The sequence below is a fragment of the Diabrotica virgifera genome, chromosome 5, assembly GCF_917563875.1.
Source record: "Diabrotica virgifera virgifera chromosome 5, PGI_DIABVI_V3a".
Taxonomy (NCBI): Eukaryota; Metazoa; Arthropoda; class Insecta; order Coleoptera; family Chrysomelidae; genus Diabrotica; species Diabrotica virgifera.
In genome coordinates, this window is record NC_065447.1 from 16,807,895 (window position 1) to 17,096,252 (window position 288,358).

A 288,358-nucleotide genomic window follows, 5' to 3' on the forward strand; every position below is an offset into this window, starting at 1 on the left:
TAAAAAAAGTGTAATTTCAAAGGAAAGAGTATGTGTTTTTATTTTGCAATACATAATTTTATTTATTTATATCGAAATGTACTAAAAATCAAAATTTATCAATCATTATCAAAGGTCATTGGAATGCCCAATCAGATCAAACGTATCCGCTCTCCTGCGCGTAGCACCAAAAATTAATGTTTATTTAAAAAAAATCCTGACGCCGTGGTAGTTAATCCAATTTAAATTTGCAAATTGCAAAAGAAAGATACAGTATTCTTCTATACGTTAAAAAAAATTCAATTTGCTGTCTACTTAATTTTCAGTCCTGCAACCTTTTGAAAAAATGAATTTTTTTGCGAAAGCTGGATAGCAAATTTTATTTTGCAAAATCTATTAAACCGATCTTAATGAAAATTACAGTATTGTTTTATCATATTATAAAGTTTTTCTGTGTGAAATACTAAGGTCCTAAGTGTAGCACAAATGGTTGAAAAACGTAAAATGTAAATACTTGTTTTTTTATGGTTATTTCGAAATTATCGCTATTTTGCAACAAGGGTGACAATTTTTTAAATTTTTAATTAATCCTATATTGTAGGAAATTTACTATCGCAACTTTTATGTCAGTGCAACTTTTCTCGGAAATGAATACTTTTAAAGTTATAATCAAAAAACGAAGAAAAAAATCGAATTTTTCCTTCATTTATTGACATTTTAATTATTTAAACAATGTTCCGGACGTTTTTGAGTGGTAGGATAATCCAAATATTATTATATGAGATATTTCCAAGCAATTTCTGCAAAAAAATATGAGTCACCTCTCAACATCCAAATGTACTAATATTTTTACAGATGCGCTCAGGTCTAGTAAGCCTTTTAATAAACCTGATTCATATATTTATTTTCTGTATAACAGAATTACCTCTTCTAATTATTTATTTAAACAGCCCCCGTACAAAAACAAAGCATGTGTCTGCAATTTGATATTTTTAATAACTTCTTTTTTTAGAAATATTTCTTATTTTTTCAAATAATTGCAATTTCGTCTTGTTAGAGATTTGATAAAAATGTCATTACCGCCTTATGAAATTTCCAAGAAATATTGACCAGGTTTTCGCTTCACCTAGATTCGATATCCCAAGCTACAAATTTGTTAGGACTCTTTTATTTTGTTTTTATAAATTTGTAGTAACGAAAATGAACCAATTTGCCATCTACAATGAAAAATTGGGTCCAATTAATAAAGAATTGTTGAAAAGATAACAAGAATTTCATTAAATTTTTCAATTAATAATGTAAAAAAAATAAAACGGCAAAGAAGACGTTTGAAGCAGTATATTAGTTAAAAAAAATAAATACCATCACTTAAAAATGTCCGGAAATACAGGGTGTAACAAAAATGTAGGTCATAAATTAAATCACATATTCTGGGACAAAAAAGAGTGCGATTGAACTTAACCTTAGTACAAACGTGCACACACAAAAAGTTATAACCCTTTAAAATTACAAAATGAAAATCGATTTTTTTCAATATATCCAAAACTATTAGAGATTTTTTATTGAAAATGGACATGCGACGTTCTTATGGTAGGAGCATCTTAACAAAAAATAACAGTAAAATTTGTACACCCCATAAACAATTTATGGGGTTTTGTTCCCTTAAACCCCCCTAAACTTTTGTGTACGTTCCAATTAAATTATTATTGTGGTACCATAAGTTAAACACAATGTTTTTAAAACTTTTTTGGCTCTTAATATTTTTTCGATAAGCCATTTTTTATCGAGATGCGGATTCTTTTTAAATATGTTTACATAAAAATTTTATGGTGGTTTTGTTCCTCTAAACCCCCCAAATGTTTGTGTACGTTACAATTATACTGTTTTTGTAGCACCATTAGTTAAAGGCAGTGTTTTTAAAATTTTTTTGCCTTTGTATTTTTGCGATAAGGCACCTATTATTGAGATGTTGCTTCTTTTTTAATATATTATGGTTCAAAGTATACCTAAAAATGTAAGTTATAAATAAACTTTCCAGATTATTAACAGGTCTCTATACCATATACAAATATGTGGTGGATTCGAAAAATATTCAAAATATCTCGATAAATACTAGCTTATCGAAAAACTGCTGAGAGGCAAAAAAGTTTTAAAAACATTGTGTTTAACTAATGGTACCAAAATAATAATTTATTTGGAACGTACACAAAAGTTTTGAGGGGGTTTAAAGGAACATAAAATTTTTATGGGGTGCACAAATTTCACCATAATTTATTTTTAAGATGGTTCCTGTCATAAGAATGCCACATGTCTATTTTTAATAAAAAATCTATCTATAATAGTTTTCGATATATTAAAAAAAACTGATTTTTATTTTATAACTTCAAAGGGCTATAAGTTTTTTTGTGTACACATTTGTACTAAGGTAAGTTAGGTTCAGTGGAACTATTTTTGGTCCCAGAATATGTGATTTCCTTTATGGCCTGTATTTTTGTTTCACCCTGTATAATCAAAAGGTTTTAAAAAACAAAATGTATCAGTAAACAAAAAAAAAGGAGTGCTGACAATGTTTCTCAAGATTGGAAGCCGCCTTCTATAGACCATCAAGCCAGATATAACGATTTATTAAAGCAGAGGAAAGACAAATGAGCTCATCATCATTCTCTTTGCGTTCATCCCTTGCGAGGTCGGCTTCCCTAATTACTTTTATTCATAACTTTATATCTTGGGTTATACAACTATTATTCCCCTTCAACGATATGTCTTAACTAAGCATCTTCCACCAGATCTCCTTCGGCCATCGTCTCCTACATGTCCAAGGAACCCTGTACAGAAACCCGCTTATTGGAATAGCCTTCGTGCCAAACAAAAATATTCTTATAACCGGGATATTCTAATAACCGATCATTGGTGGCTAGCCGTAATAAGTGTACCGAATATACGTAATAATAGTACATACTAGTTATGTTAATATGTATATGGTTTTAAGTCTTTTTATGTCAATAATACAATAGCGTAACGTATTTATTAAAAAAACAAATTACATAATATTATGTGGATGCATACAGTAATTAATATGAAATGTATGCAATATATATTATTATGTAAATATTTTCTTATTAAAGTACATAGTATACTTAATAAGAAAATTATTTATTTAGTCTTGAAAAAAATCGGTAATTGTAGCTTGTTTTTTTGTTACATAAAATACTAGTCACTTTTATTGCTCTGAATTATAAAAATTAGAAAAATTTACAATGGCTTGGCCATCCCGAAAACGTTTTATAACTTTACAAGCGATTAGGATGGGCGAACTGTTTCTTAAAAATTTTATAACAGGCAACTGGGTGGCAATAATTATAGTTTGTAGACGAAGGAAATTATTTTGCTACGGAATTTGTCGGAAAACGATTTAATTGGTACTCATAACAACGCAATAAAATATTTATTAGATATCTGACAAACCCAAATAATGTAAATAAAACAGCACTACAGGCCTTCGAAGCCCTTGGCGACAAACCATAGTACAAGACATAATTTAAATTTTTAGGAAAATCGAAATTGTAGGTAAAAATTTATTAGTTGACCTCAAAAATATTCTAATAAGCGGTACCGTTTTATTATTACGTATTCCAATAAGCGGATAAATTTATTAAGGAGTAAACGGAAACGTTTTCGGACCTCGAATTTATATTCCATAACCGGGATATTCCTATAACCGGTACTCTAATAAGCGGGTTCGACTGTATACATATTAGTTTTTTTTATTATTGGGTGGTTAACGTCTTGATTTATATCCATTTAGATTCGTTGTTCCTCTTCATGTTTAACTATCCAACATTCAGTTCAACACATCATAGCTGGTCTTATAGCAATTTGCATTCTGAAAGTTCATTTTTTAATGCATCTTTTTAATGGACTTTTTTATTGTCTTCTAGTTTGGACATTCAAACAATATAGCGTTTTTTATTAACGACCTCTTAGTAAAAATAGAACTATGAAAAAGTACAGGTATACGATTTATGGCTTACAGTAACATATTCAAAAAATAGCTAACGACCAGTTATTAAAACCTTTTAACGTGAATATATTATGCAAGTGTCGGATAAGATTACCTCTTCGGGTGGCAGCCTTTGGGTAAATAGAGGAACTAGTCTGCAATGGTAGATTGAAAATAATTTAAAAGATTTATGAAAAAGATAACGAAATATTGAAACTCTTTTTGTGGTAAAGACACATTTAAAAATAAATACATTGCAAAATGCAATGGTAGATATTTATAGGCCAGAAAATGAAATTTTTTCGTCCAGCATCGATTTGTACTAAAATTTGAGATTAGGCACATTTCACCGTCTAGTTCATTTTCTATATTGAGCCGTTGTACGCTTTTGGTTTTTTAGGGTAAAAACTACCCCAATTGTAAAAAATTATGAAACAACATTTTAAACTTTAATATAGTCAACATTTGGTTTTTATTAGTTAAATAATGTTTGTTTTATGTTTTAGGATATGATATCATAATATTTCAACCCTTAAAACCAGTACCGGCGCTAGGGTATCAGGCGCCCACCTGCAAAACTAGCATAGGCGCCCTTCAGTTTCTTTTAAATTAATATTTTGTATCACACCAGCAGAAGAAAGCTGATTTTGGCGCCCTCAAAAAGGGGCACCCTCCTGCAGTGCATCCCTTGCAGGCTCGTTATCGCCGGCCCTGCTTAAAACCACCCTTGTTGATGCTATATATAAAAAAATTATTTATCCTAAAACAATGATTTCGGCTTGCATCGACCTGCATAACAATTTGGGATTAGGATCATCTCAACCTGTACTTTATATTCTATATCATGCTCAATGGCGTTGATTATTTTTAGGGGTGTAAACTACCCCTTATTGTCAAAAATTTTATAAAAATATTCTAAATTTTAATATGGGTACTTTGGTTTTGATTGGTTAAATAATGATTATTTTGGATTTAATATCATAATACTCAACCCTTAAAAACCACCCTTAATACCATTGCAATTTTTATAGGTAATTTAATGGATCTATACAAAAAATATAGTAATATAATAGACACATGAGCAGAGGCTTCTTCTTTTCTGTCTTTCGATTTGAATGGAAAAAGTGGGACATATTATAAAGTATTACTGCCAAAAAACAGGTTATATGGTATTATATACATTGAAAATGCTCGATTACACTCCCAAGCGGGCTATTCGAATTTTTCGAAAAAAAAATCGGTCTATACCTAAACATAGCTCCTTCATTTTTGACAATAAAAAGTTTTTTCAAAAATGATTTTGTAGGGTTTCTTTGAAGAGCTTTAAACCATGTAAATTAAATTCCGTAAGATCCCTTAATTTTTAAGTGAGGTGAGTTTAAAGGGCTCGAATAAAGGGGTGTTTATTCGTAAATAGAGGTTTTAAACAGTTATACCTCGGTAAATACTCACTGTAAAGAAAATCTATGCACAGGAAAATTTTATATATTAGAGAAGCTACAATTTAGTACTTATATCATTTTTTCGTATCTCCAGTATTTTCGGATATATTTTGAAGAAAAACGTAAAAAATACAAAAAATCTGTTTAGCTTTAAACTACAATTTTTTTTAAATCACACCTTTTGAATAGGTCAAACTTCTTCGGTGTATTATACACATATAAAAAGAATTGCAGAAGGGTGAAGATCACTTTTAATTAGGAGGGTAGTTATGGGGCTGTTTTCACTGAATTTTTAGTAGATCAAAGTAGGTACCGACCTTATTTTGATCATAAGTCGCTTAATTTTTATACTAGAAATGTATTTTCTTTTTTTCACAGGTCTAATTTTATGCATGAAAAAATATTTTATAAGTTTTCCTCGAAAAATGCAAAGTTTTCCCGTTATTTGGCTTTGAATATTTCAAATTATGCATTTGACGAAAAAAGCTAACCTTTAACATGCCGTATCTCGGTTTGTATTGGTCGTAGAAAAATGACAAAAAAGGATTTTTTTTTGTGTTTCTAAAAGATACAATTTTGATATCTACAGTTTTTTTGATTAATCGCTTTATTTCGAGGTATTTTCAAAAAACCCTCAAAAAAATCGATGTTTTCGTCGAAAAACTGTTACTTTCAACTGCGTGAATAATTGGAAAAATATCAGTTTTACGAAGAAAACGTAAAGAATATTTGTTCCTCAGAATGACTTTTTCCATCGATTTCTTAATTGTTTGTTTGTCGAGTTAAAATGTAATGAAAAATTTTCACCCCCCGAGATGGGTGGCAACCACCCCCCAAGGTTTTAGCGTACAGCGGTATAATATAGAAAATGATCCTAGGGCCCTACATTCTTTGAAAATTTCAAGTAAATCCATACTGGACAAAAAAATTGCGCAAAAATGCTTCATTTGCTGGCCTAATATGTGAACTCTGTATTATTAATAAAAAAGAATGTGTGTGTACTTTGTACGCACGTAAGAAGTTATACTTCTTACGATTCTTCGATTATATGATTATAAACGAATTTAATATACCTTTTATTTATATTTTATTTAAATATTAAACTAATTTATACTTACTACTTCTCAAACATTTTTATTATAACAGTGCCAAAAATTAAAATAATTAAAGAACAAAACACACACAAACACGTTAAAAATGCCACAAATGATTTCCGAACATTAATTGTCGGAAATTTTTTTAACTAAATACGTATTTTCTGAAAATAAAATTATATAATAAATATATTTACAATCATAAAATGTATAAAAAAAATAAAAAAATAAAAGTTTCTATTGGGATTCGAACCAACTTACCACGCGGCTGGTATTTGCGTTGTATTGGGGTTCACTCGCATTAAAAGCTTTGCCACAGAGACAGTTTGTCATTATGTGCGAAGATCTACTAACTAAACCGATTAAACTTTTGACATTTTTAATTTATGTAAATAAAATTATTTTGATTTCGAATTGAAATGATTTAGAATTGAAAAAATACAACAAAACATAGAGTAAGAAAACAATATATTAGGTGAATATTGATAGAAATTTTGATGGTAATCAAATTATGTAAATAAAAGTATTACATACTACTTATGTATTTTGGTAGGTTCAAATAGGTAGGTATCGGAGCCCGTATAACGACTAATAAATTTCGCAATCACTTGCATCGTGCAAAGTAGCTATGTTCAAATATCACAACAAAATTTGATCAACTATTTATAAAACACTTACCAGTGTAAGATTCTTTAGCTTTGAATAAGCGACATCTGCGGCACTCATACTAGTCACAGTTTGATGGGCTTTCACATTGGCATGCAACAATCATCTCTTCTATGTAAATAAGTCCAAAAATATAATCTGAAAACTATTTAAAAAGGCAGTATAACCATTAACTAACTTTTTGTTTGTTGTTTCTCTTCCCACAAATTTTAAAACGCAACAACCATACATTATAACCAAACCACAGTCCCACAGCTGTGACACAGCTGCCATATTGGATAATTTTTGTCATGTCATTTGAACATCCAATCAGTACAAAGTTATAATGCGCATGCGCCCGGTCGCTAGGTTTAACCTTATAAAAATTCACCGTCATTACGCCCGTAAAGAAGTATAACTTCAAAAAATGTATTATATTTGATAGGCCGTATTAAGAAAAAATATGTTTTGGCTATATGATACAAGGCTGTAATACAAGTTTTTAACACATATCAGGTATTCACAATTTTTTAGGACCCGAGCCATAAAGTAAAATAGGTTTTCAAATTATTCGTCATAACGACGCGTTCTTATATCCTGATTGGCTGCTTACTCTACGCTGACTAGCCACAAAACCGCGCCAGCGAGCGACTACCCATCTTGTTCCAAACGGTATAGTACGATTGTGCCAATTTTACATGAGGTGCGTTCAGCTGAGGGCACGATTGCGCCGAAATAACTCAGATGGTCCCTAATCCGTAGGTACTTAACCGTAGGTAATCCGTAGGTAACTTACCTAAGTTCAGAAAAAACTTTCTACGAGCAACCAGTATCGTAATTGAATATTGGCTAGGTCCATTAACAGTATCAGCGGCATACTTCCCACCAAATTACCCACCAAGTAAACAAGAGATAGAAGAATACTTCTTGTCTTTAGGTCACAGGTTCCTAGCAGGAGGTGATTACAATGCGAAAAACATAGCATGGGGCTCAAGACTAAAAGCGCCAGGTAGAGGTAGAATACTATATAACATCATCCAAGAACTGCAGTTGAGTTACCTATCCACATACACTCCAACGTACTGGCCTAAGGATCTAGCTAAAATACCAGACCTACTTGATTTCTTTATAGTTAAAGGCATAGGAGCCGGTTACCTATATGTAGAATCAAATCTAGAACTCTATTCTGATCAGACACCAATAATAGCACAAGTTAGTGCCACAATTATAGAAAAAGAACTTCCTGTAATGCTGTTTAACAAGAATACCAATTGGGAACAGTATAAAAACCAAATTAATGCAGAAATTGACTCAAAAATATCATTAAAAACCAAAACAGAAATTGAAACTGCAGTAAATCACTTAACAAACATCATACACACTGCTGCGAAAAATGCAACACCAGAAATATCAAATCCAAATCACAAAAAAATCAACACTGCCCAGTAATAATAAAAAAGAAAATAGCTGAAAAAAGAAAACTCCGAAGGATTTGGCAGCGTAATAGACACTCGAAAAACAGGAGAAATTATGACACAGCTTCTAGAGAATTGAAACAGCTTATAAACAATATAAAGAATGCATCATTTAACGAATACTTAGAAAATCTGACAAGTGCAGAAGACACAGACTATTCGTTAGGGAAAGCGGTTAGGAACTTAAAAAGACAAAATGAGCAAATTCCATCAATTCGTAAAAGAGACCGAACATGGGCACGCACTGATGAGGAAAAAGCAAATACCTTCTGAGAATATCTGTAGGAAGTTTTTCAACATCTTCCATCGCAAAATACGCCTAAAGTAGAAGCTAAAATCAAAGAAACTCTTGGAGCTCCACATCAAATGTCCTAAATTCCAAAACTCTTCAAAGTCAAAGAGGTACATGAGACAATCAGAAGAAACTTAAATCCAGCTAAGGCTCCAGGGTTTGATCTGATCAAAGACCGTCTTATTAAAGAGCTCCCAAGAAAAGGGATCGTGCTATTAACAATATTCAACGTAGTGCTACGATTAGGACACTTCCCTGCCCAGTAGAAAGTTGCCGAGCTTATACTTATTCCGAAACCTGGAAAACCAATAAATGAAGTAACTTCATACAGACCAATCAGCCTGCTACCAGTTCTTGGTAAACTCCTAGAAAAGCTACTCATAACCCGACTGACCCCCATAATAGAAGAAAACCACCTGATTCCTGAGCATCAATTCGGATTCAGAAAGGATCATAGCACAATTGAATAGATACACAGAGTAGTGGACGAAATAAATGAAGCATTTGAGTAAAAAAGTTACTGCACGACTGCTTTCTTAGATGTGAGTCAAGCCTTTGATAAGGTTCGCATGATGGACTACTGTTTAAATTTAAAAAATCACTCCCCCACAAACTGTACATTATTATGGAATCCTACCTAAAAGAAAGATAATTTTCTGTAAGGTACGGACAGATAACATCAGAAATCACATTGATAAAGGCAGGGGTACCACAGGGCAGTGTTCTTGGTCCACTTCTCTATCTTATGTACACAGCTGATCTTCCGGTAAGCAACCAAACAATCACAGCTCCCTTTGCAGACGATAAAGCGATAATGGTTAAACACAAAGACCCAGTCATAGCCGCAAGAACTATCCAACAACATCTAGTGAAAATTAAGAACTGGACAAGAAACTGGAGAATTGAAGTCAACGAAGTAAAATCAGTGCAGGTTACATTTACCAAATGCAGAGGTACAGTGCCACCTGTTACACTAAATGGACGAGATCTACCTCAATCTGACAGCGTCAAGTATTTAGGGATACACTTGGACAAAGGACTAACCTGGAGAAAGCACATTTTTAAAAAAAGAAAACAACTTGGCTTGAAACTCAGCAAATTCTACTGGCTATTGGAAAGACAGTCAAAACTTAGTTTAAAAAACAAATTATTGGTGTATAAAGTAGCCTTAAAACCAATATGGACATATGGGGTACAACTATGGGGTACGGCTGCAAACTCCATAGAGATATTGGAACGCTTCCAGTCGAAGGTACTACGGACCATAACAAATGCACCTTGGTTTGTGCCAAACAGAGAAATCCGAGACGATCTCCAAGTAATAATAATAATAGCTTTATTGCCCAACAGTTTCCCATTTATAGGACAAATACAGAAAAAAAAATCACATAATTCATTAGTATAACATCTACAAAGTAATAGTAGAGACCTAATCTAAGTAAAGAGAAGCCATTTTTAACAAATCATTAAGTGAGCACGAAAAAATATCACAATGATTGCAAATACTATTATAATTCTTACACATGACAAAAAGAGGCGATTTAACTAATATATTTGTTCTTGCTCTTGGACACTTAAATAAAACGTTTGATCTAGATCTAACTCGAGGAACGTTGAAATTAATTTGTGCTAATAAATCACTACAGTCAATACTGTTATGTAATAATTTATACAAAAATGTTAATGAACTAATTTCTCTCCTTAATTCTAAACTAACCATGTCAACTCTACAACATAATGTATTATTATCACATCCACGGTTAGGATAGATTCCATCAATTTTAAATATCAGATATTTTATAAGTTTTCTCTGTACTTTTTCAATATCTTTTGTATAACAATTATATATAGGATACCAAACTAAACTGCAATATTCTAATTTTGGACGTACTAGAGAATAGTATAATAATTTTATTGGTGTTATGTTGGTGAAGTTTCTGCAATTCCTAATAATGAAACCGTACATTCTCATAGCTTCAGAAACTTTTTGTTCAATATGCAAATTGAAAGTTAACTTGCAGTCAAAAATGACACCTAAGTCTTTGAGGCTATTACATTTTTCCAAAACAGAGTTCTGAATTATATAGTTAAAGTTAATTGTCGTCAATTTCCTGCAAAAACTCACTACTTTACATTTTGCAGAATTTAATAGTAGTTTGTTATTAGTACACCATGTATCAATAGCAGTTAAGTTACGCTGAAGTTCTAAACAATCGCCAATAGTGTCGATCTTACAGAAAATTTTCAAGTCGTCCGCAAAACACAATTTTTTACAGTTAATTTCTTGAAACAAATCATTAATATAAAGTAAAAATAATAACGGTCCTAGATTGGAGCCTTGCGGAACACCAGACTTAGACAGAATTAAATCTGACTTAAAGCCATTATAGAATACATACTGTCTCCTTCCTATTAAATAACTACCAAAGAATTTAATTAAATTAACAGAAAATCCTAAATTTGATAACTTGGATAATAAATACGGATGAACCACCTTATCAAATGCCTTCGAGAAATCTGTATATACGACATCAATTTGTCCTTGTTCATCTAATACTTCAGAAATAAATTGTGTCATCACTACCAGGTTTGTGACGGTAGATCGTTTATCTATGAATCCGTGTTGAAAAGGTGCAATATAGCCGCGAACACACGGATATATACGATTATACAGAACAATCTCGAAAATCTTTGAGAAGTTACACAACAGAGAGACAGGTCTGTAATTAGATATATCAGATTTAACTCCATTTTTAAATATAGGACATACTTTTGACTCTTTCCATATTTCAGGATATTTTCCAGTTTCCAAAGACAAGTTAAACAGTTTTTGAAGCGGTTTGACAAATATTCGTGTACAATCTTTAACTAGAAATGCTGGAATCTTATCTGGACCAGTCGTCATTTTATTTTTTAATCTTTTAAAAGCTTCCAGAATTTCATTTTCTTCAAATTTCAAAAAATTAATGGTTGGTAAATTAAAACCGTGAACGCTGATGTCCTCTGGTTCATTATTGTCAGTAGATACATATACTTTTTCAAAAAATGTTTTAAAAGCGTTGACAATATCCTGGGGATTATCAAAAGTATTTCCCTCATAGCACATTTCACCTGGAATTCGCGATGACTTATTTTTAGTATGTACATAAGACCAAAATGATTTTGTTTCAATGGTAATACTGTCTTGAATGTTTTCAATGTAATTGTTATATGCAGTTTTAATTTGCTGTTTAATAACTTTGCGCAATCTTGTAAATTCTATGTGATATATTTCGTTTCCTGTTTTTCTATACTTTTGACGGTTTTTGGCTTTGAGTTTAATATTTTTAATAATATCTGAGTGATACCAATTTGGATACTTATGTTTATAATTTTTGTATACCGGAACATATCTATCAACTATTGTATACAATATATTATAAAATTGCTTTAATGCTATATTTACATCATCGTAATTATCTAAAAAGTCCCAATTAGTTTGTAATAGTTCAGAATACAGAGAAGTGAAATTTGCTTTCCGAAAATTATACATTTTCGAATTAGAATTTGGTAAAAACCTAATTTCCTTTTTTCCCAAATTATTAATCTTTATCATAAGTGCAGGATGATGACCATCTTCTTTAACCAGTGAAGAATTATCATGAATAATATCACATTTCTCTGATGACATTACTAAATCCAACAAACGACCTAAGTTATTAGGCACATCATTGTATTGAACTAAATTAAATAAACTTAAAAAATCTAATACAGTTGATGTTTTTTTATCTAATCTGCTTTGATCTACAAACTTGGGTACATTGAAGTCACCTAATACAACAATGGTTTCATTAAATATATCCAGTTGTTCTAAACATTCAAAAAAGTATTCGAAGTCTTCAGAACTTAACTTATCAATAATATAAAGAACTAAAACATAAAATTTTCTATAACCAACACAACATTTTACAGCTAACATATCGATTAGGGGAAACTGTAGATCGTATGTGGATACATCGATAACAGACGATTTAATCTCCGTCTTCAGCGCTAATAAGACGCCTCCCCCAGTGGTTTTATCTACAACATCAAATTTTCGATCCTTTCTATACACATCGTATTGATCAGGAAACAACTCTAGACTGGACACATCCTTGTTCAACCAGGTCTCACTTAAAGCAATAATGTCATATTCACCCTCACTTACACTAGTATAAAACTCTGAAACTTTAGAGTTAAGACCACGTACATTCTGGTAATAACATATAAGTTCACATCCTACAACACTGTCGGGCTCTATTGGTTTAAAGGCACTACCTTGGGTATACCATTCATATACTTGATTTTGAAAGATCCATTTCCACTCGCATTCATGTTGTTTAGTTCAACCTTTACATTGTTGTAATAATTAATTTGATTTCTAGTTCGATCAAATGACATTGACACATTTTTGTAGTTCCCATTTCTTAGAAATTTAGCTTGCCGTATTAAAGCAAATACATCATTTTCATCATCTAATATGACCTTAATTGGTCGAATTCGCCCTTGGTTAACTTGCCCAAGTCTGAAGAGCTTAATGTTGGCAGTATTCACATTAGGACTTACGCTTGAGATTATTTTTTGAACTTCAGACTTATCGCTAATCTTACGATGATCCTCAGATAGTTGTTGATCCTGTTCCGGCACACCAAAGAAAATAACATTTCGTTTTCTTTTATTTCGTTCGTTGATTTCTTGTATTATTTCTTCCATTTCTAGTGGGTTCGAAGAAGATTTCAAAATCTGGTTATCATTTTTTAGGGCTTGTATTTCAGCCTGAAGTGAGAGAATTAATGATTTTAAGTCCTTAATCTGATTACCAATATGTCTACAATTTATGCAAGACCAGTCACATCCCTTCTCTTCATCATTAATCAGTTCAAGCTCATTTGCACTAATGTTAACACAAGTATGTCTAAATACTTTAGTACACACCGAGCATTTTAACATTAAATTTGGTTTGTATGATTTGCTGCAGCAAGAACATATTAAATTTGACGGCATATTTCCGAAAATACAGCTAACGATACGCTTATGTTCCTCCAAATACTTTAAAAAAAACAACAAGAAACAAAAAACAGACTGGAATGTGTTACCTTACTTTATGAATTCTTGTAATTAGCAAGCAATTAAAAATTATAATATACCTGTTCCAAAACACTAATTGCAAATCACTTTTTAGACTAGTAAAAAGAAATCACAACAAATATCAAATATTAATACGTTGATTCGGTTATTAAAGAGATTCGATGTTGCTTCGATCGTGTCTCTTCTACTACTCCGTGTACTACATGTACTCTTCTACTACATGTAGCTAAGTAATCTAAATAACTTTGTAGCCACAGTTAAGGAGATAGCGAGTGAATACATCAGCCGCTATTTGGTAAAATTAGGAAATCACCCAAATAATCTTGCACTGAACCTGCTAGATAACAGTGAGCAGACTCGGAGACTGAAGAGACACAAACCATTGGAGCTACCATATAGGTTATAAATGTTCTTCTGAAGCTATTTCCTTGTGGCATTTTTATAATCAACTATTTATAATGGGAAATAAGCCAAAATTTTACCAAAAAAAGATTTTATTAATATTTCGAAGTTCAAATCGGATTTCGTTGTCAAAATAGTATTAGTATTATTTTGTATTTTGACAACTAATCAGTAGTATTTTGTATTTTGACAACGAAACCCGATTTGGGCTTCGAAACGTTAAAATATTTTTTTGGTAAAATTGTGGCTTATTTCCCAATATAAATAGTTAAATATAGGTCTAAGCAGCAGTGAAGTGAAGTGTAGTGCAGTGCAGTGAAGTACTTACCCGTACAGGGCACAGTTCAATAATTTAAGAGATAGTGGAGCCTTTGTTATCACTGGATAACAAATCCAAATTTATACATACACCCCTTTGATCAAACAGCAAACATGCTTATAATTTGTTGTATTGATTGCATGTAGTAAATATCCTATAATAAAAAAAAATCCGTAGGTACGATTGCGCCGCCTCCCGTGGTGACGTAATGCATTACTTTGGTTTAATCAACACTTGTTTAATTTTGTATTAAACATGTATAAAGTGCAAAATATGAGGATGGGAGTAATAAAAACTTTTGTTTTACTGCGAACGAAACGACTTACATACAGCAATTCGTTTTTCTTTTAAAAGACGCTGAAACACAGGTACCTATGAAGTGGAAAACGAGCATTAGCTTCTATATAATTTTCTTTGAGATGGTTCTAGAATGCCGTGAGCCGCTCATATAATTTCTTTGATAATAAATCAAACACAAAACAATTTCATACATGGAGGGGCACTAAAAATCTTTACGCAATTTACAAATTTTTGTAGAAGAGCAGATATTCCAGTAAGTATCTACCTAATAATTATGTGCTGTGAGGATTAAATCTGGTGTAGGAGCAATCGTGTCCATAGCTTAAAGAGACCTTTATCGAAACCGGATTATAACATGTACTATCGGCGCAATCGTCTCCTGCCCCTGCCAAATCCAAGGCTTATTAAAAAAGCAATTTCCTAAAAGAAATTCGTCAAGAATCAACTGCTTCTGGAAGAGTTCTATTTTATTTGATGCTTTAACTTGAAGTAGATAAATTTTTGTACATTTTTCACCGAAATGCGTGACTATACCATATAAAGTATTTTTTTTTGATTGAATTCGTATATAACAAGTTTTATATTATCATTTCACCCCGACCTAACACCGGAAGACATTTTCAATTTCTCGAACCCTACCCCGATTTTCGTCATAAACATTTCTTATTACTTGCTCGTGCGGTCCCCACTTTATCGAAATCAGTTCCGAAATTTAATACTTGAATGTTATTACTATTCTTTTGAGATCTTTTATCTCTTGGAAATCCATATGGGTTTTACCCCAGGCTGTGGGTGAAAAAACGTGATATAATTCAGAAATTTTTGAAACCTATCAGGTGTTGTAAAGGACGATGCCAGGAATAACTTTTACTAAAATGTGACCAAAAATATTGTGAGCTTTTTTTAATTGCGATTTTCATATGTTAAATTTGCAATTTTTAAAGATTTTTAATTTTGCAGCTTAAGATATTGATTTTAGAGAAAAACTTTTAAATAGAAGTTGTAGTAAATTAAAAAACCTACAAATTGAGCTATGGTAAGTTTAATTTCCTTTATTGGTTATTGCAAAACAGCATGCGAAATGTCCAAATGGCCGTTTTTTACAATTGCGTTATTTATTGTACAAATAATTTTTTTAAATTTTTTGTAGCTTTAAAATGAAGTTCTTTCAATTCCAAACATAAAAAAAATTGCAAGGCCGGATTAACGAATTTGTTGCTTAGATATTATAAATTGTTTATCCCAAGAGGTCAAATGTCGAAGGCTATAACTTTTTGAAGAAAAATCACAGAGAGTTGTTGTAACATCCAATCTCCTTCTAAAGAGTTATATTTTCATATTCTGATGTAAATAAATGCGTAAAACATTTTTAAACCTCTAATTTTTGGGTTTGCAAATAAGGGGGCAAATTTCGTTATAAACATTTAGAGCTGAAGCGGCCCTGTACATCCTATGAGTTTCTAACTTACAGATTATTGTTGCTGAAGACGAAACGAAGATTTATAAAAAGTAAAAATTTTCTACAACCAACTGAAACCAAGATAATTGTTTCTTTTTTCTTAAATCCTAGTGCCTTTATTTGCAACAATTAAGAAATTATTTTACAGTCATTGACTAAAGAAAGACTTATATTATCTTAAATTAAAAATAATTATAAAATATAGTTACATTTAATTATTAAACATCATTTTTAAAATCGGTGCTTTTGCGAGCGTCCGAATTTTGCAAATCGCCCGGCTCGATTCAAATCTGCGCGCTCGAAAAATTTTTACGTAACTTGTATTAAATTTTGACCGAAAACAATTTAATAACATTACCATTGTAATATACAGTGTATTTACCACTGTATTTGTTTTTCTTGATAAACTTTTATATGTGAACTCTCATTTCTGTAGAAATAATATTACAAAAATGATGCATATAACTATATTTTTAATTTTTTCATTGTTATATAAGTATAATAATAATAATAATGTTACTTCTTATTATACAATATAAAACTTTTTCTTCTTGTAGTGACTATCCGTTTTGGATGTTGGCGACCATCATGGCAATTTGGCAAACCCCATTTGGAAACTGAGAACCAGGAAGGCGAAGGAGTACCTTGCTAGAAAATTTACGTACGTCGTTCAACACAACAACTACAATTTTTTTTAGAGCAGCAGTACTGATTTAGTGTGCAAGTACAGATTGCCATGATGGTCGCCAACATCCAAAACGGATAGTCACTACAAGAAGAAAAAGTTTTATATTGTATAATAAGAAGTAACATTATTATTATTATATTTATATAACAATGAAAAAATTAAAAATATAGTTATATATTTCGTATATATATATATATATCATTTTTGTAATATTATTTCTTCAGAAATGAGAAAACACATATAAAAGTTTATCAAGAAAAACAAATACAGTGGTAAATAGACTGTATATTATAATGGTAATATTATTAAATTGTTTTCGGTCAAAATTTAATACAAGTCACTATACGTAAAAATTTTCCGAGCGCGCGGATTTGAAGCGAGCCGGGCGATTTGCAAAATTCCGACGCTCGCAAAAGCACCGGTTTTAAAAATAATTTTTAATAATGAAATGTAACTATATTTAATAATTATTTTTAATTTAAGATAATATAAGTCTTTCTTTAGTCAATGACTGTAAAATAATTTCTTAATTGTTGTAAATAAAGGCACTACGATTTAAGAAAACTTAAACAATTATCTCGGCTTCAGTTGGTTGTAGAAAATTTTTATTTTTTTATGAATCTTCGTTTTGTCATCAGCAACAATAATCTGTAAGTTAGAAACTCATAGGATGTACAGGGCCGCTTCAGCTCTAAATGTTATAACGAAAAATGCCCCCTTATTTACAAGCCCAACATTTAGCTCGGCTTCAGTTGGTCGTAGACATTTTTTATTTTTTTATAAATCTTCATTTCGTTTTTAGTAATAATAATCTGTAAGTTAAAAACTCATAGGATGTACAGGGCCGCTTCAGCTCTAAATGTTTTTAAAGAAATTTGTCCCCTTATTTTCAAACCCAAAAATTAGAAGTTTAAAAATGTTTTACGCATTTATTTACATCATAATATGAAAATATAACTCTTTAGAAGGAGATTGGATGTTTCACCAACTCTCTACGATTTTTTTTTTCAAAAAGTTATAGCCTTCGACTTTTGACTTCTTGGGATAAACAATTTATAATATCTAAGCAACAAATTCGTTAATGCGGCCTTACAATTTTTTTTATGTTTGGAATTGAAAGATCTTCATTTTAGTGCTTTAGAAAATAAAAAAAATTATTTGTACAATAAATAACGCAATTGTAAAAAACGGCAAATTTGGAATTCGCAGGCTGTGTTGCAATAACCAATAAACGAAATTAAACTTACCATAGCTCAAATTGTAGGTTTTTTTAATTTACTACAACTTTATATTAAAAAGTTTTTCCCTAGAATCAATATCCTAAGCTGCAGAATTAAAAATCTTTAAAAATTGCAAATTTACCAAATGAAAATCGCAATAAAAAAAAGCTCACAATATTTTTGGTCACATTTTAGTAGAAGTTATTCCTGGCATCGTCCTTTACAACACCTGATAGGTTTCAAAAATTCCTGAATTATATCCTGAAATCGACCTATTTTTCACCCACAGCCTGGAGTATTTGCTCTATCTTCGACTCTTATTAATATCGATATCCACTTATGAAGAAAATGGGGCTTAACGCGCAATGCCGTAAAAGTTAATCTGGAAAAGAAACAAGATTGGGGTCCAGTAGCATAAATCGGTATAAAGATAATATAATATAGGTTAATATATAAAATTGTATTTTTTATAAAAAAAAAGTAAAGAAAGATACTTTTTTATTTTAAATGCCTCGACAACTAAGTCTATCGGAAGGTACAGTTGAATTCGCAATCAGAATATAGTGTAACGTGTAGTGTGTGTGTGTTGAGTAAATGCCTTGTTACTTAGTAAAGTCGACTTCACTGTCTTTATAAAGAGGCGCTAATTGTATCCAAATGTCTGTGGTTCCTCTGGGTTAAAAATTTCGTAAAACCTAAAATTTAGTTACGAAATAACAAAAATTCAAATATTTTGGAATAGTCCTGTCGCCAGGGGGGGTACAACGGCCTCCTTAATTCAGATGGACTTACCCAAGTTTTTTTATATATTTTGACCCGTAGAATACGAATTTTTTGGGTAACAGTTGATCCGGATATCGATAAGTTTGTTATAAACAAAGAACTAAGGAATTTTATAACAATGATTTTTCGCAAAAAACAAAACATTTTTTTGTATTTTTTGGGTGATTCTCTGCAAAAAATGGTCCTACAAGTTTTTTCGTAGGATGCATAGTTTTCGAGATAAACGCGGTTGAACTTTCAAAAAATTGAAAAATTGCAATTTTTGAACCCGAATAACTTTCGATTAAAAATAAAGTAGCAATTCTGCTTACTGCATTTGAAAGCTCAAGTCAAATTATATCGGTTTTGATCATTTGCATAACTAAAAATTAAGATTTTATTTGTTAAACAAAGCTATAAACACATAGTGTTTCCCGTGCCTCATACATGCGTTTTGATGTACATAATCTACGTAGAAATTCTGTATGTGCGCCTACTCGTTCGATTTCAAATGAGAAATGCATTGAAAACATCATTCAATCACTATGTGTTTATAGCTTTGTTTAACAATAAAAAAATTAATTTTTAGCAATGAAAGTAATCAAAACCGATAGAATTTGACTTGAATTTTCAAATGCGGTAACCAGAATTGCTATTTTATTTTTCAATCAAAAGTTATTCGGGTTCAAAAATTGCAATTTTTCGATTTTTTGAACGTTCAACCGCGTTTATGTAGAAAACTATGCATCCTACGAAAAAACTTGTAAAAGCATTTTTTGCTTAGAATGACCCAAAAAATACAAAAAAATGTTTTTCTTTGCGGAAAATCGCTGTTATGTGATTCCTAAAGTTCTTTGTTTATAACAATCTTATCGACATCCGGATCGACTATTACCCAAAAAATTCGTGTTCTACGGGTCAAAATACATAAAAAAAACTTGGGTAAGTCCATCTGAATTAAGGAGGCCGTTGTACCCCCACTGGCGACAGGACTAAAATGGTTTGGCATTTTTCTCATTTGAAAGCAATATTTGTAAGCTATTTATTAAAAATTGCAGGTACTTAAATTTACTTTGATTGTAATTTTTTTTCTAAGAACAAACAATTTGATAATTAAATCAAATTATTATAAATGACATACTGTTTAATGCAAGATTTGCTGATACGTTTTTAGCTAATATGCTATGGTAAAAAAAATCTACTAAAATTTAATAGATGAAAATAATTTCTATCCTTGTGAGATTGGTGCTGACTTGAGGGACCTCAGACGTTCGGATTCAATAAGCGTCTTTTGTAGAGGCAATGAAGTCTTCTTTACTAAGTAACACACTTTACTTAACACACATACTACATATTACGGGCTAAAGGTTCTAAACCAAGGCAAACAAATCTGACTAATGCAAGTAATAAATGAAAATAATTAGGAGCTAACTTTATTTATCACCTAAGTGGGGAATCTGTAGCCAGACACAACAATAGGCGTCCTGAGTTCCTAATCGGATAGAGACCTGGCTGACCAGTTTAGCCGTATGAAGACCTCGCTGCCCTTTTATGCTCTGAGCCGACCGGAACCAAATAAACCTCACTTCTCTCACTATGAATGACCTCTCGATTCCCATATAATATATCCTTCCGCGTTCATTCTATGAACTTTCCTCCAGCAAGTTCGCTCTCTTTTAGTCGTCTCTTTCTTGTCGTCGGCTCGCGTCTTAATCTATTTATCTTAAGATAGAGGTTCATCAGCTCCCATACTTCTGCCATCACTGAGGCGCTCCTGAACTTGTGAAAGTAAGCACAAAACCAATCATAGTTAGAAATTACATACTTTCAGTTTCTGACATTGAGACTTCTTCAACATTGAGACATGGAGCAGAAAACTGGATCTTAAACAAAAGACAGCGAGTTACAAGATAAAAGCAGTAGAGATAAAATACCTCAGAAGAGCGGTAGGAGAAAGAAGGACAGACAGACTTAAAGACAGAACAGACAAAAATGAATAAATAAGAAACAACACACTTAAAATTATACCGTTATTTGTCACAATAAAGCAGAAAAAATTAGCATGATTCTGTCATTTAACACAAATAAACAATAACAGGCAACTGAAAAGAGTGTGAAAAGCTAAACGAATAGGAAAAAATAGAAAAGGCAGACCAATAAAAGAGGCAAACAGCAACATAGCAGATATATTACAAAATAAGGGTAAATCTTGGAAAGAAGTAACACAATTGGCGAAGAACAGGAAAGAATGGAACAAATTTATCAAAGGCTAGAAGTGCCTCTCCCAAGATCTAACGGTAGAAGAGGAATGATTATGTATGTATTCTACCTTCATAATCATACCGGTTTGGTTTTTTTTCTCTTTTGTCATTTTTCTGCAGTGTTGTTTTCTGCGATGGTTGTCTCCTTCTCCATTACCTACTAAAGATAAAATCTTATGAATTAATTAAAATCAACATCTTTCTCAGGTGCCATATCAGAATTGGTCCTGGCGATCAACATCGAATAATAAATGTCCTGCATTTTATATCTTAGTCCATTCACGAATATTTTAACCAAACTTGCTTTCTTTCTACACTTCTAACGGTCTTGTGTTTTGCCTTTATAGACCAGGGCGCATCTGTAAAAATATTAGTACATTTGGACGTTGAGAGGTGACTCATATTTTTTGCAGAAATTGCTTGAAAATAACTCATATAATAATATTTGAGTTATCCTCCCACTCAAAAAAAGTCCGGAACATTGTTTAAATAATCAAAATGTCAAAAAATGAAGGAAAAATTTGAATTTTTTCTTCGTTTTTTGATTATAACTTTAAAAGTATTCATTTTCGAGAAAACTTATACTGACATAAAAGTTGCATAATTAAATTTCCTACAATATAGAATTAGTTAAAAATTTTAAAAATTGTCACGCTTGTTGCAAAATAGCAATAATTGCGAAAAAACGATAAACAAAAACAAGTATTGGTAGGGTTACCATACGTCCGGATTTCGTCCGGACAGTCCGGATTTGAAAGACATGTCCGGATTGGCGTCCGGATATGAGAAATATCCGGATTTTTTCTTTACTAAAAAAATATTTAAAAAAACATATTTAACAAATTACTCGAAGACCTCAAAGATGCAAATTTTATTACGGTTACAATTGATAGTTCAAACAGAAACGAAATCAAACTGACTCCGGTATGTGTTCGTTATTTTAAGCAAAATGAAGGTGTCAACGTGAAACTTTTATTTTTTGATGAACTTCCAGGTGAAACATCTGATCTTTTATTAGAACATGTTTTAAAATGTAATAAAAAGTACTCTATTGATTCAAAAGTAGTTTGCCTTTGTGCTGATAATACTAATACTGACTTTGGGGGTAACAAAAGGCAAGGGCAAGGATATGTTTTTTCCTTGGACTACCCCTGTCCGGATTTGTCCTTAATAAATTATGGTAACCCTAAGTATTGGCATTTTACGGTTTTCAACCATTTATGCTACACTTAGGACCTTCATATTTTATCCAGAAAAACTTTATGATATAAGAAAACAATACTGTGAATTTTATTAAGATCGGTTTAATAAATTTTGCAAAATAAATTTTGCAATCCAGCTTTCAAAAAAAAAATTCATTTTTTCAAAATGTTGTACGACTCAAAATAAAGGAAACAGTAAGTTCATTTTTTTTACATAATATATAGAATGATACTTTACCTTTCATTTGCAATTTGCAAAATCAAAATCGGTTAACGACAATGGCGCGTCAGGTATTTTTTTAAATAAACATTATTTTTTGGTACTACGCGCAGGACAGCGGATAGTTTGCTCCGATTAGGCATTCCAATGACCTTTGATAATGATTGATACATTTTAATTTTCAGTACATTTCGATATAAATATATAAATTTGTTTATTGCAAAATAAAAACACATACTCTGTCCTTTGAAATAACACTTTTTTGACAAAAACTTTCTTTCTTCATATTTATATTTTAAATTAGAGAATAAAAGTTTATTATTTTTAAACATATGCAATTGTTTAAACAATATTTCACAAACAATAATCAAATTAGTTTGATTTTTGTGGAATTAAAATACTCAAATATAACAAAATATAGAGTAAGAAAATGATAAGTATATTAAATAAAAATTGGAAGAAATTTTGGTGGAAATCAACTTGTGTGAATCGATCACCGGTGTCCTGCGCGTAGCACCAAAAATTAATGTTTATTTAAAAAATTCGTGACGCAGTGGTAGTTAATGAATTTTAATTTAAAAAATTGCAAATGAAAGGTGCAGTATTCTTCTATACGTAAAAAAAATTCAACTTACTATCTGCTTTATTTTCAGTCCTGCGACATTTTGAAAAAATGAATTTTTTTGCGAAAGCTGTATTGCAAAATTTATTTTGCAAAATCTATTAAACCGATCTTAATGAAATTAACAGTATTATTTTACAATCTTATATAGTTTTTTTGGGTAAAATATGAAGGTCCTAAGTGTAGCATAAATGGTTGAAAAACGTAAAATGCAAATACTTGTTTTTTATGGTTTTTATTTTGCAACAAGGGTGACAATTTTTAAAATCTATAACCAATCCTATATTGTAGGAAATTTAATTACGAAACATTTATATTAGTACAACTTTTCTCGGAAGTGAACACTTTGAAAGTTATAATCAAAAAACCAAGAAAATAATCAAATTTTTGCTTCATTTTTTAACATTTTGATTATTTAAACAATGTTCCGGACATTTTTGAGTGGGAGGATAACTCCATTATTATTATAGGAGTTAATTCCAAGAAATTTCTGCAAAAAATATGAGTCACCTCACAACGTCCATCTCAAAACAGATGCGCACTGGACTATTAAGGATCAGTTGTAGTGTTCTATGTCGATTCCCATTCACTGTATGTCCCAGATAAGACATTTTTCGGTAACAGTATTTTTCGGCGTTTAGCACTTCTCTCTTTGCTTACTCTCCTTAGTACTTCCTCGTTAGTTTTTCTTGCTGTCCAAGGTATCTTCAGAATCCGTCTACGGATCCACATTTCCAATGCTTCAATTCTGTTCTTGTTTGATATTTTTAGCGTCTAAAAGAAAGTTATCTAAACCCTGATCTAAAAAATATGAATAAATAAAGTTAAAAAAATAAGTTTTATATACAGGGTGCGCCAAACCTCTGGTTTTCTTTTATTATGGCTAAATTATGGGATATACAAAAAAATGTTTTTAACAAAATTAATGTATATCGAAACCGTCTATAATTTAAAATTATTTTCGATTATACAGGGTGAGTCAGAACGACGGTACGAACCAAAGCTTTGTTTTTTTATATGGAACACCCTATATATTAAATCATTTTTGAATATATTTTTTAAAAATATTAAGAATTTTTATAAGGTATTATAGGCCTAAAGTTAACAATTTTCGAAATATTTACACTTTTATTCAGAAAAATGGTAATATTCAAACGGCTGTGAATTAGGCTTTCAAGGTAATAAAAATTTAACTGATATTCCAAAGTTTTTTTAGTATACTGTTATTTTTAAATAAATTAACATATTTGACATATAGCCATAGAGTATACAGTGTGATCAATATTTGCAAATACAAAATTTTCTTACTTTTTTTAAATGGGACACCCTGTATATGAGTATTGCCTTTTGTAGTAAATATTACAACCTTTCTTTTGGTATAAGGTTGTATGCACCTAGCATGTTTCGTTTTCTAGATATTTAAAAAAAAAAACTATAGATTTTACGTTTTTGCGGATTTTTTATTAAAAAAATTTTTTGCAAAAAAAAATAATTATAATATGGTTTTAGAAACATACATTAAAATATCAAATATGAAAATAAAAACGTAATTAAATATTAAAATAAATCGCATACCTACTAGTACAATTCAATAGAATTTAATAACTTAAAATTATTTTGCAAAAAATATTTTACGATACTAATGAATTCATAAATTAGTTACTACATTAAATAATCAACCAAAGATATCTATCCTAGAAATTTTTCTACCACAGAAACTTCCCTGTACCAAATTAATTGTTAGTAAGTATATTGTATTTACGACTAAGATCAGTTAAACTTTTAATTTACCTACCTCTTAAATTTACTTACATCTTGAGAACATCATTCTACCGCATACTTTTAAGCCATACGGACGTGTCTAGTAGTAATCGTATTTGGTTTAATAGCTTGTTAATTAGTTCTAGTTTTTTCTTTTTGTTTTGGTGATCGTTTAAAAATAAATACATAAATTGTGTGTTTTTAAATAAATAGACCCCGTAATGGGGGATAAAAATCTAAAGACGTCCTCTTTGACGAAAGAAATTGATATGGACGTGTCTAGTGGAAATAGTGTATTGGAAACTAGTGGTGAAACAACTCAGGAAAAAGATGATTTGCAGTCCAAGGAAAAGGAGATAAAGCATTTTAATTTGCAGTCAGATAAGTACAATTTAAATAATATCTGGGTATATATTGAAAGAATTGGTGATTTAAGTAATTTATCAAGATTACACCCCATGGTTTTAGGGGATTTATTATTTAAAAAGTTAAAATTTACTCACATACAGCAAATACGCAGTATTGGGAAGAATAGGATAAAAGTCTTATTAAATTCTCGTTTAGATGCTAACAACTTAGTAAATAATAAGTCTCTAAAAGAACATAATTTGCGAGCTTATATACCAAATCACTTGTTAGAAGTGAAAGGGTTGGTAAGAGACGTGGATACGACGTTTGATGTTAATTATCTTTTAGAGAATATTGAATGCACGTCAAAAGTTTTAAATATATACAGAACAAAACGTAGGATTCAAAAAGAAAGTACAATAGAATATGTAGATAAGAAAACTGTAGTCATTACTTTTGAGGGAAATATTCTACCCAGTTTCGTTGCTTTCAATCGTGTTTATTTTCCTGTTGAGCATTTTGTTGGTAGGGTTGTTCAATGTTACCGGTGCCTCAAATTTGGGCACGTCTCTAAGCAGTGTAAAAGCTCACAGGAATCCTGTATACAGTGTGGTGAAATAAAAAATCCAGATCATAAATGTGAGAAAAGTATGTTTTGCATTCACTGTAAAAATAGTAACCATGTAACAATATCTAAAAACTGCCCTTTTTATGAAAAGCAGAAGAAAATCAAGACCATTATGATAGAGCAAAAAACTACCTTTTTAGAAGCAAAATTATATTGCGAAAATTCATTCTCCGGCCAAATCAGTCACAATCCTTTTTCTGTTCTTTCAAGTTATGATAAAGAATTTCCCACACTCCCTGTAAATAACAATAATGTTTCTTTAAATCGGCCTAATATAAGTATGAAACAAACCCAATTTTCAACACACCGTCAAACTATTTCTAGTAGTGAAAACCTTCCTACAGCAAAGAAAAGAAAAGCCAACACCCCTCCTATGCAATCACCAGCACATCAACCACTTTTTCCATTCACATTTGGACCTTCACAACCCTTACCTCCTAACCCATACAAACCAAACTATGGAAAAACTGACAACAAAAATGAATTAGCTAAATGTGTGTCATCTTTTATAATCAATCTTTTAAGTAACATTCGTACATTGGAAGACATAAAAACAATAGACGATAAAACAATAATTTCAGGTTTAGAACAAGTATTGGATAAAGTAGATAATAGTAAATTTTAATGTCTCTTAAAAATACTTTTAAAATAAGTCAATGGAATGCTAGATCTGCGGTTGCCAATAAAGGTAGCTTAATGAATTATTTAAACAAAGAAAAAATAGATATTCTCCTCTTAAGTGAAACATGGTTTAAAAGAAATTTGCAGTATCGATTTAATGGTTACAATCTTATCAGAAATGATCGCCAAGATGGTTTTGGCGGTGTGGGTATATTAATTCATAATTCAATTTCTTTTAGTGAATTCAACTTAAATTGTAATTTTAATAAGGATATTCAAGTTTGTGGTACAAAGATTAAATATGAAAAAAGTGAATTAAGCATATTATCTATATACAGATCACCTAAAAGTAAGAGCACAGTAGATGATTGGAAAAATATTTTTTCGGAAGTCAGTAAACCAGCAATTATAGGTGGAGACTTCAACGCACATCATGCAATCTGGGGATCGACTTTTAATGACGCAGTTGGAAAACAACTCATAACAGTTGCAGATGACTTGGATTATATAGTAATGAATAATGGTCAACCAACTATTTTTACCCGACCTGACCAAAATACTTCAGCCATTGATGTAACTTTTGTTTCGCCTGAACTAACTAGTAAAATAAACTGGTCCGTCTATCCTGACACTTTAGGTTCAAACCATTTTATCATCAACATGGAAATAAATTGCCAGAATAAAAATGAGGAGATTAATCCCGCGAGCAAGTGGAACGTAAAAAAGGCCAACTGGTATTTATATACATCTTGTGTAGAACAATTTTTTGATAAGCAATATCAAATGGAAAATATATCAGAAAAATACAATTTCTTAATAGATGGGATCAACCAGGCAGCAGAAATTTCAATTCCACGGTACAAACCTTTTAAAAACCAAATTCGAACCCCTCCCCCCTGGTGGAATAGAGATTGTGAGAAAATCATCAGTGAGAGACAAGCATCACTTTCAAATTATAAACACAATTCGAATTTTGAGAACTATTTGAAATGCCAAGAGACCATCGCAAACGGTAAGAAAAAACTGAAAGCAATCGCAAAACAAAGTTGGAAAAATTTTGTCTCCACCCTTAACAAAAATACTCCATCATCATCCTTATGGAATCAAGCCAGGAAAATAAACAGAAAACCAATATCGAATACAAAATGCTTTGACAGTACATTAGAGGAAGAATTTTTTGACCAGATAGCACCACCATCTGTTAAACCACGAGAAATTATAATACCTACTACAAAAAATAATGAAAAGGAATTTTTACTAGAACCATTTAAAATTGCTGAGTTAGAATATGCACTCAAAAACAGATGCAACACAAGCCCAGGACTAGACAATATTAAATATCCTATGATTCAATTTCTTCCTAAAATTGCTAAACTCTTTTTATTAGATATATTTAACGACATAATTATTAATAATTCAGTTATTTATGAATTTAAAGAAGTAATTATTATTCCTATTCTCAAACCAGGTAAAAATTCCAACTTAGCAGATTCGTACAGACCCATTTCCCTTATGTCTTGTTTACTAAAAACATTAGAACGAATGATCAAACATAGACTAGAATGGTGGTTAGATAGGAATAACTTACTTCCAGAATTTCAATTTGGATACAAAAAAGGATGTGGTTCTATAGACGCTATTGCTACATTAGTAACAGACATTCAGGATACATTTACCAATAATACATATCTACCTACAATATGTTTAGATATAGAAGGTGCATATAATAGTGTGTGTCTTGACATCCTAATGGAAAGAATGATTAGAAATTTTCACATACCAGCTGCATTAGCGAAAACCATACTCAACTTTTACACTTGCAGAAAAATTTATCTGAGATCTAATAATAATAGACTGATAGGTCCTCGATATAATAACCTAGGACTTCCACAGGGGTCAGTTTTAAGCCCTCTATTATTTAATCTGTATACAGCTGACTTGCACAATATTTCAATGGTAAATAACAGCTTTAATATAATACAATATGCTGATGATTTTCTGATATACTCATCTTCCAAATCATACGAAAAGTGCATACAAATTTTAGGAAAAATGGACGACTTCTCTAATAGCTGGTTCAAAGAAAATGGATTTGAAATAGCACCGAGCAAATCCAGTATATGTATTTTCACGAGACATAATCTCCCAAAAATAGACAAAATAACAGTAAGCAGTCGTGAGTATAATTTCTGTGCCTCAATTAAATATTTAGGGATAATTCTTGACCGTAAATTAACTTGGAAGCTACACATCGAATTCATGTTAAACAGATGCAACAAGGGATTAAATTTCCTTAAAGCAATTTCTAAAACTTGGTGGGGAGCCGATGTAGAAACGGCATTGCTTTTTTATCGATCGTACATAAGATCAATCATCGATTATGGATGTGTTTTGTATGGTTCAGCAGCTAAGTATATCTTGGGAAAAATAGATGTGTTTCAAAATACAATATTACGTATTTGCCTGGGTACTATGAAGTCAACTCCAACCAATTCGTTATATGTTGAATCTCTCGAATTTCCATTGAGATATAGAAGACAATATCTTAGTCAAAAATTTCTGATTAATATTTGTCATAGAAACCCCTCTCTCTACTCCAATATTAGCAAACTTAATAATGCAGATTTAATAAATAAATATTGGATCCACAAGAACTCCCCTCCACTTTGTGAGGCTTTTAGGAATCTCTCATATTCTGATTACACCAACTCACATACATATAACAGCTCAAACTTTGAAGATTTTGATGCTTTTTTTCAAACTATTACGGTAATTAAACCAAGGTACCATGTAAATACTGCAATTAGCTTCAATATTTTAAGAAATTTATTAGAAAACTGGCCAGAATCAACAGTTATTTACACAGATGCATCAAAGTCTTCTTTTGGCACTGGATGCGCTTTTTATATCCCCTCAAAAAGTATAGAAAACATGTTTACACTGGATCATAATTTTTCAATTTTTACTGCTGAAGCCATAGCAATTTATGAAGCATTAAAGTATTTTAAGAGTTCCAATGACAGCTCCGCAACAATTTCGTCTGATTCTTTGTCGGTTCTTTTAGCCATTGAGACTATGTTTTTACCCAGTAAAAACACAAATATTTACATTCTTCTAATTAAAAAAATTATTTTTGAATTACACCATGAGCAAAGAACAGTTAGATTTTTGTGGATTAAAGCTCACATAGGGCTCGAGTATAATGAGCATGTAGATATATTAGCTAAGAAAGCCATTGCTTCTGGTGTGAAAACAGATTATAAGCTCTGCATTCCAGATTTATTTATAAAAATCAAGAATGATCTAAAGAAACAGTGGAAACAAGAATATTATGAATATAGTCAACACTCCAAGTCACAATATGCACTGATACAACCCACAATCCCAAGTGAATTTTGGTTTAAAAATTACTCTGTCCCACGTAGATACATTACATCTATAATCAGAATGAGATCTGGACACGCGTGTTATCCAGCCCATCTAGCAAAACTTAGAATTTTAAGTTCCAATTTATGTGAAGATTGTCAAAAAGAAGCAGATTTAAACCATATTTTCTTTGAATGTACAAAATATATACAACAAACTGATGACTTAATAAAAAATTTAATCAAACATAAAATCCTTCCTCCCTATAACATTTGCTACCTTTTGTCATTAAATAATAAAACCATATATGACTATTTAACAGAATTTATTTCAAAAAGAAACCTTAACTTGTGAGCACAGTTAAACTAGTAACCTTTGTTTTACCCCATTTGTTTAAAACCTTCTTTCCGTGACCCAGTCTAGTTTGTGTATTAATTTAATGTCTTGATGGGTCCCTAGACGAGAAGCGAGTAACCATGTTATTCCTTACTGATAATCAAATAGGTATAGTGATAATTACTTTCTTTTCTTTGCTTTAGGAAGAACTTAAAAAAGTTGTGACTGGCTGAATGGCAAAAGCCTATGCCAAAAAAAAAAAAAAAAAAAATCTTGAGAACATAATTATAAAGTATGCTTTGAAACAAATGAATGTTAAATGTATCAGCCAAATTATTTATTAATATAAATATTATTAACTGGTCTCACAAAAGCTGGTAATACTTTTGTAGTTGAAATTTTTGTAACAATTTTTTATATTTTAAATTTCAATTTTTCAACCGAAAAATTGGTGGATATGACATTATTTGTTTTGGGCGAAACCATTAGAAATAATTATTACCAGCTTTTGTGACACAACTACATATTTATGTAGATACTATTTACTTCGTAATATACTTTTATAACGTTCATTTGTTTCAAAGCATACTTTATACGTTCTCAAGATGTAAGTAAATTAAAAAGTTAAAAACTGATACACAATTTAACTAACAAAATTGGGTACAATAAAGTTACTAGGGTAGAAAAGTTTCTAGGGTAGATATCAAATTTGGTTGTTTATTTAATTTAGTAACTAATTTAGGCATTCATTAGTATGGTAAAATATATTTTGTAAAATAATTTTAAGTTATTAAATTCAATTGAATTGTACTAGTATGCGATTTATTTTAATCTTTAATTACGTTTTTATTTTCATATTTGATATTTTAATAGATGTTTCTAGAACCAGATTATAATTATTTTTTTTGCAAAAAATTTTTTTAATAAAAAATCCGCAAAAACGTAACATCTATAGTTTTTTTTTAAATATCTACAAAACGAAACATGCTAGGTGCATACAACCAAAAGAAAGGTTGAAATATGTACTACAAAAGGAAATACTCATATACAGGGTATCCCATTAAAAAAAAATGAGAAAATTTTGTATTTGCAAATAGTGATCACACTGTATACTCTATGGCTACATGTCAAATATGTTAATTTATTTAAAAATAACAGTATACTAAAAAAACTTTGGAATATCATTTAAATTTTTATTACCTTGTAAGCCTAATTCACAGCCCTTTGAATATTACCATTTTTCTGAATAAAAGTGTAAATATTTCGAAAATTGTTAACTTTAGGCCTATAATACCTTATACAAATTCTTAATATTTTTAAAAAATATATTAAAAAATGATTTAATATATAGGGTGTTCCATTTAAAAAACAAAACTTTGGTTCGTACCGTCGTTCTGACTCACCCTGTATAATCGAAAATAATTTTAAATTATAGACGGTTTCGATATACATTAATTTTGTTAAAAGCATTTTTTTGTATATCCCATAATTTAGCCGTAATCAAAGAAAACCAGAGGTTTGGCGCACCCTGTATACATAATTATAAGTTTAACTTCATCCAATTGTGTAATGATCTAAATAAAACGAGATTATATCTTAAAGTCATACGACTTAAGAGACATTTTTTCTTGAGGTATTTGATATAAAGTTTAATAGCTGAACTTCGGGTATTTGCAGAGTCAAAAATCCCGCTTGAGCGACATCCCCATTCATAGAAATCTGTCGAAAATGAATATAGGGTAAATAGCTCGTTCTCCTCGAGCTACACCATTCTCGAAGTAAATGAAGCTTTACACGGTATAAAACAAAGGCGTTTACCTTTAGGGAGTTTAGAACCTACTTTCCGAAGGAAATTCCAAAGGAAGGGAGAGAGGATATTAGCGGTGCTCCAAGTAACATGGAAATGTTATTCAGATACGTTGAACTTCATAATTAGGATAATGAAATAGGCCATTGTTCAAAAAAGGGTATAGGTTCTCTATTTATTTTCGTTTCGGGAGATTCGATGAATGGACGGACAACTTGATCCTTTCAACGGAGCATAAAAACATACATACTTTAACAAAGAAATCGAATTTTTTTTAAAGAAATTAAAATGAAAGTAAAGTTATTTGAATTATCCTATCTTATTAAATTCTTATATCCGGTGTAAAAAAATATACAAATATTCTTCAGTAAATCAAATCAAAGCAGAAATTAATAATTTGAACTCTTACTGACATTGGCTTAATTAAAAATAAAAATGAGAAATATAATAGTTATTTTCCTCACTAGTCCGGAAAGTGATACTTTCACGCACGAGACTGTCGAGTGCTGGGAAGACACTTTCCGCATGAGTTAGGAACAATATTTTTTCTAGGGCCATTCGTTTGGAAAAAAGCCACAAAAAATAGAGTCATAAACTGAATTCGCTCTATCGAGATTCACTTTGACACTGACGTTAGTAATTTCTTTTTTGGGAAGTTCAGTTGTCAGAAGTGACTGGAAATTACTACACAACCAACGCACCTGCTCATAGTAAATGAGTTATTTATTACTATTTATTTATTAATAAATTTATTAAACTCATATTATTAATAGTAAACAGACATAAAAATAACATAAGCCTTACGCCAATCAATAATTATTTATTTACACCATTATAATGTATTGATAACAAATGAGAAAATTATTTATTGTACAAAATAGAAATATTTTTTAGAAATAAACTCCACAAAATTTTATGAGATTAGTAGACACTCCCATTATTTCTAATAAATCTTCTTTTTTTGATGAAAGATTAAGTTAATTTAAGCAGTTAATAGTGTGAGGTAGGAATTTTTGTGTTGTATGTATCCTATTCCGAATGTGTCAAAGTAAATCTCGGTAGAGCGAATTCAGTATATCTGTTATAGTCAAAGCCCGAATTTCAGGCACTCCTAGCTTTGACTAGGCAATCCTCAGGTCTGACTGACGGTCTTAGTCAAAGCCTGAAATAAATTACAGTTTCGGCCTTTGACTAGTCAAACCTAGGAGAGACTAAGTTGGTCAGGCAAAGGTCGAAATTTAATTTTATGAAATCGGGATTTGACTAGGAATAATTACATTATTCTAATCGAAAAAAAAAAAAATTCAATTTTTTCTCAAATTACGGATACCCATCATCATTTTATTACAATTATGATAACTAGTTTATTATCAATTTTACGAAAAAAAGTTATTCTTCATAAAATGCTCTACCTGGTCTAAAATCTAAGATTCAACTAACAGATATCAAACGTTTGCAATTTTATACGAGGTATGTAAAAAATATTAATTTTACTTAAGAGTTAAGTGCCTTTATTATTCACAATATTTTAATTAGAAAGATGTAATTGAAAATTACACTGAAACATATTTTTTAATTCCAAACAACTTTTCTTAATAACAAATTTCGACATTGTGAAATATAAAGGTACTTTACTCTTGAGTGAAATTCATATTTTTGGACATACCTCATATAAAATTAATAAAATTTGACATTTGATGGTTGCATCTTAGATTATATATGATGCAGAGTATTTTATTGAGAATAATTTTTTTTTCGTAAAACTGATAATAAAAAAGTTATCAATAGGTTTCAAGTTACGCAAACATACACTATAAGAGCTAAAAAAATTTTTTTTTTATTATTTTTATTTTTATTTATTTTAATTACGACAATATAAAAATAATTAGCATTCAAATTAAAAAATGACGTTTTATTAAACCTAATCTAACAAATTACAACATTATAATAGCTGATCGGTGTTTGACTAGTCAAACCCCGATTTCATAAAATTAAATTTCGACCTTTGCCTGACCAACTTAGTCACTCCTAGGTTTGACAAGTCAAAGGCCGAAACTGTAATTTATTTCGGGCTTTGACTAAGACCGTCAGTCAGACCTGAGGATTGCCTAGTCAAACCTAGGAGTGCCTGAAATTCGGGCTTTGACTATAACATATCAATTTTTATTTAGAAGTGAAAATACACAAATAATTCCTTGACAAGGTTGCCAAAACCAAACTTTCAATATAACGGTTTACCACGACGACGATATTGTTTTCATGACGTTGCCACAGTATATAGAGGTTCCACAGTAAAATCACTCTTCTGTCGGCGCTGTGATCTCAGGGAGTATTACCGGCAGTACGCAATTGGTAATTCACCAGTGGTGGATGCGGGTTTTCCCTGTTAAAACCAGTACGTTTCTATGCGACTAGCAATGCGAGAGTGGAGCAAAAGCGACTAAGAACATTGCGCGGTCGCCATGCGCGACTACAGATTTTACTTCCAATTTTTCGGAGAGTGGTTCTGCTGTCCCTCTTTATAATGTGACGTTGCCGACGATTCAAAACCATTGTAATTTTCTACTGATCTGACTTTTAAAATATGATGCCAAATAGTTATTTTCCTGACTAGTGCGGAAAGTGATACTTTCACGCACGAGAATGCCGTTGACCCGAACGACGCGATAGCGGAGTTCGGGCAAGCAGTCGAGTGCGGGAAAGACACTTTCCACATGTGTTAGGAACAATATTTTTTCTAGGGCCGTACGTTTGGAAAAAAGTTACAAAAAATAGAGTTATATCAATTTTTATTTAGAAGTGAAAATACACAAATTAATTCTTTGGCAAGGTTGTCAAAACCAAACTTTCAATATAATGGGTTACCACGACGACGATGTTGGTTTCCATGACGACGATTCAAAACCATTGTAATTTTCTACTGATTTGACTTTTAAATATTATGTCAAAATAATTTTATTTCATAGAATTATTGCGCTAATTTCATTAAAACTTGAACACAATAAGATAAATTTGAAATGTGTTAGTAAATAATATCTAAATATTAGTTTATTGCATGTATTATAATATATTATAATGCCATGTTACAAGGTTACAAGGAAAGTGAAACTGGCTCTTTTAGCACGGCCGTAGAAAAATAATTTAATTTCATAGAATTATCGCGCTAATTTCATTAAAACATGATCACAACAAGACAAATTTGAAATAAATTACTAAATACTATCTACATATTAGTTTATTGCATGTATTATAATATATTATATTGCCATATTACAAGGTATTTTACTTTCACGAACGCCGTGCGGGAAAGTACAACTTTCGGAAACGAAATGCGTGCGTGAAAGTGGCTCTTTTAGCACGGCCGTAGAAAAACTATTTTTTTAAACTTTTTCTTTGCGATAAAGTTGAAAATTCAAGTTTCTCTTGCTATCTTGGGAGTAGAGTAGACAGTATTGAAAATAAATAAAAATATATACATACATAATAATATGAAGGACCTATCAAGAAAAATATGTAACAGCCCAGACAATATATTGAGGTCAAAAGAAATTACCATCAAAACAAATTTAAAAATATTTCATTCCCATTTCAGAGGCCAACGAGTAAAGTACTCCTCGCTTATCGTCTCTGCTAATAGTGTTTCATATAAAAACTAGTTAGTTAATGTGCTGTGTTTACCAACAAAAATACGGGTAAGGCGATTTTTAATTAACAGCAAATATCGACAACCAAAAAATTAGACCAGTTCTTACTGGCCATACGTATTTAATATTTTGGCATCCAGAATATTAAAATCAAATTATGGCGTCAACATCATCTCAAACATCATCACAAACATCATCACAAACAGTACAACTCAGCTTCGCTGCAGTAACAAAAATTACACCAAAAAAACCTACAACAGCAATATCATGTCCCAGTAGAAGTTTCACCATCGTTATGAACGCTCTTCCTAACGTCGTGCTATTTGATTACATAAAGGCAATCAGCGAAATTGTTACCCCTAAAGAAATAACCTTTGCTTCACGAATTTCTCACCAGCGGATATGCATATATCTTTCTTCCTTATCCATAGTGGATAATCTTCTGCAAAATTATCAGACCATTACTGTTAGAAATCAAACAGTATCTATTCGCAGACTTATTACACCTGAAAAGAGGCTACTACTGTCCAACGTGAGCCCTTCGATCCCGAATTCACTCATAGAGCAAGCACTTAAAGACGAACTTCGATTACAACTTGCTTCTCCTATCTCTTTTATCCGATGCGGCTCACCTGAATACGCTCACATTTTCAGTTTTCAACGCTCTATCTATATTATACCTGATAAAGATAACTTTGAATTAAATACCTCAATTTTAATATCGCATGAAAATACCAATAATAGAATCTTTATCACTTCGGATAAACTTGTTTTTTATGCAAACAAGCTGGACACACTGCAGACTCCTGTCCTAACCCTCAAGAAATATCTACCAATCTTTCTCTAAATACAACTTCTAGCCTAATCCCAATTGAACCTCCTTCTACTATGTCTCCTCCTTCCTCCTCCTCAAAAGAAGAAATCAATAAAACTAATAACGACTTAATAATTCCAAATGAACAGTCCCTAATGTCAGTGTCCTTACCTTCAAATCCTTGCATCAAAAGAACTTATTCTACCGACACAAGTCTCGAATCACCCACTTTATCGGTTACTAATAACCCCCCAGACTTAAACCCTATAAATGATCCATCTACCACAGCCTTTGCAACTCCTAAAACACCTCCTAAAAAGAAATTAAAAACTGATGACAAAGAACTTGGTAAAATTACTCCCTCTGCTCAATCAACTATTGAACAATTAATTAGTGCTAATCCAGAGAGATTTTCGTTGACAGCATTACATCTTATTGCCTTCCTGGAAAATTCTTTTGGTAGCAGTGATCCTCTCAAAGAAGCTCATAACTTTACCACCAACATTAAGTCTCTTTTAGAAGACCTTACGCAAATATATCAAACTGTATCTGATAGATCGCTTAAAAATCGAATTACAAGATTATCAAAAAAGCTAAAGATCACGTTAAATCCCGTAGACGCTGACGAAGTTGAAAGCCTTTCATCCAATAATTCATGTACCTCTAACACCAATGATACCGATCTTTTCTAAAAATAAAAATATCTTTTCACTATTTTACAATGGAATTGCGACGGATATTATCCGCGCCTTGAACACATACAATATCTTACATCAATTTACCATCCAGATTTTATTTGTCTACAAGAGACTAATTTTACTACAAATAATATCCCTCAACCTAAATCCTTTGAAGGATACCACTTCATTAGGACGAACTGCATCAGAGCTAGTGGAGGTGCATCAATTTTTGCTTCCAGTGAAATCTACTCAACAATGCTTCCTTTAACTACGAATCTTGAGGCAATCGCCATAACTACATTTTGCCCTAATAAGCTTACTATCTGCTCCATATATATTCCCCCAAACCATCCTTTAAAAGAGGAAGAGCTCCTAGACCTTATATTCCAGCTACCACAGCCGTTTATACTCACAGGAGACTTTAACGCATATAACAGTATGTGGGGTTCTAAATCTACATTTGGTCGTGGAAAAATAGTTGAAAATATCCTTAACTGCACAAACTCATGTCTTCTTAACACAGGATCTAATACTCACTTTAACATTTCCTCTGGATCATTCTCTGCTATTGACCTTAGTATTAGTGACCCTAAATCAGCACCTTTTCTATCCTGGCAAACAGCTGATGATCTCTTTGACAGCAATCATTATCCTATAATAATTTCCAACAACTGTAGTAGAGCTGCATCTTCCAAAAGTTATTGGCGCTTAAACAAAGCTAACTGGTCAGAATATTCAAAATCTGTTGATACTCTCTTGCTCGCAAATGAACATCCGTTAACCAATGATGTTGACTACTTATTAACGTCAATATCAGAGACAATTCTCACGGCTGCTAAGATTCACATCGGCAAAACAACATTCTCTTCAAATCATAAGGCAGTTCTTTGGTGGAACTCTTCTTATGAAGAGGCAATTCGTCTATCCAAAAAAGCTCTAAACAAGTACCAAAAAAACAGGAGCCTTGAAAATTTAATAAATTACAAAAAATTTAAAGCCAAAGCCAAACAAATAGTAAAAAAAAGCAAAAAATCATCCTGGCAGGATTATGTATCTTCCATTAATGAAAATTCTAATCCTAGCCAAATTTGGAAAAAAATACGACAAATTCAAGGTCACAAAACTAATAATAAAATTACTCGTTTAATTTCAAATGGTATAGAGATCACTTCGCATGAACTTATTCCTAACATTTTTGCTAAACATTTCGAAGACAAATTCAGAAACAAAACTAATCATATTAATATGCCTCTTCGTGAAATAAATCCACACAGAAACAACCTGATATCTTCTGAACATATCAGACCCCTTAATTCTCCTTTCACTATCCATGAGCTTATATCTGCTTTAGCTAATAGCAGAAACACTGCAGCTGGGCCCGATGATATTCCTTATGCATTTCTAAAGCACTTGTCTAATTATGCTCTTAAAAAACTCCTAACTTTATATAATCTAATCTGGAGCTCACATAAATTTCCATCCCAATGGAGCAAGTCTATTGTAATACCTATACTGAAGCCAAATCAGCCAACTAGTTTTCCACAATCATACAGACCCATCTCTCTTACATGCACTATGTGCAAATTAATGGAAAAAATGATCAACAAACGACTGCTATGGTATTTTGAAAAGTACAAGATCATTCCACAGGAACAATCTGGCTACCAAAGACAGCGCTCCACAAGAGATAACCTTGCACTACTTCGAACCCATATATCTAACGCGATTAATAGTAAACAAGATCTGATAGCTACAATCTTCGACATAGAAGGCGCATTTGACACCATCTCAAGAAACGCAATTCTTGACAAACTTTTTCAATGTAACCTCACTGGCAACATATACGCTTTTATAAAAAACTTCCTAACATCTAGAACATTCAGGGTTTCTGCCAATAACTTCCTTTCTTCTCCACATATCCAATATGACGGAGTTCCTCAAGGTTCAGTTTTAAGCACATCTTTATTCATTCTTGCGATTAGCCAGTTATGTCACAATATCCCTCCACCTATCAAATGCTCATTATATGCCGATGACCTAATAATGTACTGCCAGGGTAAATCCAACGCTACCACTAGTAAAATTCTGCAATCAGCAGTAAATGATCTACAAAGCAAAGTTGCTTCCCTAGGACTTACTCTCTCCCATTCTAAGTCCAAAGTTATTAAATTTAGTAGAAGAATAAATTCTTTTAACCCTGAAATCACCGTCAATAACTTTAAATTACCGGTCGTTGACAATTGCAAAATATTAGGGCTGATATTTGATTCAAGATTAACCTGGAAACAACACATTCAGGAAACTAAAGGAGCGTGCCTTAAAAGGTTAAATATAATTAAAACACTATCACATTATCATTGGGGTGCGGATGAAACTACGTTACTAAAATTTACAGATCACTAATCCGCTCCAAGCTTGACTATGGATGTTTCATCTATATGTCTGCATCTAAGTCAAACTATAACAGTCCAGTTGGCAAACTCCAAATTGAAATCACAGTGGCAAATTTATGTAGGAAAATTACATTTTATGTTATTCCTTCTGTACAGAATTCTATAATTTTAGGTATGGACTTCTTCAATGCTTTTAATAGCACCTTAAGTTGTTCTGATTTTTCTTTTTCCATATCTGAATTTAATCTGTCTACCCTTAGTGCTATTCATGATTTTTCCAGTTTATCTAGTTCTGAACAAAGGCAATTGGAGAATATGATCTCTCAGTTTACTACTATTTCTTCAAATGACAAACTAGGTCGTACTTCATTAATATCTCACACTATTGAGGTGGGAAATCCTACTCCTTTCAGATTATATCAGTATCCCATACCTCAAGCCTGGCAGGCAGATTTAGAAAAAGAAGTAGATTCGATGCTTGCTTTAAATATCATAGAACATTCAACGTCGTCCTATTGTTCCCCACTCTGGTTAACAAAGAAGAAGGATGGATCCTTCAGGATCTGCTTTGATGGTCGAAAACTAAACAGTATCACCACTAACAGGGATGCTTATCCAATTCCCCGAATCGATGTGATTTTGAGCAAACTTCAGAATGCCAAATACATCTCTTCGATTGATTTGTCTAAGGCCTTTTTACAGATCCCACTGAGTGAAGAGAGCAAGAAATATACTGCTTTTGCTGTCAGTGGTAAAGGATTATTCCAGTTTGTCACCATGCCTTTCGGTCTTGTTTCTGCTCCTCAGACAATGTGTCGTCTGATGGATTTAGTCATTGGTCCACAGTTAGAGCCCTATGTTTTCTATTATTTGGACGATATTTTAGTAGTCACCCCTGATTTTTCCCTTCATATGGAAATTTTAGATAAATTGTTTTTACGTCTTAAGGAAGCTAATCTAACAATTAATCTGGATAAGTGTCAGTTTTGTCGTCCTAGTCTTAAGTTTTTGGGTTATGTTGTTGATAATCAGGGTCTAAGGACTGATCCTGAGAAAATAGTTGCTATTAAGAATTTTCCTATACCTAAGACCACCACCCAAGTCCGTAGGATATTGGGAATGTGTGGATATTATCGCCGGTTTGTACCTTCATACTCTACCTTGTTGTCACCTCTTACGGATCTTTTGAAGAACAGGAAAAAGGGGCAGACCATTACCTGGACTCCTGAGGCTGATGAAGCTTTTAGGCGCGTTAAAGAGGCTTTAACTAGCGCACCAGTCATGATGTCACCTAATTTTAATGAGCATTTTTATTTGATGACTGATTGCTCTAATACTGCTTCTGGTGGCGTATTGTTCCAGTTGAAAGATGGCTCGGAACATCCCATAGCTTACACGAGTAAGAAATTGAATAAGGCCCAGAAAAACTATTCCACCACTGAGAAAGAACTCTTAGCTATCATACATGGGTTGGAAGCATTTCGTTATTATTTAGAGGGCCGTAATTTCACCATAATTACGGACCACAGTTCCTTGGTATGGCTTCATAGTATGAAAAACCCATCTCAGAGACTTTCCCGATGGATATGCAAACTGGCTGCCTATTCATATAAGATTGTTCATCGAAAGGCCAACGGTGTAGTGGTTGCTGATGCTCTTTCCCGTGTCCATGATCTTAATGTCTTAGATTTGTCCACCTTAACTCCTGACGAGTGGTATCAGAATATGATTGATAGGGTTACCCAAGACCCACAAAATTATCCTGATTTTAAGGTAGAGAACAATATACTGTACAAACATATCTTAAGTCCTATAGAGGCCTTATCCAATATGTCAGATTGGAAAATAGTTGTACCTACGCCAAATAGGGAGAACATATTACGTATGTTTCATGATGAAGTTACTGCTGGACATTTTGGTTTTTATAAAACTTTTCATCGTATTGCCGAATTATATTATTGGCCTGGCATGCGCAAGTCTATCAAAAAGTATATTTCTAAGTGTTTAGTTTGTGCGACTTGTAAACCCAGTAATTTACCACAAGCTGGACTCATGGGTTCCTTTAGGAACATTAATTTTCCTTGGCAGATGATCTCGTTGGATCTCATTGGACCCTATCCTCGTAGTTATAAGGGTAATACTTACTGCTTGGTAGTTGTGGATTATTTCACCAAATTTCCTGTAGTTTGTCCTCTTCGTCAGGCCACAACTCCAGCCATTCTGAAATATTTAGAGGAACAAGTCTTTTTGTTGTTTGGTGTTCCCCAAATTGTGTCATGTGACAATGGTCCTCAGTTTGTGTCGAAGGCTTTTAAAGATCTTTTAGCTAAATATAAGGTCCAGAAGACCTTTTATAATGCTGCCTACCATCCCCAAGCCAATCATACTGAGAGAGTGAATCGCAGTATCGTCACCGCCCTAAGGTCCTATACATTCCCAGATCACAGAGCTTGGGATCAATATATCCATTCCATAGCTCAAGCCATAAGGACCTCTGTCCATGAGGTTACCCAATGTTCTCCTGCATATCTCAATTTTGGTAGAAATGTTGCTTTATCTGGTGACTATTTTGGTACAATTTCCGACACTTCCACAAATCTCCCTCAGATATCCGATAACCTTCATCGCTTAGAAGATCTCCAGACTCTACCTCAAATTTTTTCTGACATTCGGAAGAAGTTAAAAACTTCCTATCTAAGGAACCAGCAGCAGTATAACTTGAGGAAAAGAGATCTGCAATTCTTCGTTGGAGATAGAGTGTTGAAGCGAAACTTTGTAAAGTCTAATAAGGGTGATGCTATTTCGGCAAAATTTTGCCAGAAATATATTCCCTGTACGGTTGTGAAGGTAATATCTCCTTTAGTGTATGAATTGAAGGACAATTCGACTAACAAACGAATTGGACAATTTCACATAAAGGATTTACTGCCTGATAACACCATGGATGAGGTTGATTCATCATCTTCGGAAGAAGATTAACTTTATAGGGTTGTTTGAGCTAACTTCTTCCTCTATTTGTCTTTAGCTCGATCCTTATTAAGATTCAGTATTTTAGTTTAATATTTTATTCACCAGATAGAGCAGGTACATATCTCCATTTTTATCTTTTGGCATGGTTGTTAGATGACTTCCAATTTATGAATCATTAGGTTAATTATTTTTTTTAGTACGCTTAGGTATGAGCTTATCATTTTTTTTTCATTATTAATGTTGCACTTTAATTATTATGCATCAACATTATTAATTATTAATACTGTTAGTAGGATTACCCAGTTAATAAGAACCAACTTGTAATTTTTAGATTGTGCACCTACCCCCTTAGCATAGAAGGGTTGTTGATTATTGTATATTTATATATTTGAATATGTAAGCTCATGCAAGTACGTTGGTTTAATATTGATATTTGGTATGGAACTATGGAACTAAGAATATTATACACTACTTATCTCAGGTTGTGTGTTGTATTTTTGATATTTGACTACATACTATTTTTTTTATATGTATCTTTTATTATCTTGTTATTAGATTTGCCATATTGGAAAGATGGGGTGGTTCTTAATTTTATATTGGTTTACTTTATCAACATTTGTCACAGATATCCTAAATACTTTATAATAATTTATATCCTTATGCCCTACACAGTATGATTCTGGAATTAGTTTGGAATTCTGATGTATGTATGGATTTCTTCTTAAGAACTAGTCTGCCAATGCTCTGTAATTTGGGTTCCTAGGTAACCTAGTGAATGCGTGGGTTCGAAATTCAGCAACTGATCACTGCTATCCGATTTCGTAACCTATGTTTTCATAGCAGAGTACGCAGATGTTTATTCATCAAAATATTTCTGGTCAGGAAATGTTGGCCACATGTCCTGACCATCCTTGTGTAATTATTCCAATCATTCCAGTTACATTTTTTAGCATTTGATAGGGAATATTTAGTTTACATTATGTCCCATACTTCATAGGTAGTAGGTTCCTTTTAGTATTTGAGGTGTTTGGACAAATGAATTGCTTATTTTAGTAGATTTCCTCTTCTTTCCTGAGGCATTAGTTTGTTGTTGAGATTCAGGAATATTTCCTGGATAATTCTATGTATGCGAGAACGTATGAATCTACAGTTTTATTCCAAATTGGTTGCTCGTTCTTGTCATATTTTTTTTCTATCATTTATCATGGTGTCATAGACCTTGTCAGTTCACCTTTTAGATTTTTTTTTATTACAATTGGTACGTTATCAGCTATAGCTATAGCTAGTGAACAACAGCACGGACCAATTTTAGTTAGTCAACGACTTACTTGAGTCGATGGACCTAATTTAGTTTATTTAGTATTAGTGAGAATTGGTACACAAATCTTCCTGATCGTTCTTCTTTGGATATGCTCCTATAAATCTGGTGTCCATTGATAGTCCGATTTTGGATAAAGCGTCCGAGTCCTCACTTATTTTGTTTATTTGGTTGTATAGGCTCGTATTACCGGTTGTGGTTGTACATAGGCCTAATTAATTTATGTGATTTAGTATTGGTGTGAATTGGTCCATAAATCTTCCTGGTCGTCCTTCTGTGGATATGCTTTATGAATCTGGTGTCCATTGATAGTCCGACTTTGGATTAAGTGTCCGATTCCACATTTATTTTGATTAATGAGTTTTTGGATAACTTTGATATGCTTACTATTTGTATTATTTGGCACTGGTGAGAATTGTTCCATAAATATTCCTGATTGTTCTTCTCTGGATATGCTATTACGAATCTGGTGTCCATTGGTAGTTCAATTTTGGATGAAGTGTTCGATTCTTCACTTATTTCAGTTGTTGATTTCTTTTGTCTTACTTTAGTATATTTACTTGTGTTATGGTGCGAATTGGCTCATACCTTTGCCTGGTTGTTCGTCCTTGGATATACTCTTTATAAATTTGATGTCCATGGATTGTTCAATTTTGCATTTAGTGCCAATTCGACATTTATTTGTCATTATGAACTTTAGTACATTATTTAGCTTATGTTTTGGTTTGCAGACAAAATGTCGATGACATTTTAATATGACTTCGAGTCATCTTTTCCGATTCATAGTTTTGGTGTAGTGATCATCCTTCTTTCCCTGATCCTTAATTTGTGGTTACTTGTAATCTTGCGGGTCAACGTAGAATGATAGATTATTACCACTTGGTTATTAATATTTTGAATTAAAAAAAAAATTTTTGCTTAAAATTTTTTTTTCTCCGAGTAGAAGGGGAATATAACAGTCCGTTAACTTTAATTATCTTTATAGTTATTTTATTTAAATTTTAATAACGGTTTGTCATTAAATTATACTTAAAAATAATAAGATCTAACTAAAATAAATCTTTGACTGACGTCATACTTAACTATTAGTTGGCACAAGTACTTCAGTTGGTATTAGACACCATTCGCTGTCATGTGAGTTTCGTTCTGTGAGGCTCCTCGTCTAACGACGGGAAATAATTGACACTTCGCTTGGTACGCTAGAACGGAAAAGTGGCGGATGACTGATTGAAAAGGACGGAAATTCTAATACAATAGTTTCAAGCTTTTATAAGTGATATTTAGTGGCAAATTATTGGTGGTGCTTTGGAGAAGCTAGGAGACTAAGTTTTGGGAGATCCCGGAGGAATTGGAAGTCATGTCATCCGGTAAATTTTTTTACTCTTAAAAAAAGTTTGAGAAAAAGGAACGAATATGGCCGCTCTCATGTCATATTAAATTCCTATTGAATTTATTTCTGTAAATGTATGAATCGAAGTTGTTCTTTGAATTTAGTATCTTTAATTATATCCATAGTTCGAAAATATACACTCAGATGAAGATTATCTTGTCACATATCCTGTAAATTATATCATTTGATTTGTGTGGTTATGTCAACCTCATAATATTGAATTCAAATTTTACAGATTACATTCATTATTCTCTATTCTATTAGATTGTGTGTATTCTAGCCACCTTAAATTCGTTCCAAAAACCAGTATTTTTCTTAAAATTTACAACACATTACATTATCCCATACCATTTTTAATAATAAAAAAAATACCCTTTATAGACATATTTTTCAGATAAAAATCATATTCTGTATTAAATATTGAATTTAAAGTTAAATCCCAAATTAATGTGTGTAATGTGAATCAAGGTCAAATCCATCATTGTTTTTGCTAATGATCTTTTTGTTGTTCATTCTGAAAAAAAGATATCTCATTTCTTTTCCTTTGGCTCTTTGACCTTTCCTTAGATTCTGACATTGAAACTAAAACGGGACATGTTTGTTTTTAGCCACTTGGGGGAAATCTTAAACTGTAACCAGTCCGTCAGCTCCCCTCACAACTGGGAGCAACCGTTCTACGCCAAGCCAGGTCATTTGGAGACCAGCCTGGAGAACCTCCCACATACCTACTTTTTATCCTGCCCTCTGCACCCCAGAAGGGCATCGGTATATTAATTGGTACAAGCTAGCACCATCCCTGTGCTAATTCGCCTACCAGGGATTTTGGAATCCGTAGCAAGGACACTCTCGGGGACCATTTAGGGTTTGTTTTGGGACACTTAGTATCTGCTAGTGATTGTCACTTCCACTATTACACCACATTCATTTTTTGTATAAGACTCGGGACATTTATTTTGATGATTAAGTTTTATAGTTTATCGCACATATTTTGTTTCAATATTTAAGTTGCATATTGTTTTTATATATCTATAATAGTTGATAGTGTTCCCCAAACCAGTAAACTCTCTGGTCAAAGAGGTTTGAGCTCAGATCATCTTTTCCCCATATGAGATTCTCTTTACCTTTATATATTACCTGAAATTTACTTGTACCATTTATTTACTTAATTAACTTTATATTTTTAGTACTAACCTTGCTTGTCTCCACTTATCAATTTAAAATTATATACTTTGTCCTCTTAATTTGCTTAATTTATTAACTTATTCATATAACTTTAATCTTTCTTTAGTCAATCATAATTATTTAACTTATTTGCTTAACTTTACTTAAATTCATTTAATCAATTTCTAATTATATCTTTGGACGCTATTCCCTTTGAATAGCTATCCATTTTACTTGTTATATTTTTTAGTGACTACGTGTCGAAGCAACTGATTTTTATATATCAAGTAGACCGTAGGTTCACCTTAATGAGGCTAGTGCCTATTTAACTCTTTGAGAGTTACGGAAATTATTCATTGTGAATAATCCTCCCTTAATTATATTCTGGTTCATTAGTTCTATAGGGTTTAACGTTGCTGTACGTATTGCAATCGTACAATTATTTGGTGAAGGTTGTTATTTAACCTAGTATATGTAAGTTGGGGGTATGCTCCATATAAGAGCTACTCCATTACTAATGTAACTATAGATTATATTTATATTACTATAGGTAATTATTTCCCATTGTCATTTTAGAGTTACATAGTTTGTATTTTTCTAACTCAGAGGTTGTCAAAAATCTAAGTAGTTATATTTAATAAATATTTATTTGTTTTGTATATCAATTATTTTTTTTCCCATTTTTGAATTTAATATATTTACTATTTAACAGCAGTGTAAGATACCTGGAAGTTTGGTCCATTCCAACTTCTGGCGCCCATAATTCAGTCTATTTTATTTATCTCCTATATTCTTCTATTTTTATTATATTATTATATTTATCTAATTTATTTTCTGAACATATATTTTTATCTTAAAAGATTTCCCTTTTTCTAGTCATCATCTCTCTTTAGGTGGAGCTACTGTTCTTCGACAGGCATGCAAACGAGCCGTATCCATCCTTGAGTGTCAAGTTGCTCTCTTGCATCTATAGCTAGCCAACTCTATTCAGTTTGCCTCTGTCTCTCCATACTTCCATTATCAGTTCATCACCCTTCCTTCATTCATTTCATCTTATCATTTTAGTTCAACCAAATACTACTGCAAAGTAGTATTTTTGTTACAAAACCTAAATTCACTAAATACAGTGCACACAACGGCTATCCGCTTATGTCTCGGAGCATTTAGTTCCAGTCCGGCAGAAAGTCTTTACTGTGAAGCTAATGAGCCTCCCCTATGGCTTAGACGGGAATACCTGCTTTCCTCCTATGCTGCTGCAATTTCTTCCAATCCCTCCAATCCAGTGTATCCTTTAGTTACATCATTACATCAACCTCATAACAATGCTCCTTGTAACTTAATTATACGTTCTTTTCCTCATCTTCTACAGCCGTTATTAAAAGATATAAATTTGTCTGAGACCAGAACTCTACCTTTCTCCAATAATCCCTATTGGACCAACCTACTACCTCAGCATGATTTGTCCCTCACCAAATTTAACAAGGAAGATGTCAGTGTTAACACATTAAGAAATCTCTTCCTAGAACCCATAAACAAAAGTAAATATAACATAGTTCTTTACACTGACGCGTAAAAATCTGAAAGTGGAGCTGGATATTCTCTAACTACTCTTCAACAGCCTATCGAACACTGTAAAATTTCTCCTTGGTGTAGTATTTACACTGGCGAACTGCTAGCTATCTTGGGTGCTTTCAAATATGCTCAAAAATAACCAAACACACACATAGCCATATGTACTGATTCACTTTCATCTATACACTCCATCAATACTATAACCACCAACCATCCTCTTGTCCAAGATATTCATGACATTTATCAGCTTCTTATAAATCAAAATACAAAAGTCACTTTATTATGGGTACCATCCCATGTTGGCATTAGTGGTAACGAAAAAGCCGATTGCCTTGCCAAAAAAGCTGCATCATCGATGGATACCATACTTAATGTACAAATCTGCAATGATCTAAAAGCCAGACTGAAGAAGCACACTTTATCCACCTGGCAAACTCACTGGAATAAAATTACTTCAGTGCTGCATGAAATTAAGCCCTCAGTGAACTTATTTACCTGCCCTAGTTTATCTCGGAAAAACATGGCAATCGTACGAAGACTGCGTATAGGACATACCCGTCTAACACATGGCTAATTGATGACATCATCTCCACTACCAAAATGTCAACACTGCAATACTACTCTCCGGATCAGACATATACTTAGTGACTGTCCTTTTTATGCCAAAGAACGCCAACAGCTTGGTATTAGTCCTAACTTCAAAGATGTCCTCAACAGCACAGACCAAATCAACAAGGTTATCAAATTCCTCGAGAAGAATCAACTGTTAAACAAAATATAATTATTGTTAACTGATCTTTCTTTACTTATGTTATAATGTTAACTATATATTTATAATTTGTAATTCATAATATTACCATGTAAACTGCAACTCGTGCTAATGACCATAGATGTCACATGCACGTTAATTTAAATAAAAAAAATATTTCGTTTAAATGTCAATACAGTTCTTCCAAATTAATGATGTAAATAATATAAAGACAGACCTCGGCTATGCCTGCTAAATACAGTGATGAGCGTGCTAATAACCGGCAAAATAACGCGAAAGATGAAACATAATACGCTGTGAAGGAAAACGAGATGAAACTAGTAGAGATGGAAAATTTAGCGACAGAAACCTATAAATTGATATTATATTGATAGTTTCCCACCTTTAGACGTATCGGACGAGTTTGGCACATAGAGATATAATAATACGTAAATTAGGCAAGGTAGGAAAAATAGCGTAACGAGCAGCAGTTCGGGTCGGTGGTCTATCTATCTCTCTCTACCAGCGCTTAGCTTTCTCTCTCTCTAGCATATGATGGCCGCTGCCGCTGTGTCTGTGTCGTTCCATTAATCCCACCTCTTGGTAAATACGCTCACACTCGTACGACAGACAAATATAGCTAGACCACTGTACTTGATATTGTCGTTACACCTCGATGCATTGAGCGGCCTATAACTAGCTTGATCTATTGTTAATATATCTATGGTTTGGCAACTACCACTGTGACAGTGACAGTGTTAGTTGACACTTCTATCGCGAAAGTTCTCACCTCTACCAGTTTTATTGCTCAGCTTATTATGTTTTCCATCTTTTGCGTTATTTTGCTGGTTATTAGCGCTCTCATCACTGTATTAAATAAATGACCCTCAAAAATGGCTTTTCACATTAACGAACAAATGATGACAAACCCAACCAATGACGTACGATCTTTTGATTACATATAATATGTCAACTTCGTATCAAAACAATAAACAACTACCATGTTTATGACACTTTATACAGCATTGGCCGAGTCTATTACAGTATATCTACGTAATTGTTCCAAATAAATAACCAAAAAGAGCATATTGAAAAAACATCTGAATTTTAACGTGACAAGAAAAAGAAAATCTCTTTGCCTGTTTTAAAAATGGTAGTGATCGAGTGCTTGTTTGGGTGAGTCAGATTCCTTTGCTATCGTAAGGATAGAATATTATATCTTTCACTTGTTCCATATTATTATTATTCCTAAGATCTATTCTGAAGTAAATATATTCAATAAATAAATTTAAGGTGATACAGTAGCGATCAACAGGTAGCAAAAACGCGTTCCAAGATTGCGGCTGTAATTTTGAATATTTTTTCGAGATATTTGGCACACATATTCATAATATAATAAAGAATGGCGGTACAGAGCCCAATTTGAAAAATATATTAATATGTGGAAATTACTCTGTAATTAAATACAATATTGAAAAAACGAGCCTGTACCGCCATTAAGAGAACAAAATAATACACTTTCTTCAAATAAACTTTTTTATCCGATGCCTAGATTTTGTGTCATTTTGGAACTACTAAAATTTTTTATTTCATTAGTAGTTCCAAAATCTAGGCATCGGATAAAAAGTTTATTTGAAGAAAGTGTATTTTTTTGTTCTTCTTAAGGTGATACAGTAGCGATCAACAGGTAGCAAAAACGCGTTCCAAGATTGCGGCTGTAATTTTGAATATTTTTTCGGGATATTTGGCACACGTATTCGTAATATAATAAAGAATGGCGGTACAGAGCCCAATTTGAAAAATATATTAATATGTGGAAATTACTCTGTAATTAAATACAATATTAAAAAAACGAGCCTGTACCGCCATTAAGAAGAACAAAAAAATACACTTTCTTCAAATAAACTTTTTTATCCGATGCCTAGATTTTGTGTCATTTTGGAACTACTAATAAAATAAAAAATTTTAGTAGTTCCAAAATAACAGAAAATCTAGGTATCGGACAAAAAAGTTTATTTGAAGAAAGTGTATTTTTTTGTTCTTCTTAATGGCGGTACATGCTCGTTTTTTTAATATTGTATTTAATTACAGAGTAATTTCCACATATTAATATATTTTTCAAATTGGGCTCTGTACCGCCATTCTTTATTATATTACGAATACGTGTGCCAAATATCTCGAAAAAATATTCAAAATTACAGCCGCAATCTTGGAACGCGTTTTCGCTACCTGTTGATCGCTACTGTTTCCTTTTAATAGCGGTACAGACTCGTTTTTTTAATTTCTTCTTAACGGCCCTATCAAGTCCCCTTGACGTTGGCGATTAACATGGCGAAACTGTCTCTGTCTCGAGCTATTCTAAATAGGTGTTCTGCTTTCTTTATTCCTGTCACTCCCGGATATTCTTCAACCAAGAGGCCTGCTCTCTACCAATTCCTCTGCGTCCTTCGATTTTACCCATCGTAATAAGTTGAAGAATATTATACCGTTCTCCCCTTACTACGTGTCCAAAATAGGCCATCTTTCTATATTTTATGTTATCAAGCAGCTCGCGGGTAGCTGCTCTCTTAAGGACTGCCACATTTGTCAGCATAGCCGTCCATGGTATTTTCAGAATACGTCTGTGAAGCCACATTTCAAAGGCCTCCAAACGGTTAATGGTGGATATTTTTAATGTCCATGCTTCGACACCATACAAGAGGACTGACCAAATGAAGCATTTAATCATGCGCTTTCGAAGTTGAAATTGCAAGGTATCATTACAGAAGAATGACCTCATTTTTAAAAATGTCGTGCGGGCTATCTCGATTCTACATTTTATCTCTTTATCTGGATCTAGTTGTTCAGTAATATGACAACCAAGATATTTAAAACTGGGTACTCTTTGAATTATATGACCATCAACATATAACCGTGAATCTTGATGGGCCAAACGGCTAAATACCATGTTTTTTGTTTTTGAACAGTTTATATTTAGGCCAAACTCTCTTCCTACAGTGTCAATGGCATTTAAAAGGTGTTGTAATCCATTCATATCATCACTTAAAATAACTATCGTCTGCATATCTGATTGTATTTATCAGAATTTCATTAACTTTCACACCCCATTCCAAATTATGCAGCGCTTCCTTAAATATTCTATCTGAATATAAATTGAATAACAGTGGGGACAGTATACAACCCTGTCTGACATCTCTTTGTATTCTGCATATTTCTGTTGATTTTCCATTTATGCAAGCTGTCGCTGTTTGACGCCAGTATAATTTTTCTATGATTCGTACATCTTGACTATCAACTCCTTTATCCTTTAATATTCTAATTAATTTGTGATGTTGTACTCGATCAAAGGCCTTCTCATAGTCAATAAATAGAGCAAAGACGTCTTTCCTTTGATCTCAGCGTTTCTGCAATAACAAATTTAGTGCAAAGAGTGCGTCCCAGGTTCCCAGTCCATTTCTGAAGCCAAATTGTGTTTCATCCTGGTCTTCTTCACATTTATCTCTGATTCTACTGTGGATGATACGTAGAAAGATTTTCAAGGTGTGGCTCATAAGGCTTATCATTCTATAATCGCTGCCGTTTTTCGGACGTTGTTTTTTTGGTAGGGTTATGAATTCGGACTTTAACCGATCTTCAGGGATATCACCAGTCGAATAAACATCATTGAAAAGTTTGACTAGTATTCCAATGTTTTCTTCATTTATGAGCTTTAACATTTCTGTAGGTATGTTGTCGGGACCAACGGCTTTCTTGTTTTTTGCCAATTTTATAGCATGTTGTATTTCTGATTTTAGTATTTCTGGTCCTTCACCTTCATCTAAAGTCTCCAGTTCTTCGGGTCTCTCATCATTATACATTTCATTTATATAATTATACCAGGTAGTTCGAATTTTGTGCTCGTCTATTATCATTTTTCCCGACGAATCGGTTATAGTATATGGAGTTTCCTTTTGATAAAGACCAGCTACTTCTCTGACTTTTTTAAACATATTAAACGTATCATGTTTTTCATTTAACTTTTCTAAATCCTTGCATTTATCTTCCATTCATTTTTCTTTAGCTACCTTTATTTTTTGTTTAATTAGTTTCTGTTTTTCTTTGTATTCTGTTTTGTTATCTTTCAGTTTTCTTCTCTGCTCCATCAATGCCAGGATTTCATCAGTCATCCATTGTTGTTTTTTGTGCCTCTGCATCGTTGTTGTATATTTTTCCATTACTTTCCAGGTAAGATCTTTAAACGTTTTTTTAATATTGTATTTAATTACAGAGTAATTTCTACATATTAATATATTTTTCAAATTGGGCTCTGTACCGCCATTACTTATTATATTACGAATACGTGTGCCAAATATCTCGAAAATATATTCAAAATTACAGCCGCAATCTTGGAACGCGTTTTCGCTACCTGTTGATCGCTACTGTTTCCTCTTAAATAAAAATTTTCCTGGAATTTTCACCAGCTACAATTTTGTGCAGTGGCGGATCTAGACATTTACGTTGGGAGGAGAAATTTACCCTAGGGGGGAACTTCCAATGAAATTCCAACCAAAATACATAAAAAACATAAAACCAAACTATATAAAAGACATTAATAATAACTTATTATATGCATTAGGCTCCAATAATTTTCCCAACTAACGAGATTATTGGGTTGAATTTGTCTGTCTGTGGTTTAAGTTTCAAGTCAGCTAATACATTTTTATGTTTCAACAATTTTCTTCTTTAATTTTGGACCTTGTTAGGGGGGAAAATTTCCCCTTTTTCCCTCCCCGTAGATCCTCCACTGGTTTTGTTACCTTAACCTTGCATTATTACTCTAAAAGACAAATTAGTTCGAATTCCTTATAACAAATGACGATTTAAAGAACAAAAGAGGAATAAAACATTCAATATCTAACACTTGTGGAAACACCGTAAACCCTAAAATTTATCAGCAGCTTAACTCTCCAAGACGAAATCCTTTTTTCAAACACAAAATTCTTGGAAACCATTTCTCAACAGGCCAAATACCTGATCAAATCGATAAGAGAGCCCCGATTTATTCGACCAAAAAATTTCGTAATACGAATTTAAGTGAGACGAAAATAGTTTTAACCTTTATGTTGACCACGACGACACGCAGGAGGTCATTTTATCTTCCTCAGACCCTCTTCAGGAACGTCCTCGAGTGTAAATCTGCAAAGCGCTTGTATTGGGTAAATGGTAAATGGACAAATGATGTAGGCATCAGATCTAAAGGAGGAGGTTCATTCAATATTAATTTTGAATAACTTACTTGCCAGTAGCAGGAGGAAGATTGTGGTGGTAAAATACGAGTACAGATAAGACTGTAAAAAAGAAAAGGTAAAACGGTCTTTAATGAAGCGCTTCCAATTTTAAGATTTGATAAAACATAAAATATAAAAATAATTTCAGAGTATGTGAACTGTATTATACGGTGTGGTTTAAAAAAAGAATGTGTGTGTACTTTGTACGCACGTAAGAAGATATTCTTCTATTCTATAATAGGTAATTTAAACGAAGTAAATATATTTAAAAGGTTATTTGCACTTATTTTATTTAAAATTCAAACTAACTTTCTTATCTACCACTTTCAAAAAAAAAAAAGAATATCTTCAAAAATTATATAATAATATACTTACAATCATAAAATCTATAAAAAAAATAAAAAAATAATAACTTGCTTGGGGCTTGAACCCACTTCACGTCCACCGCGCCGTACGAAAGTTGACGCCATTTAAAACTGCACCAAATTCTCGTATACGTCATGTGGGAATATACACAAACTAAACGTTTACACCATAAATTTATATGAATTTAATAAAATTATTAGTTTGATTTTTGTCGAAATAAAATACAACAAAATATAGAGTAAGAAAACGATAAATGAGATGAAGATTTGTAGAAAGTTTGTTCGTAATCCGATTATGTAAATTAAAGCATTGCCTACTAATAGGTAACTACATTATTTTGTTTACATTTTCCAAATAGATAGGTATTGAAACTATTGGGTATTTCCAACTGAAACATTTAGAATTACGTACCTGCGGCTTTTCAAAACTATTTAAAAAGTCACTATAATTATAAATTTGATTTTATTTCTGTCCACACATCAATAAAAACTAATATTATACAATATTTTTGTTTACCGATAACCTCCATATTGAACAAATATTGACAGATCATTACAAAATTTCAACACCCAGTCAGAGCCCGTATAACAACTAATACCATACTGTCGGTGTGCGCATGCGCGGGGATCAATCAAATTTTACCCTCAATCGATTCGCCGCTAAAGAAGAATATCTTCAATAATTTGAAGAGTTAATTATGTTATAGAGACAATATCTATATTAAGTTTACAAAAAATGTTGTTTCTTGTATGAGATTTCATTGTCTTCAGCGGACTAGCGGTTTTTTGTCTATAACAGATTGGCGGTATTTTTAACTTAATTGTTTTATTTGAATATTCGTTATCATTGAGATAGAGAGAAAAAGCACGCTGATTGCCTTCAAGGCATTGCTAATTATGGTCAATACTTTTGTAAGGAACGGAGGCCTGGATGCTCAAGATAACGCTGATGATTAAGTTAGAAATCTCTGGGTTTATAAAAGAATCTTGAAAATACCTTTGACAACCCACACCACCGACGAAAATGTTCTGAGGAGAATAGGTACAGATAGAGTGCTGCTAAAGATCATCAAGGTTAGAATATTAGTTGGCTATCTGGAACATTTAATGAGAAACAAAAAGTACCGCCTCGCGCAACTGATCATACAGGATTAGTTTTAAAGAAAACGGGGTCCCGGTAGGCGCCAAATTTCATGGCTTAGGAATATCAGAGACTGGACCGGCCTTATTTTAACATCTTCGTTTAGAGCCGCGATTTGCCAGTGTAGTCGCTAACCTCCACTAAAGGAAACAGCATCACAGGAAGAAGAAAATTGCCTTCAAGAAGCAGATATTCCCGGTATTTTTACCTGGTACTATATGGGAAGCAGTATTCCAGAGAGATTTGTTAGTACATATGTTGCCTTTAAGAGGAGAACGTAGAGTGAATCGTATCTGTTTATTTTGACAGGAGGTAGTAGAGATATTTATCGTAGATCTGTTGTCTGTGGAGGTCAACCCAAGAGAGAAAGTTTCGCGGAACTTTTCACCACGTGGTAACTAGTGGTTATCACTAACAGAAGATACATCTTCTTAACATCTTTTTAATTCGAGGGTGAAAACCAGAGAGAGTTATCTTTGCACTTCTGTTGTCTGTGGCGGTCAACAGTTAAGAGAGAGTGTTTTGTTTGCAGTTACAAAATGTCTGTATTTGGTCAGGGATAAAACTAGGTACTTACTAGAAATAATTATTAGTTTTTCGAAGTAATTATTTAAAATTGACTGTAGAAATTATCGAATGATACGGCGAAAAATATAAGATTGTTTTTCGAATGTGAAAAATGAAATACTTAGATTATTATGTTGACCACGACGACACGTAGGAGGTCATTTTATCTTCATCAGATCTTCTTCAGGCACTTTCTCGAGTGTAAATCTGCAAAGCGCTTGTATTGGGTAAATGGACAAATGATGTAGGCATCAGGTCTAAAGGAGGAGGTTCATTCAATATTAATTTTGAATAACTTAATTGCCAGAAACGGGAGGAATATTATAGACGTAAAATAAGAATAAGAATACAGATAAGACAGTAGAAAGGAAAAGATAAAACGTTGTATAATAACTTTAATCAAGCACTTCTTTTTTTTATAAAACAGTATGTCTTAGAGGACAATTAGGGCATTTACATTAATATGCGAAATTATTAAAATAATTGTGTGTGAACTGTATCATAGGGCGTGGTTCAAAATAATTTGGAGAGGTAATTATGTTATACACACAATATCTAATTGATAAGAATATTCTCGTCCTTCTTCACCCTCTGGCCTCTAGCTTGTTAAACCAGTAACATAGCCACTTTTGGAGGGTGATAGGATGTTGCTTCAATTCACAATATTGAATATAGAAGGCAGAGATCGAACAATTTTTATACAAGTATTGTAAACCACAAACCCAAAAATTAGTCAATATACAGGGTGTTTCATTAACAATTGTCCATATGGTAATTGGAGAAACCTTAACACAAAATCCGGATTTAACCCAAAACACTTAAATAAAATATTCTTTCTCACCGAGATACAAAGTGTATTATTACAAATGTTCTTAAATGATTTTAGCCCATGGTTCAAGCACCTTTTAATATTTTTTGTTGAAACTTGACACACAATTTACACATGCTTCTTCTTCTTCTTCAAATGCAAATCCACTAATGGATGTTGGCGATCACATTTTCCATTAACTCTCTGTTTCTTGCAATGTGTATCAGTGATTGTATGTCGGTAATCCCTGTCCATTGCCTTATGTTTCGGAGCCAGGACATTTTCTTGCGTCCTATTCCTCTCTTGCCTTCAATTTTACCCTGGATTATAAGTTGAAGGAACTGGTATTTTTCGTTTCGCATGATGTGACCCAAATACGCCGTTTTTCTTTTCTTGATGTTTTCGAAAAGCTGACGTTCTTGGTTGATTCTTTTAAGGACATCCACATTTGTGATTTCGCCGTCCATGGTATCTTTAGGATACGTCGATAAAGCCACATTTCGAAGGCTTCTAATCTGTTTATATCCCTCGTTTTGAGTGTCCAGCCCTCTATGCCATATAGCAGTACCGACCACACGTAGCATTTAGTAAACCTTAGTCTCAGTGTAAGGTCGAACTCTGAGCAGCTCAGTACCTTCCTGAATTTTACGAAAGCTTGTCGAGCTTGCTCAATGCGACATTTTACTTCCCTGTCCGATGCCCAGTCTTCAAAAAGCCACGTTCCTAGGTATTTGAATTTGCTCACTCTCTCAATGGACTTAGTATTCAGTGTTATGGTGGAGTTTTCAAATGCATCCAAGTTTCTGGAGATGATCATGAATTTGGTCTTTTTGGTATTAATCTCTAATCCCATTCGCTTACTGTATTCTCCGATTACAGTGACAAGTTGTTGAAGATCTGCTATGTTGTCGCAAATTAAGACAGCATCATCAGCATATCGTATGTTGTTGATTAATACTCCATTCACTTTGATTCCCATCTCTGCATCTTCCAAAGACTCTTGAAATATGGCTTCCGAATAAATGTTAAATAAAAGAGGGGAAAGCACACATCCCTGCCGAACACCCCTTCTTATATGTATGGATTTGGATATAGAATTGTCTATTTTTAATTGTGCTGCTTGATACCAGTACAAGTTTTCAATGCATCTTATGTCTTTTTGGTCTATATCAAGCTTCTTGAGGATCTGCATTAACTTGTGATGTTGGACACGATCAAACGCTTTCTCGTAGTCTAGAAAGCACAGGAATACGTCCTTCCTCTGATCGTAACAATTTTGGACCAACACCTGTGTTGCTACTATTGCTTCTCTTGTTCCCAAACCTTGCCTAAACCCAAACTGAGAATCACTGATGTCCCATTCACATTTTTTGTATAATCTTTGATGTAGTATTTTTAAGAATATTTTTAAAGTGTGACTCATCAGGCTAATGAGTCTGTGATCCTCACATCTTTTTGCATTGACTTTTTTGGGTAGGGGAATAAATGTAGAGAGCAACCACTGCTGAGGATAGCAACCAGTTTCATAAATAAAATTAAATATTTTATGTAGTGCTGAAATTCCCCTTTCATCTAGTAGTTTGAGTATTTCTGAAGGGATTTCATCAGGTCCAGGTGCCTTATTGTTTTTTGAATATAATATTGCCTTTTCTATTTCCTCTTTAGTAATTGAAGGGCCAGTCAGCTGGTCGTCTGTTACACATGCTAGTGTAACAGACGTACCTTGAACGTACTTGAACTAGTTTTAAAAGATAGTTTTCCGCTGTTTCCAGAGGCGTGCTGTAGGGATATATACTTCCTTTTCGCTCCTTTTCCCCCTTACAATCTACACCACTGTCGTAATAATCATTTCAGCAGGTTTTTTTGATTCTTCGTTACTTTTTACGTAAATATCATCCGTTGTCTCAATGCGATAGAGCAGGTTGTTTTCAAGTTATTTGCGTTTTAATTTAATGGGTTCAATAAGGTTATGTATTTTAAACACATAATCTTATCGAATGTATACTCCGTCTAATTTACTTACCATTGCACGTCATTCGCGTCATAGCCCGGGACGTCACATGATACCAACACGAAATATTTAGGCGGTAGGTGTGTTCATTTTTAGAATCATTTTGCCGAATACATTGGAATTACAACCACTAGACATATTTTATTATATACGCGTAGAAATAATATTTGAAGATTTTTCTATTAATGTTAACTTAAAGAAATACACAATAGTATGTTTCATTTAATTTGTATAAATGGATTATAATGCGTTTTTATGAATCACATTTGTTCGGAACATACTGTAACTGTAATCGAACGAAGGTGATATTTTGGCATAAATTGGTAACATTTAGTTGACAGTTGCGGTGATGACACTACATATTTGTTTTTATTCTTTACTATAAGTACATATTTGTTTTATTATATTTATTGTTTTTATTATTTACTAAAACGTAAGATTATAACTTAATTCTTCTTTTTGATTTCTAAATTTTTTATTTATTTATAATAAATATTAATTTATTTTGTTTTATAATCCACTACCGCAAAAATTATGTGATATATTTGATTTAAGCGAATTAAAGAATTTTTTGTAATTGGGCAACAATGTCAACTTAGATCTCTGATGTAGATAATGACGTGCAACGGTAAGTATATTAGACGGACTGTAGTTTAAAGTACATGGTCTTATGGAATCCATTATCTTTAAACGCAAATAACTTGAAAATACTTACTTTATCGCAATGAGACAAAAGGATATTTATGTAAAAAGTAACAAGGAATCAAAAAAACATCCTAAAATGATTATTACGACAGTGGCGTAGATTGTGAGGTGGAAAAAGTGGCGAAAATAAAGTACATATCCCTACAGCACGCCTATGGTAACAGCGAAAAACTATCTATTAAGACTAGTTAAATTACCCGAACATGTGTAAACTGTGTGCCAAGTTTGACCAAAAAAATATTAAAAGGTGCTTGAACAATGTGCTAAAATCATTTTAGAATATTTGTAATAAAACACTCTATATCTCGGTATGGAGGAATATTTTATTTGTATTAAGAATATCTTCATATTTTATGCTAAGTTTTCTCCAGTTACGATATGGACAATTGTTAATGAAACACCCTGTATACTACTAATACTATGTCTTATCCAATTATGATTTAAAAATACACTTGTATAAATAAAAAAATTTAAAAACCACTCTCAAAAAATTCCATGTAAATATTACGTCAAACAAGTGAAATTTCAACAATTATTCACATTTTTACCCCCTTATTTGTTTCTCCTAGCGGACAACACGCGCACTAAACAAAAAACTAGCTTCACTTATACAGGGTGAGTCATGAGGAACTGTACATACTCCTACCTCGCATAGAGGCTCCTATGGGGAATAACAAATGACCATTAAAAAGTGTCGGCTCCCATTGTTTAATAATATACTGGGCGAGTTTCGCATTTTGACAGAAATTTGTATTCGGCATAATTTTTGAACGGTCAGATCGATCTGTCTCTTATTTTGGTCAATCGTTACACTATTACTACCTTATCAACTGATTTATTCAAACTAGAAAAAAATCAGGTCCGGCTTCAAAAAAATTAGTTCGTTTCGGTCTTAGAAACAATTTCACCCTGTATACGCTTTTTGAAAACTATAATATGAATTTTATAAATTAGACAAATAAGCAATTAAAATGACATACTTATTTTTTTCCCCACGCGATTACTTAATTTTTTATAAAAAAATCAAATTTGACTATGAATTAAAAGTTTGGTAAAGTGAACCATAGATTTAAAAAAATAACTTTTATTACAAAAATCAATTTTTTTTGAACAAATATTTAATTTATGTTACCACCCAATCAACTAATTTATACAAACTAGAAAAAAATCAGGCGCGGATTTAAAAAATTAGTTCATTTTAGTCTTAGAAAAAATTTCACCCTGTATACGCTTTTTGAAAACTCTAATATGAGTTTTAGAAATTAGACAAATAGGCAATTAAAACGTTTTTTCCCCACACGATTACTTAATTTTTTATAAAAAAATCAAATTTGAATGTGAATAATTAAAAGTTTGGTAAAGTGCACCATATTTATTAGAAAACAGATTTAAATAAAAAACTTTTATTGCAAAAATTAATTTTTTTAAACAGATATTTAATTTGTGTTACCACCCAATCACCTGATTTATTCAAACTAGAAAAAAATCAGGCCCGGATTTAAAAAATTAGTTCGTTTTGGTCTTAGAAAAAATTTCACCCTGTATAGGCTTTTTAAAAACTCTAGTATAAGTTTTACAAATTAGACAAATAGGCAATTAAAATGGCGTATTTATTTTTCTCCCCACACAATTACTTATTTTTTTATTAAAAAATCAAATTTGTCAAAATCGGAATTTAACCATAAAAATAAAAAAAATTTAAACAACTTTTTTTAAAAATTAAAAGCTTCACCATTTTTTTCTATACCACGTCTAGATCTAAAACCCATAACACTTCTCTTTGGACTCTATAGTTTAACATAGACGTGATGAAATAGATAAATTTTAAATTTTTTCACTTAATTTTTGCGATTTAACTTTGCAATTAACGAATATGCACCTTTCATTTTTAAAAATTCATAACTTTTATGAGAAGAAGACTGAAAGTCTACAACAATTTTCATAGTCTTCACAATGGTAGGAGATATTATTATGTGCTGTAAAAATTTCAGCAAAAAGAATATTAAACCGGAACACAGTTGTAGCGAGTTAAACCGTGATTTCATTTTTTTTTTTCATTTTTGGGTTAAAATTCCGATTTTGACAAATTTGATTTTTTAATAAAAAATTAAGTAATCGTGTGGGGAAAAAATAGATATGCCATTTTAATTGCCTATTTGTCTAATTTCTAAAATTCATATTAGAAATTTCAGAAAGCGTATACAGGGTGAAATTTTTTCTAAGAGACACATCGATCTGAGCGTTCAACAATTATGACGAATACAAATTTCTATCAAAATGCGAAACTCGCCCTGTATATTATTAAACAATGGGAGCAGACACCTTTTAATCGTCATTTGTTATTCCCCATAGGAGCCTCTATACGAGGTAGGAGTATGTACAGTTCCTCATGACTCACCCTGTATTCCCCGAATTCTATTATACCAGGGCATTTAGCACTAAAAACACCCGAATAAACAAATTTTTAAATACAGCACCTAGGGACTTGCAGTTTTTTGCATTATGTTCAGGATGACGTGAGAAAAAAGTCTACTATTCAAAAACGGGTGAAAATGCATAATTGCACTGTAAAGTGCATAAAATGCATCCAAAATTTATTATACTAAGGAATTTATATACTAAGGAACAAAATTTATTATTTGTGGTCACTGAATACGATTACGCCATCAGAACAGATCAACGGATCACCTGGTGCCCAAGGTCACAGCAAGAGACGTCATCTTCTGGAGTTTCGATGGTTTTCGGCAATAAATCGATGCAAACGGATTACTCACGGGTTTTAGGGGTCGCTAAATACGAATATGATATCAGAATTGACCTCGGGAGTACCTGGTGCCCAGGGTCGCTACTAAGGCACGTCATCTTCTGGAGTTTCGAGGGATTTCGGCACTAAATTGATGTAACTGGACTACTCGGGGGTTTTTGAGGTAATTAAACACGAATATCCCATCAGGACAGACCTTAGGATCACATGGTGCCCAAGGCCGCTGTAAGGGACGTCATCTTTTAGAGTTTCGAGGGCTTTCTTTATCAAATTGATGAAAACCGGATTACTTAAGGGTTTTTGAGGTCGCTAAACACGAATATGCCATCAACACCTACTCCCTGTGCACCTGGAGCCCAAGGTCACTGCAACCGGCGTCCTCTTCTGGAGTTTGAGAGATTTCTGCATTAAATTGATAAAAATGGATTACTCGGGGGGGGGGGGGTTGAGTCGTTAAACACGAATATGCCATCAGAACAGACCTCTCGATCACCTTGTGCCCAAGGTCACTGCAAGGGGCGTCATCTTCTGGAGTTTCGATGGCTTTCAGTATTAAATTGATGCAAACAGATTACTTACGTGTTTTTGGAGTTGCTAAACACGAATATGATATCAGAATTGAACTCCGGAGTATCTGGTGACCAGCATCGCTACTAAATCACGTCACCTTCTGAAGTTTCGAGGGTTTTCAGCATAAAATGGATGCAAATGGATTGCTCGGGGGGTTTTTGAGTTCGCTAAACACGAATATGCCATTAGCGCAGACCCACAGAGCACCTGTTCCCCAGGGTCACTGCAAGGGAAGTCATCTTCTGGAGTTTCGAGAAATTTCGGCATTAAATTGATGCAAATGGATTACTGAGGGGTCTTTGAGGTCGCTAAATACGAATATGCCATCAGAACCGAATCGCGGAAAACCTGGTGCCCAAGGTTATTACTAGGCACGACATCTTCTGGAGCTTCGAGAATCTTCGGTACTAAATTGATGCAAACGAATTACTCATAGGTTTTTAGGCTTGCTGAACGCGAATATGCCATCAGATCTCACCCTCGGAGCACCTGGTATCTAAGGCAGGTCATCTTCTGAAAATCCGAGGGTTTTCGGCATTCAATTGATGCAAACGGATTACTTACTAATCGGATTTTGGAGTTGTTGAAAACGATTGCATCATCAAAACAGACACCAGAGCACCTGGTACCTAGGGCACGTCATCTTCTGGAGTTTCGAGGGTTTTCGGTACTTAATTGATGCAAATGGATTACTGATAAGTTTTTGGGGTTTCTGAACATAAATACTCCATCAGAACAGACACCGGAGCACCTGGTGGCTAAGGCACGTTATCTTTTGTAGTTTGGATAGTTTTTGGTACTAAATTAGTGCAAACGGATTACTCTTGAGTTTTTGGGGTTGCTGAACATGAATATGCCATCAGACCCAACCCACGCAGCATCTGGTGCCTAAGGTCGGTCATTTTCTGGAGTTTCGAGTGTTTTTGATACTAAATTGATGAAAACGGTTTACTCTTGGGTTTCTGAGGTACCTGAACACGAAAACGCCATCAGAACAGACACCGAAGCACCTAGAGCATAAAGCACGTTATCTTTTGAAGTTTTAAGAGTTCTCGGTACTAAATTGATGAAAAATGGATTATTTTTTGGTTTTGTGGTTGTTGAACACGAATATGGCTTACATGAGGAATTCTGGAATATCTTGAGATTACGATAATCACAAATAACGCAACCGCATAATATCACTCACATAAAAAAATAAATAAATCAACATAGTAGAGTTCGTATTGCGCAAACTTAAAAACCCATGAGCAATTCGTTTACATCAATTTAGTACCTAAATTTTTCTAAACTCTATAAGATGTTATACCTTAGGCCCCAGGTGCTCCTGCGTTTCTTTTGGCGGCGTATATGTCTTCAACAACCCCAAAAACCCATGAGTAACTTGTTTGAATCTATTTAATGTCAAAAACCCTCAAAACTCCAGAGGATAACGTGCCTTAGGCCCAGGTATTCCGAAGTCTCTTTTGATGGGGTAGTTGTGTTTATCAACCCCAAAAACCCGTGAGTGGTCTGTTTGCATCAATTGAGTACCTAAAACTTTCGAAACTCCAGAAGATGACGTGCCCAAGGCACCAGATCCTCCGGTGTTTGTTCTGATCGGGTATTCATGTTCAGCATCCCCAAAAACCTATAAGTAATATGTTTGCATCAATATAGTACCGAAAACCTCGCCAAGCGGATGACGCACCTTGCAGTGACCCTGGGCACCAGGTTCTACTATGGTCTGTTTTGATGGCATATTATTGATTACCGACTCAAAAACACCTGAGTAATTTATTTTCATTAATTTAATGCCAAAATTCCTTAAAACTTCAAAAGATGACGTACCTTGTGCACCAGGTGCACAGGAGGTCGGTTGTCAGGCCATATTCGTGTTTAGCGACCTCAAAAACCCCCAGTAATCCATTTGCATCAATTAAATGCCGAAAGCACTCGAAACCCCAGCAGATGACGTGTCTTAGTAGCGACCCTTGACACCAGGTATTCCGAAGTTCAATTATGATGGCATATTCGTGTTTAGCCGCCCCAAAAAAACCCGTAAGTAATCGGTTTGCATTAATTTAATACCGAAATCCCTCGAAACTCCAGTAGATGACGCCCCTTGCAGTAACCTTGGGCTCCATATGCACAGGGGGTCGGTTTTTATGGCATATTGGTGTTAAGCGACCTCAAAAACCCTCCAGCAATCCATTTGCATCAATTAAATGCCGAAAACCCTCGAAACCCCAGAATATGACGTGTCTTAGTAGCGACCCTGGGCACCAGGTACTCGGGAGGTCAATTCTGATGACACATTCGTGTCTAGCGACCAAAAAAACCCTCTAGTAATCCATTTGCATCAATAAAATGCCGAAAACCCCCGAAGCCCCAGAAGATGACGTGCCCTAGTAGCGACCCTGGGCACCAGGTACTCTTAAGTTCAGTTCTGATATCATATTCGTGTTTACCTACCCCAAAAAACGCGTGAGTAATCCGTTTACATAAATTTAATGCCGAAAACACTCGAAACTCCAGAAGATGACGTCTCTTGCACTGACCTTGGACACCAGGTGATCCGGGAGTCTGTTCTGATTGCGTAATCGTATTCACTGACCCCAAAAATCCCCCAAATAATAAATTTTGTTCCTTAGTATACTGATTTTGACTTTATTTTTATATCTTTGCAATTTTGGATGCATTTTATGCACTTTACAGTGCAATTATGCATTTCCACCCATTTTTGAATAGTAGACTTTTTTGCTGACATCATCCTGAACATAATGCAAAAAACTGCAAGTCTCTAGGTGCTGTATTTAAAAATTTAATTATTTTGTGCTAAATGCCCTCGTCTATATATCCAGTTTATTATTACTACATGTCTGGTATGTAATAAAGCATCGCTTAAGTGTCCGCCACGGCCTCGCTATATGACCCGCATCTGAAATGTCCAATTTTCCACAACTCGGACGCATAAATAAGGTTGAATTTGACCGATGACATGGGTTATCCTGGTTTGGAGTATTGCAGTAGTTTGTGGTTTATTTCTACAGTACTACCACTTAAGAAAACATATTTGAGGGTGAATTTTCGTCTTTCAGTCTTTCATTATATACTTTAAAATTGCCACTAAAATATCATTGAGTTTATATATTTAGTTGCTGAGAATGAGAATGTTTATTGCTGAGAATGTGGATTTTGGGACCCCAAAAGAGATGGAAAATAGTTTTCAACTCCTACCCCTGGGCTTCTACTTACTTAAACCAACCTCTCGTAACCGGTAGACCGATCGAATTCTAGATTTGTACTTTTTCACTAAAATTACGTAAAAGTTGAAAACTCTACACGAGTGGCGTCCAGCTTCTCTGGCTTACAAGTGCACTAATACGCGAGAGTTTTGCATCCAATCTCTAAATTAACAAATGCGACGACCCGACTGGTCGAATACCAAATTGATACTGACTGCATGACTACATGCAAATTATCACTGCTTCGCCTATCATGAGCCAGGGAAAATTTCTTCGAAATTTCTATTAGATAGCTGCAACCACCTTTTTGAATGTTTGCTCCCGGGATTTTCTGGGTACAAGTTTTCCGTGGGTAAAAATATCATTTGAATGCTTCATATCCGGGATTTCTTGGGAATACGCTCGGGAAAGTTACTCAGTATTCTCAGTAGGTTTTATAAAAGTAGAAAGCTATTTTCCTACCAGTGGCATAGCAACTTACAGAAATTTATACAGTTAAAACTTGGAATTTTCTAGGCGAGTTACGTCCACTTCGCGGCATAAAAAACTGGTACCACTCTTATAACCGAAAATCGCGTTTTCCAAGATGTGTAAGTTGATCTTGTCAAATGTGTCATTTTAATTTCTAGGGCAACATTGCCAATTCAACGAAAATATTCTATCAAACCGGTTAAAAACAGGGCTGTGCGACAGATCGCAAGTGACAGTCAGTCACATTTATTAAACATGCATCCTAAGCAATTATTATTCTCCTATTAATTTTGTACTTTTCCATCATCTAAATTAAGTACCCATAGGTAAATTGATTCGTGTTTTATTATAATTTATGAAAATATTTCAACTCAAAAATAATGATGGATAATAAATCTACACATGACTTTAATTTATTATGTTTAATGTCAAACGAGAGGTGCGATTGGTTTCTCGTAAAGTGTAGCACAAAACTTTATTGAGTTGATTAAAGATCTTTTAAACATTTTAGACATTAACTAAACCCCTTTTTCTGGTTATTAAATTTATTAGATACGGTTTTTTGTTGCTGATTATAAAAAAATACCTATATTAAAACTATACATTTTTGAACGTTATTTTTTTTTTATCTAGATTTAGTGCAATTCCGTTATCTGTGATGGCAACAACGAAGTGATTCACGAACCATTCTTTCCAGTCAGAACACAGGTTTACATTGGGAAAAAAAAGTGTACCAGTTTTTTATGACGCGAAGTGTACCTGGCACGGAATTGTACCTGATAGATTAGTTTCCACGCTACGATATTGAGACTCAGCCCTTAGCTTTGGGATTTGTCTAGTCGGTTAGACGAGACCCCTGGTATATATGAAAAATGAAGCCGTTTTTACGTTGAGAAAATAAATTAACAATATTTTAAACAAAGCTACCAATCATTCGATTTTAGAGCACACATCGTATACAGGGTGAGTCATGAGGAACTGTACATACTCCTACCTCGTATAGAGGTCCCTATGGGAAATACCAAATGACCATTAAAAAGTGTCTGCTCCCCTTGTTTAATAATATACAGGGCGAGTTTCGCATTTTGGCAGAAATTTGTATTCGTCATAATTTTTGAACGGTCAGATCGATGTATCTCTTATTTTGGTCAATCGTTACACAATTACCACCTAATCAACTGATTTATTCAAACTAGAAAAAAATCAGGTCCGGCTTTAAAAAATTAGTTTGTTTGGGTCATAGAAAAAATTTTCACCCTGTATACGCTTTTTGAAAACTCTAATATGGATTTTACAAATTAGACAAATAGGCAATTAAAATGGCATATTTATTTTTTCCCCATGCCATTACTTATTTTTTTTATAAAAAAAATCAAATTTGACTATGAATAATTAAAAGTTTGGTAAAGTAAAACATAGATTTAAAAAAATTAACTTTGATTACAAAAATTAATTTTTTAAACAATCAAATAATTTATGTTAGCACCCAATTACCTGATTTATTCAAACTAGAAAAAATCAGGTCCGGCTTTAAAAAATTAGTTCGTTTGGGTCTTAGAAAAAATTTCACCATGTATACGCTTTTTGAAAATTCTAATATGAATTTTAAAAATTAGACAAATAAGCAATTAAAATGCCATATTTATTTTTTTCCCTACACGATTACTTAATTTTTTATTAAAAAATCAAGTTTGTCAAAATCGCAATTTTACCATATAAAAAATAAAACAACGTTTTTCGTAAAATTAAAAGTTTCACCATTTTTTTTTCTATAACACGTCTAGATCCAAAACTCCCCATAACACTTCTTTTTGGACTCTATAATTTAACACAGACGTAATCAAATAGATAAATTTTAAATTTTTTCACTTAATTTTTGCGATTTATCTTTGCAATTCAAGAATCTGCACCTTTTATTTTTAAAAATTCATAACTTTTACGAGAAGAAGACTGAAAGTCTACAACAATAGGGAACTTGCACTAAAAAATTTTTTTGCATAACATTGTTAATTTATGTCTTAAAATGTTATATTCAAAATATTACGTCTTAACAATGAATAGTGTACGTACAACATATGGTCAAATTTCCGCGCCTAAAATTTCCGTTTCAAACAACTTCAAAAGCAAGAGCTGGGCTCTGACGTTACAGGCCACTCGTATCGTTTGCCCGTTCGGTGGGATATTGCATTTAATGCAATATGATGCAGTTTGCACATAGATAAATAATAATATAGTTGAAATATCTTATTTTACTCTGTGGCAAAAATGATTTTTTCTGTGACAGGCAAAATATTAACATTTTATCTCTGTTGACATGTATCAAAAAGTTCTTTTTTTATGAAATTACTTTTGTCGTTTCTTGTGTTGAAAAACAAAGAAGAAACAAGTAACTTAAAAATAAAAAAAACTTTTAGTAATAAAAGTAAGAGTAACTAAAAAGTATTGGTGCTACTATAGTATGCGGTCTACAGTCGGGTTTCTACTATAGCTTGCGGTCTACCGAGGGATGCGGTGTAAGTATAAGCTGAGATGATAAAGATATTAACTTGTAAAATTACAATAATGATTCTTCTTATTTATGCGGATTATTAACTTTGTAAAGAAGGATTATGTTGGCTATGTACACGTTCTATCGGTACGTCTGCTAATCACCATAATCTTTTCTCAGAAGGCTTTGAACACAATAATGAAAGGCTCCAGTAGGTATTAATAAACATTACAATAAAATATAATCTTTATTATAATGCAAATTACACCGTAATCTTTTCCAGGATATACGAAATCCTTCGATTAGAGGTAGGTAGATCAAACCCACGGGGCAAACCGTGTACTATAATATAATGGTACCAAACTATTGTTATAAACGGTTTAAACATGCTTATTAATAACTCTTACTTATTTGCCTTGACACCTCGCATTTCTCCAATAGAATAGCTTTCACTACTTTTTATAAAAGTTGCCACCATGAAGACATCAACGGTAGGTAAGTTAGTCAGATTGACCTTTTGAAGAACCCTCGTCCGTCACATTATGCGTTTTAAACTCTTTACAAAGTAGCACTCAACTTTATTAATTTCAGTTTAAAACTAAGCTGATTGCGGAACTACCCACTTATTACAATAATATTATATATTATATAAGATGAACATAAATAATACCTAGGAATTTTCCATTAAAGACGATTAAAATGTCATATACCCGTGATACCTATCCTAATCGCGTTGTTTCCGACTGCTAGGCCCGTGGCTCGTGACGTCGAACCAATAGAAGGACGTTCAAGAGCCTCCTAAGATATTTGAATTTTATAGCATTTTCAAAGTGTCGTAATTAGCGTACGGGTTAAAAATATTTGTTTTTTCGCATGCAAGGGTTTTAAGATCATGTTACCTTATGTTTTTTAATATCATTTTAATATTTAAAAATTTATGCAAGTTCCCTATTGTCATAGTCTTCTCAATGGTAAGAGATATGTGCTATAAAAATTTCAGAAAAAAAATATTAAAATGGAACAGAGTTGTAGCGAGTTAAACCGTGATTTCATTTTTAGGTTAAAATTCCGATTTTGACAAATTTGATTTTTTAATAAAAAATTAAGTAATATTTGTCTAACTTGTAAAATTCATATTAGAGTTTTCAAAAAGCGTATACAGGGTGAAATTTGTTTACTCTAGGCCCAAACGAACTAATTTTTTAAAGCCGGACCTGATTTTTTTCTAGTTTGAATAAATCAGTTGATTAGATGGTAAGTGTGTAACGATTGACCAAAATAAGAGATACATCGATCTGACCGTTCAAAAATTATGACGGATACAAATTTCTGTCAAAATGCGAAACTCGCCCAGTATATTATTAAACAATGGGAGCATACACTTTTTAATGGTCATTTGTTATTCCCCATAGGAGCCTCTATACGAGGTAGGAGTATGTACAGTTCCTCATGACTCACCCTGTATACCTACATAGTATCTCAGACAACAATCAAATGCGTACTTTATAGACCACCAGTGACCTTAATACACATTTTTTTCCAAAGACATAATCAAATCCAGAAGGGACGTCTGCGGCATTGTATCATCTCGCACGACGAAAACCGCAACAAAAGTGCCCAGAGCGTAAACAGGTGGGCAGAGTACAATAGGCAATAAACGAAGTCAAGTGAGTAGTTTTTGTTGTGGAATTATGGCCTTATGTCAAGGGCAATTTTATGTTTGCGTAGTCTTCAAAGAAAAACCTCAATGTAACAGTCGTAGGTGGAATAGATAAATATTTTAGTATCTTCGTAAGAAAAATGATCAGTTTAATGTAAGTATTTATTTTTCATTCGAAGTTTTTACTTCATTCGTGAGTATTAATTTTTCTTTCATTCATAAGTTATATGTTATATGAAAAAAGAATCCATAAAAATGTAAACGTAATAGAAACGCACAGTAAGTAAAAAGTATTACCACCATTAAAATGGAGTACATACCAGGGATAACGATGTAAAATTTTTAAGAGGAAACAGTAGCGATCAACATGTAGCAAAAACGCGTTCCAAGATTGCGGCTGTAATTTTGAATATTTTTTTCGAGATATTTGGCACACGTATTCGTAATATAATAATACTCTGGGCTAATTAGCAAAATTCATGGAAAAGTTATTTACCAGCAATTTTATTGCTGAAATCGAATTATAAGATCCTATATATTAATAATATAGGTATGCAAAGTCCGCAGATAGTGTGCTACTTTTTTTATAAACAAAATGGCGCCGACAAATCGTATTTTTTTCAATTATTGCTCTATAACTCCGAAGATTTTAACTTTACAACAAAAACACCCAAATAAAAATTCACCGCAATTAAATTCTGCATAGAGATAGGTTTTTCACGATTTGCTCTGACGAAAACTTTCCTCGAAAAATGCGGGTTTTCCTAACAAAAACTCTAATTTTCAAATAAAGTTTTCGGTAAGTAATTATCAATCAATAATTAAATAACTTAGTGACATCAAAGCTTTCTTGGTATAGATTGTAATTCCAGAAGCTGGTGAAAATTAAACGAATATTTTAGCAACAATTCAATTGTTAATTAACAATTTAAGATCGCAATAATAACCAAAATAATCATGATACGCTGGTCAAACTTATAAAGATTATAAAGATGAGATGCTTATTTAATATTTTATCGACAAAATATAAATTTTTTTTTTTGCATAATCTTTAAATTTTGAAAAAAAAAATAGTTATAATACGCTGGTCTAATTAGTAAAGTACAAAGAAAGGTTATTTACCAGCAATTTTATTGCTGGAATCGAATTATAAGATCCTATGTATTATTAATATAGGTATGCAAAGTCCGCAGATAGTGTGCTACTTTTTTATAAACAAAATGGCGCCGACAAATCGTATTTTTTTCAATTATTGCTCTATAACTCCGAAGATTTTAACTTTACACAAAAAACACTCAAATAAAAATCCACCCCAATTTAATTCTACATAGAAGCATGTTTTTTCCGATTTGCTCCGACGAAAATTTTCCTCGGAAAATGTGGGTTTTCTCAACAAAATCTCGAATTTTCAAATAAATTTTTTGGGCCAGCAATTATTTATCAATAATTATATAGCTTGGTGAAATAAAAGCTTTCTTGGTGTAGATTATAAATTCAGAAGCCGGTGAAAACAAAACGAATATTTTAGCAACAATTCAATTGTTAATTAACAATTTACAGTCGCAATAACAACCAAAATAATCATGAGACATTGGTCAAACTTAGAAAGATTATAAAGGTGTGATGCCTATTTAATATTTTGTTGACAAAATATAAATTTTTCATTTTTTTGCATAATCTTTAAATCTTTAAAAAAAATTGTGATAAAAAAATTAACATTTCTCAGAAATTGTTCATTATATTCTAATTTTATAAAATACTTAAAATGCGTATTTCATAGGTCTTGAAAATGAATGCTTTAAAAAAATTTTCCAACCATTTGCAAAAAAGTTATGAAACAGCAAAATAAATATACGATTTCTCCGTTATTTATAATTTGTTTTAATTGTTTCAAAGCTTAAAAGTGAGTCTATGGTACAATCCAATTACTCACAAAGTATGTAAAAAATTAGTGCAATGGTTATATTTTAATCAAAGATTAAAAATACTTGTTTTTTGTAATTTTTAGCGCAAAAGTAGGCCTGATACAAAGTCGGAGCTAAAATGTTCACTCGAAGCGACTGACACGCAGCATTATATTATTTATAAAAGTGTACGTCTCGCGCGGCCGGTCGTCGCTTCAAGTGAAAATTTTAGCTACATTACTGTATTATTCTACTTTCGCGCGTGTAAATTGCAAAAAAATATATTTATAATCTTTAATTAAAATAGAACCATTCAACTGATAATCGATATTTTTTTGTAAATAATTAGCTTGTACTTTAAACTCACTTCTACGCTTTGAAAGAATTAAAAAAAATTATAAACACCCTAGTAATCGTATGTTTATTTTGCTGTTTCATAACTTTTTTGCAAATGGTTGCAAAAAAGTTTTAAAGCATTTATTTTCAAGAAATTTGAAATGCGCATTTTAGTTATTTTTTAAAATTACAATATAATAAAAACTTTCTGAGAAACGTTAATTTGTTTATAACTATTTTTTTAAACATTTAAAGATTATGCAAAAAAAAATTTATATTTTGTCGACAAAATGTTAAATAGGCATCTCATCTTTATAAGATTTCAAAGTTTGATCGGTGTATCATAATTATTTTGGTTATTATTGCGACCGTAAATTATTAATTAACAATTGAATTGTTGCTAAAATATTCGTTTAATTTTTATCAGCTTCTGGAACTATGATCTAAATCAAGAAGGCTTTTAAGTCACCAAATTATTTAATTATTGGTAAATAATTACTTATTTAAAACTTTATTTGAAAATTAAAGATTTTGTAAAGAAAACCCGCATTTTCCGAGGAAAATTTTCATCGGAGCACATCGGAAAAAACACGTCTCTATGCAGAATTTAATCGCAGTGAATTTTTATTTGAGTGTTTTTGTTGTAAAATTAAAATCTTCGGAGTTATAGAGCAATAATTGAAAAAAACACGATTTTCGGGCGCCATTTTGTTTATAAAAAAAGTAGCACACTATCTGATGACTTTGCATACCTATATTATTAATATATAGGATCTGAAATAACTTTTCCCAAAAATGGCCTATTCTCCGATAATCAGCACAGACTATAAAGAATGGAGGTACAGAGCCCAATTTGAAAAATATATTAATATGTGGAAATTACTCTGTAATTAAATACAATATTAAAAAACGAGCCTGTACCGCCATTAAGAAGAGCAAAAAAATACATTTTCTTCAAATAAACTTTTTTATCTGATGCCTAGATTTTGTGTCATTTTGAAACTACTAAAATTTTTTATTTCATTAGTAGTTCCAAAATGACAAAATCTAGGCATCGGATAAAAAAGTTTATTTGAAGAAAGTGTATTTTTTTGTTCTTCTTAATGGCGGTACAGGCTCCTTTTTTTAATATTGTATTTAATTACAGAGTAATTTCCACATATTAATATATTTTTCAAATTGAGCTCTGTACCGCCATTCTTTATTATATTACGAATACGTGTGCCAAATATCTCGAAAAAATATTCAAAATTACAGCCGCAATCTTGGAACGCGTTTTCGCTACCTGTTGATCGCTACTGTTTCACCTTAAGCCTACTGACGTGTATGTTTCAGCACCATGATACAATAACTGAGGTTATTGTATCATGTTTCAGCACGTAGACTTCGACATGCGGTATGTCGTACTGTTGCCTATTCTCCTTTATATTTAATATGAATTTGTCGTATATCACTGTATTTGGTTTTTACATCAACTACGGAATGATTCTTCATACTGCTGTAGAATAAAATACTGCTTCAAATAAAATAAACTTTATTTTTCCAAGAAAATTATGAACGCACGCATAATATTAAAAAAATTGTGAAGGTTCTTACAAAATCCTTTATAATCTGAATTACAAAAAAACTTGACTATTACAAAAAACCTCAAAAATAGTAAAATAGTGCTTTCCACTTGATGGTAGAACAACTGGATTAACTTGCTGCCATACTGATAGCAAAAGAATACACTGGACTGCTTTTAACTATAACAATGTCAACACTGACAAGCCGTACGTCATACCGCAAGATAACTTGCCAACGTAGCTCAAAGACTAAACCATACTAAAGCTGCAGTAATTGGGAGCAGGTAGAAAGTTCTAGAAATCTTTTATAAAACATGTTTTACAACAAAATATATTTTCGACAAGGTATGGCATACCGCATGTCAGTGGCTAAGGATTAAGTATATTTTTTTCATCTCATAAAGTAACAATTAACCTTTACAAATTACTTTGCAGAATTTACTACATAATATATTTAAGAAAATGCAATAAACCAGACCATATGTGTGCGAACGTGTTCGCAAAACATGTGCACTGCAATGGTGCGCGAAAGTATCCACTATGTGGAGCAGTTGCAGGAGCGCGGAGCGCAAGAGGTTCGCGGCCATAGCCGCGAACTACTTTACTAGATTCAGAGTGATCTAGCAGGACTAAAAATCATACCATGTTTTCTAATAAAACTTTTTCTGATTTTTCCGCTTAAGATCAGCTCCCTTGTAGAACTAATTAGTTTAATGCTAATACTAGTCCAGGGTACGAAGGTTTTTTCCATGACCCCTCAACAGCCAGGGTACTGAAGAGTTTTTTCTTCGACAGATAATACCTATAAGAACACATTGTAACTATTTCCTGCATAGGATCTGGCGGCCATTTTTATTTATAAACAATGTTGTGTCAAAAACGGCCTTTTTTCACTTTTTTTAAATTACTAGAAAACACCTTACACAACTTATGTATTTTTAGTACAAACATCTTCAAGATCATAGAATAGCTTTAAAATTGCGTATTAGAAAGTTTGATATACTCATTTATTGTTAATATCATTGGGAAAAAAGGTCGAAATTGCAGAAAAAAATTAATTTCGCAATAACTGTTGTAAAAATTAGTGTACAGCTTTGAAATTTTTGTCAAATGAGGGTTCTCTGGTGCTTAATATGTGAAAAAACTTTCAAAGCGATTCAGTCAATTGTTTAAATTTTATTCAAATTTTTTATCCCAGAGTGCTTTTTTTTGCAGTAATATAAGTCAGAAAAAATTATGTTAGAACCATTCTACAGGTGTCAAATTAAAGAGCATGAGCCAAATTTTAAAACTGGTATAAAAAAGTGAATAAAAAATGTATTTAAAGTAATAAATAATTATGCAAAATATCGTCAATTTTTCCTTATAAACTTTTTTTTATACAATAAATTATATATATTTATTACAATTTTGTATCACTTATTATATATTACATACCATTACTTGGTGATTGTGCACCTAAAATACGATAAAAATAGATTTTTTTGAAAAAAGTTACCTATTAAAAAGTTTATGAGAAAAAATTGACGATACTTTTCTATAATTATTTATTACTAATAACTGCATTTTCATTAAATTTTTTTAAACCAATTTGAAAGTTTAACTCTTTCCTTTGACACGTGTATAAGGAATCTAAAATCATTTTTTTCTGACTTATGTTATTGCATAAAAGCTCTCTGGGATAAAAAATTTGAATAAAATTTAAAAAATTGAATGAACCGCTTTGAAATTTTTCTCACATATTAAGCACCAAAGAACCCTCATTGGACAAAAATTTCAACTGTACACTAATTTTTACAATAGTTATTGCGAAATTACTTTTTTTCCCAATTTCAATCTATTTTCGCAATTATATTAACAATAAATGAGTAACATATCAACCTTTCTAATATACGATTTTATACGTTTTCCCTTAAATAGGCAGGGTTGTTGATATTTGTTTCAGAAATGTGACTGCAGAGCTTCACTGAGGATGCATAGATGCTGAAATTGCTATATGGAGATGGTGGTCAAACTCTGAGTCAAATAAAAACAAAAAGTGCCTTTATCTGTAACCATTTTAAAGCTTTTTCGATTCTCTCGAAGATGTTTGTACTAAAAAAACCATAAGTGTCACTGTTTTTCATTGATTTGGAAAAAAAGGAAAACAGGCCGTTTTTGACAGTAAATTGTTTACAAATAAGAATGGCCGCCAGATCCTACTCAGGAAATAGTTACAATTTGTTGTTATAAGTATTACCTGACGAAAAAACGCTTCAGTACCCTGGCTGTTCAAGTGTAACGAACAGGATACATTTATGTCTCATTACCCTGGCCTACACTTTCTCTTTTATTATTCGGAAGAAAAACATCCTTAATCCATATTAATGCCATGTAGTAAAACTTAAATTTTAATTTATAATCTGGCAAAAGTATCGATTGTAAAAGCAAAATTGTAAACAGCTGCTATGGCAAATACTAATAAATTCCCAAAAATAAAGCCGTAATAATAAATTCAAAACGGCTTAATTACCCACTGCGTACTGACATAAATCTCGCCTAATTTCTATTTAAATTAACCTCATTTTACACATCAGCCAGAGCCTGGATAGGAGTAGAGTCGCATTTTTATTCAACATACATATGTAGTACATAACGAGCGATCCACAATTATTGGGATCAAAGCTAGCCGTGCAAAAACTTGCGTATGTCTTGTTTAAATCTGAATTTATATCATTGGTCTATCAATTAATTTTGATTAACATTATAAAACATAAAATATCAGTCAAAACCTTTACCACAGAACTTTAATCAAAAATAAAAAGAATTAACAAAATTATAAGTAACAATAATAAATAAAATCAAACAAGATGCTGTATATTTATGTCCACCATCAACATCTCTATATAACCTAACTTTTCTTGTTAAGTTGACGTACACTGCAAAGTTGACGTAAACTGGAAAGTATATCTGAATTAAGAATAGGCATGCACTGTATAGGTATCTCTGTCGTTCAGAGCCACCTATGGTGACAATAATACATAATCGAAAACCTCTATAGTTACATACATGCAGAATCGAAAACCTCTTATACCCGTAGGTGTCGAGGTGTACAAGCTCTCTTAAATTTTTTCTACAAATTTACGCCACTCTTTTCTGTCTCTAGCTAGTTCCTTCAATTCATTCCAGGTCTTCCCTCTTTCTTCGAGAATTTCGTTTATGCTATTGTTTCATGTTTTTCTTGGTCGTCCTCTACGATTTTTTACTATTTTTCTCGCTTCCCATATCTTCTTCACCTGTCTAGTTTCGTTCATTCTGATCCTGTGTCCCCACCATTCCAGTTTATTTTCTTCTGCTTTAACCTTTAGTGATTTCGTTCCTAGCTCTTGCCTAATGTCTTCGTTTCTTCTTCTGTCTGTTCTTCTAAAACCCAGCACTTTCCTCAAGTATTTCATTTCACTTGCCTGTAGTCGCTTTGTTTGTTTTTCGTCGAGTACCCAGTTTTCTGCTCTGTAGGTTAATACAGGTTAATACCTCTATTTGTTTCTCATGAGCATCTTTCAGTGCGTCACAGTTTTTCGATTTCTTTCTAACGCATTAACTTGTATGTGACAGCAAAAAAGGCACGTTGGTGATTACAGACATTTATAACATTTATTCTAGTTGTCGATAGATGGTGCTATAATCGAAAAAAATTTATTTACGACTTATATAATATATCTACGAATATAATCTCTACAATTTATAAGACTATATTCTTTTTCTCATGATCATCTTTCAGTGCGTCACAGTTTTTCGATTTCTTTCTAACGCATTAAATTGTATGTGACAAAAAAAGGCACGTCCGTGATTACAGACATTTACCACATTTATTCTAGTTATTCTAGTTGTCGATAGATGGCGCCAGAATAAAAAAAAATAATTTTTTTAAATTAGATAATAATATTACAAATATAACCTCTCCCACACCTGTCCTAACACTAGTCGTTACTCCCTCATACATATCCCTCACAATCTTTACATATTCACCAGGGACTCCTTTCTTATTGAGTGCCCACCACAGAATCTCTAGGGGAACTCTATCATATGCTTTCTCAAGATCAATGAATACCATATGAGCATTTGTTTCTTTACTCCTGTATTTTTCCATCAACTGCCTTATAATGAAAATTGCATCTGTTGTTGATCTGCCCTGCATAAAGCCAAATTGATAACCAGATATTTCGGTCTTTTCACGTATCCGTCTATCAAAATTACTCTTTCCCATATTTTCATGGTGTGGCTAAGCAGTTTTATAGCCCTGTAGTTTGTACATTGTTGTATATCTCCCTTGTTTTTGTAAACAGGTACCAGTATACTGCTTCTCCAATCTATTAAATAGACTTCCATAAACTTCCATAATTCTATTAAATAGACCTGCTAGCCACTTTGTTGCTGTCTCTCCCAATGCTCTCCATACTTCCCCAGGAATATCTTCTGATCCTACCGCTTTTCCTTTCTTTATTTTTTGAAGCGCTTGAGCCACTTCCTCCTTTTTTTATTTTAGTGATAAAATGGTTTGTGATAAAATGGTTTGGTCTGGTTTGTTATTTTGGATAAATCAGCCAAACAGAGAGCAAAGAAAGCAAAATATTTTAATTGGGTTAGATATATCCGAGATGAAAATAATAAAATATTAGTTCACGAAAGGGATGATAAAAAGAGATGGAAAAAGTACTTTGACAGCTTATTAAAGGAAGAATTTGTCAGGCAGCCTGTAGAGTCAACTCAAAAAGTATTTTATCCAAAAAAATATGTTGAGCAATGGTGTATAATACATGAAGTCTGTAGACCCAGTAGGAGCAGAGTTGTAGAGGCAAGTAGTAACTCGTCATATCTGATCTGGTGCCGGTCAATAACGAGCTTCGATGCTAATCGCTCCCGCTTATTAGCACAATTGAACCACAGTAGAGGCAAATGTCTTTGAACAGAGCCATTTATGAACTGCCAGATCATTTCTTTAATATTTATTATTGTTCTCAAGCTATTTCTTTGAGGCATTTATGTAATTTAATATTATAATTGCAAAATAAGCCACAATTTGACTTGAAAATAGTTACTTATGTACCAAGTCAGTAAAGAGTCTTTACTGACGTGGTGCATACAAAATTTTATCGCCAATCATAAAAAACATTAACACTTACTTAATTACATCCTAATGAAAAAAGAGTGTGTGTACTTGGTACGCACGTAAGACGTTATACTTCTATTATTATGATTTCAACGAAATTAATATATTTTAGACAGTTTAATAGTATTTTTATTTAAATATTAAACCAATTTTAACACTTAAAATAAAATATCAAAAATTAAAAATACCATTAATAGTTAAGTTACGTTTATGAAGTGTAGCCTATCGAGCGCAGTTGCTATTCCCTTGATGAATAGTAGAAAATCTAAATAAATATATTTGCTAACAAATTATCATTAACCCATTAGTGCCGACGCCGACCGTTACAATTATGTGACGGCAAAGTGGTACCATCTCAATCGATCCTGTGTCGCATAAGTCGCAAATTTTCAGTTGAAAACAGGTCAGTTCTTGTCAGAAGGTTACAGTGTTTACATTGTTTGAAGTGTGATATTTTATTAGAACTTTAATTTGAATCTGTGCCTCGATAAAATATAACAAAACAAATAAAGCTTCAAATAATGGACTTCGTCGATAAAGAGTAAGTATATAAATCTTATTTTGTATAATAACGTTAATATTAGGAAACAAATAGTAAAAGTAGATATAAATACATGTTTTTTGTATAAAAAAGCTTTGATATTTTTTCAAATAAAAAAGTTACTAGGTTAGGAAGTTGACTGTTACATATTTGTAACGCTAGGATGTAATATAAGCATATTTTACAGTTATTTTGCACCGATGTATTATGTGTTTTGTTTTCATTGTATGGTATTTTTAGTAACATTTTTCGAAACATTAGTATACAGAGTGACTATAGAACTTAAGGAAATTTAAAAATGCATTAATTTACAAATGCAGTATGTACCAATAAGTTGTTTTCTTTATTTCAGAGGCCTTGCTGCAGTTCTTCAAAGAGACCTGACTGTTCAAGAAGCTATCGATATAGCCTTTGAAGAATACGACGGGATAGATGACTCTATAGAGGCAGTTTATATAGCGCCACCGGATCCGGCTACTCTGACGGATGAGGATTCCGGAGATGAGGACGAGGGCGGAGATTTGGACAATTTGAGCAAACGTCAGCTACTTGCCGATGCAGAAGTTAGAACTACTAATGGAATTATACTATTAGAAGATGATTCTATTCAACCGTCAGAATCGACATAAAGTAACATTTCTTTGACAAAGATGATATCGATATTACACCTGCTCATTTGGTATATCCAAAAGTTTCTGCAGCTCAGGATTGGGTTTCGGGAGATTTCACATATAAAATGGGTGATACTGATCGAATGGATCAGAACGTTGGACAGTACAGGATTCAAATTAGAAACAGGAAATGGTACTGGCCATTGTTTACATGGCCTCTTGATGTTTCAGTCAATAACGCCTGGTGTTTGTATCGAAAATCAAACAACTCTCAGATGTCCCAAATAGACTTTCGAAGGGTTATCGTGAAAGTTTATTTGAAGAAATATTCGTCACCGCCCAAATGCACTGGCAGAACTCCATCTTCTGATGCGCAAAGAGCAGCCGATGGAATTAGATATGATAGGATGGACCACCTAGTGGATAACATTCCAAACGACAAAAGAAGGCGCTGTGCTGGAACATCTTGCAAAAGTTCAACACGCACGATGTGTAGGAAATGTAACGTAGGTCTTTGTATTGATTGTTTCGTTACCTATCACACAAACCAAAATGTTTAAATTCCTTTTTGTTAATTTTTGGTATTTAAATGAATAAAACTGTTTGCAGTTATATTTTGTATTTTTTGCACCCATTAGCTCCTAGCGTTACATATATGTAACGTCACATATTGAGTGATCTATAAACCCGAATGCATAAATTTATTTGTTTTTATGTTTTTTAATAAAACTGCTCCCAAAAAATATTAGTATCACATTAAAAACTGGAAAAAAATAATCTGGGCACTAATGGGTTAATATCTGTCACCGTCCTATATGCATATAATCCAATTAACAAAAACACCATTTCATAATATACAATTTGTATTTGCATTAATACAAAACTTAAAATATTTAAGAATTTTATTAATTTTAGACGAAATAAAAATTTCGTGCGACAGTAATGACGATGACAGAAAGCTTTGGCATGATGGTCGATTTCGATGTTTAGTCGATAGTTGTTATCAATATTGAATAAGTACCTAATTACTAAATCTGTAAAGTTTTGACTTATGTTTATGAATATAATTGCAAAATACTACAGAATTTCAATTTCTGACATAAATTTAATTAATAATAACGTAAATTTTGTACAATATTTTTCATAATTAAAGTAAATAAATTTTAAGTTCACTCAAATAAATAATCGATTACTGCCATCGACCACTTACATTCAATCTCAGTTTACTTTGATTAATCGCGGCAGGTAAAGTAAAATTCTTCTTTCAGTACAATAAAGTGTTACTTTACTGCCGCAAATGGCGGCAAATGAGTACAATAATGAATGACTTTAGTGATGGTTGGCGATAAAATTATTTTATTGACGTTTTGACATCCACTTCAGATGTCGTAATCAAAATACCATTCCATCTAGAGTGAACACCGCTTTTTATAATTATTTTGTAATTTATTGATCATCTTTCTCCAACGATATTTGGTGACCCAAGTTCAAGTTTGTGTCCATATAATTTTTATATTGTCTTATCTATAATATGTTGGTTTTCCAGAATTTGCTAAACTATATTCTTTTGTATTTACACAATATATCGATTTGTAATTCCAACACCCACCGAAAAATGAACCAATGCGTTTGGATTAAAGCCCATGGTTTAGTCCGACTTTGTTTTTAAACATGTTTTCAAAGCTTTGATCACTACCACCCTGCATTGAAATCTGCATTCAGCATCCGTACATGATTTCACATGAATAACAGCATTAAAGTAACTCCCTCCTGTGCTGTGTACATCGCTTAACGACGGTTTTATCGGTTTTAGTGCTTGGATTTGATTATCGGCACAGCTGAATGCGACATTCATATTCCAAGTAAAATGGAAAATAAATACTGCTTTCGTATGAAATGACATAGTGTGTTGAATGGTTAAACATAAGTCCGTCTAATTTACTTACCGTTGCACGTCATTATCTACGCCAGAGATCTAAGTTGACATAGTTGCCAAAGTATAAAAAAATCCTGAATCCATTTTAAATCAAATAGGCCGTTCCAACATGCTGTCAAAATTAAATCAATATGGCTACTGGGAGTAAAAGATAAATGTTATTCTATCTGTTCTTAATGTGTTTTAGATAATTTTAGTTGTATTTCTTTGTAAATTTGTGTTGTACAAAGATTAATTTAACATTTTCTCTGGAAGTATTAATTTAGAAAGATAATATGCTTCATTGGTGTTGTGTTTTGAAGTGTGAAATGCAAAGTAATCCTGATAAAGTCAAGATAAAGTTCACTTTTAAACTGAACTAAATACGGTATCATCTGAGAGACAACAATGGTTAAATGCAATACAATGTAAGGTTTTACTAGCGAAATGAAAATTCTCCTGTCCTGTCTGCTGTAATCATTTTATATCTGGTAAGTTACAATTACAACAGTAACGATTTTTGAAGATGTTAACATTTTAATCTTAAAGGAAATCCAATCGACTTAATCGATAATAACAATCCAGATTGGGTTCCTTCAATAAATATGGGCTATAAACTCAATGAAATAAGTTCCCCAAAATCTAAAATGAAGTGGTATCAAAGGAGAATTAAAAGAGAAAATATTCATATTGAAATTATTTATAAGGCACTGGACTGTCTTAAATTCTACAAATACTAGGTGGGTAAATGATTTTAGACATTTTTCATTAATGGTTGTAGGTTACTCTTACTTCAGTAGATTTAAGACTTGTTTGCACGGGTAGAGTAATGATGCAAGTACTTGATAGAGTAGAGTAACTCTACCTGTAAAAATGCTCAGCACAGTAGAATAGCTAGTAGAGTGTATAGTAGGAGTTAAAGTAGAATGACTAGCAACATACGGCAAAGTAACTACTCTATGACCACCACCACTGCCAAAATGTCTACTCGGCTGCGCACTCTACCCATGGAACACGCTCAATTATGGCAGAGTAGAGTAGGTAGGAGAGTACATGGGGGCGCTGTCATTCTGGCTGGAATTGTGTTTTGTGTAAATAGTGAAAATGAAGTTCACCGAAGATGAAACTTTAAAACTTGTAGAGCTATAATACGGCGAATACCAGTGTTTATGGGATTTAGGTAGTGTATACTACAGAAATAAAAGTATGCAGCAAGCTGCGGAGGATGAAATCGTCGAAAGAATGGCAAAGGGGGCTTTGGAGTAAACGAGCTCAAGCAAAAAATTAAGAATTTAAGGTGCACTTATAATCAAGAGTGTTTAAAAATACAAAAATCGGTTTCACGATATCTCGAAAAAATATTCAAAATTACAGCCGCAAACTTGGAACACGTTTTCGCTACCTGTTGATCGATACTGTTTCCTCTTAAGATAGTTTTAATATTTATTTATGATATAAGTATTAAAAGTACAATTTTAAGACACGCATGTGAAAGTTAACTTGAAAAAATAATTTTATTAATGTTTTGACTTCCACATCAGATGTCATTGTCAAAATACAAAATATCCATTATTATTAGGTTTGTTCTAGCAAACAGTCAAACTAGTCAAAAACCGTCAGCAAACAGTTGGTCAGTGAGAGAACATAATACAGTCACCAGTGCTATCCCCTCTACTCACGCTGGTCCACTATTCGCTGATGGTTTCAAACTGTTTTAAACTGATGCTAGAACAAACCTATTATTATTATTTTTTTTTCTTTTTTGGCTTGGACTATGGTCATTCAGCCTATTATTATTATGCATATCATTATCTGTAACTAATATTTCTTCTGATTGTTAATTGTAAAGGATAGAAAAATTACCATTTTAATTTTTTTTAGAATCAACTGAGAGAAGTGGTGTACAAAAAAACTAGGAAGGGAATGGAATATGTGGCTACGAAAGGCAAAAGAAATGATTACAAAGCAAATGTGACACATTTTTTTAAAAATATGTAAGAATATCAGTAAACTACATTAAAAATGTATGAAAAGATTTTGTGCAATAAAAATGTTTATATTTATCAAGGATGTATTATTTGGTATGGCCACATATCGTCAGAGATGTAATAATACATCCTAACTGTTTTTTCATGAGTTTTGTAAGAGAGACTAAAAACTTCAGGGTCACCTCCTGTTTTCATATGATATTTTTTGACTTGTTTTGTAGTAAATTAAACTATCTATGAACCACAAAACAAGTCAAAACTTACATATGAACACAGGAGGTGACCTTAAAACATGTTTTCCATCTCTCCTACAGAACTCATGAAAAAACAGATAGGAGGTATTGTCACATCAGCAAGGATATACAGTGATGAGCGAGCGCCCTAATAATCGGCAAAATAGCGCAAAAGAGGGGCAACATATATAATTGTGAGATAAAAAGAAATGAAACTAGTCGAGCTGGGAAATTTAGCGAAATGAACCTTTAAATTTACGTTATATTGATTGTTTCCCACCTTTACATATATCAGAGGAGTATGTCAACTAAAACTGTCACTGTGACAGTGGTAGTTTCCAAACTCATCTGATACGTCTGAAGGTGGGACACAATCAATATAATCTAAATGTATAAGTTAATATCGCTAAATTTCCCAGCTCGACTATTTTCGTGTCTTTTTATCTCACTAGTTAATACATCTTTTGTGCTATTTTGCCGGTTATTAGAGCGCTCATCACTGTATTTCTGGTATATCCAGGGAATGTCTAAAAATATATTTTGAATGTCCAAAGAACATTCGTGGACATTCATGGAATGTTCTAATAAGACATTCAGGTAATGTTTAAAATGCTGACACAGGATTTTCCTGGGATGTTCAGGGAACGGGTTTTTGGGGATATTCCAGGAATTTTTCAATGTCTGTGTACCTTCTATGGACATATATGGAATATTTTGGTGTTATTAGCGCCGCACTTCACTTGCGATTTGTAATCAGGAAGATTGAACACATTGTTTCAAATACAAGTCAATCCATTTGTGACTAAATAATCATGGATTGACTTCTATTTGAAAGAATGTGTTCAATCTTAAGTTTTTTTGCGGTGGGCAGCATAACTAAGTCCAGTCTCATCTGAAATCAAAAAGTTTCTTGTAGTTTATACCTCTGGCTAGTAAATGAACGAAGGAATTAAAAAAATGAAATTTGAAGATTTTACATAAGTTTAAACACATTTGTGACCCCAATTTTTCTCATTTTTAAAGTAGTTTTTTTTATAAAACAAAAATGACCTCATCTAATAAAAAATCCTTCGTTCATTCACTAGCCAGAGGTATAAACTACAAGAAACTATGATTTCAGATGAGACTGGACTTGTTATGCTGCTCACCGCAAAAAAGGGCTGTTGTCGAAAAATTGCAGTCAACTCTACAAAAATGAATATTTTTGGCTGAAATTTTTTGAGAGTACTATACTTTTACATGTTCCAATTACAAATAAAAATAATTTTTAGTTTCCAAGATATAATTTTTTTAAAAAGTCCTATGTAACCTATTACCCGCAAGACCTATGTAACCCCTTAATAATTGCCTTTCCATGCTGTAGCAAACTTAACAAATTGTTGATTTCAAATTGTAACAGTTAAGTTTTGCAAAGTATGCTGCCCTCTTGTATCTTCTGCGTTATCTTCATCACACAATTACTTCATCTAAAAACTTTCTGCGATATATTCGTTTTGTTGCTAAAATCATTTCCTGATCCATGGGTTGAATAAGCGATGTTGTATTTTTTGGCAAAAACATACAACTAAAGTTGCCATGTTTTGACCATAGAATTTTTTCAGAGGGATGAGTAGGAGCGTTGTCTAATCAAAAAACATTTCACCTCTTCCGGCAGATTCTCAGTTTCTTCTCTTGAAATTTTTTTCACTGCAGGTACAGTCGGAAAAAGATTGACGTGACCGTTCATGGGTATTCTTTCAATTTTCCGACTGTACAAATTCTTTAAAAGGTCAATTTTTTAAGATATCTGGGGTGAACCACTATGATGAAATTATTTATTTTTATAGCTCCACAATTATATACAAATCCTACCTCAAAATATTTGTAAGAATTTAAATTCTTGAATGCCTTCATTTGTTGACCTGTGTAAAAACTATTACTAAGCTCTAAATACAAAAAAAACTAGGTATGTCCATGTAAGTAACTATGTCCAAGTTGTTACCCTTGAAAAACTTTTTCTACTGTAGGTTAGAGGGAAATCATACCCCTTGAGGGAAAATGGATCTATATACCAACAGCTTTTGAAAATATTTACTTTGAAAAGTCAACAGCAAAATGTTCGGAAAATACAACTATAAAAAACTATTATACAAGGATTAAACTATTATATAAAAACAATTATATAAACCACTATTTTATAACAACAATAACTATTTTATAAAAAAACTATTAAACGTAAAAAACTCAAGAAACTCAATGCGGTATAAATATAAATCATTTCAATGTTTGCCTCCCAGCTTTCAATTAGTGTCATAAACGTCAAAGTCTTGAAATGGCCTATAGATCACATAATTATTGTAAACGTGGATTATTACAAATTATTATTACAGATTATTACAACAAAACAAATTAATATTTAATGTAAATAAATAAAAACTTAAGAAATATAGAACAAGAATTAAGTTATAATATTACGTTAAAATACATAAAAAAAAACAGTAAATATAATAAAACAAATACTAAAGAATATAAACAAATATAAAATGTCATCACCGCAACTGTCAAATAAATATTACTAATTTATTCTAAAATGTCACCTTCGTTCGATTACAGTTTCAGTGTGTTCCGAACAAATGGGCTTCATAAAAACGCTTTATAATCCATTTATACAAATTAAATGAAACATATTATTGTGTATTTCTTTAGGTTAACATTAATAGAAATATTTAAATATTATTTCTACGCGTATATAATAAAATATGTCTAGTGGCTGTTATTTTAGTGTACTCGGCAAAATGATTCTAAAAAAGAACACAACTACCGCCTAAATATTTCATGTTGATATCATGTGACGTCACAGGCTATGACGCGGATGACGTGCAACGGTAAGTAAATTAGACAAAGTATATGAAAGCAGCTGGTTAATTAAAACTACTAATGCCAGGGTTTCTCTATGAAATAAAGTTACAAAAAAGCAGATTTTTTTGTATTTATTTATAATATTGATAAAGTAGAAATCATAATACAAAGATAAAAAAATAAAAAAAATTCAAAAACGTTAATTTTTTAAAATCGCCCGTTTGAATTTGATAGAGAAACGAATATACGATATAGTGCTAATTTGGCAATGTTGTCGTGTTTGTTTTTTCCTAGTAATCCCCTTACACTCGACGTCTCTTAAGTTAAAATCGGACTAATAGCAAAGAAGATACGATATGTTGCACTTTTGATGATGTCGATGTTAATTTTTTATCTCAACATATTCGCTACCCCCTCCTATTTCATTTAACTTCTTGAACGTTAAAATTCATACAAATGACAATGGAAATACGATATAGTCTCCTTTTGGCAATGCTACTGTGTTTTTTTTTCTATCTGTACGTATTGGATACCCACTCCCTTTTCATTTAATATATCGTACGTCAAAATCATATCAATAAGAACGAAGATATGATATAGTACTCTTTTGACAATACCATTGTGTTTGGAATTTCTCTGTTAGCCTCAATATCCCCTCCCCTTTCATGTAACGCCTCAAACGTAACAATCGGACCAATAACAGCAAATATATAATGTAATGCCGTTTTGACCATGCCGCCATGTTTAATTTTTCTATGTCTATGTATTCACCATCCCCTTCCATTTCCAACGACCCCTCTTTCGTCACGATCCAGGCGAGCCTACACCACAAAAAGCGTCAAACATGAAGAGAATGGATCTTAGATTTTGGTGGAGGAATATATTATGTTATTTCTTATGGGTACATTCACCAAATTGCAGCTTTTAGTGTTTTGTTGTATGCTCGAGAGTGCGCCAGTGGCATGCGCCCGCATGAGTATATGACAAAACAAACATATAGTCCGTTCTTTAACGGTAAAATATTGCAAAACCTCTAAATTTTAAAGAACCGCTTGGATTGACATGAAATTTGGCATACACATAGCTAACAAGTCAAAGAAAAAAGTGATATTGTGCCGATATGTGCTTTTGCCCTGGGGGTGCTTTTCACCCCCTCTTGGGGGTGAAAAAATATTCGTCCAAAGAAAGTCAGGAAATGGATAAACTGAATAATTTTAAGTAACTTTTGTTCTATAGAGTTTTTTCACTAAGTCAATATTTTTCGAGTTATTTGGCAGTGAATATGTTCATTTTTTCAACAAAATAACCACGCTTTTAGACGGTTTTTCGCAAATAACTCAAATGGTAAGTATTTTGTCGAAAAAATATTCTTAGAAAAAATATAGCCTGTAAAAAATTAAAAAAAAAAAAATGGTGTATACATCACGTCTCTAAACCTAGTAGAAGCAGAGCTATAGCTAATGAAAAATAGCTTCATATTCGTGAAATTCCAAATGGAATATTTTAACGTGAAATAACCAAAAATGAAGCACATTCCAGGGAAAACTCATTACAACTTATTTAAAGTGTTTAAAAAAAGCTTCAATTTTGTTTAAAAAAAAAAATTTCTAGCATCAAAATTAAACAAGTTACGCTCAAAATAAAGTCAGTCAATTTTGGTTTTGGTAAAAAAATCGAGAAAATCACCCCCTAATTAGTATCTTAAATGAATTTAATCGTTACGACTTCACAAGTTTCTTGACTCGTGTATATATTATTTATATGATCTGAAAGTTTCATCGGTTCAAAGTCCTTATTATTGAAAGAGCTGTAGTTAAAAGGGGTTGAACAAGTCACTTATCACGAATGTATGCAAATTTAGAAACACCAAATCTTAATCAATTTTTGTCTAACAGAAAAACCAAAAAATACATGATATTCAGAAAAGCAAATCCGACTATTTTTGTTTTCCGAGATTTTTGGTATCTCTATCAATTTTTAAGTTATTTTGAAAAAAAAACATATTTTTCAAAATTTAAATTTTTAAAAATTTTATTTTGAAAGCAAATTTTTTTAAAAATAAGCACTTGGAATCGATGAAACTTGCAGATCATATAAACACAACATAAGTACAATAATTTGTGGAGCGGTAACGATTAATTTCGTTTAAGTTGCTAATTAGGGGTTGGTCTTCCCGATTTTTTTTCCAAAAACAAAAGGGACCAACTTTATTTTGAGCGTAACTTGCTTAAATTTAATGCTAGAAACTTTTTGTAAAAACAGAAATAAAGATTTTTTAAAACACTTTAAAACAGTTATAATGGGTTTTTCCCAAAAAGTGCTTAATTTTTTGGATATTCCACGTCGAAGTATTCTATTTGAAATTTGGTGAATTTGAATCTATTTTTCATTGGCTATAACTCTGGTTCTACGAGATCCAGAGACCTAACTCGTACACCATTTTTTTTTACTTTTTTATGAGCTATATTTTTACTAAGAACGTATTTTTTCATCAAAGTACTTACTTTTTGAGTTATTTGCGAAAAACCGTCTAAAAATGTGGTTATTTTGTTGAAAAATGGACACATTCACTAGCAAATAACTCGAGAAGTGTTGACTTGGCGAAAAAGCTCTACAGAACAAAAGTTACTTAAAATTAGTCAGTTTACCCATTTCCGGACTTATTTTGGACATATATTTTTCACCCCCAAGAGGGGCTGAAAGTCACCCCCAGGGCAAAAGCACACATCGGCACAATATCACTTTTTTTCTTTGACATGTAAGCTATATGCATGCCAAATATCATGTCAATCCAAGCGGTTCTTTAAAATTTAGAGCAAAAACCGTGAAAGAATGGACTAAAAAACAAACACGATCAGACGTGGTTTTTCTTTGCATTCACGGTTTTATGCAGTGTTTTTCAGTTGCATATTTTAAGTGGATTATTTTGCAAATATTTTTTTAAGTTATACTTCTTTAGGCGCGATTGAGAGTGAATGTAAATGTACGCGAATTATCAAAATTGTTGGTGCCAGGCGCGGATATATTATACGTTAGCTCTGATTGTGTATTTCAATGACATGTCAACAATTATCCAATATGGCGGCGGTGGTTAAAGATTGTGTTGTGATTTTTATTATTATGGTTGTTAAGTTTTGTTTTAAAAGTTGTGAGAACAGGGACAAAAGTGAGTTTTGTCATGAGACTGAATAGCTCATAAATGTAAAGTCCTGTGATCATAGACACTTGAAGTGATTGTTGACAGAGCGATGACACAGGACTACAGGACAGGGGCAAGAGGCCTCATGGCAGACATGTAGGTTAGGTAACCAGTATAGTGCATTGACCTTTGTTATAAAGTATAAACATTTAATAAAGTACTACAACAATTAATAAGACTTTAAACATTATTACAAGTTTATAATTGTACTGACTTTTTAAATAGTCTTTATATATTTTTTGGACTTATTACAATAGAAAAAAAGAATGTGTGTTTGTACTTTGTACGCACGTTAGAAGTTATACTTCTACTATTAAAAGTGTATAGAAAATCTGACGTTTTTTAGATTTAGATAGATGACGTTCACGGCGTGCGTGAAAGTAAAATGCCTTTTAATATGGCATTATAATACATGCAATAAACTAATATTTAGATATTATTGACTAATTTATTTCAAATTTATCTTATTGTGTTCATGTTTTAATGAAATTAGCGCGATAATTCGATGAAATAAAATTATTTTGACATAATATTTAAAAGTCAGATCAGTAGACAATTACAATGGTTTTGAAGCGTCGTCATGGAAACCAATATCGTCGTCGTGGTAACCCATTATATTGAAAGTTTGGTTTTGACAACCTTGTCAAAGAATTAATTTGTGTATTTTCACTCCAAAATAAAAATATATATAAAAATATAACTCTATTTTTATAACTAATAAAAATAACTCTATTTTTTATGACTTTTTTCCAAACGTACGGCCCTAGAAAAAATATTGTTCCTAACTCATGAGGAAAGTGTCTTCCCCACACTCGACTGGACTAGGGCCGTACATTTGGAAAAAAGCCACAAAAAATAGAGATATCAATTTTTATTTAGGCGTGAAAATACACAAATTAATTCTTTGACAAGGTTGTCAAAACCAAACTTTCAATATAATGGGTTACCACGACGACGATATTGGTTTACATGACGACGATTCAAAACCATTGTAATTGTCTACTGATCTGACTTTTAAAATATTGTGTCAAAATAGTTTTATTTCATCGAATTATCGCGCTTATTTCATTAAAACATGAACACATTAAGATAAATTTGAAATAAATTAGTAAATAATATCTGAATATTAGTTTATTGCATGTATTTTAATATATTATAATGCCATATTCTAACGTATTTTACTTTCCCGCACGCCGTGCGGGAAATTGCAACTTTCGGAAACGAAATGCGTGCGGGATGGTGGCTATTTTAGCACCGCCGCCGTAGAAAAAAAATTGTTAACAATTTTATTACAAAAAATTAGAATGAACATTTCACTCCCAAAAATTTATAAAATAATAATTTATTGTAAAAATTTTAGTAGTGAAATGTTCATTCTAAATGTTTGTAATAAAATTGTTAAAACAATAATTTTTACAATCCATTTTTACAATCCATTTTTTTGCATTTGTATTTATTTTTCTCATAAACTAATCACTATAAGCATAATGTGTTATACATTTTTGAAATCAGTACAACGAGAAGAATCCAAATGCCAAATAAAAAATGTGATAGTAATTTCGGAAACGAAATGCGTGCTGGAAAGTGGCTATTTTAGCACCGCCGCCGTAGAAAAAAAATTGTTAACAATTTTATTACAAAAAATTATAATGAACATTTCACTCCCAAAAATTTATAAAATAATAATTTATTGTAAAAATTTTAGTAGTGAAATGTTCATTCTAAATGTTTGTAATAAAATTGTTAAAACAATAATTTTTACAATCCATTTTTACAATCCATTTTTTTGCATTTGTATTTATTTTTCTCATAAACTAATCACTATAAGCATAATGCGTTATACATTTTTGAAATCAGTACAACGAGAAGAATCCAAATATCAAATAAAAAATGTGATAGTAATTTCGGAAACGAAATGCGTGCTGGAAAGTGGCAATTTTAGCACAGCCGTAGAAAAAAAATTTTTAACAATTTTATTCAAAAAATTAGAATGAACATTTCACTCCCAAAAATTTATACAATAATAATTTATTGTAAAAATTTTTGGTAGTGAAATGTTCATTCTAAATTTTTGTAATAAAATTGTTAAAAAAATAATTTTTACAATCCATTTTTCTTGCATTTTTATTTATTTTCCTCATAAACTAATCACTATAAGCATAATGTGTTATACATTTTTGAAATCAGTACAACGAGTAGAACCCAAATATCAAATAAAAAAGGTGATAGTAATTAAAAAAAAATTTAGGGATGGTACGGCGATGGTGAGAGGGTGCCTTTCCCGGCAAGCTTATATATGGCATAATATCTCCCCCTTCAATTATTATTTGACGTGTTTTTGCGCTTTTCCTAAAAATCAGTGGTTTTAAAGTTATTTAAGGTGGATAGTTTTATCTGAAGAGCACTGTATAATATACTTCTTAATAATAAGAGGTACTCTTCGGTAGGTAAAACACCTTTTATTTACTTCCAGAGGCGTAGCAACACTTGAACAAATATCTTAAAGAAAATCAAATCGTCTAAACGACTGGAACGATTTTTTTTCTTTCTCTGTCTAGCAAAATTAGGCACGACAATGACCTACACCGCAATTGAATGAATTTTTTAAATTACTCTGTTAAATTTATATAAATACTTACGTGGAAAGTCGTAGAGGAGGAAAATTTTATAACCATTTTGGCTCACTGTATTGTCATGTTACGTTGTTAGAGACAGCGAAACATTTGGCAATCTGAAACAATAAAAAAATATGAATATTTATGAATGAAGTCAAATTTTAGTACGCGAAACAATTTGTAGAGAAATAAAAAAATTGTTACTTTTGAAGAAAATAAGACAAAACCCTTCGTCGATGGTAAGACTCTATTAGTCTGGGCTGATTATCGGAGAATAGGCCATTTTTGGGAAAAGTTATTTACCAGCAATTTTATTGCTGGAATCAAATTATAAGATCCTATATATTAATAATATAGGTATGCAAAGTCCTCAGATAGTGTGCTACTTTTTTTATAAACAAAATGGCGCACGAAAATCGTGTTTTTTTCAATTATTGCTCTAGAACTCCGAAGATTTTAACTTTACAACAAAAATACTCAAATAAAAATTCACCATGATTAAATTCTGCATAGAGACGTGTTTTTCCCGATCTGCTCCGACGAAAATTTTCCTCTGAAAATGCGGGTTTTCCCAACAAAATCTTTAATTTTCAAATAAAGTTTTAGATAAGTAATTATTTACCAATAATTAAATAATTTGGTGACTTAAAAGCCTTCTTAGTTTAGATTATAGTTCCAGAAGCTGGTGAAAATTAAACGAATATTTTAGCAACAATTCAATTGTTAATTAATAATTTACGGTCGCAATAATAACCAAAATAATTATGATACACTGATCAAACTTTGAAATCTTATAAAGATGAGATGCCTATTTAACATTTTGTCGACAAAATATAAATTTTTTATTTTTTTGCATAATCTTTAAACGTTTAAAAAAAATAGTTATAAACAAATTAACATTTCTCAGAAAGTTTTTATTATATTATAATTTTAAAAAATAGCTAAAATGCGCATTTCAAATATCTTGAAAATGATTGCTTTAAAACTTTTTTGCAACCATTTGCAAAAAGTTATGAAATAGCAAAGTAAACATACGATTACTACGGTGTTAATAATTTTTTAAAATTCTTTCAAAGCGTAGAAGTGAGTTTAAAGTACAAGCTAATTATTTATAAAACAATCAGCTTAATGGTTATATTTTAATTAAAGATTATAAATATATTTTTTTGTAATTTATACGCGCGAAAGTAGAATAATACAGTACCGTAGCTACCCGCCCACATACACAACTCGTGCGAGTTTAAGTGTGTCAGTCGCTTCGAGTGAACATTTTATCTCCGGCTCTGTATCAAGCCTACTTTCGCGCTAAAAATTACAAAAAAAGTATTTTTAATCTTTGATTAAAATATAACCATTGCACTAATTTTTGACATTCTTTGTGAGTAATTAGATTGTACCATAGACTCACTTTTAAGCTTTGAAACAATTAAAACAAATTATAAACAATGGAGTTATCTTATATTTATTTTGCTGTTTCCTAACTTTTTTGCAAATGGTTGGAAAATTTTTTTAAAGCGTTCATTTTCAAAACCTATGAAATACGCATTTGAAGTATTTTTTAAAATTAGAATATAATAAACAATTTCTAAGAAATGTTAATTTGTTTATGACAATTTTTTTTAAACATTTAAAGATTATGCAAAAAAATGAAAAATTTATATTTTGTTGACAAAATATTAAATAGGCATCACACCTTTATAATCTTTCTAAGTTTGATCAATGTCTCATGATTATTTTGGTTGTTATTGTGACTGCAAGTTGTTAATTAACAATTGAATTGTTGCTAAAATATTCATTTCATTTTAACCGGCTTCTGAATTTATAATCTATACCAAGAAAGCTTTTATTTCACCAAGCTATATAATTATTGATAAATAATTACTGGCCCAAAAAATTTATTTAAAAATTCGAGATTTTGTTGGGAAAACCCACATTTTCCGAGGAAAATTTTCGTCGGAGCAAATCGGGAAAAACATGCCTCTATGTAGAATTTAATTGGGGTGAATTTTTATTTGAGTATTTTTGGTGTAAAGTTAAAATCTTCGGAGTTATAGAGCAATAATTGAAAAAAATACGATTTGTCGGCGCCATTTTGTTTATAAAAAAAGTAGCACACTATTTGCGGACTTTGCATACCTATATTATTAATATAATATATTATATATAATATAATATATTATATATAATATATAGGATAATAGTATAGGATAATATTATATATAATATATAATATATAGGATCTTATAATTCGATTCCAGCAATAAAATTGCTGGTAAATAACTTTTCCATGAATTTTGCTAATTAGCCCAGAGTATATGGGACAGAGCAAGAAGTGCAGATATACGACGGAGATGCAAGGTGGATAACATTAATAACTCGGTAAAAAACAGAAGAATAGAATGGAAATACCACATAAGCCGAATCACAACAAATAGAGTAGTCAGGACAGCGAAAGACGGTTCCCCAATAGGAAGACGATCAGTGCGAAGACCACAAAAACGTTGGAACGACAACTTACTAGAGGCACATTGAAAAAACAGACAGAGTCATGTCTATACAAAAAGAAGAAGAAGAGTAGAAAAAGGAAGCAGAGTTATGAGTTGTTCAAGTATTACGTAACGTACTTTGAAAAGGGGGTATTCTAAAACGTTACGGTGCCACGGCAAGATTGGCTCTACGGAGACGAAGTTGATGCAAGTGGTGAATGGTATCCGTGAGGCACTTTTTAGCTTAAATGTGGTTCTTCAAAAAGGCCAAGTGTCAAATGGTAATCAAAGTAAAGCCATTTATGTGGTTTTTATCGATTACGAAAAGGCTTTCGACAGACCTTAGGTTTTCGAAAAGGTTTTAAACAAGTCAAGAACAAAATATATTGATGGGAGAAATCATCTACGTATCATAAAAAAGTTATTAGTAGTACGAGTCGATGGAATAGCGGCTTCCCACTGGTCTGCGATTTTACGGATCATCACGCACAGCCGACGAGCACGGACCACCACGCACCGCAGACAGAGGTCTTCCCATGGTCTGCGATTCTACGGATCATCACGAACAGCCGACCACCGCGGATTCTAACGCACCGCGGACAGAGGTCTTCCCATGGTCCGAGACAGTCTGTGCTTGTGATCGAGATTATATATGTGACTCATTTAATTTTGGCATTGATTACATTGCGTTTGTCAAGTTTCTTATCTCTTTCAATGTTTTCGTTTAGAATATGGTGTGAAATGTGTAGTATGCACATTCCATGTAAATCAATAATTACACACATAATGTATTTTATTTTTAACAAAATGTGTTAAATTATTAACTTGTAAAAAATCCTTGCTCAAAAACAAATTTTGGACTAACTTTGGATATGCTTTATAATAGTCAGGGAGGTAGTGTAAAATTTGACCGGAGCATTTTAGCATGGGCGTTTTTCTTTATTGAGTTAGGTGTTCCGTTAAAAAATGATGTGTCAGCCAGCCCAAAATCGGGGCTTTTAGGCAAAACAAGATAAAATATGAAACTAGATGGAAAAACCCTACAACTATATGTCAAATATTTATCTCCGTCTCTTATTTACATCCATCATGGCCTAAAATACCTAGCTCCTGGCTTTCACCCAGGCAAGCCGGGTTCCATTCCCCACGTTGGAAGTTTTTTTTGTTTTTAAAATTGACATTTTGATTTGAAAAATAATTATTTTTATAATACCATGTTTTTGATGTTTATACGACACAATATAAAAAAGTTTGTATGTCCTTTATAGAATCGTAAACTATGCATTTGATCATAATAGGATGACCTCAAGCAAAGTTGTTGTACATGAACCCGGGAAGGTTTCTGAGTGAATACGACCAACCTGAGTAATAATTATTTGCGCAAACAGCACAAAAACTATTGTTTATTAGAAAAAAGGGTTGTTTAGGGTTGCATGTATCTTTTGATTACACATCATATAAAATTAAGAAAAAACAGTTTGTCCAAAAAAATAAAAAAGAGTAGTGTGGGGGGGGGGCTTCCTATACACTTAGATTAGTCGTACCAACTCAGCAACCTTCAGTCATGCACAACAACTTTGCTTAACCCGGCATTGGTCGGTATATGAGATTTTCTCTCACGGTTTAAGAATATTGCACACAACTTTTCCCCTGGTAAATTACACATGCTCTAGTTCCTTCTTGTCTCCGAATTATCCTTCCTCTACAATCGAATAGACCGTGTATAATATTATTCAGCATTATTTTATATTGTAGCATTATTTTATTTTGTATTTGCAATATGAATCGTGCAAAGATAATTTTATAACTTACCCTGTTGCATGACAATAAAATAAAGGTACTAGTACAAATTTGAAATTTATATTGAAATATTAAAATTAATATTATTTCTACATTTTTAGATTTGGTTAAACTGTAACAGCGCATCAACAGTCACATTGTGTAAAGCTAATAATAACTTTATTAAGTTTAAAATCTATTTTGAAAATTATATTTCGTAAAAAAAAGCGAAAGTTGGGTACCTTTGTGAGACAAAATCTCACACGCGACCACTCACGTAAAAACCAACCTAGCGACTAATGCCGGGTTATTGGTTAAGGTCAACATAATAATGATCAAATGCATAGTTTACAATTTGTGTTTTTGGCAAGTGGCCGGTAACACACAGGTTTTACTGTATATGCAAATTTAAGGAACAATAAGAGAAATAAACTTAAGAATATTGTTAAAAGTTTGTATGTATTTAAATATGTGTTTATGTTTAAAGACTTTTAATATAGGTACATACTCTGAAACACGAAATACAAAATGTGTTAAACATGTTTATCCCCGTACTGATTCGTTAAATTGATAAAGATAATTTCAATTATAACTGTGATAATTGATAATAGTTAGTTTCCAATAAACATAATAATTCAATTTGGACGTTACGAATTGTCCGTTACGAATTTGTACGAACTGTCGCCGTTACCGAGTGTCGCCGTTACGAACTGTCGCTGTTACGAATTGTTCGTTACCAACTGTCCGGTTACAAACTGTCGCCTCACGAGGTGTCTGGTCACGACTGGTGGATATCAGAATACAATAAAAGTCGTTGAAAGTAAGTATATATAAATTATAATTTTATTTTCTTTGACTTATTTATTTTCTGTTTTGACACCCCAAGTTCGCATCACGGGAAAAAACTAACAAATGAACATTATTTGTGGCGCGCCGGTGGAATAATGTATTTTTTCTACGACCGTTTAATAATATGCTCATTATTCGCTATTTTTGAATAGATAATAACACCCATTACTTTACCCGTGAGTAATAGTTCATTACTCACGGGTCATTACTCACGGGCTGAAGCTAGGTTCAACTGGCGAATGTCACTTTTAATATTAGTCTTATATAAACTGCAAATAAAATTACTTAATCTTACTTACTACTGTAGACATCATCCAAAAAATTTGCCATGATATCATAAAAAGGCCACTCAGGCTCGTAAACGTCATCAGCCCCACTACCAGTTCCCATTGATTCTTTAACTTTTGTTTTTTGCCTTCTATAGGTCGACATTAGAGGTCCATAGAGGGGTAAGACATTGGGGGTCCACATTAGTGGACCTCTATGGTCCATAGAGGGGCCATATTTCAGGAAGCGATAGCGGAACTGTGATGGAATCTCTATAAACGGAAGAATAGTAAATAACATAAGATTCGCTGATGACACCGTTATAATGGCAGACACCCTGGAGTCGCTACAAGAATTGTTAAATATAATTAACGATTATTGCATTCGATATGGACTCAAAATAAACAAGAAAAAAACTAAATTTATGATTGTCTCAAAAACACAACATGGAAATGAAAGGTTAATACTAGAGCAAACCCAAATAGAGAAAGTAAAGACATACAAATATCTGGGAACCTGGATTGATGACAAAAATGACCAAAGCAAAGAAATTAAAGTCCGAATTGAAACTGCAAGGCAAGCATTTTTAAAAATGAAGACACTGCTTTCAAACAAAGACCTTCAGTTGCCTCTCAGATTGAGGGCTCTAAGATACTAGATATTTTCTATATTACTATACGGAATGGAAGCTTGGACACTGAAAAGGCAACACATAAGGAAAATAGAAGCGTTCGAAATGTGGTGTTACAGAAGAATGTTGAAAATTCAGTGGGATCAAAGGATTACCAATGTTGAAGTGCTACGACGTTTAAATAAGGAGTTAGAAATTATGAACAGTATAAAAACAAGGAAACTAGAATATTTGGGTCACATTACTAGAGGACAGAAATATGAGCTGCTGAGAGTTATTATGCAAGGAAGGATCCAAGGAAGAAGAAGCATAGGAAAAAGACGCATCTCCTGGCTGAGGAACCTTAGAGAATGGTTTAACTGTAGTTCATTACAACTGTGCAGAGCAGCAGCCAACAAAGTGACCATATCCATTATGATATCCAACCTCCGCTAGGAGATGGAACTTTAAGAAGAAGGTCTACATTAAATTGTCGCTCTTCTTTTTTAAATCTTTTATCGAAACAGTGTCATCCTTTAATTGGCTTTCGTATTATGTGTCATCGTATTATGTATCGTTCCTATTTTTATGGTCTGGTGCCGTCGAATTCCACAAACTGGGTTCATTTTGGTACAGATTTAAAAAATCAAAAATTAATTCGTTGGTCCATTCCATTTTTAGCAAAAAAAAAATTCTAATAACAACTCAACACACTTTAGCAACACTAAATACAACTGCTGGTGTCAGCAAATGAACAATTTCTTTAACTTGCCAATCAATGCCTTGTCGTCCGTTAAAACAGTGACGCGAAAAAATATCAGTGAAGTGAAATGCTGGATAGCGAAAACTGACGGTGTCATGAATTTCGGATTTTATGTATGTGACTCATTTAATTTGTAATTTAGCTATTGATTACATTGCGTTTCTCACGTTTCTTATCACTTTCAATGTTTTCGTTAATAGCTTATGGTGTGAAATGTGTAGTATGGACATTCCATGAAAATCTTTATTCAAAGCTAATGATATTCATAATAATAATATACCCAAGCTAAATCTTCACAAACTCGCTACAAATGTAGTACTTGTAAAAATTTTTATTGTTTCGAATGTTTGGTTGTTACTCATAAATCAGAATTATTAATGCAATAATATTCATGAAAAGAGTTATTAAATTTTTATTAGTAGCTACTAAGAAGAAATGTATTATATTATGATTCAAATCAATAATTATACATATTATGTATGTTATTTTCATCAAAATGTGTTAAATTATCAATTTATAAAAAAACTGGCGTTTAACGTGTTAAAAAATCATGACAGCGTCCACAGGGACCATTAACGCACCTTTGATCTGTACCGACTTTCGACGGATCACCACAGACGTGTCTGTGCTATCACAGACGACCACTTCCCATGGTGCGTAGTGCGAGCTGGTCCGCGTCTGTCGGCGATATTGCCGATCTTGAGAAGCCGTAGTTACTACGGACTAGCACGGACCAGCACAGACGCGTCTTTGCTACCACGGACGATACGCTTCCCACGGTGCGTGGTGCGAGCGGGTCCGTGTCCGTCCGCAATATTGCCGATCGTGGGAAGCCGCTAGAAGAGTAACCTACAGATGTTAAATTCAAAGAGTCATCAGACAGGGTTGCACTCTATCGCCGCTGTTATTCAATATATACATACATACTTGGATATACCTTTCAAAAAGGCTTTACAAGACAAAAAATCAATTGTGAACTAATTAATAATCTTAGATAACACTGATAACACTGATATCTTATGCGATAGTCTCTAGGGCAGGGGTTCCCAACCTTTTAGCAACTGCGTACCACCTGAAATATTTTGAAAATTTTGGCGTACCACTAAACACGGGCAAGGAAGCCCCCCCCCCCCAAAAGTAACTAGTGACAGATAGCATTAAAAACAGCGTAGCTTGCCAGAAGAGCATTGGATACTCGGATTTGCACCCGATCCAGAAGTCAATTAAGGATTCCTCTTTAAAAGTGTCCTTCATAGAATTGTCTTCTCTTAGATCGATGAATATTTCCTGTAATTCCAACTCATTTGGTGGAGTTCCTGCAAAAGGATTTCTGATCCTGTCAAGTTTGAAATAATCTTCAGAGAAACATTTATTACAACTTTTTTGAAAATATTCAAAGTGAAGAATTATATCAGCAACCAAATGTGGTATTGCAGATATTTTGTTTTCTTAAAAAATCGATGACAGACTAGGAAATGCAGAACATTATTTCCCTGTATTTAAGAACATAAAAGAACCAAGTTTTTCTTGAAAGCTTATTTTCTCATTGGTTGTGAAGGGTGTTGTGTTTTCTCCCTAAAGAACCATGTTCAACGTGTTGAGTCTGTCAAAATTGTCAGTTAGATACGCCAATCTTGACAATCATTCTTCATCACAGAACAAGTTTTTCATGTCGTTATTTTTTTCAGTTCAAAGCATTAAAACTTCTGACGTCAGTTGGAAGAGACGGGTGAAAATTTTCCCTAGAGATAACCATCTTACTTCTACATGCAACAGAAGAGTTTTGAACTTGCCACACATATCTTCACACAACAAGGAGAATAACCTTGAATTAAGAGCCCTAGCCTTTATGAAGTTAATAACTTTCGTAGCATGTGATTAAACAGAGATCATATTTTCCAGCATACCTTTAGCAGCTAATTTTTCTCGCTGTATGACGCAATGTGAACTTCGGCATTCAGGAGCAACTTTCTTTATTTTTGCTGATAGCCCTGTCAATTTGTCTGACATAGCTTTTGCTCCATCTGTATATGCACTTTGACCAAGGAACGCCTATTTTGATCATATACATGGAGTTCAGAAACTCTACCGACAAATGAAGACAGGAGATTCCTTAGATAATTTTAAGATATTTTAACCCAATTCACCTAGTCCGAAAATGCTTCCTAAGGGAGCTAGAGCTCTTTGGAAGATGGCGTCTTGTAATTAGTTTTTCTTAAATAACTCAAGAACGCTTCTATTGAGATAAACAAAAATCGGTACACATATTGATCTTCCAGAGATAAATCGATTTCATGTATTGCGAATTTCTAGTACCGGTCATAGGCGTCCGTTTTGGGTAGGGTAACAGTTATTTTATCGCATAACTTTTTTATCTTTAATTTTTAAGGATTTTTGACTCTGGATTATTAAATTATGAGGTATTTTGCAACTAAATGGTACTCTTGTTTTAAGTCGATAGGATACACCATTTTCTAAAAAAATCGATTTGAAAATTTTTGTTTTTTTTTAATTTCCAAAAAAACAATTAAAAACAAAACTATTTAGAAATCTGAAAACTAGTATGTTTATTTATATTTCAGAGATTAACCGATTTCATTAATTGCGAATTTGTAGTACGGGTCATATGCGTCCGTTTTGGGCAGGTCAACGGTTATTTTATCGCATAACATTTTTGTCTTTAATTTTTAAGCATTTTTAACTCTAGATTATTAAGTTATGAGGTATTCTAGTATTAAAAGTTACTCTTGATTTAAGTTGGTAAAATACACCGTTTTTTTTGAAAAATTTTTTATTTTTTTTTAAATTCAAAAAACGAAAAATTTTCAAATCGATTTTTCTAGAAAACCGTGTGTCTTACCGATTTTGAGCAAGAGTACATTTTAGTACTAGAATACCTCAAAATTTAATAATCCAGTGTCAAAAATGCTTAAAAGTTAAAGACAAAAAAGTTATGTCATAAAATAACCGTTGTCCTACCCAAAACGGACGCCTATGATCGATACTAGAAATTCGCAATGGATGAATTCGATTTATCTCTGGAAGATAAATATACGCACCGATTTTCGTTTTTCTAAATAGAAGCGTTCTGGAGGTATTTAAGAAAAACTAATTACAAGATGCCATCTTCAAAGAGCTCTAGCTCCCTTAGGAAGCATTTTCGGACTAGGTGAATTGGGTTAAAATATCTTAAAATTATCTGAGGAATCTCCTGTCTTCGTTTGTCGGTAGAGTTTCTGGACACTAGGGCATTCAAGAGTTGTTACATTACGTAAACACGACAAGAAGAAAAATGGGTCTATAAATGTATGTTTTTAAGATAAAAAATATGATTTCAGCAACCAAACTCACGACAATGTTTCCCTACAGACAGATCAATAAAACATTACGGGAGTTACTCGCTTTAAATATCTAGTATGCTATATTATAGATCAACTAGACCATTCTTCTATCAAATGCTATATTTGGTTAGTATTGCTCCATGGCACCGAGATCTGGACTCTTAATGATGATAGGATCAATCGACTCAAGGCTTTTGAGATGTTATTTTTTACATCTCAAAAAAATTACCCAAGAAGTTACTTTAGGCCGCTAACCTTCTAATAAAATAACCGGTAAATATATTTAGCTAGATTTAATAAACCTTTTTAAAAAAGTTACGATTAGTATATCTACTTACCGTAATATTTTTTTTATAATCCCTTGAAAAGGTTCTATCGAAAATGTACGGAATGTCGCATCAATCCATTTAAAGAACTACTGCTTTAGCACTTCTGAAAAATATCCCGTTATAGACCACCCTAAATTATATTTACAGAATAGAAACAACGGTATCCTTCTATTTTAATATTTCTCTATAAAAATGCATTTCTTTTCAATTTTATTTCATTTTTCGCTGTGCAAAATGTAAGTGAAGTTCTTGTGTTTTCGATACCCGTGTTAAAGGGTAAGATACTTTTTTGTGCCTATTTGTATTGTTTATATTTTAATTTTTTCTTTTGCTGTCTAGATTTGGGAGTCTCAAGTTAGTCTCAGTTAGTCCCGGGCTTGCCTTAATACTGGAAGATTTCCTATATTGAGATCAACAAGTACATTTTAATTATCTCTCCTTTTGTCCGTAGATATACATTTCGTTAATTGGCTTAAACCGACGACCTCACTATTTACCGCGTTTACATTGTTGACATGACCCGTAAAGTTTGACGTGTATACCTGCAGAAAGGTCGAATTAACCTAACCTATTAGCGGTGATTAATGCAGTGTTTCATTACGACCCGTATCATATTGGAACTGATTATTCAATCCCACTGAAATTGACGGTTCGGCTGGATTTACATATTTTAATGACTAGAAAGTAGAAAGTAAAGCTGAGGCTCCGAAATGAGAAATAAACGGTTTAACCCGGAGTCAGCAAGTAAATTGGGTATTAGGATTAAGAAGTATAATGGCAGAAGATGGAAAAATGTTATTGATGCATAAAAAATGGGCATGTAAACAACAAATCGGAATTGAATATTGAAATTAATACGGTTTGGGAAAAAGTTTGCTGTATATTAATTCTTTTTCGAATATAATCTCAAAGATGACATATTTTTTAAGCGAAGCCTTTTTTGGGAATAATTAAAACGATCGAAAATATTTACCAGAACAACACAATAAAAGTAAAAGATAACTAACTGACCCAATTGAAGCTAGCAATGTGGTAACACCGGGGGATTCCCTGGATGGATGGATGAAATAATAAAAAAGTAAGAACTGTAAAAGAATATCAAATTGGAGAAAAGCAACTTAAAATAATCTGCTATGCAGACTATGTAATACTAATCTCTTATAGTGAAGACGATTTACAAGGTTGCTGCACCAATTTAATATAACTGCCAGAAAATTTAACATCAAAATATCTAGCTACGAAAAGTTCGAAACAGAAGTGGAAGATCTAGTCCAGGGCGCATCTGTTTTGAGATGGACGTTGAGAGGTGAGTCAAATTTTTTTGCAGAAATTGCTTGAAAATAACTCAAATAATAATATTTGAGTTATCCTCCCACTCAAAATTGTCCGGAACATTGTTTAAATAATCAAAATGTCAAAATATGAAGGAAAAATTCGATTTTTTATTGGTTTTTTAATTATAACCTTAAAACTATTCATATCTGAGAAAAGTTGCACTGACATAAAAGTTGCGTAATTAAATTTCCTATAACATAGAGTTGGTTAAAAATCTAAAAAGTGGTCACCCTTGTTGCAAAATAGCAACAATTGCGAAAAAAACCATACAAAAACAAGTATTCGCATTTTACGTTTTTCCACCATTTATGCTACACTTAGGACCTTCATATTTTACCCATAGACAAGGCGAAATCGGCGGGTTCGAAGGGGAAAATATTCCCATGAGATTTTTTTGCATAATCACATTCGTGAGATATCCCAGAATAAGGTTCAAGAAGTCGCCCACGTGAAAAGTGGGCCAATTTTTTTTTAACAATTTTTTTTAATCAAATTGCAAGAATTAATATTTTTTGCCCGAACAATTTTTCCTTTCATTTTTTGGACCATTCTGGACAAAAAAGGTATCTTATAATTTTTCTCTAAAGTTGATCGTTTTCGACTTATAAGCAATTTAAAATTGAAAAAAACGAAAAATGGCGATTTTCAAGGCTAAATAACTCGGTTAAAAGTTATTATTATGAAAGTCAATATATGACTAAATTAAAGTTTAAAGCCCCCCTACAAGATCCTGAAGAAATTTTTGTCATTATTTTATTACTAAGCTGTTATTTTTAAGTAATAATAATAAGCACCATGCACGTGTGCGGCCGCTGTAAATTCTGAGTGCGAGAGAGAATCCATTCCAGCAGTCCAATTGTGCATCTTACTCGCACTTAACTTACAGCGGCGTCAATACGATCTAACAGCTCATTGTTATTAATTAAAAATAACAGGTTTAGTAGTAAATTAATGACACAGATTTCTTCAGTATCATGTAGCGGCGACTTTAAACTTTGATTTAGTTACTTTCTGACTTTCATAGTAATAATTTTTAACCGAGCTATTAAGTCTTAAAAATGGCCATTTTCGCGTTTTTCAAATTTTAAATTGCTTATAACTCGAAAAAGATCAACTTTAGAGAAAAATTATAAGAAAGCTTTTTTGTCCAGAATGGTCCAAAAAACCTAAAAAAAATAGTCCGGGCCAAAAATATTGATTTTTGCAATTTGATTAAAAAAAATTGTTAAAAAAAAATTGGCCCACTTTTCACGTGGACGACTTCTTGAGCTTTATTCTGGGATGTCTCACGAATGTGATTATGCAAAAATATCTCATGGGAATTTTTTTCCCAACGAACCCGCCGTTTCCGCCTTGTCTACCAAAAAAATTTTATGATATAGTAAAACAACACTGCAAATTTCATTAAGATCGGTTTAACATATTTTGCAAAATAAATTTTGCAATCCAGCTTTTGCAAAAAAAATTCATTTTCTAAAAATGTTGCAGGACTGAAAATAAAGTAGATAGCAAGTTGAATTTTTTTTGATTATAGAAGTGTACTGTACCTTTCATTGGCAATTTTCAAAATTAAAATCTATTAATTACCACGTCGTCAGAAAATTTTTTAAATGAACATTAATTTTTGGTGCTACGGGCAGGACAACGGTGTTCGATTCACACAAGTTGATTTCCACCAAAATTTCTTCCAATCTTTATCTAATATATTATTTTCTTACTCTATATTTTGTTGTATTTTAATATTTTAATTCCACAAAAATCCAGCTAATTTTATTATTGTTTGTGAAATATTGTTTAAACAATTGCATATGTTTAAAAATAATAAACTTTTATTCTCCAAGTTAAAATATATGAACAAAGAAGGTTTTTGCTGAAAAAAGTGTTATTTCAAAGGATAGAGTATGTGTTTTTATTTTACAATAAACAAATTTATTTATTTATATCGAAATGTAATAAAAATTAAAATGTATCAATCATTATCAAAGGTCATTGGAATGCCCAATTAGAGCAAACTATTTGCTGTCCTGCGCGTAGCACCAATAATTAATGTTTATTTAAAAAAAATCCTGACGCCGTGGTAGTTAATCGATTTTAGTTTTGTAAATGGAAAATGAAAGGTACAGTACACTTCTATAAGCAAAAAAATTTCAACTTACTATCTGCTTTATTTTCAGTCCTGTAACATTTTGAAAAAATAAATTTTTTTTGCGAAACCTGGATTGCAAAATTTATTTTGTAAAATCTATTGAACCGATCTTAATGAAATTTACAGTATTGTTGTACTGTATCATAAAGTTTTTCTGGGTGAAATATGAAGGTCCTAAGTGTAGCATAAATGGTTGAAAAACGTAAAATGCGAATACTTGTTTTTTTATGGTGACTATTTTTTTTTTAATTTTAACTAGTTCTATATTGTAGGTAATTTAATTTTGCAACTTTTATGTCAGTACAACTTTTCTCGGAAATGAATAATTTTAAAGTTATAATCAAAAAACGAAGAAGAAAATCGAATTTTTCCTTCATTTTTTGACATTTTCATTATTTAAACAATGTTCCGGACCTTTTTGAGAGGGAGGATAACTTAAATATTATTATTTGAGTCATTTTCAAGTAATTTCTGCAAAGAAATTTGAGCCACCTCTCAACGTCCAAATGTACTAATATTTTTACAGATGCGCCCTGGTCTAATCAATTAAATAGAACAAACAGTGTCTAAGGTTGCCTGAATGCAAAAGTATGAAGAAATACAAATATCGGAAAAGAAATGAAAGGCAGAATTTACAAAACAGTCATCAGGCCAATAATGACACACGCGGAAGAAACACGACCTGACACAGAGAGGATAACAATAATGCTGGAAACAGCGGAGATGAAAACCCTTTGAAAAATCGATGGAAAGTCACTATCTTCTTCTTTTAGTGCCTATTCGTTTCGAATATTGGCGATCATTCTGGCTATAGTTATTTTATTAACTGATGCTTTAAATAGATTAGTTGTTGTGGAAAACCATTTCCTCAGGTTCTTTAACCATGATATCCTTCTTCTCCCAATTCCTTGCTTTCCGAATACTTTACCTTGAAGAATTACCTTCAGTAATCTGTATTTAGTGCCGTTTCTGATTATGTGCCCGAGATATTCTAATTTTCTCCTTTTAATCGTGTACATCACCTCTCTTTCTTTGCCCACTCTTCGTAATACGGTCTCGTTGGTTATCTTGTCCGTCCATGATATCCTTAGGATTCGCCTGTATAGCCACATCTCGAAGGCTTCAAGTTTTTTCTCCATTGCTTCAGTGAGTGTCCAGGATTCAACTCCGTAATACAATATTGAGAAGATATAATATCGTAGGAGCCTTATTTTTATCTCCAGATTAAGGTTGTGGCTTTTAAAGAGTTTGGCCATGTTATTGAATGCACTAACCTTCTCTATTCTACATTTTAATTCTTGTGAGTGATCCCATTGTTCGTTTACTATTGTTCCAAGATAGTTATACTGTTTTACTCGGTCCACTAGTGTATTATTGATAAGTAATTGGGCGTCTCTAATTTTATTTTTGCTGATGATCATAAATTTAGCTTTTGATATATTTACTTGAAGTCCAAATCCTTCACTTATACCCCAGGCTGTGGGTGAAAAAACGTGATATAATTCAGGAATTTTTGAAATCTATCAGGTGTTGTAAAGGACGATGCCAGGAATAACTTCTACTAAAATGTAACCAAAAATATTGTGCGCTTTTTTTTTTATTGCGATTTTCATTTGTTAAATTTGCAATTTTTAATGATTTTTAATTTTGTAGCTTAGGATATTGATTTTAGAGAAAAACTTTTTAATAGAATGTTGTAGTAAATTAAAAAACCTACAATTTGAGCTAGGTAAGTTTAATTTCGTTAATTGGTTATTGCAAAACAGCCTGCGATAAGTCCAAAATGACCGTTTTTTACAATTGCAATATTTATTGTACAAATATTTTTTTTATTTTTTAAATCTTTAAAATGAAGATCTTTCAATTCCAAACATAAAAATTGTAAAGCCAGATTAACGAATTTGTTGCTTAGATGTTATAAAGTGTTTATCCCAAGAGGTCAAATGTCGAAGGCTATAACTTTTTGAAAAAAAAAATCGTAGAGAGTTGGTGAAACATCCAATCTCCTTCTAAAGAGTTATATTTTCATATTCTGATGTAATAAACGCGTAAAATATTTTTAAACCTCTAATTTTTGGGTTTGAAAATAAGGGGGCAAATCTCGTTAAAAACATTTATAGCTGAAGCGGCCCTGTACATCCTATGAGTTTTTAACTTACAGATTATTGTTGCTGAAGATGAAACGAAGATTTATAAAAAAACAAGAAAATTTCTACGACCAACTGAAGCCGAGATAATTTTTGGGATTGAAAATAAGGGGGCAAATTTCCTTATAAACATTTAGAGCTGAAGCGGCCCTGTATATCCTATGAGTTTCTAACTTACAGATTATTGTTGCTGAAGACGAAACGAAGATTTATAAAAAAAATGAAATTTTCTACAACGAACTGAAGCCCAGATAATTGTTTTTTTTTTAAATCGTAGTGCCTTTATTTATAACAATTAAGAAATTATTTTACAGTCATTGACCAAAGAAAGACTTATATATTATCTTAAAATAAAAATTATTATAAAATATAATTACATTTAATTATTAAAATTTATTTTTTAAATCGGTGCTTTTGCAAGCGGCCAAATTTTGCAAATCGCCCGGCTCGCTTCAAATCCGCGCGCTCGGAAAATTTTTACGTAACTTGTATTAAATTTTGACAGAAAACAATTTAATAATATTACCATTATATTATACAGTCTACTTACCAGTGTATTTGTTTCTCTTGATAAACTTTCATATGTGAAATCCAAAAAGAATAGACACTACAAGAAGAAAAAGTTTTATATTGTATATTATAGTAAGAAGTAACATTATTATTATTATATTTATATAACAATAAAAAAATTAAAAATATAGTTATATATTTTATATATACAGTAGAACCCCGCAAATCTGAACTAATTGGGGAGAGAGTCTGTTCGGATTCCGAAAAGTTAGGATTATCCGAAAGTTAGCCTTAACTAGTAGTTCAAAGCTTTCATTGTGATTTTGAGTAGCCAAACGTTCTCGCAAGAGTGTGGACAATATTTTTGGACTCGAGTTGACTACGAGAGAACCAATGTAAGTTTGTGTTTAACCTTTATAAACACTTTATAAACCTATATATTAAAGTATAATATTTATTTTTAAGAAATTTTAAATGTCAAAGTCCTAGTAATCCTACATTGTCCAATTTTCTGGCTTTACTCTGTATAATAAACATGTTTTTAAGTTTTTGTCTTGAATTTTTAAATTTTTTTCACTTTCCGTTGGTTCGGATTTGCCGAAAGTTCGGATTCGCGGGATTCGGATTTACGGGGTTCTACTGTATGTATCATTTTTGTAATATTATTTCTTCAGAAATGAAATTTCACATATAAAGGTTTATCAAGAAAAACCAATACAGTGGTAAATAGACTGTATATTATAATGGTAATATTATTAATTTGTTTTCTGTCAAAATTTAATACAAGTTACGTAAAAATTTTCCGACCGCGCGGATATGAAGCGAGCCGGGCGATTTGCAAAATTCGGCCGCCCGCACAAGCACCGATTTTAAAAATAATTTTTAATAATTAAATGTAATTATATTTTATAATAATTTTTATTTTAAGATAACATAAGTCTTTCTTTAGTCAATGACTGAAATAATTTCTTAATTTTAAGAAAAAAATACAATTATCTCGGCTTCAGTTGGTTGTAGAAAATTTTTATTTTTTTATAAATCTTCGTTTTGTCTTCAGCAACAATAATCTCTAAGTTAGAAACTCATAGGATGTACAGGGCCGCTTCAGCTCTAAATGTTTATAACGAAATTTGCCCCCTTATTTTCAAACCCAAAAATTATATCGGCTTCAGTTGGTCGTAGAAATTTTTTATTTTTTTTATAAATTTTCGTCTCATCTTCAGAAACAATAATCTGTAAGTTAAAACTCATAGGATGTACAGGGCCGCTTCAGCTCTAAATGTTTATAACGAAATTTGCCCCCTTATTTTTAAACCCAAAAATTAGAGGTTTAAAAGATTTTACGCATTTATTTACATCAGAATATGAATACATAACTCTTTAGAAGGAGATTAGATGTTTCACCAACTCTCTACGATTTTTTTTTTCAAAAAGTTATAGCCTTCGACATTTGACCTCTTGGGATAAACAATTTATAATATCTAAGCAACAAATTCGTTAATCTGGCTTACAATTTTTTTTATGTTTGGAATTGAAAGATCTTTATTTTAAAGCTTTAAAAAATAATAAAAAATATTATTTGTACAATAAATATTGCAATTGTAAAAAACGGCCATTTTGGACATTTCGCAGGCTGGTTTGCAATAACCAATTAACCAAATTAAACTTACCGTACCTCAAATTGTAGGTTTTTTAATTTACTACAACTTCTTATAAAAAAGTTTTTCTCTAAAATCAATATCCTAAGCTGCAAAATTAAAAATCATTAAAAATTGCAAATTTAACAAATGAAAATCGCAATAAAAAAAAGCGCACAATATTTTTGGTTACATTTTAGTACAAGTTATTCTTGGCATTGTCCTTTACAACACCTGATAGGTTTCAAAAATTCCTGAATTATATCCTGAAATCGACCTATTTTTCAGCCACAGCCTGGGGTATTATTATAAATATAGGACAGAGCTAAATGGTATAGATGTACGACGTAAATGTAAGGTGTGGAACAGTAATAAGTGGATAAGAAACACACGAGTAGAATGGAACGACCAGACAAGCCGAATGACAACAAATAGTAGCAGTAAGAACGGTGAGAAACGGTTCCCTAAGCCAAGCCGCACACCAAAGAAACATGAAACGAAAAACATGAAACATGAAACGAAAAACATGTTTCATGAAAAGAAAACACTGCTAAACAAATCTCAAAGTCCGCCTACCAATGCAACGAGTGTGATTCATGCTCATGACACATTTTTATTTTCGGAGAGTTTCATAAATGGCTGGACATATATTTTTTTAGCAGTGGTTTATTTCCATGAAACGTAATTTACGTTTCATGTTTCTTTGATTTGTGGCCTGCCTAATAGAAAGACGATCAGTGACAATACCACGAAAGCGATGAAACGACAACTTAAGCCGGCTATACACTACACATGCCTGTAAATTAGGAAAGTAACTAGCGTGCCAGTAGCTGGCATAATCCAGTGACTAGCATGCACAAAACACATTTGCGAGTAATTAGCATGCCAGTAGCTCGCATGCCTTTACTGGCAAGGCGAAAAAACAGGGTAGATTTTTGCACATGCCAGTGCTAGTAAACAATCGAGTGGTTTTCATGTGAAACTAAAGTATTTGTTTTGTAATTAAAAGTTTTTGTTTCCAATAAAAAAAAGGCGATCCAAGGAAGGTATTTGGAATGAATTAAACAAGCAAATTTTTCTTGTGGCCACGGATAATTATTGTTAGAAATTTAATAATGAATCCGACCCATTTCCTCTTGTATTTCGGTCACTGGCTATTTTATTTTTATATTAATTCCAAAGACACTCTAATTTTCTATAAATGAAAATTAATTTGTTAGTTTTTTCAACACCCCAACGAAATATTTTTTTAAATGTTTAATTATTTAATACTACAAAACGAATTCTGATGTTAATTGTAGCACAAAACGTCTCTACTGGTGGTTTTCCTAAGACTACAATAAAAACACGAATTTTTTTAATTCAAGTTTGGGTTGAAGTTTTATTTCACATCGTATTCAAATTTGACACGAATAAGCTCCGATTTTTATATAAACAAATATATGAGCGTTCAAAATTTGAAACTTTATTGTTTATTTATGAAGCATAACGTAAACAATTAATGTAAAAAGTGAAATTATGTATAGTTCATATCATTAGCTTCAATCCGTAAAAGTTTCAAGTTCCTACATTGTAAAAAACAAGAAAATTTAAGCATTTTCCATTAAAATCGTTTTTTTAGTTAAACAATTAATAAACATAAAAAAAATTATTGACTATTCGTGTATTGTTCCCGCCAATGTATATGTCTGCAAATTTTCATTTATTTGCATTGGAGAAAAGGCAGTCAAATTAACGTCTAAATATTTGATGCAAACTATTGAACTAAAGAAAAGCGTTTAAAAAGGAAAGCGTTTAATAAAAAAGACCAGTTATTGTTTCCCTTCATACTCTAATCCCAATCTCTTGAAAAAGCGCGGTTATTTTGTGGCTATTGAAGCAAATTCGCTGGGCGATGTTTATTTATATTGGCATTTTATAAACGAGTGTATTGCCCTTTGCATAAAGAACAAAAAGGGTCGATTGTTATTAGCACGCAAACGTAAAGAGCGCTTCATTACTAATGGAAATTTGAAAACACTTCTCAAAATCGCGTGATAAAAATACATGCTGATGATTATAACAGACACTGTAAAAAACAAACTTAATACGTACTTATCCTCATGAATTATATCTTTATGACTTTGACATGTTTACATGGATAATTTATGATAATACGCGTAAAATAGTGAATATCTACCCACCTATTGTTTGTAGATTTGGAGAAGGCATACGATACGGTACCTTTGAAAAAACTGTTTCAAACATTAACGAAGGTAGGTCTTAGTAGAGAGTATGTGGATGCTATCGCAAATATACACAAAAATGCAAGAAGTGTCGTTAAAGAAGGAAACTTTATATCTGAATCATTCCCCATATCAAAGGGGCTTAAACAAGGATGTTGTCTGTCTCCGACTTTATTTAAAATATATATTCAATCATCGCTAGAGCAGTGGAGGAAACAAGTATCCGGAATGGGAATAGACATAGGCAGTGGTAAATGTCTAACAACTTTGTTTTTTGCGGATGATCAGGTGGTGGTAGCGAATGATGAGGAAGACATGGACTACATGTTTAGAAAACTAAAGAAAGAATATGAAAAATGGGGCCTCAATATGAATATATCAAAGACAGAGTGTCTTAAAATAGGGGATGGTGAAGAAGATCCAGAGATAGAAATTAGAACCACAAAAAGATGTAATGAATATAAATATATCGGATATATAATATCTAAAGAAGGCACTACCAAAAGAGACATCGAAAAGAGAACGCAGCAGGGCAAAAAAGCGGTAAACATTCTAAGCTCTCTACTGTGGTCTAAAGATATAAGACAAAAAACGAAATTGACAATCTACCGTACCTTGGTAGAGCCTATTATGACTTATGGGGCAGAAGTTTGGCAGATGACAAAAAAAGATAAAAAAAGAATAGAAGTAGTAGAAATGGGTTATCTAAGGAGAGCGTGTGGTATATCTAAATAAGATCACATCAGGAATGAAGATATTAGAAGGAGGACACATACTGTATATTCCAGTGTAGATAGAATTGAAACTAGACAACTAGTGTAGTATGGTCACGTGAAACGAATGAATGAAGATAGATGGCCAAAGAAAGCTTTGAATTACATACAACACCAAAGAAGAAGAAGGGGAAGACCTTTAGTTGCCTGGGAAGAAAATATAAGGCACATCACGAAAGATAGAGCCATCAAAGAAGACGAATGGATGGACAGAAAACGATGGCGGTCGAAGTGCGAGAAGCAGCAGAGGCTGTAGGAACCTCGCTTATAGATAGATAGAGAAATAGTGAATAATACTAATAGAGTTTATCTTTAACATCGCTAAAAACCCCCTCTGTGGCTCAGTGGTAAGAGCGCCTAACCTTTGGATCGAAAGTTCCGAATGGTAGTGAGTTCGAATCCCACCAGGGTCAGGAACTTTTTCATTTATTATAAATTAATAAATGAGAATAGTTTCTGTCCTTGTGGGATCGGTACTCACCGGAGGGACCGCAGACGTTCGGATACAATTAGCGTCTCTTTGCAAAGACAATGACGTCGACTTTGCAAAGTAACAAGACACTTACTCAACACATACACTACACATTACACCTGAGTTAGTGATAAGTATACAATTACGTGGCTAAAGGTTATAGTTCTAAACCCAAGCCAGAATCAGAAAGAAAAAAAAACATCGCTAACGCAGCATATTAGCTCGCTTAAAAAACGATTATACCTAAAAAGGTATATAGGTATTAAATAAAGAAACGCAGAAAGTTTGGCTATAGGTAGGGTGACTAAATCATTAACTTCCAAAACGGGCCACCAAAGAGGGCTAGACAGCCATACCTTAAGGTGGTCACCCGCCTAGGTGGGCTAGGCGGGGGGCAAGAGGAGCATCCATACCGACGTAATCATTGAAGCAGGCGCGGATCTAGAAATTCATAAGGGGCGGCCAGACTTACCTCAACAAATATTATATTTTCCAGATTTAGTCATAAGACTCACACTTACTCTAAGGATAAAATACACATTACCATAAAGATAACCTTTCTACCATCAATGGGTAGGTACGCATGGATTATCTAGTAAAATACAAATTTTTATATCTTTATTGTATCGCAAATTTGAAACGTGACTTCTCATGAGATAAGGTTTATCCCAGTGTAATGTATTTGCATTTTAAAATATCATTTTTGTTATTCTTTGAATTGAAACAAATATTTCCGTTGTTTATGTTTCCACCGGTACCGAAACAAATGCGCCTGCAGATTATTTTTCAGAGAAGGGTGTTTTATTAGATTTTATGGCTTCTTTCAATTCTTTGGATGCGGTTGTCGTGTAATTTAGTGTTGTACTGATGGCTTAAAGTTTAGAGTTAACAGAAAAATATAATAAACAATAAAAAACATTTATAGACTAAATAATACAATAGGGGGTCCATGGCCCCGTTGACCCCACCCCTTTATCCGCGCCTGTATTGAAGCATGAAGCATTTTTAGCTAATTTGATACGTATAAATATGTAATTTAATTTAAATTATGAGGCGTAATAAAATAACTAAAAGCGTTAGTTAAAGTTACGCTAAAAATCTTTAGGGTATATTTTTGTTGGGATCAAATTGAAGAAATTATTATAAGAATGAAAACAATATTTAACAAATGCTAATTTGATGCAAAAATACCGAGAGAATGGCAAACGGACTGCTTAAGCTCTATACATAAAAAGGGAAACCAAAAAGATTATTACACAGTAGTACGCAGGCGATACACTTTTTGCGGGTACCTAAGTGGTATGAAAAAATCATTAAAAAAATAATGGAGGAACAACTGCTGCGGACTTGAGAAGAACATAGTCTTTTTTCGTTTAGGACGCTCGTGAACTGATAGTTTTTCTATAAAACAGTTCATAGAAAAAACAATAGCATTCAACGCTGCATCACTTATTGCATTCGTGAACCTCCGAAAGGCCTATGGTGGTGTCCCAGTAAACAGCCTATGTATAGAAATGGAAAATCGTGAAGTAGGTAATACCTACATAAATACAGAATAAAAGTTGGAAAAAACTACTTAGAGCCGGTTATAGTTGATAAAGAACTTCGACAAGTACACTGCCTGTCACTAAACTTATTTAAACGTTATATAAATATATCTACTAAAAAACTGGAACAAGAACTGTGGATAGAGGGAGTAAAAATTAATGAAAACCATATCCGCAGACTTTTATTTTCAATAATCCAATAATTTTAGCCGAAGATAAACAGGACATCGTCAACATGATAAGAAACCTGGACGTAGAATTTGAAAGCTATGGCTTGGAAGTTAATTATGATGAAACGGAATACATGGTCATTGGAAACACCGCAGAAGACCTGGAGGTAAATAACAAATCAGTTAAAAAACAAATGATTATAAATATTTGGGGATAACTTTAACAAATACCGGATCAGATAAAATGGATATAATAAATAAAATTAAAAAGGAAAGACGATGTTACAAGCGATACTAAACAACAAATCTTCATGACAATAGTGTATGCTATATTGCTAGTGTATTTTTTGGCTCAGAGACGTGGGCGACAAATAAAATAATGAAAAAAATAAATGAGCTGAAGAAGAAGCTGAGCAAAAGAAGCTGCAGATTATCACTAATGAATTTAGTGAGAAATTAACGAATTAGAGAACTAATGAATGTGAAGGAGGCACTAAATGAAAAAATAGAAAAACGAAAATTATTCTGGTGTTTACATATGCGAAGGATAGACAAGACAATGTTATCGCTGGGAACTAAGAAATGGAAACAAAACGGAAGGAGGAAAGGAGGGCGTCCTAGATTCCATTGGAAGGGACAAATGAAAACAACAATGGGAAAAAGAGACCGCACTAAAGAAGATTAGGACATGAAGTAATATCGAGTGAGATGTGGTAAACGACAAACAAAATATGATGTGTAAACTTACGGATAAGCAAGTAAGACGTTCTCCACATAACATACATCATTTAAGTATTCTTTGGCTCCATTACTTTAACCTACTTTCCACGTGATACCATGTTAATTTATTTGGCATGGCTTAATACAAACATTTATTTCCTTTTACTACTGCTTATAGATATACCCGAGAACAACGAACACATGTCATGTTCTCTGGTTATACTCCAACAACTAATCTAACAGTATAAAAGCAGATAATACTTTTCACTCCTTCGTTTTATTAGTTCAGAAATAAAGTTTTACCGGGGTTTTATATGACCTTTAGTTTTAATCGTTATTTTATTAGTTTGTTGTTTACTAAACTTTTATGTTTGTTTTCTCTCTTATAATCCAGCGTCCAACTAGATTATATTTTCAGTGTGATAATTGTGCAGGATAAGCTATTATAATATACAGGGTATAACAAAAATACAGGTCATAAATTTAATCACATATTTTGGGACCAAAAATAGTTCGATTGAACCTAACTTACCTTAGTACAAATATGCACTTAAAAAAAGTTATAGCCCTTTGAAGTTACAAAATAAAAATCTATTTTTTCCAATATATCGAAAACTATTAGAGATCTTTTATTGAAAATAGACATGTGGCATTCTTATAGTAGTAGTATTTTAAAAAAAAATTATAGTGACAATTATATGGACACCCCATAAAAATTTTATGGGGTTTTTGTTCCTTTAAACCCCCCCCCAAACTTTTGTGTACGTTCCAATTTAATTTTTATTGTAGTACCATTAGTTAAACACAATATTTTAAAAACTTTTTTGCCTCCTAGTACTTTTTCGAAAAGTCAGTTTTTATCGAGATATTTTGAATATTTGTCAAATCCACCACATGTATATATAATATGGCTAAGTACGATTATGGAGACTTGGTAATGATATGAAAATTTATTATGATTTACATTTTTAGGTATATTCTGAACCATATCAAAAAAGAAACCACATCTCGATATAAGGCGCCTTATCGAAAAAATACAAAGAGGCAAAAAAGTTTTAAAAACACTGTGTTTAACTAATGGTACCGCAGTAATAGTTTAATTGGAACATACACAAACATTTGGGGGTCTAAAGGAACAAAACCCCCATAAAATTTGTATGTAAGCATATTAAAAAAGAAGCCGCCACTCGATAAAAACTGCCTTATCGAAAAAATACTAAGAGGCAAAAAAGTTTTAGAAATATTGAATTTAACTGATGGTACCACAATAATAATTTAATTGGAACGTACACAAAAGTTTGGGGGGGTTTAAGGGAACAAAACCCCCATAAAATTTTTATGGGGTGCACAAATTTCACTATAATTCTTTTTTAAGATGTTCCTGCCATAAGAATGCCACATGTCCATTTTCAATAAAAAAATCTCTAATAATTTTCGATATATTTGAAAAAATCGATTTTCATTTTGTGACTTCAAAGGGCTGTAACTTTTTCTACGTGCATATTTGTACTAAGGTAAGTTAGGTTCATTCGAACTATTTTTGGTCTCAGAATATGTGATTTAATTTATGACCTGTATTTTCGTTACACCCTGTATGATTACTTATTATTTATGAGGTGGTTTATTATTAATTAGAAATACAAATTGAAAATAATTTGCATGGATTTCAAACTTTTGCATACAAAATTTTATAACAAAGGAAGAGGACAAAAAAAGACATCGCCCACTCTGAAACGTATTTATAAGAATGACAATGGACGACGTAATAATGTAAAAAATGCAAAACTTCAGAAATTGTATAAAATATAATTCTCTCCATTTTTGTTTCTGTACATTTATGTCCTAAAGTAAAAATAAACGGAACAAACAATAATTATTATGCTCTGTCACTATTTCCCCCTTTATTCGGACAATTTTCCCTCCCCAAGTAGCACAATAAAAACATTTTAGTTTTATTTAAGGTTAATAAAGATTTTATTGTGGTAAATAAAAAGATAATGGTTTTAAAATTACCTTGTAGATATACTCCCAGAACTTTAAAACTGTTTAGCATTTGTCACTAGTTTTAAAGTATCTAATAAGGGTATAAAATAAGACTAATTATTCTTAATAGATAATTTGTCTTATTGTAGTTTTAAAGATTCTCCTAATATGACTTATAAAACCTATTATTAAAACTACTTGATCTCAAGACTATTATGTCAGTAAAACATATGCTTTAAAACTATTTTTTTTTTAGTTTTCTTTAAAGTTGCTTTCTTAAAAGCAATTAGTAGGCTATATTAAAACCAAACGCGCTTAACCGAATCAATTTGGTTATCGTAAAGACTAAACTATGCTTCTTGTCAGAAACAATAACACTAAACTCATCTCCACTTCTTTCATGTCCAAAATGGTCGGTCAATTGTTTTATAAAGCGAAACAGTGGTGTAGTGTATTGTAAAAAGTGGAAGTACAGTTAGTACGGAACAAATAAGTCGCAAGTACTTAAAATATAAACGAACTGGTCATTTAAAAAAAAATACGCACACACAGCACTACGACGCCTCGATTTTGAGTTAGATTCACATTAAAACCGAGTGGCCGTATTAACAGCAGCATCATAACTAAACGGATTTAATTCCAAGGCAAACTTGCTTTTATGCTTATACGGGGTGTCCAGAAACTCTACCGACAAACGAAGACAGGAGATTCTTCAGATAATTTTAAGATAATTTAACTCAATTCACTTAGTCCGAAAATGCTTCCTAAGGGAGCTAGAGCTCGTTGAAGATGGCGTCTTGTAATTAGTTTTTCTTAAATACCTTCAGAACGCTTCTATTTAGAAAAACAAAAATTGGTTCGCGTATTTATCTTTAAGATATAAATCTAATTCATCCATTGCAAGTTTCTAGTACCGATCATAGGCGTCGTTTTTGGGTAGGGCAACGGTTATTTTATCGCATAACTTTTTTATCTTTAACTTTTACGCATTCCTGACACTGGATTATTAAATTGTAAAGTATTCTAGTACTAAAAGGTACTCTTGTTTTAAATCGGTAGGACACACCGTTTTCTAGAAAAATCGATATGAAAATTTTTCGCTTTTTAAATAAAAAAATTAAAAAAAAAAACTGTTTAGAAAGACGAAAACTGGTATATTTATTTATATTCCAGAGATAAATCAATTTCATTAATTGCGAACTTCTAGTACTGGTCATAAGCGTCCGTTTTGGGTAGGTCAACAGTTATTTTACAGCATAACTTTTTATCTTGAATTTTTGAGCATTTTTGACACTAGATTATTATATTATGAGGTATTCGAGTACTAAAAGTTACTCTTACGTTATGTTGGTAAAAGACTCCGTTTTTGTTGAAAAGTTCTTTCAATTTTTTTTTTCAAATTCCAAAAACGAAAAACTTTCAAATCGATTTTTCTAGAAAACGGTGTGTCCTACCGACTTAAAGTAGGAGTACCTTTAGTACTAGAATACCTCACAATTTATTAATCCGGTGTCAAAAATGCATAAAAGTTAAGCACACAAAAGTTATGCGATAAAATACCTGTTGCTCTACCCAAAACGGACGCCTATGACCGGTACTAGAAATTTGCAATGAATGGAATCAATTCATCTCTGAAAAGTAAATATGCATACCAATTTTCGTTTTTCTTAATAGAAGCGTTCTGGAGGTATTTAAGAAAAACTAATTTCATGACGCCATCTTCAAAGAGCTCTAGCTCCCTTAAGAAGCATTTTCGGACTAGGTGAATTGGGTTAAATTGTCTTAAAATTATCTGAGGAATCTCGTGTCTCCGTTTGTCGGTAGAGTTTCTGGACACCCTGTATATGCTTTTGAAAAGGTATAAAATAAAACCATCTGATCTTAACAATTCTCTGTCGATAGACCAAATAGTTTTATTTATGTAGGCCATATTGCTTTCTGGAGATGCTAACAGCCATGATAGATTACAATATAAGGCTTACATAAAAATTATAAATAAGCGACTTAAAGACAAATTCTATTTATTTTAACATTAAAACATTAAAATTGTAGATAAAATTATTTTTCTTTCAAATTAATATATTTCGGATTTAAATTTTTTTATTATTTTTATTTTTTAATCACAAAAAGTCAGAAATTTTAAGGCGCGTGAGTTATTTAGACCTATTTTTGTTAACATTAACAATAAAGCTGTGTGCGCAAGTGTTTTTCTACCTTGGCAGTCCGAAATAACCCAGTAATTTTCTTTATTTTATTGTTACAAATACGTATCTACCTATCATAACACATGTAAAAATTTGTTGGCTTGTATGGAGTATGTGGGTTTAAAGAATCATTTAATATGGTAAATTGTCTTATGTCTCCATTAGAAACCTTTTTAAGTTTTCTATAAAACTGCCTGCACTTAAAGTGTCTTTTAACATGGTTTTAAAAGCACCTTCTCAGCAGCTTTAAAACCAGTTGCTTAAGGAAAACAAAGTTTTAAGAAGGTTTTTATGTATATAATACGTATCTACCTATTATAACACATGTAAAAATTTGTTGGCCTATATGGAGTATGTGGGTTTAAAGAATCATTTAATATGGTAAATTGTCTTTAAAAGTCTCCACTTAGAAACCTTTTTCAGTTTGCTATAAAACTGCCTGCACTTAAAGTGTCTTTTAACATGGTTTTAAAAGCACCTTTACAGCAGCTTTAAAACCAGTTGCTTAAGGAAAACAAAGTTTTAAGAAGGTTTTTATTTTTGGTTTTATTGACCTCTTTCAGAATGGGCCCTTTTATGCTGAAAGCGGCTTTATTGCAACCCTAAGGTTTACCTAAAAACCAAATGGTTTTAATTTTAGTTTTATTCTACTACTTAGGTGCTATTTGGGTATGCAATTGCACTATGCAAGCGTATCTTTTTTTTTCGTCTAACCCGACTGGACTAATAGTAGGTATAGTGATGAGCGAGCTAATAACAGTAATAACCTATAATAATGATTGTACCTCCATAATAAAAAGATGTAGAAGTATACCGGCACTCAAATTTATCTGTTTGTCCTTCGTTAAGTGTATTTGTTAGATATTTATAAGTAAATTTAAGTTGCCATCAATCAGATAATAAATGACATTCGGGGATACCTTCCTTTTATTAACGAAATGTCCCTGAAGATGTTCTAGGAGCGAAAGTATACTTGGGCGAGATTAAATAAAATTCAGTCCTCTACATCTGCCCTTTATTCCTAAAAAATAGCTTTTTATCCATTTCACGCCTTAAATCAATTTTATTTATAAAATACACAATCAATATTAAATTGAAGAGTCTCAGATGCAGAATCCATCAATTTAATAAGAATTAAAATGGTAAATAGTAATTTAAACCTGAGAATTTCGCGTTGAAAGTTCTTACTGGTACATCCTTCATCTGCGACCTTTTCAATTAATAAGACAGCAGACGAAGAATATAGAAAACGAAAGGGAAACGATCACATTCCGCCTTCATTCGTCTCGGAAAAGGACAGCAGAGGAACTTTTAGTACTCAAACCGAGTAAAGGAAATAAAATAATAAATGCTGGTTTTCCTTGTTTTCGATTCAGAGGGTTGCACACCCGCTAGACAGGCTGTTTCTACCGTTTCAGGCGTCTTCAGTAGCTTTTGTTAGCGTGCACACCTCTGAATCGAAAAATAGCTCCACCATCATTTTAAAGGGAATCTGAAAAATAATTCAAATTTCCCATTAGACGCGATACAGCGACATCTCATAACAAATTGAAGAGTCTCAGACGCAGAATCCACCAATTTAATAAAAATTAAAATGGTAAATAGTAATTTAAACCTGAGACTTTTCGCGTTGAAAGTTCTTACTGGTACATCCTTAATCTGCGACTTTTTCAATTAATAAGACAGCAGACGACGAATATAGAAAACGAAAGGGAAACGATCACATTCCGCCTTCATTCGTCTCGAAAAAGGACAGCAGAGGAACTTTCAGTACTTAAACCGAGTAAAGGAAATAAAATAATAAATGAATCATTTATTATTTTGTTTCCCTTACTCGGTTTGAGTACTGAAAGTTCCTCTGCTGTCCTTTTCCGAGACGAATGAAGGCGGAATGTGATCGTTTCCCTTTCGTTTTCTATATTCGTCGCGTGCTGTCTTATTAATTGAAAAAGTCGCAGATTAAGGATGTACCAGTAAGAACTTTCAACGCGAAAAGTCTCAGGTTTAAACAACTATTAACCATTTAAATTTTTATTAAATTGGTGGATTCTGCATCTGAGACTCTTCAATTTGTTATGAGATGTCACTGTATTTGTAATGAGAAATTTGAATTATTTTTCAGATTCCCTTTAAAATGATGGTGGAACTATTTTTCGATTCAGAGGTGTGCACGCTAACAAAAGCTACTGAAGACGCCTGAAATGGTAGAAACAGCCTGTCTAGCTGGTGTGCAACCCTCTGAATTGAAAACAAGCAAAACCATCATTTATTATTTTACAATCAATATTATTTAGTAAGCAACTAAAAATATTCCTGAAGCGGAGGTCAAATATTTATCAGCCTTGTTTGTCACTGTCTTGTCACTACATTCTGTTCGACTAAGTGCATTGTAAGACAAACATAGCGAATGTTGGATTTGGAAAATATCACCAGGAACATGGTGTTTAGTTTTTTCGAATCGTGGAAAAACTAATATATATTTTTGGAAAAATTTTGAATGAAACGCAGAATGTAAGATAACATTATTACCGAGGGCTGAAAGTTTCTTAGAATAAATAAAAATTTTATTTTTAATCGACACCCCCATCGAACAAGGTTGTAACTCAGTTTTAGCGATTTTACAGAAGAGGCAAAAAACGAAAACATGACTTTTTAAAAATTTGTAGCGAAATGATGATTAGACTCTTTTAGACTAATGTGATATGATATTTATATCATAATAAGAGATTACTGTGATATGTATGTTTTTTAATTTTAATAACTATTGAAAATATTAAGTTTGATTGAGATACAACCTTGAAATTAAACATGAGTATTCGTAGAAAAAGGTTGTAAGTCGCCTAACATTCATTTTAGACTCTCTGTGTTAATTATTTTTCCCGTTTAACTATTAAAAGGTTGTATGTTTTGAGTTATTTGCAGTATAGCTAGGAGAAAATGAGTTTTTGGGATATTTAAACAAAATATCAACTAACAGTATTCACAATTTTTATTGGAAATTATAAATTTTACAATAACAATAATATTCTATCACTATGAAAAAATCATGGTATAAAATATCTCAAATTTTTCGCATTTTTATTGCGTAATATTTAATTCTAATTAATGCGTCAATCTTTAATTCTAGACCATTTTACTTGATTACTTTAGTCTTTTACTATTAATATCTACTTCAAAATTAACATGTGTGTCCTTAAATAGTTTAAAATTTAGAATTTGGTTCTGATTTAATTCAGTTACGGATTTAGGCTTGCCTGATGCTTTGGCATATCGTATCATGGTTATCCATTGGTCTGGAGCATATACGACCTAATGTTTTTTTTCCGTTTTTCTATAAGGGCATGCGTTGAATCACCCTCGTTTTGTGAATGGACTATTTCGAAGAATACATGTGTAATGTTAATATTACACTATTTCACTATATAGAAGTATGTAGCAAAAACTATTCTATATTTATTTTGTCCACCGCAACTATCAAAATGGAAAAAAGTCTTTAAATCCTTTTTTTTTTCATTTCGATAAATTGACTCATAAGATACACCATATGTTTAAATGCTTCATAAATTAAACATACGTGCAACAAAGTTGTAACTCATTTAATAACCTTGTTATTCGTCAAATATAAACAAAGTAAATATTTAACATAGGAAGTATTCAGTGTTACTGCCATTTTCACGCTAAAATGGCACACGTAAGTTAAAATACAACTTTTTTCAATGGAGTATTAGCCAAACTATTGATAATTAAACTATGTGAAAGATAGATGAATCTATATTAAATAGATGTAACTTATGTTACAACCTTGTTCGATTTGGGTGTCGAAATTATCTATATATTTCAAATCAAAAATCATACTATTAGGCCTGGATCCCGCGTACCAAACAAAAGTTGATTAATAGTAAGCTGAAAATGTGTTAAGAGCTTAACGGTATCTATGTAGTCGGACAAAATTTGATGTACGGGATCACTGGAACAGGGGAAGTTTTAATTGTGGAACAGTTTAAAAATTAAAAATTTGGAACGTCAGATTACGAGAATATCTCATATATTTTGTCGACAGAACATCCAATTGATTTGTTACCCTTTCATTAAACTGTCATGCAAAAATCAGACTGCTATTACTAACCAACATGATTCCTGTCATTTGACATGTTCTTCGTGTTCCACTCATTAAAATGCCCAGTTAGTGGTAACACCAGTCTGATTTCTGGATGAGAGTTTAATGAAATGATAACAAATCAATTGGAGGTTCTGTCCGACAAAATACATGGAACGTTTTCGTATTCTGATGTTCGAAATTTCTAATTTGTTCCACAATTAAAACTTCCCCTGTTCCAGTGTTTCCATACATCAAAGTTTGTCTGATTAGACACCGTTAAGCTATTAACACATTTTCAACTTGCTATTAATCAACTTTTTTTTTGGTACGTGGGATCCAGGTCTATAAATCTTCTCTCTTTTTTTTCACCACTGTAGCTTATTAAAATAAACATTATAGAATTTTTCATAGACTTTCGACCCTTGTTAATGATGCAATCTTTTATTCTGCGTTTAAATTTTTCAAAAATACTTATTAGTTTTCTCAGCATTCGAAAAAATGAATACACTTAAGGAGGGGGTATGGTTTGAAATCAACATATCAAGTACATTTTGTGAATTTTTTCGAAGCTATGGTACAAATATTTTATTTTTAAATTATATAAGCATATTAAGTACAATTCAAAGAATACTTAGAAAAAAATCCAATCCAAAATATTGGAAAATAAGCCATTGGTGACAAATTTTGACAGGCAGCTCACAAAAGAATGGATTTTGCGGTGGACATCAGAACTCATCACTCGATCATACGAAACAAAAAAATCAAAAAGATTTAATAAGCTTATGAGTTTCACGAAGTCACAACGTCGAGTTTTTTTATTTTTAATGATTTTTGAATTTTTGGTATCACTCAGAATTCAAAAAAATGAAATTTTTGGTAAAAATTTTGTGAAAATCAAGAGACTTATTATTGTTGAACAAAAAATAAGCAAAAAAAGAAAAATATCTCGACGTTGTTACCTCATGAAATGTCCAAAGAAAATATGTGCAAAATAGCAGGTAAATCGGCCCAGTAGTTTTTCAGTTACAATGTCCACCGCATTTGAAAAAGCAGTTTTGAGAAAAATGCGTTTAAAGTTTTGACAACTGCATCTTCATCTTCTTATTTGTCTGCCAAATCGTAAAGTGATGCACATTGGAATATGTTTTTTAAATCGAGGAGTAATCTACAAAAGAGAAGGCGAACAGTTGTTTAACATTTCTCACTACGCTCAAGCGTGCTGGCGCGAAGCCGCGGCAACGTGAGTCGAAGGTAGGGATATTCAACACCCTGTATCTCTGGTAATTTTACTCCGATTATTTTGAAATTTTCAGAGAGTATTCTTGGAAGTATGCACTTTTATTTGAAATAATAAAAAAATTAAATATTTCAAACCATACCCCCCCCCCCTTAAATGGCATCGAAGCCGAAAGTTTGCGTCTATCCGCTTAATTTGTTGTTATATACGTTTATTTTTAATATGTATCTATACTTGATCTCTAACTTGATCCCAAGCTGCTGAGAATCAGACTGGTTGAAGAAAACTCCATCGGGGTGACATATGTCCCATAAAGCTTGTCTAATTACACTCGCGGTTAAAGTTGTACTTTGGAAGTTCTATTTGGCTAAATTAATTTTAGAACCGAATGATACAAATCCCCATTAATTAGATCTATGCTTAATGCGTTTTGGGTCAAATTAAATTAAATTATATACAACGTGGGTGTACATTTGTACATACTAAGATATCTTAAATCAAATATCATGTATACAAAGCAAAAGAACGAAGTATAAACTCAACACAAAGCAGGAAAGTTCAACTATAATTGCAAATTAAAATAATCTGAGTTTGTTGTTCTGAAGCTATTTTCTTGTGGCATTTTTACAATTTTAACTATTTAGAATGGGAAATAAGCCACAATATTATTAAAAAATGATTTTTATTAATGTTTCGACGCCCAAATCGGGTGCCGTTGTCAAAATAGGTATTTTGACAACGGCACCCGATTTGGGCGTCGAAACATTAATAAAAATCATTTTTTAATAATATTGTGGCTTATTTCCCATTCTAAATAGTTAAAATCTGAGTTTGATTGTATAATTTCATTATGTCTGCAGTAACTATTAACTAACAATCTTTATTAATTCTCTTGCCATTCAATTTTGTAATTTCCAAAAATTTTGGATCCTTGTAGACGACAAATAGCCCGATAAGGAAACACAAAATTTTACGAAAACCTCCAAAAAAAATAAGGTAAGGATGAAAATTTGGGAATAGGTAGTTAAAATTGTCTATTATTATGTAAGAAAAAGTTTACAGTTCTACATCCCCTCCATTTTACAAAAATTTGGAAACAAAGGGTGAAAAATATTTTCTCGGGGGTGAAAAAATATACGTTCAAAAAAGTCCAAAATTGTATAAAATGACTAATTCTAAGTATCTTTTGTTCTATAGAGTTTTTCACTAAGTTAATACTTTTCGAGTTATTTGTGAGTGAATATGTTCATTTTTAACAAAAAAAACATGTTTTTACAACTTTTTTAAAGTGTTTTTAAAAAGGTTTATTTTTGTTTTTTAAAAAACTTTTAACATTAAAAGTACGTCAGTTACGCTCAAAATATTGCTGGTCTTTTTTATTTTTTGCTAAAAAAATCGCGAAAATCACCCCCTAATTAGCTTCTTAAATGAAATTTATCGTTAGCGCTCCACAAGTTACTTTACTTATGCATTGTTTATATTATAATCTATAAGCTTCATTGGTTCAAAGTGCTCATTTTTGAAAAAAATTGGGTTTAGAATAAATCATTTTTTTTTATATTGAATAAAATGGAATTTTTTATGGAATTTAACTTAAAAATTATTAGTAATACCAAAAATCTGAAAGAGTAATAAAATGTTCGTCTTTGCTTTTCTGAATATTTTTGATTTTTTGTTTTCTTGTTAGACAAAAATTGTTTATGCTATGGCTGTTCAAAATTTGCCTAAACTCGTGATTAGTTATTCGTTCAAGCCTTTACTAGTTACTCGTACAGCTTTTTCAAAAATAAGCACTTTGAACCGATGAAACTTACAGATCATATAAATAATACATAAGCAAACTAACTTGTCAATTGGTTATAATAAAATTTATTTGTGATGCTAATTAGGGGTGATTTTCATGAATTTTTTTACCAAGAAATAAAAGGAACCAACAACATTTTGAGCGTAACTCACTTAATTTTAATGTTAGGAGTTTTTTTTAAACAAAATAAACCTTTTTTAAACACTGTAAAACAATTTAAACGTGTTCTCCCGAAAAGTGCTCTGTTTTTGGGTTATTTCACATGGAAATGTTTGATTTGGAATTTGACGAACCTACTTTTCATTAGCTACAACTCTACTTCTACTGGGTCTACAGACCTCATGCATACACCATTTTTTATAAGCTATATTTTTACTAAGAATATTTTTTCCGGAAAAATGCTTACTTTTTGAGTTATCTCTGAAAAATTGTCCAAAAACATGTTTTTTTTTGTTAAAAATGAACATATTCACTCGAAAATAACTCGAGAAGTATTGACTTAGCGAAAAAACTCTGTAGAACAACAGTTGTTTAGAATTAGTCATTTTATCCAATTCTGGTCTTATTTTGAATGTATATTTTTCACTTTCAAGGGGGGATATTCCCCTCCATTTGTGTAAAATGGAGGGAATGTAGAATTGTAAACTTTTTCTTATATAATAATAGACATTTTCAACTACCTATTCCCAAATTTTCATCCTTCCTTTATTTTTTTGGGGTTGTTCTTTGATCGGGCTAAAATATCCTGGCTGAAAAACATTTTCGACTTCTTCTTCAGGTGCCATCTCCGCTACGGAGGTTGGCAATCATCATAGCTATTTTAATTTTTGAGGCAGTAGCTCTAAATAGTTGTTTTGAGCTGCATCCAAACCATTCTCTCAGGTTCTTCAGCCATGAAATTCGTCTTCTGCCGATGCTTCTTCTGCCATCTATCTTTCCCTGCATTATGAGTCGCAGGATGCCATACTTCTCGCCCCGCATCACATGTCCGAGGTACTGTAGTTTTCTTTCTTTAATTGTCAGTTCAACTTCCTTCTCTTTACCTATTCTTCTCAGTACTTCATTGTTCGTAACTCTATCTACCCAGGAAACCCTCATAATTCTTCTATACGTCCACATTTCAAAGGCGTTAAGTCGTCTCATTGTCTCTACATTTAACGTCCATGATTCTAGTCCATAGTATAGTACACTATATACGTAGCATTTTGTTAGGCGTACTTTAAGAGCTAATGTTAAATCTTTACTACATAGGACCTTTTTCATTTTCATAAAATTAGAACGTGCTTTCTCGATTCTGACTTTGATTTCTGCAGTGTAGTCATTATTTTCGGTTATAAGTGTCCCTAGGTAAGTGTACTTTTTTACTCTTTCGATCTGCTGGCCCTCTACTATCAAGATTTCGTTAGTATTATGGTTGTTTTTACTAATTTTCATAAACTTTGTCTTTTTGATATTGAGAGAGAGTCCGTACTCCCTACTACACCTTACTATTTTACTCATGAGTATTTGCAGGTCTTGTAAATTATCGGCTATTATTACTGTATCATCTGCATATCTGATGTTGTTAACTAAGACTCCATTTACTCTTATGCCGACTGTTTCATCTTCCAGAGTTTCTCGCATTACCTCTTCAGAATAAGCGTTAAATAATAGAGGTGATAGTATGCAGCCTTGCCTGACTCCTCTTTTTATTTCCATTTCTTCAGATGTTTCTGTTTCAATTCTTACTATTGCTCGCTGATTGTAATAGAGATGTGTTATTAGTCTTAAATTTCTTTCATCTAGGTTTTTAGTTTTTAGAATTTCCATGAGTCGGTCATGTTTTATTTTATCAAACGCTTTATTGTAGTCTATAAAACAGACGTAAAGAGAACGGTTAACATCCAAACATCTCTGTGTCAGCACGTTGAAGGAGAATAATGCCTCTCTGGTGCCCATTCCATTGCTTAACCCATATTGAGTGTCACTAATATCCAGCTCCAGTTTAGAGTGTACTCTGGCGTGGATAATTTTCAGCAGAATTTTCAAGGTATGTGACATTAAGCTTATGGTTCGGTAGTCACTGCATTCTTTGGCATTCACTTTTTTTGGCAAACACACAAATGCTGATGTCAACATTTCTCTAGGGATGATTCCCGTAGTATAGATAGCGTTGAACAGTTCTACTATTATGTCCAGGTTTTTCTCGTTGACCAACTTTATCAGCTCACTAGGTAATTCATCTGGACCAGCTGGACCGGTTTAAACACACAGACGCCTTTCAGAAAAGCAGAAGATAGAGACGAATTTGCAGTGGTTATAGCCAACGTACATTAGTAGATTCGGCACTAGAAGAAGAAGAAAAATATTGATAATTTCAATAAATCAAACTTATTTACAACAAGAAAACATGAACTTCATACGGTGCTGCACAATCTATAATATTTCTAATCTAAGTAATCTTTCAAGATGTCTTGGAACCTATGAGTTCCACAAGAACCACAAGTTTAGTGTTGTGGCTTATGAAGGGTAGGACCAAGTATTGAAACCGTATAATAATTACCCCTGATCTAATATACTACTTTTTCCTTAACGTTTAAAATAATTTTTTATTATACCCAAGTTATAGGAACTTTAAACGACCCAACACCACTCAGTTCTTTCGTTTGACTACGATAAGCAGTGAATGGATTCACCAAGATCGCTACTATACTGATGTTATTAGGCATTTTATTCCTAACGAGACTTTTTGATTTGTGGAAAACCACAATTCGTCTTAACGGCATCACCTTGATTCGACTCAACTTGATCTAAATATCTCACCTTGATCTAAATAAATAAACGTAGATCAACAGACTTAGTAACTCTGATTCCTAAAATGACTGCGCCAGTTTACTTCAGGCAACAGCGAGAAGCGGATCTACCTGACATGACAATGGCAAGTGCGACTTTGTCGGTACATCGTCAAAATAATGGTTTCTTTAAAAACCAAAATTATTCAACTCTGAGTCAATACAGATTCAACCAATTAGAGATCTTGGCAAACTTTTAGGCCTGGATCTCGTGTACCAAAAAAAGTTTAATAATAGCAAGCTGAAAATTTGTTAATAGTTTAATAATTAACGTTGTCTAGTCAGACAAACTTTGATGTAAGGGAACACTGGAAGAGGAGAAGTTTAATTGTGTTTATTATTGTGGATTATTCCAATTGATTTGTTAACTTTTCATTAAACTCTCATGCAAAAATCAGACTGATATTTATCCCCAACATAATTCCTGTTCTACGTGTCGGACTTATTAAACATATTTGTCGGATAAATATTTTTTCGTATATTATATATAAAGTTTGCTATTGAATAAACTTAAAAACAACTTGCTAGTTTTCACAATCATAAACTTATTAGGATTACAATTTCCACAATTAAAATCACGTTCTACAATTAAAATTTCTCCTCTTTCCGTGCTCCCATACATCAAAGTTTGTCCGACTAGACACCGTTAAGCTATTAACAAATTTCTGCAAATATCTGCTTGCTATTAATAAACTTTATTTTGGTACGCGGGATCCAGGTCTATTTGAAAAATGACCAGATTTTTCTCAGTTTTATACAAAAAAAAATAAAATCAATAGAAGAAAGAAAACAAGAGCCAAAATGTTTTAATTGCCAAAAAATCCTTTTGACATCGTATCCTTTCTAACTTTTGACATTAACCGGTCCTTAAAAAAAGGTGCTACCGTATATCATCTAAAAAAAAAGTTAAAAGATCGAATCCTGTTTAAAACAGTTTTTTATTTAATTTCCGTGAAAGGAATCAATAACGCTATCACCTAAATTAACGAAGGCAAACAGACCTTTGTCAATAATTGCTTTTAATTAAAAAAGGTGAAACACCTCATTAGGTACTCGTATGATGGCATCAGAACACACACACATTGTGGAACAAAGTTGCTTTTTAAATCAATGGTTAATTTTGTCGTAGCGCTGGAGGAAATAAGCCTGCAATATTATATGTTTATTGAAATTATTCGGTCAGATAAATTCCTGTAAATAATTAACATGGATAGAAGAAAGAAAATATTTATTTGAAGGAAGGACATAATTTAAACTAATTAATAACAATTACACTGTCCAACAAAATGAAAAAACGACGCGTAGTACTTGGGCAGAGCCGACAGAAGTCTACTTCTTATGGTAGGGGAGCCCAAGCGGAGATTTTTGCAGTTACTCGAGCGCGTCAGATTATTATATGAGGAGAAACCTGGTACCCTGCAGATGTACCTTTACCATATATTGGCTCTTAACACAGAAAACTTCGTTAACAGCATATCTTTAAAATACCCATTACATATATTATTATAATAAAGACTATCGATATTACTTAACTCCAAAAAAATCGAATTTTGGATTTTAATGTTATTACAATGATCTATGGTAGTTCTACATTGCTAACTGAACAATAAACTCCAAAAAAATTTAACTAGTTCTAGAAATCATAAAAACAAAACATGTATCTTTTTTGGAGGGAAATTTGTTAATGCAAACCTGGTAACTCCTGGCTGTGGCAGCCTGTTTCCATAGTGTAGCATGTGCGTTGTGTGGTGCTTGGCTGATTCATTCTGCCTGTGTAAATGTATGTTTCCAGTTCATTCAGTGACTCTAAAATTTGAAGGTAAGTTTCTTTAAAGTTCTAACCTCAGCTTATTCTCGCCTGTTTAAGCTCAAATATATTAGCAAATCGATAAATTCCAAGGGCATTATAGGTACTTGGTTTGCTTACAAATCAAAATGTTTGGTTAGTTTCCTATTCAGCGGAGTTACGGGTTTTGTTACTTACCAACGTACTGTTAAAGTACCACGTATCTGTTAAAGTAATACAACGTAACTCCGTAACTAAATCTGGAAAAACTCCTAACTCCGATAAAGAATTGTATTAGGTATATTTATACAAAGAAACTATCCTACTGATATTAGAATTATATTTATATTGGTGTTTTTAAAAATATATAGTCAGTAGGTCCTACTTTTTCAAGTTTATTTAGTTTTTTGTTGCTCCTGTAAAAACAGGATAAAGTGAGTTACGTGGTGTGTTAATTAGGCCGTCGATACGTTAAAAAAATGCATTTTCTCGGCTTCCCAGTGAGCAATTTTCTTCATTCTTTTTTTGTTCCCAAGCAACTCGAGTAGAGCCATCTAACTAACGCATTACTAAATGTCAAAGTTGTTTTTGTTTTGTTATAATAAATTAATTTATTTATTTTGTTAAAATTTTTTAATTTGTTATAAAATTGTTTAAATAATTATACAGCTTTCAAATGAGAATATTTGTGTTTTTAACGTTAAATGGTACACTTGTAGTAAGTTTATCTGAAAAAAGTCTACAACTGGAAAAATATGTAGTTTCCTTTTCTTATAAATAAATTAATTTATTATAAAAAAACAAAAGCAACTTTGACATTTAATAATGCGTTAGTAAGATGGCTCTACTCGAGTTACTTGGGAACAAAAAAAGAATGAAGAAAATTGCTCCATGGGAAGCCGAGAAAATGCATTCTTTTCACGTACACCTATTTTGAACTTTGAGATTACATTTTCTCCAACCTAATTTTTGATTGGAATTTTCCTATTTTTGGCAATTTTCACTCGTAATGTGGATAGTTTTTATTATAATAATATATTATTATGGGTATTTTAAAGATATCAAAATTGGTGTGAAGAAAGAGGACAAAATAAAAAGGTGATGGTTTGAAAATTATGATCCTATTGTTTATATCTTTGTCGTAAATGCCGGTCAACTTTGACCGGTTGTATCTCAACAACCACTCATTCCAACTAAACGTTTTTTCTTAAAAAAAACATCCTGCCGCTTTTTTTCAATACCGTTTTCATGATTTAATTTAATTTAATATTTTTCGAGATATTCTATTTGTCTACAAGCCAAAAATTGTTTATAATTTTAAAACATTCCTGAGGCCACATAAATAGCCCAATTTCAATTCTGTAAAGTACATTAGATAGGTACAGTGTCTTTTTATACAAAAATCATAGTTATTCTTAGGCATCATAATTATTGTGGTTATTATAGCGACCAAAAAATTTTTAATTTGCAATTCAATTGTTACTAAACTGTTCATTAAATTTCCATCGGATTCTGGAATTATAATCTATATGAAAAGAGCTTTTATATTACTAAGTTATTTAATTATTGATAAACAATTACTTACCTAAAATTTTAGTTGAAAATTGGAGATATTGTTGGAAAAACCCGCATTTTCCGGGGAAAATTTTCGTCGAAGTAAATCGGGAAAAAGCCGTCTCTATGCATAATTTAGTAACGGTGAATTTTTATTTGAGTGTTTCTTGTGTAAAGTTAAAATCTTTGGAGTTATAGAGCAAAAATTGGAAAAAACGCGATTTTAGGGCGCCATTTTGTTTATAAAAAATGTAGCACACTATCTGCGGACTTTGCATACCTATATTATTAATACATACCATCATAAGATTCGATTACAGCAATAAAATTGCTGGTAAATAACTTTTCCTTGTATTTTGCTAATTAGACCAGAGTATATTAGTTTTCTCATAGTTCGAAAAAAATTAATGCATTAAAAACACTTTTGCACCTACGCCCTTAACGCTTTTTTAAATATAGTTCCATCCATTTAATTGTTAATATTTTATCTTCCAATCACTTAAAGTTCTAAAACTTACAAATTGTCCTCATACATTCTAGACTTCTTCCGTGAAAAGTGGGAGTAAAACCCTATTTTTAGAAAATTCAATATGTTTCAACTTCTAGCGTCTTTTAGTCCTAATTAGTATACACTGAGTAGGTGTATTGACTTTGTAATTTACAATGTACATGCTAGCAAATCCGTTCGTCCTACTTTCCACTTGTTTCTGGAAAATTCAACTCTTCTACGAAGCTAAACAAATGTTAATATTATGTAAAATTTGTTAAGGGTTGTCCGCTCGTGCTTTTTACATACGAGGCATTGTTCATGAATTATTTTTTCCCTTTCGTTTCTTTTATAGTTTTACAGAACTTAAGTGCACTTTACATCAACAATAAACTGAACAAGAAATTGACAAAGTTATTCAAGGTCAAATTTGGCTTATACAAAACACAATTCTACATCCAATTTTGCCGTGAATAAAAAGAAAATTGACAAAATAAAACATATCCAATTGTTCTATTTCATCAAATTCCTTCATTTTCTTTTAAAAACCATACATTTTGTACTCGTCAAATTTGGCCTTGAATAACTTTGTCAATTTCTTGTTGATGTAAAGTGGACATTACACAATCATGAAATTAAGCTTCTTGTTCGTCTACAATGCAACATATCAAACAAAGACATAATTAGGAAAAAGGATGGTCAGTTTTGCTGGAAATTTCGAGTTTTTCAAAGCAACAGTGTCTTTGTTTATAATTTTCTTTATGCTACTACTATTTAATTTAAAATTAATTTTGGTTTCTTACTATAACGACTAATCAGCACCTTGTTCGGTTATAAACAGGGTGGGCGAATGAAAACGAAACAGAGGCATTATTGGCAACTACGGCATTTTTAAAAAAGTCAGCGATAAACCAATTTTTTATTAAAGGGGGACATATATTTTTATGGTATCTTCGATTGTTTTGTCCCTAATTGGGGTCAAATAAGACATCGTTTTGCTTCTTCTTTCTATAACGGCGCTACAACGCTTTGTGAGTCTTGACCTACTTAACAATGTTCTGCCATTCTGCCCTGTCGGATATTTTCCTTCGCCACTGCCTATGTTCATGTTTTTAAGATCTCCCTCTACGTTGTCTATCTTCCTCTTGTTCTATTTGGTTCCTTGGGGCTTCCATCTCTGGATTACTTGTACAGCTCGATTATCTGGCATTCTTTCTAATAATTGACCAAGCCTTTTAGTCCTAATGGGAGAGTTTGTTAGTGTGTTTAGGCTTAATGAGAAATAAGCACAATATATCTATATTTTATTTACAGTCAAAAACAACATTTTCTTAAAGGGATGGGCACGTATTTTCGGCTGCAATGCTACTCAAATGGGGATTTATTTTTTTCGAATCCTGAGAAAACTAATAAGTAATTTTGAAAAATTTAAACGCAGAATGAAATATTACGTTATTAACGAGGGCTAAAATTTCCTGAGAACTTCTATAATAATAATATATTTTAATAAGTTACAGTGCTGAAAAACTGAGAAACAAATTTATTGTGATTTTTAATTTCAAATATCTCATTCAAAATAAACTTTTTTTTTATTCTAAGGGACTTTCGGTCCTCGGTAATAATTTAGCCTTTCATACTGCGTTTAAATTTTTCAAAAATATTTATTGGTTTTTTCAGGATTCGAAAAAAATGAACACAATGTCCGTGGTAATATTTTCCCAATCTATCTTTGTCTTACAACACACTCAGTCGAATAGAATATTGTCAGTCAGACAGTGACAACCATGCAGTTACAATTTTAAATATTTGACATGGCATCGGGAATATTTTGAGTTGTTGATTAAATAATATTAATATATAGTGTATTTGATAAATAATTGATTTAAGACTTGACCTTCATAAAAAGTTATTTATTGTGTATTATTTGTGGAAGATCCAAGCAGAGAATACATCAAAAATATATTCTGTGATCCAAATCCAGGTAGTGTGTTGTTAAAGATGTTCAAAATTGTAAGCGTTCCATAGTAACAATATATTATTAAAAAATCACTTTAACACTTTTCCCCTTTTCTCTATTGAGTATTAGTTTTTTTTGTACATATAAATTATTACAATCAGTGAATACATAGTTAGTGAAAAAATTATCACATTTATTAACTGAATTAATAATTTGCAATTATACAAATAACAGGTATCCAAGAACATTGAAAAGCTATCCCTTTAAGTTAATGGTGACATTTTCAAGTAGAATGACATTCTAGTAATGTTTACATATCCATACCAGTATGAATTTTACTACACGTAATTTTCCGTGTAAAGACAGAAAAAGTAGGGATAGCCGTAAAATATTTGCAAATTATGTACCGATGGCCTTAAGTACATGTTATTTCAATTATTTACAATTTTTATTTCACGAATTGTTTCAAAAGGATTTCGACATTGGAAATTGAAACGCCAAAACAAACAAAAATCTAATTGTTATCCCAATTCATTGTGATTTATTTCAATACTTATATAAAAATGTTTAGTTATTTAGTTTAGCTGTGGACATTAACGCTATAGTGGAATGATAAATGATTGCAATAAAAAGTTTATTACAGTTTTTAACTAAATATAGTTGAATAAAAGTTCTGCTTTTTGCATTTACCTTTGTAGAAATACTCCAGGGAAATAATGCAAAAAAGCAATGTTCCTGACACTGACCCAGTCAGTTTACGAATAGGTTTTTTGGGTTTAGTCGAGGAAATGAAGCTGAAAAAATGGCAAAACCTCGCAATTTTTTCGTCCAGCATCGATTTGTACAAAAATTTGGTATTAGGCTCACTATACCCTCTAGTTCATTTTCTATAATGAGCCGTTGTACGCTTTTGGTTTTTAAGGGTGAAAACTACCCCTAATTTTAAAAAATTATAAAAGAACATTTTAAACTTTAATATTGTCAACATTTGGTTCTTATTAGTTACATAATGATTTTTTTATGCTTTAAGATATACTATCATAATATTTCAACCCTCAAAACCACCCATGTTGGAGCTATATATAAAAAATTTGCTTATCCTAAAAGAATAATTTCGGCTTGCATCGATTTACATAAAAATTTGGGATTAGGATCATTAGTCCTGTCGCCAGGGGGGGTACAACGGCCTCGTTAATTCAGATGGACTTACCCAAGTTTTTTTTATGTATTTTGACCCGTAGAACACGAATTTTTTGGGTAACAGTTGATCCGGATGTCGATAAGATTGTTATAGACCAAGAACTTGAGGAATCAAATAACAGCGATTTTTGGCAAAACAAAACAATATTTTGTATTTTTTGGGTCATTTTAAGCAAAAAATATTTCTACAAGTTTTTTAGTAGGATGCACAGTTTTCGAGATAAACGCGGTTGAACTTTCAAAAAATCGAAAAACTGCAATTTTTAAACCCGAATAACTTTTGATTAAAAAATAAAATAGCAATTCTGCTTAGCGCCTTTGAAAGTTCAAGTCAAATTATGTCGGTTTTGATTATTTGCATTGCTAAAAATTTATTGTGTTATTGTTAAACAAAGCTACAAACAACTAGTGCGTGAGTGATGTTTCTATGATTTATCATTTAAAATCGAACGAGTAGGTAGAATAGGTACTAGTGCAATCAAGACTATTTCTACGTTACATGCGTTAAAACGAATGTAAAAGCACGGGAAACCCTACGTGTTTATAGCTTTGTTAAACAATAAAAAAATAATTTTTTACCAATGCAAATAATCAAAACCGATATAATTTGACTTAAACTTTCAAATACGGTAAGCAGACTTGCTATTTTATTTTTTAATCAAAAGTTATTCGGGTTCAAAAATTGCAATTTTTCGATTTTTTTAAAGTTCAACCGCGTTTATCTCGAAAACTGTGCATCCTACGAAAAAACTTGTAGAAATATTTTTTACTTAAAATGGCCCAAAAAATACAAAATATTGTTTTGTTTTGCCAAAAATCGCTGTTATTTGATTCCTCAAGTTCTTGGTCTATAACAATCTTATCGACATCCGGATCAACTGTTACCCAAAAAATTCGTGTTCTACGGGTCAAAATACATAAAAAAAACTTGAGTAAGTCCATCTGAATTAACGAGGCCGTTGTACCCCCCCTGGCGACAGGACTACATCTCAGCCTGTACTTTATATTCTATATCATGCTTAAGGGCGTTGATTATTTTTAGGGGTGTAAACTACCCCTTATTGTCAAAAATTATGTAAAAACATTGTAAACTTTAATATGGGTAAAATTTGCTTTTGATTGGTTAAATAATGATTGTTTTATACTTTAGGATATAATATCATAATATTTCAACCCTTAAAAAGGAGCCTTAATAACATTACATTTTTATAAGTAGATATTTTAATATATCCATACAGAAAAAAAAGTAGAATTAAAGAATTACAAAAACATTTATTTACACAAAAATACGAATTTACAAATATGTACAAATACACAAATACAAATAATTTTTTAGTCATCTTCCAGTATACGAACCGGTTCTGTGGTATTATACATACATTGAAAATTATCCATAAGCGGACTATTCGAATTTTTCGAAAAAAAAAATAGTTTTTTAAACATAGCTCCTTCATTTTTGGCGATAGAAAGATATTTCAAATATGACTTTGTAGGATTTTTGAAGAATTATAAGACTGTGTAAACTAAATTTCTTAACATCCCTTAGATTTTAATTAGGGTATGTTTAAATGGCTCAAATAAGGGGGGTCTTTGCTCATAAATAGATGTTTTAAACAGATCTATCTCGCTAACTGTTCACTGTAATGAAAATATGTGTACAAGGAAATCTTAGCTTTTAAAAAAGCTACAATTTAGTAGTCTATCATTTTTTTCGTATCTCCAGTATTTTCGGAAATATTTTGAAGTAAATGGTGAAAAAGGGGAAATTGCAAAAAATTATTTTTTTAAGCTACAATTTTTCTAAAATTAGGCCTTTTAAATAAGTCAAACTTCTTGGGTGTATAGATAATACAAATATAAAAGGAATTACAAAAAGTCAAGACCAATTTTTAATTAGGAAGGTAGTTAGGGGGTTATTTTCACTGATTTTTTCATAAATAAAAGCAGGTACCGACATTTTTTTGATAGTCGCTTAATTTTCAGGATAGAAACTTTTTGTTATTATTTTTAAAAGGTCTTACTGTATATCTGAAAAAAGATTATTTAAGTTTTCCTCGAAAAATGCAAAGTTTTTCCGTTATTTGGCATTGAATATGTCAAATTATGCATTTGACGAAAAAATCTAACTTTTAATATGCCGTATCTCGGTTTGTGTTGGTCATATTATAGAAAAATAATTTAGTTTGTGTTACTAAAAGATACAATTTTGATATCCTCAGTTATTTTGATTAAAAGCATATTTTTCGAGGTATTCTCAAAAAACCCTCTAAAAAAGTCGATTTTTTCGTCGAAAAACTGTTACTTTCAAGCGCGAATAACTCGAAAAATATTAGTTTTACGAAGAAAATGTAAAGAACTTTTTTTTCTTAGAATAACCTTTTACATCGATTTGCATGGTTAAAATGTAATAAAAAATTCCCACCCTCGAGATGGGGTGGCAACCACCCCCAAGGTTTTAGCGTACAGCGGCATGATATAGAAAATGATCCTTGGACTATTCCCTACCTTCTGTGAAAATTTCAAGTAAATCCATGCTGGACGAAAAAATTGCGAGCCAAAATGCTTCATTTCCTCGACTAGTTGTATTGTACTTAATACTTTATAAATTCAAAAATGTCCGTCACAGTTTGGAGGTATATATAGACCTGGATCCCGCGTATCAAAAAAAAGTTGATTGATAGCAAGTTAAAAATTTGTTAATAGCTTAACGGTGCCTAGTCAAACAAACTTTGATATATGGAAACACTGGACCAGGGAAATTGGAACATCAGACTACGAAAACGTCCCATGTATTCTGTCGGACAGAACTTCCAATTGATTTGTTACCGTTTCATTAAACTCTCATGCAAAAATCAGACTGGTGTTTATCACCAACTGGGCATTTTAATAAGTGGAACACGAAGAAAATGTCAATTGACAGGAATTGTATTGGTGATAAATAGCAGTCTGATTTTTGCATGAAAGTTTAATGAAACGGTAACAAATCAATTGGAAATTCTGTTTGACAAAATACATGGGGCGTTTCCGTTATCTGACGTTCAACATTTTTAAACTGTTTCACAATTAAAACTTTCCCTGTTCAATTTTAACTTGCTATCAATAAACTTTTTTTGGTAAGCGGGATCCAGGCCTAATATTAGTTATTAACAAATAAGGGTCAAAAATGAGAGTTGTTTCGTTTAATTCGCTACCGGTAAAAACAGGGTAATTTATTATATTATTTTAGAGTCTTAATCTTTAAGTAGATGGGCAAAAGTTTAAAATGAAAGTTTTTTTTTATTTTCGTCAGATTGTTGCTTCGGAAATTGAAAAATAAAGCTAAAATAACAAAACTCAAAAATTTTCTGTAACTTTTGCAAAACTATAAACAAAGTAAGTGTGAATTAAATAAAAGAATTCCTAACTTTGACCCTAATTGACTTCGCAAATTTTTTTTGAGAATTCCTGTAAAAATACGAGTTTTCAAATATCAAAGCGGATTTAGTCTACCTACAGTCAATATTAACAAAGTTATTCAAATGGTTTTTTATTTTTATTTTTTATTCAAATATAAGTCACAGATGACTCTACTTTGGTAAAATGTTTTGGCAATAGTAAAAATGACGTTTGTTCATTTTTTTAATTTTTGGTTTAATAAAAAATTACTTTTTTTTAAATATAAATCATTTTCTTTCATGTGATTTCCGCAAGCTCGCTGTATCATTATTTTCTGAGCAATAACATAGCAAAAATGCTCTGCGGAGAGAACAAATTGAACAAAATTTAAACTAATTGATGAATTATCTTGAAATTTTTTGTGCGTTATAAGGATTATTAGCTTTAACTTTTTCTGTAATATCAAAGTCTTAAGGTCATTTTTGCAAGAGTTATAGAAAATTTTTGATATTCGAAATTTTAGCATTATTTTGCAATTTCCGAAGCAACAAATGGTTAGACCAAAATTCAAAAACTTATGAATTTTGCCGTTTTACACTTTTGCCCATCTACTAAAAGATGGATACTCTAAGTAATATATTAAAATACTCTATTTTTACCTGTATCGATTTCAAAGAAAAAATTTATATTTTGACCCTTATTTGCTAATAAGTATTATAAGCCTCCGAACTGTGACTGGAGTTGTATCTATTTATAATATATTAGGTATAGTACTCAAAAAAACCATTTGCAACCTGGCTGGGTCAGTAACCCGAAAAAAACTTTATTTCCTGGACTAAAAATCAAACTTTACGTGAACCTTTGTGACAACAGTCATTCTCAATATTTTTCAAAAGAGGCGCTTCGTGAAACTTTTTGTGCTTTTACTAACATATATTTATTAATAGCGTAATTTCATAATTCTGTTGATTTACAATCGCGAGAATGGTTGACACAATACGAGTAAAATATTGGACTGTTTCAAATGTTTATCACATTGTCACGGCCAAAGAATTGATGATGACAAATTGCATTTGATATCAGGAAATTATCGGCTGTCAAATCAATATAAATTGGTTTATTCCGATTAATCAGTGGAATAAAAATTATCTCTTTGTCATTGCCATTTTTTGTCTGTTTTATTTTTGTCTGTGGATACTATATATTCATCAATATTATTAGAAAACTATCTAGTGGTGCGTAAGTAATAAGTGAAAAAGAATGAAGATTTTGAGGCTTTTTTGCTCAATTTCCTATAATTACTGATAATTAATAATTGAGTACAATAATAATATTGTTTTACGCACACGTTATAGATAAAATATTATGTCACGAGTCTTTTTTATCTTCATTCAGATTTTATGTATTAAAATACATCAAACCTGTTTAAAATATCTGAATACGACGTTGTTTTAATAAAGTTTTGTCCAAAACTACTGCTAAGCATAATTTAGTAATCTATGTTTATATAAAGTAAATTACGCACTTGATCAATAACAACGCAGACCTCAGGGACTGTTTTGACATCATCGTCGTCAATGCTTGAGACCTTCTTCTTCTTCTTCTTCGTCTAGTGGTTCACGTCCACATCTGAACATAAGCCTCTTCAAGTCTTCCTTTCCATTGTTTTTTGTTGTACGCTACTTGTAGCCAATTTTTCCCGGCAGTTCGTTTCAGATCATCTCTCCATCTCATAGGAGGTCTGCCTCTGGGTATTTTGTGTTGGTATGGTCTCCAGGTTAGAATTGTTCTGCGTCATTTGTATAGATTGCTTCTAGCTACATGTCCAGCGTATTCCCATTTCGATTTTAATGATTTTTGTACCACATATCGTTGACTTTGGTTTTCTGTCTTATCCATATGTGTTTGTTTTCCTGCCCTTAAGTGATATTCCAAGCATTGCTCTTTCCACCGCATGTTGAGTAACTAAGTATGTTCATATTCTTTTTTTTTTATTGTCAATATTTGTGCCCCATACGTTAATATCGGGATAATGCATGCATCAAAAACTTTAGATCTAAGATGTAGATAAATTTGCTGATTTCTGAGTATATAGTTCAGTTTGCCGAATGCTGCCCATGCTAACTTTCTTCTTCTTTTTATTTCTTCCGTTTGAATTTCCCTATTTAGTATCATTTTTTGTTCTAAGTATATTTATATTCTTCAACTTTTTCTATAAAGTCGTTTAATATTGTCACGGTTTCTTCGGAGTGCATGACTTTTGTTTTGTTTAAATTCATTTTCAGTCCTATTTTAGAAGATTCTGTGTGTAGTTCTGAAAGCATGGTTTGCAGTTCTTGTAGGTCAGTAGCTATCAGAATTATGCTTGAGACCTGCTGGCTAAAAAAACCCGCTCCTCAATCATGAATTACCAGCCAGACCGCCTTGGTTGGGGCACAACGTCGGCATGGTATTCACTCGACCTGACGTTCACGCATGATTCTCACGCATATTCGCACTGTCTCGCTGCGAGTGCTTAAACAGTCTCTCCCTCTTCCTCTCTCTCCCACCCTATCAATGTACCCCTTACTCTCCCTTATACTCCAGCTTGCTCTTGGGCACCCTGTCACTGGTCGGGTCGTTTTTCTTCTTGTTCATTTCTCTCCAGTGTTCCCGGTCCCTAAACTGCTCTCTACCGATCTAACGACCTAAGCATTTGCCTCAGTTCTATAACTAATCGCATTCTACCTCCTACCTCTCTTTTTAGCAGGCTCCTCTCGACAATCGCGGACCAACAGAGTATGTGAGACAGTCAAATGTCAACCAATGTGTCTGATATTTCACAGTGCAATTATTTGTCACTGCCTCTTTGAATCTGTAAAGGTATGCCCTTAAACAACCATGCTCTGTGGACAACTACGTCAGAAACTTATCCAAAAGTCTATGCCCCCAGTTAATCCACCTTCTACTATCAGGAATCAGCGACTTAGTCCACTGTGCCGCCTCCTCATCTCGTCTCATTCCTCTTGCACATCATACAGTGCGCTGGAATAAGTGTTACCCCCCCCCCCCACCTTATCAACTTATTTATTTTCAGCACAGAAGCAAAACGCTCAGACAGGTCGATTTATAAAATAATGAAAGTATATTATAACATCAATGTTTCAAACTTTACGTGATCCCTCTTCAGGTGACAGGCACACCTTTGATTTTTGAAGTTATACTTCTTTAGACACGAGGGTGAATTTTTACATTCCCTGGCGCATGCGCACACCGACAGTATGTTGTTAGTTGCTAAGTCATCCAAGTTATATATGTATCAGCGCAACTAAGGTTTGACAATAGTATATTAGTAGTTTTAGTAAATATATTTATTATAATTTATTACCGGGGGCTGAAAATCCCTTAGAATAAACAAAAAGTTTCTTTTGAATGATATATTTGAAATTAAAATCATATTAAATTTTCTCTTTTTTTTCACCCCTGCGACTTATTAAAATAATCATTACAGAAGTTCTCAGAAACTTTAGAGCCTCGATATTACTGTAACATTTTATTCTGCGTTTAAATTTTTCAAAAATACTTATTAGTTTTCTCAGCATTCGAAAAAAATTAATACATTTCAAAAGAATTCGACCGAAATTTTGCGCCTACGCTTTTAAAAAAGATTAGAGTATTATACATTTTTGTAATTAGTGTTTCAAAAGCTTTTCAATGAGATGTCACAAGATGAACTTTTCCATTTAATAAAATCAAAGTTATGCCTGTCACCTGAAGAGGTATAGCGTAAAGTTCCAAACATTGAGGCTATAATATACTATAATTATTTTAAAAATCGACCTGTACGATCGTTTTGCTTATGTGGTAAAAGTAAATAAGTTAGTAAGAGGGGGTAACACTTATTCCAGTGCACTGTATATCTGTACCGTATATCTTTGCTGTTCTTCTGCTGGCTACTGTAGCACTTTTCTTGATTTCTCCACTCCTAGTGTTGTTTTCCACAGTTGTTTGACTTTTATTCTGTATAAAAGGATGTGTGTTCATTGGAGAATTAAGTAACCACACTCTGAAGGAAATGCACAATAAGTGCATTGAGATATTAACAGCTTAGGGTAAAAAACGATACTAACTTAATGAACACTAACTATTTCTTAAAATTTTTCATAGTCCTGGAACATATCACTGACACCTCGAAATTATCAGCATGGGTGTTTATGATCTCCGATGTAGTCTAGATATTGAAATAAAAATACACACAGTGGCGTGCTCGCCATAACATTTGTTCTTCTCTTCTCCTTTGTTTCAGCTTGTGGACAAAATTTTTTGATATCCCCTTTCTCCCATTTTCCTCTACTATAAATGTTATTTTAAACATAGACTCAATTCCTCCATTTTCGTCTTCACTTTATTCACGTACAATCTGGGGACGTCTGAACAGTATGCACTAAAGTCACCCATCACTCTTGCGTCAGCAGCATGCTCTGTAATCAGGATTGCCACATCCCCGGTGCCTCCAAAATTCATTTTTCGCAGATGGTTACCTTTTCATAAAGCTCCTCTAGCCATTCTTGGTCTATTACCTTAATAATTTCCTCGGTATTTTGTGCCGTTTCCATTTTATTATGTAGTTCCTCTATCCTTTTTCTTTCTACTTCTGGATTATCTTTGCTATTTACTTACATCTATGTTTCTACGCACCTCGTAGTTGCCCCGCAGTTATGTTTGTTTGCGTTCCTGATGTTCTTACGCATCAATATATACTTTCCCTTTTCTTAGTTCTCTCTCCTCTCTAGCACCATACATTAACTATCTATTTCTTTCTATTTCGCACCAAATCTTCCGTAATTCTGGCGGAAGTGATTGCTTACTAATCTGTGGAACTCATGGAATGCTCTTGTGTATTCGCTCTATGTATAGAACACTTTTTTTGAAGTTATACGTCTTTAGGCACGAGGGTGAATTTTTACATTCTCTGGCGCATGCGCACACCGACAGTATGGTATTAGTCGCTAAATCTTTTAGGTTATGTAGCGCAAATAAGGCGTGCGTGAAAAGAATATATTGTTAGTGTTTTTAGTAAATATATTTATTATAATTTTTATGTCTGTAGATTTGTCTTCCTCCTTATAAGTATTATTGAAAATGTTTATTTTCAATTAATGTATCTGTCACCATGATTGTAATTATGTCCGAGAAATGATCGACTGAATAAAAAAGCGGTGGTAGCTGATCGGTAAATAATTCGCCTAGGGATCGAGAGGTCCCCTTTTCGAATCCTGACAAATTCATATCCTTTTTTTTATATTGATTTCGTTGAAATCATAATATGAAGTTAGATTATATTATAATAGAAGTATAACTTCTTACGTGCGTACAAATTACACACACATTCTTTTTTCGTACATTTTCTATCTTCATGTAAAATTACCTAATAAGCCTGTTTAAACCACTTTTTATTAGCATATCTGTCTTTATAAAATATTCCTTCCGTCTTTTGTATTAATCAAAGTTGGAAACACGTATTGAATTTTACCAAAGTTTAAAAAGTTTAAAATTATGCAAGGGACAAAAAGCCCTTGCTGCTGGCATGTTTTTTAAAGGGGGGAGTTTCGATTTATTAAAAGTTAAATTGTCGCTCTTTGTAAATTCTACATTCTACGCACAAGAATTTTTGTATTACCAAATAACAAAACAAAATGATTTATTTTATTTTTGAAGTGGAAATCGAAACGTCATATCACGTATTTATGTATACAGGGTGTTAGTAAATAAGTATGAAAAAGTTTAAGGGCTAATTTTACATGAAAAATTAATGCCAGTTTGCTCCATAAAGATATGTCCGCAAATGCCTAGTTTCGGAGATACGGGGTGTTGAAATTTTTATTTTAAACTGCCAATTTATTTATTTCTCTAAGACCAGTTGAGCTATGAAAATGAAATTTGGTGAGTTTTAGGAGGTAGTTATTACGAATTTTATGACATACAATTAAGAATTTTGTATTCATCATTGGCGCGCCTACGGGCAATGGCCTGAATTATTTTAAAGAAAAAAATAGTACGCCACTGAGATATTTCTAACTAGAAATTATTTTTAAATTCCACGTCTAATTTATGATAAAAAAGCTTTCTTGCCTTTTTTTCATATGATGCACCGTTTTTATGCAGAAAAATAAAACATCTTGGCGCATATTCTTCATTTCTTAATACATCATCAAGAACTATCCAATATAATAATACTAAACTAGAACAATAACAGAAAATATTACTAATACCATTTCAACTAGGTGCAAAGCTGCAAGAAATGTTTAAAATGATCTCCTTTACAGGTAACAAAAGAATTTTATATTCATCATTGGCGCGCGTACGGGTAATGGTCTGAATTTTTTGAAGAAAAAAATAGTACGCCACTGAGATATGTCAAACTAAAAATCATTTTTGAATTCCTCATTCAATTGACGACAAAAAATCTTTCTTGCCTTTTTTTCATATGCGGCGCCGTTTTTATGCAAAGTTTCTATGCATATGGAAACTACCTCAAATACTTAGTAAGCGTTAAGATGTTTTATTTTTTTGTATAAAGCGGCGCCTCGTATGAAAAAAGGGGGAGGAACTCAAAATGATTTTTAGTTTGACATATCTCAGTGGTGTACTATTTTTTTCTTCAAAAAATTCAGACCATTACCCGTACGCGCGCCATTGATAAATATAAAATATCTGTAAAGGAGATCATTTTAAACATTTCTTGCAGCTTTGCACCTAGTTGAAATCTTATTAGTAATATTTTCTGTTATTGTTCTAGTTTAGTATTATTATATTGGATAGTTCTTGATGATGTATTAAGAAATGAAAAATATGCGCCAAGATGTTTTATTTTTCTGCATAAAAACGGTGCATCATATGAAAAAAAGGCAAGAAAGGTTTTTTATCATAAATTAAACGTGGAATTTAAAAATAATTTTTAATTCGAAATATCTGAGTGGCGTACTATTTTTTTCTTTAAAAAAATTCAGACCATTGCCTGTAGGCGCGCCAATGATGAATACAAAATTCTAAATTGTATGTCAAAAAATTCGTAATAACTACCTCCTAAAACTCACCAAATTTCATTTTCATAGCTCAACTGGTCTTAGAGCAATAAAGAAATTGGCAGTTTAAAATAAAAATTTCAACACCCCGTATCTCCGAAACTAAGCATTTGCGGACATATGTTTATAGAGCAAACTGGTATTAATTTTTCATGTAGAATTAGCCGTTAAAATTTTTCATACTTATTTACTAACACCCTGTATATTTATACACGTTTTTCTTTATTTAAGAGGATGAGGGCTCGTACAACGCCTGGTTTTGTATGTTTGTTTCTGAAATAGTAAATTGGTCTTAAGGGCACCCAAAGTCCCATTTAACGACAATGTTAACATTATGTCATATAGCTCTGTAACGAAAGCACTTAGATACCTAATTTGTGTTTTATTTTGAAACTACATGTATTGTTTAGTCCCGCGTAGATTTTTTGATTTTTAGTAAAGTTAGAGCGAAAGAAGCATTGATTTTAAAATTTTTTAAAATACTCTTACAAAAAACCCAAAGAAGTTTAGATTTTATTTTTTACTTTACTTTTTTTATACATTTTTCAATAAAAATTACGCGGGACTAGATATTATCTATCTACAATTACTGTAAAAATTTGGACCTTCTATCGTCTAAGGAACCAGAGCTATCTGACATTAAGGCAAGCCGCACACCAACGAAACATGAAACGAAAATTACGTTTCATGGAAATAAACTACTGCTAAACAAATATACGTCCGGCCATTTATGAAACTCTCCGAAAATAAAAATGTGTCATGAGCATGAATCACACTCGTTTCATTGGTAGGCGGACTTTGAGATTTGTTTAGCAGTGTTTTCTTTTCATGAAACATGTTTTTCGTTTCATGTTTCATGTTTTTTGTTTCATGTTTCTTTGGTGTGCGGCTTGGCTAAAAGCTAAAAACGTAGTATTCTGGAAATAGCAAAAACATAAAACACTCTAATAGGCTCTAAAGCTACCGGTACACTGTAAGTTGAGTGCAGACGTTCAGAAAACAAATAGTTTTGTAACCATGGATATTTTATACTATAATGTGTTATATGTATATCGTTGGAAAGAGAAGATTTCAGAGAATAATTTTCAATCATAACCCAAAATTACAACAATAACCCAACATTATCCGAGTATATAAAGGACCCCGCAGAAACCTTATGGGAAATGGCTCTCTGTCAAATGCTCTGAAACTTTGGGTTATGGTAGTCCTTGATATGTAGAACAAAAGACTCAATGGGCGCATAGCTCCAAAAAATCATGGTTTTAAGATATAAGCCTCTGAAGTTATAGGTACAGTGAGGACGTTTGAGTTGGAATAAATTCATTTTCTCGAGAATGGGCGACTCTGGAGATAAATTACAAATCAGGTCGATTGTTATTTTTAAATTATAATTTTTTGGCATATATGTCATACTAGTGACGCCATCCATCTGGGCGTGATGGCGCAATCGATGATTTTTTTAAATAAGAATAAGGATCGTGTGATAGCTCATTTGAAAGGTTACTCAATTCTCTATTCAATAATCGAAACATTAACATAATTATTTATACAGGGTGCTCAAAATTTTTTTTAATTAAATTAATTGAGACAAAAAGAAGAATGTATATAATTTATTTAATTCGAAGTACATTTTACTGTTGTCCGAAAACAGGAAAAATGTTTATTTGATAAATAATAGATATTTTCCTAACTAGTGCCGAAAGTGATACTTTCACTCACGAGACTGCCGTTGACCCGAACGACGCGATAGCGGAGTTCGGGCAAGCAGTCGAAATGTTCGAAAATGTTCGGGCAGTCGAACGAGCAGTCGGGCAAATGAGCGAGCAGTCGAAAATGTTCGGGCAAGCAGTTCGCACTTTCCGCATGCGTTAGGAACAATATTTTTTCTAGGGCCGTACGTTTTGAAAAAAGCCACAAAAAGGGTTATATCAATTTTTATTTATAAGTGAAAATACACAAATTAATTATTCTTTGACAAGGTTTTCAAAACCAAACTTTCAATATAATGGGTTACCACGACGACGATATTGGTTTCCATGACGACGGTTCAAAGCCATTTTAATTTTCTACTGATCTGACTTTTAAATATTATGTCAAAATAATTTTATTTCATCGAATTATCGCGCTAATTTCATTAAAACATGAACACAATAAGATAAATTTGAAATAAATTAGTAAATAATATCTAAATATTAGTTTATTGCATGTATTATAATATATTATAATGCCATATTACAAAATATTTTGCTTTCCCGCACGCCGTGCGGGGAATTTACTTTCTCGCATGCTGTGCTTACTTACTTACTAGCCAACGCCCACCATTGGCATGCTAGCCATTTGGTGGCATGCTGTGCGGGAAAGTGCAACTTTCGGAAACGAAATGCGTGCGTGAAAGTGACTCTTTTAGCACGGCCGTAGAAAAAATATTGTTTTTCGCGTAAATTCAATATTAAAGCTGTCACCCACCTGCCTCTTACCAGTTTGAACATTTTAATTTAAGCGAAAAGCAATATTTATTTTTCAAATTAACATTTTTTCTGTTTTCTGACAGCAGTAAAATGTATTTCGAATTAAATAAATTATATACATTCTTCTTTTTGGCTCAACTAATTTAATTTAAAAACAATTTTGGGTACCCTGTAAAAATAATTATGTTAATGTTTATATTAGCGAATACAGAATTAAATAACCTTTCAAATGAGCTATCACACGACTCCTTTCGCTTAAATTAAATATTCAAACTGCTAAGATGCAGGTGGGTGGCAGCTTTAATATTGAATTTAAGCGAAAAACAATATTTATTTATCAAATAAATATATTTTTTCTGGTTTCTGACAACAGTAAAATGTATTTCGATTTAAATAAATTATATACATTCTTAATTTTGTCTCAATTAATGTAATTCAAAAAAATTTTTTGGGCACCCTGTATAAATAATATTTTTAATGTTTATATTAGTGAATAGAAAATTTAATAACCTTTCAAATGAGCTGTCACACAACCCCTATTATTATTTAAAAAAATCATCGATTGCGTCTTCACGTACAGATGGATGAAGTCACTAGGATGATATTATATGCCAAAAAATTATAATTTAAAAATAAAAATCGACCTTATTCGTAATTTACCTCCACAGTCACCCATTCTCGAGAAAATGAATTTATTCCAACTCAAACGTTCTCACTGTACCTATAACTTCAGAGGCTTATATCTTAAAACCATGAATTTTTGGAGCTACGCGCCCATTGAATCTTTTGTTCTACACATCAAGGACTACCAAAACCCAAAGTTTCAGAGCGTTTGACAGAGAGCCATTTTCCATAAGGTTTCTGCGGGGTCCATTCTTATAATGTAATAATTGATATTTCATCATTTTAAAATCAATAAAGCTGAAAGAACATTAATTGTATAGAAAGCATCGCATTTCTCACCTTTTGTATTTTGTTTTACCGTTTTTATCTTTTTCCTGTCAGACAAACGAAAACACTCTGTTTACGCAGGTGTAGTTGATTGAAACCCGGCTCTGAAATTGATGGTATTAGAACCCCCATAAGTATCTGTGTTTGACAAAATGACAAAACTGATCATGGGTATGTATTCTCCCGGCAAAAACTTTCGACAAAAGTTTTGGAAATTAATTATAAGGTTTCCTTCTGTTCCTTTGCAAATTAACGACCGTATCAATTAGGCGATGACATTTAATTATCTGCCCAAACAACATTCTTCAATAATGAAAATACTTTTTGTGTTTAGTCCATATTGTGAGGCCACGCCCGTGTGAGCAAATTTCTGATTTGGTTTCTTTGCAAATTCTTGTTCAAAAATAGGGGGCATTTTTGAACAGGAATCAGCAAAGAAACCGAATCAGAAATTTGCTCACACGGGCATTTAAACAAATCACAATGTAGACCGATCAAATAAAATTACAATACATGTAAATCAAAATGTAATAGGTCTGGATCCCGCGTATGAAAAAAAAGTTGATTAATAGCAAGCTGAAAATTTGTTAATAGCTTAAGGGTGTCTAGTCGAATAAACTTTGATATATGGGAACACTGAAACAGGGGTAGTTTTAATTGTGGAACAGGTTAAAAATTTGGAACGGTCACAGCACGAAAACGGTACATTTATTTTGTCCGACAGAACAGACTTAAACTCTCCGAACAGAGATTAAACTCTCATGAGAAAATCAGACTGCTATTTATTACCTGTCCTAATTCCTGTCATTTGACATATTCTACATGTTCCACTCATTAAAACGCCCATTTGGTGATAAATAGCAGTCTGATTTTTGCATGAGAGTTTAATCTCTGTTCGAAGAGTTTAAGTCTGTTCTGTCGGACAAAATAAATGTGCCGTTTTCGTGCTGTGACCGTTCCAAATTTTTAACCTGTTCCACAATTAAAACTACCCCTGTTCCAGTGTTCACACATATCAAAGTTTATTCGACTAGACACCCTTAAGCTATTAACAAATTTTCAGCTTGCTATTAATCAACTTTTTTTTCATACACGGGATCCAGACCTATAATTCTGTACAGGTTGGAATAAATTTTTTATCAAAGTTTAGGTCAAAACAAAAGATATTTTCAAGAAAGTATATGATTCATATAAGGGGATCATTGTTGACATAATTAAAAATGAGTAATTTTTGGTCAAAATTTACTTTTTAAGTGCTGCGGTAATTCATGTTCATATTAAGGATTTACAATTTTTTTGAAAGCTGAAGAAACAGTCTTTTATAAAATACTTACTAAAATAAATTTGACCCTTAATTTATTTAAATAATTGTAAATCAAAATTGAGAAACAAATTTCCAATAAAATATTATTTACATTATCAATAAGCACTATCAAACATTTTGTTTTGCATAAAAAGTTGCGCTATCGTATTATTATAAATTGAAAAAAAAATGGTTGATAAATATTGAGTATCTAGTTTATGAGATATTTAATTTTTTTGTTTGAAAAAATTGTTTATAACAAATTGACGAATATTTATTTTAAAAAGTGTCATTTAGATGTTATTATTTTTATATACTACCCTAAACTAAAAAAAAACCTTGAAATTGGTCCATGATTAACGAAGACATTGCAAAGTACTACTGCACCAATCTTCATGCAAAATGTGTTTCATTTAAGGTCGCTACGGAAATCATTATTTTTTAAAATACTCTAAAATTTTAACACTTTGTATAAATGACATTGTTGAGTAGTAGGATTGATAGATGTAATCACGCACTTAAAAATGTTAATGTTGATAAATAAACAAAATATGAATTTTTAAACTTAGAAAAGCTATCCCGGCAAAAAATGGATCTAGAATTTTTCTTTTCTTTTGTAAGTATGTCAAAAACTACCAAGAACACGAATATCGAAAAATATTTTCAAACTTTTTAATCATGGCGATGTTATTAAAAAAAAACAAATTTTAAACAATTTCAAACACCATTTTGGAGGGGTGTTTAACTGAAATTTTGATTTGTCAATACATCTGTCAAAAACATACATAAAAGCAAAAAAAATGAGATCTTAAAATCTTGTATTCTCTGCAACCGCGTTTTTGCAATTGAAAAAAATGGTAATTTTTTATAAACAAATTAAATATCTCATAAGCTACTTAATATTTATTAACCATTTTTTTTCATTTTATACTGGTACCATAGCGCAACTGATGCAAAACAAAATGTTTTATAGTGTTTATTTATAATGCAAATAATATTTTCTTAGAAATTTGTTTTTCAATTTTGATTTACAATTATTTAAATAAATTAAGGGTCAAATTTAATTCAATAAGTCTTATATAAAAGATTGTTTCTTCAACTTTGCAGAAAAAAATTGTAAAACCCTAATAAAAATATGAATTACCGCAGCAGTTAAAAAAGTAAGTTTTGTGCAAGAATTGCCCATTTTTAATTATTTAAACAATGATCCCCTCATATGAATCATATACTTTCTTGAACATATCTTTTGTTTGGACCTAAACTTTCATAAAAAAATTATTCCAACTTGTACGGAATTACATTTTGATTTAATTTTATTTTATTGGGCTAAATGGCGCCCGGCGAAATTTTTAGACAGCCATTGTTTAAAGAATTTTTTAAACTGATTCAAAAAATTACCGTTTTCTCCGGAAAATACCTTTTTTTAAGTTTTTTGGGACATAATAAACAAACAAGATTTTTTATAAAAGTTGATAATTTTTTTAGTTTTATATACGAGTATATTATGCAGTTCAACAGGCCTTAAAGGCTCGTGGCTTGGAATTCTTCCACTACTTCCCTCCATTTTCTTCTGTCCATGGCCGCAGTTCTTTAATTTATTATCCCGATTATTTCAAGGTCTTTCTTACTCGCTTCTAGCCACTTTTTCCGTGGTCGTCCTCTTCTCTTCTTTCTTTTCCCTCTCAGCAGGGAATCCTTTGCTCACCTTCCGTCGGCCTGTAAGGAAAGTTGAAGGGTTGGTATACAATTAACCCTTATAGTCCTTATTTAAATAATTACTGCTTCATCTGCTACAACATACTTTATTTACAAGTCTTTGAAGTGTATTATAAACAATAACATTATATCAGCCAAACCGTGTCGCAATTCTACGTACAATAATATAATTCATTCTCTCGTGTTTTGTCGTCTATTTTATATTTTATTCTTAACTCAAAACAACACGTCTTATGGGTTCACCTGAGTTCAATGTCACTTCACTAATACATATCTTATAAGGTTATTTAAAATTAACTTAAAACATATTATTCTATATAGATTGTCCTAATGATATTACAGGCCATTCTCGCAAGATAACCTAACCATCTAAATCTCTGTTCTGATGATCTGGCTAATTTGTGGTTTCCGGTACAGCTCTCTGATCTCTGCATTTGTTCGTCTCCTCCAAACGTCTTTATCGTCTTTTACTCCCCCCTATATCTTACTTAGAACACTCATTTCCTAGATGTTCAGCATATTTTCTTGATTTTTATTCACAACCCATGTTTCGGTTCCGTAAAGGATTGTGGCTGGATCACTGTTCGGTGTAATCTCAATTTTGTGTCTGTGAAGATGTTTTTGCTCTTAGTAGTTCGTGTCGACAGTTTTTCTTCATCTCGAAATTCGCTTCTCAATTTCTTGGCTTTCTTCCTCTTTACTCTCGTTTTTGTGGTAGCCTTCAGTTGTGTGTCTTTACCTGTGGTCTGCCCCATTTCCATATACATTATTTTTTGCTCATTAATAATCAATCCATACTGCTTAGCCTTCGCTTCAAAGAGTTTGAAAATCCTCAGCAGTTCCTCTTCAGTTCTGGTATTTACACTACATCGTCAACAAAGGCGGACCTGCCTTCTGTTTTCCTAAATCATACCTTTCGTTCGTTTTCCACTTCCTCTCAACATTGCCTGCAACAAGAAATTTTAGAGTACTGTGGACAGCTAATCTCTCTGCTTTAATCCCCTTTTAACTAAAATTTTTCCGGTTATGCTTCTCTATACCCTTACTTTATTGTCGGTCCTCATTAAGAGTAAACAGTAGCGATCAACAGGTAGCAATAAAATATAACTTCGGGAGATAGTATCATAAACTTTGGCAACATTGGTAATCTTTGACATTATGTAAGATTAATATTATTGACAATTTAACTCATAGGCGCGCTAAATGGAAGTAACCGAAAACAATTTTGTTATTAGTAAATAAATATTTATAAAAATAAACCCAACTGGGTGAAAATTTTATGTTAACATAGGTATTTGTACGAAAAAATAATAATAAATAATATTTTCATTGTGAAGCGAAACGAGAGAAGTCTTATTTTATTTAGTTCATAGAGCGCCAAAGTCACTCTAGAACACCCTTTAACCCTTCTTAGGGTCCCATCAGAGGTGCATATTTCATTCTCTTTGAACTACTAAAATTCGGGCTACCGTTATCGGTTCACAACGAAATGATGGCATGAATGCCGTGGCGGTATCTGCTAAAGACGAACGAAAGTTTTACTTCTAATATTAACAATATCAAAAATAAAATAAAACTTAGAACTAGTCTTCTGGTTAAACCAATCGTGGCTTGTGGCTTCTAAAATTTGCAAGCCAACGAATTGCCGGAGCTAAGAAGGCCGAGGGAAATCTACCAGGTTAAGTCGTACTTGATGGAATGATTATTTATTATTTTGATTAGTTCTACTCGTAATCTGAGTATTCGGAACTAAGCTTTGTTGGAATTTTACCGTGCTGGACAGGCGGGAAGTGAGATGCAGCCTGATAGATCTTCCTCGGCATTGTTAGCTCCTGCACTTTTTATAAAAATACACTTTCTTCAATTTTTTTATCCGATGCCTAGATTTTGTGTCATTTTGGAACTACTAATGAAATAAAAAATTTTAGTAGTTCCAAAATGACACAAAATCTAGGCATCGGATAAAAAAGTTTATTTGAAGAAATTGTATTTTTTTGTTCTTCTTAATGGCGGTATAGGCTCGTTTTTTTAATATTGTATTTAATTACAGAGTAATTTCCACATATTAATATATTTTTCAAATTGGGCCCTGTACCGCCATTCTTTATTTTATTACGAATACGTGTGCCAAATATCTCGAAAAAATATTCAAAATTACAGCCGCAATCTTGGAACGCGTTTTTGCTACCTGTTGATCGCTACTGTATCACCTTTAGCAAAAATTAATTTTTTCGGGTTCAAAAATTGCAATTTTTCGATTTTAAGTTCAACCGCGTTTATCTCGAAAACTATGCATCCTACGAAAAAACTTGTCAGAAGAGTTTTTGCTTAGAATGACCCAAAAAATACAAAAAAAATGTTTTGTTTTGCGAGAAATCGCTGTTATGTAATTCCTCAAGTTCTTTGTTTATAACAATCTTATCGACATCCGGATCAACTGTTACCCAACAAATTCGTGTTCTACGGTTCAAGATACATAAAAAAATCTTGGGTAAGACCATCTGAATAAAGGAGACCGTTGTACCCCCTTGGCGACAGGACTATGAATATCTACCTAAAAAAAATTGGCATTTGTACTGTAGTCAGGATTTCTGTACCTAAACATAGATTTATTACGAATTTCATTTTCATGGGAAACAACTTTTCACACTTTTTTATGTATGACAACAGTAGATTACTTCTCATAGGTACTTACATTGTTAAAATTTGTGGTGGCTCCAATTTCGATGTTCTCATAATTTTGGCACGGCTTTTAATGGACTTTTTCTTGGAATTATTCGCTTTATTTGTCGTTTGATTAACTTTTCCCATTTCGTTAAACTATTGATAATATGTTAAGAATAAAATATCCTCCTAAATCTTTATACTCGCATTAGAATTCGAAATGTTTTTACTTAAATTATACTTACCTACCTACATAGAACTGAACTAAAACACAATTAACAACAATCTATTATTTCAAACAGGCCAACAACTTATACAACAACAACAAAAATATAATAAATATCTATCAATAAACACTATTTTCCTATGAAACAACTATAACGAATTCTTAAATTAACACACTACTGCACTGGACTGATATCAATAAAGATGACAGAACAAATTAGAGAAAATCTGACTCAGGTTTGTCAAAATGACACTGATAATTTCTCTATGTTGCCTAATTAGTTATTTAGTTATAATATGTTCGATTTCTTGTTAGAAATAAAAAATTTTAGTAGTTCCAAGATTACACAAAATCTAGGCATGCGATAAAAAAGTTTATTTGAAGAAAGTATATTATTTTTTTCTTCTTAATGGCGGTACAGGCTCCTTTTTTCAATATTTTATTTAGTTATAGAGTAATTTCAACGTACTAACATATTTCTAAAATTGGGCTCTGTACCGCCATTCTTTATTATATTACGAATATGTGTGCCAAATATCTCGACAAAATATTCAAAATTAGAGCCGCAATATTGGAACGCGTTTGCTGCTACCTGTTGCTCGCTACTGTAGCCTCTTAAGATTATTTTTACTAGCCTGATCATCTTTTCCGGAATTCCAAGTACTCTTGGAACTTGGACCGTTGCTTTTCAATTGTTTATTATGCGCATCCACTTGAATGTTACGCTGCGCGTCACACTATATAGTGCGTCTCTGTCGTACTATAGGATTGATAAAATTTCGATGTATTTAATTGGCACATAATTGAATAAATAAATTATTAAAAAAACTACATTAAAAAAATAATAAAATTTTAATAAATGTCAACTGTTTGTTGCGAATTTTCAGTAGTAATTGCACAAGAGCTCTAAAATTATTGAATTTTTCCCTAATGACACTTTGACAGTTTTAATATGTCAAAGTGTCACGAGGGAAAAATTATATATTAATTTTAGAGATCGAGTGCCATTTTTTGCGATTATTTCATGAATAAAACTGTTCAAAACCAAAATTTTATTGTAATTTATTTATGTAAGTACAAATTAGTACAATTAAATACACAGTTGTTATAAATTTTTGACGGTTAAAAGTCATCACTTTTATAATTTTTAAAACGTTAATTGTCATTAATCTCACTGAATGTATTTTTTCGTACCAACGAATGGCATCTGACGTAATATACTTGACGACGGGAAATTATAAAAAAATTATCAGTTGAATTTAAATTTATGTAGCATTCTTTTGTTCAGAATCTCCTATGAATGAAATAATCAGTAGTAATTGCACAAGAGCTCTAAAATTCTATATTAGTTTTAGAGATCAAGAGTATTTTTCTAGAGTATTTTTTAAAATTAATATAGAATTTTAGAGATCAAGTGCAATTTGTTGCGATTATTTCATGAATAAAACTGTTCAAAACCAAAATTTTATTGTAATTTATTTATGTAAGTACAAATTAGTACAATTAAACACACAGTTGTTAAAAATATTAATTTGACGGTTGAAAGTCATCACTTTTATAATTTTTAAAACATTGAGGGCCGGTTGTTCGAACGCTAATCAACATTGATCACTATCAAATATTTAATTACTGTCAAAACTGTCAATGTCATCTTTGGTTGGGTTGCCGAAAACATAATTATTGATGACAATTATGAAATTAGTTAATCAATTATGTTAATAATTGTTATGTTAATTGACTAACTAATCTCATAATTATAATTAACTATGTTTTCAGCAACCCAACCAAAGTTGACATTGACAGTTGTGACAGTAATTAAATATTTGATAGTGATCAATGTTGATTAGCGTTCGAACAACCGGCCCTAATTGTCATTAATGTCACTGAATGTATTTTTTCGTAGCAACGAAGGGCATCTGACGTAATATACTTGACGACGGGAAATTATCAGTAGTAATTGCACAAGAGCTCTGAAATTATTGAATTTTGAATTGACAGTTTTAATTTCACGAGCCGAAGGCTAGTGAAATTATGTCAAAGTGTCACGAGAGCAAAAATTCTATATTAATTTCAGAGGTCGAGTGCAATTTGTTGCGATTATTTCATGAATAAAACTGTTCAAAACCAAAATTTTATTGTAATTTATTTATGTAAGTACCATTAAACACACAGTTTTTATAAATATTTGACGATTGAAAGTCATCACTTTTATAATTTTTAAAACATTAATTGTCATTAATGTCACTGAATGTATTTTTTCGTAGCAACGAAGGGCATCTGACGTAATATACTTAACGACGGGAGATTATCAAAAATTATCGAGTTACTTCAGATTTCTGTAGCTTTCTATTGGTCAGAATCTCCTATGAATGAAATAATCAGTAGTAATTGCACAAGAGCTCTGAAATTCTATACTAATTTCAGAGGTCGAGTGCAATTTGTTGCGATTATTTCATGAATAAAGCTGTTCAAAACCAAAATTTTATTGTAATTTATTTATGTAAGTACCATTAAACACACAGTTTTTATAAATATTTGACGATTGAAAGTCATCACCTTTATAATTTTTAAAACATTAATTGTCATTAATGTCACTGAATGTATGTTTCGTAGCAACGAAGGGCATCTGACGTAATATACTTAACGAAGGAAGATTATCAAAAATTATCGATTTAATTCAGATTTCTGTAGCTTTCTGTTGGTCAGAATCTCCTATGAATGAAATAATCAGTTTAATTTAGATTTATGTAGCTTTCTATTGGTCAGAATCTCCTATGAATGAAATAATCACATAAATAGGTACGTATAATATGTATAAATGAGACAGAAACGCACCAAATAGTGCGACGCGCAGAGGCTTAAAATTCGAGTGTATGCGCATAATTACCGATTAAAAACAACGGTCTGTATTGAAATAAGCTCCGATTACTCATAAGAATCTTAAATTGAATGTCTTCTTCTTCTTCTTCTTCTTCTTCTTCTTCTTCTTCTTCTTCTTCTTCTTCTTCTTGTAATAGGACTATATCCTGTTTCTTCTGTTACAGTCTTTGCTGCGATCCGGAGCTCCAACTCTCGTACCATCGTTTTTTGGGTCTTCCTATGGGTCGCTTGGTGTTGAGCTTCTGTGTCGTCGCCCATTTCGCTATATGTTTAGGGTCCATCCGATCTACGTGGTCTCTCCACATGCGTCGTCGCGATCTTGTCCATCTCACTACGTCTTGAACGCCTAGCTCTCTCAATGTGTCTTCGTTTCGTATTCTATCTCTGAGTGTGATACCTCTTATGGATCTTAGGGTTTTCATCTCTGTTGTTCTCATTATTTGTTTGGCCTTTGTTATCTCGGCCCTTGTCTCAGCTGCGTATGTCAGTACGGGTCTAACACATGTCTTATAAATGCGGACTTTGCTTTCGGTGCTCGTATATTTATTCCGCCAGATTATATCCCTCAGGAAACGAGATATTCTCGCTGCTTTCGTTGCCTGCTGTTTTGATTCTTGCCACAGATGCCTGTCACTAGATATTTCCACACCTAAGTATCTACAATCCATTACCTGTTCCATTACATGGTCGTCCACTACTAATTTACATCTAAGTGGGTTCCTGGATATTACCATCGATTGGGTTTTCTCTTTGGATAGTGTCAGGTTATACTTTTCGGCGGTTATTTTGAATTTTTGTAGTAGGCGTTGTAAGTCATCTTGGTTTTCGGCTATTAAGATTGCATCATCTGCGTAGCAACGTATTCTCATGGTTTGGTTACCCATTTTGTATCCCTGATTCATTATGTTAACACTACCTATAACTTCATCCATTATTAAATTAAATAGACATGGACTGAGGCTGTCCCCTTGTCTAATGCCTGCTTGATGTCGATTTCTTCCGTGAGCCCGTGTGTGGTTTTAATTCGTGTTTTGTTGGATCTATTGAGCTCTTTGCTTATGTTTCTATACCTCTGACCTATGTTTTTCTTTTCAAGGATAGTGAGCACATCCTTTAATCGTACTCTGTCGAATGCTTGCTTTAGATCTTCAAAGCATGTGAACATGGGCTTGTCGAATTCTATTGATTTCTCAACTAATTGTCGCATTATGAAAATAGCGTCTATTGTAGATCTGTTTGGGCGAAAACCCTGTTGTTCTTCCGATACACCGGCTTTCTTATATATTTTTTGGTATAGAATTTTTGTCAATAGTTTTGATGTAGAAATGAGTAGTGTAATTCCTCGGTAGTTCGTAGGATCTGTCTTTACGCCTTTGTATTGTTATACTCTCTGTCCATTCCCCTGGTACTGTCATGCTGTTTACAATTTTTTGGGATAATGTTGTTATCTCTTCTATTATTTTTATTCCTCTGTATTTAATTAATTCATTTTGTATATTATCCGGACCTGGTGATTTTCTATTTTTTGATCTTTTGATTGCTTCGTTTACTTCTTCTTGGGTGATGTTGTCATTCCCTGTTTCTTCTTGAATGTATAAATTTCAATTTAGGCACTTCGCAACCTTAAAAATAATAATTTACATAATAGTTTTCAAGCCTCGAAAAGGCGTGTTTTTGCATTTATCAGATCTTAAATCGCTTATAACTAGAATACTGTGAAACTTTGAAAAACATGACGGGAGAATGCTTTTGTTATGACGAAAATGACGGGAGATCGTGAATGGAAATGACCCGCAAAACTCGAAAAATATCTCGAGCATAAAAGTGATTTTTCGAATTTGTTTAAAAAAATGGGTTTAAACAATTTCTGACCAAAAATTTCGCTCAGCCAGCTAACAGTGTTCGTATATATAACGTCAAACAAACGTCAACATTTTGGCAAAAGTTACGTCAAAAGTTACATCAAATTTTACCTAAAATATACGTATGAAATCACAGCGATGTTACGTAACAATTTTACGTTATTTCTACCTAACCTTTTTAACGTAAAAAAAACGTCACTTTTTAGGAGAATTTTCGGTGTAAATGATATTTTTATAGATAGGACTTAAAATTATTGTGTAAATAAAACCACATACATGATGCTGAGACACATTTATTAAATATTTGAAATAAACATTTATTACATATTTGACTTTTATGTGAGAGAAAGAGACAAAATTATTAATAGCTAGTTTAAATTACAATTCATAAACATACCCTTGAAGTAATCTTCATTCGTAAACTGCACACTTTCATAATATAAGGACTAGGCTGCTTCCCCATTTTTATAAGATATTTCCATACATTTGGTTTTTCAACTAAACTGTTATTATTGAATAGAATTCTATTTTGTTAATCCTATTTAGGAAAAGAATGAAACGATAAATTACTATTAGGTACGCTTTATCCAAGAATCACATTGAGGCACACAACAATAATAATTCAATTTTTCTGACATAACTCCATAAAAACAAACACGATTTTAATCACGGAAATATAAGGTTAGGTATTAATGAAATGTTCGAAATAAATACGCGATGGCGCTGCAATTTCAAACGAGATCTTATACGTGTATATACCTACCAAAAAGCAACGTGTTAGAGACGAATAAATTCATACGCATTAAAACCTACCAAAGAGCCACGTTTCATAAACGAATAAATTCATACGTATAATATACGTGTTAGAATTTCGATCAGTAACGTCATTTTTTGATAGATGTTACGTAACAATACAAAAATACCTAAATTTAACGTTAATCTAACGTTATATTGCTAGCTGGGCAGCGCCTTTCTGATTTGTTTAAAAATGACATTATTCAACAGGAATCTGCAAAGAGACCGAATGAGAATTTTTTTCATACGGGTGCGCACTCACAGTATGGACTATTTGGATTAAAGTTAGGTTAAATATTTTCGATCTTGTTGTTTTTGCGATCTCTGCGAATAACAATAAACATCTAAAACGGTTTCGATTACTGCGTATTTTTTACTAGAGATCTTTGCCAGACGAGCGATAAGATTAAATTGGAAAATCAGAACAATGGCGACAAAAAATGTGAGAAAGCTGTGTGGCTATGAAATAATCGGATTAGGGACTCGGAAAAGCGAAAAAGAAAATTAAAATAACCGTAGAATATAAAATAAAAAGAAAATAAAATAATTTATAATTATTTTAATTTGTTCTGTAATTGGCGGGTGTATGTGGAAACGGATATAAGTCGAAAAATGCGAAAAATGAGCTAAGTACATCATACGTTCCAAAAATGGATATTACACTTAGAGGAAAAGAGATGTATGTCATTTTACACATATTTACGCGCGATTTGGTATGTGTAAAATGATATTATAACTGACTAAAAATGGGATTTTTAAAGTAATACGGGCTTATGTAGACTTATATGTGAAATATATGAAAATAAATGAAATATTTTGTGAATAGAGGTATATGTCCACATATGATCAAAAGCGTTCGAATATTTTTCTGATTTGCGTTTTTGTTAATAAATATAAGTCAGATAGTGTAGGGATATTTTGCCAGGTATATTATTATTTGCCAGGTATATTATTTGCCAGGTATTATTTATATGACGAAAACAACTAACACAGGGTAATTAACAATAATAAATTACTAGTAATAATTAAATATGTTCGTACCTAGGTTTCAATAAAAATGTTTGTGAAAAGAGGTATATGTTCTATTTTTTTTAAATATTCGATATATTCCATATTTACCACAAAAAATGTGTTCTTGCAACATAATGAAGTCATACACCGAAGATAATACACATTTTATTGAAAAATAATAATGTATTGCATTTACGTCACAAAAATCACAAAAACCCGTTTTCCCAAAATTATACTTTTTTGACTTATATCCCTTTTCACATACGCCCGCCAATTGTTCAGTCATATAGATAGAGTGTGGTCATATTTAAATACCGCTATTTGCGTTCTGGATAATTAAGTAGCGAATTTATCCACAAGCTATTTTTATTCAATGAGGATTACCTGCTGTCAGTTTAGTCCAGAAGAAATTACCTCATGATTATTAGAAATTAAGTTTAGAAAGGCTCAAAAGTATGGGAGTTCAACCTGACGATGATACTCTACATTTTGCGGGTGACCAAGTCATAGTAGCAGCAGATAAGGAAGATTTAGAATTCATGACGAGACGGTTATTTCAAACAGATAAAGAATAGGGCCTTTCTGTAAATAGAAACAACATTCAATATGTACTTATGCATCGGGAATAAAGTAGGTCTAATAGCTAACGAACATGAAACAATCAAGAAGTGTGAGTAATATATGTATACAGTGAGCACGTAAAGGTTGGAATAAATTCATTTTCTCGAAAATGGACAATTTTGGAAAAAATCCTAAAATAGGTCAATTTCTATTTTTAAATTACAACTTATTGGCATTTATATCATACTAGTGACGTCACCCATCTGGGCGTGATGACATCATCGATGATTTTTTTAAATAAGAATAGGGGTCGTGTGATAGCTCATTTGAAAGGTAATTCTCTATTCAGTAATATAAACATTAACATAATTATTTATACAGGGTGCCCAAAAATTTTTTTTTCTGGATTAAATTTATTGACATAAAAAGAAGAATGTGTGTAATTTATTTAATTCAAAATACATTTTACTGCTATCAGAAAACAGTAAAAAATGTTTATTTGGCAAATAAATATTGTTTTTTTTCTTAAATTCAATATTAAAGCCGCCACCCACCAGCCTCGTGATAGTTTGAACATCTAATTTAAGCAAAAAGCAATGATTATTTTTCAAATAAGTATTTTTTTCAGTTTTCTGAGAGCAGTAAAATGTATTTCGAATTAAATAAATTACATACATTCTTCTTTTTAATGTCTTAATGTATGCTGATGATGTCGTGTTAGTAGGAAATAGTGAAAGAGACTTAGAACAAAAACTGGAACAGTGGAGACAAGCTCTGGAGGAAAAAGGTTTAAAACTTAGTAGGACAAAAACAGAGTATTTGGAATGTTCATTTAAAGATGGAGCTACTACAAATAAAATGGTATCTTTGGATGGTGAAATGATTGTGAAAAGCAATAGTTTTAAGTACCTAGGATCGGTATTACAGAGTAATGGAGAAATAGATGGAGATGCATGCAGTAGAATTAGGGCTGGATGGATGAAGTGGAAAGAAGCGAGTGGTGTGTTGTGTGACAGAAAAATTCCAATGAAGCTGAAGGGAAAATTCTATAAAACAGCCATAAGACCGGCTATGATGTACGGAACTGAATGTTGGGCAGTGAAAAAGAAAGAGGAACAACGAATGCATGTGGCGGAAATGAGAATGCTTAGATGGATGAGTGGAGTGACAAAGAAGGATAAAATTAGAAATGAGTATATTAGGGGAAGTCTAGGTGTGGCACCAATTGATGCCAAAATGAGAGAGCATAGGTTAAGATGGTTCGGTCATGTTCAACGTCGAGACGTTAATCACCCAATACGAAGAATAGCTGAAGTGCAGATTCCTGGAAGGAGTAGGAGAGGAAGACCAAAGAAGACCTGGGGGGAGGCGATAAGGCAGGACATGTTGGTAAAGGGGATTAACATTGATATGACCCAAGACAGAATTGTGTGGAGAAATGCAATTAGGGAAGCCGACCCCGCATAGGGATAAGGCAAAGAGAATGATGACATACATTCTTCTTTTTATGTCAATAAATTTAATCCAAAAAAATTTTTTTAGACACCCTGTATAAATAATTATGTTAATGTTTATATTACTGAATAGAGAATTGAATTACCTTTCAAATGACCCCTATTATTATTCAAATCACACGACCCCTATTATTATTTAAAAAAATCATCGATGACGTCATCACGCCCACATGGGTGACGTCACAAGTATGATGTGTATGCCAAAAAGTCGTAATTTAAAAATAAAAATTGACCTGTTTCGGGGTTTTTTTCCAAAATTATCCATTCTCGAGAAAATAAATTTATTCCAACCTTTACATGCTCACTGTATGTATATTTGGGAACAACAAGCAACAAGAGTAGGTGCAACGAAAAAGAGATAGAGCAAAGGATCTTGAAATGAAAAAGCCTGATTGGATGTCTAAATCCAATGCTATGGTCAAAAGAACTGCCTAATCAAAGAAAACATCTCATCTTTTACTCCACCTTTAAAAGTATACTGCTCTATGGATGCGAAACAAGGCAACTTACTAAATCCCTGGAACGACGCCTACTTGCATTGAAAATGGACTTCTGGAGAAGATCGGCTAGAAAATCAAGGTTTGAAACAATACAAAATGACCAAATCAGAAATATAATGGGAGTCAAGTCAACCATCATAGACAAAATTCAAAGGAGACAACTGATCTGGTATGGTCATGTAGAAGGAATGGACGACGACAGGCTACCAAAACAAATTTTATAATGGATGCCAAGGAAAAGAAGGAAGAGAAGAAGGCCGAAACAATCCTGGCTAGGCGGCATTCAGAAGGCAATGTCGGAAAGAAATCTTCACCCGGGCGAATGGAACAACCAGCGAAGCTGGAAACTGCTAACAAAGGCGAAAATGCCGGGAAAATAAAAAACGTCCGAAAAGGCACCCGGTTCTGATAAAATCCATCCGGAATTTTTACTTCACTCTAGCAAATGTGCTAGGAAATGGCTGGCCGATTTTTATACAGGCTTAAAATCAGAAGAAATCGCCCATTTTCTTTTTAACTTTTAAAACCTAAACTAACCTAAAAATGCTTTCTTTTAGCCACATTAAAATTAGGAAAGGCAAATTGTCAGCCTCAAAACTACCGACCGATTGCACTACTGAGCTGGATCTATAAACTATTGGAACGCTTAATCTACAACAGACTTTATTGAAATATACTTGAATTTATACTCGTTCAACAAAAGGATTTAGACCTATACCCCAGGCTGTGGGTGAAAACACGTGATATAATTCAGGAATTTTTGAAACCTATCAGGTGTTGTAAAGGACGATGCCAGGAATAACTTCTACTAAAATGTAACCAAAAATATTTTTATTGCGCTTTTTTTTATATTGCGATTTTCATTTGTTAAATTTGCAATTTTTAAAGATTTTTAATTTTGCAGCTTAGGATATTCATTTTAGAGAAAAACTTTTTAATAGAAAGTTGTAGTGAATTAAAAAACATACAATTTGAGCTATGGTAAGTTTAATTCCGTTTATTGGTTATAGCAAAACAGCCTGCGAAAGGTCCAAAATGGCCGTTTTTTACAATTGCATTATTTATTGTACAAATAATTTTTTTTTTATATTTTTTAAGGCTTTAAAACGAAGATCTTTTCCATTCTTTCAATTCATCTTCATTCAATTCATCATTCTTTCATCTTTCAATTCCAAACATAAAAAAATGTTGTAAAACCAGATTAACGAATTTGTTGCTTAGATATTATAAATTGTTTATTCCAAGAGGTCAAATGTGGAAGGTTATAACTTTTTGAAAAAAAAAAATCGTAGAGAGTTGGTGAAACATCCAATCTCCTTCTAAAGAGTTATGTTTTCATATTCTGATGTAAATAAATGCGTAAAACATTTTTAAATCTCTAATTTTTGGGTTTGAAAATAAGGGGGCAAATTTCGTTATAAACATTTAGAGCTGAAGCGGCCCTGTACATCCTATGAGTTTTTAACTTACAGATTATTGTTGCTGAAGACAAAACGCAGATTTATAAGAAAATAAAAAAAATTTTACGACCAACTGAAGCCGAGATAATTTTTGGGTTTGAAAATAATGGGGTTTCGTTATAAACATTTAGAGCTGAAGCTGCCCTGTACAAATTTCTCAAGTTCCGTAAAATGACAAAAGCTCATTTATCTAAAAGACCATATTATTCAGTAGAAGAGTTTCTTAATGACTAACTAAGAAATCACAGTAGTGTACAAGTAACTTAAGTGTATTTATCTATATTTGGGTGTCACATACAGCAGCTTAAACTTATTAGTTCCTTTGTTTGTGTTTTATTATATTATGTTGTATGGTCAATTTTGCAATTTATAGTAATTTTGCAATATATTGGTTTTTGTTTTTTTACTTCACTTTTTTAACTTGTTTATATTTTTTTTGTTGACGATTTATCTAATTTTATAAAATTGTTTTTGTTATTGCTATGTATATCTTTTTCGTGACTCTATGTTAAGCTTTGTCCATAAAATTGTATAATTTTCAGTGACAATAAAGCATATTTCTATTATATTCTATTCTATTTTACACCCTATGAATTTCTAACTTACAGATTAAAGTTGCTGAAGACGAAACGAAGATTCATAAAAAAATAAAAATTTTCTACAACCGACTGAAGCCGAGATAATTGTTTTTTTTTTAAATCGTAGTGCCTTTATTTATAACAATTAAGAAATTATTTTACAGTCATTGACTAAAGAAGGACTTATGTTATCTTAAAATAAAAATTATTATAAAATATAATTACATATTATTAAAAATTATTTTTAAAATCGGTGCTTTTGCGAGCGGCCGAATTTTGCAAATCGCCCGGCTCGCTTCAAATCCGCGCGCTCGGAAAATTTTTACGTACAATAACTTGTATTCAATTTTGAGAGAAAACAATTTAATAATATTACCATTATAATATACAGTCTATTTACCACTGTATTTGTTTTTCTTGATAAACTTTTATATGTGTTTTCTCATTTCTGAAGAAATAATATTACAAAAATGATACATATATATGAAATATATAACTATATTTTTAATTTTCTCATTGGTATATAAATATAATAATAATAATGTTACTTCTTATTATACAATATAAAACTTTTTCTTCTTGTAGTGACTATCCGTTTTGGATGTTCGCCAACGGATAGTCACTGCAAGAAGAAAAATTTTATATTGTTTAATATTCTTATTATACAATATGAAACTTTTTCTTCTTGTACCTAGTGACTATCCGTTTTGGGTGTTGGCGAACATTCAAAACGGATAGTCACTACAAGAAGAAAAAGTTTTATATTGTATAATAAGAAGTAACATTATTTTTATATTTATATAACAATGAAAAAATTAAAAATATAGTTATATATTTCATATATTATTATATGTATCATTTTTGTAATATTATTTCTTCAGAAATGAGATTTCACATATAAAAGTTTATCAAGAAAAACAAATACAGTGGTAAACAGACTGTATGTTATAATGGTAATATTAAATTGTTTTCTGTCAAAATTTAATACAAGTTACGTAAAAATTTTCCGAGCGCGCGGATTTGAAGCGAGCCGGGCGATTTGCAAAATTCGGCCGTTCGCAAAAGCACCGAATTTAAAAATAATTTTTAATAATTAAATGTAATTATATTTTATAATAATTTTTATTTTAACATAATATAAGTCTTTATTTAGTCAATAACTGTAAAATAATTTCCTAAATTGTTATAAATAAATTAACTACGATTTAAGAAAAAAAAAAAACAAATATCTCGGCTTCAGTTGGTTGTAGAAAATTTTTATTTTTTTATGAATCTTCGTTTCGTCTTTAGAAACTTTAATCTGTAAGTTAGAAACTCATAGGATGTACAGGGCCGCTTCAGCTCTAAATGTTTATAACGAAATTTGCCCAATGATTTTCAAACCCAAAAATTATCTCGGCTTCAGTTGGTCGTAGATTTTTTTTATTTTTTTTTAAATCTTGGTTTCGTCTTCAACAACAATAATCTGTAAGTTAAAAACTCATAGGATGTACAGGGCCGCTTCAGCTCTAAATGTTTATAACGAAATTTGCCCCCTTATTTTCAAACTCAAAAATTAGAGGTTTAAAAATGATTTACGCATTTATTTACATCAGAATATGAAAACATAACTCTTTAGAAGGATATTGGATGTTTCATTAACTCCCTACGATTTTTTTCAAAAAGTTATAGTTTTCGACATTTGACCTCTTGGGATAAACAATTTATAATATCTAAGCAACAAATTCGTTAATCTGGTTCTACAACTTTTTTTATGTTTGGAATTGAAACATCTTCATTTTAAAGCTTTAAAAAATATAAAAAAAATTATTTGTATAATAAATAATGTAATTGTAAAAAACGGCCCTTTTGGACTTTTCGCAGGCTGTTTTGCAATAACCAATAAACGAAATTAATCTTACCATAGCTCAAATTGTAGGTTTTTTAATTTACTACACCTTTCTATTAAAAAGTGTTTCTCTAAAATCAATATCCTAAGCTGCAAAATTAAAAATCATTAAAAATTGCAAATTTAACAAATGAAAATCGCAATAAAAAAAAGCGCACAATATTTTTGGTTACATTTTAGTAGAAGTTATTCCTGGCATTGTCCTTTACAACACCTGATAAGTGTCAAAAATTCCTGAATTATATCCTGAAATCGACCTATTTTTCACACACAGTTTGGGGTACTAACCGTAGTTGTGCAAATTAGATGCTATCCCTAATAACACATTGAAGAAGGTTTTCAAAGAAAACTAAAAACATCCGATATTTTCATTGACCATCGACCTATCAGCTGCATACGATACCGTCATACGAGCTGTGCCAGTAAGACACACTAACATGGATGTTGGAGAAACAATATTAACGGATGACCGTTTTGCTTAATTCTCATGCACCCCTTCATGATCCGGCACCCATGTTATTGCCTTTTGCCAGGTTGTTGAAGAGACCTTTGCAGTTCCTTTCTCGGACTCTTAGGGCCGGTTGTTCGAACGCTAATCAGCATTGATCACTATCAAATACTTAATTACTGTCACAACTGTCAATGTCAACTTTGGTTGGGTTGCCGAAAACATAATTATTGACGACAATTATGAAATTATTTAATCAATTATGTTAATAATTGTTATGTTAATTGACTAACTAATCTCATAATTATAATTAACTATGTTTTCAGCAACCCAACCAAAGTTGACATTGACAGTTGTGACAGTAATTAAATATTTGATAGTGATCAATGTTGATTAGCGTTCGAACAACCGGCCCTCAGACTTGTATACTGGCTTGAAATTTCTGTAATCTTACGCTAGAAATCATGATCGTATAAAAAACCTACATTTGTAATGTATGTGTTTTTCGAATAATACAGGGTGAGTCATGAGGAACTGTACATACTCCTACCTCGTATTGAAGCCCGTATAAGGAATAACAAATGACCATTAAAAAGTGTATGCTCCCATTGTTTAATAATATACAGGGCGAGTTTCGCATTTTGACAGAAATTTATATTCGTCATAATTTTTGAACGGTCAGATCGATGTGTCTCGTATTTTGGTCAATCGGTACACTATTACCACCTAATCAACTGATTTATTCAAACTAGAAAAAAATCAGGTCCGGCTTTAAAAAATTAGTTCGTTTGGGTCTTAGAAAAAATTTCACCCTGTATACGCTTTTTGAAAACTCTAATATGAATTTTACGAATTAGACATGTAGCCAATTAAAATGTCATATTAATTTTTTTCCCCACACGATTACTTAATTTTTTATTAAAAAATCCAATTTGTCAGAATCGCAATTTTACCATAAAAATAAAAAAAATTAAACAACGTTTTTCTTAAAATTAAAAGTTTCACCATTTTTTTTTTCTATAACACGTCTAGATCTAAAACTCCCCATAACACTTCTCTTTGGACTCTATAGTTTAACATAGACGTGATCAAATAGATAAATTTTAAATTTTTTCACTTAATTTTTGCGATTTAACTTTGGAATTCAGGAAGCTGCACCTTTTATATATTAAAATTCATTACTTTTACGAGAAGAAGACTGAAAGTCTACAACAATTGTCATAGTCTTCACAATGGTAAGAAATATGTGCTGTAAAAATTTCAGAAAAAAAAATTTTAAATGGAACGTTGTAGCGAGTTATACCATGATTTTTTTTTTTTTAATTTTTAGTAAAATTTAAAATTTAATAAATTTAAAAATTAAGTAATTGTGTGGGGAAAAATAAATACGCCATTTTAATTGCGCATTTGTCTAATTTGTAAAATTCATATTAGAGTTTTCAAAAAGCGTATACAGGGTGAAATTTTTTCTAAGACCAAAACGAAATAATTTTTTAAATCCGGGCCTGATTTTTTTCTAGTTTGAATAAATCAATTGGTTGGGTGGTAACATAAATTAAATATTTGTTCAAGAAAAATTAATTTTTGTAATAAAAGTAAATTTTTTTTTAAATATATGGTTCACTTTACCAATCTTTTAATTATTATTCATAGTCAAATTGATTTTTTTGTAAAAAATTAAGTAATCATGTGGGGAAAAAAATAAATATTCCATTTTAATTGCCTATTTATCTAATTTGTAAAATTCATAGTAGAGTTTTTAAAAAGCGTAAACAGGGTGAAATTTTTTCTAAGACCCAAACGAACTAATTTTTTAAAGCCGGACCTGATTTTTTTCTAGTTTGAATAAATCAGTTGATTGGGTGGTAACATAAATCAAATATTTGTTAAAAAAAATTAATTTTTGTAATAAAAGTTATTTTTTTTTAATCTATGGTTTACTTTACCAAACTTTTAATTCATAGTCAAATTTTATTTTTGTATAAAAAATTAAGTAATCGTGTGGGGAAAAAATAACTATGCCATTTTAATTGCCTATTTGTGTAATTTGTAAAATTCATATTAGAGTTTTCAAAAAGCGTATACAGTGTGAAATTTTTTCTAAGGCCCAAACGAACTAGTTTTTTAAAGCCGAACCTGATTTTTTTCTAGTTTGAATAAATCAGTTGATTAGGTGGTAATAGTGTAACGATTGACCAAAATAAGAGACACATTGATCTGACCGTTTAAAAATTATCACGAATATAAATTTCTGTCAAAATGCGAAACTCGCCCTGTATATTACTAAACAAGGGGAGCAGACACTCTTTAATGGTCATTTGTTATTGCCCATAGGAGCCTCTATACGAGGTAGGAGTATGTACAGTTCCTCATGACTCACCCTGTATATACCTTCTAAGCATCCCTAAGAAGCAAATAAGGTTTAATTCAGCTATTAAAATCAGATTCATTATGCTGTATTACTATAAAATATCCTTTTGGTCTTTAGAGAATCAGAAAAATATATATTCAAGTAAAAATCCAAACAACCCGAACATGAAAAGAACGGATGACGTATGTTTCTCAATTATCCGTGGGCGCATATCTATTGTTTTGATCTTTTATTAAATTTGTTCTGCGTGTCCCATTAGGAAAATTATATTTTTTCCATCATAAGATGAAATTAAACGATTATATTTCATTATGTAATTGGTCGCTGGTGTTTAACCAAATGTGACGAGTTTAGAGCTGACATGTTTGTTGGCTGAATGTGTCTGATGTTTCACTAAATATCGGACAATGGAAATAGATAATAGTCCAGTATGTGGAGAAATGTTAAATTAAAACGATTATAATGAAATATTGATAAATTTTGCTGGATGAAAAAGACAAAAAAGTCAAGGAAAGAAGATGCAGGAAAGCATCTTAATAGAAGACAATAAATAATATTTATTACGTTATTTATCAATCTTTCTAATTTATTTTAATCCTGAATCCTCTTCCTATCTCTATTGTTGTGGGCGCCCAATATGGTAAAATCTTGTCTATTATGTATTAGCTTGTTATATGCGAGCTTTTCTATCAGTTCTGGTCCAATCTCTTTTATTCCTAAGCCACGCTTTTTTCTTTCTTCCTATTAAACACGGTTTACTTCAATTTTTCGATCCATAATTAGTTGTAGTTAATTGTTATCCTCGTGAGTTAATCTTAAGTTAATTATTATCGTAAGGTCGAAACCCATCATTAGGATTAACAATACACAAGCTTACATCTTCTTTCTTTTTTATGTGCCGTCTTCTAGCGTAGGTTGGCGACTACCAAATGATATGTTTCTCTGTTTTGAGCCGGATGTATTATGTTTGCAGCTTCTGGTATTTGAAACCGTTCACTTAATTTTGTAAAGATTTTTCGTTCTTTCAAACCACTCCTACCCTTAAACTTGCCTTCCTCTATAAGCTGTAGTTGACTGTACTTATCAATAAGTATCATGTCGTCTAATTGCTGGTAAAACACCTGAATTCTTCCATCACTGCTCTCAGCTCATCCGTACTCCATTTCTATGGTTGTCACCTTCTTGTTTGGTGTCAAAAAAGAAACATTGTCGTATCCTTCTTCTCACACCATTACCTTATTTCACTCATTTATAGAATATCAATTTTTTGCATTGTTTAGTTTTACAGCCTGATAAATTATTCTCACGATCCATATAGCTATCTTAATTGTATTTCTTCCGATGTTACTATATTGTCGCGTATCTCCCAAGCAAGGACTGGTACCCACCGTTGCGTCTTTGATTTCAGATTATCAAACTCGAGAAATCTACGACGACGGTTAAATATTTAAATCTCCTACTCATCATGATGGTTTTACTAGGGATATATTATAATGTGGTAGGTATCATAGAATTATCATAGAACGCCGTTGACTACTTATATTGTAACGAAGTCGTTGTGTTGTTGATCCAGGTAACTAAATCAGTCGAAGAAAAAGTTCGCTTTTTAAGATATTTTTTTTTGGAATCAAAACATACAAAAGATTAAATAATATAGCCTTAATTACTCGTTAATTTCGTTAAACAAATATATTTATAATCTACGCATCGAGCTTTCTGTTCGGGCCGATGTAACGATATTTTGTACATGAATGAATGATTTTGACGATCGCGTGAAATAGGAATTGCTTTTATTAATAGGACATGAATGTATAAGGAAAGGGAAGAAAGGGAATCTCGCTCAGCTCGCCAGATGAAAAGATATATTAGGGATATACGATCACCGCTCGTACAGGGATAGGTAAAAGGGTAGGTAAGAGGAAAACTGTCGGATTCGCTCAGCTCGCCAAAACGACAGCGGAAAATGGTCAGGAAATACTACCTACATAAACTCACCTCTTATACCTCGCTGTGGTTTATTATTCTTCGATCAACGCTCCAAGAATAATAATCAACTAGGCTTTTCGCTCCGACTTTTATATCGTCCAAGATGGTAAAAACATGTTTTACTTAATTCATTGGCGTACTCTAGACAATAAAATTATATTATCGTCACACCTTTGAAGCCTATTTCTCAACTCCAGTACAAAAGAGTACCCTTCCACTCACCAACATATCCGCCCGAATCCGTTAGTCAAGTAAGTGGAGGATTACCAATATAGGCAATCACTCGGAAATCACAGCCTCATTCGTTATCTAGCAAGATACTCCGAATTATCAGGATCAAGATCATCACACGAGCAGGTGAGGTTGACATTTAAATAGGAGAGGCTATATATTTCGCATCACTAACCTTTGCATTCTTACACATATCAAGAAAAATAAAAATAAAAATTTTAGAATACTTTTGTATAAGCATAAGAAAGTTACACGTTTTTAGTATTACACCCTTGAGATGATCATCATCATCAATGGCGTTATAACTCCTTTTAATTCCTTGCTGTGTTTACCATTGCGTTACATGTTTGTCGGTTCTGTGCCACTATTTCCTTTGTCATCCTCCTAACTACATCTTTGCAACTTTTTCTAGAGCGTCCTACAGACCTTCTCCCATCTGGTATCTCCCAAAACCCATGTAAAAATGCTTTACTTTTATACAGTAGGCGGCAAATAAACAGAAATGTTTATTATTATTTATATATTTAGTATACATTATATAGCCCTGCAAACATTATTCACGACGACGTTGCCGATAACACAGATATTCAAGATGTCCTCCTGGAAGGTTCTCAATCATGTATGTGAACTAAGGCTGTTAAATGGAACGAAAAAATCTTGAATTTTGATCCGCAATTCCGGAGTGTCAGACGGTAGATCGGTATGAAAAACAGCCTTCTTCAGCATTCCTTATATGTACACATCAGGTGGCGTTAGATGTGATGAGTGCAATGGGTATGGAGAATCACTGCCACGCGAAATAAGGCGATCCCCAAAAAGATTGAGCAGCATTCGAAGAGAATCTCTGGTCGTGTGACAGGTTGACCTGTCCTGCTGAAACCATATTTATATTAAGTGGTAGATTCCTGGCTCGACAAATTCGCTGAAGATTATGTGGAAATGGCGTGACAATATATTCACACAATGTACGGATACAGCACACCAAATGGTAACACGGTCACTGTGAAGGGGATGCTCGAGGATTACGTCGGGGCGTTCGAATCCAAGAAACTATGTTATCTGCTTTTAAGCCTAAATGCGTCGGCAGCTGATTTAACATAAACACGATATTCATATATATGTTATAACGACGTTTGGAAACCACTCAGTACGTTTCGGCGCATGGCACATTCAAATTTGACGCCTACCCATTTCAGTACTGTATATTTTGACGCATACCGTACAAATGACGTCAGCTAGTTATTCCAGTGACAGTCTTCTAAGTAAAGCACATTAGTCTGGGCTGATTTATCGGAGAATAGGCCATTTTTGGGAAAAGTTATTTACCAGCAATTTTATTGCTGGAATCGAATTATAAGATCCTATATATTAATAATATAGGTATGCAAAGACATCAGATAGTGTGATACTTTTTTTATAAACAAAATGGCGCCCGAAAATCGTATTTTTTTCAATTATTGCTCTATAACTCCGAAGATTTTAGCTTTACAACAATAACACCCAAATAAAAATTCACCGTGATTAAATTCTGCATAGAGGCGTGTTTTTCTCGATCTGCTCCGACGAAAATTTTCCCCGGAAAATGCGGGTTTTCTCAACAAAATCTTTAATTTTCAAAGAAAGTTTTAGATAAGTAATTACCTACCAATTATTAAATAATTTGGTGACTTAAAAGCCTTCTTGGTTTAGATTATAGTTCCAGAAGCTGGTGAAAATTAAACTAATATTTTAGCAACAATTCAATTTTTAATTAATAATTTACGGTCGCAATAATAACCAAAATAATTATTATAAAGATGAGATGCCTATTTAACATTTTGTCGACAAACTATAATCTTTTAATTTTTTTGCAAAAGCTTTTAATGTTAAAAAAAATAGTTATAAACAAATTAACGTTTCTGAAAGTTTTTATTATATTATAATTTTAAAAAATAGCTAAAATGCGTATTTCAAATATCTTGAAAATGAATGCTTTAAAACTTTTTTGCAACCATTTGCAAAAAAGTTATGAAACAGCAAAGTAAACATACGATTACTACGGTGTTTATAATTTTTTTAATTCTTTCAAAGCGTAGAAGTGAAGAAAAAATATTGATTATCAGTTTAATGGTTATATTTTAATTAAAGATTATAAATTTATTTTTTTGTAATTTACACGCGTGAAAGTAGGCTAATACAGTACTGTAGCTAAAATTTTCACTCGGAGCGACAACCGGCCGCGCAACGTACACTTTTAATAAATAATGTATGCTGCGTGTCAGTCGCTTCGAGTGAACATTTTAGCTCCGACTCTGTATCTGGCCTACTTTTGCGCTAAAAATTAAAAAAAAGAAGTATTTTTAATCTTTGATTAAAATATAACCATTTCACTAATTTTTGACATTCTTTGTGAGTAATTAGTTTGTACCATAGACTTACATTTAAGCTTTGAAACAATTAAAACAAATTATAAACAACGGAGAAATCGTATATTTACTTTGCTGTTTCATAACTTTTTCGCAAATGGTTGCAAATTTTTTTTAAACATTCATTTTCAAGACCTATGAAATATGCATTTTAAGTATTTTTTAAAATTAGAATATATTAAACAATTTCTGAGAAATGTTAATTTGTTTATAATAATTGTTTTTAAACATTTAAAGATTATGCAAAAAAATGAAAAAACTTATATTTTGTCGACAAAATATTAAACAGGCATCACACTTTTATAATCTTTCTAAGTTTGATCAATGTCTCATGATTATTTTGGTTGTTATTGCGACTGTAAATTGTTAATTAACAATTGAATTGTTGCTAAAATATTCGTTTCATTTTTACCGGCTTCTTAATTTATAATCTATATCAAGAAAACTTTTGTTTCACCAAGCTATATAATTATTGATAAATAATTACTGGCCCAAAAAATTTATTTGAAAATTCGAGATTTTGTTGGGAAAACCCACATTTTCCGAGGAAAATTTTCGTCGGAGCAAATCGGGAAAAACTTGCCACTATGTAGAATTAAATTGGGGTAAATTTTTATTTAAGTGTTTTTGGTGTAAAGCTAAAATCTTCGGAGTTATAGAGCAATAATTGAAAAAAATACGATTTGTCGGCGCCATTTTGTTTATAAAAAAAGTAGCACACTATCTGCGGACTTTGCATATATTAATAATATATAGGATCTTATAATTCGATTCCAGCAATAAAATTGCTGGTAATAACCTTTCTTTGTACTTTACTAATTAGACCAGAGTATTATAACTATTTTTTTTTCAAAATTCAAAGATTATGCAAAAAAAATTATATTTTGTCGACAAAATATTAAATAAGCATCTCATGTTTATAATCTTTATAAGTTTGATCAATGTAGCAATATTATTTTGGTTATTATTGCGATCGTAAATTGTTAATTAACAATTGAATTGTTGCTAAAATATTCGTTTAATTTTCACCGGCTTCTGGAATTACAATCTATACCAAGAAAGCTTTGATGTCACTAAGTTATTTAATTATTGATTAATAATTACTTACCTAAAACTTTATTTGAAAATTAGAGTTTTTGTTAGTAAAACCCGCATTTTCCGAGGAAAATTTTTGTCGAAGCAAATCGTGAAAAACAGATCTCTATGCAAACTTTAATTGCGGTGAATTTTTATTTGGGTGTTTTTGTTGTTTTAAGGGAAGTTTAAATCTTCGGAGTTATAGAGCAATAATTGAAAAAAATACGATTTGTCGGCGCCATTTTGTTTATAAAAAAAGTAGAACACTATCTGCGGACTTTGCATACCTATATTCTTAATATATAGGATCTTATATGTCCATTCCAGCAATAAAATTGCTGGTAAATAACTTTTCCATGAATTTTGCTAATTAGCCCAAAGTAATATTTATACTAATTGACAACCTCCAAAAGTGAAACTGTTTATCCCAATAAATGTGTACGATTTTACCATGTATTATATTTTGCCGAACATTGGGCACACCCCATGATAAACTTTCAAAACACTATAAACGACGTTAACTAATAATGTGTCATAAAATAACAATAAAACACAAATCAACATGCAATTGGAACCGTTACAGTTGACGATAATAGATGAACATAAAATTAAGATAGACATGTACATAAAGGGTCGTTTAAACACAACGATAAGTCACAGCAACTAGTTGTGATGACAAGTTGAAACGCTGTTTAGACGCTGCGATTCAATGCGATACCACCTTCAACCCAACTCCAACTTTGATAAGTTGTGCGATGCACCGTTTACACACAGTGATAAGTTGCAACAACTCGATTGACCTTGATAAGTTGTTTGATATATCGCTGTGTTTAAACGATCCTTAACCCAAGTTAGCAACTAAAAACATAAAACGCAAACAGTAGTGATCTTATCATTTGCTTCTCCCCAATCAGCTTAATGTAAATTTATGGACGTTGCAGCTTAATTCTAACGACATTTTAAGAGGCACGCCTTTAATATCGCACGACATTCGGATCGTGCAAGGGCATTCCGATTGTCAGAATATTTCATATCGGTTTATAACCCAAATACCTGTAAAGCTTGTTTTAAGTCAACATGCAAAATAATGTTTTAAATTGGTGTTTAAATACGTCGGATTTTAAAACATTAAGTTAAGGCGGTTAAAAAAAATAAGGAATGCCATTGGGGAGAGCTTAACCAGTTGGGGAGAAGCTTAGATTCATATTAATTACATGCGTGACATATGTCAAAAAGGTTTAAAATATTTAAATTATACAGTGAAAGTATGGTGGGACGTGTATTACTGAATAGAGAATTGAATATCTTTTTAAGTGAGCTAGCACGTGACCCCTATTCTTATTTAAAAACAATCATGCCCAGATGAATCGTCGCCATCACGTCACTAGTATGATATAGATGCCAAAAAGTCATAATTTAAAAATAAAAACCGACATGTTTCGGGATTTATTTCCAAAATCGCCCATTGATGAAAAAATTAATTTATTCCAACCTCTACGTGCTCACTGCATACAGATAATATTATATTGATGGTACGGTAGATTATATATTAATTATCATATTAATCATCAATTAATTAATTACATTATATTAATTATAATTACGTTAATGATTAATGGTGCGCCAGACGTATATAAGCTAAAAAAATTGACCTGCATTAAATAGATGAGAGATTGATGCAGACACGTTTGTTTGCTCCTCCAAATGCCCATACAATTCTTTTAGATGATTGATTCTACACATTTAACATAATCAAAAAACTTTTACCCCTTCTACGGTGGAAATTATGATGAATTGATGTTTCTACGTATATGTGAAGTTGTTACCTGTGTGGGAGAAAAATATTTGTGATGCGGTGTGTGTGGTGTTTGACTATATAGACAGAATTATATTCGATAATTCTCTTGTTAAGGTACGTACTTTACTGCAATAAAATAAACTGAATTTTCTTACATCAACACGTCAAATAATGAACTTACACTGCGATGCAAAAAAATCGATCCACTAAAAATTTGGTCATTTTTGAAGTTTTGAAATTCCTAACTAGACCAGTAAGGATTTGTTTTTAGGTGGATGTGAGAGGTGGCGTTCAGATTTTTGCGGATTAAGTTAGGTGATAACTTCGTTAATGATAATTGATTTATGCTCCTTCTCAAATGTGCCCGGAACATTAACAAAAAAAAAAATAAAATATTTAAAAATTTCAAAAAATTTCGTTTTTTTTCTAATTTTTTTGCTTATAACTTTAAAACGATTCATATTGGAACAAAGTCGTATAGGAATAAAACAAAGATAATTAAATTTTCTATCAGATGCGATTGGTTAAAAATGTCTTAATTTATCACCCTTGCTGCAAAATAGCAATAATATAAAATAAGGGGGCAAAACAAGCCTGTCCTTATTCAATGATTTTCCATCATTTAGGTTATACTTGGAACCTTCCTAATTCGCTTAAAAAATTTTTGTGATGTGCCAAAAACCGTATACCAAATTTAATTAAAATTGACTAACTAGATTTTGAATAATAATTTTGCAATCTAGACTTTTTTTAAAAAAATTAAAAATTTTTAAAATCTTGCACAACAAAAACTAGAACACAAAGATTTGTCAATTTTTTTACATACAGTATGTAAATCGTTCTTCTGGACATAGGGAATATACAGTGAGATCATTGTGGCAACTGCGCTAACCTGTGTTAGTTGAAACTTCTGTTCGAGTACGAGTTTCTGGTGCAATAGAGCTATTAGAACGAATAGAATGAGTGATTTTTAATGCAAGGCAGTCCATAAATAAATCAAAAACAAAGATTATGACTGATGAATTAATAATTTTACTTTAATTTTTAAAATATCTTTTATTTAAAACTTAATTTCCAAATTAAACAGACACAGTTTTCCCATTAGGTCAAAAATAGTTCTACTACAATGTCATGTTTTGACGTTTATTTGTGTAACCCGAAATTAATTATCAATTTTGAGGTTAATGCCCCTTAATGCTAACAACTATATTGCCATTGAGAGAGCGAAGTTGCCACAATTATCTTAATATAATACAATGTATGTATTTATGTATCTAAATATATACAATGTATGTTCCCTATGTCCAGCTGAACGATTTACGCACTGTATAAAGAAGCACTCCACCTATCTAATGCACTTTACAGAATTGAAATCGGATTATTTAAGCAGCCTCAGCAATGTTTTAAAGTTATAAACAATTTTTTGGCTTATAAACAAATTAGTCCTGTGGCCAGGAGGGGGTGCTACGGGCTCCTTTATTTAGATGGACTTACCCAAGATTTTTATGTATTTTTTGACCCGTAATCGTTAACACGATTTTTTTCGGTAACAATTGATCCGGATGTCGATAAGATTGTTATAAACAAAGAACTTGAGGAATTACATAACATCGATTTTTCGCAAAATGAAACATTTGTTTGTATTTCCTGGGTAATTCTAAGCAAAAAATGTTCTTACAAGTTTTTTCGTAGGATGCATAATTTTCGAGATAAACGTAGTGAAACTTTCAAAAATTCGAAAAATTGCAATTTTTGAACGCGAATCAATTTTATTAAAAAATAAAATAGCAATTCTGCTGACAGCATTTGAAAGTTTAAGTCAAATTATACCGGTTTTAATTATTTATATTGCTAAAAACTAATTTTTTTATTATTAAACTAAGCTATTTGTTTATAAGCCAAAAAATTGTTTATGTTTAAAACATTGCTGAGGCCCCTTAAATAATCCGATTTTAATTCTGTAAAGTGTATTAGATAGGTAGAGCTCTTCTTTGTATGCAAAAAATTAGACAACTTCTAAATGGTCTACTTTTTGTTCAGAAAGATTTTTAAAAATTTGAACTTTTTTAAAAACATTTAGATTGCAAATTTATTATGCAAAATCTATTAGGTCGATTTTAATGAAATTTGGTAAACGGTTTAAGTATTTTACAAAGAATTTCCTAAGTGAATTACTAAGGTTCTAAGTGCCACCAAAGTGGTTAAAAACATTGAATAACCACAGGCGTATTTTGCCCCTTTCTTTTGTATTTATTGCTATATTGCAGAAAAGGTAATACGTTAAAACATTTTTGACTAGGCGTATATCATACAAAATTCAATTATCTTTATTTTATTTCTCTACGACTTTGTTCCAAAACGAATCGTTTTAAAGTTATAAGCAAAGAAAGCAGAAAAAATCGACGTTTTTCGAAATTTTTTAATATTTTAATTTTTTTATTAATGTTCCGGGCATATTTGAGAAGGAGCATAAGTCAATTATTATTACTGAAGGTGTCACCTAACTTTATCTGCAAAAATCCGAATGCCACCTCACATCCAAAAATAGACGTTTTTCACAGATCCTTACTGGTATAAACCCTGTTGTTCGATTTAAGTGATTTTTTTACCACGTTATAGCCTTATTCACTGACAATATCGCTGTAATAATATTGTTGCTAGACAGTCAAACTGTCATTGTATACTGAGTGTACGAATCAAACTGTGTTTTTCTTTCTCAAAGTTCGCATCACCTTGTGGACTATTCTAGCATTTTTAAAATACTGAAATTAAAACGTAACTATTGGGATAAACCGTAATCGTACCCCCTCCTAACTGCCAAAGTGTCATGGCCGCCGTCGGGACCTATTGTGCTGACATTTACAATGTTTACATATAGAAAAGTTTGTTTTTTTCTGCTTATAATGCCGTTTTCTAAAGATATTAGTGAATAAAATCGATTTGCTAACAATATTTAATATATTTTAAATGTGCTAAAATTGGATTCAACAGCAAAAGTCGCATAAATAACATATAAATAACGAATTTGTTTACCTATTACAAATGGGGTTATGTGGTTGTAACTGTTTATTTTGGGAATAAAATGAAAATGATCAATTAAACGACTGGAAAACTGTAAGTATTACAATTAAAACATGTTTATCCTATCACAAGAGTTCACTTCATTTTAAGAAAGCTAATTATTATTATACAATAGACATTTATAAACTGCCATGTACTTTTAAGGTTACTTTTGATCTGTTTTCAAAGCTTATGATTAAATGTTACCTCTTTATTAATTAGATTTGCCAATAAAAGATGCATGATTAAGGCCAAATGCAATTCCTTTGCTAAAGTCATAAAAAAAGTACCAATACAGTTAAAAAAATTATTTTAAAAAGGTCTCTCAAAAGACATGAAAATATACAACAACTCAAAAAACTAGAGAATGTAAAGAAAGCCAGGTTATTGGAAATGGAATTCCTGTTTAATTGAAAGCCAGTAAACTATCCAAGACTTTTCAGAATCAAATGTGTCAACTTGTAAAACGATTCTTCTGACATTTTTAGTAAAAACCAGATTATCCTCAAGAAAAATTCGGTTTTAAGTGAAACTCATATATAAATATTATCAGTCACTTTTAATTGTGTATCAACTTTACGTGGTACATCGTGCAAAAATTGCTGAAATGCAAACATTATATTTATTTTCTGTGTTACATTGAATACTATGATTGAATGTCTTCCTCTTTTAGATAGTGAAGTGAAGAACATCTTGAAGTTTCAATGATGTTTCAAGATGAGATAAATCGAAATAATGGTTGTATGTTAGAAGGACAGAGAATACGAAGAAATGTTATTGCTGCAAACTTAGTGTAGTGAATTAAAAACTTATTGTCAAATACAAATCAATTTATTTCATACTTTTATAATATATAGTGGTACAATTTTATATGTGTTCAAATAAAAATATTAATAAATAAAATACAATAAACACAAATCATGTATATCTTACAATGAATTACAAAATCAAAAATTAATTACAAAAATATCAAAATAAATCTAAAATATTAAAAAGTAACCCATAATTTTTATAGTACCTACATACTTTGGTTGGTACTCTAATAATTTGGAAATCCATTAAAGTTTGTAGATGGAAATTGCAGGTATCTAAAAAATATATAAAGTAACTCAACAATCTCTTTTCAATTGGGGTTGCAGTTGATAAAGATGAATGACCCTTGCTCGGGAAATCAAATGTATCTAAAAAAAATTAAGTAACAGCTTTCTAACAAAACAATATTAGCACTAAACGGACACAAAGATACTGGTAAGTATTAAAACATTTTTTGAAAAATCTTTCTGAAAGTGAAAATAAAGACTACTCTCTATGGGAACAACTAAAACTGGGTATGCTTTACAAAAAAATGTATCCAGAACAAACTTCTTTTCTATAAGGCAATACTACTACAAGTCTGGATGTACAGGATTTAATTCTGGGGAACTGCCAGTAACACAAATATGCAAAGACTACAAAGATTCCAATCCAAAGTCTTTCATGATGTCCGATTTTTTTAGTACCACTACCAAATATCACGCTAAACTTAAAATTCTTATAATGAAGATAGCTAAAGCTTGAGTACACATAGATAGATCCAACCAAATAAATAAAAACATTTAATGTATGTAAAATGTATGTTAGTCTTCTTCCACTTGCAGAAGATATTTTCAGTTGTTTGTGCCACTGTGAACTTAAGATCTCTAATATTAACCGATGATAAATTTATGAAAACTGATTTTAAATATTAAAAACTTTCAGAGATATTTCAATTTTCGAAACATCTTATAAAAGAGTGAAAAATATTCAGAGACACCTTACAGCCATAAACCAGTAAAACTAAAATATTTAATGTTTTTGTATAAATTAATATTAATATTTATGAACTTTTTAAATATATCTTTAAAAATTTTATGATAAATAAAATGTTTTTGAGTAAAGGCAATATTTTTTTTGTATGGTAATAGAAAAGATTAATATTTCAAATCATATACAGCATCACATTTTATAAATTATAATCTTTTTATTATAAAAATAGTAATACAGTGTGTCTATGGATGGGGTGCCCAAGAGGAAAAACTTTTTTATTTTCAATTTTAGCGAAAAATGTCATTCTTGATAAAAAGTTTTGCTTGTTCTAAAACCCCATAAAATGAACTAAAATTCAAGTTTTTCAAATCCTGCTTATTTTTATAGCCAATTTTATGTAAATCCCTATAAATTTTTGCACTAAGTTCGAAATTGTAACAATAATAACTTGGGAGAACAACCCTTTCACTTCTCTGGATTACGAAGCCAGACTTTGTCGTTCTCCTTGAATCATCCAATTATTTATTAATTAAATAATTATTAATACAACAATTTTAATAATGAAATTTATCACAAGATAAATTCTTTATTGAACGCTTAACATTGTCAAAAAAATTGACAATTTGCAAATTATTTATCGAAGTTGATAGTTACTAAGCTACATTGTGGCTTGGCAACACTAGATTATTGTTAAGATTTCAAACTTAGTGCAAAAATTTACATAAAATAGGGATTTACATAAAATTGGCTACAAAATTAAGCAGGATTTAAAAAACTTGAATTTTATTTCGTTTTATGGGGTTTTAGAACAAGCAAAACTTTTTATCAATAATGACATTTTTCGCTAAAATTGAAAATAAAAAAGTTTTTCCTCTTGGGCACCCCAACCGTGGACACACTGTATATAATTATAATACTAAAATCACAATAAAGATGCACTAGAAAGAAACAAACACAAGACATGATGAATGTTATGAGGAGCACTCACAAATCATGATTTACAAAGTTTATACATTGTAAATCATGATTAGGGAGTGCTATTTGTATCATTCAACATGTCTTGGGTTGTTTATTTCTGGTGCATCTTTATTGTGAGTTTAGTATAAGAGAATTACAAGTTTTATGTTAAATCTTCTGAATCAAATTTTTGTTAGGTATCATGTCACTCTTACTAATTTTATCCCATAAACACTTTGAAATAATACATTTTTTAGTTCCTTGACTGTTATCAATTGTTGGATATATTGGCTACCATATTCGCTATTGTGGCTTTATTGACAGCAGCTCTAACTAATGATGATGGAGTCGATTTTCCATACTATGGTCTTAGATTGTTCAGCTATGATTGTGAGATTCTACCAGAACCACATTTACCTTGGATCTTTCTCTGAATTATCAAATGCAAAAGTTCATATTTTTTAGGGTGTTTCATACCTAAGTATTATTGACCTAAGTATTCCAGCTTGTGTCTCTTTAGTCAAATGGAAATTATTATATGAAACTCTACAAGAACACATTCATATTATAATCAATTAAGTATATTAATTTTAATCACAAATGTTTATTGGTTGAGAGAGTGACTTTTTTACTTATGCTCAATCAAATATTTTTACTATTTTCTGTTAGTTTTTTAATAGTTACTTATGATATGAGTGTTAAAAGTACACATTTAAGGCACGCATGTGAAAGTCTGCAATTCACATGAGTGCCTTAAAAATGTACTTTTTAACACACATATCATACAATATTTTTTCTACAAACGTAATTACAGAATAATATCTACAAAAACTTTTTTCTACAACCGTGTTAAAAATTCAATTTTTAGCACTTCATAAGAGCATTAAAAATGCTACTTTAAGGCACAAGTGCTTTAAAATTTTTATGGCACTGCAATTCGTATTGACCGTATAGACAATTTTGATGTAATGTCACAAAAATATAAAAATGGAATGTCAGTCAAGTTCAAGTAAAAGTTTTTGTAGATATTGTCCTGTAATTACGTTTGTAGAAAAAATATTGTATGATATGCGTGTTAAAAAGTACATTTTTAAGGCACTCATGTGAATTGCAGAACTCGCTATCGCTCATTCTGCAAACGTTCACATGCGTGCCTTAAATGTGTACTTTTAACACTTATATCATAAATAACTATTACTTGAACTGACATTCCATTTTTATATTTTTTTGACATTACATCAAAATTGCCTATACAGTCAATACGAACTGCAGTGCCATAAAAATTTTAAAGCACTAGTGCCTTAAGGTAGCGTTTTTAACGCTTGTATGGAGTGCTGAAAGTTGCATTTTTAACACGGTTGTAGAAAAAATAAATTTTATGTATATTTTATCTAAAAAAGTATTTAAGCACTTAAATATTTTTTCAAAAATAGAATATTTTTATGAACTTCTTTAATTCTTTTTTATTTTAACCTTAATGCAATCTGTTATCATTATAACAATATGACAGATATAAAAAATGACACAGTGGGAACTACACTCAGGGGTGAGAACTCTTTACATATTTATAGTAATTTAGTCTACATTACCATATTTCTGACTTTTTTACAAATTAGTAACTACTATCTACTTCCCAGTGGTGTAGAGATCTGTAACTTTTCTTAACCCTCTAGTGCCCTAGTTTGACTCAAGGCGGATCATAATAAAAATTTCCATGCTTACTATTTAAGTATTTTATAGCTGCAATACCGAAACCAGCCTCTGGACTAGATCAGATAAGCATCCAGCTTTTAAAAGTTTGGGCGATCAGACAGATTTTTACCCTATAATTTTCAGTTTAGCATGATATTTGGTAGTGGTACTAAAAACATCGGACATCATAAAAGACTTCGGATTGGAATCTTAATAGTTTTTGCATATTTGTATTACTGGCAGTTCCCCAGATTTAAATCCTGTACATCCAGACTTGTAGTAGTATTGCCTTATAGAGAAGAAGTTTGTTCTGGATACATTTTTTTGTAAAGCATGCCCAGTTTTAGTTGTTCCCATAGAGAGTAGTCTTTATTTTCACTTTCAGAAAGATTTTTCAAAAAATGTTTTAATACTTACCAGTATCTTTGTTTCCGTTTAGTGCTAAGATTGTTTTGTTAGAAAGCTGTTACTTAATTTTTTTTTAGATACATTTGATTTCCCGAGCAAGGGTCATCTTTATCAACTGCTACCCTAATTAAAAAGAGATTGTTGAGTTACTTTATATTATTATATTTTTTAGATACCTGCAATTTCCATCTACAAACTTTAATGGATCTCCAAATTATTAGAGTACCAACCAAAGTATGTAGGTACTATAAAAATTATATGTAACTTTTTAATATTTTAGATTTATTTTGATATTTTTGTAATTAATTTTTGATTTTGTAATTCATTGTAAGATATACATGATTTGTGTTTATTGTATTTTATTTATTAATATTTTTATTTGAACACATATAAAATTATATCACTATATATTATAAAAGTATGAAATAAATTGATTTGTATTTGACAATAAGTTTTTAATTCACTACACTAAGTTTGCAGCAATAACATTTCTTCGTATTCTCTATACACGTAACATACAACCATTATTTCGATTTTCCTCATCTGGAATCATTTTCGTTGGAACTTTATTATGTTCTTCACTTCTTCATTGTTTTAAAAAGAAAGATGTTCTTTCATAATCATATGAAATGTTTGAAATCAAAAAATATATTATAATGTTTGAAGTTTGTATTTCACTACACTAAATATGCAGCAATAACATTTCTTCATATTCTCTGTCCTTCTAACATACAATTATTTCGATTTACCTCATCTTGAAACATCATTGGAACTTCAAGATGTTCTTCACTTCACTATCTAAAAGAGGAAGACATTCAATCATACAATCCAATGTAACACAGAAAATAAATATAATGTTTGCATTTTTAGCAATTTTTGCACGATGTACCACGTAAAGTTGATACACAATTAAAAGTGACTGATAAAAAAGCATAAAATAAGTTTTGTTTCAACTTTATAACAGTAAGAAGTACATGATCAAGTGCGTTCATAACAAATCTATCCCTTTCGAATCCCTATGCAGTAGCTACTTCAACACTTTCAACAATGACATTTAGAAGTTCAAAGGATTGTATTTCTGTAACTGTACTTGATTCAGCATTATTTTTAATTAGATCCATACATTTAATTGTTTAGGTAAAAAAATTGTTTCATTCAAAGATGACACATTCACAAATATGACTTTGAGTCTCACTTAAACAGAATTTTTCTTGAGGATAATTTGGTTTTTACTAAAAATGTCAGAAGAATCGTTTTTACAAGTTGACACATTTGATTCTGAAAAGTCTTGGATAGTTTACTGGCTTTCAATTAAACAGGAATTCCATTTCCAATAACCTGGCTTTCTTTACATTCTCTAGTTTTTTGAGTTGTTGTATATTTTCATGTCTTTTGAGAGACCTTTTTAAAATAATTTTTTTAACTGTATTGGTACTTTTTTTATGACTTTAGCAAAGGAATTGCATTTGGCCTTAATCATGCATCTTTTATTGGCAAATCTAATTAATAAAGAGGTAACATTTAATCATAAGCTTTGAAAACAGATCAAAAGTAACCTTAAAAGTACATGGCAGTTTATAAATGTCTATTGTATAATAATAATTAGCTTTCTTAAAATGAAGTGAACTCTTGTGATAGGATAAACATGTTTTAATTGTAATACTTACAGTTTTCCAGTCGTTTAATTGATCATTTTCATTTTATTCCCAAAATAAACAGTTACAACCACATAACCCCATTTGTAATAGGTAAACAAATTCGTTATTTATATGTTATTTATGCGACTTTTGCTGTTGAATCCAATTTTAGCACATTTAAAATATATTAAATATTGTTAGCAAATCGATTTTATTCACTAATATCTTTAGAAAACGGCATTATAAGCAGAAAAAAACAAACTTTTCTATATGTAAACATTGTAAATGTCAGCACAATAGGTCCCGACGGCGGCCATGACACTTTGGCAGTTAGGAGGGGGTACGATTACGGTTTATCCCAATAGCCCCAGGTTTTCTTAACATTTTGTCTTTCGATTCATTCGCTTATGATGGATAATAAAAAAGTTAGGTACTTTAACAACTGGCCATGTTCGTCATCAGTACAGGGTTTTTTTGAAATAAGTGCGGCAAACTTTAAGGGGTAATTTTACACATGAAAATAATGACACTTCGTTTCCGAGATACGGGATGTTCAATATTTTTTTACAAACTGACAATTTATTATTTATTGCTTTAAAACCAGTTGAGATATATATGCCAATCAAATTTATTGGGTTTTAAGACGTAGTTATTGCACATTTTTTGACATACAATTAAGAATTTTATATTCACCATTGGCGTACGTACGGGTAATATTATGGGCCATAATACCCGTTTGCGCGCCAATGGTGAATATAAAATTCTTAATTGTATGTCAAAAAATGTGCAATAACTACTAAAACCACCAAATTTGATTGGCATATCTCAACTGGTTTTAAAGCAATAAATAAATCGTCAGTTTGTAAAAAAATATTGAACATCCCGTATCTCGGAATTGAAGCGTTTGCGGACATTATGATTATAAAGCAAATTGTGATTATTTTCTCATGTAAAATTATCCCCTAAAGTTTGTCACACTTATTTAGAAACACCCTGTACTGATGACGAGCATGGCCAGTTGTTAAAGTACCTAACTTTTTCATTATCCAATATAAGCGAATAAATCGAAAGACAAAATGTTAACAAAACCTGGGGCTATAGTTACGTTTTAATTTCAGTATTTTATAAATGCTAGAATAGTCCACAGGTTGATGCGAACTTTGAGAAAAAGGCACAGTTTGACTCGTATACCCTGTATACAATGACTAGAAACAATATTATCACAGCGATATTGTCAATGAATAAGGTTATAACGTGGTAAAAAATCACTCAAATCCAACATCAGGTTTAGGAAATTCGAAACTTCAAAATGGCCAATTTTTTAGTGAATCGATTTTTTTGCATCTGAGTGTATTTACTTTACTTGTGACAGCAAGAAAACAATTGCAAATATTTTGAAGAATATTAAAAATTATGAGGATTTAAGTTGTTGTCAAGAATTTGTTTTTCTGTTCAACAAATTTAATATTGCGAATATAAAAATCAATGCACACCAGGATCCATTGAGTTCTATTTTTAGTAGATTTTACAATTTTTACAGCCGGAAATACGAAGCATAATAATTTCAGTAATTTTAACAAATTATAACAGAAATAAAAGAGTAATAAAATAAATCTTGAATGATAAATCAGTTTATTTTGTATCATACATATTCCGTGGGAGATAATGACAAAAATTTGATAAGTTGAATTATTAGAGAATAAGAATATATATCAGAATAATAATATATATTGTTATAATTTCAAAATCTGTATACTTTATTTTGAACTACATTAAAGCATAAAATGTATTGCATAATTATTATGATTCATTATCTATATTATGTCAAAACACATGTGTAGATTGTCTGATCAATACAACTCAACTAGATTTATAACTACATTTATAACTATCTTAGCCACCTGAGTTGTGACTAGTATCATATCAATTACCTTTTTTCGTTTTGAAGTTACCAACGTTGCTTTGTTTCCTACGAACCTACGTTAAAAAATTGTAGTAATAACCCGACTTTTCATTGGTGTTTGTACTAGCTGTTACTAGCTGTTTCAACCTCCTTGATGGTGGTTGTTCGGGATCATCATAATATGGGAGATGGAATATATGCTTATCCGAGAATTATCTCTCTCATAACTCCTCTCTGTACAGCGAAATAAAATTTTATCAAGGACGGTGTTTTGATATGCCGTTTGTTTATTATGCTGGTCCCTATACAATGTAAGATAAACGACTTGTTTTGTATTTGTAAGTCCAGGGCTCTTGTAGCTAAGCTACATTGCAACAGTGAGTTTTCTGAAGCTGCCACCAGCAGCTGCATTGCTTTTTTTAATTCGTCATGTTACAACCCTTCGTGGAATTTAGTCGACTCGACAAAAAGCCTCCATTCTTCTCTGTCTTGAGCAATCTTCATCCAGTTCTCTACGACCATCACTTTTTGGGTCTCCTGCTATATTATCTCGCCACCAGAGTGAAGACGTCTACGTGGTCCTCTTAAGTTGGGTCTTCTTCCCATACCAGACTTACTCTTCTTTAGTCAGAATGTCTTCTGATGTGTTCTACCGATTGGAGTCTTGTGGACTTTATTTATTTTATTTTGTTGGCGTCTGGATATAGTTCTTCGAAGAAGCTTTGGTTGCCAATTCTTAAAGAACGTGAAAACAACAAGAATATGTCAATAAGAGAGGATGGCAAAATGTAAAAGGCATGTCTTTTATCATACACAGCATATATGCAACAGAAAATACACAACACCATAACAAACATTTTTTACACAGAATTGCACAAGACATAGAAATAATGCAGAAACACACAGAATAATCAGAATTGGATGTACCATAGAACATAAAACATCCACCCTCAGATCTTTTCAGCCAAAGTATGGCTGTTGCCTATAACACCATGACCAACTATATCTACCACATTTAACAAGACATAACCTTAAAAACCGGCGGCTGTACATCCTTTAAACAAAATATTTCTTATTACTGTTTTTGATAACGATTTTCGAAGTAAGAATCGAAACGTCAAATCTTTTCTCAAAGTAAAATCGAAAAGTAAAAATCTAATTTTGATTACAAACAATTGTGGCTAATCCCATATAAACACAATATTTAACTTAGACATGCTAAAAGAAAACAGTTTCAGAAAGTGTTAATATTCTGAATTCACATATAGACCAGGGCGCATCTCCTATAATAATAATTGAGTTATCCTCCCACTCAAAACGGTCCGAAACATTATTTGAATAATCAAAATGTCAAAAATTAAGGAAAAATTCGATTTTTCCTCTTCCAACTTTAAAAGTATTCATTTCTGAGAAAAGTTGCACTGACATAAAAATTGAGTAATTGAATTTCCTACAATATAGCATTAGCTAAACATTTTAAAAATTGTCACAATAATTGCAAAAAAACCATAAAAAAAACAAGTATTCGAATTTTACGTTTTTCAACCATTTATTCTACACCTAGGACCTTCATATTTCACCCAGAAAAACTATATGATATAGCAAAACAATACTGTGAATTTCATTAAGGTCGGGTCAAGAGATTTTGCAATATAAATTTTTGCAATCCAGCTTTCGCAAAAAAAAGTTCATTTTTTCAAAATGTTGCAGGACTGAAAATAAAGCAGACAGCAAGTTGATTTTGTTTACACATAGAAGAATACTGTTCCTTTCATTTGTAATTTTCAAAATTAAAATCGGTTAACTATCACGGCGTCAGGAATTTTTTAAATAAACATTAATTTTTGGTGCTACGCGCAGGATAGCAGATAGTTTGCTCTGATTGGACATTTCAATGACCTTGATAATGATTGATAAATTTTAATTTTTAGTACATTTCGATATAGATAAATAAATTTGTTTATTGCAAAATAAAAACACATAGTCTGTCCTTTGAAATAACACTTTTTGTAACAAAAACTTTCTTTGATCATATATTTTAACTTATAGAATAAAAGTTTATTATTTTTAAACATATACAATTGTTTAAACAATATTTCACAAACAATAATAAAATTAGTTTGATTTTTGTGGAATTAAAATATTAAAATACAACAAAATATAGAGTAAGAAAATAATACATTAGATAAAGATTGGAAGAAATTTTGGTGGAAATCAACTTGTGTGAATCGAACATCGCTGTCCTGCGCGTAGCACCAAAAATTAATGTTTATTTTAAAAAAATTCCTAACGCCGTGGTAGTTAATCGATTTTAATTTTGCAAATTTCAAATGAATGGTACTGTATTCTTCTATAATATGTAAAAAAAAAAATTCAACTTGCTCTCTGCTTTATTTTCAGTCCTGCAACATTTTGAAAAAATGAATTTTTTTGCGAAAGCTGGATTGCAAAATTTATTTTGCAAAATATATGATATCGATCTTAACGAAATTTAGAGTGTTGTTTTATTATATCATAAAGTTTTTCAGCGTAAAATATGAAGGATCTAAGTGTAGCATAAATGGTTGAAAAGCGTAAAAAGCGAATACTTGTTGTTTTATATTTTTTTCGCAATTATTGCTCTTTTAGAAAAAGGGTGACAATTTTTAAAATTTTTAACCAATTCTATATTGTAGTCAATTTAATTACACAACTTTTATGTCAGTGCAATTTTTCTCGAAAACTTTGAAAGTTATAATCAAATAACGAAGAAAAAAATCGAATTTTTCCTTAATTTTTGACATTTTGATTATTTAAACAATGTTCCGGACCTTTTTGAGTGGGAGGATAACTCAATTATTATTATATGAGTTAATTTCAAGCAATTTCTGCAAAAAAATATGACTCACCTCTCAACGTCCATCTCAAAATAGATGCTCCCTGGACTAATAGAGAACTGGTTGACTATAAAATTATTAAAATAAGACTATATAATATAGAATTTTAATTTTAACTTAAGCTCTGTTCCTCATACAATGGACAGGGCTGAATTTTGAACAGCTAATAAGAACAGCTGAAGACAGAGAAGAGTTTGCAATTGTAGTAAACAACCTCCATTGAGAAGAGAGCACCTTAAAAAGAAGAAGAATTCTGACTAGGTCTCCAAGGTTTTTTCAACTTAATAATCAACTTAATAATTTTTGTCACAGTTGATGGCACTGTAGTAAAACTCCCACAGAGATGAGTAACTAATCTTGTTATTAAATGAAACACAATAATCCGTCGGTAATACGGTTAATTAGAGGCCATTATACATCTATTGTGCAAACTGCTTATCTGCCCAATTGAATAAGCTCTCCAGAGTGAACTAATTCGAAATGATCCATTAATACTGATACAAATACCGATGCAATAGATTTAGATATGTGTCGAACGGTTTTTGTATTGGAAACTACACAAACTATGCGAAACTACACTAACAAAACAATTTCATTTTTTTCTGTTTTACACCACACACATATAAAAAGCATTATTGTTCTGTAGCCAAATCATATTCGCTGAAACCGTTCTGTCCGCCGCCGCGTAGAAAAAAAAATGTGTGTGTGTACTTTATACGCACATAAGAAGTTGTAATTCTATTATTATGATTTCAACGAACTTAATATACTTTACAGTTTATTTATATTTTATTTAAATATTAAACTAATTTTAATACATACTCCTATTCAAAATTTTTTATTAAAACTGTACCAAAAATTAAAAAAAATATTTACAAGATAAAACACACACAAACACATTTAAAAATGCCACAAATGATTTCTGAGCAATAATTGTTGGAAAACTTTAAACTAAATACGTATTTTCTGAAAAAAAGATTATATACAGGGTGTCCCGAAAAGATTGTTCATAAATTATACCACACATTCTGGGGTCAAAAATAGTTCGATTGCACCTAATTTACCTTAGTACCAATGTGCTCATAAAAAAAGTTACAGCCCTTTGAAGTTACAAAACGAAAATCGATTTTTTTCAATACATCGAAAACTATTAGAGATTTTTTATTGAAAATGGACATGTGGCATTCTTATGGCAGGAAAATCTTAAAACAAAATTATAGCGAAATTTGTCCACCCCATAAAAATTTTATGGGGGTTTAATTCCCTTAAACCCCCCAAACTTTTGTGTACATTCCAATTAATTTATTATTGTGGTACCATTAGTTAAACACAACGTTTTTAAAACTTTTTTGCCTCCTAGTATTTTTTAGATAAGCCAGTTTGTATCGAGATGCGGCTTCTTTTTAATATGTTTACATAAAAATTTTATGGGGGTTTTGTTCCGTTAAACCCCCCAAATGTTTGGGTACGTTCCAATTAAACTATTATTGTAGTAACATTAATTAAGTGTTTCTAAAACTTTTTTACATCATAGTCTTTTTTTGATAAGTCACCTTTTATCGAGATGTGGCTTCTTTTTCAAAATATACCTAATAATGTAAATTATATTATAAATAAATTTTCAGATTAACAGGTCTCTATAATCGTAGTTGTGGTGGATTCGACAAATAGTCAAAATATCTCGATAAACACTGGCTTATCGAAAAAGTACTAAAAAGCAAAAAAGTTTTAAAAACATTGTGTTTAACTAATGGTGCTACAATAATAATTTAATTGGAACGTACACAAAAGTTTGGAGAGGTTTAAGGGAACAAAACCCCCATAAATTTTTATGGGATGCACAAATTTTACTTTCATTTTTTTTAAGAAGTTTCTACCATAAGAATGTAACATGTTCATTTTCAATAAAAAATCTCTAAGAGTTTTCGATATATAAAAAAAATCGATTTTCATTTTGTAACTTCAAAGGGTTGTAACTTTTTTGTGTGCAATATTGTAGAAAGGTAAGTCAGGTTCAATCAACCTATTTTTGACCACAGAATCTGTAGTATAATTTATGACCAATCTTTTCGGGCCACTAATACTATACTTACAATCATAAAATGTATAAAAAAAATAAAAAAAATAAAAGATTGTATTGGGAATTGAACCCGCGTACATTGGCGCGGTTAGCTTTGAAATTCAAGCACCTTTAGATTTTGGCTACGGAGACATAATATGCATCATGTTGGAAGATAGACCAACTGAACGTTTTAAACTTTTGACAGTTCTGAATTTAACCAAACTAGAGAAAAAAGCATTATATTTAATTTCGATTCAGAGATCGTTACCATCTTTCTATGGACCATTTCGAACTCTTTTGTTCTCATCAGGAAAGCAACTGTAATGATGCTCTATTAGAGCACCAATGGTCCATAGAAAGATGGTGATGATTTCTGAATCGAAATTAAATATAATGCCTTTTATCTACCCACCGTTTTTACTCACGTATCGAGTACTAGGAAGCAGATTTGTTGATCTTTACCTCGGTGAATTGATATGTTGTGGAGTGCAACTATGTAGACTCCCCATGTCTATACATTCCTCACCCTTTTCCTTGCAATTTTTAGAAGGATGGGAACAGGTATAAGAGAGAATCTGTTTCCGAACTAAGAAATCCAAAGATTTTACTATTTTTAAACATTTATTTGTTTGAAAATGGAGTCTTTTGGATTTCGACATTTTGTTAACCAAACTAGTTTGATTTTTGTGGAATTTAAATACTAAAATACAATAAAACATATAGTAAGAAAATAATACTAGATGAATATTAGTAGAAATTTTGTTGGCAATCAAATTATGTAAATCAAAGCATTACATACTAATAGGTAGGTTTATTTTACATTTTCCAAATAGGTAGGTACCTATGTAATTTTTTATTACGCTACTGAAACATTTACCTACAATTACGTACCTGCTGCTTTTAAAAACTATTTAAAAAGTCACTACAATTATAATCTTGCTTTTTTCTCTGCCCTCACAACAATAAAAACTAATATACACAACATTTGTTTACTCATAACCGAACAATTATTGACAGGTCATTGTAATTACCCAATCAGAGCACGTTTAGCGTTTCAGCTGCGCTCAGGACCAAGACTTTTGATGAATTCGCACATATCAATTTACTCCTAACGCGCCTAAAGAAGTATAACTTCAATAAATATTATTATAATATAAAATATTATTATAAATAGTAAATAAAAGATTAATTTGTTTAAACAAACAGTGCCCAGGTTCACTGCTAAGGCACAAACTGATTACTCGTGGGTTTTTGGGGTTGCTGAACAATCCGGTGCACCTGCTGCCCAAAAACTCTCCAAAACTCAAGAAGATAACATGCCTTAGCAGTGACCTTGGGCAGCATGTGGTCCGGAGGTCGGTTCTGATGCCGTATTCGTATTCAGCGACCCCCAAAATCCGTCTAGTAATCTATTTGCATGCATTCAAGGCCGAATTCTTCAAAACTATAGAAGATGACGTACTTTAGCAGTGACTGTGGTCCGGGAGTCAGTTCTGATGGCCTATTCGAGTTCAGTAATCCCACAAACCTTTCGTGCAATCTGTTCGCATCAATTTAGTGCCGAAATCCCTCGAACTTCGGAAGATGATGTGACCCTAGACACCAGGAGCTCCTGGTTGCAAATCTCTAGGTAGAGTTTCACGACATTGGATAAAAATATCGATATTGTATTGATATCGTATCGAAAACCAATACGATACCGATACAATACATACCTTAGAAATATAAATGTCGATACGATGCTCATTATCTGAAATCAATACAATATTATACTCTTGTATTTTCGATACGCTTGCCTCGATATTATTGAAAATATCGATATCGAGAAAAAAAAAATAAAACGCCACAGTTGTTTGATTATATTTTGTGGAATAGGTATTTAGATCATTATTATTATTTATTACATAAAAGTATAAGTGATCTGCAACCCAAGCATAAGCTGTTATAATATTTTACACTCGAGTGCCTAAACTTGAAACTCTTGAGAGTAAGTAAATAGTCTAAGAGCTAGTGAACCTTTTGACTAACGGTCGTCCTGTAAGGCTAAAAATTTGTAGAGTGATAATTCATAGCACACCAAAGCTAAAAACCATGACCTGGCAGGCCTCAGTGGTGCACGTGTATCTACCAGGTGAATCGAAAAGTGCAAATTTAGGGGGTAAAATAAACTTTCTCCTGTAAGGTTTAAATTTAAGTATGTGTTTGAGTAAGTCATTTAGAAGAAATGTGTACAATGACAGGCGATTCTGAAGAGCATAAGACCTTGCCAGGCGAGGGGAAAGATTAGGGGTTTTTCCTAAAATTATTCTTTTTGCATCGAACAAATTTTTTTTAGGCTTTTTGAATCATTCCAAACAGAAAAGGTCCTTAGTTATTTTTCTCTTAAGTTAATAGTTTTTGTTATATAAGCGATTGAAAATTTTGAAAATTGCGAAATCGGCCATTTTTAACCCAAATCGGACATTTATCTAAAAATTTCAATATTGGCAAGGTACGCAGATATTCCTTAAACATTGATTGATGAAATCCCGAAGAGTTTTTTCAATAAAATATCGAAAACCGCTTTGTTTTTTTAATTGCTAATCAAGCGGGCGCTACACTGTAGTATAATTGAGGACGTTTGAGCTTGCATAAATTCATTATCTCGAGAATGGGCAAATTTGAAGAGAAATCCTCAGACAGGTCGATTTTTATTTTTGAATTAGGACTTTTTGGTATATATAATACTAGTGACGTCATCCATCTGGGCGTGATGACGTAATCGATTATTTTTTTAAATAAGAGTAGGGGTTGTGTGATAGCTCATTCGAAAGGTTATTTAATTGTCTATTCAGTAATATAAACATTAACATAATTATTTATACAGGGTGTACAAAAAAATTTTTTCTTCTATTTGTTAAATTTAATCAAAGTTAATTTAATAAAAAAAAATTTTTTGTACACCCTGTACAAATAATTATGTTATTGTTTATATTAGTGAATAGAGAATTAAATAACCTTTCAAATGAGCTATCACACAACCCCTACTCTCATTTAAAAAAATCATCGATTACGTCATCACGCTCAGATGGATGACTAGTATTATATATATGCGAAAAAGTCCTAATTTAAAAATAAAAATCGACCTGTCTGAAGATTGCTCTTGAAATTTGCCAATTCTCGAGATAATGAATTTATGCCAACTCAAACGTCCTCACTTATACTACAGTGAAGCGTCCGCTTGATTAGCAATTAAAAAACAAAGGGGTTTCCGATATTGTATTGCAAAAAACTCTTTGGGATTTCATCAATCAATGTTTAAAGAATATCTACCTACCTTGGCAACTTTGAGATTTTTAGATAAATATCCGATTTGGGGTTAAAAATGGTCGATTTCGCAATTTTCAAAATTTTCAATCGCTTATATAACAAAAACTATTAACTTAAGAGAAAAATCACCAAAGACCTTTTCTGTTTGGAATGATTCAAAAAACTTAAAAAAAATTGTTCGATGCAAAAAAAATAAATTTAGGAAAAACCCCTAATCTTTCCCCTCGCCTGGCAAGGTCTTATGCTTTTCAGAATCGCCTGTCATTTTACACATTTCTTTTAAATGACTTACTCAAACACATACTTAAATTTAAACCTTACAGGAGAAAGTTTATTTTACCCCCTAAATTTGCACTTTTCGATTCACCTGGTAGATACACGTGCACCGCTGATGCCTGCCAGGTCATGGTTTTTAGCTTTGGTGTGCTATGAATTATCACTCTACAAATTTCTAGCCTTACAGGACGACCGTTAGTCAAAAGGTTCACTAGCTCTTAGACTAAAATGACTGTTATGATTACAATGTTTTTATCATGTGCCATTTATGGAAATATTATGGAAGTGAGTGATGATGACTCAAAAATAGTTTTTAACGAATACTGAATTGCGATTTAGATGGTAAAATGCCATATCCGAATCTCCAGGGATTTTCCTATATTTTCAAATGTAGTTTTTAAACAATACAGAAGTAGTAAGTATTTGTCGACTTTCAAAGAAGCATTCAGCCATTTCGATCTTTATAAGAATATACATAAAAGTTATCAGAAATATTCCTAATATTTTTAGAAAAATCTCCATTTGCCAAGCATGCCAAAGTGGACATAAAGAGCCTACACAGCTCAGATGTATAATCCTTTTTATGCCGATGTTTTATCGAGTACTGTATCGATATCATATCGAAATCAATATCAATACGATATTGTTACAAGAAAGTATTGCTGATATCGATACTCGATACAATACTTCATTGGCATAAAGAATACAATATTCAATACTTAAAAAGTATCGGTATTTTGTCGTATCGTGAAACTCTATCTCTAGGTGCTGTATTTAGGAATCGATTTATTACGGTGTTTTTAGTGCTAGATGCCCTGGTCTGTATTTACAAAGTCTTGTCATAACACGACAAGTCACTTCACATACTGTGTTTACTCCAGCTTTTTTAGAAACACCACCAGATACTAGAAATAATGTTTGAACTCGTTTAAGTAACCCATTAAATCAAAGGAGAAAGAGGGAATCGATGTCAAGTTTGGACTTGCTAGTTTGGACTTGCTAGTTGCCCAGGACGCAACTGTTTTAAAATACCGGTTGAAAACTAGTTGGAAACCAGTTTCAGGTAATCGCCTCAAAGGCGAATCCCTGTGCTTTTACACTGCAGAAATAAAATAGTTTTGAGTGCAATCAGTTTCAGTGTAGATAAAAGTAATGATGGCATAACGATAGATAGATAGATAAAAGTGTATTTGGGCACATATTATCATATTCTTTGAACAAATACATTAATCATGATGAATATTTAGGGGAATATTAGGTAATTATCATTTATATTATAAAAACGTATAGATAAAAGTGTAGTGTTTCTGGTGTATTTATTTAATAGAAACATACAAGTAATTATTAATGTAATCACTTATGACAGACACGTAATCGCACTTCGAATTTATTAACGACAATCACAACACAAAAAAAAATCAATAGCAGATAAAGACTGATAACGTTTGAGTAGTTTTGTTGTAATTGTTACATTAAGATTGACAATTAATAGATTATCATCATAACTTATGAAAGATGATTTTAGGTTCACATTAACAATGAAAAGTTTCAGTATATTCTTGCTGACTGTTAGTTTATAAGAAAAGAAGAATTATACTCTTCAAAACCAAAAAAAGTAAATGTATATCTGAATCAGTTTCGACAAAACAACTATTGAACATGAAATGTCTTTATATACTCTCGAATAACCAGATCATAAAATATGCACAGACGTGTCTACGGAACAAATTTTATAGCGAAAGCAACAATAGATTGGTCAGGGAAAAGAATAGAAAAAATAAACTAAAAAACTTATCAAAGCATAACGCTGCTCAATAGGACTTTTCAACACTTCTCATTTGTTTCGAGCTTCTGTCATATGTCGAATAATCCGTGTACCAGAGGCGTGCGGTCCAAGGAAGCGGAGGAAGCGCCGCTTCCCTATACCTACTTCGATATAAGAAAATATATCTATTATTAATTAATACCTATTTAATAACTAAATTTTTTCCCTAATCCAAGTAATCTACATATTATTACCTAGGCATACGCATTGAAAAATATTAAAAATTAATCGCGTACGAACCAAATCAATATGCACACAATTCCACTACATATTATTCGGTCCACTCCTGACAGAAGCGCATCTCAAAATCGCCGCTTGTCATGCAGTTGTCCGGTTTAAAAATTGGTCAGGGTTCAACGACCGCAACTCACTAGTGGCGGGAATTTTGGTACCCTGTGGAAGCGATCGTCCTAGCGCATCCTAGCGCCTTCCGACTGTTACTGCTGCAGCGGTGGTTAGGTACGTACATGTACATTCGCTTAAAGAATATGTATTTCGATTTAAATTTTTTGCAGATATTTTTCCTTTTAGTGATCTTTTATTTGATATTTTACAGATGAAGTCAAATGACATTGCATTTTGTATAAGACAAATTGATGACTTTATTAATACGATAATTAGAAAACGAGAGCAGTGTAAAAATATTTGGGATAAAACTGAAAATATGGGGTTTGAACATGAAAGACAAATAATGAAAATTAATAATGTCGGCAACAGAGAGACCTTTTGATAATATTCTATAACAAATGAATTCTAACGATCAAAATTTTAACGATTTAAAATTTGTAGAATTTATATAATCTTAATATTTCTAATTATAATTCATCGAAATTTCCCACAGAGGAATTTATTTCACTACGATTAAATAATGAAAATCTTTTGATATCTCAGCTTTGCATTCTCAATTAATGCCTGGTTGCACCAACAGATTTTAAGCTCTAGCTTAGCTAAGCTCTATTTATAGATAGGGCCTCCTTGAGTATCACTTACGTTGCACCATAATTTTAGATTTTTACCTTATTATCAATTATATCTATTATTATTTTATGGTATTCTTATTGTAATATATTATAATTATATTGTATTAATTTTTATGATATTCTCGACTTAAGCTTAAGATCTGTTGGTGCAACCGGGCATAAGTGTCGTTTATGAAACAACTGACATTAGTGATAAAGAAATACCCAGAAATCTGGGTATTTCTTTATAACTACTGGTTTAAACAAGTCACTGTGTGAAGTGGTCAAGTTGTGTGAAGTAGTAGGTACTAACTATCCCAGCCACAACTTCATCAGTTGAACAAAGTTTTTCATTATTAAAATGCATTAGAAGTTTCAAATTAAGAGTTTAAAAGAAATGCAACAAGTGAAATTTAGCCCTATTATCCATTGAAAAAGACTACATTCAACAATTATCAGAAGTTGATAGGAGAATAGACCTCAAGTATAAATAAGTGTCATATTGTTGAAAGTTGTGTGTTGTGGAAAATGCCTCGGAATATAATTTTTTTTTTAAATAGAACTCTTCTTTAGGAAACAAAGCCCGGCGCGAGGACTCAAGGCCCGAGCTAGCAATATAGATCAATGATAGGTCACTAGTCACTAGAAATAGCGGGAATAGAGTGCCTCGCGCATTGATCGGGGTAGGATTTAGTGTGTAAGTCCTTGTACCTAGGACGTCTCACATAAGCACTTTGCTGATAGAGAGCCCCTATAGCGCATCAGAGTGTTATCAGGTGGCAAGTGGCTCGACCCTCGACCTTTAAGAAAATATTTTTATATCCTTATTGAATCGCTTCCCCTTCCGAAAAAGTTACCGCACGCCACTGCCGTGTACAATATTAATATACGACATTACAGAAGCTCGAACAAATGAGAAGCGTTGAAAAGTCCTATAACGAAAATCCTTACAAAAAAAGCAATGCGAGTACCAAAATGAGGTAGAAAAAAGACTAAAAGGCCGAGAAACAAACTAGCAAATAAAATAGCATAAAACCGTAATAATATTTCGGTTTAAAAAGTGAGCTTAAATACAAAATAATCCAAAACCTCTTATCTCCATGTTGTTGCTAGGAAATTAATCAAAGACAGAAAAGTGAAAACTTTGGATGAGATTGATGCAAGACATAAAAATATGTAAGCAATTGCTGGAAACCTACATTTAGGAGTGGACGAAGAAAACCTTACAAAGAAATAGAGACTCCTTTAATAACATTTGCGTTATCAAATCATAAAAATAGGTAGGTATTATCCGGTGACCAGAAATGCATATTTGAAATGACATATTAAAAGAAGCAATGTTTAGATATCTGAGAATAGATATAACCAGTTACGGAGATGTTGAAGAGGGAGTACGACAACAAAGCTTAAAAGCAAGTAAAGCGGCGGGATCTCTTAATGACACAATCTGGAAGAACAAACACCTAAGATAAGATACAAAAGCAAGAATCTATAAAGCAGCAATTAGACCTGGTGACAAAACGGAAACATGAGTGGAACGAACACATTAGTAGAATGGAAGGGGATAGGATAGTACGAATAGTACGAGATAAGTCACCCAACGGACAAAGAAGTATTGGCAGACCAAGAAAAAGATGGTGCGATAACTTAAACAATTTAGGAGGCTAATATTGAAGAAGAAACAAGCTTTAAAGCCTGCATACAAGAAGGAAGAAGAAGAAGACATATTAAAAGATACGGTTGACAAATGTATAGGTAATGAACAGGAATGAACAAATGGTTAAAGTTTTAAAATACCTTGGGAACGCGAAAAATTTTATTTAGGTGAAACATGAAGGCCAATAAACGTTAGAATAAGTGAACATCAATCTTATATCAAAAAGAGAGAATTTAATAGCTCTCAGGTATGATATGAAAGTATGCATAGGAAAATGAACATAAAATTTCACAAGGAAGAACTTCCCTGACTTGCCTGCCACCTCTTATAACATAATGACCTAGTTACCTTTTGACCCACTTACCACTTGTGGGAGTCATATGTTGCCCTAGGGCCGTATCCTTAGGAATTTTATCCACCCTTTGGATTTTTCGATGTATTTATTGATATTAGACTTTTGTCTAATTTTTGAAAGGCTTTGACCTTGTATTTTTTGGTTGGCTCACCATGTTCTTGTAACACTAATGATGCTCTTGTTACAGAGCGAAAACGTTTTGTATAAAATATGTCTGTAGCACTCTAGGGCTTTTTAAACTAATATACCTTTTACCAAGAGGAAAATTTTTTATTAAATTTCACTTGAACATAAAATGTGATGGAACGATTCATATGTATATAGTATTAAAGGAAACATATGGTAAAGGAGAAAATCAAAGACGCTGCTCTAATTTTATTAATTGAAACTAACTGCACCGTATATTCGCCAGTTGAGTGTGGTGGGATCTGATTTAACATCATCAATGACGTTAAATTACGCCAAAGAGCTGGACCCCTGCATTCGCTTCATTGACCCAAAAGGCCAACAATTATCACCGTTTTCTAAGAATGGTTATCTCTATCGCCAAAAAGCATATCCCCGAGGTTTCTGAAAGGAGTAAATTCCAGGCTAGACAGAGGCAAGACAAAAAGTATATGCCGAATTTTTGAAACCATGAAATCATAAGAAATTGGAGAGAAAGGTCACTGGACTCAACTAGACTTAATAAATGGAGGTTCATCGTAGAACATATTGATTTCTCGCGTTCCAGTAGGAAGGCATGGGAACTGATCCGCAAACTGGGCAAAGCAAGCAAAGCACAACACTCGAAGAAATCACCAATTGTACCAAGTAAAATGGCCTACAGAATAATTGAAAACTCCCGAGTTCCATCTGAGAAAACTCATACATCGGTCGTAAGAAGAGCTCTTGAACAAGTTAAAGCAAATAGTGTAGTAACATCAGAATAGAATACTCTCGAGCAAAAAGCAGTTGGCCTCGACGAAATGTATAACTTTATAGTCCATATCGGAACAAAAACACTGCAATAACTCTTTAGCGACATTGTGACTACAGCTATCCTACCTCGAGAATTAAGAAAAACAAAAATTATCGCAATCCAGAAGCCTGGCAGAGAATAATCTGCCTGAAAGTTGTCGGCCTATTGCCTTAGGCGGCACCTACATTGGATCCGTATTTTTTTGATCCGATCCGATACAACGTCGGAATAAAAAATAAACCCATAATTTTAAATGGAGGCGCCTATATTGGATCCGTTTTTCTCCTATCCGATCCGATAGCGACCGACGTCAAACTGCTTCTCTGCTGTAGCTTCTCCTATTAATCGCCCGATATCGAGCGATTTACGGATCCAATGTAGGTGCCCCCATTTAATACCATGAGTTTGTTTTCAAACCGACGTCGGATCGGATTGGATCGGATCGGAGAAATACGGATCCAATGTAGGTGTGGCCTTACTCAGTTGTTAAAATTACTGGAACCACTCTTTTATAACAGTCGCTATACCAATTGAGCAAGCCGGTTTTAGAAGAGAACGACATTTGATAATGGTGTAATGGTAATGGTTGGTAATTTATAATTACCACTTTTCCTTTTTTTAGAAAAAAAAAAAAAGAAGAAAAATCTGTAAGTGCGGCTTTTTGAGGGATTTAAATACTCATTTCCTAATAAAAAATGTTTAACCACTGATCCCATGAAACATGATTAATGATTACTTTTCACCTAAGGTGATTTAGAAAAAGTAACATTTTGAAACCTTTAAAACCTTTAAAACATTTTGAAACCTGAAAAACAAAAAAGCTTTAAGTGTATCAAAATTTGTCTCATTGCTTCAGTTTGTATTAAAATGTTAAAACTACGGTACAAACAAAAAACAAATATGGAATGAGACAACAAAATTTTTTACTTTTCTCGTATTTTTAATTTTTTTCAATCAAACAGTTTATGTAATATAACACTTGATTTCTGCACTTTCGGTTATCAAAAATAAACAAAAGTATTACTGTTATTAACACCACCGTTAATTAATCATTAAAAATTACAGTTTACATAATTTTGTAACATACTATAAAGTTTCACACCTCGCCTAACATTTGCTTATTTAATTTTTGTGCAGCTAAACTTAGCACTTCAAGTGCACTTTTGTTTGTTTTACTCTGCATAATAATCGTAATAAGTATCATAATATAAAACACAACACTGCTTTGAATTTCCACAGAATAGAGTCAACTTAAAAGTTTCACTGAAATATCTTCTCTTTCAGGAGAAGGATAATTTTATTTTATTCATATTTAACTTTTTATGCTTGTTAACAATATACAGGGGTAGGCATAAGTCAGGCAACAAATTTGCATTAAGAGAAAAAATGCAGAGTCAAAATGAATTTATTCAAATAAATTAAAAAGGGTTTCAAAAAAAGGTTACTGTAAAGCAAGAATCATATTATCATGCCCGCACCGTTCCGGCACGTAACGTTTCGTTTCCGAAAAATATTGATTTTAATGGTCTTAAATATGAACAATTCATACTAGCCCGATCAGGAAACACAAAATTTTACGAAAACCTCAAAAAAAAAATAAAGGAAGGATGAAAATTTGGGAATAGGTAGTTGAAATTGTCTATTATTATATAAGAAAAAGTTTACAATTCTACGTACCTTCCATTTTACAAAAATTGGAAAATACAAGGTGACAAATTTTTTCTCGGGGGTGAAAAAGGAGTGAAAAAATATACGTTCAAAATAGGCCCGGAATTGGATAAAATGACTAATACTAAGCAACTTTTGTTCTATAGAGTTTTTTCACTAAGTTAAAAATTTTCGAGTTATTTGCGAGTGAATATGTTCATTTTTAACAAAAAAAACTTGTTTTTGGGCGGTTTTTCGCAGATAACTCAAAAAGTAAGTATTTTAGCGAAAAAAATATTCTAAGTGAAAATATAGCTTATAAAAGGTGAGGTCTTCAGACCCAGTAGAAGCAGAGTTGTAGCTAATGAAAAGTAAGTTCTTCTTCGTCAAATTCCAAATCGAATATTTCAATGTGAAATAACCAAAAAACAGAGCATTTTTCGGGGAAAATTTATTATAACTTTTTTAAAGTGTTAAAAAAGGTTTATTTTTGTTTTTTAAAAAAACTTTTAACATTAAAAATATTGAGATACGCTCAAAAGATTGTTGGTCACTTTTATTTTTTGGTACAAAAATTGCGAAAATCGCCCCCTAATTAGCTTCCCAAATAAAATTAATCGTTATCGCTTCACAAGTTACTTTACTTATGTATGTATGTATTTATATTATCTATAAGTTTCATTGGTCCAAAATGCTCATTTTTGAAAAAAAAATTGGGTTTCTTGAAATAAAACATTTTTTTAATTTTGAGAAAAAAATGGAATTGTTCATGGAATTAACTTAAAAATTATTAGTAATACCAAAAATCTTAAAGAGTAATAAAATTTACGTTTTGCCTTTCTGAATATTTTTTCTTTTTTGTTTTCTTGTTAGACAAAAATTGGTTATGCTATGGCTGTTCAAAATTTGCCTAAACTCGTGATTAGTTACTCGTTCAATAGAGAATTAAATACCCATTCAAATGAGCTAGAACACGACCCATATTCTCATTTAAAAAAAATCGTCGATTACGTCATCACGCCCAGATGGATTACGTCACTAGTATGACATATATAACAGAATATCGTAACTTAAAAATAAAAATCGATCTATTTCAGGATTTTTCCTTAACGTCGCGGGTTTACGAAATAACGAATATATTCCTTCCATTTGCACCATACTGTACGTCTGAATGGCCGATATAAATGAATCAGATGAAATTAAATTATTAGAAGAATTTTTTTACTGAGCAACATTTTTGTTTAATTTATTAATATATTATATTTTGACAACGACGTCCGAAGTGGAAGTCGAAACGTTAGCAGAATAATTTTTTTAAGTTAAATTGTGGCTTATTTCCCAATTAGAATAGTGATTTGAAATAAATGGTACTCCGTTAAAAGGTAAAACTTTTTATTGGAGGTGTTTTCTAAGAGGCTATTTTAGCCGGAGCTATTTTAGCCGGGGCTGTTTTGGCCGGGGCTATTTTGTGTGTGATCTATTTTGTCGGGGCTATTTTGTTTGCGTGCTATTTTGTCGAGGCTATTTTGTGTCCGGGCTATTTGGACGGGGCTTTTTTGACGGGGCTGTTTTGACCGGGCTATTTTGACGGGTCACGAATCTTAATAGATAATTTGTCTTATTGTAGTTTTAAAATGGTTTATTCTCAGTTAACTTTAAAACCAATCAATTTTATGAAGAACTTCCGGACTGTTTGGTTTTATTAGATTCTAGTTTGTTACCTTTTAGTTTTATTGCAGTTTTAAAGATTCTCCTCATATGACTAATAAAACCTTTTATTAAAACTACTTAATCTCAAGACTACTATGTCAGTAAAACATATGTTTTAAAACTATTTTTTTAGTTTTCTTTAAAGTTGCTTTCTTAAAACCAATTATTAGGCTATATTAAAACCAAAAGCTCTTAACTGAATCAATTTGGTTATCGTAAGAACTGAACTATGCTTCTTGTTAGAAACAATAAAACTAAAGTCATACCCTCTTCTTTCATGTCCAAAATGGTCGGCCATGTGTTTTAGAGCGGAACAGTGGTGTAGTGTGTTGTAAAAAGTGGAAGTACAATTGGAATGGAAGAAATAAGTCGCAAGTACTTAAAATATAAACGAACTGGTCATTTTAAAAGAAAAATATAACACACACAGCACTACGACGCCTCCATTTTAGGTTAGATTCACATTAAAACCGAGTGGCCTTATTGACAGCAGCATTAAAACTAAACGGTTTTAATTGCAATGCAACCTTGCTTTTATGTAGGATATATGCTCTTGGAAAGGTATAAAATAAAACCATTTGATCTTAAAAATTATCTGTCGATAGACCAAATAGTATTATTTGGATTTCGGCCATATTGCTTTCTGGAGATGCTGAAAGCCATGATAGATTACAATATCAGGCTTACATAAAAATAAAAAAGCGACTTAAAGACATAAATTTGATTTATTTTAACATTAAAATTGTAGATAAAATTATTTTACTTTCAAATTAATATATATTGGATTTAAATTTTCTTATTATTTTTATTTTTAATCGCCAAAAGTCAGAAATTTTAGGGCGCGCAAGTTATTTAGACTTTTTTTGTTAACATTATCAATAAAGTTGGATGCGCAAGTGTTTTTCTACCTTGACAGTCCGAAATGCAGCGGTGAACGCGATTGCCTGAATGATGATGAAAACATTTGCTTGATCGTATGGCAACTTTCAGCCATTTTTAGTAAACGCCAAAATTTGTCCAAAGTAGCACAATTGTTTTTATAAATTTACTATATTTAAGTTGCCACGTTGTATTTTTCACAAAGTAAAAAAAAATTGATTTTAACAATGCCACCGTAAAAACTGCAGAATGTTGGGACGCTTTATCAAAATTCATGGTACAGGCCTAACCTTCGCAATCGTAGTTGATTTACTACTCATATCACTATTTTATAACCTTAACCGTAATATTTTTGTGTCTCTTCCAGATGCGATGTTGTGAGTTCAGAGAGATCAGATTTTTCATATGTAGTGAGTGCATGACTTAGATTTATCTTTTTACATACTAAGAATAAATAATAATACAGGCAAATTTAGGTTGAACTATTGAGTTAGAGTTGCTAGTTAATAGTAAAAACCGATATTGTAAAATTAAGGTTCTCCATATTTCTTCTTGTAATAAGTAATGTTGTCTCTTCCTGTCAGTTATCAATAAAAGATAGAATTTTCGTTGATTACTTAATCATTTTTGTAAAAGAAAAATGAAAAATATCTTCAAGCTCACCTACAAAAAGTACAAGAGACCAAAAAAATACAGAAAATTCTGTAAATGAAAATGAATACTCTCAAGTCCCAGACAACACAAAGAAGTACAAAGGAGAAGTAAAATGAAGAAGGAAAAAAGAAAAGAATGAAGAATGAGAAAGAACATTTGAAAAAATCGAACAATACATAGGAGAAACAGGGAAATCTAAATCCTGGAAAATACTGAGATCTTTAAGGAAAAATGCTAACGAAAAAGACCTGCACACAGAAAACAGCCCAAATATCATAGAGATAGACACAGAACATAAACAATAACGGAGTCAAAATGAAGAACTTAATAAGTACGGAGCAGAGAAGCTACAGAAAATCATACACGAAATTTTCATTAAAATATTACAAATCTAAAAATACTAGATAAAAGGTCCAAAATACATATTACTTCGATGAATAAAAAGGGAGAAAGAAAGACATGCGAAAACTACGGGGTAATTAGTGTAATGGTTTATATGGGCCGGTTATATAAGCATATACTGCAAGAAAAATCTGAAAAAATCTATATCAAATAAAATCGAAGGTCATCGATTGAGTCAAATATTTAAAATTATTGGCGACTTTTTTTTCGAAAAGTTGTCCTCTTCCCTTTTTCTTTGAGCTATTTTATATCTATTCTTCCTTGTGTTTCTCACCTTTACGAACGACCCTACTGAGCAACGGTGCCTCAAGCCTTGGTGTACCGGTGTTCTAAGATTAATTCTTCATGATCTAGATCACTAAGTATGGAACAGTACCAAATAAATTGTAAAATTGTTTGAACTTTACCGCGCTGAGCAGATGGGACGTGAATTATAAATTGTAAAATTCCCTCATCTTCCTTAGTCTCAGCATCCGTTATGGCTTACAAATTGTAGAAGCCTCGGAGGTGTAACCAGAGAAGGTTCCCATTGTTTTCAGTCTGGTGGGATGTAGAATAACATTATGTTGTTATATATGCCATTAGAAAACTAGTCTTTTGTAAAATTATAATTTACTACGCCAATGGTTAAGATATAAATAAATAGGAAAAAAATAATAAACCTGGATATCGCGTACCAAAAAAAAGTTGATTGATAGCATGCTGAAAATTTGTTAATAGCTTAACGGTGTCTAGTCGGACAAACTTTGATGTACGGGAACACTGAAACAGGGGAAGTTTTAATTATGGAACAGTGTAAAAATATGGAACTTCAGATTACGAAAACGTCCCATGTATTTTGTCGCACAGAACATCCAATTGATTCGTTACCCATTCGTTAAACTCTCATGCAAAAGTCAGACTGCTATTATTACTAACCAACTTATTTCCCATCAAAACTAGTTAATTGTAAAAATTACACAAGTAAACATGATTCCTGTCATTTGACATGTTCTTCGTGTTCCACTCATTAAAATGCCCAGTTAGTGATAAGCACCAGTCTGATTTTTGCATGACAGTTTAATGAATTGGTAACAAATAAATTGGAAATTCTGTCCGACAAAATACATGGAACGTTTTCGTAGTCTGACGTTCCAAATTTTTAACCTGTTCCACAATTAAAACTTCCCCTGTTCCAGTGTTCCCATACATCAGTTTTTCCGACTAGACACCGTTAAGCTATTAACAAATTTTCAGCTTGTTATTAATCAACTTTTTTGGTACGCGGGATCCAGGTCTATAAGGTAAAATGCTTTATATAGAAGTATCGCTCATAATAATTTACTTAATTGAAAAACTAAACATTATTACAACGAAAATAAACTACAGAGGTAAAAAACACCCATTTAATCCCCGAAATAGGTTTGCCCTAGAATAACAATAATATTTATTTTTTGTTCCTGGAAACGTAAAACTGAAATGGGGTGTATATAGCAGTACATGGTTGAAAATCTTCTAATTCACCATAGAAACTCATCGGAAAATTCCAAACTGAATTCCTGTTTCTAATTATTTTAGTTCAAAAGTCAATACAAACTATTTGTAAAAGACCGAAATCTGCATTGAAAACTGCTGAAACTTTTCTCGGAATTACGTATATTTTAAAAAATTAGTACAATTCGTACAATGATGTCATCTACTAAAAATATGTGAATTGACCTAATTTTAAGGTTAGAGATGTTTTGGATAAAAATTAACCCGGGAACAATCGCTGTCTTTTCTATCACATTATCGGTCGCGCGTTAGATTTTATCTAACAATAGGTACCTACATATTTAAAAATAGTATATTATTCAACGAGCATGTAATGATGTGCGAGTGTCGTAATTCATCAGAGTGAGTAATAGCCATTACATGCGAGTGGAATACTATACTTTTTCTACGAATTTTTTTTATTTTACTTAGTAAAAAATTTAATTATCAACTACTCGAGATTTAAATTATTATAATTTACAAAAATACCTAAATGCTATTTACCCCTAGTACGTGGCTGAATAATTGGTTGCCTACTATTACTAAATTCCCATTTATTGTAAAAATACAACTAGAAATAGTCAATATAAGTTCTATTCGTTTCCGAAAAATATACTGGTAGGGGAGCCCAAGCGGGGATTTTTGCAGTTACTCGAGCGTGTCAGATTATCATATGGGGAAAAACCTGGTACCCTGCAGATGTACCTCTACCATATATTGGCTCTTAACACAGGGGAGTTCGTTAAGGGGGGCCCGAAAAAAAAAATCTATCCCTAAAAAACCTCAAAATTGTCAGATTAAGATAAGGTAAGTTAAGTACATGCAAAAGAGTGTACATTTCAAAAATCTGACGATTTGAGCCGGGCGTAAGGAAATGGGCGAGTCCCAAAGTTTCACAAGAAAAAAGCGAATATTTCGCGAAATGAATGACAGATCGAAGAACTAAAAAATATGTACTCAATATTTTTTAAAAATTTATCGAATGATACCAAACACGACTTCCCAGGGAGAGGGGTGGGGGTAAATTTATTATATTAAATACGAATCCCGCGATATTTCGCGAAATGAACATCATATCGAAAAACTGTAAAATACACTTATTCAATAATTTTGAAAAATCTTTCGAATGACACCAAACACGACCCCCCACGGAGGTGGGGCGGGGGGTCACTTTAAAATCTTAAATAGGAGCCCCATTTTTTATTGCAGATTTGGATTACTTACGTAAAAATAAGTAAATTTTATTCGAAACATTTTTTCGAATTAGGGATAGATGGCATTATAATCGGAAAAAACGATTGTTGGAAATGAAAAATTAAATTAAAAAATGGTATGCGCCCGCTAAAATGGAAAACTTTACTTAACTTTTTTTGGTTTTAGGACCTACTCTTTACAATCCAATAGGTCCCCATAACGCTCGAGTGACTGCACATTTAGCATACTTTGCTCCCCTACCATAAGCTTAAATTTGTACTTACTGTCAGTGAATCTAATAAATAGAAAATGGTTGTTGTCGGTGGACGTATTTCATAATATATAGTTATAATGTATATTTACATTTAACTATATATAATATAATAATATATAACTATACATGATATGTTATAACAAATTTAACACAATATAACTTGAAAAACAAACACAATATTAGTTATAAATTCCAATTAACATAAACAAAATGCGCTAATGTCACTGTCACTAAATTAAATGATAAACGTTAAAATTTTTAGTAAACAAGATATAAACGTACAAAATATATTGACATTGTTACAGTTAAAATTCCTTTAAAAAATTGACGAAGTTAATTATTGGTATAAATTACAATAATTATTGTATTAAATAAACAAGTTTATGTAATTTTATTTGCAGTTTATATACGATTAATATTAAAAGAGGCATGCGCCACTTGAATCTAACTTCAGCCCGTGAGTAATGACCCGTGAGTAACTTCAGCCCGTGAGTAATGAATTATTACTCACGGGTACAGTAATAGGTGTTATTATCTATGAAAAAATAGCGAATAATGAGCTTGTTATTAAACGGTCGTAGAAAAAATATATTTTATAGTGTTTTTATTTACTTGTTATGTTAAACATATCTATTTATAACATGAGGGATACACGAAAACGGAACAAACGCTAAAATAAAAGATAACAGATGCAAAAGAACGGAACAAGCACTAAAATATAACCACAGTATGTAATTCCTCTAGTACTTCGGGCTAAATTTTGCGCAAAGTGCCTAAAACTGTTAATTTATGGTTATTGTAGAGATTGTTTACACACACCGACGCGCGACGGTTGAAATGAAAATGGTTGTAACCCACAAATAAACTTTTTTAAGAAATTGCTGACCCTTCTAATTTTTCTGACTCCCTGTAATTTTTCCCGACTCCCACTTATTTTATCGTGCCTCCCTTTAATTTTTCATGATTCACTCTATTTTTTCCTTACTCCCCCTAATGTTTCTGGTCTCTCTAAAATTTTTGCTGACTTCCCTTATTTTTCCTGGCTCTCTCTAATTTTTCCCGACTCCCTCTAATATTTATTGACTCTCTCTGTTTTTCCTTATAATTCTTCTGACTTCATATAATTTTTCCCATCTCATCCTGGAGTTTTGTTCCTCTTAAATTATTTTATGGTATACCATAATTCTTGAATTAAAGGCGTTTCTAATAGGCGAACGGCAGCAGCCCCCAAAATTACGTTATACCGACCACGAAAATCAACTTTAAGGTGAATGACCAATGTTGGTCATTCTTTATGTTTTCGAGCTCGCTGAATCCGAATGTCCAGGAACCGAAGCTTTTCACCTCGCAATTTTTACAGAGTGGATCGATTAGCTTGAAAATTTGAAAATGAGTAGTGGATAGTCCAAGGATCAAAATCTATATGATGCCGAAAGGCGCTTTTACTATGGGGTTGGTTACCACCCCATCTGGGGGTGGAAATTTATTATATTTTGACCGAAAAAGTTGATAAAAACATTCATTTTAAGCAAAAAATGTTCTATACATTTTTTTGAAAAAATTAATAGTTTTCGATTTATTCGCTATCGAAAGTGTTAGTTTTATTTTGAAAAAAATCAATGTTTTTCGATATAATACTTATTTACGATTAACTCAATTTTTGCCGTAGAAAAAAGTTTTTCAAACCAAGTTCTTGGGAATGAAATAACCTACAATTTCATATTTAAACATTTTTTCGTATCTCTGATGCTAATCTTTGTATTCTGAAGAAAATGGCATTTTTTACCAAACTACAAAAATTCGTTATTCGCTTTTAACTCCAGTTTTTTAAAACTTATCAGTCTAAGCCAGTCAAACTTCTGGAATCTATTAATACTGCATAAATAAAGAAGAATAAATAAGGCCAATGACCAAAAACACCGCTCACATACATTATTATGCTTCAAATTGGATTTCTCCTTTTTTTTTTTTCAAAAAAATATATTGATTTTTTAACGGTAACTTTTATATTTTTTATCCTAGAAAGTTTGATAAAAAAGAATTTTGTAGGTTTTTACAAGATCTATAAGGATATTGATATTAAATCCTTTTAAAATCCTCAGTCACAAAAAGAGGTGACTTTGAAAGGGTTGGTAAAGGTGGTTATTGCATGTTATAACAAGTTTTATTTGTCAATAGCTCACTCAGTTTTTGCCGTAAAATTTTTTTTTCAAACCCTCTTCTTGTGATTTAAATAACCTACAATTTTATATTTAAATATTTTTTCGTATCTCTGATGCTAATCTTTCTATTATGAAGAAAATGCATTTTTTACCAAATTTCAAAAATTCGTTATTCGCTTTCAACTCCATTTCTTTGAAAACTAATTATTATAAGCCAATCAAGCCTCTAGAACCTATTAATAATACATAAATAAAGAAGACCAAATTATGTCAATGACTATTTTTAAATGGGGTGGTGATTAGGGGGAAGTTTCAGATTACTTTTTCGCTGAAAAAAATAGGGACTGACATTCCTTTAATTATAAGTCATTTAATTTTTGAGCTAAAGACTACTTTTTTATTTCAGGAGATAGATATATTTAAATAGTTTAAATTAGTTTGAGCAAGTTATCCTCGAAAAATGCATAGTTTTCCCGTCTTTTGACTTTTAAACTACAATATTTAGCATTTGACGAAGAAGAGCTAACATATAATAAAGTATAGCTCGATTACTATTGATCTTAAAGAAAACAACAAAAAACGGATTTTTTTATTTTTTTTAAAGGTACATTTTTGTTAAGCAAAGTTCCTTTGATAAAACGAAAACTTTTTGAGTTATTAGCAGAAAACTGATTAAAAACATTTACTTTTTCGATATAAAACCAAGACTTTCGATACCGAATAAATCGAAAACTATTAATTCATCAAAATGTATAGAACGTTTTTTGCTTAGAATGAATGTTTTTATCAACTTTTGCGGTCAAAATAAAATAGAAAATTTCCACCCCCGACATGGGGTGGCAACCACCCCCATGGTAAAAGCGCCTTTCGGCCTCATATATATTTTGATCCTTGGACTATCCACTACTTATTCTCAAATTTTCAAGCAAATCGATCCATTCTGTAAAAATTGCGAGGTTTTGTCCTATTTTAAGCTTCAGTATTTGGACTATTATTTTTATCTAGAATTGGTGGAAAAATGCGAAATACCAATTTTGATGATTTTTTAACTTTACCTCGCTGTATCTTTGGTTGATATAAATATTTCCTTTTGAAAGTTTTACTGTGTCATCTTTGGAGCATTTAGATAAAAATGAGATTGGTCCAAAATGTTTAGATAAATTAAAACAGTAATTGTTAATAAAAAAAAATTCAGATTTCGTTAGTTTTATGTTACTTAAAAAAGTTGAGTGACAAACTTTTTAGTTTATAATTCTTTTAACCAACACAGCAATGAAATATAGTTCAAGAAGTTTTCTGGAAAATTTCAAGTCAAAATTATGCAATAAAAAAAAGTTATGACTTTATAGACGAGTGTGATGAATGGCTAATTTTGGTCATACTTTATGGTTTTGATGGTGCTGAAAATGAAAATTAAATTTATTTTTAATTTTACGCGGGGGAGCATTGTCAAAATCACAATATTACCCTAAAATAAAAAAAATGAAATCACGTTTTTTTGCTTTTAACTCGCTAGAACTCTGTTCCATTTTAATATTTTTTCTGAAACTTTTATAGTATATATTTGTTACCGTTCTTAAGACAATGGCACCTGTTTTAATATTTTTGTCTTATTATAATAAACTGTTAATAAATTGTTTAAAGTAAAAGGTGCAGATTCCTGAATTGCAAAGTTTAATCGCCAAAGTTAAGTGACAAAATTTGAAATTTAGCTTTTCAATCAAGTTTATGTGAAAATATAGAGTACACAAAACAAAATGTTTTATAGAACAAAAATTTTGCACCTTTAAGTTTTAAGGAAAACGTGATTATTTTTTTTATTTTTAGGGTAAAACTGCGACTTTGGCAATGTTGCCCCATCTACAATTCAAAATAAACCTCATTTTCGTTTTCAGCACCATCAAAAACATAAATTAAGATCAAAATTAGCCATTCACCACATCGTCGTCAGTATCTCGAGAAATAAGCGTTTTTTTGGGAGAGTGTCACTCGTATATTAAGTCACATAAGTTTTTCCTATTACATATTTTGACTTGAAATTTTCCAGTAAACTTCTTCATGACCTTTGTTTTAATACTGTGTTGATTAAAATTTTAAACTAAAAAGTTTGTCACCCAACTTTTTTAAGTAAACATGAAATTAATGAAACAACATGTTTAAAAATTAACAACTTGTCTTTTAATTTGTTTAAACATCTCGGACAAATCTCATTATTATTTAAATTCTTCGAGAATGACACAGTAAAATTTTCAAAAGGAAACATTTACAGCGCCCAAAGATACAGCGAGGTAAATATGAAAAATCATCAAAATTGATTTTTCGCATTTTTGCATAAAATTTGATTTTTGAATATGTTGCACCAATTCTAGATAAAATTAACTTCATATTCGGATTCGGCGACCTCGAAAACATAAAGAATAACCAAAATTTGCCATTCACCTATCATGGTCGCTCTTTCGATTTCCAAGCCTCAAATTAGGGGTGTGCCGCTCGTCTATAATGGTCTATTGTTTCTTGCACCTGGAGGGGTGGATTTTCATTTTCAAATTCGGTGGAAAGTAGCTCTTTGTAATGTTCCACCCATCTATCTAATACATATCTATGTAATATAAATAATCTTTGTATTGAATATAATATGTCCCTCCTTATTTTTACATATTCTCACCTATGATTTAAATTAATGTTATAAAAAGGTTAATATTTTGTGATTGACTTATATTTTTTTCCAACTCTTCATACAGTCACAATTAATTTAACAGTGTCATATCAAGGCTCCTTATTTTTACATATTCTCACCTGTGATTTAAATTAATGTTATAAAAAGGTTAATATTTTATGATTGACTTATATTTTTTTTTTCAACTCTTCATACAGTCACAATTAATTTAACAGTGTCATATCAAGGCCATAAAGCAACCTTATAAATTAATAATTATTTATCTTCATTGCAAATATGACCATTTATCCCATAGCATTTTTTAATATATGTAAATATAGTGCTATCCTTGAATTGAACCTCCTTGAATTAGAAATGTATGAGAGTGGAATTCAATTAACCTAAAAATAGAATATCCAGTAAACTCTTGTTAAAAAATATCAACAAACAAACACTATTCCTTGCTGCGAGATTAATCTTTATGAGTCCTAATACAATGGAAAAACAACTTTGTAACTCCAGCCGTTTGTTATTTTAATTCTTGTCACACCACGTACTTCATAAAATGTATTTTTGTTTCATTCAGAAACACTTTCGCAAGAATTACTGTGGGAAAACAAGTGAAAAAATTTGTATATAAAGCGTGTTTTCTTTTGTTCGCGACTGAGTATTGTTTATTCGTGAATTCCAGTCAAACCAATTGTGTATTCGAGATGTACGTGGCAATAATCAATGTACAGAGGGGTTTTTATTGACAGGAGATATTTACCACTTCATTTAGTCGACTTATATTTTGTTTTAAATTTCATAAATATGTGCTCCTCCTCCTCAGTCGTTTCCTCATTGCTGAGTGTCGTGATTCCCTATAATACGAGCAACTATCTCTTTCCATCGGCTTCTGTCCTGAGCTTCCCTCATGGATTCAGAGAATGTTTTTCCACTGGCTTTCTGTACTTGATCCGTCCATCGAGTAGGTGAGCGACCTCTACTTCTGCGCCCTTCAACGTTTCCCGAAATTATAAGTCTCTCAAGATTATCATTACTTCTTCTTGCAATATGGCCGAAAAATTTTAAGACGGTGGAGAGGCAAATAGAGGAAAGTAGAGTTTGAATATTAAGCTCTTGGAGGATTGAGTGATTTGTTCTGTGTTCCGTCCATGAGATCAGAAGCATTCTTCTCCAGCACCACATTTCAAAGGCGTCAATTCCTTTTCTGTCGTCCGATTTCATTGTCCATGTTTCGGATCCGTAATTAAACATGGGAAAAATTAAGGCAGGTACTAATCTTATTTTGGTGTTCTTCGACAAGGAGCGATCTTTCCAGATTTTCGATAATTGACTCATAGCGTTTTTGTCCATGCCTATTCTCCTACGTATTTCTGTTTCACAAGATCCTGTATTACTGATGTAGGATCCTAGATAATTGAACACGTTAACCACTTCAAACTGGTCTAAGGTTCCTGTTGTCTGAAGTGAATTTGAATAATCTACTATCATAATTTTTGTTTTTTGTTTATTGATCTTGAGACCACATCTATTGCTTTCCGTTTCCACTAGCTGCAGCAGACTGGACATTTCTTCCTCGGATGCAGTTATTAATGTTGTATCATCTGCATATCTGAGATTTGAGATCTTGTTTCCTGCGATAGAAATACCGCAATTCTATTTGTGGAGTGCTATTCTCATTATGTATTCCTCATAGAAATTAAAAAGACTTGGAGATAGAATACATCCTTATCGGACTCCTCTACCTATTTTAAAAGGATCGGATTTATGGTTTTCAATTCTTATTCTGGTTTCACTGTTCTTATATAGGCTTTTCACCAGAGCTGACAGATGATCAGGAACCCCCATCTCATATAGAACTTTCCACAAAACTGTCCAGTCTACACAGTAAAATGCCTTCTGTTAATCCAGAAAGCAGATGATCATCGGAATTTTGAATTCTCGTGCTTTCTCAATGAGTTGTCGCATATTAAGAATTTGCTCCCTTGTGCCTTTACCCTTCACGAAGCCTGCCTGTTCTTGTGGTATTTGTCTATCAGGTATGTCTGCATGCGACACTTGATGATTCTCAACAGAATTTTACTTGGGTGTGAAATTAGTGAGATGGTTCGGTAGTTACTACATTTTGTGTTTACGCCTTTCTTATGAATGGGAGTAAATAGTGCGGTACACCAATCACTGGGCCATTTGCCGATTCTCCATACATGATTGCAGTCTCCACATTAATTGGAGACAATATTCACCAATGTTCTGTAAAATTTCTGTCGTGATGTCATCGCAACCAGGTGATTTATTCCTTTTAAGGTGTTTTATGGCTTCATTGACTTCAGACCTTAGAATATCTGATTCTAGGGTTGTTGTTGAGACTTGTAGTGCTGTTATATGATTAATGTTAGAGGTTTCAGCTTTATAGAGTTCTGTGCAGTATTTCTTTCAAGTCTCCAGAACCGCATCCATATCGCTTACCATATTACCTGTCTCATCCTCTATAGCGTAGTTTCTGGGTTTGAATTCCCGAGCCAGTAACTTTACTTTCTGATGTGCAACAGTCAATAAATGTAGTAATAAACTGATACCTTTGTCAATGGCATCCAGTCAAAAGCGGACACCTGCACTATTGGCCAGTTTTAAAATTTCCCATATTAGTCTAGTAAAATAAAATAACACTACATGTAAATCGAAATGTAAATTCGTACAGGTTGAAACAAATTTTATATCAAAGTTTAGGTGGGTACAAAAGATATTTTCAAGAAAGTATCCAAATCACACAAGGGGATCATTGTTTAAATAATTAAAAAGGGGTCATTTTTGCAGAAAACTTACTTTTTTAACTGCTGAGGTCATTCAATTACTAATGAAGGTGTATAGGATTGTTTTCTGCAAAGTTGAAGGGTAAATTTTTCACATAAGACTTACAAAATTAAATTTGACCCCCTATTTATTTAAATAATTATATATAAAACTTTAAAAACAAATTTGCAAAAAATTATTTTTAGCGTTTTAAATAAGCAGTATAAAATATCTTATTTTACAGGAGAAGTTACGCTATGTTATCAGTATTAATCAAAAGAAATTTTGTCTAAAAATATTTAATACTTTTTGAGATATTGAATTTGTTTATTAAATGTTACTCTATTTTCAATTGCAAAAACGCGGTTGTTGCCAAAGAAGTATTCAGCTGTATTAAATCTTATTATTTTTATTTTTTTGTATGTTTTCGACAAATGTATTGATAAATTCAAATTTCAATTAAACTTTCCCCTAAAATGGCATTTGAAAATTATTCAAATTTGTTTATAATTTTGTTTTTTTAATACCGTCGCGGGGATTAAACATTTTGAAATACCGTTTCAATAATTGAATTCCTGGGAATTTTTCACTAATTAACAAATTTTTTTGTCTTTTTTTCCTCTTCTTTTTTTTTTCTTGAAGTTATGTTACTACGGGCCCTTTTAGGGTTAAGTTTCATTAAGAATGTCGAATCTCTAAGTTGTAGATTTCTAGACGTAAAAATATTAAGATTGGTCTAAAATCACTTAAATCACATGTGGCTACTTACTGAGTTACAGGGTGTTTTATTTAAAAATTTAAAAATTATTTTTACCAAGTACTTTCAAACTATTTGACGTATCCTTATCATGCTTGGCAGAAAGTGTAGGTACTATACAGTCTACTAAATTGTGATAAATAAAAGTTTCTAGCTACTACCAGAGGCGTACGACAGGGGATAGTTAATGGTTGACCCTTCCCAAATTCTACGCCACTGAGGGAATTACTATTTTAGGGAAGTTTTTAGATTCTCTAATACTTTCTATGTAAATAATATACTCTTTACTGATAACGATTAAGTCATTAGTTTTCGAGATATTGGACGTTAAAAATGAAACGGCATAGTTATTTTGATTCATTTATTCGTTCATTTTAAATTTCCAATATCTCTCAAACTGATGACTTTATCGATACCAATAAAGTTATTTACATACAAAGTATTGGAGAATCGAAAAATTTCGCTAAAATAGTAATTCACTCAGTGGCGTAGAATTCGGGAAGGGTCAATCATTCACTATCCCCTGTCGTACGACTCTGGCACTAGCTAGAAACGTTTATTAATCACAGTTTAGTAGAATGTATAATAACTACACTTTCTGCCAAGTATGATAACGATACGTCAAATAGTTTTAAAGTACTAGGTAAAAATATTTTTTAAATTTTTAAATAAAACACCCTGTAACTCAGTAAGTGGCCACATTTTATTTAAGAGATTTTAGTTAAATCTTAATATTTTTAGGTCTAGAATCTACAACTCAGAGATTCGATATTCTTAATCAAATTTAACCCTAAAAGGGCCCGTAGTAATATAACTCCAAGAAAAAAAAAAGAAGAAGAAAAAACGATAAAAAAATTTTGTTAATTAGTAAAAAATTCCCAGGAACCCAATTATCAAAACGGCATTTCAAGATACTTAATCCCCGCGACGTTATTAAAAAAACAAATTATAAACAAATTTGAATAATTTTCAAATGTCATTTTAGGGGGAAGTTTAATTGAAATTTGAATTTATCAATACATTTATCGAAAATATACACAAAAATAAAAATAATGAGATCTTAAGCAGTTGAATATTTCTTTGGCAACAACCGCGCTTTTGCAATTGAAAATATAGTAACATTTAATAATTAAATTCAATATGTCAAAAAATATTAAATATTTTTTGACCAATTTTTTTTTCTTAATACTGGAAACATAGCGCAACTTAGTCTGTTAAAAAAGATATTTTATAGTGCTTATTTAAGACGCTAAAAATATTTTTTTGCAAATTTGTTTTTAAAGTTTTATATACAACTATTTAAATAAATAGGGGGTCAGTAAGTCTTATGTGAAAGATTTTCTCTTCAACTTTGCAGAAAAAAATGCCATAGACCTTCATCGATAAGTGGATTACCTCAGCAGTTAAAAAAGTATTTTTTTTGCAAAAATGACCCCTTTTTAATTATTTAAACAATGATCCCCTTGTATGATTTGGATACTTTCTTGAAAATATCTTTTGTACCCACCTATACTTTGATATAAAATTTGTTTTAACCTGTACGAATTTACATTTTGACTTTTTTTTATTTTATTAGGCTATATCCGATTCAGACAATAACTATAACGTTTTAAAAAGCACAGCTAATACCAACACGATGTATAATATATGTAATTCCCATTTTGGCTCTTTGGAGCTCGAAATAAAACCTTGATTATTGAACAGGAATGGAGCGTGTTTTCCTGATAATATTATCTCGTTGGATATGTCGCGCCCAACGTTTTGATTTACTGTGCCCTTTTTCATAACTTTTTAATTGAAATTTGTTCAACTATAGAAATGGGAGCGTGTTCGCAATATGTAGTTGAATGATTACTACATATTTTTTGTCGTGGACATTAGCTATAAATAACAATATTTAGTGTTGTTAATTAGTTAAAGAGCGGGTAGATAATGAAATAATATGGTAGAAAAAAATTTAAAGAAGAGTAAACTAATGCTAGACATTTTTTTTTACTTTTTCTTAGTTTGGACATTATCAGGGCCGCCTCTAAAATGTTGGCCGCCCGTGTGCAACTTAATATTTGCCACCCCTCTTTTAACACTTTAGTCGTTTCAACATAGGTACTAGTATTTAAAGAAATGTGCAGGAGACACATCGTAACCGTAACGGGTATATGAAAAATAATTGCTCTGATCTCGACGTTACTTTTAGACCTGGATCCCGCGTATCAAAAAGAAGTTGATTAATAGCAAGCTGAAAATTTATTAATAGCTTAACGGTGTCTAGTCGAACAAACTTTGCTGTATGCAAAACTCTCATACAAAAATCATACTGATGTCTATGACCAACTGGGCATTTTAATGAGTGAAGCACGAAGAACATGTCAAATGACAGGAATCATGTTGGTTAGTAATAGCAGTCTGATTTTTACATGAGAGTTTAATGAAAGGGTCACAAATCAATTGGATGTTCTGTCTGACAAAATACATGGGACGTTTTCGTAATCTGACGTTCCAAATTTTTAAACTGTTCCACAATTAAAACTTACCCTATTCCAGTGTTCCCGTACATCAAAGTTTGCACGACTAAACACCGTTAATCTATTAACAAATTGTCAGCTTGCTATTAATCGACTTTTTTTGGCACGCGGGATCCAGGACTATTTGAAATACAATAATAGTGTGCAAAAGGAACGAGCACACTAGTATATCTATTAAAAATAAAATCGTTTATTAAAAGCGTGTCTAAAATCATCAAGTTCTCAACTTAGACTGAACTATAACCCTTCTATAATCATACATAAGCATAAAGAAACAATATTATAACAGAGCAACCATCGAGCAATAAAAAAGATTTTTTTAAACCATCGAGTAATAAAAAAGACTTTTTTATTGCTCAATGAGAGCAACTTAACAAGCACTTATCTAAATTATCGGAAAGTATCCTATATTGTCGTGTCGTACTCTCTTAACGAATCATAAATGTTCAGAATTTGAAAAATTTGCATACGGACCACGTAGATAAAACTATTCTTAAAGTCCGAAAACCGCCAGCCACTTTGAATTAAAAAGCATTCCCGGAACTACTTTATAACTACAGCTGCAAAAGGGTAGTTCATCTAATAAATAACATTTTCTGCCATTTTTGTTTAGATTGTTTGGAATATTAGAGTTTATAGAAATATCTGAATCATTACTATTTGTTTTTTGAATTTATTTTCATTTAAAAAAAATTATCATCATTGGACTGTTTTTGGCCGCCCCTATAATCGGCCGCCCGTGTGCGATGCACACTTTTCACACATGGTAGCGGCGGCCCTGGACATTATGTACCAGTGATGTGGGAGGGAGGGGGTAGATGGGCTCGGTTTCACTCGCAAAAACGCTCCATCCAATATGGCGGAACAACTCTTTGGTAGTATATTCTGCTCTATATAAAATATATAATTATTAAATTTTATTATATGATATAAATATAAAAATAATTAATAATTTTAATAACTAATTAATAACGTATTCCCTATATAACGTATAAAAACCTGCCCGTCGCCATATTGCATGTAGCACAAAAGTGTCAAATCAAGTGGTCCCATTTAGTAAATACAAAATCATCCCTTACGTCGTATCCCTATGTACATATCTCAGTCTCTAGGTCATAAAATCTTTATGAAATAGTTCATTAAAAGAGTATGTGTCTTGACTTAGTAAGAGACGGTAGTTGGTTTGTCTTTAGTTTTATGCGTGGAAGACAATGATGCTAGATAAAAAGATAAAAAATGTTTTATATCACTAGGACTAGGTATTAGTGACGCACGAGTAAAGATCACAGATTGGGAACATGAGAAGCTGTTTTTGCTTTAAGTATGTTAACACAACGATGTAGAGATATGAATGTAGATGTGTATGCATGTTTTATTGATTATGGAAAAGCATTTGACTGCGCAACCATCAAAGGATGATCGAAATTTGAAGAACAACTGAAATTGGCAAGCAAGTCCTGCGAATCATCAGAAATGTATTGGCAACAAATTGAAATACACAACATCCGAAGAAATACAAATCCGACGCCGAAGTACGAAAGTGTTGCGTCCTTGACAATTTCAAACAAATAGCTTTGTTTGACAATGAAAAAATTAATTTTTAGCAATCCAAATAATCAAAATCGGTATAACTTGACTTGAACTTTCAAATGCGGTAAGCAGAATTGCTATTTTATATTTTAATCAAAAGTTATTCGGGTTCAAAAATTGTAATTTTTTGATTTTTTGAATGTTCAACCGCGATTATCTCGAAAACTTTGCATCCTACGAAAAAACTTGTAAGAACATTTTTTGCTTATAATGACCCAAAAAATACAAAAAAAGTTATGTTTATCGAAAAATCGCTGTTATATAATTCTTCAAATTCTTTGTTTATAACAATCTTATCGACATCCACATCAACGGTTACCCAAAAAATTCGTGTTCTACGGGTCAAAATATATAAAAAAAACTTGGGTTAGTCCATCTGAATAAAGGAGGCCGTTGTACCCGACCTGGCGACAGGACTAATATGGCTGTGAGAATTGGAAAATGGACTCTGAAACAGAAAAGAGAATATATGCCTTTGAGATGTATGCATATAGATGGATGCTGGGATAATTATATGGGTACAAAAAGTTTCTAACAATGAGCTACTTCGGCGCATGAACAAACAAAAAGAATTACTAAGAATAATCCAAGAAAGAACAATACAATACTTGGGCCATGTGTTGAGAGGGGAAAGATATGAACTACTTCAAAATCATATTGGAAGGTAAAGTTGTAACCTTACAAACGTCACATCTTTGATATTTTATTTTTAAATAATTATTTTATTTTATTTTGTTTAATATTTCATTAACAATAATTTTCTTCTATTTGTTTTACCTGTTTACTTCGTTAAAAACTCGTTGGCGCCCTCTTTTATTATCCTCTTTTATTATCTTCTGTTTAATAATATATCCCTTTTTATTTAAATCATCAACTGAACATACTGAACGTACCCCATACATTCTTACTCTGTAAGTATCTGTTTTTCAATACGGAACATGCACGCCACTGCCTACGTCGCACTGTCATGAAAGTGACACTTCGTCCCTACTCGCTGACACAAAATCAAAATGGAAGGGAAAAATAAATCTATTTAAAGAGATGGACCCATAAGGCACTATCTATTTCCAGACTTTCATTCTCTTGGGGTGAGTTCTTATTCTTATCCTACTTATTACATTTCTCCATCTAACAGTATTTCTAATGTTTTTTTTATATCTCACCTAACCCCAATGTCCGAACATGTGTTCTGATATTTTAGTTTTAAATATATCTTTTTAATTTACATATATGTACGTTTAGTAATCAAATTTTAACTATTCTCCTCATCTAAATTTCATTTAATTTATTCTTGTCATCTGCTGATCTTTCTGACGATTAGAACGGCAGACGGCACACGTTGGTTATTACCTTCTTGATTGTTGATATGTGTTTTACTGTTACAATTTTTTTGGAAAGACATCAACCTTTTCTCCCTTCGGGAGCCACCTGCCTTCGTCACCGGTGATAGACACGTTAAGGCCAAGACAGTAGGATGCATCCAGACAGCAACAACCACCATCTGTAGCAACACTCAACATCTTTTGCTGCACTGACCTAGGGCCACAACATCTGCCAAGGTCAAGAGAAGTCTACAGCAGTACCATTCGACGTCAAGAAGTTACCATCAGCTACCAAAAGCCATAAGTATAATCCAGAATTGTTAGTTTTTGGCAAGAATTAAATATATTTGTTAATGCAATTTACTAACTCATATTTTTATTATATCTTTATGAACAATAAACATGATTAGTTAAAAATACTGTTTTGTTTGCTTCCATTCCAATTTTCATAGTTCATATTTATCTGAGGTTAGGACAAGACGAACACACACCTGAGTGACTGAGCTAAGCTAAGGGTGTAACGATGGCTATCTTAGATGATTGGGGTAATATTTTCGAATATTATTTCAATTAGCTGGGGTAGTCCATGGCTTATTTCGTTTTAAAGTACATGGCAAAAAGTCAATAGGAAGACATCGGAACTCGTGGCTGAAGGACCTGAGAAGATGGTTCCACAGCTCGTCCGCAGAAATTTTTCGTGCAGTAGTTTCCAAAGCTACAGTTGCCATTTCGATTGCCAACCTTCGAAAAGAGACGGCGCAATAAGAAGAAGAAGAAGAAGAAAGGTAAATAGCCATGGGCTCAACTGTTGTTGCATTCATTATGTATGTTTTTTGTAATGGCGGTTTTGTAAACCCGTCAACAAATTATTTGTCTAAAACTTTATTTTAATGAATTAAAATATTAAATTCTATTTTGGACTTTTTTATTCTCACCAATTTAAGCCTGTATGTAGGCTTAAATTTCCCAGAATTTACATAATGCTGACACTAAAACGCACGCTCTTTTATTTATGAATGAAATAATCGAAGAATAATTCAGATATCGCCTGTTAACATTCCAACGAATGCCGGCAAAAAGGCTATTAAAGGATCATTATGTCACTGTATGCGTGTAACTACCATGTTAGACGTATAAACCTAAAATATTTAATTCCTCGTTTAGCTGCATCAAAGTAGCATTATGGAATATTTCAATTAGCCCTTATGCTACTACAAGGATTTGTTTGTAGCGCTCAAAAACATTGTTTCGAGTTGGGGTATCCAAAGTGTATTTGCATCAAAAAATAAAAACAAAAAACATAACAAAAGGCATTACATTGAAGGTATCGCTTAATTAAAAACGATAAAGGAGTTTTGAAAAGCTTAATTTACATCCAAAAAAACTGAATAAAACTTTTACATACTCCTTTGTGTCGACTTCAGAGGTTTTCGCAAGATAGTGTTTTAAAAAGCAAAAGGCTTATGTAGGTAATAAAAAATAAAAATCGGGTATTTTTAATATTTTTTGTTTAATTTTAATTAATATTTTTAACCGAACCATGAGAATACTTTGCTACGCAGATGACGCTACCTTCGTAGCCGAAAACGAAGATGACTTCTTCTTCTTGTAGTGCCTATCCGTTTCGGACGTTGGCAACCATCATGGCAATCTGTATTTTGCACATTGCTGCTCTAAAAAGATTTGTAGTTGTTTTGTTGAACCACGTACGTAAATTTTTCAGCCAGGAAATCGTTCGCCTTCCTGGTCCGCGCTTTCCTTCTACTTTTCCCTGCAAGATTAGTTACAGCAGTCCAGATCTACACTGTTTCTCATGATGTGACCGAGGCAGAGCCGGATTTAAGGCAGTGGGGATCCCTGGGCAAAATTGGTGTGGGGGCCCTACCTCCTACCATTAAAAAAATGTTGATCTACTTTTATAAATATAATTTTAAATAATAAACAGTACAAGAGCTGTAACTTGTTACAGTAAAATATTAAAAATTATACTAAGATGCATTGTTTTAAAGTCCGGGAACTTTTCGAGATATTTTAATTGAAAATTTCTTGATTATGTGGGACATATCTAGTTGCATTAAGACATCGTGGCCAATGATCATTGTAGAGAGATCATTCAAACACTCTTGGCCCATCATAGACGGAAGTAGATTTTTAATTAACTTAAATTTTGAGAATGATCTTAGCATCACAACTAAATATAAACAAAGTGTCACCTCAACATTTGAAAAAGTACCATTCATATTCTTTTCTTTTAGCAGTTGGTACATTTGAAGTTCTTTGCTTATATTTGATGAGCTGATTTCCTCTTTAAATTAATTGAAGAATCTTACAAACTGTACCAGATGGACACATAAGTTTTCATCTAAATCATTGTTATAAATGTTGAAGTTGATGATAATGTTGGTGAGTGAGCTTTAATTTCATTGAGAATTAAATTTTCCAATTTTCCCAAATGATGTAAAAATCCAAAATTGGAATGAATGGATTCATATATGCAGAAAACCTATGACTTAAAGAGGTAATGAAGTGACTGAAATTTTGAGTTCTAAACTTCTCTGATGTTGTCATATCCATATCTTTCGAAATTGTCACGACTTGACTGTATAATTTATTTAAGTGTTCTAAGTGCTGCCACTCCTGAATACGACTTGTGCTATTTGTCTTCCCTAATATCCTCTCTATTTCCAGTAAACACATTAGATTATAAGTACAAACTATTTGCAATGCTATGAGTTTTAAATTGTTGCTCATAGTCTTCCGAAATTTTGGGTAATGCTTCTTTAGTCTGATTATAACCTTTAACTAGTCCTTTTGCGGCATTACCTCCATGACCATCTAGTAATATTTGCTCTTTTAGAAACAATAATATTTTTGCCACGGTCTGAGTTGCTGTCGCTTAAAGACGCAGCTTTTAAATATTCTGTTAAGTTGTATCTATATGTAGAGAAAGTGAAAAATACAAGAAATTCTAAGAATTTACAAACGAAGCAATACACTCACAAGTGGAAGCTGAAAAACATAACCATGAACAATGTATTATATTATCACTCCTACGCTCTTTCATTTTATACTTGTCATAATATATTGTCGAATTCCTGTATCTCCTGCAAAATATTTGCTTAAATGAACCTCTTATGTTTGGCCCCCATTTCGGGGCCCCGGGCAGCTTCCCAGCCTGCCACCCCTTAAATCCGGCCCTGGACCGAGGTTTTTGATTTTGTCTATTTTTATTTTGATTCTCTTTTTCTTTTTGCATTATCAGCAAAACACCTTGATTAGTAATGTGGTCGGTACACGATAACTTCAGGATTCGACGATAAAGCCACATTTTCAAAAACAAGAAGATGACTTACTGCTACAAAAATTTAAAATACCCGCCGAAGAATATAACCTGAGGCTATCAACAGAAAAAACTCAATCGATGGTAATATCGAGGAACCCAATTAGATGTAAATTAGTATAGAGGACAACCATAATATGGTATTATATTATAATCGAACAGGTAAATGAATTGTAGATACTTGGATGTGGAAATATCTAGCGACAGGCATTTGTGGCAAGAAACAAAACAGCAGGAAACGAAGCGAGAATATTTGGTTTACTGAGGGATATAATCTGGTAGAATACATATATGAGCACCGAAAGCAATGTATTCATATACATTTATAAGACATGTGTTAGACCCGTACTGACATAAGCAGCTGAGGCAAAGGCCGAGACAACAAAGATCAAACAAATAATGAGAACAACAGAGATGAAAACCTTCAGATCCATAAGAGGTATCACCTTCAGAGATAAAGATAAGATATGAAACGAAGGCACATTGAGAGAGCTAGGCGTTCGAGACGTAGTAAGATGGACAAGAGCACGACGACACATTTGTGTAGAGACCACGTAGATCGGATGGACCCTGAACGTATGACGAAATGGGCGAAGACACAGAAGCTCAACACCAAGCGACCCATAGGAAGAAACCAAAAAACCAAAAAAAAGATGGTACGAAAGCTGGAAGAAGAAATAGGATATATTATTATTAAAAGTAGAAGAGAAAGAAGAATTTTAATCTAAGAATGTCTGTTATTATTAATTATTATTTGTTATTCATACACACAAAAGTAGGTACCTATATATACTTTCGTATCTATAGGTATATGTCTACTGGCTCAATTTTGTTTATTTATTAACTGATAGCTCTAATTTTATCTAAAAGCAAAAAACGATTTTAATTAATTAAAAGTTAATTCCAGTGTTATTAAAGTCGCCATCAAACATGCATACATAGTGTAACAGATATTCGATAATGAATACAGAAATTAAGGTTAGAATTGTGATACTGTGTTCGTACTAAATGCAGTTGGTAATGGTGGCCAATCAAATATGCATTTTAATTTGTGGTGGAGTTAAGAGTGGAAATTGATGATGTACATACATAAACGGATTATTTTATTTTCGTTTCGGTTTTGCATATTTGATGATAGTTGGAATTTGTATTTGTGCAGAGTTGACACAAGGTATTTACAGTAATTAACAGAATTGGCAAATAAATGAAAAATGTATTCAACAAAATCATTTGTGTAGAGCTTAGTAACTTAACCCTTTCAGTACTTACCATTTTTTTCAGCAAACAAAAAATATTTTTTGCCTAAAATGTACTTAAAACAGTTCATATAACACTTTTTGACATTAATAAAAATATAAAATGTATTCAAGGTGTCCCAAAAATATTGCTCATAAATTATACCACACATTCTGGGGACAAAAATAGTTCGATTGAACCTAACTTATCTTAGTACAAATATGCTCATAAAAAAAGTTACAGCCCTTTGAAGTTACAAGATGAAAATCGATTTTTTTCAATATATCGAAAACCATTAAAGATTTTTTATTGAAAATTGACATGTATCATTCTTATGGCAGGAATATCTTAAAACAAAATTATAGTGAAATTTGTTTACACCATAAAAATTTTATAGGGGTTTTGTTTCCTTAAACCCCCCCCCATACTTTTGTGTACGTTCCAATTAATTCATTATTGTGGTACCACTAGTTAATCACAATATTTTTGAACTATTATTTTGGTACCATTAGTTAAACACAGTGTTTTTAAAACTTTTTTGCCCCTTATTATTGTTTTGATAAGTCACCTTTTATCGAGATGTGGCTTCTTTTTCAAAATATACCTAAAAATGTAAATTATAAATAAATTTTCAGATTATTAACAGGTCTCTATAATCGTACTTAACCATATATAAATATGTGGTGAATTCGATAAATATACAAATTATCTCGATAAACAGTGGCTTATCGAAAAAGTACTAAGAGGCAAAAAAGTTTTAAAAACATTGTGTTTCACTAATGGTGTCACAATAATAATTTAATTGGATCGTACACAAAAGTTTGGGGGGTTTAAGGGAACAAAACCCCCATAAAATTTTTATGGGGTGCACAAATTTCACTTTAATTTTTATTTAAGATGTTGCTGCCATCAGAATGCCACATGTCGATTTTCAATAAAAAATCTCTAAGAGTTTTCGATCTATGGAAAAAATCGATTTTCATTTTGTAACTTCAAAGGGCTGTAACTTTTTTGTGTGCACTATTGTATATAGGTAAGTGAGGTTCAATCAACCTATTTTTGACCCCAGAATCTGTGGTATAATTTATGACCAATTTTTTCGGGATACCCTGTATATAAAAACATTTATTATAGGTTCCTTTGTACCCAAAACTACCGCAATTGGACATTGCACCTCTGGCATTTCCATCTTGATATTCCTATACAACTAGGGGTTTTGCACCTTAAAAGTAAAGATAGCTGTGGGTGCTCTGGAAAATATCCAGTATTTTCAAATTGTACCTCAGTAATACATATTTTTTCAGAGTAATGAAGTTATGATAGTTATCATCGTTTTCGCCCTGTTCATCATCACACACATTTTCTTCCTCACTATCATCTTTCTCATACTCCCCTTTGTTTTGATTTTCGGAGACATCATCTATGTCGAATTCTCTGTCTTATTTGTATTTATTTTTCGCAGTCATCGTTATCACTAACACACCCTTCTATATAGCTCAGTTTCTCTAGCTCTTCTAGCATTTGCTTCTCCGATAAATATTGTTTTGAAGGCATTTTACTCTGAAAATAATAATAACACTTACTCATTTTGGGTACAATTGTGCTATCGAATTTGAGTTACACTTCTTTTATTTGAAAAGTAAAACTTCAATAAAATACATTCATAATTAGTAAGAAGTAACATTACTTTCAATATTGCATTGAAATATACACCGCGATTGACTTTTTTTCAAACTGATATTTTTGAGGAAACAAGTACACTTACCTCTTACCAACAATGCAATTGCCGCCTTATTAATTTTGGATATTATTTCTTTTAGAATAAAACGATCCATGCGCTATCTGAGTACTAAACGCAGAAGTATAGTATTAACAGAATATAAATTTCTTTAAACTGGTTTAAGTTACAGATACCTTTACGCATTCAAATTAATTGTTGGGTGCAATTGTACCCAAAGTGACTGAAAGGGTTTATGTTTCTGTGTAGAGAAAAGTTTAAATTGGATATTAATTTGTTAGAAGAGTTGAGCGTCATCTACTTTTAAAAGAAAAATAATAAAACAAACCAGAAAGTTAACAAATGCATAAAATAAAATAAATGTTCTGTCGGAATTTAAAAAGCATAAATTTTTAATAGACAATTTTGAGAAACATTTAATTGTCTATTATTTTTATGAGAATTTGAAATAAAAAGTACAATTATTGAAAGTTTCGGTGCTAACTTAAATATAATAAATATAATTACTTTAAAATAATTCATCATAAACTGGATTATTAGGATTACGCATAAATATACAACTCTGGAACTAATAAATTTGAGGATAATAAACTAGATATTAACTGATCTGATCTCTTGATCAGATCAGTACTCAAATTGATAGTGCTCAAAATATCAATTTAAATAAAACTATACCACAAGTATTATCCCGTATATAATTCATAACTCTAATACAAAACAGTCTTATAATTCCCAACGCTCACTCTCTGGAATGCCGCCCACGACAGAAAATTTAGACGCTGAAACTTTTTTAATTTTTGCATTCTTTTTTTTTTTGGTTTCCCTCAAACGTTAAGCAGTCTCCCCGAGGACTGCTTTTACATAAAAATTTTTATTTTCACTTATTTATGGTTTTCAAAATGTCTTTGTTCTTCGGAAGTGTTCTGCACCGAGTTTTATTTTACATTGCGATTAAAATTTGTAATTAAACTCTAATTTCTTGATATTTTATTCGTAATAAGAATATTCTTTTTGAAGTTATACTTCTTTACGCGCGATATGAGGGTGAATTTTAATAGGATTAAAACCTGTGATCCCGGCGCAGTCGCATTACAACTTTGTTCTGATTGGATGTTCAAATGACATGACAAAAAGTATCCAATATGGCAGCTGTGGCACAGCTGTTGGACTGTGGTTTGGTTATGTATGGTTGTTGCGTTTTTAAATTTGTAGGAAGAGAAACAACAAACAAAAAGTTAGTTAACGGTTATACTGCCTTTTTAAATAGTTTTCATATTATATTTTTGGACTTATTAACATAGAAGAGATGATTGTTGCATGCTAATGTGAAAGCCCATCAAACTGTGACTAGTATGAGTGCCGCAAAATTACTGATAAAAAACCTATTAGCTCGAAGGCGTAGAGAACTGTGGATGACAACAATAAACATGGACGATCTACGATCTCGCTTATTCAAAGCTAAAGAATCTTACACTGGTAAGTGTTTTAAAAATAGTTGATCAAATTTTGTTATGATATTTGAACATAGCCACTTTGCACGATGCAAGTGACTGCGAAATTTATTAGTCGTTATACGGGCTCTGATTGGGTGTTGAAATGATCTGTCAATAATAAATAATTATTCAATATGACGGTAAACAAATGTATAAAATATTAGTTTTATTGTTGTGAGGACAGAAACAAAAAAGTTTATAATTGTAGTGATTTTTAAATAGTTTTTAAAGCAACAGGTACGTAATAATTGTAAATGTTTCATAGGTACCTACCTATTTGAACCTACCAAATTACATAGTATGTAATACTTTTATTTACATCATTTGATTACCATCAAAATTTCTATCAATATTCACCTAATATATTGTTTTCTTACTCTATGTTTTGTTGTATTTTTACAATTCTAAATCATTTCAATTCAAAATCAAAATAATTTGATTTACATAATTCAAAAATGTCAAAAGTTTAATCCGTTTAGCTAGTCGATCTTCGCACATAATGACACACTGTCTCCGTGGCAAAGCTTTTAATGCGAGTGAACCCCAATACAACGCCAATACCAGCCACGCTGGTAAGTTGGTTCGAATCCCAGTAGAAACTTTTATTTTTTTATTTTTTTTATATATTTTATGATTGTAAGTATATTTATTATATAATTTTATTTTCAGAAAATACGTATTTAATTAAAAAATTTTCCGACAATTAATGTTCAGAAATCATTTGTGGCATTTTTAATGTGTTTGTGTGTGTTTTGTTCTTTTATTATTTTAATTTTTGGCACTGTTTTAATAAAAATGTTTGAGAAGTAGTAAGTATAAATTAGTTTAATATTTAAATAAAATATAAATAAAAAGTATATTAATTTCGTTTATAATCATATAATCATATACAGTCGGAAAAATAAAAGAATACCCATGAACGAACATATAAAACACGCTGTATTTTCCTGTCACCGTGTCACACAAAAAATTGGCCAGCGAAAGTACATGCAATAATTATTGTTGCATGTACTTGCACTGGACCATTTCCTTTGTGATAAGGTGACAGGAAAATACAGCGTGTTTTATATGTTCGTTCATGGGTATTCTTTCATTTTTCCGACTGTAATAGAAGTATAACTTCTTACGTGCGTACAAAGTACACACACATTCTTATTTTCTTACAGTGCCGTCTCCTCAATGGAGGTTGGCTACTACAATTGCAAACTCTTCTCTGTTTTCAGCTGTTCTTTTTAGCTGTTCAAAATTAAGCCCTGTCCATTGTCGGATGTTTCTGAGCCACGATAGTTTTTTCCTTCCTAGTTCTCTCCTTTTTTCGATTTTTCCTTTCATTATAAGTTGAGCATATTGGTACTCAATATGTGGCCTAGGTATGATGTGTTTCTAACTTTCACTGTGTTGAAAAGTTCTCTTGTCTTGCCTATTCTATGCAGCACTTCTTCGTTTGAGGTATGCGATATCCATGAAATTTTGAGGATTCTCCGGTAGATCCACATCTCAAAGGCCTCCAACTTATTTACGGTTGATGTTTTAAGGGTCCATGTCTCAACTGCATAGAGAAGAGTCGGCCAGACGTAGCATTTGGATAAACGTAGTCGAATTTCGAGTTTTATTCGAGAATCACAAAGCAGTTTTTTGATTTTTTCGAAAGATTTTCTGGCCTGTTCTATTCTCGGTCTTATTTCTAGATCAGGATTTAGGCTGCTATCGATCCAACATCCCAAGTACTTAAATCTATTGACTTGTTCTAAAATGTACCCATTTATTGTGCAAGGTTGAGGTACGTTTTGGTTTATTCGGATTGACATCACTTTAGTTTTTTTAATATTTATTTTCATACCAAATTGTTCACAGGTCGAGTTGGTCTTGTCGATGAGTCGTTGTAGACCCAAGTCGGAATCCGCAATCAACACCGTATTGGAGTCCTCCAGTGCCTCTTTAAATAGAAACTCGGAGTAAATATTAAACAACAGAGGCGACAGAACACATCCCTGTCTAACTCCCCTCCTAATTTCTACTTCTGCGGATGTGGAACCTTCGATAGTAAGTCTGACGTTTTGGTTCCAGTACAAGTTTTTTAGTAAGTTGATGTCTTTTCCATCTAAACCGACTTCTTGCAAACGTTCTAATAGTAGGTCGTGTCTTACTCTATCAAATGATTTTTCGAAGTCTATAAAGCATATAAATATATCTTTCTGTTCATCGTAGCATTTTTGGTCGAGAACTAGTAAATTGAAGAGGGCTTCTCTCGTTCAAATGCCAGCTCTGAATCCAAACTGATCGTCTCCGATGATTGTTTCGCACATTCTAGAGATACGATTATGTACCTACGATTTTTAATGGGAATTTTACTGCATGACTCATAAGGCTTATCAGATGGAACTAATTGCAGTGTTATGGGTTTGACTTTTTCGGTAGTGGGATGAATACTGACTCTAGCCAGTCTTGGGGTATTTTACCTGTATTATAAATGCGATTGAATAGAAGATCAAATGTTTCGCTATTTTCTTCGCTGATTAATTTTAACGTTTCTGGGTATATTCCATCTGGATCTGGGCTTTTATTTGTTTTGAATTGATTAATTGCATTTATAATTTCAGAATTGCTGGCCCTTCGTTGTTATTTTCCAATCTTGGTTCTTCTCGTATGTCGTGAAAATGAATTTTAATATAGTTTTCCCATTCTTTCAGTTTATCTTCTGTTGATTCTAGCAGTTTGTAATCCGTGTTCAGCATGATGTGAAAAGTTGTTCGCTTGGTAGTTGATGTAAACTCTTTTACCTTTTCATGTAAATTAAAAAAAAATCGTGCCTTTGTTGCAGTTCTTCTATTTCGACGCATTTTGTTGCCAGCCATTTCTCTTTTGCTTCGGTTATTTTTTTTCGGATTATTCTATTTAGTCTTTTGTATTTTTCATCCTGGTCATCTTTTCCTTTATATTCTCTTTGTGTATCCATTAATTGAAGGGGTCGGGGCAATAAGGGACCTAAGCCTCATTTGAAAAGTTTTGAGTAAATCACGTTTAAAGTTTTTGACAAAATCCTGAAATTATATTTTTATATTTTATAATGTTTACCTTAATTCCTTACATGCATAATAAATTATTAAATATATTTTTTCAAAGAAAGATACAAAATAAAACTTCATTTTTTAAGAAAAAATTTATTAAACAAATAAATGTGGCTTATGACCTTTTTGAAAATAACAAAATTTTAAATTCTAAAATCAAGAATATACCTACAATATTATTTTTTATTAAAAAAAAAATCGGTTTCATCATCCCTGTCTACTTCCTCTGCCTCATCAACTTGGTTATAGTCTTATTCAATGTTACTTGTACTGATTCCAATAATACTAAGATACAACTGCTGGATTATGAGAGGAATATATTGTAAAAGTTTCTTTATATCCTGAATTTTTTTGCTGTTCAGTACTATTGGTCCTCCATATATATATATATATATATATATATATATATATATATATATATATATATATATATATATATATATATATATACATACATATATATATATATATATATATATATATTTTAAGCTTTTTGTTGTCACCAAACTTTACAACCCCCTTACCAACATTTACTTTATCAAACGCTTCATTTAGGGTGTGTTTAATGAATATGGATATTTGGGTGTTCGCTATCGAACCAAGAAGGGACCAAGCCACCTACTAAATAAAATTATTTTTTGGTCTTAAAACGTGTTATTGACAAACGAATTTAAATAGAACATTAGCGTTAATGGCTCTTTATCAATAAAAAAATTTAAAACAGGTTATTTATGGCTACGTATTACTAAAAAAGCAAACTTAATGTTATTGTAACTTATTAAGACACAAGCCACATATCCTACAGCAAAAAGGTCTCAAGCCACTAAAATGTTTACTTACCTTTTTCGGAGAAGATTCATCGCTTTCGCTGGAACTCGTGTGCGGAGAATATTTTCGATCCTCTACAGAATCGTCAGAGTCAAAATCTGAACATGAACTACTGTATTCTTCCTCATAAAATAATTGTTTTCCTTTTAACACTCTTGGCTCATGTGTCGCCATGTTGATTTTACTGTGGCTTATGACGTTCTTGCTTCAAGATTTTCCATGTCGGCAACAAGGTCGTTTTAGCCTGCTGGCCATATCTATTGCCCAATAGCTGTAAAACTTCGCTGGTGGCTTGTGACCATTGTCAGAGAGCCCGTTTTACTAAAATCTTCAAATTTCAAAAAATGTGGCTTAGGTCCCTTATTGCCCCGAGCCCTTCAATTGCAAAATATCATCTGTCATCCATTCCTGTTTGTTATTTCTGGGTGATACTTTTAGACGTTTTTCTATTACACTGTTCATTTGTTCTTTAATAGTTTTCCAAAGAACGTTTATGCAATCGGACTCGAGAATTCTGTGGTGGTCAATATTTCCTAAACTTTTATTTAATTCTTTATTTACTGTGTGTTGTATGGTGTCGTTTTTCAATAATCGGATGTCTAGTTTGTGTTGAGGTTTTTGTTTCTTTATTAGTTTCCATCTTGCGCGCACTTTTACGACAACAGGATTATGATCGGGATTGATGTCAGTTCCAGGATATGTTTTTGCACTGATGATAGCGTTATGATATCTTTTGTTGACCAATATGTAATCTATTTGGTTACGGATTACTCTGTTTTCATCGTGTTGTGGTGAAGTCCAAGTGTATAATCTGCAAGGATGTAATTTAAACCACGTATTTGTCGCTACCATATTGTGTTGTTGGCAGAATTCGGTCATTCTCTCTCCCCTGTCGATCCTTACCCTAAGTCCGAAATCTCCAATCAATCCAGATACCTTTCCTCTACCCAACTTGGCGTTAAAGCCTAAGATAAATGTTATGTCTCGTTTTTTACTCATCTTTTTTATAAGTTTTTCCACATCAGCATACCACGCTTCTAGCTCTTCCATGGGTTTATCGGCCGTAGGGGCATGAGTCTGAATAATGTTAATGTTTACTGGCTTTCCGGATAGTTGAATAAGTAGACATCGGTCCGAAAATGGCACAAAGTTTGTGACGGCATTATTGTATTTGTCTTCTAAAATTACTCCAACTCCGTTACGATGAGCCGGATCAATATTACCACAGTAATAGAAAGTTCTGTTCATGGTTTTAATTTTACCTAAACCTGGCCATCTAACTTCACTCAAACCCAATATCTGCAATCCTAAACATTTCATCTCGTGGCATGCATTTGTGAGTTTTCCTGTTTCGAACAGGTTTCTAACGTTCCATGTTGCAATCTTAAAGTTTTTATTCAAAATATTTAGACTATTCCTATTCCTCCCGGAAATTCTTCGCACCCCTTGATCATCTAAGATCTGTCGGGGACTAGGGGCCATTTCTGTTTGTGCTTTCATTGTAGTTTTCTTGGGAAATATATACCAGAGTGGTTTCCCATTGCCTTCTCTGGTTTGTATTTTAGACGATTCTCTGGATACAGACGCTATTTGCAGCCGCTCACTCTGGGTCAGACGCTGCGTGATAGTTTAATCTCATACAAACCCTAAAATCAAGGGGTTGCTACTTCCGCCATCCATACCGTACCGAAGGTGTTCTTCTCCGCCATGGCTGCCGTTGTGGTCTTCATCCATAACCCTGGACAAGGGACCCTAACAGGTACTAGTTTTCCGGGTCAGGAAACCCCTGGAATCTACGGAGGGCAGGGATTGATTCATTTTTCCTGATAAGACTATCCAAAGGAGTTCGTACCCCAACCCCCTTATTTATACCGCTTACCTTATATTATCTAAGCTTAGAATATATATCGAAATAGAGAGATTCCGACCTCTTTACTAATTATCTTATACCGTATACGTTACTAATCAGGGTATTTTATTAAGAATACAAAAATAAAAAGAGCTGTTAACCACGACAAAAACAGCCAAAATCGAATACCTCGGTCACATCATGAGAAACAGCGAGAGATATGGACTGCTACAACTAATTTTACAGGGAAAAGTAGAAGGAAACATCGGGGGCGTAACCAGGAGGGGTGTTGGGGTTATAACCCCCATTGGGTTGTACTTTGAGCTCTTTACGCTTAATATCATTACTATTCGGTACCCTTAAGAGACCCTCCAGTAGTTGTAACCCACCCCCTTAGGATCATTCTGCCTGGTGACGCCATTGGAAAAACTTGGACCAGGAAGGACAAGGATTTCCAGGCTAAAAAATCTACGTTATCTGATGGCGATTTCCGAACTAGAAATCGAAACGTCAAACAATAGTTATTTATGTACCAAGTCAGTAAAGTGACTCTTTATCGAACGAGTCTGATATTACGAGAAGAGCGAGCGAGGCGAGTAACAGACGAGTTCGATAAGACGATCAAAAGTAAAGTGCCTTTCTAGATCACAATATATTTCAATTAGAAGGATGTAATTGCATATAGAAACATAGTTTTTAATGCTGAACAACTTTTCATAATAACTTTTCAATATTGTGAAAACTAAACGTACCTACTTTGTTCTTGACCGAAATTCATATTTTTTGACATACCTCGTCTAAGATTAATAAAATTTGATATTTGATGGCTGCATTCTGAGTTCTAGACAATGCAGAACTTTTTATGAAGAATAACTTTTTCTCGTAAAATTAATAATAAAACAGTTTCCCATTAATTAATTTGCCATATGGTTCCTAGTTATGTAGACACCCTGTATAAAATTTGTTTGGAAACTTTGAAATGACAAAATATTATTGTTTATTTACTTAAATGAATATTTTTAATTTAAAATGCAGGGTGCTTCATTAATGTTGCAAAAAATTTAAGGGGAAAGGCGCAAAAGGTCGCCTGTCAAAACTTTAAATGTGTTTTAAATGTATTAATTTTTTTCGAATACTGAGAAAACTAATAAGTTTTTTTTTAATTTAAACGCAGAATGAACGAAAACGTTATTGCCGGGGGCCGACAGTCCCTTAAAATAAATAAAAGTTTCTTTTTAATTAAATGTTTGCAATTATTAAAAATCACACTAAATTTTCTCTTATATTTTCACCCCTGTAACTTAATAAAACAAACATTATAGAAGTTTTCAGGGACTTTCGGCCTCAGTAATAATGTAGTCTTTCATTCTGGGTTTGAATTTTTCAAAAATACTTATTAGTTTTCTAATTTAGATTTAAAGGGCGCTAAAATATGTCCCGCACGCGGGCGCCAATCAGCCTTGCGGGGGCCCTGGGTGCAACGAAGTTCACCGGGTCAGCTAGTATGTAGATAGATTTTAATAAGAGATAAAGAGAAAGATAGCCACAAATGCCTCAACATTAAAGTTTTGGTATAATATAACAAGAAGTTAAGTACAAACTTCTTATATGCACTATCTTCCTAAATAATGTTCTAATAGTTAACTAAACGCAACTCTCGTTCTGCGACACTATTTGAGTTGCGACTCTTGCAAGAGTTAAATGGTCTCCGAACATTTCAAAATAATTCACGTTTTGAGGAAATAATTGCAATAATTCATACCATTTCCCTTTAATTTTCTGAGATTTAATTCATATGGGGGCGTTGAATGACTTGGCAACAAACTTTTGCTATATATCGCTAGCTGATGCGGCTCTATTAAATTCGGAACTATACATTTCCCGAAACGTTGGAGTTCATTAATAATTTGAGTTGACGTTGTTGAGAGTTAATGTTTCCTAAGTGCAATTAATACTGAACAGTAATTAAATTAGGGGTAGAAGTAATGTACATTAATATTTAAAAAATATATTATTAGAAACATAAAATGCTTCATTAAAATGTAATTTATTAAAAAATTATTAATATTCATCGTTGAGACCAGACGTTGAGAACAGATACCAAAAGGGATATAATAACACCGATTACTCTTGAAAAGTGGGATGGCTATTTCAAGCAGTTACTAGTAGAAAATAGAGAAGATTTTATTAAAAACGAAGATCACGAAAGTTTCAATGTAATTGTCAGTGGCTCACCGATTCGGTTAAGACTGGAAGAAGTACGAAATGCATGCAAATCCCTAAAAAATAGAAAAGCGTCAGGGCCTAGCGACATAGCACCAGAACTGCTCAAATACGGTAGCAACACCCTGTATGAATACCTAAGAGATCTATTTAATAGATGTATGAATGGCGAAGTCATACCAAAAGAATGGCAATTGTCTGTAATTTCTACAATACACAAGAAAGGCAGTAAAAATATATGCGATAATTACCGGGGAATATCTGTCACAAGCACCATCAGCATAGTTTACGGAAAAATTATCAAAAATAAAATAGAAGAAGAATACAAGGACTTAGAGGCCGAAGAGCAAGCCGGTTTCCGCACTGGCAGATCCACCACTGACCACCTATATTGTGTAACACAGTTAATAGACAAACAAATAGCCTACAATCAAGAACTGCATTTAGTGTCATCATCATCATCAGCCCATAGTCGTCCACTGCTGAACATAGGCCTCCTCGAAAAACTTCCATTCAGATCTATCCTGCGCTGCTGCAATCCAGTTGGTACAAATCCTCTTTATGTCGTCAGTCCATCTTGTGGGTGGTCTTCCCGGGTTTCGTCTATCCGCTCTCGGTCTCCATTCCAAGATTTTTTTGGTCCACCTATCATCTTTCATTCTAGCGACGTGTCCTGCCCACTTCCATTTAATTTTGGCTATGTGTTTTATTATGTCTTCTACACCACTTCTTCTACGAATTTCTTCGTTTCTTACCCTATCTCTTAACGTTATGCCCAACAATGATCTTTCCATTCTACGTTGCGTCACTTGTAGTTTTCGTGCAGATGTCCTTGTTAGGGTAAGTGTCTCTGCGCCATATGTAAGAACAGGCAGGACACATTGATTAAAGGCTCTTCTTTTTAAGCTGATAGGTATATCACCTTTAAAAATAACTAATTAAAAATAACTAGCATTTAGTGTACATAGACTTAAAAAAGCATACGATACTGTACCACAAAGTAAACTTTGGGAAGCCCTCGAAAAAACTAACATCAGTCTGAACCTCATTAAAGCTGTAAAAAATCTATACCAACATAATATAGCAAAAGTTAAGCTAGGCAAGGAAATCTCGTCAGGATTTGAAGTGAATAAGGGTCTTAAACAGGGCTGCTGTCTATCGCCGACAATATTTAAAATATATTTACAGCAAGTTTTGAAATCCTGGAAAAGGAAATGTAAGAATATGGGTATACCGCTAAATGATGATAACATGCTATACACTCTATGTTTTGCGGATGATCAGATTCTTATGGCCCAGGATTATCACGATATTGAATATATGACCCGAAAAATCATAGAAGAGTACCGGAACTTGGGTTTAGAAGTGAATACCAAGAAAACGGAATATATGTGCGTTGGAGGTATACAGCAGGATCTAGAGTTGGAAAATGAAATAACTATTAATCACTGTCAGGAATATAAATACTTGGGTCTTAAAATTACACAAGATGGAACGTTGGACAAGAATATCCAAGAAAGGTGCACACAAGGAAGGAAAGCTATCGCATTATTGAACAAAATCCTATGGGACCAAAGTATCTCCAAAGAAAATAAACGTAACATCTATAACAGCATTGTTAAGAGCATTATAACATACAGCAGCGAAGTTTGGCCACTTAACCCGCCGTTACACGCGTCTTCTATTCGGACGTGGTTGCACGCGTATGAGCGTCGCCCTCACCTACATAAGTTCGACTTATTTCGAGGAAGAATGAATGTCAACATGTATAAATATAAAATGGGTTGTACTCACATATTATAGAAAGTCTCGTATACCAATTTTTTTTTTATTAATTTAACAAAACAACAGTAAAAATAATATACATAGATCAAAAGCAAGTTTTCTTAATTTTAAATTTCAGCAAGCCACTGAAAAAATTAACGTTCTTTACGCGAATTCATTTTACTAAAAATACAAATTAAAATTAACAACTGTTCTGAAGCTATTTCTTTATGGTATTTATGTAATTAACTATTATTATTTTGTATTTTGATAACGACGTCCGAGGTGGAATTCGAAACGTCAATAAAATCAATTTTTCAAGTTAAATTGTGGCTTATTTCCCAATTAGAATAGGTAAATTTAAAAATGGATTCTTAACCAGTGGCGCACCTAGAATTTTCCTCTGGGGGAGGGGGGGTTAGCTTGGGCACCGAAAGTTTTTTGTATTATTTGTGAAAGACAAGTTACATTTTCCTACTTTCTTTTATATATATTTCTATATGCTCTGGGTGGGATTTTAACCCCTAAACCCCCCGCTCGGTGTGCCACTGTTCCTAACCTAATCCAAACAATAATACTTTAATTAAACCTACCTAAATATTAAATAAAAACCTAAAAGTTTCTTTGAGATAACAGAAACGTGATTTCACCGTGATTGCACGCGCAGTGAGGAATTCCCTCACTTGAAGAGGGATGTCTCTTCTTTCAACTATCACACAGCACACTGACCGCCAGAAATATTCTATAACTTTTTCATACCCTCTCATGAACCATGCTAAAGGCATTCCTGGGTGCTTAAGGTTATCGTATTAGTTTACACGATTTCATTGGTTATAAACAAATATGGTGAGGGATTCCCTCATAGCGCGTGTAATGGCGGGTTAAAGAAAAATCCAAAAATATGCTCAGAACAACTGAAATGGACTGAATGGACAAAAAATCAGAAATACAAGGATATTGGAGATAATGGATGTAAAGCATACAATAATGGACGATATAAAAACAAAGCAACTAAGATGGTTTGGCCACGTACAACGTATGGAAGAAGACAGATTACTCAAGCAAGTGCTACGATGGGCACCAAAAGGACGGCGGAAAAGAGGAAGACCTAGGAAAAGATGGATAGAAGGAATCCATAGGGAAATCAGAGAAAGAGGCTTGAACGAAGACATGTGCTACGATCGAGAGCAATGGCGATTGGGAATCGGAAGACGTCGTAGAACGTTATGAACCGATTATATGTATATATATTAATATTCATTACGCAGCTACAGAAAAAAAAACGTTATATTCTGGGCAGATTATTGGAGAAAATGCCATTTTTGGGAAAAGTTATTTACCAGCAATTTTATTGCTGGAATCGAATCTTAGGATTGTATATAATATTAATAATATAGGTATGCAAAGACCGCATAGTGTGTTACTTTTTTATAAAGAAAGTGGCACCCGAAAATCGTGCTTTTAAATTTTTGCTCTATAACTCCAAAGATTTAAATTTACATCAAAAACACCCCAATAAAAATTCACCGTAGTTAAATTATGCACAGAGACGTGTTGTTCCCGATTTACTTCGACGAAAATTTTCCCCGAAAAATGCGGGTTTTCCAACAAAATTTCCAACCAGCCCTACTCCTTTTAGCACTTCAATCAATTTTTCGTGTCTAATGCGGTCGCAGGTCTTTCTATAATCAACAAAACACACATACAGCTGTTTTTGAACCTCGAGATACCTTTCTGCCATTATTGTCAATCCCATAATTGCTTCTCTGGTGCCTGTAACTTTTCTAAAACCATATTGAGAAAGGCTCAGGTATGTTTCACATTTATTGTGAATGCGGTTATAAATTTCTCGCATAAAAATCTTAGCGGTATGACTCATTAGGGATGCAGTTCGATGGTCTTCACATTTCCTTGCTTTTTGTTTTTTTAGGAAGAGCTACATATGTGGATGTTATCCAGTCATGTGGTAGAGTGCCATGTTCATATATTATAATGTTAAAGAGGTAGGTTAATTTCCTGACAGCATCATCACTTAGGTGTTTAAAATGTTCGGCTGTTGTTAGATCTTCGCCGGGTGCCTTGTTGTTCTTTGCGTCTTTTATTGCCCGCATAACTTCTTCGGTTAGAATATTTAGTTTTCCATCTGTATCTATTTGTGGGGGCTCTTCTGTAAATCTTTAAGGATATTGTTCCCATATTTCTTTCTGTTTTTCAGGGTCAAATTCCATTTGGTTTTTCTTGTTTGTTACAATAGATAAATGTTTGGGTTTCCATATTCCAGCTACTTCTTTAACCTTTTTGTGTAATTATCTATCTTTATGCTTCCGTTGCAGATCTTCTACCACTTTACATTTTTCTTTCATCCACTCTTCCTTAGCTACATTTACCTTTCTCTAAATTTTCCTGTTGAGTTCTTTGTATCTTGTAAGGTTTTTGTTTTTTACCATCCGTCTCATCTCCATAATTTGTAATATTTCGTTTGTCATCCATGGTTTTCTTTGTTTACGGTTTTTTTCTGTATATTTTGGTTTGCTGTTTCCAGAACAGTATTTTTAATCTTTCCCCACATGTGTTCAATGTTTTATTTTATTGTCTTCTCTTTAGTGGGAGCTAATGACTCTAACTGCGTGTCTACCATGTCTTTATACATATGTTTTTGTAATTGGTCAGCACTACTCCATGTTATTCTCTGACTGGGTTTAGCCTAGACAACGTCGCTCGCCCTATATATCTTCTTGACCGCAACATTTGTTCTCATTCGGTATTGGTTGCCATTAGGGTCGTAATAAGGTCCAAAGATTCTTCTGAGCTTTTTCTCTCTCCCAAATTTGCAACATCGTATAAAGATTTTCACTTAGTTTCAACTGTTTATTATTTAGAAAATTCTTCGGAATAACAGCAGTAGTAAAGAGGATAATAATTATTAATATCATCTAGAATCTTTTGATTCTCCATTGTTTCATTATTTGTAATCTTAAGGTTTCTTTTTGGCGTTTTTCTGGTGGTACTTAACATACAGATTACACAGCAATTTTGTTAAGGGGAAAGGCGCAAAATGTCGCCTGTCAAATTACTACTGAGGCCGAAACACTGAAAACTTCTATAATGTTTATTTTAATAAGTTACAGGTGTGAAAATAAAAGAGAAAATTTAGTGTGATTTTTAATTGCAAATATTTCACCCAAAAGAAACTTTTTATTTATTCTGAAGGACTTTCAGCCCTCGGTAGTAACGTAATCTTTTATTTTGCGTTTAAATTTTTTCAGAGATTTCAGAGATTCACTAAGCCCTCAACTGTTTAACATAATGTTGGATGCAATAATAAAACAAGTGAAGAAAGAGGGTACAAAATGGGCAATAGAGAGATAAAAATACTCTCTTACGCTGATGACACCGTGTTAGTAGCAGAGTACGAAGACGACCTACAAAGCACGACTTCAACATTAACGCAAAAGGAATAAATATGAAAATATCAGCCCAAAAAACAAAAAGCTTAGTAATTGACAAAGAACCAATAAGATGCAAATTGGAGTTAGACAATCAAATTATACAACAAGTAATGACTTTCAAATATCTGGGAATTAATCTATCAGCCGACAACAATATCGAAGAAGAGGTAAAAGACCAAATAATTAAAGCCAGTAGAACGGCCGGATGATTAAATGACACAATTTGTAAAAACAAACACCTAAGATTGGAAACAAAGGCCCGAATATATAAGTCAGTTATTAGGCCAGTTATGACTTACACGGCCGAAACAAGATCAGATACAAGTAAAACACGAAGGCATACCAACGAAATGAAGATATTAAGAAGGATTGCTGGAAAAGGACTACAGGATAAGGTAAGAAGTGAGGAAATCAGACGCATATGTGGGGTAGACAATAAAAATGCCTGGGCAAAAAACAGAAAAGAAGAGTAGAATGAGCACATAAGCAGGATGTCTGAATCAAGGATAGTAAGAATAGCCAGGGACAAGTCACCGTTAGGCAGGAGAAGTATAGGACGCCCAAGGAAAATATGGAATGACAACTTAGGGGCAGAATGAAAGGCATCGTTGAAGAAAAACAGGCAGTACTGCCTATATAAAAGAAGAAGAAGAAGAAAAAGAAGAAATTTTTTAAAAATAATAATAGTTTTCAAAGAAATGAATACATTTAAAACACATTGAAAATTTTGACAGGTGACATTTTGCGTCTTTCCTCTTAATTAGATATTTTTTGCTATTCCTTACGTACTTTGCTATAATTAAGCCATATTATAATATAACGTTTAAAAATCAGAGGAAATCAACGTCCTATTATAAACTTTTTGCGTAAAGTTTGGACATTTTTTTTTGTTATAACAATTAAAAACTTCTTGTACCTCTCTACCTTAATGCGTACCAATAAGCTTGCTGCTTAATTATCCTTTAAACTTTATAGATAAAGACAGGATATTAATTTTCCTAATTACTTTTCCCGAGTAGCTGTTTCTAATGGTATATAATTAGCAAGTTTATCAAATAGCCATTAATGCAGAAACTGGGTTGAAATATTTAACTTTTCCATGTCCATTTTATATGAAATATGGTATTGTTTGTAAAATCTAAAAGGAAAGGTAAATATGTAAATGGAAAATAAAATTCAATATAAAGAAAAGCTCTGGGATGCTAATAAAATAATAATTTATTTGAAATGCGATATCCATTAAAATAAAGCCAAAAAAGTTGTTCCAGATATTTTTGTTTAACGATTGCCTTGATTAGCTTCAGACCAAACAGAGCCACTGCAGACAATATATTCATACTAAGAACGATACAAGAAAAGCTTATGAATACGACATATTATGTAGAACTGTATTACCAGAGAACGGCAGTCCTCGCCAGCACACCTACACCACCCTACACGCGACACTATATACAGTAAGGTCTCTTTTTATGCGGATTTTTTTATCCGATTTTAAAGTTATACGGTTCGTATTTCATCCAAAAATTTCTATTATAAATAACTAGTATAATTAATATTAACTATTCCCATCCAGATGTCATTAATATGAGGATTTGCAATTCGGGTATTCCCCTTGTTCCATGATGTAGCATGTAGCTATTACATCAATCTGAGTTTCGCATTGAAATGTACACTCCGTCCGCTATAACTTTTCCCATGCGGTACGATTCATTTTCAATCAAATTAAGTCAAAACATAAATTGAAAACGAACGTCGATGTGTATATACATTTTGTATACTGTATACTATAATATACTACACACATCGGCGTACGTTTCACTTTCTGTTTTGACTTAATTTCATTGAAAATGAATCGTACCGCATGGGAAAAATTATAGCGGACGGACTATATACCCTGTAATTCTTTTGAAATTAAATTTATATGTTTAAGTATTTAAGAGTTTAACGCTCGGTTTCATAATCAGTTAAAGTGGACTTTTTTTTAAAATAACACAATAAATAACCCCTTTTATTTGCCGGTTTCTAACGTCAAATGAAAGGCATTTCTAACGGCTAACGGTTTCTAAAGTTTTCTTTCCGTTCCTCTTAACCTATAAAAATACAATGTATCTTTCACATTTTTGCCAACTATCTTATAAAATGATGACAGTTTTCAATAAATCTTGTGAGTAAACAACTTGTGATTGTGAGTAAACAACTAATGCTATTAAAATTTAAAAAACTAAACATCAACAATTTTTGAATATTATTTAAAACCTGCTCATTTAATAGAAAAACTTCCATTACTTTAAAAGCGTATATTATTATAATTAAACCTATATTCATACTACATACTCATATTAAACTTTTTCTCGTGCATTTCCAACCCCGACGTAATATAAATTTTTAATAAAAATAGTCATAAACCGGAGCGAATTTCCATTTTTCATCCTGCGGTCGTTACCAGATGGAAACTTCATTTAAACTGATTAAGATATAGCGAACGAAATTTAAAGGGAAATTTAAATGCAATATACCTAGAGGAAAGCGCCTTCATGAATAGCCCTAAATTGCAACTCTTGCTATCGGAATAGGTAGAGAAATTACTTACTTTTCTATAATATCTTTGAAATTAGTTCTAAGCACTGGAAAGTGTAAGTAAGCTTTAAATAATGCAAAAAGATTCGGCTCGAATAGACCATCAGTTGCATCTTCCGAGTATGAAAGGCCTTTTTTTAACTTAATGCTAGTTTGTAACGTAATACTACATGCTTCGTTAACGCGCTAGTTTGATCAAAACACTTCTTCTTCAAGTGCCATCTCCACGACGGAGGTCGGCAACCATCATAGCTATTCGGACTTTTTAGACGGCTGTTCGGAAAAGTTCATTTGATGTACATCCGTACCACTCTCTCAGGTTGCGCAGCCACGATATTCTGCGTCTCCCTATGCTTCTTTTTCCTTGAATCTTTCCCTGCATAATGAGTTGCAGCAAGTTGTATTTCTCTCCACGTGTATGTCCGAGATATTCCAATTTTCTGGTTTTGATTGTATCTAAGACTTCCATTTCTTTATTCACCTTTCTCAGAACCTGTTTGTTTATGACGTGTTCTGTCCTCGATATATTTAAAATTCAGATTTTTCAAGATCTCTTCTGACTACGCATTAAAAAGAATTGACAACAACACGAATCCCTGTCTCACTCCACGTCTGATTTCAATTTCCTCTGACAGCTGATCGTTAACACGTACTTTTGTTCGTTGCTTATAGTATTTAAAGACATACAAGATATCAAAAATTACCCATTTTGTGGCGTGCCAGTTTTTAGTGGCGGTAAGTATATAACGACAAATTTAAGACAGTAATGAAAATGCATATACAAACATATTTATGTAACGTAGTGTTTATAAATGAGAGGACGCGAATAGATTTAGAAGAAGTCAGTTAGATTTGTAGCTTGCATGAGAGTGACACCTTGGGTAGAATACAGTGGTTACCGTCATCAGCTGAGTATCATCAATTATTGTAATATACCTACCTGTAATTGTCGCCGAATAAACAGTGGTGAGAATAATATAATGTGTATCCAGTATTAACTAATCCCTTACATAAGGGAAGCAACACTTTACTTCTTTACATTTGATAAAAACACTGATGTGAATGAAATTAATTTATTCAAATAAACATAATAGATTCATGAAAATATAAGGTATATGCGTCCTTCCACTTAAATGTTTGTTTAGATAACGTCTGTAACATAAACGAAACAAGCACTTTGAATGTATTCTAAGTAATGTTACAGCTTTTAATGTGTTAGATGATGACTGATGAGCAATGTTGCAAATAAACGAACTTTGTTAATGTTTTGGTCTCATTATATTTATTTTATTCGAAGTACATGGTCTATTTATTTGTCCAAATCCTGTACTAAAATGTTCGGCTTTTTGTTAATTACCTTTAGATTGTAATAGTAGCTAGTCGTAGTTTCGTATAGTAAGAACATATTCGTTGTTAAGTCGTCGTTTCGCATACCTAGTTAAAAGTCGTCGGCCGTAGGTAATTAACAAGTGTCGCCATAAATCGCCGGTTCAGTTATACTAAAAAATAAATTAACCCTCTATCCTTCCTTTCCCACCTTGGTAATAACTGAAGAAATCAACACCTACCAGTTAAATAAGGTAAGAATTTTTTTGTTATAATATCCGTTGTAGAGTCCGCTCAAAATTTGTTTTGCATAATAACCAGCATTCGCCTATTCGCCAATCCAGTTATTATACTGTTTTACGAATAGATTGAAATGACTCTCTTATGTTTTGTGGTACTTTGAATGTATATGTATATCCCTAAAAAGGCTATGTTGCCATGACATAAAAAAGTATTAAAAGTAATCAAAACATATGAGGGCATGAACAAACAGAGCGAATTTCCATTTTTCATCCCGTGGTTGTTGCCAGATGGAAACTTCATTTAAACTGATTAAGATTTAGCGAACGAAATTTAAAGGGAAATTTAAATGCAATATACCTAGGGGAAAGCGCCTCATGAATAGCATTAAATTGCAACTCTTGCTATCGAGAAATTACTTACTTTTCAATAACATCTTTGAAATTAGTTGTAAGTAGTGAAAATTGTACGCAAGCTTTGAAGACTGCACAGAGGTTCGGCTCGAATCGACCATAAGTTACATTTTTCGAATATGAAAGATCTTTTTGTAACTTGATACTGGTTTGTAACATAATATTAAGTATTAGTCCAGAAAGCCACTGCGCATCCGCTAGGAAAAATATTCCGATTCGGATTTTTTGCACAATATTACTCAAAAAGGACCCCTTTTAACAAATTTGCATGTTGCTAGGACCAAAAGTGGATCAAAAATATTTTAAACGTTTTTTTTTTGTTTTTTTCCTAAAATTATTTTTTTTTGCATGGAACAAAATTTTTATAGGTTTTTTGGATCATTCCAAACAGAAAAGGTCATTAGTGACTTTTCTCTAAAGTTGATAGTTTTTGACATATAAGCGATTAAAAATTGAAAAATTGCGAAATCGGCCATATTTAACCTTCAAAAACTATGTGAAAAACTTACAATTTGAATGTTACCAAAGTAGATAAATATTCTTTAAACATCGATTGATGAAATCCCGAAGAGATTTTTGCAATACAGTATTCAAAACTCCTTTGTTTTTTAATTTCTAATCAAGCGTGCGCGACACTATTTTCCACCGTTGCATGTGTATACAGTATGGTGCAAATGAAAGGAATAAATTCGTTATTTCTTAAACCGGCGACTTTAAGGAAAAAACCCGAAACAGGTCGATTTTTATTTTTAAGTTATGATATTTTGATATTGTGGCATATATGGTATACTAGTGACGTCATCCATCTCGGCGTGATGACGTAATCGATGATTTTTTTAAATGAGAATAGGGGTCGTGTGGTAGCTCATTTCAAAGGTTCTTTAATTCTTTATTCAGTAGTGTAAACATTTACATAATTATTTATACAGGGTGTCCAAAAATTGTTTATTAAATTAAATTATTTGACACAAAAACAAGTAGAAGGACATCCTGTATAAATAATTATATAAATGTTTATATTACTGAATAGAGAATTGAAGAACCTTTCAAATGAGCTAGCATACGACCCCTATTCTCATTTAAAAAAAATCATCGATTACGTCATCACGCCCAGATGGATGACTTTACTAGTATACCATATATGCCACAATATCATAATTTAAAAATAAAAATAGACCTGTTTCGGGATTTTTCCTTAAAGTCGCCGGTTTACGAAATAACGAATTTATTCCTTTCATTTGCACCATACTGTCGGTGGAAAATATAGTCGCGCACGCTTGATTATCAATTAAAAAACAAAGGAGTTTTGAATACTGGATTGCAAAAAACTCTTCGGGATTTCATCAATCGATGTTTAAAGAATATCTACCTACCTTGACAATATTCAAATTTTCAGATTTTCACATAGTTTTTGAGGGTTAAAAATTACTAATTTCGCAATTTTTCAATTTTTAATCGCTTATATATCAAAAACTATCAACTTTAGAGAAATGTCACTAAAGACCTTTTCTGTTTGGAATGACCCAAAAAACCTTCAAAAAGAACTTTGTTCCATGCAAAAAAAAATAATTTTAGGAAAAAAACAAAAAAAAAAATTTGACCCAATTTTGGTCCTGCTAAACTGGCAAATTTGTTAAAAGGGGTCCTTTTTGAGTAAGATTGTGCAAAAAATCCGAATCGGAATATTTTTCCTAGCGGATGCGCAGTGGCTTTCTGGACTATGTATGCTTCATTAATGCGCTAGTTTAATAAACATATTGGTGTGAATGAAATGAATTTATTGAAATAAACAGGATAGATACATGAAAATATGACGGTAGGTATATGCGTCCTTCGACTTAAAGCACGTTTTAGAGGAGTTAGATTGAAATACTTCGAATATAAAAAAAATGACAAGTTGCGAAGATACGATCAAGCAGGAAGGTGGCGTGTTAATTTTCGTGTATTTCAAAAAACAATTTCAAGATATAATGGTCGGTATATTTGAAAATGTTATAATTTGAATTATTACGTGGCCTGTCTTTTAGTTTTGCATATAGCCGCTTAGAGGGCACCACCAATAAAATCTTCCAACACAAACGTAATCTAAATCTCTTGTTGACATAAATCAAGAGGTTCATTGCCATATAAGTCGTGTAGATACAGTGAACGTTTGAAATTAGCAAGTCGGTCGAAAAATTGATTTTCGGAGAGGATTATACCAACAGCAATGTCACGCTAAAATGATTTCTGTGTTTGGGAATGAAGCATTACATCAGTCAACTATTTCCCGCTAGTATTGCGAATTTCAACGTGGTCGCACCAATCACCGAAGAATCCAGGCCAGGTCCAACCATAACATCAGTCACACAGCAAAACATTGATGCGGTACTTCAGCTAATTAGGGATGACCGCCGTGTAACATACTGGGAGATAGAGGCATCTTTGAGCATTTGGGTCTAGGACGTTTCATCTCGCCGTTTCGATGCCGCCAGTTCGATGCCGATGCCGGCCGATTCATCGCCAGTCAATTAATCGCTATCTGATATATTTCCGAATTTTCGACAGTTACAATTATTATTTATTTTTAGTATTAATTAGGAATTCTAGGAAATGCGAGATATGACGGCGATGAAATGGTCTGGCGATGAACCGGCGGCATCGAAACGGCGGCGATGAACTGGCGGCGATGAAACGTCCCATTCCGGAGCATTTCAAGTTCTCTATCCAAAAGATTCTACATAAAAAACTGGGTGTTAGAAAGTTGGTTTCCTGTTGGATTCCCCATTTGCTGACACAAGAGCAAAAAGCGATTCGCGTCAATCGGTGTCGAAAAACATTGGAAGCTCATCGGTTCAACAAAGGAAGCTCAAACAATGTTTATAGTATTGTTAGTGGATTTTTTCTTGGAATTACTCCTATCAATCGGAAAATAAACGCCAATCCGCTCTGTGGGTGTTTCATGATGAGGAAAAACCAACAAAAGTGATCCGTTCTCGAAGTGTGTCAAAGAAAGTGGTCGCAACTTATGTGTCACAATCTGGTCATGTGGCAACAATTGCTTTAGAAGATCAAAGAACGGTTACTTCTCATTGGTATATAACCGTTTTTTTACCGGAAATTATGGCGAAACTCAGACAAAGCAAAACACAACGGCGAATCATCCTACATCACGACAATGCAAGTGCTCATACTGTTCAAAAGACAGTAGAGTTTTTGGAGCTTCAAAACATCGAATTGTTAAACCATCCACCGTATAGCCCCGACCTAAGTCCCAACGACCTCTTCACGTTCCCAAAGATCAAGAATTCAATGCGTGGGCGACGATTCCAGTCGCCAGAAGAAGCCATCAATGTCTTCAAAATAGCGCTTTTGCAAGTGTCAACTGAAGACTGGAATAACTGCTGTACCAATCGGTTTGAACGTGTGCGAAAGTGTATCGATCGTGGTAGCGATGACATATTTTGAAAAGCAATAAATAAAAGTACTTTAAGTCTATACAGGGTGTTAGTAAATAAGTATGAGAAATTTCAAACTGCCAATTTATTTATTGCTCTAAGACTAGTTGAGCTATGAAAATGAAATTTGGTGAGTTTTAGGAGGTTATTTCGAATTTTATGACATACAATTAAGAATTTTGTATTCATCATTGGCGCGTCTACGGGCAACGGTCTGAATTATTTTAAAGAAAAAAATAGTACGCCACTGAGATATTTCGAACTAGAAATTATTTTTAAATTGCACGTCTAATTTATGATAAAAAACCTTTCTTACCTTTTTTTCATATGATGCACCGTTTTTATGCAAAAAAATAAAACGGCTCATATTTTTCATTTCTTAATACATCATCAAGAACTATCCAATATAATAATACTAAACTAGAACAATAACAGAAAATATTACTAATACCATTTCAACTAGGTGCAAAGCTGCAAGAAATGTTTAAAATGATCTCCTTTACAGGTAACAGAAGAATTTTATATTCATCATTGACGCGCGTACGGGTAATGGTCTGAATTTTTTGAAGAAAAAAATAGTACTCCACTGAGATATGTCAAACTAAAAAACATTTTTGAATTCCTCGTTCAATTGACGCCAATAGTACATTGTTTACCGGGTAGGAAAAGCTTAACATTCCTGGACGACTGTGAAGATTGCTAAGTCGAGGCGCAAGCCGAGACTTAGCAACACAGAGTCCAGGAATGTGGCTTTTCCTACGAGGTAAACATACTATTTTTCCGCAAATCGTTTAAAATTCGACAGATATTGATTGATTTAAAAAAAACGCGATAATTTTATTCCCAAATAAATGGTGCTTTGAAATTCCTAATAAAATTACTTGGGTTACTATGGAAACCTATTGAGGTTGAATTGTCAAACTTGACGCTTATAAATTTAATTGCTGGTGTTCTCGAAAGTAAAATGATAAGTGATGATGAAATTTCCATTCCTGGGACTCCTCCAGAGCTGGTTGAGGCAGTGAATACTGCTTCATTAGAATTATTGCCAAAGAAATCAAGAGAAAAGTACGAAAATGCATACAGACGTTTTATGGATTATCGCATGAGTAAAAATACGAGTTCTTTCTCAGAAAATGTTGTAATGGCATACTTCCTAGACCTTTGTTTAAAGATGAAATCTTCAACATTATGGGCCAATTATTCAATGCTGAAGTCAACCCTTGCACTTAAACACAATGTAGATATATCTACATACTCAAAACTTCGTTCTTTATTGAAACGGCAAGCTCAAGGTTATAGGGCAAAGAAATCTAAGATTTTAACGAAGGAAGAAATTGAAAAATTTATCCAGGAAGCTCCAGATAAAGAAAATTTAATGATTAAGGTAATTTACAAGGTTTTAATAGCAATGTGTTTTCCATCATTTATGTAGAACACTAACAACTGTACGGAAATATCATTTCCTTACAGTAAGGAAATGACATTTCCTTACAGTAAGGAAGTCCTGACTTTTTCTTCAAGAAATTTTGACAGGAATGTCAAAATTTCCTGGCGACTTGCGGAAAAAAATCTTTCTTGCCTTTTTTTCATATGCGACGCCGTTGTTATGCAAAAAAATTAAACATCTTAACGTTTACGAAGTATTTGAACTAAGTTTCTATGCATATGGAAACTACCTCAAAAACTTATTAAGCGTTAAGATGTTTTATTTTTTTGTATAAAAACGGCGCCTCGTATGAAAAAAAGGAAAGAAAGATTTTTTGTCATAAATTGAACGAGGAATTCAAAAATGATTTTTAGTTTGACATATCTCAGTGGCGCACAATTTTTTTCTTCAGAAAATTCAGACCATTACCCGTACGCGCGCCAATGATGAATATAAAATTCTTCTGTTATCTGTAAAGGAGATTATTTTAAACATTTCTTGCAGCTTTGTACCTAGTTGAAATCTTATTAGTAATATTTTCTGTTATTGTTTTAGTTTAGTATTATTTATTATATTGGATAGTTCTTGATGATGTATTAAGAAATGAAAAATACGTGCCAAGATGTTTTATTTTTCTGCATAAAAACGGTGCATCACATGAAAAAAAGGTAAGAAAGCTATTTTATCATAAATTAGACGTGGAATGTAAAAATAATTTTTAGTTCGAAATATCTCAGTGGCGTACTATCCTTTAAAATAATTCAGACCGTTGCCCGTAGGCGCGCCAATGATAAATACAAAATTCTAAATTGTACGTCAAAAAATTCGTAACAACTATCTCCTAAAACTCACCAAATTTCATTTTCATAGCTCAACTGATCTTAGAGCAATAAATAAATTTGCAGTTTGAAATAAAAATTTCAACACCCCGTATCTCCGAAACTAAGCATTTGCGGACATATGTTTATAAAGCAAACTGGTATTAATTTTTCATGTAGAATTAACCCTTAAAATTTTTCATACTTATTTACCAACACCCTGTATACTTTGTTTTTATGGCTATTGCAATTTACGTATTCTTTATACACGTTTAATCTATTTGGTTAAAAACCACCCATTCATGTGTATTACTGGTGATCTCTAGGTATACGAGTGACGCTTTGGGTGATTGAAAATTGTATCTGTAATTACTAATTGTTTCTATAAACAGAAAGACACCAATAATGCACCTTTAATAATGTAGTTAACTTTTAATCCGACTTAACCCAATATCATTATGTGGAGGTAGTGGGATTTTTACTATCCATTAAATCGAATAGAGTAATTACGATTTTAGTTTCCTTTTCCTGTATATTTGCAAATTTTCCTCAGATTAAACGAAGTTATGAAGGCGTTTTACTACTTCTAATAAAACATCTCTCATCGTTCTGGCAACAAATTCAAAATTTTTGTGGTCTTGTGATCTTAGGAGGTGTGTCCTGAATATTATTCATTAATTTTCATAATATTCTTACACATATAATAATAAGAATATTATATTCTTGTTTGAATAGGTTATTTTATCAATTATTAACTTTTGGCTGCTAAACCCGAATTCTTCATATTTTATCGCGTAAAAAAGAGAAAATTACTACATATATAGGGTGATTGATTAGTGGGGTAAAGCTCAATAGATCCGCTATGGTAATAGATAGCAATAAAAGTTAATGACAAAAATTGTAGACAACTGTGAGATTCAAATTAAAAAATTAGTTAGAATGTTACAGGGTGTTCGATAACATCGTGGCAGACCAAATTTATGTTTTTTTTTAAATGGAACACCCTATATTTTAGTTTATATTCGAAATCTCCTTAACTTCCCCATCACAAAAATATAAAGGATTGTTGTTTTGTATAGGGTATATACAAAGTTATAACCAATTTTCTATGAAAACCGTTCAGCCCCTGTATAAATAAAAATAAACACAACAGCAATGGTTTATTGGTGCCATATTTTTTGCTGATTGTGAACATTTTTAACAATGGTTGATATTGCTAATTTTCTTTATATCGAATACAGGGTGAGTCAAAACACGAGTACATTATTTTCTCAGTAATTTTAAATGGAACACCCTGTATTTTATGTCACTATCGAAAAGTACCGTTACCGTAATTTCATTTTTGTATAATATTCTCTGTGTCTAAATTTAATAGTTTTTGAGATATTTCCATTTTCAAAGCAAATTATTAATTAGGGGTCAATCTATCCAAATTTTAAGTAAGCCATGACTGAATTTTTTAAAACTGATAATTTAAGGTTACTGATTATCAATTCGGTAATTAATGTAACAATGTAGCAAATAAAGAAACAAAAATAATTTATTAGTAATAAATTTTACAAAAAAAAACACAACCACAACATACAACATTTTTGAAGCAATTAAAAACTACTTTTGTATGTAAATGTAACAAATAAAAAAGAAAAATAATTTATTATTCATAAATTTTGCAAAAAACCCAAACACAAAATACAACATTTTGTGAAAACAATTAAAAACTACTTTTGTATGTAAATGTAGGTAACAATGTAACAAATAAAGAACGAAAAATATTTTATCAGCAAAACGTTTACAAAAAAAAAACATGACAACAAAATACAACATTTTTGAAAAAATTAAAAGCTACTTTTAGTAAAATATTTTATATATTTAATTATATAAGTTGTTCAAAATGAGTTACTTACACTACGAAGCATTTGTAAATTAACACTTCGAAATACACTTTGTAATATATTTTTCATCTCATCCCTTGTTATTGAAGGCATTTTATAACCTTCATTATTAACGTAACGTCAAAAAAATCAGTCCAGTTTATTAAATTTTGGTGATCAGGGTGGCCACGCTACTGGTCCATTGAAAAATGAAAATATCTCGAAAACTAATAAATTTAAAAATAGGGAATGTTGTAGAAAAATAAAAGTACAATAATGGTACTTTTCAATAAAGATATAAATTACAGGGCGTTTTATTTAAAATTACTGAGAAAATAATGTATTTGCGTTTGGACTCACCCTGTATTCGATCTAAAGAAAATTAGCAATGTTAATCATTTTTAAAAATTTTGACAATAAATAAAAAAACACGGCATCAATAAACCCTTGCCGTTGTGCTTATTTTTATTTATACAGGGAGCTGAACTTGTTACGATTTTCATAGAAAATTGGTTATAACTTTGTAAATACCCTGTATAATATAACAGACCTTTATATTTTTGTAATGTGGAAGTTAGGGATATTTTGAATTTAAGATAAAATATATGGTGTTCTATTTAAAAAAACAAAAGTTTAGTGTGCCACGATGTTATCGAACACCCTGTAACATTTTAATTAATTTTAAAATGTGAAGCTTAAAGTTGGCTACAATTTTTGTTATTAACTTTTATTACTATCTATTACTATAGCTGATCTATTGAGCTTTACCCCACAATCAATCACCCTGAATATTCAACATCAATTTTGTTTCTCTGTGAATGGGAAAAGAATTTGGTTTCGATATAATTTATTCGATATAATCATTAATAACATCAGATACGCAGATGACACCGCCATAATGGCAGAGAGTCTGTAAGACCTTCAAACCCTGTTGAACGCTGTAAACAACGAATATATTGCAAAGGGCTTAATCATCTATGCAAGGAAAACAAAATAGATAGTGGTCGGAAAAATTCGAAGACTAAGTACTAAAATTAGATAACAAAATTCTGAAAAGGGTGGAATTTTTTAGACATCTGGGTAGCTGGATTGACTGCAGGGTTGAAAGTAATGAGGGAATTTCGACCAGAATAGGACTTGCAGGAAAAAGCTTTATTAACTGGTGTTCGGTATTGTGCAGTAGAAGTCTGCCATTGATCACAAGACGTCTAAGAGTATTGAAGTGCTACGTCTGGTCCGTTTTATTCTATGGATGTGAAACTTGGACAACAAAAATGAAGAATCTCAACAAATTAGAAGCGTTAGAGTTGTGGTGTTACCGTCGCATGCTTAGAATCCTGTGGACTGCACACATATCCAACGAACGCACAGTGGTGAATTTTGCCGAAAACCTGGCCAAAATGCGAGAATTTAAGTTTATATATTCCGAGAAATTTTTTATGAATCTTACTCTGTAGGTTTCGGAGGATAATAAACGGCCGTTGAGGGTAGAACAATACAAGCATATCACATATTTATATTAGTGTAAAGTTGGGATTGAACGAAAGCGGACCAAATAAAATTAAAGTGTGTTATACAATTGAGGCATTGTTAGGTTTTCGTTTAAAACTATAGACGTGTATTATTTTGTTATTTTGTAGTGGATGCTATTTCTTGAGGTAAGTGGAGTATTTTAATATTCTTTTTAGATTCTTTTTCCTAACATAAACTTTATTTACAACATATTTACAAAATGATGTCAAGAATCTTCAATCGTTTTCTGTTTACCAAGTTTTAAAATGGGAAAACTAAAAAAGTCAGCTTAAAAGGGTCGATTTCTCATACCTGCGGTAATCTATGGTTCAGTTGAACCCGGCTCGCTGGTGAACTACCGTTTTGTTTGGAATGCATTTCTCATTGCGCGTTCATGTCAGTGCACGTTGTACTGCTTTCGAGAAATGCCAATAGATGGCAAAAGGTAAAAAACTGTCGCCATTTTGAACTACCGTTTTTATGCTGTTTTTGAATAAAGTTAAATTTAAGTATTTATAGTCAAATAGTAATTTTAATAATTATAAATAAATGTTATAAAAACAAAAATAATGTTATCGTTTATCGTTAGGCTTAATATAATAAAATAGGATATATTTATATTATGACAGCGTTTCGTGTTAATACAACGCATGCGTAATCCATGAAATCATCTGAACTGGGTTCAGAAATCTTTGATCGGCCGAATTCCACCGTTCAAGCATCGTTCAAGTTTAAACTGCCATCGGTTGAACGTGAATTGAGAAAGACGATTTTGACTTTAAACTGACGTTCACTAAAAGTTCAGGTTAAACTGGAGTTGAACTCGATATGAGAAATCGGCCCTTTTAGTCAGCAAAGATTTTTTGCTTAATAAATAATTCAATATGTATATAAATATTCCTTAAGAAAGCATCTCCAACAAGTTGCAAACTTAGCGGAATTCTTCATTTTAAAAAACTGTAACATGCTGGAGAATTTCTACATTAAGAGACTTTAATGTTATGGTCAGTTAATAAAGTAAGAACAAAATATGAAGCAGTTGATCCAGAAAATTTACAGTTTTTTTACACAAGAACCGCAGTTTTTGGTTATTTTTGTTGCTTTCTTCTTCTTTTTTTTTAATCTATAAATCATTTTACCTTTATGTATAGGTCTATCATTTGCTTCCTTATTTTTATATTTCTTAATAGTTTTGGCCGTGTGAGTCCAAAAATTTTGCCTATTTTTAGGTAGGAGCAAAGAAACCAAAAATAGGTAGGTCAACTCTTAATACATCTTAATTGTTTTGTAAATGGATCCGGTTATTTATAATTATTACCTACCAATGTGTGGCTTCTTAACACAAAGTTTCGTTTTTGCATTTCATTTTTAAAAAATTAAAATTTTTGGCTCACACGACCAAAATTATTAAAAAATACAAAAGTAACGAAGCAAAAACAGGATTATACATAAGAGTAAAAGGACTTAAAAATTAAGAAAAAGAAGAAGAAAGCAAAAAAAAATAACAAAAAACGGCGGCTCTTGTGTAAAAAAACTGTAAATTTGCTGGATCAGATGCTTCATATTTTGTTCTTATTTTATTAACTGACCATATAACAATAAAGTCTTTTCATGTACAGATTCTCCAGCGTGTTATATTTCTTTAAAAAAAAAATCCGCTAAGGATGCATTTGGCTGCAGATGATTTTTTGAGGAATATTTATATACATTTTGAACTATTTATTAATCAAAATATCTTTGCTGACAAAAGTAGACTTTTTTACTTTTCCCTTTTTAAAACTTGGAATACTTAAAACGATTGAAAATTCTTGCCAATTTTCAAACATGTTCTAAATAAAGTCTATTTTACGAAGAAAAAATTCTAAAAAGTGTATTAAAATAATCCACTTACCTCCAGATATAGCATCCACTATAAACTAACAAAATAATACACGTCTATAGTTCTAAATGAAAACCCAACAATGCCCCAATATTATTGTATAACATACTTAATTTTTATTTGGTCCGCTGTCGTTCAATCACAACTTTACACTAATATAAATGTATGATCTCATAGGCGCCCATGTCCATGGGCATGGCCACGGCCCCCTAGCTTTTCTGTTGCTTTATACTATAATATATTGTCATCCAAAGTATACAAAATGTAATGTGCAACATCTTCACGTCTGGCCCCTTCCATAAAAAATTTTTAGATGGGCGCCCGTACATGATCTGCTTGTATTGTTCTACCCTTAACGACCGTTTATGATTCTCAAAAACCTACAGAGCAAGGTTCATATAAAATTTCTCAGGGTATACCTACAAACTTGGGTTTTTACATTTTGGCCAGGTTTTCGGCGAAACTCACCACTGTGGAACGTGTGCTGCAGACCATGCACAAAGAATTGATCAACATCTTAAAAATGAGAAATATTCGTTACTTGGTCATAATTCAATTTTCAATTTTCGGAGACCATAAAAATCATGTTCCATTTTTTTCGAAAAACATTCCCAGTAATCATTTTTTTATTCTTCTTACGACTGAATGTGTTTCGCTTATTATTTTCTTATAATTATCGTGTGCCTCTTGTGACTTAGTTTACATGTATTTTAAATAATCTTTTTTCTTCTCTTTATATTTTTCCTACACTTCTGTATAAAACCATGGAGTTCTTTGCCTTGAAAGCGATTTATTTTTATTAATGTTTCTTTCACCAAGAACTTCCTTGGCTTAGGCTAAGATATTAGATTTAAAATGAATTTATACAGAGAACTTGAATCGAATCGAAATTCATTTCACTTATTCCCCGTTAGAGGGCGTTCTAACCATACTGCGATATAAATAGTTTTAATTTATATCGAGAAACTACGGTCGTGTTTGTGTAAATTTGTCTTCCTCAGAGCTTCCTTGACAACAGGTAAACCTAGAAATAGTACTATCGGAGGATGGAGGGAGACAGATTTAAATCAAAACGAAACCGTAGATTTTCTTATTTTACTAATGCCATACTCTGTATTAGATTATACAGACTCGTTTCATACAGGTTCTCCGAACTGGAAATTGGAATATTTTCCTAACGGCGCCTTTTGGTATTGTCATACCTGGGTTAAACAGAGAACTTGAATCGAGTCGAAATTCACTTCACTTATTCCCCGTTAGAGGGCGTTCTAACCGTACTGCGATATAAAGAGTTTTAATTTATATCGAGAAACTACGGTCGTGTTGGTGTAAATTTGTCTTCCTCAGAGCCACCTTGACAACAGGTAGACCTAGAAATAGTACTATCGGGGGATGAAGGGAGAGAATAAATTAAAAAAATAAATTGTAGGAAATCGCATTTGCAATAATTTCAGTTCTTGCAAAGTTGAAAATGGCGGAGATATTGAGCAATAAAGGTACCACTGTGGTATATTATGAACCCTATGTATAAATCATAATTTAAATATGATGTTATTAACCTTTAGGGTATTGAACATACATAAAAACAATAGCTTATAGTTTGTATCACATGTTTATTACGAGTGAACTTGAACTATATTTGTTATGGTTCAGATAGGTATAAAAACACGCTGAGCAATCAGTATGGATATAGATATACAAATAATTATTAGAAGTATGTATGTAGTAAGGCGAGGCGCTATGAATCATTAATGTTATTGTTTAGATATTGGATACCAGTGAATAAAATATAATGTATAGTAAGACGTGTTTAGTCTTTTTAATTAATTAGAACCAGAAGGCAGTAACAACACACTATTTAATACATGGCTGATCCTGCAGATTAGAGGAGGTCTTCTGAAAGGAGCAGAGATGGCGGCAACAAATTGGAAACGGAGACGGCGAAGATGGACCAGGACGAAGATGGACAGGAAACCCAGAAAAAAGACACAGGTGTTAAAATGTAAGTAAGAAATTTCGTCTATCTTTATGGAAAATGCTTCCCTCGTTTTTATATTATTATTGAACATTAAATATTTATCTTTTCTGATTTTTGAATAATTTATGAAGTATCGATTTTTTTTTTAAGAATATCTATAAATTTTGAAATATGAAGTGATTTTTGAATTGAATATTTTTATCAAAGTTTATTATATATGTTATTATTGAATTTTTATTGAATTTATTTGAAAAATCTCTATCCGGTTTCGATTTTTAGTCCGGTTATTTTTGAATAATTTATGGAATCTCGAATTTTTTTTCAAAAATTTCTATCGAATTTTGAGATATGAACTGATTTTGAATATTTTTATCTAACTTTTGCATAGGCTGTTTTTGAATTTTGAATTGAATTTGTATCGAATATGTATACTATTATTGAATTTTTATTAGCCATTTTGTTTTTATTATTGATATTTATTGATTCTATAGATACATTTTCATCGATTTTGTGTTCAATTTTGTATGAGATGAACCTGAATTAATATTTTTTTGAGTGATAAATGATATTTTTTTAATGAATAATGATTAGTGATGACATACGTTGATATAAGAGCTTTAAGACATACATTGCTATAAGCAAGAGATATATTTTTAACGAACCGACCTGAAGAGTCGAGATAAAGAATCTGGAGGACTATATAGATAAGAAGAAGAACTAACAATATTATAAGCTAAATATTATGAGGCAACTAGAGACAATAAGAAACCCACTGCTCTTGTCAAATTAGGAAGGTACTAATGATTTATAGAAGCTTGAACGCTTATTAGAGACCCACTCTGTGTTTTGAAGGGTACCTATTTTACTCATGATTATTCGTGAATAAACAACGGCCTCAAAGCAAGAGATTGAAGTTATGAAATATGTAGAAGAATTTGAACCGCATAAAATACCTATTTCGTGTTTTGAGTTAACTATACCACCTGAATGGTGCGTACAGATCAGGGCGAAAATTCGGGTTAATATTGACGGAGAACTAAGACATCCGAGTGAAACCTCTTTTATTAAGGTAAAACGAAGGTATCGGAGCTAGTATATGACGTGATGATTATGATGTTATATGAAATCATATATGAGATAAATGATATATGATTGTTATATGAAATATGTATATGAAGATGAATTATGTACACTGTAGAAGTGCTATTATATGAATAAAAATGAATTATATGAGTTGTAGTACCAGACAAGAAGAAAAGAAAGGAAAAAAGAGAATTTTATTAAAATATGTGGGAAAAATGAAAGAAGAGACATAAAATTTGTAAGAAATGTCAAAATAAACAAGCAGAATTAAGAATAATATACTAATCAAATAAGTAGCTAATCATTGAATTGTGTTTAAGAATTAAAGTTGTAAATTTTTTTTCTCTAAAGTAACGTAAACTATAAATAACTTATTTTTAAATGTATATAATGAATTCAGGTTAAATTTTCGCGGAAAATGGAAGTGTTTGAATTAAGGATAGACAATATCTTACAATAGTGTTAGTAGATAGTAAGCAAAGGGACGCAAAAAGTGAAATTTTTAGACATTCAGCAACAGAGATTAAATCTTTATTATAGCTACAAAAGAGTTATTAGAAGTTTAGAGAAATATTAGAAATGTTTAGAGAGATTACATTTTTATTATAGGTACATTATTTTAAAGTTAGTAAGACATATATAAATAAATCAAAAGAAGACTGAAATAGGAATTATTAATAGAGTAAAGGATACATTTTTTTACTTATTCGAGTAATATTAGCTTAGCTTAGGACTTTTAGTTAGATACGAGATTTTTAGTTAGGTAGATTAGATTATTCCCCTGCTTATAGGAGATGCATATAGGCAGTAAAAGACTATATTAAAAATCCCGACAGGTTTAGTCACTGTTTTCATGTGGACACTGTTTTGTGAATGGAGAAAAGACTCAAAAAGCAAGACGGAACAGAAAGTGAATTAGTGATAATAATAAACAATTTTTAGGATTAAAAAAAAACTCTGAAACGTACCATGTTACAGTTAGTTAGGATAGTTAGGAAATTTAATTTTTGAAATAGTATTAGGTAACCATAAACATTTTGTAAAAGGGAAAGAGGAATATACCGTCAGATATTCTTCTTCTCTTCTTACGACTTTCTTTTTTAAAAACGGCGGAGATGTGGTATATTATGAACCCTCTGTATAAATCATAATTTAAATATGATGTTATTAACCTTTAGGGTATTGAACATACATAAAAACAATAGCTTATAGTTTGTATCACATGTTTATTACGAGTGAACTTGAACTATATTTGTTATGGTTCAGTTAGGTATAAAAACACTCTGAGCAATCAGTATGGATATAGATATACAAATAATTATTAGAAGTATGTATGTAGTAAGGCGAGGCGCTATGAATCATTAATGTTATTGTTTAGATATTGGATACCAGTGAATAAAATATAATGTATAGTAAGACGTGTTTAGTCTTTTTAATTAATTAGAACCAGAAGGCAGTAACAACACAGCAGTAACAACACACTATTTAATACACCACTTTAAATTCAAGATGGCAAAATTTGCACTACTATTGACCCTCAAGGTTAGGACAGTAAAATTTAGGATAGCTCTCCATTCAAGGTCAAATGAAATCCCAACTGGACAAAATAGTCTATTATTTTAGTATAATATGATGACGTGCACATCAACAACGCAGAAATATACCAAATGTCTGTATAACATTCAATGTGACGTGACAATAACAGACTAAAAAAGAAAAATATTGATGTGGTAATTGTTCACATTTTAAAATAAATGCAGTTGTTAAATCAAATACAGTTTTATTTGCAGACAAGGTTACATATAAAATTGACATCTCCCCAATCAATATTATTTCTATCCAGAAATATCAAAACAAAGAAGTTTCATAACACAAAGGATGCTCTTTACTCCTGTCATGGAATCTTTCAATGACATACACAAGAAATTTCGTGTTTCTTGGGAAATCGGGTGAAACGTATTTTCTGAAAGGATGGACTTGTCGCGGTATGACATTTTTCTTGGAAATGTGTGCAGTGAAAAATATCCTGACCCGGTTCGACATATACATCCAATATGATAGAATGTCATTTTTAATGAAAATAGGAAGTGTTCGATAAACGGCGAGTAAGTTATCACTGAAAAAGTCATGACAGTTTAAGAGTGTACAATAAATTTACAGAAAGAAAAGTAAATGACCATGTTATTGTATATTTTAAAAAATTACAGGATCTCGGTTACATATTCTCGAACCAATATTGCGAAATACTTTTCACTAATAACAACCCAGATAATAATATAGAGAAAAGAAGTTATGAAGAAGAACCACAAATATGAGATCAGAAATTGAAGCAAAAATAAAAACCTAAAATTCAGAAAACCAGATGAGGAAGAAGAATAACAACTGAGACATTCAAAGAAATAGGAGACGTAGGAACTGAAGTAATGCTTAGAAGCTGCAATAACGGAGAGTGGCCAAATGACTGGAGTTAATTCACTTTTATTCCTTTTACAGTATTCCTTTTATTCCTTGTATTACGAGTATTATCACTACAGTGCTTCAATACAGGTCTTAGGATTATCTAATATAGATTTGGAATGGATACCTCCTCTCCTTTATATTCTATTGTTTATTTCTTGTGATCTGTTATTGTCTTCAGTTATTGTTTTCTTAAAATACATAATTTTTCTGATGTCTCTTTTTTACCTCTGTTTAGGATATTGTGGCTCATATACCTGCATATTTTTAGCTCCATTTTCATTGATTAGGAGTCCCATTATATCTGCTTTTTTTGTCGAACCCGACAAAAGTGTCTTTCGTTCAAAATCTGATCTTTCCTATTAGATCGATATCGTCTGCAAATGCCAACAATAATATTGGCCCTTCTCGATAAAATATTGAAACTGCTCTTTGGATTCCTACCCTTCTGATTATGTATTCCAGAGGGGTCTACCCCAAAATCCCGACAGCCAAAATCCCGACGGCCAAAATACCGACACGCCAGAATCCCGACAGGTTTGATTAAATCCCGACAATTCCTTTTTAACATATAATTACATTTATTTCTGTTTTTTTTATGGCCATCTGGTTTTTATTTTTTGTTACTAAACAAAATTATTTACCATTTAATATGAACTAATTTTCTAAATAAAATTTCTAACATGGGTATATGAATTAAATTTTTTTTGCCAATATATAGGGTGAGAGAGATAACTGGCCTATTAGAAATATCTCGAGAACTAAAGGAAACAGAATCATTAAAATGGGAATAAAGGGGTTTTAAAGGATGATCTATTAAATGAAAATATTTTCATCTCTTTTCAACTTCCGGTTTTATAACTTCGTGTTTTTAAATGGGACACCCTGTATATTTTTACATTTTTAGATTGTCATCAATATCTTCTTTCCTAAAATATGAGGTTTTGTAATATTATAAAGGGTATTTTAAGAGGTATTTACGTTTTTTTTATTAATTTCGTTGCAACATTCACAACCTGTAGAATTGTAATAGTTTGACATTAGTCAAATCATTAGTAGAATCATTAGTATAACTAATTTTGAAATTTTAGTATACAGGGTTGGTCGAAACTCGGAATGAATATTTTTTGAGTTTTTTTTTAATGGAACACCCTGTATTTTAGTGTTGTAATGAAATGATATTTCATGGTACTTTTTTATTTTATAAGTATTCCCTATACCTAACTGCTTTAATTTGTGAGTTATTGGTGATTCAAACTAAACATTAATTGCAACAAAAAATACGTAAAATCTCATTAGGCTCGCCGTGAAAATATTCAATCAAAAATAATTTTTCAGAAATAAATACATATTAATCCAGACTGGTTCTTAAAGTTACCAATAATGGTTTAGCTATCAAAATACCTACGTAGTTAAGATTGTTGGTGCGATTAGCAATTAAGCACAAATTAAAGCAGTTAGGTATAGGGAATGCTTAAGAAGTAAAAAAGTACCATAAAACATCATTTCATTACAATACTAAAATACAGGGTGTTCCATTTAAGAAAACTCAGAAAATACTCATTCCGAGTTTCGACCAACCCTGTATACTAAAATTAAAAAGTTAGCTGTACTAATGATTCCTAACAGTAATAGAATATATTAAAAACCATTTGAACGTAAGTAGAGTTTCAGATGTCAAACTTCTACAATTCTACAGAGTGTGAATATTTCTACGAAATTAATAAAAAAAACGTAATTATCTTTTAAAATACCCTGTATAACATTACAAGACATCATATTTACAAGACATCATATTACATTAGTATAACATTTTAAGAAAGAAGACATCGAAGAGAATCCAAAAATGTAGAAATATACAGGGTGTCCCATTAAAAAAAACGAAGTTATAAGCAACTTCCGGTATAACCGGAAGTAGCAAATAGATGAAATTATTTTCATTAAACAGATGACTCTTCAAAATCCCTTAATTCAAATTTTCATGATTCTGTTGCCTTTAGTTCTCGAGATATTTTTAATAGGCCCTTTATTTGCCTCACCCTGTATAGTCCAATAATATATGTATAATCACATCCTGAATTCAAGTTTACTTTCATACAATAGATATTATCATGTCACTTACAACCTTCCATTTCAGTAAGTATAGCTTTTATATTATAAAATGAAGTGTTTAATTATTTTTCTTTTAAAATACATAATTAGTACCCGTACTTATTAGTAAGTAATTATTTTTTCAATTTGAATACTCTATAATGTGATTTGGTAGGTATTACATTTGAAAAGGAAACAATAAATATTCAAAATGTAGTGGTCGGGATTTTTGCTTATGCGAGGATTGTTGCATGTCGGGATTTTGGCCTGTTGGGATTCTGGCGTGTTGGTGTTTTGGCCGTCGGGATTTTGGGCGCCACCGATTCCAGAGACAAGAATTGTAGTAAGAGTGCATCTCCCTGGTTGATCCAGTTTTTTTTAAGGTTACAATTGTTGTCCAATTCTCATCAAACATCGTAGCCCTTTTATACAAATCCGTATCAAATTGACTAGCTTTATGGAAAGCCAGGTTCTTGCATCACCGTCCACAGTCACACCCTACATACTCTATAAAATGCTTGTTTAAAATCTATGAATATGTGATAAAACTGACGATGAAACTCTTAGCATTTATCTATTTTATAAAATAGCTCTTTTACCTCCTACTTTTATATTCGTACTGTAAACTGTTACATTCGATATGTAGTTATTTATGTACCAAGTCAGTAAAGTTACTCTTTATGGAACGAGTCTGATATTATGAGCAGAGCGAGCGTTAGTTAGCGAGGCGAATAACAGACGAGTTCGATAAAGAGTCTTTACTGACGTGGTGCATACAAAATTTTATCGCCAATCATAAAAAAAAAATAAACACTTACTTAATTATATCCTAATGAAAAAATAGTGTGTGTACTTGGTACGCACGTAGGACGTTATAATTCTATTATTATAATTTCAACAAAATAAATATATTTTAAACATTTTAATCGTATTTTTATTTAAATATTAAACCAATTTTAACACTTAAAATAAAATACCAAAAATTAAAAATTCCGTTAATACATAGTTACGTTATTGTTTATGAAGTGTGGCCTTTTGCAGAGCAGTTGCTTTTCCCTTGATGAATAGTAGAAAATCTAAATAAATATATTTGCTAACAAATTATCATTAATATCTGTCACCGTCCTATATTATTATCGAATTAACAAAAACAACATTTCATAATATACCTATTTGCATTAATACAAAACTTAAAAGATTTAAGAATTTTATTAATTTTAGACAAAATAAAAATTTTGTATGACAGTAATGGCGATGACAGAATGCTTTTGCGTGATGGCCGATTTCGATGTTTAATCGATAGTTGTTCAAGTAATTAATATTGAGTAAGTACCTAATTACTAAATCTGTAAAGGTTCGATTTATGTTTTATGAATATAATTGCAAAATACTACAGAATTTCACTTTCTGACATATAGACCTGGATCCCGCGTAAGAAAGAAAAGTTGATTAATAGCAAGCTGAAAATTTGTTAATAGCTTAACGGTGTCTAGTCGGACAAACTTTGATGCACGGGAACACTGGAACAGGGGAAGTTTTAACTGTGGAGCATGATAAACGTGTCGTCCTGACAAGTTTATGATTGTGAAAAATAGCAAGTTGTTTTTAAGTTTATTCGATAGCCAACGTTATGTAATATATGAGAAAATGTTTGTCCGACAAAAATGTTGGGCATTTTAACGAGTCCGACACGTAGAACATGTCACATCACAGGAATTATGTTGGTGATGAATAGCAGTCTGATTTTTGCATAAGAGTTTAATGAAAGGTTAAAAAAGCAATTGGAAGTTCTGTCCGACAAAATTAATGGGAAGTTTTCGTAGTCGGACATTCTAAACAGGTAAGATATAGACAAAAATGCTGGTGATAAATAGCTTTCCGACAAGGACGAAATTTAATTAAGTAAATTATTCCTTACCAAGAATGACTGTTGTCGGAAAAAAATAAGGGGTAGATTTTGTAGTCGGACAATTTAAAAAAATAATTTTTGAAATTTCAATAAGGGGTGATTATTCTATGTCAAAAGTACCTGCAATCAATTACAATCGATATCTTTCGATTTATCTCAACATCATTGACATACCTCACTGTAATACATTTATAGTAGATCAGGCAAATTATATTATGGATTGAGTGGTCTAGCTATCTTTGTCTGCCACATGCGCGGGATCGCTTGGTTAGAAGAGATAGATAGACCACCTATCGACTTTTTGCACTGTATTCCCTGTCTACCCTTATTTCTATGAATACATTTCCATTTAAGAAAAACTGTCACTTTTGACAATAATTCATAATAAATTGCAATCGTGACTTAAAATTTAAACTAATCGATTTATTTTGACAGCAAATTATTTCTTGCCATGTGACATATTAATTACATTATTATTTCATTTGTAGAAAGTTGAGAAAAATTACGTTATACAATTTTAGTAATAATTTATTTAGGTACCCTTTTTCAATCAAGCAAAGCATTATAGCACGAAGAATGATATTCAATAGAACTTTCACAATTATCTGGCAACTGAACCTCATTGAATTCATGACCAAATATTTTACTAACTTTGTAAAATGTTCGAAAATTACTCAAAAATGTTCCGTTGGATGGTTTCACTTTTGATTTGGCGACTTAAAATTTAAACTGTTGACACTCAAAAATAGACACAAAAACACTCCATAATATATTTTTATTTCCAACACACGTGGCAAACAGAAACAGAGACCATGTACTTTCAAATACTACTTTGTATAGCACAAAGTGTCACACTGACAAATTCAGCCTTCTAATACATACTTCTAAGCATAATGTGTCATATTTACGTCTATTCTTATAAGCAACGAAGTTTTAAACTGTTCACATTTTTCAATGTCGTTTACAGGGTTAAGATTTGAGTATGGAAAAAAATGTATACAACGTTTTTTGTAGGAAATTTTCCGTACATTTTGATGCGCCTAATTAGAAAACCCTAAGAGATTGCTTTCACATGATCTTTAACATTTTTATTGTCATTTTGAGAATATCTAGAACAAACTCCACCCAAAAAAATAATTGTTTTGCAATATATACATGCATTGATACTTATCTCATTGTTTTTGGAGTGTGCATGTATATATATATGCACATGCAAATATGTGAATATAAATAATAATATACAACTAAAATAGCTTTATCAATATGTGACTAAGTCATTCTGAAAATATGTTTTTTATTTATTTCCTTCGATTTGCCCAAACTTTTTGTCCGACATATAACTTTTTGCGTTACAAAATATAATTTGTACATAAACAAATCAAAATTAGCTTGCTATTTATCACCAACTTTTTTGTCTATATCTTACATGTCTAGAATGTCCGACTAGGAAAATTTCCCATTCATTTTGTCCGACAGAACTTCCAATTGCTTTTTTAACCTTTCATTAAACTCTCATGCAAAAATCAGACTGATATTCATCACCAACATAGTTCCTGTGATGTGACATGTTCTACGTGTCGGACTCGTTAAAATGCCCAACCTTTTTGTCGGACAATCATTTTTTTCATATATTATATAACGTTGGCTATTGAATAAACTTAAAAACAACTTGCTATTTTTCACCATCATAAACTTGTCAGGACGACACGTTTATCATGCTCCACCGTTAAAACTTCCCCTGTTTCAGTGTTCCCGTGAATCAATGTTTGTCCGACTAGACACCGTTAAGCTATTAATAAATTTTCAGCTTGCTATTAATCAACTTTTTTTTTCTTACGCGGTATCCAGGTCTAATAAATTTAATTAATTATAACGTAAATTTTGTACAATATTTTTAATAATTAAAAATAAATTTTAAGTTCACTGAAATAAATAATCGATTACTGCCATCGACCGCTTACATTTAATCTAAGTTAATTTAATTAATCCTGGCAGGTAAAGTAAAATTCTTCTTTCAGTACAATAAAGTGTTACTTTACTGCAACAAATGGCGTTAAATGAGTACAATAATGAATGACTTTAGTGGCGGTTGGCGATAAATTTATTTTTATTTATAAACCCTGTAAAACATATTTAACTTCATAAAGAATACTTAGTACGAAGAATTGCACATAATCTCCTATCTAGACGTATTAAATGTTTCTAGTAAAATAAGTGTTAATTTTGAAAATAATTATTATTTTTTTGGTTCTCTATATACATATTTAGAGCTGGCACTGAAATATTCAAAAGCAATTTTCGTCTCAACATAAATATTTCCCAGCCGTTCCTCATAAATTCGGTTTAATAAATTACGTAGAACAATGAGAGCATCAGAAAAACGGAACACGAGCTTTAACGGAACTTAACATTGGCTTATTTAATATCATTGCCATGGGCGGCAGGATCCGGGTGCACAGGTGTAGCAGGCGCTCTTAGTCGATTAAATAAACAACTCGCCGAATTTATTATCTTTTAAGATCAGGAATTTTAAATAACTTAGTTTTAGGACAAGTAGCTTAACACTTTAAATCCCAGGCACATATTATGAAGAATTTTGTGTCAACCCATTATACTTTTTTGATATAAAGACATAATGATTAATGTTTTTCTTCTCCTTTTTTATGTACTTGGCCAATTGACCAGGCTATTTAGTAATGTGTATTCAGAACATGGCAAAAAAACAGAACTGAAGAAATTGAACCTGTATTAAATAACCTCATCTCACAGTTAAAAATAGGAATAAATGTAATTAATAATGAATCAATAAACCAATACTTAAACGGTATACAATGACAGTTTACCTTTCTAGCAACAATATTATTACAGCGATATTGTTAATAAATAAGGCTATAACATGGTAAAAAATCACTTAAATCGGACAACAAGTTTAGGAAATTCGAGACATCAAAAATGACCAAACTTTTAGTGGATCGATTTTATTGCACGTGAGTGTATTATTTATGTTTCTCTTTTTCTTCATTCCAGGGATTCGACATTTGAACTGTTTCGACCACACATTCTAATCTATTTTTCGAGGACCCATTTTTTTAAAACTCTTTATTTAAAAATACGCATTTTTCCAATCTCCCGTTGTATGGATAATGTTGAACATAGATAACATGCACTAAAGAATATGTAGTAGTTTTAGCATATTTGAAATTTACATATCTTTCTTCTCTCCGTGTGAAAGCTTCGTTTACTTATTCAAATAAACAAGCGGGAAATGTAGTTTTAATACATTTTTAAAATCCCTTATTTAGTATTCCAGAATCATTTCCAGATGCTTATGTGGCTTAAATTTATTCAAACCAAGGAAATATGGTAATTTTTATATCGCTACAATAAATATTATTTTGAATTTACCTTCATTTATTTTCATGCTCAATGACTGTTATATTATAATGTATCAATAATACGTTATACAATACACGTATATACTGAATCATTTTAAGAAACGATAGTTAAGATAAAATTACATTATTATATTGCGTCCGTAAAAATTGCGTTTTCAAACACTTACATTACATTACACTCCAAATTTATTTTATTTAGCTTAATGCCTCGATAACTGATGGTCATTGGCATGGTACAGTTGATTTTGCAATCATATACCTAGTTAGTGTGATGTGTAGTGTGTGTGCTAAGTAAAGGTTTTGTTACTTAGCAAAGTCGACTTCATTGTCTTTACAAAGAGACTCTATTTGTATCCGAACGTCTGCTCTCCCTTCCACAAGGAAAGAAACTATTTTCATTTATTAATTTTTAATAAATGAAACATTTCCCACCCAGGTGAGATTCGAACTCACGACCCCTGAATCCCAAGGTAGGCTCTCTTACCACTGAGCCACAGAGGGTACTCCAAAAATTAAAATATACTCCAAAAAGTAAAGGTTAACTTTTTCATCTATTGTAAATTAATAATTATATCTACAATAATGTACCATGGCGCTAAAATATATTTTTATGACTGGCTAGATATTTATATTGACATTAAACATGATCTATATAGTACTTCATTTAACATTTTAAATTTAATCAAATAGTAATGTTTTTGTTTCATTTTTGTGGGTTTACTTCCGTTATCAATACCTGAGTGAATTCGGCTCATCGCACTTTGTACACGATTCGAAATAAACCAATATGTTTTTCCATTTTAGCAGAATCTGGTCTTTATGCATCCATCTCCAAAACACGAATTGATTTTCGAGAATCGTTTTCAATTACGATAATAGTTTTTGAAATGGATGCACCACTTTATAACGAATAGAAATTGCCATTCGCTACAAACCGAATTGATTAAAGATATTATCGTTTACTACTAATGTTCAATGTAAAGAGAACCAAATAGTTCAAAGGAACTACTTTACTGTTTACAGTGCAGTTTTACACATAAAGGGGTAATCTGAGCAAATATTTGACGTTTTAGAAAGTCAATGGGAATTTAGGGTTTTTGAGGTTTCTCCGTGTTTTTTAACATAGAATGTTGGTTTATATTTTATTTTATAGTTTGTTATTTCCTGACCGTGAGTTTTTAAATAGAAACTTTTTTATTCCTGGGTTTGTCGGTATGATAAAAACTTTATTCTTGCTTAAACGTTTCGGGTACTTGTCATTTTCAATAAGCACTTTAATGATTAAAACATTACACATTTAACATTATATTTTGACATATACGTTATATTTTAAAATTCACAAAATTACATTCTCGCGGTGTTAAGGGAGAATGAAAAAGTTGGCCCTGTGTGGCACCATATGTTAAACACTAAAAACGGTTTTTAGGTCGTAAACCAAGGATTATAAATACAAGAGATCGAATTACACATAAGAATAAAAATCAGATTAACATTCACTAATAAGAGAAAAGAAAAACAATATTTTGTAAGAATGATGTGAGTTTGCCCCAAAATATTTATGAATACTGAAATGGTATGTATTTTTTGTGTTATTATGGAATATAGACTTGGACGCAAAAAGGGATATAAGTAGGTAATATAATAGAAGCATTTGACTCGTGAGAGTAGTAAAGAATAATTTTAAAAATAAGCTGGGTTGATACTGTTATGAACAAAAATCATTTTATAAACATAATTATGTTTAATATCTCATTTTGTTTGTTTATTCTTTTTAACAAATTTGTCTTTGTTCATAACAGTATCAACCCAGCTTATTTTTAAAATTTTTCTAAACTACTCCTACGAGTCAAATGCTTCTATTTTATTACCTACTTGTATCCCTTTTTTAGCGTTCAGATCTACAGTGATGAACACGCTAATAACCGGCAAAATAGCTCAAAAGATGGAAAACATAATACATTGCGAAACAAAAAGAGATGAAACTAGTGGAGGTAGAAATTATCGTTATAAACGTCTAAAATAACATTACATTACATAGTTTCCCACCTTAAACGTATCAGAGGAGTATGACAACTACTGTCACTGTGACAGTAGAATTTTATTAAAATACTCGTGTGACAGACGTCTAAAGGTGGGAAACTATGTAATGTAATATTATTTTATACGTTTATAACGATAATTTCCACCTCCACTAGTTTCATCTCTTTTTGTTCTCAATGTATTATATTTTCCATCTCTTGAGCTATTTTGCCGGTTATTAGCGTGCTCATCACTGTATGTATATTCCATAATAACACAGAAAATACATAAACACAGTATTCATATTTTGAGTTCGCAAACTCACATCATTCTGACAAAATATTTTTTTTCTTTTCTCTTAGGCCTTTTTCATATAGGACGGTTTGCTAACGTAAACGTTGCGATTAACCTGTTTTCCCCCTATTTTCCTTGGTATTAGGGTGAAACTTCAAAGGCAGCATTACGGTGAGATCAAGTAAAATCGGTAATCCGCGCAGTCGACGTTGTCAAACCGCCTGCATATAAACAAGCCCTTATTAGTGAATGTTAATCGGATGTTTTTCTTATGTGTAAGTCGATCTCTTGTATTTATAATCCTTGGTTTACGACCTAAAATGCGTTTTGAAGTGTGTAACATATGGTGCCAGACAGGGTCAACTTTTTCATTCTCCCTTAACACCTCGAGAATGAAGCATGCATTTTGTGAATGTTAAAATATAACGTGTATATGAAAATATATTGATAATATAATCAAAAACTCATACAGAAGTAAAAACTTCAACTTGTATTCTGGTATAAAATCGTTTATTAAAATACTATCTAAAAAGTCATCCAAATGGATTGCAAAACGTTTTCGTTCTAATTCAGAACATCTTCAGTGCCTAGAATGAAGTATTTAAACGTTAGATTAAAGCAAAGAGGTTGAAATTGTGACTGATAGAAAGAAAGAACATGTGGGAATACTTACATTATGCTGAGTAGTTTGAAACTATCACACTATTTAAAGTGGTAACCCCATAATATATGGTTTAAATATCTTATTTTAAAAGAACATGGTGGCTACAACATCGACTTTTATTAAGATCTAGAACGAATCTATGACTCAATACCAAGAAACGACATTAAAATGGTGATAGGCGACACAAACGCCAAGATCGGAAAAAAAGAAGAGTACATAGGGGTAATAAGGAAACATAGTTTGCATAGAGACACAAATGAGAATGGTCAGTTTCTAATAGATTTCGCAGCTGGAAAGAATATGATTATCGACATGCTTCCCACATCGGGACATACATAAGGGCACTTGGATATCACCTGACGGAAACACAATAAATCAAATAGACCATATACTGACTGAAAAAAGAATGGCGACGAGTATATTAGATGTAAAAAGCAGACGTGGCGCAAGCTGTGACTCAGACCATCTACTAGTGCAGACACGGTTTAGATGCAAAATCAGTCGACAGGTAAAGGAAAAATATCCAAAACAAGAAAAACTAAACTTAGATAACCTAAAAGTCCCTGAGGTACAAGAAAGATGAGATACAAGTCGTAGAGAAATAAAATAAATATAATTGAATTTTGTATGATATACGACTGGTAAAAAATGTCTTAAGGTATTAGCTTTTCTGCAATATAGCAATAAATACAAAACAAGGGGGCAAAATAAGTCTGTTGTTATTCAATATTTTTTAACCACGTTGGTGGCACTTATAACCTTAGTAATTCACTTAGGAAATTCTTTGTAACATACTGAAATCGTGTACCAAATTTCATTAAAATCGACCTAATAAATTTTGCATAATAAATTTGCAATCTAAATATTTTTTAAAAAGTTCAAATTTTTTAAAATCTTTCTGAACAAAAAGTAGACCATTTAGAAGTTGGATAATTTTTTTTACATATAAAGAGATGCTCTACCTATCTAATACACTTTACAGAATTAAAATCGGATTATTTAAGGGGCCCAAGCAATGTTCTAAATTTATAAACAATTTTTTGGCTTATGAACAAATAGCTTTGTTTAATAATAAAAAAATTAATTTTTAGCAATGCAAATAATAATTAAAACCGGTATAATTTGACTTAAACTTTCAAATGCTGTCAGCAGAATTGCTATTTTATTTTTTAATCAAACATTATTCGCGTTAAAAAATTGCAATTTCTCGATTTTTTTAAAGTTCCACCGCTTTTATCTCGAAAACTATGCATTCTACGAAAAAACTTGTAGGAACATTTTTTGCTTAGAATTTCCCAAGAAATACAAAAAAATGTTTTATTTTGCGAAAAATCGATGTTATGTAATTCCTCAAGTTCTTTGTCACCGGATCATCCGGACCAATCTTATCGACATCCGGATCAACTCTTACCCAAAAAATTCGTGTTCTACTGGTCAAAATACATAAAAAAACTTGGGTAAGTCCATATAAAAAAGGAGCCCGTAGCAGCCCCTCCTGGCCACAGCACTGATTTGTTTATAAGCCAATAAATTGTTTATAACTTTAAAACATTGCTGAGGCTGATTAAATAATCCGATTTCAATTCTGTAAAGTGCATTAGATAGGTCGAGTACTTCTTTATAAGTAAAAAAATGGACAAATCTATGTATTTTCTAGTTCTTGTTGTGCAAGATTTTAAAAAATTTTAATTTTTTAAAAAAAGTTTAGATTGCAAAATTATTATGCAAAATCTAGTAAGTCAATATTAATGAAATTTGGTGTACGGTTTTAGCACATTACAAAAATTTTCTAAGCGAATTAGGAAGGTTTCAAGTGTAATCTAAGTGATGGAAAATCATTGAATAAAGACAGGCTTGTTTTGCCCCCTTATTTTATACTTATTGCTATTTTGAAGCAAGGGTCATAAATTAAGACATTTTTAACCAATCGCGTCTGATGAAAATTTAATTATCTTTGTTTTATTCCTATAGGACTTTGTTCTAAAACGAATAGTTGTTAAGTTATAAGCAAAAAAATTAGAAAAGAAACGAAATTTTTAAATATTTTATTTTTTTTTTAATAATGTTCCGGGCATATTTGAGAAGGAGCATAAATCAATTATTATTAACGAAGTTATCACCTAACTTTATCCGCAAAAATCTGAATGCCACCTCTCACATCCACTTAAAAACAGATCCTTACTGGTCTATATGGTGTTTTTGTTTACGATTTAATAAATAATAATTTATGGCAGAAAAATACGGATCTTGGACTGTTTGTACGTTGAAAAACGAATTGAGGAGAAGGAATTCGAGAGTTACTGGAAAAAAGAAGCCCTTTAACAGCCTACACTGTTTATATAGCCATATCTATTTCCTAACTGCCCTGTCCCAGTTTCTTAGTCTCTTGCAGCCACAAGATCAAATTTATATTTTTAGGCTTCGTTTACGAGATACTTCAGTTTTCTTTCCTGGCATGATCCTCTTATATTCCACATCGCTATTTTAACTAGTTCTTCTTTATTGCCATTATCTCGTTTATTATTTTTCGATTCTTGTTTCCGTTTTCTTTGCCGGGTCATTTTGTTGGGTCTCTTGAAACTGCATTCAATTCTACTTTTGTGCAATGTCTTCTTCTATCCTTTTCAGCTGCTCCTTTTCTTTATTCCATTTCCATAATTCATTGTTTATTGTCAGTCTTTGGTATCCTGTTTTTGTGCTATTTCCTTTGATTTTCTCTTCCTTAACAATTCTTCGTATTTTGGCCATTATTTCCCTTTCCGTCCTTCGTCAGATCATCATTTATGTATATTCTTTCTCTCGGTTGCTTGAGTTTCATCTTATTTTGCATTACTTTGGTCTTTTCTGTCTTGCTCTCCATCTCTACCAAATATATTTTGTCTCCCAGCCTTCTTGCTTCATTAATGTTTACTTTTACTCGCATTTCCTTTTCTGTGAATTTTTCTACCTCATTCCCTAGCAAGAGTGATTGATCGGTGTCAATCTGAAGTCCTTGAATCACACTATTTTTCTTTCTTTCGTCTCTTTCTAATTTTTGTACTCTTTCGTTGGAGCACTTTAATTCATTTCGTAATTGATTAATATCTTGAAGCGCCTTTTCATTAATAAGTTTTTTTAATAATTTTCATTAAGGAAATAGCTTCAGAACAACAATAAGTGTCAGTTCTTCTATTTTTTTCGATATTTTTTTTGCTGGAATGCGAGAGTTACTGGAAAAAAGGAAGCCCTTATCGAAGGGTAAGCTATATTAATCATCGTCTAAATATTTTATTTCTATAGCTCAGACCAAAATAAAAATATTTATGTTGATCTGAATTTTATAGTGAGGTATTCGATTTTTTACAGTCGAATCCAAGGGCAAGACGTAATCTGTTTCAACACAATGTTTATTGCAGATGTTTATCCCTTTTTATTGCTACAATCCACTTTTTTCTCATCAGAATATCCTTGGGAAAGCTGTATCCTGATGTTCTCAATAAGCACAAAGGCACAACACAACATTGAGGCATTTTATTTTCTCAAATTAAATTCACACAGCGAAACAAATATGCAATATTTACTTAGAAATTTGAATAGTTGACGTAAGTTGACATGACCTCCAACTACACAAGCGCCACCTACGTTGAGCTTTCCAGATTACCTGCCATTTAGTATATACAGGGTGAGTCATGAGGAACTGTACATACTCCTACCTCGTATAGAGGCTCCTATGGGGAATAACAAATGACCATTAAAAAGTGTCTGCTCCCATTGTTTAATAATATACAGGGCGAGTTTCGCATTTTGACAGAAATTTTTATTCGTCATAATTTTTGAACGGTCTGATCGATGTGTCTCTTATTTTGGCCAATCGTTACACTATTACCACCTAATCAACTAATTTATTCAAACTAAAAAAAAATCAGGTCCGGCTTTAAAAAAATTAGTTCGTTTGGGTCTTAGAAAAAATTTCACCCTATATACGCTTTTTGAAAACTCTAATATGAATTTTACAAATTAGACAAATAGGAAATTAAAATGGCATATTTATTTTTTTCCGCACACGATTACTTAATTTTTTATAAAAAAATCAAATTTCACTATGAATTAAAAGTTTGGTAAAGTGAACCATAGATTTAAAAAAAAATAACTTTTATTACAAAAATTAATTTTTTTTGCACAAATAAGTAATTTATGTTACCATCCAATCAACTGATTTATTCAAACTAGAGAAAAATCAGGTCCGGCTTTAAAAAATTAGTTCGTTTTGGTCTTAGAAAAAATTTCACCCTGTATACGCTTTTTGAAAACTCTAATATGAATTTTACAAATAAGACAAATAGGCAATTAAAATGGCATATTTATTTTTTTCCCCACACGATTACTTAATTTTTTATTAAAAAATCATATTTGTCAAAATCGGAATTTTAACCTAAAAATGAAAAAAAAATTAACTCACGGTTTAACTCGCTATAACTCTGTTCCATTTTAATATTTTTTTTCTGAAATTTTTACAGCACATACCTCTTACCATTGTGAAGACTCTGAAAATTGTTGTAGACTTTCAGTCTTCTTGTAAAAGTTGCAAACTTGTAAATCGCAAAAATTAGGTGGAAAAATTAAAAATTTATCAATTTGATCACGTCTATGTTAAACTATAGAGTCCAAAAGAAGTGTTATGGGAAGTTTTAGATCTAGACGTGTTATAGAAAAAAAAATGGTAAAACTTTTAATTTTAAGAAAAACGTTGTTTTTGTAAATTAATTTTTGTAAAAAAAGTTAATTTTTTTAAATCTATGCAAAAACTTTGCCAAACTTTTTATGCATAGTTAAATTTGATTTTTTAATAAAAAAGTAAGTAATCGTGTGGGGAAAAAATAAATATGCCATTTTAATTGCCTATTTGTCTTATTTGTAAAATTCATATTAGAGTTTTCAAAAAACGTATACAAGGTGAAATTTTTTCTAAGACCCAAACAAACTAATTTTTTAAATCCGGGCCTGATTTTTTTCTAGTTTGAATAAATCAGTTGATTGGGTGATAACATAAATTAAATATTTGTTAAAAAAATTCATTTTTGTAATAAAAGTTATTTTTTTTTAAATCTATGGTTCACTTTACCAAACTTTTAATTACTCACAGTTAAATTGGATTTTTTTTTATAAAACGTTAGGTAATCGTGTGGGGAAAAAATAAATATGCCATTTTAATTGCCTATTTGTCTAATTTGTAAAATTCATATTAGAGTTTTCAAAAAGCGTATACAGGGTGAAATTTTTTCTAAGACCAAAACGAAGGTATTTTTTAAATCCGGGCCTGATTTTTTTCTTGTTTGAATAAATCAGTTGATTGGTGGTAACATAAATTAAATATTTGTTCAAAAAAAAATCACATCGATCTGACCGTTCAAAAATTATGACGAATACAAATTTCTGTCAAAATGTGAAACTCGCCCTGTATATTATTAAACAATGGGAGCAGACACTTTTTAATGGTCATTTGTTATTCCCCATAGGGGCCTCTATACGAGGTAGGAGTATGTACAGTTCCTCATGACTCACCCTGTATACGTTATCTTCATTTTTGAAGATCCTAATATAATTTAATCATGTAATTTCTAAACAGTATGCAAATATTTACCGTCTGGCTCAAGACTACAAAAAAATAAATTATTAAAATAAAGAGACCTCACGCGTCGGCAACTTAACTTTCCTAATTTAAGCCCAAAAACATCAAAACACATCCCCATAAATCAAAACTTTGCTCATCAGTTCATGTATTAAAAATACCTGTTACGCCAAAAAGGGACGATCCAAAACTTTCATTAAATTGTGAT

The 288,358-nt window shown here is 31.9% G+C and overlaps 1 long non-coding RNA gene across 1 annotated transcript; it reads left to right on the top strand.

The window, feature by feature from the left end:
- Nucleotides 1-185,145: 185,145 nt before the first annotated feature.
- Nucleotides 185,146-186,341, top strand: LOC126885650 (uncharacterized). Its single transcript, XR_007698417.1, has 2 exons — nt 185,146-185,477; nt 186,097-186,341. It is a non-coding gene; the product is annotated as an uncharacterized LOC126885650 (long non-coding RNA).
- The last annotated feature ends 102,017 nt before the right edge of the window (nt 186,342-288,358 follow it).